Raw genomic sequence first — 288,358 nt, forward strand, 5'->3', positions numbered from 1 at the left:
AAATGTCTCTGAGAAGTACCTGTGACATCTTTTATTCCCCTAGATTGACATTTCTAGATACTACATGGGCTGTAAGTCAGTTACAGATCATTTTCTCATTGTAAAAAAAAAAAAAAAGATAATGCACAACTGAAAACTATTCAGACCATTAAACCTTGAGATAAAGCTTTTGTCAACATGCTAAAACATAATTCCAAGGCTGTCATTCAAGAAGAAAAACTTAGCACACTTTGTTTCTATTGGATTACAGAAAGTACATCTTTAGAATGTTGAATGAAGTTTTGTTTTACCTTGTGATTACCTAATATAGGTTTTCTGCTTCTGATTCGTTTAAACACTAAGTTTTAAGATTATTACTTTTCTTTTTCTTTTTTTTTTCTTTTTTTTTTTTTTTTTTGCGGTACTGGGGATGCCATCCAGGGGCATTCTACCCCAAGCTGTACCCTCAGCCCTATTTTTTACTCTTTATTTTGAAACAGGGTCTCGCTAAGTTGCAAAGAGCCTCACTAAGTAGCTGAGGCTGGCTGCAAACTGTGATCCTCCTGTCTCAGCCTCCCGAATGCTGGGATTACAAGCCTGAGCCACCATGCTTAGCTAAGATAATTACTTTTAAGGAAATGATTGTGAGTTATTGAGTAATTCACATCATAATGAAATTTAGAATTATAGGGGCATATTACATATTTCTTTTAAAATTAAGTTTTCTACTATATTTTATGTTTCTAACGTGTGTGTGATTATAACCACTAGTAGTTAGGTCACTAAATTGCCTACTCAGTAGAAAATTGCTTTATTGTATTTAATATTGGTATGAGAAATTACCTTTTTTAAAAAAAATTCTTCCTATTTTGTTCCTATGTGTTTATAAGACTAATTTATCTTTAAGGAAATTTTTTGTATAATTAGAGTACTACATTAGAGGTTGAGATTTACTTCATTACTCTTAATGAAAAAAAGTTGCAGTGCAGGAATAAAGTACATGAGCCTTCTTTATTCAATGTCGGAATAATAGCTCTTGAGTTTCCTTTTTCTCTTTTTTTCTTTTTTTTTTTTTTGCGGGTCTGGGGATGGAACCCAGGGGCATTCTACCTCCGAGCTACACCCCCTGCTCTATTTTTATTCTTTATTTTGAAACCAGGTCTCACTGAATTGCAGAGGGCCTCACTAAGTAGCTGAGGCTGTCCGCGAACCGTGATCCTCCAGGTCTCAGCCTCCTGAATGCTGGGATTACAAGCGTGCGCCACCATGCCCAGCTGAGTTTTCTTACTTAGAGCTTTCCCTAACCCTCTTAATGTGTGTTCTATACTTTCTCTTTTATTAATTTAATTTTTACTTTTGGAACTTGAATCCACTGGAGTGTGTGTGTGTGTGTGTGTGTGTGTGTGTGTGTGTGTGTGTTTTACTAGAGGTGGAACCCAGGGGCTTTTCTACCTCTGGGCTATACCCCCAGACCTTTTTTATACTTTATTTGGAAACAGGGTCTCACTAAGTTGCTGAGAGCCTCGCTAAGTAGCTGAGGCTGGCTTTGAACTTGTGTGATCCTCCTGTCTCAGCCTTCCAAGCACTGGGATTACAAGTGTGCGCCACCACACCTGGCTCCACTGGAGATTTATTTTAATATATGGAATGAAAAGTTTAAGGGTGTGTGTGTGTGTGTGTGAGTTTACCCTTATACCTTTCTTTCTCACTTTTTTTTCTTTCCTTCTTTATTTATTTTGCGGTAATGGAGAGGAACCCAGGGACATTCTACCTCCAAGCTACACCCCAGCCCTATTTTTTTATTCTTTATTTTGAAACAGGGTCTCACTAAGTTGGGGAGGGCCTCACTAAGTAGCTGAGTCTGGGCATGAACTGCAATCCTCCTGTCTCAGCTTTCCAAATATTGAGATTACAAGCGTGTGCCATCATGCCTAGCTTCACTATACCTTTATGATACGAAAAATCTTCATATCTAGGCCTGTTTTTGGACTCCATTCTTTTTCATTTCTGTATTTGTCTGTTACTATGCTAATTCCAAATGATTTAATTACAAATATACTATGTTCATATAGTAGCAAAATTCTCCCAATTTTCTTTTTCATTTGAATTTTCTCTAAACCTTCTACTTCAGATGAATTTTAGACTAGCTTGTCAAATTGCATGAAAAATTGTGTGGGACCAGGCGTGGTGGTTTATGCTTGTAATCCCAGTATGTTGTAGGCGGAGTCAGGAGGATTGCAGGTTTGCAGCCAGCCTCAGATACTTAGGCTTCCTACAACTTAGTGAGACTCTATTTCAAAATAGAGAAAACGATAGGGCTGGGATGTAGCTCAGAAGTACATTGCCGCTGGGTTCAATCCCCAGTACTGGGGAGAGGGTGAACATTGAGTATCTGGACTGAGGATGTACTTTATTCGTGAAGAAATGATATTTTTATAGTATTATTTGCATTGGCCAGATTTTAAATATGTGATTTGACTTATTCCTTAAAAATTTTATGAGATGATCTATTAGTAAGCTTTCTATCACTGTGAAAAAATACCCAAGAGAATTAATATAAATGAGGAAATACTTATTTTGGCTCATGGTTTCAGAGATTTGAGTCCATGATCACTTTGGGCCTACGGCCAGAGCACCTGGTGGTGGTCTGTTCACCTCATGATGTCTGGAAAGCAAAGAGAGAGGGAAGGAGGAGGCAGTGTCTCAAATTCCCTTAATGGCATGCACCTAGTTTCTTTCCATGAAGAACCTCCCAACGTTCTACCACCTCCCAACCAAGGGAGGCTGACAACCAAGCCTTTAGCATATGAGCCTTTGAGGAACACCTGAGATCCAAGTGAGAACAGGTAAGCACTGTTGGCCACATTCTAAAGATAATGAAGTCAGGAAGGGTGGGTGGCACAGAAGACCTGTAATACCAGTACTTGGGAGCCTGAGACAGCCTTCTCTTCCCTAGCTACATCTACACTAAATAACAGTCTGAAAGCCTTCGTCTCTGCTTTCCTCTTCCACCACCAGCATATAGAAGCCAAAACACCCATTGGTGTTGGAACTGAAAATGTGTTCATCACTTTCACTTATCAAAAGTGATATAGGAGGGATGCTGGCATTGTGGCAGGAGAGGATGTTGCAAGTTGAAACTGAAAACATTGTCTAAATTTTTAAAAATGATGCTAGAAAGAACCTGTATTAGTGAGTTTAGAGCTACTGTAACAAAATGCCATAGACTAGGTGTCTCTGGTCTCATCCTCTATTTGAAAGAGCATCAGTCCTATTGTATTATGACTTTATTTAACTTTGATTACTTCCTTATAAGCTCTATGTCCAAATACACGTACATGAAAAGTTAGAGCATCAACATAAAAATTGGGGGGGGGCATGATTCCATTCATAATAGAGTTAATAGGTTCTATATTCCTACAGTATTTATATAGTAAAGGTATGTTTTGAATTAAATGGTGCTTTCTTAGTTAAACTGCAAATTTAACTCTTCTTTCTTTACAACATTGTTCACACTTCCAAACTGAACCAACCAATTAAAAATAGCAATTTAATCCCAGCATGGTGTCACACACCTGTAATCCCAGTGCTTGGGACGCTGAGACAAGAGGATTGCAGGTTCGAGGACTCAGCAATGTATCAAGACTCTCAGCAACCTAGCAAGGCCCTGTTTCCAAATAAAAAATAAAAAGAGATAGGTGTGTGGCTTGGAAATAGAATGACCCTTGGTCTAATCCCCAGTAACACACACACACACACACACACGTGTACCATTTGTCTGAGAAAGGTAATATACCTTCTCGTATTCGAAGTCTGCTCTGTTAACTTTCAACTTAAAGGTGTTGAATGTCCCTGTTTTATCTCACTATCAAGAGAACGAATGACGATATTTCTTAAGAATGCCTCATCATTATCTCCATAGTTCCCCCCCCCCAAAGCTACTGATATTCATTCTTCAGATTTTATATTTTGTTTGTTTGCAATGCTGGGGATTGAACCAGGGGCCTTACAAAATCCATGCAAGTGCTCTACTACTGATCTACAGCACCAGCCCCATACTTCATATTTTGATGCATAGGTAATACAATCATGTCACAACTGCTACCTAGCTGACAACAGTTATATGAGGCATCTCAATTTTAGAGATGTTAAAATTTTAAAAAATGCATTATTGAAGCAATAATGAAATATGATACTTGATCTTTTAAAAGCATGCCCTCATATTTTTCTAAGACATATATCATTACATACCATTGTGCAACTTGCTTTGTTGCTGTTGTTGTTACTGGGGATTGAGCTCAGGAGCAGCTCAATCCAAGCTATACTCCTAGCCCTTTTTACTTTTTATTTTGTTTTTTGTTTTTTGCGGTACTGGGAATGGAATCCAGGAGCATTATACCTCCGAACTACACCCCCAGCCCTATTTATTTAGTCTTTTTAATTTTGAGTTGCAGGGGGCCTCGCTAAGTAGCTGAAGCTGTCCATGAAATCCTCCAGTCTCTGCCTCCCGAATGTTTACTTTTTTATTTTGAAACAGAGTTCACTAAGTTGCTGAGGCTGGCCTGGAAACTTCCATCTTCCTCTCATCCTCCTAAATACTGGGGTTATAGATTTGTGCCACCACATCTTGCTGCAAATTTTTTTCAGTACTGGGAATGGAACCCAGGGGCATTCTACTTCCAAGCTATACCCTCAGCCTTATTTTTTATTCTTTATTTTGAAACAGGGTCTCACTGAGTTGCGAAGGACCTCACTAAGTAGCTGAGGCTGTCCTAGAACTGCATTCCTCCCGTCTCAGCCCCCCAAATGCTGGGATTACAAGTGTGTGCCACCACACCCAGCTTAAAAATGCAAGTTGCATGTTTAACAATATATTGTAAACATCTATTTCATGACATTATTTGGTCTTAAGTTTTTTTTAACCTTTCTTATTACTGTCATGGCATTGTTTTTAATTATTGCATAGAATCTTCTTTCTAGGCAATCAAAATTTTACATTTCTTGCTTTTATAAAAATAGGCTATATAAGGAACATAGTTTAGCTTTATGTATACTTGTCTGACTCTTTGAGGGGTAAGTTTTTAATAATGGTCTATTGAAATTAAGAATATGTACAAATTATAGGATGATTCTGTCAGATTGTCTTCCAAAAACCTGTATTAGTTTTACTCCCCAGTAGTACATCTTTGTCCTCCCTTCTCACTTCAAGACAAAGGATAGTGATAGAGTAGCATCTCAACACTAAGCAAGTATCTATGCAAGTGATTAGGAAGATATTGAGGCTACAATATTAGAATGAATCATGTTGGAAATATTGATCAAATGGTTTGCTCATGGTGGAACTTGGAGACATACCATTTTTCTTATCAAGGCTCATTTAACTAAAGAAGGCAGAAATAATTCAAGGTAGCTCAAAGAAAGATTATTAATAGAGTTCTCAGAATCCTCAGCCAGCCTGCTACCTATTGGAAACTTAAAATGAGGACTGGGTGTTATTGCCTCCATCCCTAGAGTCTCATGGTGTCTTGCTATCTGAGTTTTGTGTTCTCAATCTCTGTCTCTTTCAGCTGTCATCTTGCATGTGTGTCCAGCCTGGTTTAACCACCTCTTTGTTTCTGAGTCCTCTCGGTGTCTCATATTCTTGAAATAGGTAGTTAGCTAGCTAGTGCTCTAATTAGCTTTTAGCAAGGGTCTGGAATGAAATGCTATCGATATGTTTTTTGTGGTTTGTTCAAAGTGGGAGCTCAACTAGAAATATTAGGCAACATATCTAGTAGGTATTATTTTTATTACAGACTATACTAACTGGGTGGGGGAGGGGAAGTTCCAAGGGGAAAAATAAATCTAGCATATGTGAAAATCCATTGTCAAGAACCACACTGATTCTGGGCGTGGTGGCTCACACTTGTAATCCCCATGCTTGGGAGGCGGAGACAGGAGGATCACCTGCTGGTTCGGAGCCAGCCTTGCCGGCTTAAGAGACCCTGTTTCCACATAAGAAGTAAAAAAAAATAGGTCTGGGAGTGTAGCCTGTGGGAGTGTAGCCCGGAGGTAGAAGGGCTTCTAGGAATCCCAGTACCACCAAAATAAAAAATAAAAAAATAAAAAAATAAAAACAATATGTATATATATGTGTATATATGTATGTATGTATATATGTATGTATGTATACAGGAGGTAGAAGGGTTTCCAGGAACCCAGTACCACCAAAAAAAAAAAAAAAAAAAAAAAAAACCACACAGATAAGCCGGGCGTGGTGGCACACACTTGTAATCCCAGCATTTGGGAGGCTGAGGCTGGAGGATCGCGGTTCGCAGGCAGCCTCAGCTACTTAGTGAGGCCCTTCGCAACTCAGTGAGACCCTGTTTCAAAATAAAGAATAAAAAATTGGGCAGGAGGTGTAGCTCGGAGGTCGAATGCCTCTGGGTTCCATCCCCAGACCCCCCCGCAACCAAAAGAACAACACAGATGGCCAGGCATAGTGGCAGAAGCTTGTAATCCCAGTCCTTGAGGCTGAAACAAGAGGATTGCAGATTTGTGGCCAGCCTCAGCTACTTAGTGAGGTCCTCCACAACGAATAATAAATAGGACTGGGGGTGTGGCCCTGAGGTAGGAGGCCCCTGGGTTCAATCCCCAGTACCAAAAAAAGAAAAAAAACACACTGATGTTCTTTTCAAGGACGTTCTAGCATGTGATAAATGTTTAAATGAATGTTTTAGACTGCATATATTACTTTCTCCTAAATACTAAAAGTTTAAAAAAAAAAGAGGTGGGTGAGGGTTCCTGTTCTCAAGGAGAATATAAGTAGATTAAAAAGGTATACAGTAGTAGTAGCGCACGGAGGCTGAGACAGGATGATCTGGATTCGCAGACAGCCTCAGCTACTTAGCCCCTTTGCAATTCAGGAGACCCTGTTTCAAAATAAAGAATTAAAAAATAGGGCTGGGGGTGTAGCTTGGAGATAGAATGTCCCCGGGTTCTATGTCCAGTACTGCACAAAAAAAAAAAGAAAAAGGAAACAAAGGTACACAGGTAACTAATAGCTAAACTAGTGTTTTATAGTTGAAAATAGGTAACTTTTGCCCTTATTTTCTCATAGTGGTAAACTCTCTAATCCTGTTATCTAAGCCTTCTGTTGGCTCTCTCTAGCCACCTACCCCATGTCTTTTTAGTTAAAACAATGGTTATTTGGTTTTTTTTTTTTTTTTTTTTTTGGTGGTACTGGGGTTCCTAGAAACCCTTCTACCTCCAGGCTACACTTCCAGATCTATTTTTTATATTTTTTTTATTTGGAAACAGGGTCTCCTAAACCAGCGCGGCTGGCTTCGAACCTGGCTTTGAACCTGCATGATCCTCCTGTCTATGCCTCCCAAGCGCGGGGATTATACCGTGTGTCACCACGCCCGGCTGGAATTTTTTTTTTTTTTTTTTTTTTTTTTTTTTTTGGTGGTACTGGGGTTCCTGGAAGCCCTTCTACCTCCGGGCTACACTCCCAGACCCATTTTTACATTTTTTTTTTTTTTTTTGGAAACAGGGTCTCCTAAGCCAGCGCGCACGGCTGGCTTCGAACCTGCGCGATCCTCCTGTCTCTGCCTCCCAAGCACGGGGATTACAAGCATGCGCCACCACGCCCGGCTGGAATTTTTAATAAACAAGAATTGTTCATGTTTCTTGATCCCATTCCACCAAATTACAATGTCTATTTAAGTCTTGTCGCATTAAAAATACTATATTGTAAACTGAGTGTGATGGGTTAAGCTTGTAATCCCAGTACTTGGGAGGCTGAGACCAAAGGATCATAGGTTCACAGCCAGCCTCATCAACTTAGTGAGGCCCTCCACAACTTAAAAAAATGAAGAAAATGAGCCGGGCGTGGTGGCGCACGCTTGTAATCCCAGCATTCGGGAGGCTGAGACCGGAGGATCGCGGTTCGGGGACAGTCTCAGCTACTTAGTGAGGCCCTCTGCAACTCAGTGAGACCCGGTTTCAAAATAAGGATAAAAAAAAAAAAATAGGGCAGGGGGTGTAGCTCAGAGGTCAAATGCCCCTGGGTTCCATCCCCAGACCCGCAAAAAAAAAAAAAAAAAAGAAGAAGAAGAAAATGAAATAGTGCTGGGGGATGTAGCTCAAAGGTAGAATGCCTCTGGATTCAAATGCTGATACCACACACACTTAAAAAAAATATTGTACTATAAATTTATAGGCCTCTTTGCAACTTGATGTCGTTCCTGTGACATTTAGCATGTCCCCTTAAATGAAATTCAGAAATTGGAAAGGTTTACAAAGCGCCTCTCTTACTTTCTCTGCTTTTTCCAACTTAACCAGTATTACTTGTTTCTTTAATGCATTTTTTTTCCTGTTTTGACTAATAGATATGTTAGTCTCTCCCAGTGTTCCTGTCAGGATTCATTAAAGAATCTTGAAAGTTTCTACTATGGTGATTCACCTTAAATTCAGAGTGAGCAGACAGCCAGCCTTGGGTACAAATCCAAGCTGGCTTCATTTATAATAATCATATGACTTGGATATATATTTAATACACGATTGCTTAATAAATGGTACTACTGGTATAATCATTCTCTGTTGCTATGTAGTCTAGTTGTTATGCTGTTATATGCATTTGTAAATTGATACTTGTGTAAGTATCAAAGTAGATTTTCATTTATGTGAAATGTCAATGCATTTTCCTCTGTTTCTGATGACGGAAACACTAGTTTCTAAAGTATAAGTGGCTGCAAAAAACCTACATATAATTTATCGCTAGTGATATGGTACAGAATTCTTATAAAATATTTTTGTAACTGTAGTCATAAAAGTGGATATACAAATGTGTGAAGTAGATATAGGCATATCGAGGGGATCACTCACTTATATATCTTAACCTTTTTATGTCGGGGTAAAAATGATTGTATTTTACCTCATTTGGTATGCATATCTTCCAACTTAATAATTGTCAATTAGATCTTAACAAATATGTTCACATCTAGTATAAGCAACTTGACTGTACTAGTCTATGAATTAACTTTAAAGAATTAATCACGGGTTTGTTTTTTATGGTAGAACAAACTTTTTAGTTGTAGAAAACAACAAAAAACAGTTTTTTTTTTAATTTTATTTTATTGGTGCACTGTATTCATACATCATAGTGGGATACAAACTTTTGTAGACATACATGCACACATCGCCCAGTCAGCCCCCACCCGATCCCCACCCCATTCTCTCCCCATCCCTCCTTCCCATGCTTGGCTTAGTGGTTGACATCTAGTATTATAGCAATTTATCCAAAATTAAAAATGATAATCTCACATAACAGTTTCATTTGTCTGATACCAAGCGTTTGATGATTTAAAGATAGCATTTCAATATTTTTTTTGCTTTCTTTCTTACTAGAGCATATTTTTTTCTGTTTTTTTAGGTGAAACTATCATATATTTATATATTTATTTTTCAGAAAAAAATCTATCCTAATATGGAATATGAATTCTAGATACCCAAAATGATCTTGAAAAAGAACAAAGCTAGCAGATATATATTTTCTGATTTCAAACCATATAAAGCTACAATGATTGAAACAGTGTAGTACTGTTCTAAAGGCAGATATATAGACCATTGGAGTTAAATACAAGCCTAGAGCTAAATTCTTCCCTATATTGTCAAGTTATTTTTGACAAGGTTTCCACGAACATTTGGTGGTGGAAATAATAATCTTTTAACTAAATATTGTTGAAAAATAATAATTACATGGAAAAGAATAAAATTGGACCTTTACCTAATCCCATATACAAGTATTAACTCAAAATAGATAAAAGACCTAAATATAAATCTTAAGATTATAAACTTTTAGGAGAAAATCTGGGTCATAAAACCTCACAACATTGAAATTGGCAGTGATTTCTTGGATATGATTTCAATGGCACAGGCAACAGAAGAATATACAAACTCCCTAAAAAATAAAAGAAAATATTGTATATCCAAATACAATGTAAACAGAGTTAAAAGTTACTAATAGAATTGGATAAAATATTTCCAAATGCTATATCTGAAGGTATATTAATATTCCAACTAGACATCCTAAAAATTAACAACAATAAAGGCAAACAATACAACTTAGAGATAGGTAAAAGACTAACATAAATAATGAATCTCCACAGATAACCAATCTTAGTTGTCTGTTGGATGGAAACTCTTGTTTCTCTGGTTCTGGTGAGTGTTACCTATTTCTTCTTTGTAGTTAATCTCTTTGAGTATTTTCTCTAGCGCTGGTTTTGAAGACATAAATTCCTTCAGTTTCTGTTTGTCATGGAAGCTTCTTATTTCTCCATCTAATTTGATAGAAAGTTTTGCTGGGTAGGACATTTTTGGCTGGAAGTTGTTTTCTTTCAGAGTTTGGAATATGTTACTCCAAGCCCTTCTGGCTCTCAAGACTTGGTTTGGGAAGTCTGGAGTGATTCTAATTGGTTTGCCTCTGAATGTCAGTTGGCCCTTTGTTTTTGTTGCCTTTAAGATTCTCTGCTTGGCTTCCACATTGGTCATTTTGACAATTATATGGCGTGGGGATCCTCTTCTCCGATCCTGTCTAAAGGGAGTTCTATAAGTTTCCTGGATCTGTGTATCAACCTCTTGCTCTATATTTGGAAAATTTTCTGCTATTACTTCCTTGAAGAGATTGTTGATCCCTTTGGTATCACTTTCATTTCCCTCCTCTATTCCAATTATTCTTAGGTTAGCTCTCTTAAGATGGGCCCATATTTCTTCAATGTCAGATTCCTGCTGTTGGATATTTTTTTCTAGATTAGAAACTATGCATTCATTTTTGGATTGCTCATCTTCTAAGAGCGAGATTCTGTTCCCCATGTGGTCTAATCGGTTGTTTGTGCTTTGAATTGAGGCCTTTACTTCATTAATTGCATCCTTTATCTCTTTTTGGCTCTCTCTGAGTTCTTTTCGAAGCACCTCTATTATTTCTACAGTTATTTTCCTGATTTGATCTTCTAGAAATCTCTGATTTTCTGTTTTATCAGGTTCTGATGTTGTGGGGTTGTGCACATTCATTACTCCGGTGTTATTCCTCTTTCCCATGATTTCGGAGGTTTGTGCCTTCTCTGGGTTCTTCCCTTGGGTCACTATGGCTTCACTTAAGGTGCTCTGGATCTCGAGTCTGTATTATCTCAGACCCCACTACTCCTTTACTGGGTTGTATCACAGAGTCTCCGACCCAGGGAGTCGATAGAGGCTGCTTTAAACTATGGGGGGTGCCAGGTTGCACGCTCTCCTATGGTGTGATATCTCTGCCACCACCACTCCCTCACTGGGTCAAGTCCCAGGAGGCCCAATACTGCGATTTCTCCTCTGTGGCCCGCAATTTGACTCACTGTTCTTGAGTACGCAGATGTAGCTGTACTGGACTCGGTGAATTCACTGCTGCTGCCGCCGCCGGTGGCAATATGGCGCCTCTGCCACGCCCTCGGCCATGAGGCTGGCGTATTTTTTCTTCTCTGGTTTTGATTTCCACTCTGAATCCCTGCAGCGTGTGCTGAGCTCAGCCACTGGGAGCTTTAAATGCTGTCTGCGCCGAAAGATCCCGCCTGGCTGTTCCGCAGCGGCTCACCTGGCTTGCTGTAGCCGTGCGTTGAGTTCGCCGCTGCCGCCGGCAGTATGGCGCTGCTGCCGCGTCCTCGGGCGCGTGTGTCTCCTCTGTGGCCCTGAGCTCTGTTCTCAGTCCGCTTTCTCTCTGGAGCCTGGTGGTTTTTTTTTGTTTTTCTGGTGATGGTGTTTTCTGGCTATGAAAGGTGCTCTTTTTGTGGTAATGGAGATTGGTTGTTAGCGGGACTCTTAAGCCCCGCTTTTCTCGGTCGCCATCTTCCCTGTATGTCAAAAAACAGTTTTAAAATCTACTTGAATAACTCACTGGTAGAGCACTTGCATAGGATGTGTGAGTCCCTGGGTTAGATCCATAATCCTATAAAAAAAAAAAAAACAAACAAAACTACTTGCATTAAAATCAACATTGTAATTGATCTTTGACCAATATAGGTCTCTATTCTTTACATATGAATAGTCCCCACACCCAGACAGCAGAATTTCTCTTTCCTTTTGCATATGCTGGTATTAATTTCTTTTGCCTGGGCTACTAGGAAGAAAAACTTCCATAACCTTCACATTTTAATCAACTCATAGGGGTAGAGAAGGGAAACATGTTACACATATTCTTTTGTTTTGTTTTGTTTGCAATGCTGGGACTCGAACCCAGAGCCTCACACATGCTAGGCAAGTGCTCTACCACTGAACGACACCCCCACTCCCAGCCCTATGCCTCTCTTTTATTCTTATTTCATTTTTTTAATTTTAATATTTATTTATTGGTACTGGGGATTGAAACAAGGAGCATTCTACTTCCAAGCTACACCCCCAGCCCTATTTTTTATTATTTATTTTGAAACAGGGTCTCTCTAATTTGCAGAGGGCCTAAATAGCTGAGAATGGCCATGAACCTACCATCCTCCTGTCTCAGCCTCCCAAGTACTGGGATTATAGGCATGTGCCACAAAACCTGGCTTTTTTTTTTTTTTTTTTTTTTTTTGTACTAGGAATTGAACCCAGGGGCATTCTACCTCCGAGCTACAACCCTAGCCCTATTTTTTTTTTTTTTAACTGGGTCTTGGTAGATTGATGAGTCTCACTACTTCCTGAGGCTGTCTTCAAATAGTGGTCCTCCTGTCTCTGCCTCTTAAGTACTGAGATTACAGGTCTGTGCTACCAAACCCGATTTATTGTTACTTTAATCTTGTTTCCCACCTCAGTATCTAAGTCCCACTAATCCTTTCTCCATTTTTCTTGGCCTTGTAATTGTTCTTTATCCTGGTCTCAAACCTAGACTTGATCTCCTTTTTTGTTTTGTCTCTTGCTACTGGAGATTAAATCAAGGCCTTGTACATTCTAGGCAAGCACTGAGCTAAATCTCCTAAATCTCTATATGTTTGAGGTTGCAGGGAGGAGTACTGGGGTTTGAAACTAAAAGCACTCTACCTCTGAGTTATACTCCCAGCCCCACCTCCTTCTTTTTTTATTTTTTTTTTATTTGGTGGAACTGGGATTCCTGGAAACCCTTCTACCTCCAGGCTACACTGCCAGACACCTATTTTTATACTTTTTTTATTTGGAAAGAGGGTCTCTTAAGCCAGTGCTGCTGACTTTGAACCTGCATGATCCTCCTGTCTCCGCCTCCCAAGAGCAGGGATTACAAGTGTGTACCACCACGCCCAGCTTTTTTTTTTTTTTTTAATAAACAGGGTCTCACTAAATTCTCACGTGTATTCTGTTTTAGCTTCCCAAATACCCAGACCTTTTTTTTAAATTCTATTTTGAGATGCGGTCTTGCTGAATTGCACAGACTGGCCTGAATTTGGGATTCCTGCCTCAGCCTCCCCTAATAACTGGGATTATAGCCATTTGGAAATCGCCATGCCTGGCTTGATCATGTTCTTATCTTCCACAATAAGCAATTAGTTATGGTTCTAAATGGTTAATAAAATTAGGCTAGGTTGTTCCTATTATGAAAATGAATATCTAAGTTGGCACTGCTAATACTGTGTGTGTGTGTGTGTGTGTGTGTGTGTGTGTGTGTGTGTGGTATTAGGGATTGAATCCCAGAGGCATTCTACTTTCAAGGTATACTCTCTGCCAAATTTTTTTTCTTATTTGGAAATAGGATCTTGCTAGGTTGATGAGAGTCTCACTATTTATAGAGGCTGGCCACAAACCTACAATCCTCCTGTCTCAGCCTATCAAGTACAGGGATTACAAGAGTGTACTACTGCACCCAGACCACTGCTAATACTTTCTTTGCTTTTTCTTTATTTCTAACTGTCCATATAGATTGGTGGATTCTTTCATCAACATGAATTTTATCATATTATGCTCATACTGCCATGTCTTATTTTGTTACTTTGATCCTTAAAGTGGCTTTACATATCTTAGATTCTCTTGTGTATTGATTTTTATAATTTAACTTAGGGAAAAGGGAATGGTGGTTGGGGCACTCATTGATACCTCAATGTACCGCATACAATAACTTAGGAATCTGTCATATCCCATTAACAGTTCCAACATTCAAGAATAAGACAGTGATTTCAGAAATAAAATTTCAAAAAGCATCTAGACTAGCCTTTTGTCCTGTTTCCTGTTCAGAGGAAAGCCAAGCCAGGCTTGTTTCAAACAAATACTCTTAGTTACTATTAAATAAAATTGAAAATGTATTTTGTTGTCTGTTTAGTTCTGTGGAATAAAAATGTATCAGAGGTAAGCCGGGCATGGTGGCACACGCTTGTAATCCTCGCGCTTGGGAGACTGAGACAGGAGGATTGCACAGGTTCAAAGCCAGCCTCAGCTACTTAGTGAGGCTCTCAGCAACCTAGTGAGACCCTGTTTCCAAATAAAATATAAAAAAAGGTCTGGGAGTATAGCCCAGAGGTAGAAAGCCTCTGGGTTCCACCCCCAGTACCACAAAAAAAAAAAAAAAAAAAAAATTATCAGCAGTAGTTGGTATTTCATAGATTTATTGTAACTAAAAAAAAATCCTTTAAAAAGTATATATTATACACTTAGAGTAGATGAACATCCATAGTAATGTTCACCCTTTACATGTGTACATTTATTTTTGGACAAGCTTTTAAATCTCTAACCTTTAACTTCTTTTCCTGTTACATGGAAAACTTATTTTGTTAATTGATATTTTAAAAGTCAATTTATATAAAAGTTTTATTTTTGGTATTGGTAGACTCTTTATGATGCTTATTTTGTAAATATGTTTTCCCTCCTGTTTTTTCCCTAGTCCTTTCATTGTTTCATTTTATTGTAACTTCAAATCCTCTTGTTCTTAGTCAAATAAGCTAAAAAAATTTTTTGTGTGGCACATACATGTTACTATAGTGATACAATTTCTGTTTTTTTTTTTTGGTAGTACTGGGGTTCCTGTAAGCCCTTCTACCTCTGGGCAACACTCCCAGACCTATTTTTATACTTTTTTATTTGGAAACTGGGTCTCTTAAGCCAGCGCGGCTGGCTTTGAACCTGCGCGATCCTCCTGTCTCCCCCTCCCAAGTGCGGGGATTACAAGCGTGCGCCACCGCCTGACTTTAGTGATATAGTTTCTAAAAATACAGTTGTATGTTTTTCCTCATTGAAGATGTTTATTAAGACTTGCTGTTTGATGATCCTGACTGGAGTGCTATTAAAAATGAGATATGTACCATGTCTTTCATAAATTCATTGTTTTCTAGCATTTTACCATCCCAGAATTCTGAGAATATTTAAGCATAGAGATACTAATCTGTGTTTTAACAGTTACATTATTATTTAAAAGCAAATTAAGATTTAAAAATTGTCTGTTGCTCAGTAGGTGTTCATTACATCTTTATTGATGAATGAAATAAGTTGGTTGATGATTGAAGGGAAGCCGTATGAATTGGAATTAACAAGGAAATGAATGAGCAACCAAAGAACCAAATTTCATCCTCGCTTTCTGCAAGGAGGACATATTATTTGTTATGGGCCTATTCGTTGTCAGACATTGTTTTGAGTACATTTAATTTACTCTTCATGTATATGCAATAATCTTGCAAATATATTAATTTACATATATAAAGAAATTAAAGTTCAAAGGGGTTAATAGCTACTGAATAGTTAAGTCCAGACTTTGGACCTTGGAAGCTTGTAATATATTCTTTATTACATGTATAATTGTTTTAGATTTGAAAAAAATGAAAAACTGTTGTCCTAAATGGTTTTAAGTAATTAAACATTTTAGAACATTTCAAAGCCAGATTATATTCTAGCTATATTGCATAGTTTTTCTTACAAGAAAAGGCATTCACATACATTTTTAGGCTTTCATAGCATATTATGATAGCAGTTTACATATTTGTCTTGCTAATGTGTATTTAACAAGTATGGTTTTAATTACCCATAAATAATTTAAATGACCTTTGGAGCTTGTTAGAACTATCTTTTTATCTCATGTTGACAAAGGAATAGCATATTGATTTACCCCTTAGTATATTCAAGAAAAATAGTCATTGCCATTTACTCTCAATTTTTATATTCTTGAGCCATTTTATGAATAATCTTGAGAAGCATCAATAACACTTTAGGGGGGAAAAGGCTTTATTATGAATCATGATATAAATGAAAACATAGGAAACCCAAATTTTATTAACTGTATTTTCCTGAAATGAATGATATTCTTTGAAAACAGCTAACTGTTCATTGACTCTTATGCTTGAGCTTGGAACTATTCATGCTATGAATAAAGATTCTAGATTTCATATGCATTTTAATAGATACTAGCTTATCATTACTTCTAGTTCTTTATCTTGTGCTTCTATGATCAAAATCCAATCTTGACATCTTATTATCTTATTAAAAGAATCGTAAAACATTTCATTTGAATCTTTATAAACTCTAGCTAGAATTATAAATCCAATAAGTTTCTCATTTCTACATTATCTGTTTCTTTTATCTTCTATAAGAACTTGTTCACTTTCAATCCATATCAAGTAACTTCTGCACAAATGTAATAAAGGATGAAAGAATACTGTCAGACAATATCATTTTAGTGGAATGCAATGTTCCAACTTCCTTTTCAAAGTAACACATGATGAAGTCCTTTCCACTGGATGACTAACTGGACAGGAATGCCATATTTCTACTTTGCCACTAAAAGTCTTTATTGTTTACTCTTGAGTTTGAGAAACAACATCTCTGATTACAACTATTGTTTCATACTCTGAGATTTTACTTATATGATTGATTTTGCTATCATAGTCTAGAGTGCTATTTGCTTACATTCATCTTCTGATTTTTCTCATTTTGAAAACTTAGTTTTTTTTTTTTACATTTTGAGTAGAAAATAAAAAATTCAGAACTCTGAAATGGTTCAATGAAAGCTACAAAAGAAAGACTGTAATAGTGCTGTCTTTATGTTTTCAAAGATGTGATACTATGGGCAGTACAATATACAAACTGAAGGATATAATATTGATTTTTAATAAATAGGTTCTCTTTCTAGGTAACTTCCTTTCTACTTTTTTATTTTTAGCCATAATGCTAAAAATAAAATTGATGAATTAATGATTAAATAGTTCTAAGGATATTGAAATTGGAAAATACTCAAAATATTTAAAAAATTAGTATCCCTAAGATAATATTATATATCTTCAATTTATACAGGGGTTGACTAGATCCATATAGTAATTGCAAAACATAATTTTATTCTATTAAAAAATGAACACAGCTGGGAGCCAGGTGTAGTGGCATCCTCATACTTGGGAGGCTGAAACAAGAGGATGACAGGTTCAAGACCACCCTCAACAACTTTGTTAAGACCCTGTTTCAAAATAAAATACAGCTGAGGGTGTAGCTCAGAGGAAAAATACCTTTGGGTTCACCCTCTAGTAACAACCAACAATCCTTTCTGTTCTTTGAAAGACTAATAAGGAAGAATAAGATAGGAAGTAATAAATGCTTACATATAAAGTTGCTAAAGATGGAACTCCAACATTTAAATTGGGCCTTATAGATTCTGCAAGTATATTAGGACTTAACATAACTGCATTCCTTAATTTTATTTCACAACCAAACCTCAACTATTTGTATTTTCTTTTCCTGTTCCAGGTAAAGGGATTAGTCATTGTAATTCATTCCATAATAATGAGTTTGCCCAAATGAGATATTTCTTTTTTTTTTTTTTTTTTTTTTTGGTACTGGGGATAGAACCCAGGGGCATTCTACCTTCGAGCTACACCCCCAGCCCTATTTATTATTATTTTTTGAAACAGGGTTTCACTAAATTGCAAAGGGCCTAAGTAGGAGCTGAGGCTGTCTTCGAACTGCAATCCTCCTGTATCAGCCTCCCAAATGCTGGGATTACAAGCGTAGGTCACCACTCCCAGCTTATTTCTTATCTTTAAGATCAGAAGCATATCTTAATATACTACTGGTTTATTTATCTTTCCTTAATCTAGTAAGATTTTTAAAGTAGAAAATTTCGCATATAATATATATATATATATATAATATTTGTCATTTAGGACATCTGGATAGACCATTTGGTTATTTAGAAATACCTAAAATATTAAAAGAACTTTACAGGTTTCTACATAAAAAAGCTATAGTTTAGATCTTGCTCTATCAAGCAGTTCACAGTAGAACCACATTGTCTAAATCACATTCTGAACTGCCTGACAGCAAAGAGAAGTCAAGGGAATCAATGACTGATGTGTAATCATTCTTATTTTAGCCCTCAAGTAGACATATGAAAAGATCTGTGAAGAAATACCTGTTAACTCTAAAGACAAAGACTTTCTCTCCCAAAGGAAGACGGATTCTTTTTAGGGATTATTGTTAGCTTTTTGTACAGTAAGCACCCAAACTATTTTGTGATTAAGATTAAACAGCTACATAGTTCAGATTTCATAGGTCATATTCTTGGGAAAGGGCTAAAGATTTTTGAAGTCTTGTAAAACCTCTCTCTGTCTCTCCCTTTCTCTCTCTCTCTCTCTCTCTCTCTCTCTCTCTCTCTCTCTCTCTCTCTCTCTTCCTTAGTAAAGGTGGTATTTTGGAAATATATAGGGCAAACAAAAATGTATGCAATATGAAGGTTGTAAATAGGGTGGGTGGGAAAGGCAGCCATGCTGTGTTTTGAAAACAAAAAACCAACACTTTAACACAAAGACACAGATAAAGCCTTCCTCAACAAGACCCCAAAGGCATAAGAAATTAAAATGAGGAATAATACATGGGGTTGCATTAAACTGAAGAGCTTTTGTGCAGTAAAGGAAATCATCAAGAACTTAAGCAGAGAGCTGACAGAATGGGAAAATATTTTTGCCAGCTACTCTGCTGATAGAAGACTAATATCTAGAATATACAGAGAACTCAAGAAACACAAATAACCAAATCAAAAAATGGGCAAATGAACGAAATAAGACATTTCAAAAAAAAGAAGAAATATATATGGCAAATCAATGGAAGAAGACCAAATCTTAACAAGGGCAGATGAGGGGAAACAGGAGCTGAAGAAAGTGTTCTTGAGAAATACAGGAACTTGGTTTAGCTCTCTTCTTTAAGGAAGGGATAGACTACTCAGTGAACCAACAACTCAAACCTAACAACTGAGTCATTTCCCAAGTACCTCCAAATGTTTGAGGGTTTTGAGTATGTCAACCCATCAAACCAATATGGGATTAAAGTTTTAGAAGAGTCAAGTTAACCTAGCTGTTGTCCTTCCTCTGGATCCCGGAGAAGACTCCGTATTGTCAGCAGACATCTGTCTAAACAGAATAGTTGTGCTTTGTTGAGGATAGTGGTCATTTTGGTGTGTTAGAAATATGAAATAAATTATGTACAAATCTATTTAAAGTTTTTAGGAACTTCCACCTCTGGTATGAAGGCATAAGCTATAACTATAAACTCTTTAAAAATCGCTCTGAACAGTAAAACAAAAGGCAGGCAGATTTTAGAGGGCATCAAAACTTGAAAGAATTGGACTTTACACAACAAGATTCTCATTTTTTGCAGCTTTGCCTTAAAGACAGATACAGGACAGCATAGCTAAAGTTAAAATAGAAAACTTGCCATCTTTCCTTCCAGATAAGCTAAGGGAAGGGGGACCAGTGGGAGGAGGGCCACTGGAAAGTAGGAAGTGAAGGCAGGAAAAGAGAACTAGTGAATGGAGCTTGTAAATGTCATGTATAAACTTTACCCAAGTCTCTGGCTGGTAGAGTTCACACAGACCCAGGGCAAACGGAAGACATTCTGAACTTACATCTGAGCATCTCACTGCCCACCAAACACGAACTTTCAGTTTGACTTTTCATTTAATTGCCTGTTAAAAACATTAGAATTTTTTAGAAGTATATAACAAAATCCAGACTCCTTACAACATAATATTCACAATATCCAAGATATAATCTGAACTATGAGCCAGGAGAATGTGAAACAACAACACATGTCAACCCCAAGGTGATCCAGATGTTGAAATTGTTTGACAAGGAGTTTATAGCAGCTGTAAAAATTACATTTATGAGCCAGGTGTGGTGGCACATGCTTGTAATTCCAGTACATGGAAAACTGAGACAGGAGGATTACAGGTTCATGGCCAGCCTCAGCTACTTAGTGAGGTCCTCCGAAACTTAGAGACCCTGTTTCAAAATAAAGGATAAAAAAATAGGGCTGGGAATGTAGCTGGAGGTAGATGCCCCTGGGTTCCATCCCCAGTGCATGTGCACACACAACTGCACACAAGCACACACACACACAAAACTACATTTATGGATGCCTGTAATCTCTGCACTTGGGAGGATGAGACAGGAGGATCACAGATTCAAGACTAGCCCCCAATAATTTAGGGAGACCCTGTTTCAAAAATAAAAAGTAAAATAGGGTTGGGGTGTAGCTCAGAGATAGAACACCTCTGGGTTCAATCCCCAATACCACTAAACAAATAAAAATCAAGTTATCTGATGGATTTCATAGCAAAATAATGACAGAGGAATTGGCTTGTCTATTTAAAGAATACATATATCAAGTCTGAAGATGGGAGAGGTTAAAAATAGACATTTACCTAAGAATGGAAACTTAGATACCCATGGAACTACGTGTGTGTGTGTGTGTGTGTGTGTGTGTGTGTGTGTGTGTGTGTGTGTTTGGTGGTACTGGGGTTCCTGGAAATCTACCTCTGGGCTACACTCCCAGACCTATTTTTTATACTTTTTTATTTTGGGGAACAGGGTCTCTTAAGCCAGCCCTGCTGACTTCGAACCTGCGCGATCCTCCGACTCCGCCTCCCAAGCGTGGGGATTACAAGCGTGCGCCACCACGCCTGGCGAACAATATTTTTAAAGTGACAAAACAGCCAGGAATGGTGGTGCATGCTTGTAATTTCAGTACTTGAGAGGGTGAGACAGGGGGATCATAGGTTTGAAGCCAGCCTTGCCAATGTAGGGAGGCTTTCAGAAACCGAATGAAACCCCCCCACAAAAAAGTGACTAGCAGCCAAATGGGATGGTGCATCCCTGAATCCCAGAACTTGGGAGGCTGAGACAAGAGGATTGCAGGTTTGAGGCCAACCGCAGCAACTTAGTGAGACTCAGCAACCTAAAGAATTTAACTATTTTAAATTAAGAGTAATATTTTAATTCATTGTCTTTAAAATCAGGCATTAAAAAAAATCTAAAGTTTTGTGCTTGGTGTTCAGTCCATTAAAATATTAAATATTTGAATACTTGGTAGTTTTGTTTGGTTGGTTGGTTTTGGTTTTTGTTATTTTCCTCTCCTGGGGATCCAACCCAGTGGCCTAACTCTCATTTGGGAGATTTTAAAATAATATTTTTTCTTAATATATATTAAAGTTTTCCGAGTAAATTAATGGAGTTTGGTCATTTACGGTAATTATAAAAAGCAAGCTCCACATAGCAACTTACTATGGTTATGTTTGTTCATATTTCTCTTTCTCTTTCTCCCTCAACCCTCATTTTTTCTTTTTGACTACCTTTGGTGTATTTTTTGCATTTTTCTGGTAGATTAATATCAAGCACTTGTGATACTGTTTATATAGTCTTTTGTGCTTTTATGGTTGGGAAGAACCCTACCCCACTGAAACTTCTTCCTTAGAATTCCTTCTAAAGAACTCAAATTTCCATCTTTACTACCTCCCAAAACAGAGATTTGTCTTATACTTTTAAGTGGTAACCTGAATAGTCAGTGGTAGAGTAATATACTAGGAAGAATTTTAATATTTTCAGAGAAAAATGTGCCTTTAAACCAATATTTTAAACCACAATCACCCAGAGTTCTTTCCTTTGAGTTGTGCTTTACCATTTATGCTTAGTTGAAGTGAAGCAGACTGTATTGTATAATATCAGGCTATAAAATTGTTTAAGCATTTTTCTTTTCAAAAAGAAAAACCTTAGCCCGGCATGCTTGTGCATGCTTGTAAACCCAGCATTTGGGAGGCTGAGACAGGGAGATCGCAGTTTATGGACAGCCTCAGCTACTTAGTGAGGACCTTTGCAACTCAATGAGACCCTGTTTCAGAATAAAGAATAAAAACTAGGGTTGGGGGTGTAGCTTGAGGTAGAATACCCCTGGGTTCCATCCTCAGTACTGCAGAAAGAAAGAAAGAAAGAAAGAAAGAAAGAAAGAAAGAAAGAAAGAAAGAAAGAAAGAAAGAAAGAAGAGAAAGGAAAGAACTTTTGTTTATAAAGTCAGTTATATCCATTCATAGGATTTGGTGCTTTTTAGGTGACACTGTCTAGTAATCATAGTACAAATACTAGTCTGAAACCAAAATAAAGTTTAGTCATAAGATCTGTGAACTTTGGCTTTTTCTTGGGCGTGCTTAACTTATTCTTTTTTTTTTATAATCTTTATCTTAAAGGAAGAGAAGAAAAGTGAGACAAGTGATTTCCATAGCTCTGGAAATTTGACTTAACTTTAATACTGATAATAGGAACTCTTGGCTGAGGAATTATAATGTGCCAAGCACCATACCAGACACTTGCAGTAACTGTTGTCTTCACAAAGCCATTGAAGTAAATCTTGCTTCCTAGGAAAAGAGGGACAAACCATCATTAGTCTGATAAAACACAAAAGCCTGTTCACCATAATGACATTAAGGAACTCATAGTGATTCAAGTATGTTAAAACTAGTGTTTATTAACTCTATTAGCTTTCTGTTATTCTAACTTACTTAAAATGAGAAAAGGTAGTTGTGCTGATAGCACAGTCCTATAACCTTAATACTTGGATGGTGGAGGCAAGAGGATCTCGAGTTTGAGGCCAGCAAGCAGTAACTTAGTTGAGTCCTGTGAAAAAATAGAAAGGGCAGGGGGTAAAGCTCAGAATGCTCCTGGGTTCAATCCTTAGTACCGCAATAAATAGGAGAAGTTAATTTTGGCTCACAGTGTTAGGGTTTCCAGTGGCATGATTGGTTGTTCCGGTTGCTTGGTGACTTGTGGCACAGCAGCACATTATGTCAAGAGCACTGGGTGCAGCAAAACCACTCCCCTCAGCAAACACCAGAGAGCAAAGAAAGGGGAAGAGACCAGGTTCCCTAACACCCATAGAATATACCCCTAAAGACCTCTTGGTAGGCCCCACCTCTTGAAGGTTTCACAATTTCCCAATACTTCCACCCTGTGGACCAAGCCTTGGGGAACATTCAAGGTCCAAACTACCTATTACCTTGATCTTAATCATTTTTTCTTTTATTTAGAACTAATCAGAAAGTAATTAGGCTTCAATTTAAATTAGGGAAGTCAGAGTAGGCACTCTTTCAGAAGGTGACATCAAAACGAAAACTTGAAGGAGATGTGGGAACTTAGTCTTGAAGAAGGATACCAGTGCGTAAAGGCCTAAGGGCTGGAGTGGGCCGAGCAGAGTTGAGGGACAACCAAGATACCGGTGACTGGAGTGTAGGGAGTGGGGAGGGAGGTATTAGAAAAATGGGGCAAATAGGTAGCAAAGACTTGGACTCTCTAGGGCCCTGAAGGCCATTTCAAGGACTTTGGGTGTTATTATGGAGTGAGATGAGTAGGCATTGTACAATTTTCAGCAGAAGAATGACATGATCTAACTTGTGCTTTTAAAAAAATCAGACTACTAGGCTGGTAATTACCTGTATGAGAGCAAAGGCAGGAGCAGAGACTGAGAGGCTGTTACAATTATCCAGGCAAGAGGTAATGGTGGTTCAGACTAGTGTGAAAGCAGTGAAGAGAGTGGGAAGTGGTTAAACTCAGGATGTATTTTGAAAGAGCCCACAAGACTTCCTGACAGTTTGAATGTGAGTGTATAAGAAAGAGAGGGTCAAGAATGACTCCAAGGTTATTTGCATGAGCAATTGAAAGGACTTAGAGTTGCCCTCCACTGAAAGGGAGAAGATAGCAAGTGGAGGTGCTTTAGGGATGGAGGCAGATGTCTGGCATCTGAACTGTCACTGTAAACTTGGGAGTCATTGTCTTATATATTATATTAATGTATGCCCATGAAACTGGACATAAGCTCGATGTAATTAGGCATTAACAGGCAGGAAAGCCCAGTTCTTCTGTTTGGCTAGCTACTTAATCTAAACATATTGACATATAAAGTAGTATGTAAAATTTTAGTCTTTCAAAAAGTGTTTCTTTTCCTTTCATACATTCATCATTTAAAGAGCAAGGCAGCCGGGCGTGGTGGCGCACGCTTGCAATCCCTGCGCTTGGGAGGCGGAGACAGGAGGATCGCACAGGTTCGAAGCCAGCCGCACTGGCGTAAGAGACCCGGTTTCAAAAATATAAAATAGGTCTGGGAGTGTAGCCCGGAGGTAGAAGGGCTTCCAGGAACCCCAGTACCACCAAAAAATAAAAAAAATAAATAAAAATAAAAAATAAAGAGCAAGGCAACATAAATGTAGAAGTTCGCATTTAGCCTCTGGACTCAATCTTTTACAGTGTTAGTGTGGTGAAATTATAACTGAATTATATTTGCCTACTTTACTAGAAAATGCCAAGTAATTGAATTACTGAAAAATACAACTAAATACAGGATAATATCAAGCTGAATGTGAAAGTTGAAAGGAAAACAATGAGAACAGAACCTACGTATTCCCTCGGGCACTCAAAAGCAGCAGCTGCACCAGTGGTTCCTATACTTTAGGGCACATTGAAATCACCTAGCATCTCTTGAAACTACTGCTCTCTGCTTCTAACTCCCAGACCTTCTGATTTATTTGGTATGTGATGAAATTGGGAATCAAAATTTTCAAAAGCTCTCCAAGAGTCTAATGTACCGCAAAGTTTGAGAACTACTATGGTGTCCACTTTTTTTATTCTACTGGAACTGCCACTAATAGTCACAGGATTCAAAGACCTTTCTAGAATTTTTTAAAATATTATTTGATGGCCCCCCCAAATGGAAGCAGAATTGCTAAGAAAAGTTCCTTAAGGCAGATTGAAATAACTCACCCTCTCTTGATCAGGCATCATTGTTGTAGACCCATGGAAGCTTTTCACCTGGCCATTTGTTATTGGCACAGTAAACGCCAACATGGAGGCAATTATGATGTCATGGTAGCTGTATCAGAGTTGGAATAAGAAGTCTTAGATGCAAATCTTAATTCTTCTACTCACTAGCAGAGTTAGGATGACAATTCATTTAATTTTGCTGCAATTTTATTTTTTTCTTCATGGCATGAGAATAACTACATTTGTTTTGCAAGGTTTTTATAAAAGTATCTAATGCTAACGTATGTGAAGGTAAATCACGAAGGTCTGTATAAAGTAGTATGTAAAATTTACATGGAGATATTAAAGATATAGAAAGAGAAGAACCTTGGGTCTTAGAACACGTCTGAGGCAAACTTGCTATAAAATGGCAAAATTTGAAGACCAAGTTTGAATTGGGTGATATTAAAGAATTTTTATTTGAAAGAGCTTTTCTTTGGTTGGTTGGTTGGTTGGTTGGTCCCACTATGTTTCCCAGATTAGTCTCCAAGTCCTGGGTTCAAGTGATCCTCCTGCCTCAGCCTCCTGAGTAGCTGGGATAGTAGCATACGGGCCTTTGAAAGGATTTTCCTTAATGTTAAAAGTGCCATAACATTGTACAATGATTTCTTGGAAGTAAATAGATTATTATTTTTTCTCTATTTTTCCACATCCTTAAGAATGGAGCTTTTCACAATTCATAATAGCCAAATCATGGAACCAACTTAGGTATCCATCAATAGATGAATGGATTACAAAATTATGGTAGATATAAATAATGGAATTTCTCAACAATAAAGAACAAAATTATGTCATTTGCAGGAAAATGGATGGACCCTGAGAAGAGAAAGTTAAGTGAGATTAGCCAGTCATGGAAAGTGAAGGGTCATATGTTCTCTTTCATCTATCTGTGGGAGCAAGAGAGTAATCAGTGAAGAGGGGCTTTAGATAAAGAAGGAGAAACCCAAGGACGGTGGAGTCTGGAGGAAAGAGGTAGAGGAAGGAGAATTAATGAAGGAAATACCTCCGTTGATGTTATGAACATAGATGAAATTGTTGATGCCAATCTCAATATCATTATGATGTGTATGTATGTCCCTGTTACTCTAAACTTCATCATGATATGAGACTACAATGTACCAAAAAGGTATAGTTTTTCATAAATGGAGCTTTACATATAGCAGAATTTAACATGTATAGTAGAGAAAGTTATTTTGTATTTACTTCTATACAGTGTTAATCTGGATAAAAACCTAAGTTTTGAATTCAAACTTGGTCTTCAAATTTTGCCATTTTATAGCAAGTTTGCCTCAGACATGTTCTAAGACCCAAGGTTCTTCTCTTTCTATACTGAGAATAATGATATCGACCTTTTAGGGCTCTTAGGGGTTCACATGAAAAGCCCCAAGCACAGTGGCTGGCTCAAAGCATGTCTAAAATATTAATTCCTTTCCTCCCTCCAAGAATATAATAACCATGAAATAGTAATTATGAAAACCTAATTAGTACTTTTTCAGGAGCTAAAAATGCTTAACTATCATTTAAATTTTTTCTTGCTGATTTTCATATCATTTTATCTTTCAAATGTCCCCTGCCATGGGTGCTTTTAAAAGCAGTGTCTATTTTGTATGCTTTTTCAGATAATAAGCAAGAAACCACTTTAAACTTACACCATGAACAGCACAAAGGAGAAGAATGGTAATTACAAAGATGATATTCTGCTTAGGATGGGACTTAATGATAATAAAGCAGGAATGGAAGGATTAGACAAAGAGAAAATTAACAAAATTATAATGGAAGCCACAAAGGTATGTTTCTTGTTTCTTTAAGTATTTATAATTTGGTTACTTTTAACCTATTTGTTTAAGAGAAAATTATTGTTTTGAATATTCTTTGTGTTAAAATCTTTTTTGTTTGTTTGTTTGTTTTTGTGGTACTGGGGTTCCTGGAAGCCCTTCTACCTCCAGCTACACTCCCACAGGCTACACTCCCAGACCTATTTTTATACATTTGTATGTGGAAACAGGGTCTCTTAAGCCAGCACAGCTGGCTTCGAACCTGCGTGATCCTCCTGTCTCTGCCTCCCAAGCGCGGGTATTACAAGCGTGCGCCACCACGCCCGGCGTGTTAAAATGTTTAATATTTCAATGTATAATATTATTAAGCTGTGAAAAGGTCCAGAATAATCTCTCTTCTATTGTTCTTGCCATCAAGCTTTCTACTTCACATGCATGTAATATGCATATAAAAGTAAAATAAAGCCTGGTGTGGTAGTATGTACCTACAATTCTAGATTCTCAGAAGGATGAAGCAGAGTATTGTAAGTGTGAGGCCAGCCTGCCGCCTTAGTGAGACCTTGTCTCAAAGAGTACAGAGGGCTGGGGCTGAAGCTCAGTGATAGAGCGCACCGGGGTTTAAAAAAAAAAAAGGACAAAATAATGTACATGCTCTTTTTCATTTTGTGTATGTGTGCTACTGGGATTTGAACTCAGGGCCTTGGGCTTGCTAGGCAAATACCACTGAGCTACATCCCCAAGTTTTTTTTTTTTACTTTTTGAGACGGGATGTTGCTAAATTATCCAGGCTTGCCTCAAATTTGCAATCTTCCTGCCTCAGCCTCCTGAGTAGCTGAGATTACCATGCCTGCCTGATCTTTTATTTACCCCTATAGGAGGAGAATACTATTATTTTCAGTCACCTAGGTAGTAAGTAGAGCTGAGTTTTGAATTCAGTCAGTCTGATTCCCGACTCTATATTCTTAGCCTCTAGGTTATACCAGTGATGTTTTCCTTCAGCCATTTTTCTTCTGCTTTGTTTCTTCCATAGGGGTCCAAATTTTATGGAAATGAGCTCAAGAAGGAAAAGCAAGTCAACCAACGAATTCATAGCATGATGCAACAGAAAGCTCAAATTACCAGCCAGCAGCTAAGGAAAGCACAATTACAGGTATCAATTCAATTGTTATAGTGGAAGTTGGTAAAATAGTAACTGACAGATAAAAATGCATTGTTATGAAGTCATAACTGCAAGTAAGATGAGGTCTAATTTTCACTATATTGTAATGCATACACACCCCACAGATGTACATGCTTTGCTAAGCATTGCTATACTCATTTACATGGAGCTTTTCCACACTTGGACATTGTCAACTCCAATTATACAGAAGAGTAAATAAGAGTTTTAATTAAGTAGCTTGACCAGCTTCATAGTCAGGTAGTTGGCAGAGCTAGGATTCAACCCAAAGCTTATGTTCTTTTTATCTTATACGTATTTTGCAGCTAGAAAAGGCCATAGGATGAACATGGCACATTTTCTGTGATGCTGACTTTGCAAAAAATGATTTGGGGGAATATATTAACTGATTAAAATGGAAAGTCACTGCCAGGCATGGTGGCCCACACCTGTAATCCAAGTGTTTGGGAGACTGAGATAGAAGGAGTGTAGGTTTGAGGATAGCCTCCGTAATGTAACAAAACTCCTAGCAATGTAGTGAGACCCTGTTTCAAAATAAATAAATAAATAAATAAATAAATAAATAAATAAATAGGTTGAGGGGTATATCTTGGAAGTAGAATGCCCCTGGGTTCAATCACTAGCACTATTTTAAAAAATCTGATTCAGTTCAATCACTAGCACTGTTCTAAAAATCTGAAAGCACTAGACTGTAACATAGTAATAAAATTTGATATTGACCTGGTGTGGTTGTGCATGCCTGTAATCCCTGTACTTGGGAGGCCTTGACAGAAGGATCACAGGTTCAAGGTTAGCCTCAACAAATAGTGAGATTCTCATCAACCTAGCAAGACCCTATTTCCAAATAAGAAATAAAATCAGGCTGGGTATATAGTTTGAAAGTAGAATGCCTCGGGGTTCAATTTCCAGTACCACACACAATTTTTTTTTTATTAATCTAATAGGCTACAAAATCCTCTTGTGATAAAAGTTCAGTCATTTTCTTTGCCAAACTATATATCATTTTATTGGTTTCATATATGTACATATACATATATACATATACATATACATATATATATATATATATATATTTTATATATATGATTTCCCAAAGCACAAGATAATTTTTAAGTGGTCTGCTCTCGTGCCAAAAGATGATTTGTCTGTCAGATCATTGTTAATACTTCATAACATCTCCTGTATGGATGTGCCATCATTTTATTTACCTTAATATCCCACCTTGGTTCCAGGTTTTGTTTTATACACAACCTTGTGGTGATCGTTCTTATTCTTCTCTCTTTACACTCTAGTACAGTTACTTTTACCACAGACAATGGTACTGTTTTACATTTCTGTTCTGACTTATGGATTTGATTTCTTCACGTACTTGTTTAAAATTAGATTTTTTCAATTCTATCAATCTTTTAGTTTTTGCATATACAGTGTCCAAAATATTGTCTCATTGTCATTTTAATTTACCATGCTCTTGCAAGGTAAATTAACATCTTTTCACAAGGCAAAGAACATCTTTTCACATGTTAGCTATTAATATTTCCGTATTATGGGCATGTCCTCTTTTATTCTATTTGTTAGGGTATAGGCCAAGTAACTGGTACAAGAAATTTATTTTATTTTATTTTTATTTAATTTTAATTTAATTTAATTTTAATTTAATTTTAATTTTTTTTGTGGTACTAGGGATTGAACCCCAGGGGCATTCTACCTCTGAACTATACCCCCAGCTCTATTTTTTATACTTTATTTTAAATGGTCTCATGAAGTTGTGGAGGGCCTCACTAAGTAGCTGAAGCTGGCCATGAACCTGTGATCCTCCTATCTCAGTCTCACCACCATGCTGGCAAGAAATATATTTTATTATTATTATTATTATTATTATTATTATTATTATTTATTATTATTATTATTATTATTATTGTGGTACTGGGGTTCCTGAAAACCCTTCTACCTCTGGGCTACACTCCCAGACCCATTTTTATATTTTTATTTGGAAACAGGGTCTCTTAAACCAGCGAGGCTGGCTTTGAACCTGCGCGATCCTCCTGTCTCTGCCTCCCAAGAAATATATCTTAAATGAGAATTTAATTTATTTTCACAAAATCCCAGCTGGAAGTGTAGCTCTGACTACCATAGTATTTTAGAGACCCAGATTCTATAAATCATGTTCTATCATCGTCTAGTGTTATCCTTTCTTGGGTTGACAGAATTGTATTATCTCCAATCCATATTCCAATCCCATATTTCCATGGTAGAGAAGAAAGAATGGGAAAAGAAATCAAAGCCAAGTAATTTGCTATTAAACAAGTAAAAAAAAAATTGCACACATGACTTAAACTCACATTTTTTGGCAGTAATTTAAGTTACAGGACCACACATAACTGCAAGAGAAGCTATAAAATATATTCTCTAGCTGGGTGGCCATGTGTGTAGCTAAAAATATGTTACTATGGAAGGAAGAAAGAATGGATTTGGAGATTCAGCTAGCAGTCTGAAGCAATAACTTTTGCCCACAATTATAGGGGAGTTTAATATCCATTTCTCTTGATTTGCAAGGTCTTATTATATATTAAAGATTTTTTCTTGCCATTTGCTGTAAATATTCCAATACATTATTTATTTTTAAAAATTTCAGTGTTTTTCCTTATTTCATTTTAAATATTTATGTAATCAAATCCAACAGTACTTTAAAACTATTTTTAAGAGTCATTTAGGTTCAGAGCAAGATTGAGCAGAAGGTAAAGACTTTTCATATACCCCTGCCCCACACAGGCATAGCCTGACTAGCATCACTCCCCATGAGAGTGCTATATTTGTTACAATTAATGAGCCTATGACTGGCACATCATATTACTCAAAATTGATGGTTCCTTATTGGTGTTGTACATCTTATAGGTTTGTACACATTTATAATGACGCGTATTCACCATTAAAGTACCATACAGAGCAGTCTTTTTTGTGCTCTGCCAACTCATTCTTCCCTGTCTACAAACCTCTGACAACCTCTGGTCTTTTTACTGTCTTCAAAGATTTGCCTTTGCCAGAATGCTATATAGTTGAAATCATACAGTATGTAGCCTTTTCAAATGGCTTCTTTCACTTAACAATATGAATTTAAGAGTATTCTTTGTCTGTTCGTGGCTTCATAGGTATTTCTTTTATGTGCTGAATATTTTTCCATCATCTGGATGTACCATAGTTTATTTATCTACTCACCTACTGAAAAACATCTTGGTTGCTTCCAAATATTGGCAATTATGAACAAGCTATTATAAACATCCATGTGCATGTTTATGTATGGACATAGATTTTCAACTCCTTTTGGTAAATGCTAAACACCTTAATTGCTGGATCATATGATAAGAATGTTTAGTTTTATAAGAAACTGCCAGCCGGGCATGGTGGCACACACTTGTAATCCCAGCATTTGGGAGGCTGAGACCAAAGGATCATGGTTCACGGACAGCCTCAGCTACTTAGTGAGGCCCTTTGCAACTCAGTGAGACCCTGTTTCAAAATAAAGAATAAAAAATTGGGCAGGGGGTGTAGCTCAGAGGTCAAATGCCTCTGGGTTCCATCCCCAGCCCCCCACCCCACACAGACACACAAAGAAAGAAACTGCAAAACACTCTTCCAACATGGCATTCCCACTAGCAATGAAAGAGAGTTTCTGTTGTTACATGTTCTCACCAGCATCTGGTGTTGTTTAGTGTTCTGGATTTGGGCTATTCTAATAGATGTGCAGTATGGTGGTATTTCACTGTTGTTTTAATTTACATTTCCCTGGCGACATGATTTTGAGCTTCTTTTCATACACTTTTTTGCTATCTCTTTGTCTTCTTTGATGAGGTCTTTTTTAAAATCAGATTGTTTGTTTTCTTATTGTTGAGTTTTAGGAATTTTCATAGATTTTGGATAATAGTCCTGAATCAGTTATATATTTTGCAAGTATTTTCTTCCAGTCTGTGGCTTCTTTTTTGACTCTCTTAAAAGTGTCTTCCATAGAACAGAAATTTGCAATTTATATTTTTTATTAAATGGCATTACATGTTTTCTAAATGATGACTTGTAATTTATTGAATTTTGAGTCCTTTCTTTACTAAATTGAAAAGAGACACTTTCTAATACAAAATTTTATTGCACTTTGGTTTATTTCTGATTTTTGTCTTCTAGTCAGTTGATTCTTTTCCTATATCAATATCATAAAAATTTAGTTATTAGAAAGTAAAAATAAAGCTGGGCGTGGTGGTGCACACTTGTAATCCCTGCACTTGAGATGCTGAGACAGGAGGATCGTGGTTCATGGACAGCCTCAGCTGCTTAGTGAGGCCCTTTGCAACTCAGTGAGACTCTGTTTCAAAATAAAGAATAAAAAATAGGGCTGGGATGTAGCTTGGAGGTAGAATTCGCCTGTGTTCCATTCTCAGTACCGCAAAAAAAAAAAAAAGAAAGAAAGTAAAAATAGTTGTTAGTATTTTCCCTTATTCATCTTTAATTTTTTTCTCCTGCATTGTTTCTTTCAAAAAAAAAACCTTAGGTATCTTTTTTTCAAGTTTCTAAAAAAATTTCCAGCATTTGGGAGGCTGAGACAGGAGGATTGTGTAGGTTCGAAGCCAACCTCAGCTACTTAGTGAGGTCCTTTGCAACTCAGTGAGACCCTGTTTCAAAATAAAATTTAAAAAACATAGGGCTGGAAGTGTTGCCCCTGAGTTCCATCTCTAGTACTGCATAAATAAATAAATAAATAAATAAATAAATAAATAAATAAAATTTAAAAATTTTTAAAATTTCAAGGGCACCAAGAATTGTATGCATGTGTTTCTCTGTCACTGTTTCCCAATAAGATGTAAAATTACAATGATAATTTTTTTTCATTTTGTCTTAATTGACTTTGTTTTTAAATTGATCTTATTCCTTAATTTACTTTCTGAACATTTTTGCTTAAGTTTTATTTATCTGTAGTCTACAAATATCTTTAACAAAAGTTTTGAAGATTCAAAGAATACATGAGTGATGTTGTCTAATAACTTTTTGCTATACAAACTACTTTTAAAGCTTATTCTTACATATGCTAATAATCTGAAGGACTAGAAATGTCTTCCATTGTATTGCAGAACTTCAGATTTTGTTCTAGTTTCAGTTGACGATTTTGTGGGAGGCTTTCTGGCATCTTTTGTAACAGGAATGGCAGGAAATGTGTTTTATGTTGATTATTGAATTGTTTCATTTGTTGAACTTCCTCTAAAAGAAGTTGTATAAGTGGAAGGACATTGAGGAAGTCCTCAAGAATCAAGAGGGTCTGAGAAAACAAGAGATGTTTTCAGGGAAATGTGTTTCTATTTTAGAATCATAAAATTCTCCAAGTGCTAGATTTTATAATGTTTGATAGGATCATGTGAACGATTGCTGGTCAAGCTCAAGTAAGTAAACTTTATGGGCATGGACTTCTAGGATGTTCATTCAGAACATCTCTATGCATTCTCCATCCTGTCCCACACTCTCATTAGACTTCATGAAGGCGCAATGCCGGTTGCAGCTACCAGAATATCTTACAAGACATTAATTCATAAGTTGAATAAACAGACACCCTTGCTGTGTTAAATGGCAGCTGCACAGCAAATCAATGCACTCTGACCAGTTTAGCAATTGACTTCATTAACTTGGATTTGCTAAATAGTCAGGAAATAGTAAGTTGGGAAAATGAAAGATGTTTCTGAAATATTCTCCTAAATGTAATAGGAATGGGAGATTTATTTTAAAGTAAATAAGGCACCTAATCTGCATATAAAATATACCATTAGAATTCTGGTTGAACTTGCTTCAATGTTAAGGACTTAAAAATCTATGTTAGGGAAACATGATAAGATAATAGAAAGAACACAGGCTTTGCAGTAATCTGGTTTCCAGGTCTAGCTCTTCCATTTGCATTATATGACTTAGGAAAAGTTACTTAATCTTACTGAGCCTTAGTTTTCTCATCTATAAAGCAGGAGTAATAATTATGATCTCAGGATTGTTTTACCACTGAGTTAGCTTTGGAAGCACTTAGTATATTGCATGATACATATGATATGCTCAATAAATGTCACTTACACTTTTAAAATTCGAGATATTATCCCTAAGCCCTGACTGTATCCCTAGATAAGTACATTAGGTGAATGTCTTTTTTAATTCTTTCAACAGCCTTTTGAGGTTAATTTAGTCCCATTTTACAAATGAAAGTAATGATGAGAGAGGGGTTTCCACTGCCATGTAACTAACGAGTGGCAGTCAGTGCTAGGACCCAAACAAAAGCCTTTTGTGTGTGTATATGTGTGGTGCTAGAGACTGAAACCAGAGGTATTCTATCTTCAAGCTACATACCCAGCCCTATTTTATTTTCTATTTTGATCCAGGGTCTCACTGAGCTCCTGAGGGTCTCCCCAAGTTACTGAGACTGGTCTCAATCTGCAATTCTCCTGTCTCCACCTCTTTCTTAAATACTGGGATTATAGGCATGTGCCACTGTATCTGGCTCAAAGCCCTTATTTTTAATCCCTGTGATATATACTGATTCTCAGCAACAAAGGAACAAGATATGTTACAGACTCAGATCAGAGCTTGAAAATCCTTGGGAGGGAAAATGGAAGAAAGGAAAACGTGAATGAGGACTTGAGTAGATGAAACTTTAGAGAGCAGTGGTGGTGTGCATCTAGTAGATGTAGAAAGAGGACAGTTCAGACAAGGGTGAGTAACGAGAGATAGTGAAGGAAAGCAGAAGGTCTGAGTCATGCAGGGGAAGGTTTCCTTTTGGCAGCTGCGCACTTGTATTAAAAGAGAGAATAGATTGCTGAGTAGACTGTCATAGCTGTCTGAGGAGAATTTTTCCCCATTTGGTTTGCTTTCTAGCTATTATCTTTATTTTTTTTTTCTAGATGATTCCAGGCCCAAATATTTTATATGCTACTCCCTTATTCTTGATTTATTATTATTTCTATTATTACGTGTGTGTGTGTGTGTGTGTGTGTGTGTGTGTGTGTGTGTGTGTGTGTGTTTTGTTTTAATGGGTATTAAATCCAGGGTCATTCTACCTCTGAGTTACATCCCAGCCCTTTTTAGTTTTGTTTTATTTTTTAATTTTTTTTATTTTTTTGGTGGTACTGGGGTTCCTGGAAGCCCTTCTACCTCCGGGCTACACTCCCAGACCTATTTTATATTTTTTATTTAGAAACAGGGTCTCCTAAGCCAGCGCGCGCGGCTGGCTTCGAACCTGTGCGATCCTCCTGTCTCCGCCTCCCAAGCGCGGGGATTACAAGCGTGCGCCACCACGCCCGGCGATTTAGTTTTGTTTTAAATCAGGATCTCACTAGGTTGCTGTCTCGCTGTGTTCCTTATGCTGCCTCCTCCCTCAGCCTCCCAAATGATGGGATTGTAGGCATGGGCTGCCCTGCCCTGCAACTCCCTTGTTCTTAATCAACTCATATCTTAGTCATATTGTTTTGGTTACTATAGATTAAGTTTTTAGTCTACCTTTGTTTTTATTAGTCTCCATGATTTGTCTGCATCTAGTCAGGATGCTATTCTCTAGTCAAAAATTGATGTACAAGAAGAAACAGTTTTAAATCAGGATGGTAAATCAGAATGAAATTGAAAACTTTCATGTAGAGATGCAGTGCCTCACTGAAAGAAGTTAGCCTTCTCCAAGGTTTTTATAATACTTCCTTACTTCCTTCTCTCTTTCTTTCTCAGTGTTTTTTTCTTTTTTCTTGTGTGTGTGTGTGTGTGTGTGTGTGTGTGTGTGTGTGTGTGTGTGTGTGTGTTAGAACCTACCTCTTAGCTGCACCTCTAGCCCTATTTTACTTTCACTTAGAAACAGGCTCTCATTAGGTTGATGAGAGTCTCACTACTTGCTAAAACTGTCCTTGAACCTGAGATCCTCCTGTCTCAGACTCCTAAGTACTGGGATTACTGATGTGCACTACCACGCCTAGCTCTCCTCTTTAAACCAACATTTTCTTTGTTGCTATTTTAAGACATTAACATGAGTCAAATGGAATTTGCTTATTTTACCTAAATTGAAACTTTCAGTTATATTAAGTCATTCTCCAAATTTGTAAAGCAGTAGAGCCATTTGATATTAGCAGTTGGAATAGTTCATTCAATAAATATTTATTAAGTTCCTATTGTATTCCTGGGAATATAGAAAAGAGAGTTGTTAGGAAATGATATTTGAGAATAGGGTACTTATATTTGTAAAAATAAATGCATATACCAGTCTTAATAAACAACAATAAATTATACACCAAAAAATACTCATGAGCAACCATGAAATAGTCATAGGTCATTAGGTGGATTGGGTGGATGGATGTATGGAAACAGACATATATGTGCTAAATTTATATTAAGGTTTCGATTAATGATGTTTCAATATTATGTTGTCTAAAAGTATCTTAACATCTTTTTAAATTAAGGTTGACAGATTTGCAATGGAGTTAGAACAGAGCCGGGATTTGAATAATACCATAGTACACGTTGACATGGATGCTTTCTATGCAGCTGTAGAAATGAGGGACAATCCAGAATTGAAGGACAAGCCCATCGCTGTAGGATCAATGAGTATGTTGGTAAGTAGGTGAAGATCAAAACCATAAGGTGTGGTGTTGCAGGCCTGTAATGCCAGTGCTTGGGAGACAGAGACAAGAGGATCACAGGTTCAAGTCCAGGCTCAGCTATTTAGCAAGAATCTGTTTCAAAATAAAAAATAAAAATGGCTGGGAATGTAGCACTAAGTAAACAAATAAATAAAGGCAATTTTATAGCATATTTAAGTAGCTCTAATTAGCTCATGAAGAGGGAAGACTTTATTGAAATCTACCAATTTTCTGAGTGACTTACATGCTCTGTTTCTGAATCCTTTCAATGTACCTTGGGTACTAATTTTTGTTTCTTTTTAACAGAAAGCAAACTCAAACGATTAATAACTTAAACAAAGTTACAAACCCAGTTAAATGATAGAGTGACAGTGTGTTTCTATTGCAAATAGATTTTTCCTAAGTGTCTAATTGACGAAAGTTGAAGAAAGAAAAAGAAGTGTTATTCTAAAGTAGAGATTTTCAACTGTGGCCTGTAGGTCAAGTCCAACCTGCTGTGTTCTTTTGTAATAAATTTACTGGAACAAAGTTAGAGACATTTATTACTGGAGTTGCATTAAAAGAGCAGAATTGAGTAATTACAACAGAAAACATATGATCTGCAAGCCTAAAACTATTTGCCAACCCACTTCTAGAATGACATATTTAATTACTCTAGTACATTTAGAATGCACTTAGTTTTTCCCATAACTCAGAATCCTTTTTTTTTTTTTTTTTTTTTTTTTTTCAGTACTGGGGATGGAACCCAGGGGCATTATACCTCCAAGCTACACCCCCAGCCCTGTTTTTTATTCTTTATTTTGAAACAGAGTCTCACTGAATTGCAAAGGGCCTCACTAAGTAGCTGAGCCTGGCTGCAAACCATGATCCTCTTGTCTCGGCCTCCCAAATGCTGGGATTACAAGTGTGCGCCACCACGCACGGCTCAGAATCTTTTTTTGTTCTTTCTTTTTGCTATCCTGATCATAGAAGGTAAAGGTGACCAGGAAAGCTGTATGTGGCTGAAAATATGTTGGGAATTAAAAGTACTAATTAAACTAGATGGATTTTTATACAAAGAAACATGCTAGAGAACAAGGAGAATTCTTCCCTGTTGCTGACTTCCTGCAGTGCCTTAGCTATAACCTAATCACTACAGAATAAATGTTTATTATATTTGTAATCTGATTTTTCTTTATCTCTGCTCTTGTGTGTGTGCAAACAACTGACAAATCTGGTTCTAAAAGAATGTTAATTGAAAGGACACTTACTCCCCTTTCTCACAAATCAACATATACTTTTAAAAAATTAATTAGGAAGATATGAGACTTTATCTTTTTGTTGTTGTTTTTGTTTTGTTTTTAAATGTTTTATTAACAAGATCATGAAAATTACACAAAGGTATTGCAGAAAGATAGCTTAAAATTTAGTATATCTTAGAGGCAAAGTATTTATTATATATACCCACATACAATTGCTGCTTCCTTTGCAGAATTAGATGCAAAACTCATCCACTAATGTACATAGACTTAGCAGGGCATGGTGGCATCTCCCTAAAATCATAGTACTCGGGAAGCTGCTGCTACAAGAAGATTGCAGGATTGAAGCTAGCCTCAGCAACTTAAGCAAGCTCTTCCACCACTTACCAAAGCGTTGTTTTAAAAAAAAGTGCTGGGGGATATCTTGGAGGTAGAATGCTCTTGGTTTCGAACTCCAGTAAAACACACACACACACACACACACACACACACACACGCCTTGGATTGTAGCTTGAAGGTAAAATGCCTCTGAATTCAATCCCAGTATTAGCACCAGCAACAACAACAACAAAAAAAAAACCAACTTTATTTTCCATTTTTTTTTATTTTTTTTAAATTTTTATGTGGAACATATTGAAAATGGCATACATTCAGACTGTACTTGGTGTCCCTCCTGCTTCCCCTTCCCCTTTCAACCCTAAATGAGTGTCCTGGTTAACCATGCTACATTCACACTTTTACACATATTCGGATATAGCTCCTCCATTAATCAACCTCAGCCTTCTTCCTCTCCTACCCTTCCTTTCTAGCTTTGCTGAGGTTTCCCCTCCATTATCTGGAGTCCCTCTGGTATTCCTAATAGTCACTAGTTTGGGCATATTAAGAAAACATATGTCCCTTCTCTTTCTGTGCTTGGCTGATCTCACTTAACATAATCTTCTCTATATATTAACACACACACACACCCACACGCACGCACTTTAGCCATGTTAGAACTAAGCCCACTGCTTTTGAACCCAGGGATGCTCTACCACTGAGCTATATCCATCAGCCCTTCTTTATACATTTTTATTTTGAGATAGAATCTCACTAACAGCTGGCCTTGAACCTACAATGCTCCTGTTTCAGCCTCCCATACACTAGGATTTCAGGCGTGTGCCACAACACCTAACCAGGACTCATCGCTTTTGAAATCCGCAAAATATTCTTTCTGATAATATCTATCCTCCTAAAAACTGGTTGTATCCAAATTCAAAATTATTACTAGCTATATTTAAACAAAGACTATCTCTTCTGTATACTGAACTAATAGATTTACCTTCTGATAAGAGTTGAAGCATAATTGTTTTAGACTTAGTAAACTTGAAAACATATCTATAATTAATTAGAGTAATTAATTAGATTATTCCAGTGCTACAGAGAGCTTTAGTCCCATCTGCATTTTCCTTTCCAGAACACTGATCCAAGGATTAGCCTAGTTTTGAATACTGTCAAGATTTTTACAATACTTTTTGAAAACCATTTTAAAAATTGATATTATTCTGAAATAACTTGGATCTTCACTTGAAATTTCAAATAATGATTCCACTTATAATTTTTTCTTTTTGGGTACTATGGATTGAACCCAGCCAGGGTTATTCTACCTCTACGCTATGCTTCAAGCCCTAGTTTTTATTTGGAAACAAAGTCTCACTAAGTTGCAGAGGGTCTCACCTGGCTGCTGAGGCTGGCCATGAACCTCCCAAGTACTAGGATTACAGGCATGTGCTTATATGCTCAGCTGTGATAACATTTTAAAAATAAATGGTATTATAACTACTAGGTTGACATAGACTACTGTCAAGTATTTTCATCAAGACTGTAATAAGTAATATTCTCCTTCTTACTCTCATACTTTTTAAATTCCATTTCCTAGTCAAAGTATTGTTCACCCAGAAAACATATATTCAAGCTTTGAGAAATAAAACTTAATTTGAAGTTCTTTGAAAGCTTTAATTACTTCATTTTGGAGATTTGATTTGCCTAATCATATAATAAATCTTTGATTTTTTTTTCTGTTCTTGATGAAAAATTTTCAAAATTCCAAGAACCACAAATTCTAAAAGCATACTACAGGTCAAGCATCCCTAATCGTAGAAATTCAAAATCTACTGCTCAAAAATTTCAGAGTTTGGCATATTTTGGATTTTAAATGTTCAGGTAAAGCCGGGTGTGGTGGCACACACTTGTAATTCCAGCATTCGGGAGGCTGAGACCGGAGGATCACAGTTCGCAAACCTCAGCTACTTAAGTAGTGAGGCCCTCTACAACTCACTGAGACCCGGTTTCAAAATAAAGAATAAAAAAAAAAATAGGGCAGGGGCTGTAGCTCAGAGGTAAAATGCCCCTGGCACAAAAAAAAAAATGTTCAGATAATAGATGCTTAGCTGGTAACATCTATGCAAATATTTCAAAATCTGAAAGACTGAAATACTTCTAGTCCCAAGCATTTTGAGTAAATGATACTCAACCTGTATTGTATTATACTATATGATTATGTTCTATACTGTGACTTTTATGTAATGTCTATACTATTCTATAACTTTATAACTATTCTCTACTATTTGCTCTACTATTACTTTCATATAATAAAATCTACTATCATCTGGACATTTATATGTGCTATATTACAGATAGGCATTAGAACCAATGAAGTTATGTGACTCATTATGAAACATTCTTTTAATTAGCACAGCGTTACTTACTGCCTACTATCACATTAAAGTGTAGGGACAGCTGGGCATAGTGGTACATGCCTATAATCATAGCATTTAAGAGGCTGAGACAGGAGGATCACAGGCTCAAGGACAACCTCAGCAACTTAGTGAGGTGCTCAGCAAATTAGAGAGATCCTGTTTCAAAACAAAAAAATAAAATACGGATGGGGTTTAGCTCAGAGCCAGAATACCTCTATGTTCAATCCCCAATACCATGCACAATAAATAAATAAATAAATATGTGTGTTTGTGTGTGTGTATATATATATATATATCCATATATAGTCTCTCATATATATCCATTATAGTCTCTCTCAATATTGTCCATATATATCTATACATATATATATCTATAAAATATATATGGACAATATTGAGAGAGACTATAATGGTACCATGACAGGAAAAGTCAGTGTAGTTTAAGACAGTGGCCTATAAAAAAAATGTTCTTGAGTTGCACGTGGTGGCGCACGCTTGTAATCCCAGCATTTGGGAGGCCGAGACAAGAGGATTGTGGTTCGCTGCCAGCCTCAACTACTTAGTGAGGCCCTTTGCAACTCAGTGAGACCCTGTTTCAAAATAAAGAGTAAAAAATAGGGCTGGGGTGTAGCTTGGAGGTAGAATGCCCCTGGGTTCCATCCCCAGTACTGCAAAAAAAAAAAAAAAAAATGTCCTTGAATTGAAAATGAACCTCAGTGATATGTGTCTTATGAATGCATTGATCAATATGTCCATTTAGGTTTGTTTATTTTTCACCATGTGGTCAATTCTCTTTCAGTCTACTTCAAATTACCATGCAAGGAGGTTTGGTGTTCGTGCAGCTATGCCAGGATTTATTGCTAAGAGACTTTGCCCACAACTTATTATAGTACCCCCAAACTTTGACAAATATAAAGCTGTGAGCAAAGAGGTAAGTTATTGTCTCCACCCCCACTTCTGTCCTTTCACTGGTTTTCTGTCAACTCCAAATACTATAGCACATCAGGATTCAGTCTTAACTTATTCCTTTAGTCTCATCTTCAACTACTTCTTAAGCTCCTGTGTTGAATATTGAGCTGGTTACAACCTGGAATATACCATTCTGTGTCCTGGTTATTTGTCTTTCCATGTATTTTTCATCTGCTTATGAAAGTCCTCTCCCCAACTTTGAGTAGCCTTAATTATAAAATTAATTTTAGCTGTTTTTCCTTACTATGCAAAGTACACTTTCTTCTGGAACTACTTTATATTTGTCATTTATAGAACCTACTCATCATTACTTGCAATCCCTCCTGAGTAAATTTTTTATCAATGTTTTAAACAGTGACAAAAATTTCCTTATTTTGATCAGCTGCTTTCCTTGGTCCACGATCTTGTGAAGATTCTTGAACATTTAATGGCTAAGAGTCTGATAATCAAAGTAAAAAGGGATAATCCATTGCTTTGAAAATGATCTTTGAAGACAGGTGTGGTGACACACACTTGTAATCCCAGCATTTGGGAGGCTGAGACAGGAGGATTGTGGTTCTCAGCCAGCCTCAGCTACTTAGTGAGGCCCTTTGCAACTCAGTGACACCCTGTTTCAAAATAGAGTAAAACATAGGGCTGAGGGTAGCTCCGAGGTACAACACCCCTGGGTTCCATCCTCAGTACTGAGAGAGAGAGAGAGAGAGAGAGAGAGAGAGAGAGAGAGAGAGAGAGAGAAAAGAAGAAGAAGAAGGAGGAGGAGGAGGAGGAGGAGAAGAGGGAGGGAGGGAGGGAGGGAGGGAGGGAGGGAGGGAGGGAGGAAGGGTCTTTGAAGGATAAAGATTTGATTACTTACTAAAATTCCAAACTGTCTCATGTGAAAAACTACCATTTTCCCTATTTTGGGTGACAACTGGCCTGTCATGCCAATTGTTATAACTTAATTCTTGAATTAAAATGATAGCGTGTAGCCAGGCGTGGTGGCGCACGCTTGTAATACCCCTTGAGAGGCAGAGACAGGAGGATCACGCTGGTTCGCTGGCTTAAGAGACTCTGCTTCCAAATAAATATAAAATAGGTCTGGGAGTGTAGCCCGGAGGTAGAAGGGTTCCATCCCCAGTACCACCAAAAAAATAAAAATAAAAATAAATTATAGCATGCTACATCTGCATCACTGTAGACTATTATAGTAAAATGCAATGTGTTCAAATAAAGACTACTGTCTGAGTGGAAACACTTAAAAACTGCCCCCTATTACCAATTAGACATGCAAGTAATCTTAAAATTGATTCACTCTATTTGTATTCTATCTAATTTTCCCTGGAAATGACACCCCACCCCAGGTTTTAAAGCATTTTCTTAGCCAGGCATGGTGACACACACTTGTAACCCCAGTACCTGGGAGGCTAAGACAGTAAAATTGCAAGTTTGTGGCCAGCCTCAGCTACTTAGTGAGGCTCTCTGCAACTTAGAGACCCTGTTTCAAAATTTAAAAATAAAGAATAAGCCCGGCGTGGTGGTGCATGCTTGTAATCTTAGTTCTAGGGAGGCTGAGACAGGAATATCACAGGTTCGAGCCCAGCCTCAGCTACTTAGGCCCTCTGAAACTCAGTGAGACCCTGTTTCAAAATAAAGACTAAAAAATAGGGCTGGGGTTGTAGCTTGGAGATAGAATCCCTCTGGGTTCAACCCCCAGTACCACAAAAAAAGAAAAGGTAGGAGGAAAGAGGAAGGGAGGGGAAACAATAGAGCTGGAGGTGTAGCTCAGAAGTAGAATGTCCCTGGGTTCATCCCAAGTTCCAAAAAAAAAAAAAATGCATTTTCTTTATTTTTTCAAAACAGTCTGTTAAAACAAGTGTTTTTTGCCTTCATGTGTTGACCATTAGTTTTTTTTTTTTTTTTTACTGTATTTCTAATTAAAAAGAGATAAATGCTAACCATAAATACAGGCTTTTAAACAAGTCAAAAATCTTACAAACTACTTGGTCAAAAAGAATTTCAAGTCTGACTTTAACTCAGTAAAACTTTTGACAGTATGACAATGAAAACTAGGTTAGTTTTAGTTATCTTTAGTGTGTTTATTTATAGAAGTTGGAAAATTCTTTGGATTGAAGCAAGATCTACTTAGTTAATTTAAGGATAATAAATCAATTATAGATACATTAGTATTTCTGGTTTGGTTAGGAAGATCGGGAAGATCCTTGTCCAAAATATTGGAATAATTTTAATGGCTCTTTGGAGCTTTAAAAGCTTGAGTTTTACCGAGAGCATTTCTATTTTAGTTCTTATAGCAGTATCCTATGTAAAGAAAATATGTACTCGCCAGTTTCTCTAAGAGAGCACTTCTCATTCAGAATCTTATGTGGCTGCCAACTACAGACTTTCCAGTTTCATTTTCACTAAGATTCTATTTGAGTATAATATAGAAATGGTTTCCTGTGTATGAACAAATCTATTTAAGGCATTCTCTGAGTAAAACGTTGCCAAATTTTATATCACCATTTTCTAAAATTTTCCTTCACTCATCTGCTTATAATTAATTCTTTTAAAGCGAAAATGCCTTCTTTTCATAAAACAACAAATTTTTCTCATGATACAATAGACAGCTCTTAAATAACATAATTTAGCCAACATGTTTTCTAGCATATGTATTATTTCAGCAAACATTCTCTCTAATCACATCTAATATTTCAGTTGTAAAAAAAAAACCAAGAAAGCCTTATAGTTTCGTGTAGTATAATTATATAAAAGGTACCTGTGGATTATATCAACTATAATTCTAATCTCTGTATGTATTTTTTATACCGTGACTAAACTCCAGATTTCACCATCATTTAGTATAACCATGCAATTACATTACACATTTTGTCACCTTTTCCATTCCAACTCCAATAAATAGTAGTTTCATTTTTCTGTATGGATACATACATTAATGTGTGCATTAAGTGGAATTTTGTGTGAGTGTTAGAACTAATTAAAATATACCTTAGCCATGTATGGCAGTACATACCTGTAATCTCGGTATTTGGGTGGGTGAGACAGGAGAGTCACAGGTTGAAGACCAGCTTTAGCAGCTTGGCAACTCTTGTCAATTTAGTGAGACCTTATTTCAAAACAAACAAAAAATAAATTAAAAAAAGTAAAAAGGGCTAGGGATGTAGCTCAGAGGTTCAATCCCCAGTAACACACACACACACACACACACATACACACACACACAAACACACACACACACACACACAAATATACCTACTTTCCAAAACAACATAGTGTCTTTACATAAGGTTATTCTCTTTATAAATGAACAAAAATCAAGCTGAGCATGGTGGCAGACACTTGTAATCCCAGTACTTGGGAGGCTGAGAAAGGAGGATTGCAGGTTCTCAACCATCCTTAGCTTAGTGAGGCCCTCCACAACTTAGTGAAAGCTTGTTTTAAAATAAATAATAAAAAATAGCGCTGAGAAGCCAGGCATGGTGGCACACTCTTGTAATCCTACTACTTAGAAGGCTGAGACAGGAGGATTGCAGGTTCAAATCCAGTCTCGACAATTTAGTGAGGCCCTCTGCAATCTAGTGAGACTTTGTTTCCAAATAAGAAATAAAATCAGGCTGGAGGTTTAACTCAGACATAAAATGCCTCTGACCCTGGGTTCAATCTACAGTACCACACACACACACACACAAAAAGCAGTTGAGCAAAAATCATCATAAAAGATGGGGGAGAAGGCCGGGCATGGTGGCACACATTTGTAAACCCAGCGTTTGGGAGGCTGAGACAGGAGGATCACACACGTTCAAAGCCAGCCTTAGCTACTTAGTCAGGCTCTCAGCAACTTAGTGAGACCCTGTTTCCAAATAAATTACAAAATAGGGCTGGGAGTAGCCTGGAGGTAGAAAAGCCCCTGGGTTGCACCCCAAGTACCACACAAAAAATAAAGATGAGGGGAAGTAAAATCCTCTCATTTCACTTCTACTTTTGACTACCTACCTAAAACCATTTTTTTCTGTGACTACTAGAATGATGTGTTAGATTTATTTGAATCACTTACTATATATATCTAGATATAGGTGGCATCAAAAGAAGCTATTTCATGGTCTTCTACCTTCATGATCCATTTTAAGACAAAAGAGAATTTGACAAATATGCACCAGTAGTAAATTATTTATTCCTTAAATCCATGAACTATTGATTGCTGGATCATTACTATAGTTACAAAGTAAGAATATTAATGTTTCTTACCAGCTATATATAATAGGAGGTTTTGCTGTGGCAGCAAAATTTAAACCTTTTTTGTTCCTTTTGAAGGTTAAGGAAATACTTGCTGATTATGATCCCAATTTTATGGCCATGAGTCTTGATGAAGCCTATTTGAATATAACAAAGCACTTACAGGAAAGACAAAATTGGCCTGAAGACAAAAGAAAGTATTTCACCAAAGCTGGAAGTTCTTTAGAAAACGGTAAGCAATTTATTGGAGCTATCAAACTAAAACAGAAAAATGATCTTTAACCCAGTAAACTCATTAGGATGTATAAGCAGTAGAACTAGATACATTTTTAATAAAAAAAAATTTAAAATATATTGATGGTGTATTTTGCTATTTTATTATGGTGGTACCTGCTTGTAACCCCACTGCTTGGGAGGCTGAGATGGAGTATCTCAAGTAAAAACCTCAGCCTCAACAACCTAGATAGACCCTGTTTCAAAAATAAAATAATTTAAAAAGGGCTAAGGGAGTAGCTCAGAGATAGAATGCCCCTGGGATCAACTCCCAGTACCACCAAAAAACAAACAAATGAACAAAAAAACCACATGAGTGGATTTTTTTGTTGTTGAATATATAAAAATATCACTTTAAATCAAGTGAGATTGTTTTATCTTCAGACACAAGAGTCAGCCAAGTCCCTGAACATCATAATATCATAGCAATTATTTTCTTAAGATTAACCAACAAAGGGTTTAGATTGCATTGAAGCTGAGGAAGTTATCTGTTTAAAGTAGCCTTTTTTGATTTTGTTGTTGTTGATAAAAATTAGATTATACTGGGTGTGGTGTCAGTTGCCTGTGATCCCTGTTCTTGGGAGGCTGAGATAGGAGAATAACAGGTTCAAGGCTAGCACAAGGTAACTTAGTGTGACCGTGTTTCCAATGAAAAAATTTTAAAATAGGCTGGAAATGTAATTTGGTGGTAGGATGCTCTGGGTTTAATCCTCAGTATTGAAAAAAAGAAAGTGAGGTCTCTGATATGATTTCCAAGTCTTTGGTCCATCTTGAATTGATGCTTGTGCAGGATGAGAAAGTGGAGTTTATTTTCATTTTTCTGCATATGGTTAGCCAATTTTCCCATCACCATTTGTTGAAGACACTATCTTTTTTCCAGTGTATATTTTTGGCCTCTTTGTCAAAAATCAATTGGGTAAGTGTGCAGATTTGTTTCATAGTCTTCTATTCTGCTCCATTGTTCTGTATGTCTGTTTTTGTGTAGTCACAAAAAGTAAAATGTCAGATGCTCTCCCTAATATGTGGAAGCTAGGAAAAAAGGGGGGTCATAGGAAGAACTCTAGATGAAGAAAGAGAAACCATAGATGAGCCAATAAGACGACCTAACTGAGGGTTGATGGGAGGAAGGAAGAGGGAAATTCCCTAATGTACATGGAGTATATTCATAAACATATCAAAATCAATCACTTAGCCAAACATGAGAAGGAGGGAGGGAGGAGGAAATGGGGTGGAAATTAGGGAAGGGCCAAATGAGTGATGTGCGTGTGTATGTCTCTATCATCTTGTACCCCATTAAGATGAATGACTACAATGCACCAATAAGAAATTAAAAAAGAAAAAGTAATTAGATTAAAAGTTTGCCTCAGACATATCAAAACATTGAATAACTTTATCTTTCTTTATTTCCTAAGTTTTCTGCATTCTGTATCTAATATAGCAATTATGACCATTTCAATCTTCTCAAAATTAATGACTTACCTCTCTCTTCTTTGCCCTATACTTTATTTTGATTCTAAAATACAATGAAACCATGATTCTATAGGGTTTTTTTTTAAACAGTATCTTTATTACCTATCCAAAGCAATGTCAAGAAACATGCAGATGTTACACATATTGCTTCCAAAACTTTGCCAAAGACATGGTTGCTTTAAATGTTTGAGCTGCCCTGGATTCCTGAGAGTTCACTTGAACTGAAAAGGTGACTTGGAAGGTTTTTCTTACAAACCACCTCATTGTTTCCTGTGCATAACTGATTTACTACTTCAGATGGATTAGGCAATGGTGGGGAAACTTGTTGGTAACTTTCCTTGAAGCAAAAATGGTGTAAATGCAATGACATAACATTCTGTCTTTCACATTCTTGGACCTCGTGTCATTTGGAGCAATTTTAATATAGACAATGAAGCACAACTTCATTACTTTATCTAAAGCCTTTAGAGGTAGGGCTTTCTCTTTTCTTTGAAAGAAACATTTAACAATAATACTAACTTCTGGACTTGGAGCAAAAGATTTTCCTTCCTTGGTATAACTTTATTGTTTGGAAACGTGGCACATAAAGCCTGATATCATTTTGTTTGAAGTTTTACATTGTTAGTTCCTTAGTTTTCATAAGAGAAGAGAAAAGGGGGTATCATTGAATAGTTATATCAATGCATCTCCTAAGGGTTTTCTATAATTACATTTACTTTTATGTTTTAAAAAAATACATTGGGATTGTTGTATGTCCAAACTCACTATTAGGATTTGGCTTTTTAGCATCTATTACTTTTAACATATTTATTTGTGTAGTGTCCTCTTTATGTACTTTATATTCTTAATCAATTGAAGTTGCCTAACTTTTTTTTCTTGTATATAAATCCCTGTGGGCTAGACTTTCAGGCGTATCCGATCTCACATTAACAAGAGAGGTGTGGCAGGTGATTGATATATCTTCCTCTAAGGTCAGACACTTTCCACTGTTTGCCTTTTTTCTAAAAGGTACGTTTGTCTTTAGAAATGTATTGCTAATGACCATCTCTGCTTACACATAAAATAATAATTTCTATTTTGTTTAAGCTGCCAAATAAATGTGGATGGTGCCAGGCTATGTAAGAAACTGAAATACCATACTTTAGCACTTATAATCTAGATGGAATGCTTTAATCTTATTATTATACTCTGATCCCTAATACTCAGGATTATAAAGACATTTTAGTTAGGAAGTGAATAAATAACTTCAGCAGTTAGTTGGCAGATAGGCCTCTCAAAGACACACAATGCAGTTCAGATTGAAAAGGTATGTTCTGCACCATTCTGTGGCAGCTCTAATATTAGTGTACCAGAGGCAGCATCCTTTGCTTCCTCCTGTAGCTACAATTCTGCTGTGACAGTGACTCACCTAAGGCAGAAAGTGAGGCCCGAGGTACAAATCTTTACATAAGGCGCTCTGCAGAAGGGGCTGTGGATATGACAGGTACCCTCCCTGGTCTGCAGCTGTTCTGTAGCTCCCTTTACCTTGACCTCCATGATTCCCATGGGGAAAAGGCTCCTGATGAGTAGCTAATCAATACTCATAATACCCTCTTGAGTTGTTTTGAATTTCCAAATGAAAATATAAAAAATGAAACTGAACTGAAGCACAAAAATAAGAGCTAAAGTAAGTTTGAAAATAATGCGACCAGGTGTATTCATTTCAAGTCACCCCCCCCCATGCCATTTTGGCATGGGGCTGTATTTCTATTTTCTGTATTTCTATCTTTCTAATCAAATTCTTTAAATCTTCCAAAAAAAAAAAAAAAGAAAGAAAAGAAAAGAAAAGAAAAGAAAAGAAAAGAAAAGAAAAGAAAAGAATGCAACCTGAGAATTCAGTTTTGGAAAATACCTGTCTATAACATAATTCATATTACATAACTAGAGTTTTGAATTAAGTGTTTATCATATTATTTACATAATCTTTTAAAAAGTTTTCTAAAAGATTAAGTTCATTTTTCAAGTAATATGCCTTCATACCTTCATATGTGCCTTAAAATTTAATTTGAGAAATTTGGTGGTACTGGGAGTGGAACCCAGAGGCTTTCTACCTATGGGCTATATTCCCAGAGCTATTTTTTTTTTTAATATTTTATTTGGAAACAGGGTCTCACCAAGTAGCTGAGAGCCTCACTAAGTAGCTGAGGCTGGCTGCGAACCTGGGTGATTCTTCTGTCTCAGCCTTCCAAGCGCGGGGATTACAAACGTGTGCCAACATGCCCAGCTCAAGAAATTTAAGTTTTGCTTTTGCGTTTATCTGAATTTGAAAAGTACTTTATGTACTAAGATTATAATATGGTATCTGAAAACACTACTGTTAATCTTAATTGTTATAAATACATTTAAACTGTATTTCTCCTACATTTAAACTCAGAAAATGTCTTTAATGACATTTTTAGTATAAACATATATTTAAATGTATTTTATAGTCTTGTTTCAAAAAATACAAATAAAATGAGGTAATACTAGGTTGGTGGTTTTTTTTTTTTTTTTTTACTTTTTAATAATAATGGTTCTTTCCCTTAAACTTGGATCTTGATCAATTCAGTTGAACCCTAAGAAATGTATAAAGAAGAATAAATTTCAGGAATAACTATTAATTGCAAATGTGCCCTTAGCAAAAGTGATACTTAATAAGCAAGCAAGTCAAAATTAAAATATTTGAAAGAAGAAAATTCAGATTAGTATAACATTGGAATGTTTCTTTTATGAATAAAGAAAAATTTAGTTTTTTTCCCTTGAAAACTTGTTTTTTAGGTGTAGTGAATTTATACTGCTTATAGCCTTTTTCCTCATCTCTAAATTCTAATTTAATAAGAGGTTTTTTTCTCCCTGAAGAAGAATAAAGGAGAAAAAGTATTTACTTTTTTAAAGAGAAAAGTAATGGATGCAAAAATTAATGAGTTTTACATACAATATTTTCTTTTAAAATGTATACTTTGAAAATAGATCATAGAAGAGCCCAGACAGTTTTCTTGATTTAAACACCTACAAAATATAAATTCTAGTATTACACATTTTTAGAAACTAAATTAAATTTGCTTTGTCTTCAGAAATAATGTGGGAGAAATAAATATTTTTTCCACAAAAAAGAAAAATTTAATTTTAAAAAAGAAGAGTGGGAAACCTAATTTGTGAAGTATATACACCTTAAAATGAAGGTGAATTACTGTTCCTGTTTGTTATTTAGATAAACCAGGAAGGGAAGTTAATGAATTGACAGAGCATGAACGGTCCATCTCTCCGCTACTTTTTGAAGACAGTCCTCCTGATTTGCAGCCTGCAGTAAATCCTTTCCAAGTGAACTTTGAAGAACAAAACAGTCCTCAAGTACAACAAAATTCAGTTGTTTTTGGAACATCAGCTGAGGAAGTGGTAAAGGAAATTCGTTTCAGAATCGAGCAAAAAACAACACTGACAGCCAGTGCAGGTACTTAAAAGGGTATTAATGGAGACTGTGATTATCATTTTTAGACTGGCTAAGTGAAGAGTAATAATAGTTTCTCGTTATAAAAGATGTGATATCATCCTGTTTATGCTTTGATTCAACTTCTAACAACTTCACCTATTCAGAAGAGCTATGAATAGTTCTTTTTTGGGAAGATTTTATCCCTGTCCTAGATTACATTGCCATGCAGGACCCAGAAAGCATTAGGGAGGAGAAAAAAGCAAACACCAACTAGCAGCATCACACTTCAGAACTATCTGGTAAAAGGAAAAACAGCTTTACCTATGTCAGTAACTCATAAAGGCATCACTATGTCTTAGCATAATAACTAATTGCATTATGAGAACCTTGAGAGTTATCTTGTAAAAGTCATATTGTGATTAAGTTAGTCTTCTCCATATCAAAGCATGAGAATGAATGGTAAATTTTAGGAAGATTGAAAATTGAAAACTAAAAAAAATTGAAAAGACTATTTAAATAGTTGAAAATTGAGAGCCGGGCGTGGTGGCACACGCTTGTAAATCCCCGCGCTTGGGAGGCTGAGACAGGAGGATCACTCAGGTTCGAAGCCAGACTCAGCTGGCTTAAGAGACCCTGTTTCCAAATAAAATATAAAATATGTCTAGGAGTGTAGCCCGGAGGTAGAAGGCCCCTGGGTTCCATCCCCAGTACCACCAAAAAAGAAAAAAAGAAAATTGAAAAGAACTATTAGAACTATTTAGTGAATTTATTTATTTATTTATTTATTTATTTATTTATTTATTTATTTATTTATTTATTTTTGGTGGTATTGGGGGTGGAACCCAGAATCTTTGTGTGTGTGTGTGTGTGTGTGTGTGTGTGTGTGTGTGTGTTACTGGGGGTAGAACCTGGAGACTTTTCTACCTCTGGGCTATACTCCCAGACCTATTTTCTGTTTTATTTGGAAACAGGGTCTCACTAAGTTGCCGAGAGCCTCACTAAGTAGCTGAGGCTGGCTTTGAACCTGTGCAATCCTCCTGTCTCAGCCTCCCAAGTGCTGGGATTACAAGCGTGCGCCACCATGCCTCGCTAGTGAATATATTTAAATATACCTATGTCAAACTACCTTAATCATCAGTACTCTTAAAAATTATAAAATATGCCGGGCATGGTGACGCACACTTGTAATCCCCACTCTTGGGAGGCAGAGGCAGGAGGATCGTGCAGGTTCGAAGCCAGCCGCGCTGGCTTAAGATACCCTGTTTCCAAATAAAAATATAAAAAATGGTCTGGGAGTGTAGCCCAGAGGTAGAAGGGCTTCCAGGAACCCCAGTACCACCAAAAAAAAAAAAAAAAAAAAAAAAAAAATTATAAAATATGCCGGGTTTAGTGGCAGATGCTTATAATCCCAGTACTTGAGAGACTGAAACAGGAGGATCGCAGGTTCGAAGCTATCCTCAGCAACTTAGTGAGGTTCTCAGCAACTTAGCAGGACCCTGATTCCAAATTTTAAAAAATGGGGGGGGGGGCTAGAGATATAGCCCAGAGCTATAGACCCTGGATTCCATCCTCAGAACCACAAAAAAAAAGAAATTATAAAATACCTTTGAGAAAAGTAGTAATTTGCTTTATAATAAAAAGCATGAATACTTTCATATCACTTTTTAAATATACTTCAGTCCAGAATCTTTGATTATTTTTCTTTATTTTTTATTTTGAAATGAGATTTCACTGAGTTGCTGAGGCCTGTCTTGATCCTGCCTTTTAGCCTCCCAAGTACTAGATTATAGTTATTGCCACTGTACCCAGATGATTTTTTTCGGTATGTAGATAATTTATACAAAAACAATTCTCAAATATTAAACATAAATTATGTCCTAGATCTTTTCCAAGAAGTAGATATATAGATACAGATCTGTTATAAACAACTCTGCATCCCTCCTAAAGGTAGTAAGTAACCTAGTAGCACTTACTACTACTCAACTCAGAAATTGCTTTTAGATTTTAAAATATCATGAAGAATTTGATATTCCTCATTTCTCTTGCCACCATAGCCATATACTTCCTTTTTCTAACTATAGGCAGCCCTGGGGAGATGGATGATAATCAAATGTTATCTTTAAAGTAGTATATGTATCATTTCCAATGACTTACATTTAAAATTTGGTTTGTTTTGTCATTAACATAGTTAAAAATCACACATCTCATTTCTATGAGTCATCAGTGTTCTTCTTTTAAGGCATTGCCCCCAATACAATGTTAGCAAAAGTATGCAGTGATAAGAATAAGCCAAATGGACAATACCAAATTCTCCCCAACAGACAAGCTGTGATGGACTTCATCAAAGACTTACCAATTAGAAAGGTGAGATTGTATAAAATTTATCATTTGTATATCTGCTCTGAATTCTGAAGAGACACTCTTTAGGCTGAGAGTAATTCTCGCACATATGAGATAAAATGTATGATCCTTGACTTTCTGAGACTGGCTAGTTTCACTTACCATAATGTTCTCTAGTTCCATCCATTTTCCCTCAAATTACATAATAGTGTTCTTTTTTAAATACATTCTTATTTAGCTATTATAATTATACATCATTTGGAGTCCAGAGTGATACTTTATGGCTGTGTAAAACTCCATTGTGTGTATCTACCACATTTTCTTTATCCATTAATCTGCTGATGGATTGGTGGACACCCAAGTTGGTTCTTTAATTCAACTATTATAAATTGTGGAACTATTATAAATGAGTATGCAGTGTATCACTATAGCACTTGAACTTTAATTCTTTTTTTTTTTTTTTGGTACTGGGGGTGGAACCCAGGTGCTTTTCTACCTCCAGGCTATACTCCCAGACCTATTTTATACTTTATTTGGGAACAGGGTCTCACTAAGTTGCTGAGAGCCTCACTTAGTAGCTGAGGCTGGCTTTGAACCTGTGCGATCCTTCTGTCTCAGCCTCCCAAGTGTTGGGATTACAAGTGTGCGCCACCATGCCCGGCTGAACTTTCATTCTTTTTGAAAAGATAATGAAGAGTCATATAGCTGAGTGTAGTTCTAACCTAGTCTTTTGAGGAACCACCATACTGATTTCCATAGTGGTTGTACTAATTTACAGTCTCACCCAGAGTGTAAGCATTCCTCTTTCTATACATCACATCCTTGCCAGATTTGTTATTATTTGTCTTCTTGATTTTTTCCATTCTAATTGGGGTTAGGTGAAATCTTGGTATAGTTTTGATTTGCATTTCCCTGATTGCTAATGATGATGAACTTTTTAAAATATTTTTGCTGGCCATTTGTACTTCTTTGTGTGTGTGTGTGTGGGGGGGGGGGTACTGGGGATTGAATCCAGGGGCATTCTACCTCTATGCTACATTCCCAGCCCCCTTTTTATTATTTATTTATTTATGTATTTATTTATTTATTTATTTTGCGGGTCTGGGGATGGAACCCAGAGGCATTCAACCTCCGAGCTACACCTCCTGCCCTATTTTTTATTTTTTATTTTGAAACAGGGTCTCACTAAGTTACAAGGTGCCTCACTAAGTAGCTAAGGCTGTACACGAACCGTGATCCTCTGGTCTCAGCCTCCCAAATGCTGGGATTATAAGCATGAGCCACCACACCTGGTTTATTATTATTTTTTAAAATAGTTTATTAGAAAGATAGAAATACAGAAAATAGAAATACAGCTCCATACCAGACTGGCATGGAGGGGTGACTCAAAATGAATACACCCTATTTATTTATTTATTTTTATTTTATTTTATTTTTTTTTTTTGGTGTGTGTGTGTGTGTGTGTGTGGTACTGGGGATGGAACCCAGGGACTTTCTACCTCCGGGCTACACTTCCAGAACTATTTTATATTTTATTTGGAAACAAGTTCTCACTAAGTTGTTGAGAGCCTCACTAAGTAGCTGAGGCTAGCTTTGAATCTGCACAATCCTCCTGTCTCAGCCTTCCAAGTACTGGGATTTCAAGCGTGTACCACCATGCCCGGCTTTTATTTTTTATTTTGAAACAGAGTCTCTCTAAGTTGCAGAGAGACTTGATAAGTTGCTGAGGCTGGCCACAAACCTGCAATACCCCTGTCTCAGCTTCCCAATAATTGGAATTATAAATGTACATCACCATGCCTAGCTATATTTCTTTATTTTGAGAAATTTCTATTCTGTTCAATTGCCCATTTTGATTAGGTTATTTATATTTTGATTTATGTTTTTTGTTTCAGGTAGTTTTTTTTTTTTTTACTGAAAAGCTTTAAAACAATAACAGGCTATATTTTACTATTATTTAAAGTTTATGGATTTTTCTATATATGTGTCCTTTTGTTTTGTAGTAATTATACTGTACACTATATGATAGTCTAGGATTTGCTTTTCTTACTCAACATAATGTATATGAGTAGATTTTTCAATGCTTTTTTTTAGAAAAAGGTTCTGTCAAAGTATAATGTATGGTATGATTACTGTATAATATGCAGTTATAAAGTAGTGTTTTCTAATGTGTATTTCAAACAAGGAACAGGTATTCTGTTATCTGAGGTCAAATAACTTTAGAGTGTACCACCTTTGGGTGGGTTAACTATGTCTACATCAGTATATTAAAGACTCATAAATCTTGCAGCAAGAGTTGCATTTAAATTTGCTTATCCTACTCTTCCTTTATATATGACTACAAGACTCTTTTTCTAATGCCTTTAAAGAAATTTCATGCTCGTTTAGGGAATGTGACCAAAAATAATAAAAGCAGTTTTCTTGCATGACTTGTGAAGATAGTCACAGATTATACTTTCACTTCTGAGTTTAATTTAAAATCTATTAATGATACCTGTGATTCTCTTCTAGGTTTCTGGAATAGGAAAAGTAACAGAGAAAATGCTAAAGGCCCTTGGAATTATTACTTGCACAGAACTCTACCAACAGAGGGCATTACTTTCTCTCCTTTTCTCGGAAACATCTTGGCATTATTTCCTTCACATCTCCCTGGGTCTAGGTTCAACACACCTGACAAGGTATCTATCTATATATATATAGATAAAAATTCTGCTTTTTCTTTTTTTTTGGGGGGGGGGTGGTACTGGGAGTTGAACCCAGAGGCTTTCTACCTCCGGGCTATACTCCCAGACCTTTTTTATATATTTTTTGGAAACAGGGTCTCACTAAGTTGCTGAGAGCCTCACTAAGTAGCTGAGGCTGGCTTAGAACCTGTGCGATCCTCCTGTCTCAGCTTCCCAAGCATGAGGATTACAAGCGCGCTCCACCACGACCAGCAGAAAAATTCTGCTTTTTCTTTATAATTTGCTGCAATGTCAGTCTTAACCTTTGAGATAGAGGCCGTAAGGATAACATGTTTTAAAATCCTTTTAGACTAATTTGATTCCAAATATAATTTTTGGGCTAAGGTCAGCAGCTTGGATGTGGAGGGAAAGGAAAAAGCAATACTCACTCTTTAACTGCTGGCTTCAGCAGTTGAGTAGATGGACAGGAGGAACAATGGTTATGTTCTTTTCTGCCTCTGCCTGTCCTTTGTCAGAACATAAGAGGAATGCTGGTGGTCAGGTTATTGAGGAGAGAAAAATGGCTTATATTTCATAATTTACCCTTTAAGCCAGGAGATTTAATGATTCTTTGATGAAAGCCTTAACTAAATACCTTGCTTTCAAGCAGTATGGAAAGAAAAAGATTAGAGCCAGGTGTTGTGGCGTATGCTTGTCATCTCAGAACATGGGAGCCTGAGCCAGGGGGATCGCAGGTTCAAGACCAGCCCCAGGAATTTAGAGAGAGCCTCTTTCCAAACAATAATAAAAATAGGGCTGGGGATGCAATTCAGAAGTAGAACACCCCTGGTTTCAATCCTCAGTACAAAAATTAATTAATTAATTAATTACAACAATCTCAGTACTTAGGAGGCCAAGACAGGAGGATCACTGGTTCGAGACCAACCTCAGCAACTTAACAAGACTCTCAGCAAACTAATGTGACTTTGTTTCAAGCAAAAAGTTAAAAAGGACTGGAGGTATATCTTCGAGATAGAATGCCCCTGGGTTAAATCTACAGTGCCACAAATGAAAGAGTCGGGGGTGGGGAGTGGGAGGTAAGTAAGGAGGGAAGGAAAAAGGAAGATAGTAAAATTTCTTAGGATCCCTGTGGGACTGAGTAGGCAATTAAGCCTGTTGAATCTTTTTTTTTTTTTTCCCTTTGGATCTGGGGATGGAACCCAGGGGCATTTAACCTTCGAGCTACACCCCCTGCCCTATTTTTTGTTGTTTATTTTGAAACTGGGTCTCACTGAGTCGCAGAGGGCCTCAGTAGCTGAGGCTGTCCGCGAACCGCGATCCTCCGGTCTCAGCCTCCCGAATGCTGGGATTACAAGGGAGCGCCACCACACTCGGCAAGCCTGTTGAATCTTACTGAGATTGCAGGGCTTGTGTTTCTACGCTCGTCTCTTGCTGCTTTCTATTCTTTTAAGTCACAGTTAACTGATTTTGATCTTGAGTGAATATAATGAAAGATGAAGATATCACCGCACTATAAATAATTTAGTATTTGAAGAAAACAAGAAATGGATCCAAAGATTATCGTGTGTGTGTGTGTGTGTGTGTGTGTGTGTGTGTGTGTGTGTGTGTGTTTTGCAGGGAATTGAACCCAAGGATGTTCTACCTCTGAGCTCCTAGAAAAGTGTTCAGCCCTAGAAAAGTGTTCAATGTGGTAAATTGTGAAGCATCCTTTTATTTATTTCTATTTTTGTGGTACTGGGTTGAATTCGGGCGTTCTGCCTCTGAGCTATACCACCAGACTGGTTTATTTTTTATTTGGAAACAGAGTCTCGTCTCACTACGTTGCAGAAGGCCTCACTAAGTTGCTGAGGCTGGCCATGAACCTGCAAGCCTCCTGTCTCAGCCTCCCAAGTACTGGGATTGTAAGCGTGCACCACCTGCCAGGCTCTCTTCTTTTTCTTTCTGTACTACTTGAAAGCAATATAGTTCTGATATAACATAGTACATATATATAGGTGATACAAACCTTTTTTTATTTTTATTGGTGCAATGTAGTCATACATCTTAATGGGATAAAAGATGGTGGAGACATACATGTACACATTACCCAATTAGCTCTTACCCGATTCCCACCCCATTCCCTCCCAATGCCTCCTTCCCATGCATGGCTTAGTGACTGACTTTGATATAACATAGCATATATTAACCTGTGTTATTTATAGAGATGTAGGAAAGGCTTTTAAGTGAACTTCATAGGTGATTTATGATTAAAATAGCAGGTCTGTCTTTCCCTCAAGCCATATTTTTCTATTCCCCTACTCTGCTTTGTGTTTAATCTGAGTACTTCACCCCTATTTATGTATTTGCCTATCGAGCTCCTTCCACTGGGATATAAGTTTCTTAAGGACAGATACTTGCTCCTTTTTACTCATTTCTATATCCCCAAGTTCCAAAACACTGCTTGTTTGAGTTATAATGCTTTCTCTAGATATTTAGAAAATGAATAATCTACATGTTATTTCAACTTTTTTTTTTTTTTTTGTACCTGGAATTAAACCCAGGGGCATTTTACCTCTGAGCTATGTCTCTAAGCCCTTTCTATTTCTTATTCTACTTCTGAACTATACCCCCAAATCCTTTCTATTTTAATTTTGAAATAGGGTCTCACTGAGTTGCTGAAGCGGGCCTTGAAATTGATCCTGCCATCTCAGCCTCCCAAGGACTGGATTACAGATATGTGCCAGTATGCTTGGCTTCATTCCAACGTTTTGGAGTCAGTTTCTCCTATCACAGCAGCTAGAATCGAGCCATACTATCTGGTTCAGATCCCAATCTTCTTCCTATTGCTCTGCCCCACATTCTGAGATTTTGTACAGTGATATCAATGAAAAATGAATAGGTTTATAGGCAAGAGAAGCTAATAATATACTAGCTGCCAAATGATGTCAAATTAGGGTTTGATTATAGCCTATAACTGCATTGTTGCCTCCTATTGGTTCTTATAAATTGTGAGTTTTGATATTTAGACTTTGAAGTTCTGATAGGGCCTCAGTCTGTTTTGACAAAGAAAATAATTTTTTTTTTCCATTTAAGGGATGGAGAAAGGAAAAGTATGAGCGTTGAGAGGTAATATTTTGTTATTTATTGTTGTTCATAATTAATGTCATTTTAAACTGGTTTTTAAATTAATTTTAGTAGTATATCACTGAAAAACTTATTTGCAAATCACAATAACAATTTTGAGTAGCTCACACTCCTGGAGTAAACACCTTGGTCCAGTGTCTTATTATCTTGGCATGCTGCATCTTCAGTGGGGGGGAAGTTCACATGATTATTTTTTTAAATGTTGGTTTTACTTCTATTTAGTAAAACACTAAGAATTTTAGGGTTTTTAATCATAATATTTACTCTTATGTATAAGAAGAATTGAGCATTTACTTGGGAAACTTAAGAAGTAACCATGGGAATTCTTGAAACTCTTCAAATATTGGTTGAATGAGTGGAGACATTCAATACAGGCTGAGCATCTCTAATCTGAAAATCTGAAATGCTTTAAAATCCAGAACATTCTGAGTACCAACATGCCACCACCAGTGAAAAATTAAATTCCACACCTGACTTTACATAATCAGTTGCAGCTAAAACACAGGCACACTAAAAATGCTATATAAAGGTACCTTCAGGCGATGTGGATATGAAACACAAGTGAATCCATGTTTAGACTTGGTTCTCATCCCCAGCATATCTCATTATGTACAGGCAGATATTCTAAAATTATAAAGAAATCTAAATTCATCTTGTCTTAAGCGTCTTGAATAAACGAGCCTCAACCTGCAGTAAATATTATTGGTGAAAGAGAGTTTAGAGATTATATAGTTTATTGGGATTACAATCTTGTTTGGAAGTCAGATAAAATCTTGAGCTGAGGCTGGCCGTGAACAGAGACTCGTCCTATCTCAACCTCCCGAATGCTGGGATTACAAACGTATACCACCATGCCTGGCTTGTTTTATTTTATTTTATTTTTACCATTCTGAAGGTCATAAATCCTAAATTTTAGTTGTTGGTTGGACTACATCCCTTCTGGGGGCTCTAGGGCAGAATTTGTCTCTTAACCAAAGGTTTCTAGAGACTGCTTGCATCCTTGGCTCATAGTCCCAGCATCATCTATTTCTCTGGCTTTGACTCTCCTGCCCCCCCCCCATTTTATAAAGACTCTTGGGATTACAGTGGGCACACCTGGATACTCCAGGATAATCTATCCATCATAATTTACTTACATTTGCAAAGTCCCTTTTGCCATGTAAAGTACCTGATTCACAGGTTCCAGGGATTAGGATGTAGATATCTTTAAGGACCATTATTTGGCCTATCACAAGGGCAAGAAATTTGGTAATATCTGTTAGAATCACAGATTGAATATGTACTCCAGTCCCTGAGTTCTATTTCAGGAATTCATTTAACAGATATAATCACATGCCATTTTATACATACTCAAGGTTATTTGTTATAGTTGTTTTCTTCTTTTCTTTTCCTTTCTCCCTTTTGATGTGATACTAAGGATTGAACCCCAGGGTGCTTCACCACTGAGCTATATCCCAGACCTTTTGTTTTATTTTAGTTTGAGACAGGGTCTCGCTTAGTTGTCCAGACGGACCATGAACTTGCAATCCTCCTCCCTCAGCTGTCCAGTAGCTGGAATTACAGCCATGCACCACCACACCTGGTTCAGTGCATTTTTGTGCCAACAAAAGATTGAAAATGGCTTAAATATCCATGAATAGAGAATTGGTTAAGTGATACAGCTTTAAATTAGAATGTTATGATTCCATATAAAATGAGGCAATTATTTACACATTGGGACTATTCATCAAGAAATTGAGAAAAGCAAGCTGGTAAACAATGTATGTAGTAGCATTCTAATATTTATGTAAAAAATGAGGGAAAATATTGTTTGCTTATACATATATATTAGCCGATTTTTAGTTACTGTGACAAAGTACTTGAAGCTGAATAACTTTTAAAGAAAAGAGATTCCTTTAGCCTGGAATTTCAAGTGGGAAAGCCATGTATCAGTTGATGGCCTTGATGGCCTTTTTACTGTGCCAAGGCAGGTGGGGCAAAACATAACCAGATCACCAGAGACAGAAAGCCATGTCTATATTTCTCCTGTTCTCTCTCCCTCTCCTTAAAGTTACCAATCATGGGGGCTCCACCCTGATGACATTATCTAATCTTTTTAACTCCCAAAGGTTCTACCTCTAAACACCATAGTCATATGGTTTCGTGGTTTCTACCTTTTTTTTTTTTTTTTTTTTCAGCATTGGGGATTGAACCCAGGGACATTTATTCTACCTCTGAGCTACACCCCTAGCCCTATTTTATTTATTTTGATCCTCCTGTCTCAGCCTCCCAAGCACTAGGATCACAGGTGTGTGCCACCACACCTTGAAACAGACCTTCCAAACAGGGTCTCAACTAAGTTGTGAGGGCCTCACACGTTGCTGAGGCTTGCCACAAACCTGCAATCCTCCTGTCTCAGCCTCCCCAATAATCGTGCACCACCACACCTGGCACTTTCTACCTTCTTAATACCTCACACTGTTGATTAAATTTCAACACATGAACCTTTAGGAGACATACTCAAATCATATACAAATCATAGCAGTATGGAATATCTCAAAAGAATTCATAACAATAAGAAGGTGACAGTGTTGGTTGCCACTCTGGAGGAGAACCAAGTAACTGGGATAGGGATAGGAAGGAATGCTGCTGAGTACGCATTTGCTCAGGGTTTTATACTCATTGCTCTGATCACTTTAGTGTCTTCGTTTATGTTAATATAATCACTAAATACTCTTGACGATGAATTCCAAATTTCTACATTTATTCCTACCAGCCCTCTATTTTCAATTACTTACTAGACAACATTGCCTGGAATCATGAACAAACCTCTTAAATCTACTTAGGAATAATTTTCTCATCTGTACTTTTAAAAAATAGTCCTTTGTAGCAGAATCTATATGCACATATGCCCTACTGTGTTAAAAGTTCTGGGAGCATTATTATCTTTTGGTGGCTAAACCTTTTTTAAAATATAATAGAGCAAACAAGAGCATAAAGATGCTTCTTTGCTGATCAGTTTGCCTATCTAAATGGTTTTCTATTATTTATAGAGACCATAGATGTTTTTACTTAAATATACCTTTGTTCATCAAAAAACTTTATTTTGTACTGCAGAAAATACAAATTGATAGGCCATTTAAATATAATTTTCAGATTATCTTGAGTTATGGTTTACATTGAACACCAAAATCATTTTTACCTCTCTAGGACATTCAGTGAGATAAGTAAAGCAGAAGAACAGTACAGCTTGTGCCAGGAACTTTGCTGTGAACTTGCTCAAGATCTCCAAAAGGAAGGACTTAAGGTACTATATTCTTCTGTGGTGTTCTTGGTTTTTAAATTTTTTGATGATGCTACTTAAAACAAGTTAGATTGCACACTTCTTAAAGCTGAATACGAATTAGTGTTAGAACAGAGTATTCCTCTCCCCAGCAATCAGCGAGAAATACAGTTCTGACCCGTATGTGAAGTCTGTGATGAGATCATTCTATGAAAAAGCAGCTTGTGAAACTGGGATGGTTCCAGTATAATTAGATAGCTGTACACCTCAGGAGTACATAGAGTAAGTACAAAGTCAGGGTTATATTAGCCCTAGAGAAAAAGGCAAAGGGAAGGATTTTCCTAGGACTGTATGCCTTCCCCATCATTCTTTAATGTTTTTCTCACATAGACACTGACCTTCTAGAACAGGCATTGTGTTTTAAAGCTCTAATCCAAGTTGCTTAACACATTTAGAACAAAAGCCTGATTTCTGTTTCATAATTTTCCCTCACAGTAATTCATGTTTAGTATTTTTTCAACATTCTCAAATTAGAGGTAGAATTATTACAAAGCTTAATACAAAAGTATTAAAAAGTTATTTCAGAAACTGGACAGATAAGCATTTTAATTATAATTATGCTCTATCATACCTTGAGTATAAAGAGTCCTTTTTAAAAATATTTTAAATAAACATTTAACTTTATAATCATTTTAGACTTATTGAAAAGTTAGAAAAAGAATACAGAGATTTTCAGTGCACCTTTCGCCTAGTTTTCTCAACGATTAACATTTTATAATATCATAGTACATTTATCAATACTAAGAAAGTGACATTAGCATATTGTTATTAACTAAACTTTAGGTTTTATTTGGATTTTACTCATTTTTCTCTTAAGTACCTCACTGTTCCAGGATCCAATCCAAGGAACTACGTGGCACTTAATTGTCATATCTCTCTAGCCTCCTCTGGTCTGTGACAGCTTGCTAGTCTTTTCTTCTTTTTCATGACTTTGAAATTCTTGAGGAATGCTGGCCAGACATCCGGCAGCATGTCCCTCAGGCTGGGTTTGCTCGCTTCTACATTCACATTGTTGTGTTTCTAACATCATCACCCCAAATCAAACTCTAAACTTGTAAGACACCAATTGTAAAGACAGTTTTTACAAATAAATTACTTAACATAGTATCTAGCATGTAGTAGGCAAAAAATAAGTGTAAGCTATCTATAAGACCTTTTCAATGTGATACCTTTACAAAGATTTTCTTGCTTTTTAGGTACTGAATTAACTTTTTTTTTTTTTGTGGTACTGGGGTTCCTGGAAACCCTTCTTCCTCAAGGCTACACTCCCAGACCTTTTTTATATTTTTATTTGGAAACAGGGTCTCTTAAGCCAGCAAGGCTGGCTTCGAACCTGTGCGTTCCTCCTGTCTCAGCCTCCCAAGCACAGGGATTACAAGTGTGCGCCACCATGCCCAGCCTGAATTAACGTTTTAAAAAGATTTAATAAAAAAAAATCAGTTAACTTTGCCCTTTATATAAAGGTAGCTTATAAATATTTGTTTTGCAAGGGAAATAACAATTACTTTCTTATATGAGATTTTGAAATTACTTGCAGATTTTAATTATTCTTTGTGATAGTCTTCATTACCATGTTTTATAAATAATTGGTTATACTTCCATTTTTTATATGTATATAAAGACCTGTCTTTTTTTCATCTATAAATAACTTTTCTCTAGAGATTAGAAAACCTTAAATAATAATGTATTATATATGTTATAGGGTAGAACTGTTACCATCAAGCTGAAGAATGTGAATTTTGAAGTAAAAACTCGTGCATCCACAGTTTCATCTCTTGTCTCTACGGCAGAAGAAATATTTTCCATTGCTAAGGAGTTGCTAAGAACAGAAATTGACGCAGATTTTCCACATCCCTTGAGATTAAGACTAATGGGTATGGCTTGCTTCCCACCTTTTCCCCTGTTTTTCAAATCTACTAGACTGCTTTCTAAAAAATCAACTTTGGAAATATTCTCACCTCCATATTATTTCTTAACCCTGTTTAACAGGGATGTTTTTTCTTAACCCTGTTTAACAGGGATGTTTTTTAATTTTTTGCTGCCATTTTTTAGAATCTGATTCATGTGCAGCAATGATTATTAGTTTAATTCCAGTATGGACCAATTAAGATTGTACTTTTCTTACTGGAACAAGGCCGTGGGGTTCCTCAGCACCACACAAAAAAAGAAAATATATCCAACATTGTTTATTATTTCTCTGTAATCAGCCTTTTGTATATAAGTCACAAAAGTATTATGTAAAATATATTTATGCACTGGGAATGAATTAACTTTGTTGAATTTGGAATTGATTAACTGTGATTGGCTTATTTTAGGTGTTCGGATATCTAGTTTTCCCAATGAAGAAGACAAGAAACACCAACAAAGGAGCATCATTGGCTTTCTACGGGCTGGAAATCAAGCCCTGTCACCCACTGGGTGTATCCTAGAGAAAACTGACAACAATAAGTTTGTAAAACCTCTAGAAACATCTAATAAGAAGAGTTTCTTTGATAAAAAACGATCTGAAAGGAAATGGAGCCACCAGGACACATCAAAATGTGACACTGTGGATAAACAAAGTTTACAGACATCACAACCACTCCAAGTTTTAAAGAAAAAAATGAGTGAGAATTTAGAAACATCAGAGAATTCAGATACCTTCCAGATATTTACTTGTCCGGTTTGCTTTAGGGAGCAAGGAAACATCAGTCTAGAAGCCTTTAATAAACATGTAGATGCGTGTCTTGATGGATCATCAATCAGTGAGAACTCTAAAATGTCCTCTTGTTCACAAGTTCCCTCTACAAAAGTAAAACTCAAAGAGAATGCATACCATTCTTTTTCGCTTTGTGAAAAGCAACATTGTGAAACCCATCAGAAAAATGTAGAAATCACTTCAGTAGATTTGGTAGCAACAAGAGATAACTCATCTGAAACAGAAAGTATAGAGACTTTAAGAAATAACCATAACAAGGAGGACTGTTCCAGCCTTCCATGCAAGTCTTGTACTGTTTCATTGGAAAATGAAGACATTGGGTTATTAGGTAGGCAAGAATCTCTTCAGTCTGGTTTATATGAAATGACAGCAGGCCAAGGTCTAGTTTGTCCTATTTGTAACATAGAACAAAAGACTTCTGATCTTGTCCTGTTCAATGTGCATGTGGATGTTTGCTTAAACAAAGATATCATCCAAGAACTGAAAACTGACAACGTTGATCCAGTTAACCAGCCCAAAGACAGCTCCAGAAGTCTTGGTAAGTTTGTATTCATTTTTAGAAGAAGATTTTCTAGGAATATGTTTTATTTAAATTACTAGGGCTGTTAATTCTGAAACACATACTTATTAAAATGGTAGTTTGTATATATTGCCAGTTAGGAAAAAGTTAACCTGACCATAGGTTAGAATTAACTCACGCCAGTAGCTTTGGGATTTAGGAAAAACTCCAATTTGAGTTTATTTTGATTTAGCACAGAATAAACTCAAAGGTTTAAGGAACTAAGTGACCCAATCAAAGAAGAAATTCCTTTAGAAAACGTTTGCAAAGGCACAGCGGCAAATTAACTATATTTACATAGCCAGGAAGCCTCCTGAACTTGTTTTTCGGTAGTGCTGACTCAAGCCAAATTCCAAAAATAAGATTAAGTGTAATGCTAGTAAAACTAAGTAAATTACAAAGTAATTATGCTATAAAGTTAGTTTCTGCATATATAAATATGAAGTATATAGTACCAATTAAGTTTTTAGTATCTTTAATCAGTTTTAACTTTTTAATTATTATACAGTTTTTCAATTATTTCATGTTTTTCATTATGGAATTTCTTGACTTTTCTTCTAATACAGGTAGCTCAAGCAGAGTACAGAAGACTGTAGCAAAAACAAAAAGGTATGACTAATTTGAACTCTAATGAAGCTAGTTCTAAAATCATTCTGTTTTAGGAGAGTTATTATTAGAGATGTTAAATTTATAAATCATCAAATTAAAGATTAATTTTTTTAAAAAATCTTCTGCATTTTGATTCTGTGTTCTTTTTTCATTCTAGGTCAGGACCAATGGCAAAATATTCAGCATCAAAGAAAATAAAACCAAATAATCCCAGACACACCCTTGATATATTTTTTAAATGAACATTGAACATCTTATCAATAATTTTTTATCAAAGCTTGTTATTATGTAATCAATGAATTTACTTTTCCTCACTTTAAGTTTGTATATTCATTTAATGAAGTTAGTGCAGGCAAATGTCATTCCTCAAATGACATTTCCTTTCCTAAGAATTCAGAACATATATGTGTAATTTACTTCTGTATATTTTCTTTATAATCGTGAAAATTTTGTTTCTCTTATGCATCAACTAGGAATCTATCCTGTTAGAGATAATTTTAGAAAGAAAAGTTAGAAATGGAATCAGAAAGTGATTTCTTTATTACTTTTATAGTGAAAATGAAAACAGGGCTCTCAGAGGTTCATATTTTATTTTTTGTTGGTTTTTGTTTTTGTTTTTGTTTTTGTGGTGGTACTGGGGATGGAACCCAGGGGCCTTCTACCTCTGGGCTATACTCCCAGACCTATTTTATATTTTTATTTGGAAACAGGGTATCTTAAGCCAGCGAGGCTGTCTTCGAACCTGCGCAATCCTCCTGTCTCCGCCTCCCAAGCGCGGGGATTACAAGTGTGCACCACCACACCTGGCAGAGGTTCATATTTTAGCATAAGAAATTTTCATCATTTGACCATTTTTGTGGCATTGGACTGATATATTTGATCCTCTGTCTTTAGGTACTTCATGAACATTCATAGTTAAAATTTATAAGTTCTATAAAAAAATATTAGCTTTACCAAAATAGCATAAGTGCTTTTACTACCTTCAAGAAAATAATATCACAGTGCTGTATATATTAGAAGGACTTCTGCTTAAAATATTATTCATTTTTTTCTTATTTAAAATTATTTTATGAATGCCAGGCATGGTGGCACACACTTGTAATCCCTGCGCTTGGGAGGTGAGACAGGAGGATTGCGCAGGTTCGAAGCCAGCCGTGCTGGCTTAAGAGACCCTGTTTCCAAATAAAAATATAAAATAGGTCTGGGAGTGTAGCCCGAAGGTAGAAGGGCTTCCAGGAACCCCAGTACCACCAACATATATGTGTGTGTGTGTGTGTGTGTGTGTGTGTGTGTGTGTGTGTATGAATAAGCACTTGATTCACTTTAAGAATATTTAGTCTAAGATTTAAAATAGTTTTTTCCTGAATATAGGACTTGCTTTTATTAATTAATTTATTTATTTATTTTGCAGTACTAGAAATTGAGTCCAGGGCTTTGTGCATACTAAGCAAGGGCTGTATCACCAAACTACATCCTCCACCTTAATATAGGACTCTTAAATAGCAGTATTTCATGCCTGGGCATTTATGTTTGCACTTCCTACAAATTTATTTAAAAAAATAAATTGATAACTCACTTTATTTTCATTTTAATCTTCAAGAAAAAATATGAAGTTTAAGATTAATATGTATTAAAACCTTTCACTTATTGCCTGTCACAGTTTTTTTAATATTTATGAAAGAAGACAATTTAACAGTAGTTAGGTTTAGTACTGACTCTAAACACTTTTGTTCTTTCAATGAATTCTCATTAAAAAAAACAATTATTATTTGGAACATAAAGATGGAAGCTATTCTGTTATTATTTTAAGGAACTGAATCTTTTTTATATTTTTATTTTCCTACTTTCAGTACTTTAGCTCATTATCTAAATATATAAGAAAATAATATTTGAGGGATAGCTTAATGAAGGATCTTATAAAGTTTTTGTCCAAAGTAGTGAAATGGTTTAAATTACTAAATTAACATTTAAAACTAGGATTAATACTTATTTATCATGCTAGGCATACCTGATGTTATTGTATACCACGGCAGATACAAAGCTGTCTCATGGTTCTTTTTGTGTGTATGTGTGTGTGGTACTGAGGATGAAACCCAGGGACTTTCTACCTCCTGGCTATACTTCTAGACCTATTTTATATTTTATTTGGAAACAGGGTCTCACTAAGTTGCTGAGAACCTCACTGAGTAGCTGAGGCTGGCTTTGAACTTGTGTGATCCTCCTGTCTCAGCCTCCCAAGCGCGGGGATTACAAGTGTGTGCCACCACGCCCAGCTCATTATGGTTCTTGACTGTATGATTTGCTTATGTAAATTATGTATCAAGTTAAATTCAGTGAAGCTGATTTAATGTGTTGAAAAGTACCATATTTGTTTTCTATCTTGCCTAAGTATTATTTTCAACACTAAATACTAAATTATTTTCATTTGGGTGATCCATTTAATTGAATGTATCATGTAGTAAAGATAGTGATTTAAAATAAAATGTGCATGATGTACATTCACAAACATATCAAAGTCAGTCACTAAGCAGAACCTGAGAAGGGGAGGGATGGAATTGAGGAAGGGCAAATGAGTGATGTGTACATGTACGCCACTGCCCTCCTGTATCTCGTAATGATGTATGATTACAACGCACCAATAAATTTTAAAAAATTGTAATTGGTCTGTTAGCCAATCGAGATGCTTCTCTTTATTGCTTTCACTCTTGCTTTCTCTACCTGGAATCTCTCCACATCCTTTATTATCTGTTTTGTCTAATCTAGCCCACTTTTTTAAAAAATCATTTTAGTTTGGAGCATTTTTAGCAAGTATAGTAAAACTATAAGGAATAGTAATAAGAGTAATACTCTTACTTAGAGGGTCAAACAGAAAAACTTAGGAGAACATTTTAAATATATTTTATCGGTACATTGTAATCACATATCATAATGAAGTTCAGAGCTGTAGAGACATATATGCACATAGCATTAGCTTCCCCCAGCTCCCACCCCACACCCTTCCCCCTCGCCATACATGATGTTGAGATTGGCATTGATAATTTTGTATATGTACATAGCATCAACCGAAATGTTTTCTTCATCAAGTGGGAGAAGATATTTGCAACACATGTAACTGGTAAAAACAGCAGTTTTTACTAGTACCTGGAATATTAATTGATTCTTATGAGCCAGGAAGAAAGAAACAGTTAATAGAAATTTGTACAAAAGGCTTTAAATGACAATGTGAAAGGAAATCCAAATGACCAGAAACATGAAGACAGTCTCAGTCATATCAGGATTCTGGAAATGAAACATCAGACTACGATGAGGTATATCATTGCATCCCTACCATGTTCACAAAAAATGAAATAATACAATGATTCAAGTTTTAGTGATGATGTAAACTCTTACTTAAATAATCACTTTGGAAAAGAGTACGTTCTTTAGTAAATTCAATAAAGGTGAATAAAAGCTGGGAACAAAAATAAAACTTTTCTTATTGTCAGATGCTGTTTGCCTACATTTTCATTTTTTATTATTTTTATTTTTAACTACATCTAATGATTCATCAAAACTATGTCCATAAGATCAATATGTGACTTCCGGGAAGATGGCGACCGAGAAAAGTGGGGCTTAAGAGTCCCGCTAACAACCATTCTCCATTACCACAAAAAGAGCGCCTTTCATAGCCAGAAAACACCATCACCAGAAAAACAAAAAAACCACCAGGCTCCAGAGAGAAAGCGGACTGAGAACAGAGCTCAGGGCCACAGAGGAGACACACGCGCCCGAGGACGCGGCAGCAGCGCCATACTGCCGGCGGCAGCGGCGAACTCAGCGGACGGCTACAGCAAGCCGAGGTGAGCCGATGCGGAACAGTCAGGCGGGATCTTTTGGCGCAGACAGCATTTAAAGCTCCCAGTGGCTGAGCTCAGCACACGCTGCAGGGATTCAGAGTGGAAATCAAAACCAGAGAAGAAAAAATACGCCAGCCTCATGGCCGAGGGCGTGGCAGAGGCGCCATATTGCCACCGGCGGCGGCAGCAGCAGTGAATTCACTGAGTCCAGTACAGCTACATCTACGTACTCAAGAACAGTGAGTCAAATTGCGGGCCACAGAGGAGAAATCGCAGTATTGTGCCTCCTGGGACTTGACCCAGTGAGGGAGTGGTGGTGGCAGAGATATCACACCATAGGAGAGTGTGCAACCTGGCACCCCCCATAGTTTAAAGCAGCCTCTATCGACTCCCTGGGTCGGAGACTCTGTGATACAACCCAGTAAAGGAGTAGTAGGGTCTGAGATAATACAGACTCGAGATCCAGAGCACCTTAAGTGAAGCCATAGTGACCCAAGGGAAGAACCCAGAGAAGGCACAAACCTCCGAAATCATGGGAAAGAGGAATAACACTGAAGTAATGAATGTGCACAACCCCACAACATCAGAACCTGATAAAACAGAAAATCAGAGATTTCTAGAAGATCAAATCAGGAAAATAACTGTAGAAATAATAGAGGTGCTTCGAAAAGAACTCAGAGAGAGCCAAAAAGAGATAAAGGATGCAATTAATGAAGTAAAGGCCTCAATTCAAAGCACAAACAACCGATTAGACCACATGGAGAACAGAATCTTGCTCTTAGAAGATGATCATTCCAAAAATGAACGCATAGTTTCTAATCTAGAAAAAAATATCCGACAGCAGGAATCTGACATTGAAGAAATATGGGCCCATTTTAAGAGAGCTAACCTAAGAATAATTGGAATAGAGGAGGGAAAAGAAAGTGAAACCAAAGGGATCAACAATCTCTTCAAGGAAGTAATAGCAGAAAATTTTCCAAACATAGAGCAAGAGGTTGATACACAGATCCAGGAAACTTATAGAACTCCCTTTAGACAGGATCGGAGAAGAGGATCCCCACGCCATATAATTGTCAAAATGACCAATGTGGAAGCCAAGCAGAGAATCTTAAAGGCAACAAAAACAAAGGGCCAAGTGAAATTCAGAGGCAAACCAATTAGAATCACTCCAGACTTCCCAAACCAAGTCATGAGAGCCAGAACGGCTTGGAGTAACATATTCCAAACTCTGAAAGAAAACAACTTCCAGCCAAAAATTTCCTATCCAGCAAAACTTTCTATCAAATTAGATGGAGAAATAAGAAGCTTCCATGACAAACAGAAACTGAAGGAATTTATGTCTTCAAAACCAGCGCTAGAGAAAATACTCAAAGAGATTAACTACAAAGAAGAAATAGGTAACACTCACCAGAACCAGAGAAACAAGAGTTTCCATCCAACAGACAACTAAGATTGGTTATCTGTGGAGATTCATTATTTATGTTAGTCTTTTACCTATCTCTAAGTTGTATTGTTTGCCTTTATTGTTGTTAATTTTTAGGATTTCTAGTTGGAATATTAATATACCTTCAGATATAGCATTTGGAAATATTTTATCCAATTCTATTAGTAACTTTTAACTCTGTTTACATTGTCTTTGGATATACAATATTTTCTTTTATTTTTTAGGGAGTTTGTATATTCTTCTGTTGCCTGTGCCATTGAAATCATAACCAAGAAATCACTGCCAATTTCAGTGTTGTGAGGTTTTATGACCCAGATTTTCTCCTAAAAGTTTATAGTCTTAAGATTTATATTTAGGTCTTTTATCTAGTTTGAGTTAATACTTGTATGTGGGATTAGGTAAGGGTCCAATTTTATTCTTTTCCATGTAATTATTATTTTTCAACAATATTTAGTTAAAAGATTATTATTTCCACCACCAAATCTTCGTGGAAACCTTGTCAAAAATAACTTGACAATATAGGGAAGAAGTTATCTCTAGGCTTGTATTTAACTCCAATGGTCTATATATCTGACTTTAGAACAGTACTACACTGTTTCAATTATTGTAGCTTTATATGGTTTGAAATCAGAAAATATATATCTTCTAGCTTTGTTTTTGCTTCGAGATTGTTTTGGGTATCTAGAGTCCATATTCCATATCAGGATAGATTTTTTTCTGAAAAATAAATATATGATAGTTTCACCTAAAAAAAAGAAAAAATATTCTCTGGTAAGAAAGAAAGCTTATCTTTAAGACATCAAAAGCTTGGTATCAGACAAATGAAACTGTTATGTGAGATTATCATTTTTAATTTTGGATAAATTGCTATAATGCTAGATGTCAACCACTAAGCCAAGCATGGGAAGGAGGGATTGGGAGAGAATGGGGTGGGGATCGGGTGGGGCTGACTGGGCGATGTGGGCATGTATGTCTACAAAAGTTTGTATCCCACTATGATGTATGAATACAGTGCACCAATAAAATAAAATTAAAAAAAAAAGATCAATATGTAAAATTAACATTCCTATAAGACAATAATATCCAATTAGAAAATATATTTAAAGTTATTTCATCATGAGAATGACAATCTACAAGGCTCCTCAGGGGGAGGAAAATCTATCAAAAATGTTCCTGGCTGATTATTTTTTAAAATAAAATAGAAGCAGCTAAACAAATTCTGACCTCTCAAATAAATTTCAAATAAAAGAGGTAATTTGGTTTACATTTATTTTGCATTCTTATGAGTTTGTGAAGTGTTTCATCTTAATGTAAATTTTAATGTTTACGTCAAACTTGTTTTCCTTTTGAACTGTGCATATTATTTTGAAATTAAATTACGTTCAAAATAATAGTTTCAGCTGGGTATGGTGGTGCATGCTTGTAATCACCGTGCTTGGGAGGCTGAGACAGGAGGATTGCGCAGGTTCGAAGCCAGCCTCAGCTACTTAGTGAGGCTCTCAGCAACTTAGTGAGACCCTGTTTCCAAATAAAATAGAAAATAGGTCTGGGAGTATAGTCTGGAGGTAGAAAGCCTCTGAGTTCCACCCCCAGTACCACCAAAAAATATAAATAAATAAAATAATGATAATATCTCTGAGGACATGAGAATCATAGCCCCTCCCAAATTACTCTGTAAATTCAGTAAAATTGAAAACAAAATGTTTTTTCTTAGGAATTGGTAAGTAGATCCTAAATTTTATATAGATGAACAAAGGCCCAAGAATAAGGGAGAACAGGTTCTTTTAGATAGGTTTATTATTATAAAGCTATAATGATTATATAGTATTAATAGAGTGATATTGGCAGAGGGATGGACATGTTAAAAAAAACTCACTATGAAAGTATTGGCTTTAAGAAGTGATTCTTTTATGATTGATTATCCATACAGAAAAAAATTAATTAATCTCTCCCTATCGGCTTATAGGCTTTTAGAGATACAGTGCTATCTTTCATCTACCTCTGAATTCCATATGAAGTATTTGGCCTGGCACATAGTCGATGTTACCAATCATTTGTTGTCACATAAATGAATAAATAATATATGTCCAAGCCATGGTGCCTATCACCATCTTATTTTGTGTGTGTGTGTGTGTGGTACTTGGGGTTGAACCCAGAGGCTTTCTACCTCCGGGATATACTCCCAGACCTATTTTATATTTTATTTGGAAACAGGGTCTCAATACGTTGCTGAGAGCCTCACTAAGTAGCTGAGGCTGGCTTTGATCCTCCTGTCTCAGCCTCCCAAGCGTGGGGATTACAAGTGTGCGCCACCACTCCTGGCTTATCACCATCTTATTATTTTTCTCTGGGAAGACCAGGTGGTAGCTGATGTAGATCGTGGCACTCAAACTGCACCCCTAAAGGGTGGACATTCCAGGAAAAGAATTGCATTTCTTTCCACTATAACTTTTATTACTATATCCTTTTAAGATAGCTTAGAAGTTATGTGGTTGAAGGTTCAAATGTTGACTGTAAACCTAGAGTGTGTGTATGTGTGTATATATATATTGTTCTGAAAACCATACCAGGAGCAAAACATACCTAGAGCCTAGTAGCTGGATGTTTTTTAAAGTAATGTTCCATTTTGAAAAGCAGTAATCTATAGGAACATGTTGGTGCTGGTAGAATTTTAGTGAACTTCACAGAGTAGTGATATTTGTTTCCCTGGAGCAAAAACTGTCCTTTTGTTTTATAATTAAGGAATAATCACTTCTGCTTTGTAATACATAACTTTACTAACAGTTGTTCAAGAAAACTTCAAATTACATATTGTGGTGAATAGTACTAGAAACAATTCCAAACAAACTATATAATATTGAACTGTACCCCTTGCAACTGTGAGGTAAATGCAACAACTGATGTGAGGGCTCAGGGAGATAGGAGCAAACTTAGAATTGAATGGTAGTAACTCTTCTAGTTTCAGTCAGTTTCTATGTTTATTATTGCTCCAAACTCTCATTTTACACACATGCACACACGCGCGCACACACACCCACCATAGATAGCAGTAGCAGCCGGAGAAGAATGGGGAGAGATACCCCTAAATTGGAGACCAAAAAAAAAAAAAAGATAATCCAGGTCTGGGATCAAATCTTGTTTTATGAGGGCTCAACGGTTTTTTTACTCCTAGCATATGTTAAACTTCTAACTTGAACTCTGAACCCATCCACAGATGAAAATGTGCTGATGATTTTTGTTGTTTGGGTTTTTTTTTTTTTAGTACATAATTCACTTGTCAAACACATTGCTTAGATGCTAGAAATTCAAGACAAAGATCCTGGTTTACCTTCAATATTCTACTTTTCTGACATAGTATTGGAATTTTAGCTAGGCACATGATTACCCAGAGTAGACTACTGTTTTTCATCAATTCTCTATTTTATAAACACTAAGAAAGGTGGTGAGTTCAACTGTTTCCCACTGCCCACTGTATAAATGGGAAAGAAGAGTTTATACCTTCAGAGCAAGGATAAAAGTGAAATGAATCCTTCATAAAGGCAGTGAAGCAACTTGCAAGCTCAACCCTGGCTCTGGTTGAAAGAACTCCCAACCAAAATGTTAACCACAAGCCAATGCACAAATAGGTTTATAGTCTGAATTCACTTCAACAGTAAGATCCAAAAACACTCAAGTAGAACATTTAAGTAGCCTTAGTCTTAGGTTGGTATTGTCCCTAGTGTCTAACAGACTCAATTGCACATTCTCTAGGAAGAACTCAACCTCAATCCAGACAGACAATGTAACATCTCAAACAGATGTTAAATGTGAAAACGCTGGCATTTCGGAATTAATGTAATAGGACAAGCCCAGCCTTTCGGCTTACACTCTTGCAGCCTGGTACAGCATGTGACTAGATATCAGAAAATGGGATCTAAAGGGAGAACTTTGCCAGCCAGGTGTGGTGCATGGCTTTAATTCCAGTACTTGGGAGGCTGAGACAGTATCACAGATTCAAATCCAGCCTCAGCAACTTAATGAGGTCATCAGCAACTTAGATCCTGTTTCAAACCAAAAAATATTATAGGGCTAGGAGTGTAGCTCAGAGGTAGGATGCCTCTGGGTTCAATCCTCAATACCAAAAAAAAAAAAAAAAAAAAGGAAAAAGGAAAAATAAAAAGAATTGTGTTGTTAGAATTTTCCTTTTGTGTAACTGTAGCATCCTCTGCCTCTTCTTCCTGTTATTTTCCTCCTTTCTGTTACCTGGAAGCAGATGTGGCTATTTTACGCCAGCTGGGTGCTGCACCGGGCTTGGTGAAGGAGGGTCTGTTCCTAAAGACGACTTTGTAGAACAGAGACATCAGGACAAACCTGTGACCTTCCAAACTTTCACAAAATACTTAATTTAATCCATAACTATTTGGGTTTTCCTGTTAATTATAGCTGAATGCTAGCTGATATAGGACATAAAGATTATTAAAGATGATCACCAAGAATGAAGAGCTGCCCCAAGTGAGTTTCCAATCAATATGGGAGGACCTATACTAGGTGAATATATAAAGTGGGAATCTAGGGAGAAGTCATCTATAAAAAAGAGAGCAAAGAGAAATTGAGAAAGGTGTTTTTAAGAATAAGGAATGTTTGAGAGGGCCTGGACTTAAAGGTTTACTTTAAGAATTGAACATATTTTCTTAGTATAGACTTTTTTCCTTTAGCGGAAAAAATAAAGCCTTCAGACTGGTAGACAGGTTACTGCTCACCTGGTTGAACTGCATTCCATTTTATCTGACAAATATCTATCTCAGGTCTGGTACCACTCTAGGCACTGAAGATGTAGCAGGAAATAAAAAAATTTAAAACCTCATGCTGTCATGATGTCTGCATTTGGGTTGGGGACACAGACACTATACAAATAGTGGCCACTATCTCAGTGACATGCTGCACAGGAAAGGGAACAGCATGAACGAAAGGAGAGCACAGGCAGGGAAGACTGCTTAGAAGATTTTTATTTTAGCCGGGTGTGGTGGCGCATGCTTGCATTCCCCACGCTTGGGAGGCTGAGATAGGAGGATCACACAGGTTCGAAGCCAGCCTCAGCTACTTGGCGAGACCCTGTTTCCAAATAAAATATAAAAAAGGTCTGGGAGTACAGCCCGGAGGTAGAAAGCCTCTGGGTTCCACCCCCAGTACCACCAAAAAAAAAAAAGATAGATTTTTATTTTATATTTATTCATTTAATTATTTTTTTTAATTTTTTAATTTTTAATTTTTTTATTTTTAATTGGTGCACTGTATTCATACATCATAGTGGGATACATACTTTTGTAGACATACATGCACACATTGCCCAGTCAGCCCCCACCCGATCCCCACCCCATTCTCTCCCTATCCCTCCCTCCCATGCTTGGCTTAGTAGTTGACATCTAGTATTATAGCAATTTATCCAAAATTAAAAATGATAATCTCACATAACAGTTTCATTTGTCTGATACCAAACTTTTGATGACTTAAAGATAACATTTCAATATTTCTTTTTGCTTTCTTTCTTACCAGAGAATCTATTTTTTCTATTTTTTAGGTGAAACTATCATATATTTATATATTTATTTTTCAGAAAAAAAATCTATCCTAATGTGGAATATGGACTCTAGGTACCCACAAAGATCTTGAAAAAGAACAAAGCTAGAAGATGTATATTTTCTGATTTCAAACCATATAAAGCTACAATAATTGAAACAGTGTAGTACTATTCTAAAGGCAGATATATAAACCATTGGAGTTAAATAAAAGCCTAGAGCTAAATTCTTCCCTATATTGTCAAGTTATTTTTGACAAGGTTTCCACAAATATTTGGTGGTGGGAATAATAATCTTTTAACTAAATATTGTTGAAAAATAATAATTACATGGAAAAGAATAAAATTGGACCCTTACCTAATCCCATATACAAATATTAACTCAAAATAGATAAAAGACCTAAATATAAATCTTAAGACTATAAACTTTTAGGAGAAAATCTGGGTCATAAAACCTCACAACATTGAAATTGGCAGTGATTTCTTGGTTATGATTTCAATGGCACAGGCAACAGAGAGTATACAAACTCCCTAAAAAATAAAAAACATATTGTATATCCAAAGACAATGTAAACAGAGTTAACAGTTACTAATAGAATGGGATAAAATATTTCCAAATGCTATATCTGAAGGTATATTAATATTCCAACTAGAAATTCTAAAAATTAACAACAATATAGGCAAACAATACCCTTTACAGATAGGTAAAAGACTAACATAAATAATGAATCTTCACAGATAACCAATCTTAGTTGTCTGTTGGATGGAAAATCTTGTTTCTCTAGTTCTGATGTGTGTTACCTATTTCTTCTTTGTAGTTAATCTCTTTGAGTATTTTCTCTAGCACTGGTTTTGAAGACATAAATTCCTTCAGTTTCTGTTTGTCATGGAAGCTTCTTATTTCTCCATCTAATTTGATAGAAAGTTTTGCTGGGTAGGAAATTTGGGGCTGGAAGTTGTTTTCTTTCAAAATTTGGAATATGTTACTCCAAGCCCTTCTGGCTCTCATAACTTGGTTTGGGAAGTCTGGAGTGATTCTAATTGGTTTGCCTCTGAATGTCACTTGGCCCTTTGCTTTTGTTGCCTTTAAGATTCTCTGCTTGGCTTCCACATTGGTCATTTTGACAATTATGTGGCGTGGGGATCCTCTTCTCCGATCCTGTCTAAAGGGAGTTCTATACGTTTCCTGGACCTGCGTATCGACCTCTTGCTCTATGTCTGGAAAATTTTCTGCTATTACTTCCTTGAAGAGATTGTTGATCCCTTTGGTTTCACTTTCTTTTCCCTCCTCTATTCCAATTATTCTTAGGTTAGCTCTCTTAAAATGGGCCCATATTTCTTCAATATCAGATTCCTGCTGTCGGATATTTTTTCCTAGATTAGAAACTATGCGTTCATTTTTGGAATGATCATCTTCTAAGAGCAAGATTCTGTTCTCCATGTGGTCTAATCGGTTGTTTGTGCTTTGAATTGAGGCCTTTACTTCATTAATTGCATCCTTTATCTCTTTTTGGCTCTCTCTGAGTTCTTTTCGAAGCACCCCTATTATTTCTACAGTTATTTTCCTGATTTGATCTTCTAGAAATCTCTGATTTTCTGTTTTATCGGGTTCTGATGTTGTGGGGTTGTGAGCATTCATTGCTCCAGTGTTATTCCTCTTTCCCATGATTTTGGAAGTTTGTGCCTTCTCTGGGTTCTTCCCTTGGGTCACTATGACTTCACTTAAGGTGCTCTGGATCTCGAGTCAGTAGTATCTCAGACCCCACTACTCCTTTACTGGGTTGTATCACAGAGTCTCCGACCCAGAGAGTCGATAGAGGCTGCTTTAGACTATGGGGGGGTGCCAGGTTGCACGTTCTCCTATGGTGTGATATCACTGCCACCGCCCCTCTCCCACTGGGTCAAGTCCCAGTGAGTACAGTACTGGGATTTCTCCGCTGTGGCCCACAATTTGACTCACTGTTCTTGACTACGCAGATGTAGCTGTACTGAATTCAGTGAATTCGGTGCTGTTGCCGCCAGTGGCAATATGGCGCCGCTGCTACGCCCTCGGCTATGGGGCTGGCGTTTTTTTTTCTTGGTTTTGATTTCCACTCTGAATCCCTGCAGCGTGTGCTGAGCTCAGCCACTGGGAGCTTTAGATGCCCTGTGCGCCGAGAAATCCCGCCTGGCTGTTCCGCAGCGGCTCCCCTCGGCTTGCTGTGGCCATCCCGTGAATTCGCCGGTGCCGCTGGCAGTATGGCACTGCTGCCGTGTCCTCGGGCGTGAAGCCGCGTCCTCGGGCGTGAGGATCTCCTCTGTGGCTCTGTTCTCAGTCCGCTTTCTCTCTGGAGCCTGGTGATTTTTTTTGTTTCTCTGGTGATGTTGTTTTCTGGCTTTGAAAGGCGCTGATTTTGTGGTAATGGAGATTTGTTGTTAGCGGGGCTCTTAAGCCCCGCTTTTCTCGGTCGCCATCTTCCCGGAAGTCTCATTTAATTATTTTTGTGGTACTGGGGATGGAACCCAGGGGCGGCATTCTATCTCTGAGCTACACCCCCAGCTCGATTTTTTTTTTTTTTTGGTGGTACTGGGGTTCTTGGAAGCCCTTCTACCTTAGGTCTACGCTCCCAAACCTATTTTATATTTTTATTTGGAAACAGGGTCTCTTAAACCAGCGTGGCTGGCTTCGAACCTGCACGATCCTCCTGTTTCCGCCTCCCAAACACGGGGATTACAAGCGTGCGCCACCACACCCGGCAAGCTCGATTATTTTTTATGGGGCATTCGACCTCCGAGCTCCCCCGCCAGCCCTATTTTTTATTCTTAATTTTGAAATAGGGTCTCACTAAGTTGCAAAGGGACTAGATAGCTGAGGCTGTCCTGGAACCGCGATCCTCTGTCTCATCCTCCCAAATGCTGGGATTACAAGTGTGCACCACCATGCCCGGTTAGAAGATTTTTCAATAGGGCGATGGGAGGCATCTCCTCCAAAGAAGTGACATTTAACCCAAGACCTTGATGATCTCAAAGACCAAACCATTAAAAACATTCAGAAGTGGGGATGGAGTTGTATGACCCGAGGTCAGAGACATGAGTTAGCCCAGTTCATGTAGGGCACCATCTCTTCTGTGTTAGCATACTTTGAATTAATCTTCTGGTTGAGAATGAATTTGCTATTTGAAGTGGGAAAAAGAAAACATTGTACACAGCATGCTCATGACTTCTCATCTGACCCAAGCTCCCAGGGAAATCAGGGAAATGAAGTTCAACCATGTCTGTAGTTCATACAGTGCGCTGCTTTAGTGTTTTTGTCTTATCTGCTAGAGTGAGATTAATATCACCACATTTTCTATAAGAGTATATAACAAAATGTTGGTGTATTTCCTTTTGTTATTGATAAAGGATAATAAAGTTCTTGGTTTAGAATTACAAAGCAATTTGTATGCCACGAATTACTTGGATAACACAATTCACATCTTTCTGTACTTGGCTTTATGATTTGCATTGGTACCATTCTGGCATGGTTTCAACTGTTAGTCACCTCCTCCTCCTCCCCCTCACTCCCTCTCCTGCTCCTCCTCCTCCTCCTTGTCCTTCTCTTTCTTCTTCTTCCTTTTGTACTAGGGATTGAGCCCAGGGGCAGTCTACCTTTGAACTACACCTCCTGTGGACTTTTTATTTTTTATTTTGAAACAGGGTCTCACTAAGTTGAAGAGGGTCTTGCTAAATTGCTGAGACCAGGCTTGAACCTGTGATCCTCTTGTCTCAGCCTCCCAATTACAAGTGTGTGCCACTCTGCCTGGATTTTTTGGGTTTTTTTTTATTGATAAGGAAACATATTATATTTATTTTTTGTGTGATATTGGGGGTGGAACCCAGAGGCTTTCTACCTCTGGGCTATACTCCCAGACCCATTTTATATTTTTTATTTGGAAACAGGGTCTCACTAAGTTGCTGAGAGCCTCACTAAGTAGCTGAGGCTGGTTCGAACCTGCACGATCCTCCTGTCTCAGCCTCCCAAGTGTGGGGATTACAAGCATGCACCAGCACGCCGGGCTCGAACCCAGGGGCTTTCTACCTCCGGGCTATACTCCCAGACCTATTTTATATTTTTATTTGGAAACAGGTTCTCACTAAGTTGCTGAGAGCCTAAGTAGCTGAGGCTGGCTTCGAACCTGTGCAATCCTCCTGTCTCAGCCTCCCAAGCACGGTGATTACAAGCATGCACCACCATACCCAGCTGAAACATATTATTTTGAACTTAATTTAATTTCAAAATAATATGCACAGTTCGAAAGGAAAACAAGTTTGACATAAACATTAAAATTAATTTACATTACACCAGCCGGGGCCCGGGTCGCGGGACTCTGGGCCCCTGGCCGAACTGCGAGTAGCACGCCAGACCCCTGGAGAAACCGGGCCCAGAACAGAAAAAGATAAAGAAAAATATCGGAGAGGAGGTAAGAAAGCCATTATGGATGCCAGGACACTGGAGATGCAGACAAAACTTATCCAAATGCACTGGAACTTATGGAAAAATTCGCTGTGAAAGAGGACTGCTATTTCTCTATATTGTTAAGAATCTCAGACATCACCTGTAAGGAGAGAGTTTAGCGAAGACCAAGGAGAAATGCAGTGTTGAAAGAGTTCTCCGCGATGGTGGTGGAGTCTTGTATTCAGGAGAAGCAGAAACCGGATCTTACCAACTTTATTTTTTTGGAAAAATTACACCAAATGTCAAATGCTACCATCACGCATGCTTAGGAACACTGGACAACATTCAGAGTGGAAAAAGAGCCTGGGAAGGATTTGAAACGGTGGAGACAGCGGCAATGCCAGTGGCCAATACTCAGGGGAGGCAGAGATCTGATACATTACACATGGAACCTTTGAAATAATAACCACAGAGACAGTGATCGGAACCTGCTGAGGGGTTAGGCGGGCGCCGGGGCCAGTGGCTGACATCGGAGCTGCTGTGAGGCAAGGCCACTACTGAGGCCTCCGTGGCCAGGATTGGAACCTGCCGAGGGGTTTGACTGATGCTGGGGCCAGCGAGGCCGGCATTGGAGCCTGCCATGAGGCAAGGCTTGTGCTGGGGCCTCCAAGGTCGGGTCCGGAACCTGTTGAGGGGTTAGGCCGGTGCTGGGGCCAGCGAGGCCGGCATCGCAGCCTGCCGTGAGGCAAGTCCGGTGCTTGGGCCTCCGAGGATGGGACCGGAGCCTGCTGAGGGGTTAGGCCGGTGCTGGGGCCAGCGAGGCTGGCATCAGAGCCTGTCATGAGGCAAGGCCAGTACTGGGGCCTCCGAGGTTAGGATAAGAGCCTGCAGAGGGGTTAGGCCGGTGCTGGGGCCAGCGAGGCCGGCATCGGAGCCTGCTGTGAGGCAAGGCCGGTGCTGGGGCCTCCGAGGCTGGGATAAGAACCTGTAGAGGGGTTAGACCGGTGCTGGGGCCAGCGAGGCTGGGATCAGAGCCTGTCATGAGGCAAGGCCAGTACTGGGGCCTCCGAGGTCAGGATAAGAGCCTGCAGAGGGGTTAGGCCGGTGCTGGGGCCAGCGAGGCCGGCATCGGAGCCTGCCGTGAGGCAAGGCCGGTTCTGGGGCCTCCTAGGCCGGGATCAGAGCCTGCCTTGAGGCAAGGCTGGTACTGGGGCCTCCGAGGCCAGGATAAGAGCCTGCCAAAAAGTTAGGCCGGTGCTGGGGCCAGCGAGGCCGGCATCGGAGCCTGCCGTGAGGCAAGGCCAGTGCTGGGCCTCCGAGGCCGGGATAGGAGCCTGCCAAAGAGTTAGGCCGGTGCTGGGACCTCCGAGGCCAGAATAAGAGCCTGCCGAGGGGTTAGGCCGGTGCTGGGGCCAGCGAGGCCGGCATCAGAGTCTGCCATGAGGCATGACCAGTGCTGGGGCCTCTAAGGCTGGGATCGGAGCCTGCCGAGGGGTTAGGCCGGTGTTGGGGCCAGCGAGGCTGGCATCGGAGCCTGCCTTGAGGCAAGGCCGATACTGGGGCCTCCAAGGCCAGGATAAGAGCCTGCCAAAGAGTTAGGCCGGTGCTGGGGCCTCCGAGGCCAGGATAAGAGCCTGCCAAGGGGATAGGCCGGTGCTGGGGCCAGCGAGGCCGGCATCGGAGCCTGCCTTTAGGCAAGGCCGGTGCTGGGGCCTCCGAGGCCAGGATAAGAGCCTGCCGAGGGGTTAGGCCGGTGCTGGGGCCAGCGAGGCCGGCATCGGAGCCTGCCGTGAGGCATGACCAGTGCTGGGGCCTCCGAGGCCGGGATTGGAGCCTGCTGAGGGGTGAGGCCGATGCTGGGACCAGCGAGGCCGGCATTGGAGCCTGCCTTGAGGCAAGGCCGGTACTGGGGCCTCCTAGGCCGGGATCAGAGCCTGCCGAGGGGTTAGGCCGGTGCTGGGGCCAGTGAGGCCGGCATCAGAGCCTGCCGTGAGGCAAGGCTGGTACTGGGGCCTCTGAGGCCAGGATAACAACCTGCCGAAGAATTAGACCGGTGCTGGGGCCAGCGAGGCCGGCATCGGAGCCTGCCGTGAGACATGGCCAGTGCTGGGGCCTCCTAGGCCGGGAACGGAAACTGCTGAGGGGTTAGGCCGGTGCTGGGGCCAACGAGGCCTGCATTGGAGCCTGCCGTGAGGCTAGGCCGGTGCTGGGGCCTCCGAGGCCGGGATTGGAATCCTGCCAAGGGGTTAGGCCAGTGCAGGGGCCAATGGCCAGCATCGGAGCCTGGCGTGAGGCAAGTTCACTCCTGCGGCCTCCAAGGCCGGGACCAAAGCCAGCTTAGGGGTTAGACCGGTGCAGGGGCCAGCGAGACCAGAACTGGGGCCTCCCATGAGGCAAGGCCGCTGCTTGAGCCAGCAAGGTCTGGATCAGTCCACTGAGTAGCCAGGCCACTACTGGGGCCATCAAGAGTGGGATCGGTACTTGCAACGCAGCATGCACAGAGAAATATCACAGAAAATATAAATCAGATGCTTCTCTTAATCAGCAATAACTAGGAGGAAAAGGGCAACAGGAAGAGGTTGAGCTATAGAAAGGGCCCTATAGTGAAGCAACTAATGTGACCAATCAGAGGGTATGTAATACTGGAGGACAGAGCCTCTTTAAAACGCAGGAGGTACACAAACAAATGTATCAAAGTAAATGGGGGAGGGAATGGGATGGGGGCTGGAGGAGGGCTAATTGGATGATGTGTGCTTGTATATCCTCTCAAGTCTTGTACTCCAATGTGATTGATATATGACTACAATGCACCAATTTAAAAAATAAATTAATAAAAAAATGAAAAAAATTAATTTACATTAAGATGAAACACTTCACAAATTCATAAGAATGCAAAATAAATGTAAACCAAATTACCTCTTCTATTTGAAATTTATTTGAGAGGTCAGAATTTGTTTAGCTGCTTCTATTTTATTTTTAAAAATAATCAGCCAGGAACGATGATAATTGTATGGTTATCAAATGAGAAACCCAAAGTTCTGTTTTATTCTAAAGAAACTTCTGGAGGTCTATTTAGAAATTACTTAATATTGAAGTTTCAATAGTGTTGATTATAAATTCAACCTCTACATTTCTTAAAATCATCCCAAGACCTGATGGAGTATAATAAATAAACCGGGAGTTGATAAAAGCATGAGGATTTCTCTGGATGTTTCATTTCAGGTACAACCAAGCCACAGCACCGCGCGGACCACACCTGAAGGTGCTTTCTCCCGGAGAGGCCCAAGCAGGGCAGGGCGTTAGAACCCAGAGAACCGCCCTGGACAGAGAGCGGACTGGATCCCTCGCTCCTGTAGGGTCTGGTGTCCGGCCATGAACCCCGCCCGGAACAGCGGGGCCCTGACCAAGGGGCTTCGCCCAGACGTGAGGGGCGCGGCTGCCCTGGCGTGGAGGGGCCTGTCCCTGAGTCCGAAGCAGGAGGGGCCGCGAGAAGAGGAGGCGGCCGCTGCAGGACACCAGCTCTGTGAGTCCTGGGATGAGGTCTCAGGCCTCGGGCGCCCTGAAGATGGGCAGTGAGGTGGGCTGAGGCCAGGGGTGGAGAGGGACCCAGCGAGCCCCTCGCAACGCTGCTGCGGGGACACAGTCCTCCGGAGCCTGGAGTCCGGCCTCCAACACTGCGCCCCTGGTGGCTGGGTTTCAGCTTTGGAGTCCTTCCCCACCCAAGTTTGGTTTCTCATTCTCCACCCTGTGCTGTGGATGGAAGGAAAGTATCACTTTTCCAATTAAGGGAGAAGCCTGTGTAAAGAAATGATTAAGCCTTTTTGCAAATAAGGAAGATTCATGTGCTGTAATCTTATCTACTGATTGATGACTGATTTATTGCGTGGCATAAGTCACTTAACCTTTCTGCACTTGTAGCTTAACGACAGAGTACCCCTGGGTTCAAGCCCCAGTACCACAAATAATAGTCATAAAATAAAGTAGTGTAACTACTCCAACTTTATCCTACTTTTTCAAAATTGTTTGGACCTCTCAAATTGTTTTTTTTTTCCTCTCTGTATGAACTTTGAAATCAATTTTTATGGAACTACATAATATCCTTCTGGTATCTGATTAGAATTTCATTAAATCTGTAGATCAATTTGGAGAAAATTGACATCTTTATGGTTTTGAATCTTCCAAACCATGAATCTATGATATATTTGCATTTATTTAGGTATTCTTTTATTTCTATCAACATTTTGTAGTGTGTGTGTGTGTGTGTGTGTGTGTGTGTGTGTGTGTGTGTGTGTGTGTTAGACTAGGGATTGAACCAAGGAGGGGCATCCTACTTTAGAACTACAACCCCACCCCTATTTAATTTTTTTAATTTTTATGTTTTATTTGCGGTACTAGGGATGAAACCCAGGGGCATTCTACCCTCAAACTACATCTCCAGTCCTATTTTTTATTCTTTAGTTTGAAACCAGGTCTCACTGAGTTGCGGAGGGCCTCACTAAGTAGCTGAGGCTGTCTGCGAACTGCGATCCTCTGGTCTCAGCCTCCCGAATGCTGGGATTACAAGCGTGCGCCACCATGCCCGGCTTGAGATACTATTTTAGTAGGTTGATGAGAATCTCACTACTTGCTGAGTCTGTCCTCAAACCTGTAATCCTCCTGTCTCAGCCTCCCAGCTAGTGAGATTACAAGTGTGTGCCTTCACTCCTGGATTTACTTTTATTATTATTTTTATTATCATTATTATTCTCAGCATCATCATGAATGGATGTTGAATTTTTAAAAATACTTTTTCTGCATCAATTAGTATAATCAAATGCTTTTCTTAGCCTAGTTATATGATAAATGACATGACTGATTTTCAAATATAGAACCAGGATTGCATCCTCAGGGTAAGTCCCACTTGGTCATGGCATATTATGCTTTGTTTTTTTTTTTTTTTTTACATATCATTGGATTTGATATTGTAATTTTTGAGGAGTTTTACATACTCTGTTCATGAAGGTTATTTGTTTTTATCTTGTCTCATAATATCTTTGTGGAATCAAAGAAATGCTGTCTCATAAAACCGGTTGTGAAGAGTTTCCTTCTCTTCTGTTTTCTAAAAGATTGTATGGGCTGGACATTGTGGTGCATTCCTGTAAACCCAGTACTTGGGAGGCTGATACAGAAGGATTGCAGGTTTAAGTGAGGTGCTCAGCAATTTAACAAAACCCTGTTTCAAAATAAAAAAGTAAGCTGGGCGTGGTGGCACACATTTGTAGTCTTAGCACTTAGGAAGCTGAGACAGGAGGATCGCACAGGTTCAAAGCCAGCCTCAGCTACTAAGTGAGGGTCTCAGCAACTTAGTGAGACCCTGTTTCCAAATAAAGTATAAAATAGGTCTGGGAGTATAGCCCAGAGGTAGAAAAGCCCCTGTGTTCTACCCCCAGTATCACAAACAAACAAACAAATAAATAAATAAATAAAAATAAATAAATAACTAAGCCATGCATTATGGTGCATGCCTATAATCCCAGTACCTGGGAGATTGAGAGAGGAGGATCATAGTTTAGAGTCTCAGCAATTTAGAAAGACTCTCAGTAATCTAGCAAAACTTTGTTTCAAAACAAAAAATTTGAGCCGGGCATAGTGGTGCACGCTTGTAATCCCCGCGCTTGGGAGGCTGAGACAGGAGGATCGCACGGGTTCGAAGCCAGCCTCAACTACTTAGTGAGGCTCTCAGCAACTTAGTGAGACCCTGTTTCCAAATTAAAAAAAAAAAAATTTGGCTGGGCGTGGTGGCGCACGCTTGTAATCCCAGCATTCGGAAGGCTGAGACCGAAGGATTAAGGTTCACGGACAGTCTCAGCTACTTAGTAAGGCCCTCTGCAACTCAGTGAGACCCGGTTTCAAAATAAAGAATAAAAAATAGGGCAGGGGGTGTAGCTCGGAGGTCAAATGCCCCTGAGTTCCATCCCCATACCCGCAAAAGAAAAAAGAAAAAAGAAAAAAATTTAAGCTGGGCATGATGGTGCACACTTGTAATCACAGCACTTGAGAGACTGAGACAGGAGGATCATGCAGGTTCAAAACCAGCCTTAGCTACTTAGTGAGCTCTCAGCAACTTAGTGAGACCCTGTTTCCAAGTAAAATATAAAATAGGTCTGGGAGTATAGCCCGGAGGTAGAAAGCCCCTGAGTTCCATTTCCAGAACAGAAAAAAAAAAAAAAATTTAGGCAGAACATGGTGGTATATGCTTTTAATTCCAGTACTTGGGAGGCTGATACAGGAGTATGGCAGGTTGGTGGTCAGCCTCAGCTACTTAGTGAGGCCATTGTAATTTAGAGAGACTATGTTTCAAAATAAAGAATGATAAATAGGGTTGGGGGTGTAGCTCAGCGGTAGAACGTCTTTGGATTCAACCTCTAGTGCTAATAAATAAATAAATAAATAAATAAATAAATAAATAAATAAGGACTAAGGTTATAACTCAGAGGTAGAATGCCCCTGGGTTCAATCCACAGTATCACAAATAGTAGTAGTGGTAGTAGTAGTAGTAGTAGTAGTAGTAATGATAAATGAGGTTGTGTAGACTTGGTGTTATTCTCTTTTTTTGGGGGGGGTCCTGGGGGGTGGAACCCTTCTACCTCTGGGCTACACTCCCAGACCTATTTTATATTTTTATTTGGAACAGGGTCTCTTAAGCCAGCGAGGCTGGCTTCGAACCTGTGCGATCCTCCTGTTTCCGCCTCCCAAGTGCGGGGATTACAAGCACGTGCCACTACGCCTGGCCTTGGTGTTATTCTTTAAGTGTTGGGTAAAATTCACCAATTAAATCAAATGAGCATGGAGATTTCTTTTTTGAATATTTTAAACACAAATCTAATTTCTTTAATAGTTATAGATTATTAAGGTTATCTACATAATCTGGAGTGAATTTTGATACGTTACAATTTTTGAGAAATTAATCCATTTCATATAAGTTGTTGAATTTATATGGGTGGAATGCTTCATGATATTCCTTTATCATCTTCTTAATGTCTTCTGGGTATGTCTTTCAGTCTTTTTTTTTTTTTTTTTTTGCGAGTCTGGGGATGGAACCCAGGGGGCATTTGACCTCCGAGCTTCACCACCCTGCTCTATTTTTTATTCTTTATTTTTGAAACAGGGTCTCACTGAGTTGCAAAGGACCTCACTAAGTAGCTGAAGCTGTCCACGAACCACGATCCTCTGGTTTCGGCCTCCCGAATGCTGGGATTACAAGCATGCGCCAACACACCCAGCCTGTCTTTCATTCTTGATATTGGTCATTTGTGTCTCTCTTCTCTCTGCCTCTCTGATCTGACTAGGTGTTTATTGGTTCTTTGACATTTTATAATGACCAAATTTTGTTTTCACTAAAGAAAGATCTAATAATACTGGGCCTACATTCCAGTTTATTACTCTTGGCAATATTTTTCTGGAGTTGGGTAATAGCTACTGAACCCACACACCCATCCACCCATCCACGTATCCACCCATTCACCCATCCACTCATCCACCTGTCCACCCATTCACCCATCCATCCATCCATCCATCCATCCATCCATCCATCCATCCATCCATCCAGTTTTCCATCCATCCACCTGTCCATTCATCCACCCATCCATTCATCCACTTGTCCATCCATCCACCTGTCCATTTATCCACCCATTCATCTATCTACCTGTCCACTCATCCATCCAGAAATGATTTATTGAATACCTACCAGCAGTAGGCACTGGAATTATCTCATCTTTTTTTGTGAAGAAAGCAAACAATGAATAAATGAAGAAATATATGATGTCAACAAATGTCAAGCAATATGAAGAAAAAAGAAGGACAGGGGGCTAGAGAGTGATAGGAGAGCAGGGGCTGTATGGTCAGACAAGGGTTTTCACAGGTAGCATCATTTGAATAGGGGCCTGAATGAAAGGAGGGAGAGAGTGTGGACTTGTTTTTCCAGTCTAGCAAGCTCCCCTCCTGTTCTGATCCTCTTCACACTCACTCAACTCCTAAGGGCACCAGAGGGTTTTTATTTTCTCTAAAGTGTTAATGTTTGGCTGATTATTTAATCTTTTCTTGATATTACAATTTACAACTGAAAAAAGCATATACTATAAAATACTCCTATATATATTATTTAGTTAGCTAAAAATTGGTATGTTTATGATTTGTCTGGGTCATTTCCCAACTCTGTCCCTTACTAGCTGGAAGGTAGTCATGGTGTGCTGGTGACTGTTTAACTTCCTGTTCTCCTGGGCTTGGAGGAAGGAAGTCCTCTCTGTAGCACTTTCTGACTTCCCTTGTATAATATTTCCACCATGGCTGGTTTCAACCTGCAATGTGATATCACTGAATACAGAGGTAGGAAGCTCTTTATGCAATCAACCTTTCTGAGCCAGTAGGACCTAGCTCCCGCATGCCCTAAAAGTAGGTTTTATAAGCTCCATTTCACAGGCTAGGATATAAAAATTCACAATTGTTGCAAGGTTACACAGTTGGTAAATTGTGGGCAAGTCATTGAACATCTTGAGCACCTAAAAATTCTGATGTAATTGGCTTGGGCTGGGTGCCTAGCAAGGATTTTTTTAAGGATTTATTTCATTATGAAGCCAGAGCTAAGAACTATTGATTTGATGAATCAAGAGTCTTTTATGGTGCTTCCCTGCTGTCTTAGGAAGCAGTCTTAGAATTTAAATTTATTTGCATTATAGATTATGGTAGGAAATGGACAACATATTCAATTTCATGGGCAGAATAGAATGAATAGAATCTATGTGTCATTCTTATTTTATTTTATTTTATTTTATTTTGGCAGAACTAGAGATTGAGCCCAGGGGTGCTCTACCACTGAGTTATACTGCAGCCCGTTTTATTTTTTAGTTTAAGACAGTACCTCTTTCATTTGCCTGGACTGACCTCAAATTTGTGATCCTCATTTCTCAGTCTCCCAAGTACTGGGATTACAGGCAGGGATCACCATGCCAAGCTTCAGACCAATATTTTGTTACTGTAACACAAACAGACTGACATTGTGACATCTAAATAGGATGAGGAAGGACATGGTGATGAGTAATTTGAAAATATTTTAAAACAGTGAACAGAAGGACTCAATGCGGTTGTTGAGTTTCTTGACTTGGAGAACTAAAGCAGGTGAGCTGAACGGATGAGAGGTAGTGGTCAGAGGATGAGATTCTTGAAGTGAAGACTTCAGAGGTGGAGTAGGTTGCATCAGGAGTGTGCCCCTGGAATTGGATGGTTGAAGTCAGATAAGAGACAGATAATTAGAGGTGAGAGAGTCAGGGAACTGGGAGCCGCAGGAGGTTGGGTTGACTATGGTGGCAACAGTAGGGCAGCAGAATGAGCCAGGCGATAAAAGGACAAACATGTAATCCGTACTAGTTTTCAGGGGCTGTCATGACACAGTACCATAGACTGGTGGCTTAAGCAACAGAAGTTCATTTTCTCACAGATCCGGAGATGAAAAAGTAAGAGATCGGTATGTCAGCAGGACTGGTTTCTTCTCAGGCCTCTCTCACTGACTTGTGGATGGTCTCCATCTCCCCCTGTCTTTCCATGGTCTTACCTCTGTGTTTGTGTTCTAATCTTCCCTTCCTATGGGGATGCCTCTCATATAAGATTAGAGTCCATCCACGTAGCCTCTTTTTACCTTTATTGCTTCTTTAAAGGCCCTCTCTACAAATACAGTCACCTGCTGAAGTACCAGGGACTGGAATTTCCACAGAAGTATTTTGGAAGGACACCACAGTGCTGCCACATACATCCTGTGAAGATACTCCCTGGTCTTTGACTGGACTTGGCAGTATTCTGAAGGGTCTTTGGCAAAACCTTGGGAAACGACTCAGCATATCTATAAAACATGTCAATGAAAACTCCCTAGCTGGGCGTGGTGGCGCACGCTTGTAATCCCTGCGCTTGGGAGGCTGAGACAGGAGGATCGCGCAGGTTCGAAGCCAGCCTCAGCTACTTAGTGAGGCTCTCAGCAACTTACTGAGACCCTGTTTCCAAATAAAAATATAAAATAGGTTTGGGAGTATAGCCCAGAGGTAGAAAGCCCCTGGGTTCCACCCCTAGTACCAACAAACAAACAAACAAACAAACAAAACAAAAAAACCCTCTTATGCTCTTTTCTTTTATAGAAATGGTCTATTGTTGATTCAGCATAACCTCAATTCTTACTTAATCCCCCAGGGTTGGGTTGTTTGGGGAGCCCTTTGGCTCTCCACGACAAAAGGCCCAATAAATCCTGGAATCTTCTCTAATCTAGTTAATAAAGCTGACTCTGTATGTGTGTGTTTGGCACTTGGGGTTGAACTCAGAGGGGCATTTTACCTCTGAGCTATATCCTCCCAGCCCTTTTTATTTTTTATTTTGAACCAGTGTCTCACTAAAGTTGCTGAAGGCTTCCCTAAGTTTCTTTGGCTGGCCTCAAACCTGCAATCCTCTGGTCTCAGTCTCCCAAGTGGTGGGATTTCAGACACTGTGCCCAGCAAAGCCTGACATTTGAACGTGTCTATGTGTGTGATACATAGTATGAACAGTAGGTGTGAATCTATTTTTATGCTCTTTTTTTTTTTTTTTTTTTTTTGGTGGTACTGGGGTTCCTGGAAGCCCTTCTACCTCCGGGCTACACTCCCAGACCTATTTTTATACTTTTTTTGTTTGGAAACAGGGTCTTTTAAGCCAGCGTGGCTGGCTTTGAACCTGCATGATCCTCCTGTCTCCGCCTCCCAAGCGCGGGGATTACAATTGTGCGCCACCACGCCCGGCTTTTATGCTCTTTTATATAAATGCGATTAAAGTGTGTTTATCCATATTGGCCTGCATGTGTATTTATGCAATGGACTGCACTTAACGTTGTGTTCCTGCAGGTCTGGCATCTGTACAGACAACATTTTTATCTTTGCAAGCTGTGTGTGAGCATTTGGACGCCTCCCCGTCTAATCTTGTACACACTTTTTACAAACAACATCCCTTGGGAAGTCTGCGGCCACCCTCTGACCTCTTAAGCCGCAGACCGCGTTGCTGACTTCAGGGTGGTCCTGAGGAATGCTGCTCTGTTTGAGGCCAGGAACTTTTAATGGTGTGAAAACACTTGTGGTGTGAGGAGAAAGTGAACTCTTGATACGACAACTTTATAAAACTTGAAGCGACGTTCCCACGTCCTGAATAGCAGCGTGTGAAAGATCTGGGAATGTTATTTCAGGTTTTTAGAGTCGTAAGCCTGCCACATGCAGCATCCTTTCTCTGTGGCTCCTTCAGTTCCCCCGGTCGTGTCTGCTTGTTTGCTTTCAGTGCTGCCAAAGGAGAGAAGCTTTCAGAATGCGGCTAAAAGCAATAATTTGGATCTTATGGAGAAGCTGTTTGAAAAGAAGGTCGACATTAATGCTGTGAACAATGTAAGTAGAGGTCACAGATATGACAGGTGACGACCGTAAGCGGTGGCTGGGGCTTACACACGTCCAATGGAATAATAAGTAGTAATCGAAGATCAGGCCGGATGAGACGTGGGGACTCTCCTTTGTTGGTAATTCCAGGATGCGTATGCTAAAGGTGGAATCAAGCAGTAGAATAGGCTCTGGGTGTTCTAATCCATCTCTGGAGAGGGGAAGAGCACAGGGCCATTATGCACATCTGTGCAAAGTGTGTGGGTGGGCCATGGAGCCCACTGTTGGGGACTTGGCCCTAGATCGCAGCCTGTGGGTCAGTTTGGCCTCGTGTATTCTGGAAAGGCAGAAGATCTTTTCCTATGCAGTCTAGGCTGTTTTCTTTCCAGTGATGTTCTCTGTGGTTGGGTTTTTCCATATTTAAAATCCAAAGGAGTGCGTGGGTTTTCAGTTTACTGCTTCTGGAATGTGAGCTCCTGCATGTTGGGCAATGAGACCTTTTCTAAAACCTGGCCCTCCCTCCCTTGTTCTAGTGGCTGGACTCTGGGAGAGAAGTACACTGCCAAAAATAGGCCTTCCCTGCTGCTTGGTTTTGTGAGGATTTCCTGGCAGTCCCTAGAGGCAGGATTTATCAACGTGAACAGGTTGGGGGCTGTGCCAGTTGCTTAGGACGATCCGTGGAATGGTCTAAGATGGAGATGGCTGGGGTAAATCTATGGTAAATGAAGCATAAGCCTCAGGTGCCTGTGTGTCCAGGCCTTTCCAAAGGCACTGGGAGGGCTTCAGCAATATGTTCCCATGGTTATGTGATTTTTTACAAAATCTGGAAAACTAAGAAATTTTAACTTCTTAGTTAAAATTAGTTATCTTAGTTGTCTTCTGACTCTGGCTTTAGAGAAACTCTTTAGATAGTCAAATTCGGGTTCCACAAAACCTGCTTCTGTCCTAGGCAATAAGGTCATAGAAACCAAGCTACAGAGTCTGAAGTCATACATTACATGCATACATGCAGTGAAAGGATGTTTTGTGTGTGTGTGATGCAATGTGTTATGGGTCTATATAATATTCATGTAGTAGAAAAGCAGCAAAATTTTATAGCCTAACAATTTGAGGGACTAAAAGAAAACTAATTAAGAAAGGAAGGAATAAAGGAAAAAAGAAAAAGAGAAGGAAGAGAAAAGGAAATAAGCAAGAATCTTCAAAGGTAGTATTTGTATAGTTAAAAAAATATTCATGGAGCCGGGTGTGGTGGCGCATGCTTGTAATCCCGCACTTGGGAGGCAGAGACAGGAGGATCATGTAGGTTCGAAGCCAGTCGCACTGGCTTAAGAGACCCTGTTTCCAAATAAAAAAATATAAAATAGGTCTGGGAGTATAGCCCTAAGGTAGAAAGGCTTCCAGGAACTCCAGTATCACCAAAAAAAAAAATATATTCATGGATACATATTCTGTAAGATTATTATAATAATGTGATCATGAAGGTGGGCATCTTGGCACATACCTGTAACCCCAGCACTTGGAAAAATTGCAGGTTCGAGGCTAGCCTCAGCAACTTAGTGAGATTCTCAACAACTCAGTAAGATCTTGTTTCAAAATAAAAATAAAAAGAGTTAGTGGTATAGCTTAGAAGGAGAATGCCCCTGGGTTCAATACCCAGTTCCATAAATAAAAGATTATTATGACCATGGAAGATTAGTTGTTGAGTTACTAAAACAACAGTCATTTTTCCAAGTAGCAGGAAATAGTCTCTAATATGCATTTAGAAACATTTAAAATTTTCCACATATAAAAGTTCTGACATATTAAGCCATGTTTTTATTTTAAAACACTAGGAGAGCTAGTATAATCTAGGATACTTTATAGTGAGTGTGGCAAGTTATTGTAAACTCTTGGGTTAGTTTTTCTAATGACATCTGTTTGGTTCTGTTTATAGCACTTTGTTGACATGGTTCTTATAGAGTTCCTTGAAATCTATGGTAATAAAGATTAAAAAGCATAAGTAGAATTACTTAAGTATCTTGGATGTGATTTAGACTTTCACTAATAAAGTTAGTAAGGGAGCTTATTAGCCCAAATCTGACATGAAAGAATGAAGCTCTAGATTGCAGAAAACATCAAGATGATTCATGTCTTATCAGACTTATCAGTGGTTTAGCTCCCAAAGAAACCAAAGATTTAATTGAAACAGTTAACATATTTCTGTGATTACTTTTATGAAACAAATAATAGTGTACTGATGCCCAGACATCTTTTTTTTTTCTTTTCCTTTTGCGGTACTGGGGATTCAACCCAGGGTCATTCTACCTCTAAACTACACTCTCAGCTCTATTTTTTATTCTTTGTTTTGAAACAGAGTCTTGCTAAGTTGCAGAGGGCCTCACTAAGTAGCTGAGGGTGTCCTCGAACTGCAATCCTCCTGTCTCAGCCTCCCAAATGCTGAGATTACAAGCTTGTACCACCATGCCCAGCTTTCTAGGCATCTTCTTTAGAAGCCAAAACAATGTTTAGAATATGGGAAGTATCGTATATAATTACTTATAAGCAAAACATTCATTTGAAATTGATGAAATGTGTTATTAGACTATCTCTGGGCACACCAAGAGTACCATCTTTGCTTTCCTTTGAAGCAAAGATATTAATAACTTTCTTTTTATTTGTCTTTTCTTTTTTCCTTCTTTTCTGCTGAAGCAATTAATTTGTTTCCATGTTTTTTTTTTTTTTTTTTTTTTAGAACTGGGGTTTGAATCAAAGGGCATTCTACCTCTAAGATATATACCCCAGTCCCATTTTTTTATTCTTTTTTTTTTTTTTTTTTTTGGTGGTACTGGGGGTGGAACCCAGAGGCCTTCTACCTCTGGGCTATACTCCCAAACCTATTTTATATTTTTATTTGGAAACAGGGTCTCACTAAGTTGCTGAGAGCCTCACTAAGTAGCTGAGGCTGGCTTAGAACCTGTGCAATCCTCCTGTCTCAGCCTCCCAAGCGCGGGGATTACAAGCATGCGCCACCACGCCCAGCCTAGTCTTTATTTTGAAACAGGGCCTCACTATGTTGCAGAGGGCCTCACTAAGTAACTGAGGTTGGCCATAAACCTTCAATCCTCCTGTCTCAACCTCCCAAGTATTAGGATTACAAACACGTGCCACCACACCCAGCTCCATCTAATTTGTAGTGAAAAAATTACAGGAATAAAATGAATGAAATAAAATGAATGAAAATTTTGCTATGTATCATCAATATATATTCAGTTATAATTTGTATCTTAAATATCCCCCAAAGGCCAGGTGTTGAAGGTTTAGTTGTCAGTCCATTGATAGGTGGTGAACCTTTCAAGAAGTTGTTTCTACTGGAAGGAAGTAAGGTCATTAGTGGTGTGACCTTGAAAGGGACATTGGGGCCCTGGCCTCTCCCTCTCTCTTTTTGCTTATGAGCTACCACAAGGTGAGCACGTTTTCTCTGTCAAGCACTCCTTGCCATGGTGTTCTGCTTTGCTAAAGGCCCCAAAACAATAAAGCCAAGTAACCATGGACCGGGCCCTCTGAAATTATGAGGCAAGGGAAATCTTTTCTCTTTATAAGTAGATTATCTCAAGTATTTTGTCATAGTAATGGAAAGCTAACTAATACATAGTCTGAGCAGAAACAAGTTATAATAGTAATAATAACTATTATTATTACTTGGTACTGGGATTGAACTCAAGGGTATTCTCCCTCTAAGTCATACCCCCAGCCCTTTTTAAAATTTTTTCAAATTTTGAAACAGGCACATGCCACTGAGCCTGGAAAAAATTGTCATTATTAATGATTGCATAGAGGGGGAAATACAATTTTACTCCGTGAGCGAAATCTATTATATTGCTACGTGGCAGTTATGTGATGGTTGCAGCCTGAGGCACATCCATCAGTGGATTGCCAAATTCTCTGATGTCATCTGATAATAAATGAAGGCCGGGTTCTGCTGGACACAGTTCTCGTAACTTTAAAAGAGAAAGGCAATGCGTGGAGCTGAATAATTAAATTATAAATACTCAATAGAAAAGTATGGCTGTTGAAAAAACAGAAATCCTCAAAAGACTCAATAATGATCAAATGACTAAGAACACAAATTATATTTCCTCAGATGAACCGCACAGCCCTGCATTTTGCAGTGGGTCAAATCATTTATCTGCGGTGAATTTCTTGCTGAATCACAAGGCCAGGGTGGACGTTGCTGATAAGGTAAGCTCATCTTCAGCAGGTAGAGGAATTGAGCATAACCAAAGGATAAGAAGAATCTGGTCACTCCAGGTATTTTTTTTCACATGCATAAAAAATATTTCCATTGGCAGTAAACTTTTTGGGAAAGTTTTCGTTAGAGACTATACATATTATGTGCTCTTTGTATTTGGTGGCTAAATTGTTCACTCATTACCTCTAGGACTTGGGCTTTTACTTCTTTTCCCATTTTGACCTTGTGGTTAATAGTATGCATGTGGAAGAATAAGGTGGTTGTCAAGAGCATAATCTGGTGCATAGAAGACAGAAACTCACTGACCCCAGAACATTAAATCTACCTTGTGGACTCTGGTAATAAATAAAGGTAGGGAGGGCAGCAGGGATACTGGAGATTGAACCCAGAGGTACTCTGCCACTGAGCTACATTCCCAACCCTTGTTATTTTTTATTTTGAGATAGGGTCTCACTAAGTTGCCAACGTTGACCTGGCCCTGAACTTCTGATCCTCATGTATCAGCATCCCACTTTTGGGATTACAAGTGTGCACCACTGTGCTAACTATAAGTAAAGCTTACTAGAGCCGGGCATGGTGGCGCAAGCTTGTAATCCCAGCATTCAGGAGGCTGAGACTGGAGGATTGCAGTTCGCGGACATCCTCAGCTACTTAGTGAGGCCCTCTGCAACTCAGTGAGACCCTGTTTCAAAATAAAGAATTAAAAAGAAAAAAATAGGGCAGGGGGTGTAGCTCGGAGGTGTAATGCCCCTTGGTTCCATCCTCAGACCTGCAAATAAATAAATAAATAAATAAATAAATAAATAAATAAATAAATAAAATAAGTAAAGCTTACTAGATACATACTGTGTATGAGGCACAAGTATTAGGACTTTGATATTTAGTGTTGCTTCACAACCAACCTTATAAGAAAAGTACTGTTACAATACTCAATTTATAGAAAAGACTGAGACATAGAGAGAATAAATATGTTGCCCAAAAATTTACATCTAAGAAGGAATAGAGCCAAGATTTTTTTACCTACACTGTCTGGTTCCAGAGACTGTGCTGTTAGCTACAAATCAACCTGACTATTTGGTGCCTAGATATCAAAACCCACCCTGAGGATTTTTCACCTACCCTTCCCACTTTCATTTAGTACTTTGTCATGACACAGGAAAACCCGTTGGAGAGACCCAGAACCATGTTTATCATCTTCAGTCACAGAAGATGATAGCCTTACTCCACAGTTCTTGGTCTTATTAAATTCTGTAGACCATAGTTCTTACATTTAGACTCTTCAAAAGATTCTCACAAGCTGAGTGTGGTGGTGCACGCTTGTAATCCCAGCATTTGGGAGGCTGAGACTGGAGGATGGCAGTTTGTGGATGGCCTCAGCTACTTAGTGAGGCTCTTTGCAACTCAGTGAGACCCTGTTTCAAAATAAAGAATAAAAAATAGGGCAGGGGGTGTAGCTTGGAGGTCGAATGCCCCTGGCTTCCATCCCTAGACCCACACACACACAAAAAAAAAATAGAAGATTCTCACAGAGCTATTCTGTCTTCTCTCTGGACTGGGTCTTAGTCCATTTTTGCTGCTTATATTTTACATTTGTGTCCTCCAAAGTTCATGTGTTGGAAACTTAACCCTCGCTAGTCTGGCCCCTTCACCTAGAACCTCCCAGCCTCCAGAGTCATGTGCCAAATACATTTCTGTTCATTGTAAATTAACCAGTCTTTGGTTTTCTGTAATAGTAGCATAAACTAGACTCAGTCATTAGTCAATTTTGCGTTAATCTTAGTTCAGGGTAGAAATGGGTTGACGTGTGTGTGTGTGTGTGTGTGTGTGTGTGTGTGTGTGTGTGTGTTACTAGGGACTGAACCCAGGGACATTCTACCTCCAAGCTATACTCCTAGCCCTATTTTATTATTTTAATTTGAAACAGGGTTTCACTAGATCAGTGAGAGTCTTCCTACTTGCTGAGGCTCTTCTCAAAACTATGATCATCCTCAGTTTCCCAAATACTGGGATTACAGGTGTGCACCTGGCATCTTTTGTTATTGCTGTTTACATAGAGATAACTAATTTTTCAGCATCCCTTCAGTTTTCAAAACTTTTGTAGTGCTATTCAGATATATCCCAGAAACCAGTAAGGAGCTAGTTTAAACCAGTCTGTAGGCCAGTGGTCTACACCATAGTTCAGTTTGCTAAGTCTTTGTCTTGCTGGTAAGAGTTTGTCCCTGTGTAGCTCAGGTGTAAGCCTAGAAGTACATGCTCAGCTTCCTGGGAGGACTTTCTCAAGCCTTTCCCTCCTTTACATGCTCATCCCCTTGCATTCCCCAGCTCCCCAGAGCTGGCAGAACCAGAAGAGAATAAAGAAGGAAAGGATTTCCTGCACCTTCTCTGTTCCTTAGACCAGAAAGAGAAAGCTTCTTTTGAAACTTTTCACTCTGTGTACAGTTCTGTGATCAGTGTGCCTTGAGTCCAGGTTGGAAAATATGGAAGGAAAAAACAGAAATATCAGGAAACTCACCATGGGATTGCTCATACTCTAAGTTCTAAATTTCTTCCCTAGGCCACCTGGTACCACTTGCTCTTCTGAATCTTCAGACAACGGGATTTTATCAAGAGACTTCAGTTACATTTAGTAGGAGAAAAAAAGGTTGAGGATGCTTACTCCACTGTAACGGAACTGTAACCCCAAATCTTTAACTTACTATCAAAGTACAGATAATTATACAACAAACACCTTTGCATTCATGGCCTACATTGAATATCTTTCCTTCTTGTTATCCTATATGAGTATTGCTACGTTTCTAACATATTAAATTCAGCCCTGGCTTATGTCAGAGTGCAAGCCAATCATTCCTGAAATAATGTGGAGAAGTTATATCAACTTGTTCTTTTTGAGGTGTTTCTAAACATAAGGTGTGCTATCTGATATGTTTCTGGCTAGCCTCAGATTCTCTTGATGTCTGCCTTATAGGACTGCAGTGCTGTCAGATGAGAACTATAGTAATTCCTGATGAGGGGATGAAGGAGGGGCAGGAAAAGGGAGGTACAGGGAAGTAAATGATCAAAATAATGTCATACGTACATATGAATGATCACTATGAATCTTACTATTAGGTAGAAGAAGGAAAAAGGATGTAGGGGGAAGGAAGCAGACCAAATAATGTTATTTGCATATACGAATGTATCGCCATGAATCCCACTATCACATACAATTATAATGCAGCAATAAAAATTATACACATACATAAGTCTGCCTGCCTGTCTGTCTATCTATCTATCTATCTAATCTGTATGAAGATGCCCAGGGATTGTACTTGTGCAAGACAGAGTCCTGGCTTTGAGAGTCCTAGAGAGCAAGGGCAGAGGTCGTAACTGGTGCCTGCTCAAGGTCAAATGCTAAGGACCTCCAGGGTCAAGGCAGGTGATATCCCTGAGTCTTGGGAAGAGGCAGACTAGACCAAGGAAGGCTCTCACCCCTGGGATGAACAAAAGCTCCCAGGTGGGAGTCTAGGGGGTGCTGAGGATGACAAGCATCTGCCCCTAGAGCCGCTTCTCTGGGAAGCTCTTCAAATGTGAGTGCCCCCCCCCCCCCAGAAAGACACTGACCTCACCAATGACCAGGCTGGGAATGAAGGCAGCTTGTCAGCGACCATCTGGCTTTTTTTTTTGGTGGTACTGGGGTTCCTGGAAGCCCTTCTACCTCCGGGCTACACTCCAGACCTATTTTTACATTTTTATTTGGAAACAGGGTCTCCTAAGCCAGCGCGCGCGGCTGGCTTCAAACCTGCGCGATCCTCCTGTCTCTGCCTCCCAAGCATGGGGATTACAAGCGTGCTCCACCACGCCCGGCTGACCGTCTGGCTTTCTACACTTTGCAGACCATGTGAGCCAACTGTACTTGCGATCCACAGCACACACCCTTAAGCAGCCCTGAGCCTGCCAGTTTCCTAGTAGAATACTTCATTTTATGAGGGTTTTTCTGAGGGAATCTGCATCTGTCAGCAGTGATTCACCGCCTCTGAAGAACAATGACTTCACTCAGAATTTGTGGTTTCAGAGACTCAAAATCTTTTGCTGCTTGAATTTTTAGCTTTTAGATTTTGTGATCCGTGCTTGGAATTTCTAAGTGTTGGCTGCTTTGAATCTAGGAAAGACTTCTTAGGGACAAATAGAGCTCCTATCAAAATGTGATTTATCACCTGTCCCAAATATTCCTGGTCTTTCATGACCATTTGTGAAATAAGCTTTAGTACTACTGCGTATGGGGCACTGATTTATAGGGGAGCTTAAATTAAGGGGAGCTTAAATTGTGGTTAGTGCACATTTTTTTAAAGAACTTCAATGAGATATTATACATCACTATTTCTTGTTTTTAAAAAAGTGCAAAAATTAAGAATTTTCTGCATGCTGGCACTGCCAAGTATGTAAATGGACTAATTTGCTATGTAGTGGAACAGCTGGAATGCAAATGTGGTAGGGTATGTACATTGAAAGCAGGGGTTTTTTTTTTTTTTAAACAGTAGCACTGTTGATAATTTGGGCTATATAATTCTTTTCTTTTTAAATTTTGAAACAGGGCCTTGCTAAGTTGCTAAGGGTCTCACTAAGTTTCAGAGAGCCTCACTAAGTTGCTGAGTCTGGCCTTAACCAAACTTGTTATCATCCTGTCTCAGCCTCCCAAGTACCGAGATTAAAGATGTGTGCCACTATGCCTGGCTTCCAGCCCTTTTAATTTTGGGCTACATAATTCTTTGTTGAGGGGGCTGCCTTGTGCATTATAGGACGTTTAGCAGCATCTCTGCCTCTACCCACAAAGTATCAATATCATCCCTCAGCCAAGGCTAAGAAAAATGTCTCAAGTCGCGGGTGCTGGTGCTTGTGATCCCAGTATTTGGGAGGCTTGAGACAGGAGGATTGTGGGGTTTTAGCCAGCCTCAGCTACTTAGTGAGGCTCTCTGAAACTTAGTGAGACCCTGTTTCAAAAATAAAGAATAGAACATAGGACTGGGGTGTAGCTTGGAGATAGAATGCCCCTGGGTTAAATCTCCAGTAACACACACACACACACACACACACACACACACACACACACACACACTAAGAATGTCTTGAGACTTTTTTTTATTTTGGTGGTACTGGGGATGGAACCCAGGGGCTTTCTACCTCTGGGCTATACTCCCAGACCTTTTTATATTTTATTTGGAAACAGGGTCTCACTAAGTTGCTGAGAGCCTCACTAAGTAGCTGAGGCTGGCTTCGAACCTGCACGATCCTCCTGTCTCAGCCTCCCAAGCGCGGGGATTATAAGCATGTGCCACCACGCCCGGCTTGAGACGTTTTAAAATGTCCCCTGGAAACAAAATCACCATCCTCCCAGCCGAGAACCATTGACTTACAGGTACACCTCAATAGTGTGGGACGTGCTATTTCACTCTCCCAAGCTGAACTCTGTATTATGGGCAGTGCTGCCAAGCTTTAAGCATCTGCTGCTGAAAGCCTCAGTTTCTCCATCTGCACATTGGGAATAATAAAATCTACTTTATAGTAGCACTGAGATTCCATATGGGAGAGTCTGGCTACAGATACACACACATGCGCGCGCGCACACACACACACACACACACACACACACACACACACACACACACACACTTTACTGGAAAATTTTCATGTGTATGCATGTGAATGTTACTGGAGATTGAACCCAGGAGTGTTCTACCACTGAGCTACATCATCAACCATTTTTATTTTTCATTTTGAAACTGTCTCACTAAGTTGCAGAGGGTCTTGCTAAACTGCTAAGTCTGCCCTTGAGCCTGTGCTCTTTCTGTTTTAGTCTCCCAAATAGTTGGATTACAGGTGTGTAATACCATGCCTAGCTTATTTTTTGTTTCATTCTCAAATTTTATAGATGCTGAACTATTCATCTATGGACTGGGCATTCATAGTTTTTTTAATATATTTTTATTAGTGCATTGTAGTCAAACATCACAATAGAATACATGACTTGTGAGGGTATACAAGCATATATCATCCAAATAGCCCTTATCCCCTCCCAGTCCCATTCCCTCCCCCTCCCTTGATCCCATGCTTGATCTGGTGATTAACATTGATTCATTTGTTTATGTATATCCTGTGTTTTGAAGAGATTCCATTTTTCCCCATCCCATCCCCTCTGATTAGTCACCTTAATTGCTCTTCCATGGGGCCCTTTCTTCAACTAGATCTCCTCCTATTACCCATTTCTTCCTAGTTTTTGCATATTAGGGAAAGCATCTGAATTTCTATTTTCTGTATGTTTCTCTATGTGTGCCGCATTGTACGTTTCGATCCTGCTCCTGAAGGCCCTGGCGCCGGCCTGGCTACCCAGCAGACTCTGATCCCGGCCTCACTGGTTCAAGCACTGGCCTTGCCTCATGGCAGGCCCCGATCCCAGCCTTGCTGGCCCCAGCACTAGACTCACCCCTCGGCATGCTCCAATCCCAGCCATGGAGGCCCTAGCATTGGCCTTGCCACACGGCAGGCTCTGATCCCGGCCTTGTTGGCCCTGGCACAGGCCTCACTCCTCAGCAGGCTCCGTTCCTGGCCTTGGAGGCCCTAGCACCAGCCTTGCCTCATGGCAGGCTCCAATCCCGGCCACACTAGCCCTGGCTCCAGACTCACCCCTTGGCAGGCTCTGATTCAGGCCTCGGAGGCCACAGCACCGGCCTTGCCTCATGGCAGGCTCCAATCCCGGCCATGCTAGCCCTGGCTCCAGACTCGTCCCTTGGAAGGCTCCGATCCTGGCCTCAGAGGCCCCAGCACCGGCCTTGCCTCATGGCAGGTTCTGATCCCAGCCTTGCTGACCCTGGCACCGGCCTCACCCATTGGCAGGCTCTGGTCCTTGCCTCAGAGGCCACAGCACTGGCCTTGCCTCACGGAAGGCTCTAGTCCCGGACTTGCTGGCCCCAGCAATGGCCTAACCCCTCGGCAGGCTCCGATCCTGGCCTTGCTGCCCCCGGCACTGGCCTTACCCCTCAGCAGGCTCCAATCCTGGCCTCGGAGGCCCCAGCACCGGCTTTGCCTCATGGAAAGCTCCGATCCTGGCCTTGCTTGCCCTGGCACCAGCCTCACCCATCGGCAGGCTCCATTCTTGGCCTCGGAGGCCACAGCACTGGCCTTGCCTCATGAGAGGCTCCAGTCCCAGACTTGCTGGCCCTGGCTATGGCCTAACTCCTTGGCAGGCTCTGATCCTGGCCTCGGAGGCCCCAGAACTGGCCTTGCCTCACGCCAGGCCCTGGTCCCAGCCTTGCTGGCCCTGGCACCAGCCTCACCCATCGGCAGGCTTCAGTCCTGGCCTCGGAGGCCCCAGCACTGGCCTTGCCTCATGGCAGGCTCCAGTCCCGGTCACGCTAGCCCTGGCTCCAGACTCACCCCTTGGCAGGCTCCAATCCCAGCCTCGGAGGCCCCAGCACCAGCCTTGCCTCACATTAGGCCCTGACTTTGGTCTCACTGACCATGCCTAGCTTAAAAATATATTTATTTTTACTTAATTAATTTATTGTTGATACTGGTGATTGAACCCAGAGAATTCTACCTCCAGGCTACATCCCAGCCCTTTTTATTTATTTATTTATTTTGCAACAGAGTCTTGTTAAATTACTGAGGCTGGCCTTGAGCCTGTGATCCTCCTATCTCAGCCTCCCAAATACTGGTATTACAGTTGTATGCCACGGCACTGCCTGGCTTTCAAAAGTAATTTATAATACATAATTTCACCCTCATAATTCTGTGACCTCAGGCACTTGCTCTAAGGAAGCCCTCTAGTCAGAAGTGACTAGAACTCAAACAGAACTATTTTAAAGGGAGGAGCCGGGTGTGGTGGCGCACACTTGTAATCCCAGTTTGTAATCCCAGCATTCAGGAGGCTGAGACCAAAGGATCTCCGTTTGCTACTTAGTGAGGCCCTCTGCAACTCATTGAGATCCAGTTTCAAAATAAAGAATAAAAAATAGGCCAGGGTGTGTAGCTCGGAGGTCGAATACCCCTGGGTTCCATCCCCAGACCTGCAAAAATAAATAAATAAATAAATAAATAAATAAATAAATAAATAAGGGGGAAGGACTTTGTTGGCTCACTAGTTCATGCAGAAGTAGTTTCAGGAGTGTCTGGATCCAGGCGCTCAGATAAGGGCTCTTGGTCTCTATTTTTCAGTTTACTTTCCACTCTGCTGGCTTCATCCTTAGGTCGGGTCATCTTATCACATGGCAAGGAGGGCTCCTGACAGCCGAGCTGATGACTCAAGAATAAAAATGGGATGTGCCAGGGAAAAAAATCCCACCATTGACTCTAATTGGCTGGACGTGGCATGACGTGGCATTTGGCCTTCAATGAGCAAAATGCTTTGGCCGAGGAGTAGGAGATGGCAGAGGCAGGAGTCTAGAATTAATAGCTGCACAAAGTGGGCTAGGGGCTGTCCTCCAGTAGAGAAGATTGTGGGCAGAAGCGCCTTTCTCCTGCCCCAATGCATTAGCAAGCATCAAAGGCCCTCCTCTGCCGTTGCTAACTGCCTGCCTCCCCATCCACAAACACACTCATGCTGGGTTATGAGGCCTCCATCTATCACCGACACTCGGTTACTGCTTTACCCTATAATTACTTGTTTATGCGCCCCTCTTTCCTTTGGGACTCTGAACTTCTTCAGGTAGAGTATAGTTTTCCTCTTTGGCACTCTGTTTCTTAGCACAATATCTGACATGCACATTTGTGCTTAGTAAATGAACAAATACTTTCAAAGGATGCATGACAAATGTTTTCATCTAGTATACAACCAGTGTCTCTTGTTCCTTCTTTTATGATTTGTTTACACAAATGCTTATCTGCTGTCACTATTTGCAGGGATTTGCGTAAGTCAGACAAATAATTTTTGGTCTGTCACTTCCAAATGGCTCAGAACTAGATTGTTCTTTTCAATTAGTGCTGACTTGCAAGCAGCAAATCATGGCTCCAAGTGCTTTTTTTTTTTTTTTTTTTGCAGGTCTGAAGATGGAACCCAGGGGCATTCAACCTCCAAGCTATACCCCCTGCCCTATTTTTATTCTTTGAGACAGGGACTCACTAAGTTGCAGAGGGCCTCACTAAGCAGCTGAGTCTGTTCGCGAACCACGATCTTCCAGTCTCAGCCTCCCGCATGCTGGGATTACGAGCGTGCGCCACCACGCCCGGCTTCCAAGTGCTTTCTTATGATTCCCTTTGCACTTTGTTAGTGATTTCATAAAGATGAAAGGTTGGGAATGTGTATCTCATTGACAATATTTCTGGTCTAAGAAGGATACATTATGGGAAGTCTTTTTCTTCTTTTATAGTGCTGGGGATCAAAGTCAGGGCCTGGTGCACGCTAACCTGAACGATGAGAAGTTTGGGTGCCAATGTGTTTCTATATCTTCCACACATACATGGATACCAACCCCATAGAACTGATATCTGTAGACATTTTTGTTTTGTTTTGACACTCACCACTTCAGCATTTTCTCCTATTTCTGGGGTTAACAATGTCGTGATCTTTTCATTAAGTTGCATTAGCAAAAGATCAGATGACAAGTTTCAATTCAGGATTCTTTTTATAGAGGCTTGCATCTTTTTTTTTTTTTTTTTGGTGGTACTGGGGTTCCTGGAAACCCTTCTACCTCTGGGCTACACTCTCAGACCTATTTTATACTTTTATAAAAATTTATTTGGAAACGGTCTCTTAAGCCAGCGTGGCTGGCTTGAACCTGTGTGATCCTCCTGTCTCCGCCTCCCAAGCGCGGGGATTACAAGCGTGCGCCACCACGCCTGGTTTAGAGGCCTGCATCTTTTTTTGCGGGTCTGGGGATGGAACCCAGGGGCATTTGATCTCCGAGCTACAGCCCCTGCCCCATTTTTTATTCTTTATTTTGAAACCGGGTCTCACTGGGTGGCAGAGGACCTCACTAAGTAGCTGAGGCTGTCCACGAACCGCGATCCTCCATCTCAGCCTTCTGAATACTGGGATAACAAGCAAGCGTGCGCCACCACGCCCGGCTAGAGGCTTACATATTTATTTTCACATTCCAGACATCTTTTCTTCTATTTATTTATTTACTTATTTTTGGTACTAGAGATTGATCCCAGGGACATTCTACCTCCAAGCTACAACCCCAGGCCCTGTTTTAAAATAGAATCTCATTAAATTGCTGGGGTTTTGCTAAATTGCTGCAGCTGGCCTTGAACCTGCAATCCTCCTGTCTTAGCCTTACAAGTACTGGGATCATACAGGTGTGTACCAACAAGCCTGGTAGGTTTTCTTCGCATTAATTGAAGAAAATGTATTTGCTGCCATTTTCCCATCTCAACTTCCTTTTCCTCCATTTAAATACCTCAAGTTAAAGCCGGGCGTGGTGGCGCACGCTGGTAATCCCAGCATTCGGGAGGCGGAGACCAGAGGATCGCGGTTCCCGGACAGCCTCAGCTACTTAGTGAGGCCCTCTGCAACTCAGTGAGACCGGGTTTCAAAATAAAGAATAAAAAATAGGGCAGGGGGTGTAGCTCGGAGGTCGAATGCCCCTGGGTTCCATCCCTAGACTCTCAAATAAATAAATAAATAAATAAAAGTAAATATCTCAATTTAGAAAATTAAGTGTTCTATAGGTCTTTCATGGGTTTTTTATGACAATTATGTTACAGTTTGGGGAAACTGTCCCCAGGGACCCTTGTTAGGGTCCTGGACACAATTTCGCTCAAACCACAAAAAGATAAAAACAGAAAAAGATAAAAAAAAAATAAAGGCATGGGTTCTTGTCCTGAACTAAGGATAAGTAAGCAATAGCTTGGACTCTTTCTGAAGATTTAAAGAAGTTTATTAAAAAGATAGAAATACAGAAGATAGTAACAGCCCCATGCCATTCAGGTGGCATGGGGGGGGGTTCAAACGAATTCACCAAGATACAAAACACGGAACAGACTTTTTATACACAAAACCCTCCATCTTGTTCACGTAATTCTGACATAGTAAAAGACCCTGTAAGGTTCCTCCCATCCTAGCTAGATTATCCAATTGTTATATAAACCTGTCTTTAGAATGAGAATGAGGAAGTCCTAGTTCCCCTCTCCTATAGACTTACTAATTACCTTTAACTAGGTTAATTTACATTGGAATAGTTGCCTGCTTTTTTGGGGAGCAGAAACCAAGTTTTTTCACCAATATTTGAAATATAATAATCAGAGCTTTCTCAAATCTTCCTAGGCTATTTCCAATACTGGTACAATTTAGACTATTGCAAATATAGTCTCCACTGGCAACATGAAAAGCTGGAGAAATTACAAGAAAATCCCATATTCGGGCTTCTCTTCCCAACAAATCAAATCTAAACACTTCTCCTTAGCTGTAGTTTCTGGAAAATGCCTCATTTCTCCATTCCATTTTTTCCTATTGATTTTTAGTAACTGTCAGAGATAAATATGTTAGGAAGCTCTAAAAAGCACTTTATAAAATTCTGTGTCCAAAGGAGCCCCATAAATACTTAGCGCTGGAGAATTTCTGTTTTATTTTTATTTATTTATTTACTTATTTTGTGGTACTGGGGGTGGAACCTAGAGGCTTTCTACCTCCAGGCTATACTCCCAGACCTATTTTATATTTTATTTGGAAACAGGGTCTCACTAAGTTGCTGAAAGCCTCACTAAGTAGCTGAAGCTGGCTTCGAACCTGTGCTATCCTCCTGTCTCAGCCTCCCAAGAGCAGGGATTACAAGTGTGCGCCACCACGCCCAGCTAGAATTTCTGTTTTAAATATTTGTATTAGTGAGGTGAGGCTTGGTGTGAGGTGCAGGTGCCTGGGACAGGATCTAGCACATAGTAGCTTCTCAGAAAACAGCTGAATAAAGCCAGCGCAGTGACACAAGTCTGTGTGACCACGGCACTTGGGAGGCTAACACAGGAAGATCGCAGGTGTGAGGCAAGATCGTGGTAATTTAGCAAGGTCCTATTTCAAAATTAAAAAAAAAAAAAAAAGGCTGGGGATGTAGTTCAGTGATAGAACATCCCTGAATTCAGTACCCAGTATAACACACACACACACACACACACACACACACACACACACACACACACTCACACATACACACACACCTGAGGGAAATAACTTGAATATATTCAGAAAGCTCTTTGGAAAAGGAACGTTGTCATCGGGCTGTGATATAATGGCTCCTTTGATGCTTGGGGGACTCTCCCCTGAACAGTAGTTCTTGTATTATCATGAAACCAACTCCATGCTGATGTTCCCCCATAGTTTGACTAATACCCCAGGATTGAAGCTTGTTTGGGACCACTGTCTCTTTTTCTACCCTAAGAAGGGCCTAGACGTTATGACCAAAAGGACCATCTTGGCTGCTTCATTACCCCCCCCCCTTTTTTTTTTTTAAGATTTAAAGAAGTTTATTAGAAAGATAGAAATACAGAAAATAGAAATACAGCCCCATGTCAAAATGGCATGGGGGGATGACTCAAAATGAATACACCCCTTCATTACCCTTAATATGCTGCCACCCTTATCAGTTGTCTTGTTTTTTAAGTGTGTAATAAGTGCTAGAGTTTGCAATTGATTTTCAGAGAGGAAGAAAACCATTTCTTTTGGCAGCTGAGAGAGGCCATGTTGAAATGATAGAAAAACTTATCTTCCTTAATCTTCATACTTCTGAAAAGGACAAGGTGAGTTGGATTCTGATTTTTTTCCTGAAAGGGGTATAACAATTGTTGTGGGGAGTAACAATTGGTGTGTAGTTTGGTGATGCCTGTTTTTGGTCCATCATAAGTTGTTAAATTGTTACTGCAAAGAGAAACACAAGCCATTTAGGCAAAATCTATTCATTTTTACTGTGGAGTATCCTTTTTGGTAGTGTTTTATGCAGAATTAGAAAGATATGAGAGACTCAAGAGTCCAAGGGAATATGCCAGTAGAAGCCTTTATTAGCTGGCCAGTGGCGGAGCCCTCAGTTTAGAAATCAGACTAGAGGGGCGCGCTGACTGGGGTTAGGGACTTATAAGGGATAAGTAAGCAGGTTTACTGAAGCAGAAACTAGCAAGTTAGCTAGTTGGTCAGGTGCTGGGTGAGGCCTAGGCTCCACCCAAGGTCAGAGGGTGGAGGAATTTTGGGAGCTGATATCACAAAATACAAGAATTTCTGGTAGTGAGATAAGCCATTTGCATAGGGCAGGGGAGTGGTCTCCAAGCTGCAATTAAGCTAGATCATTCCTAGAGGTACAAGCTTAAACTATAGATTAGCAGCTTAAAACAAGTGGGGGGGGATAAGGGGCTTTAGTTACAGGATAATGTCAGGGGAGACAAAATGGAGTCTCTTCTGCTTCCACAGTAGTTTTTGAAGTCAGTTGACTACATAGATTTTTTTCCACTATCAACTTCAACCCTTTCTCCTCTGGTCTGCTATAGACTCAGGTGATTTTCTTAGGAAAAATTCTTAGATGTGGAATTATGGGCCAGAGAGTTCTACACATTTTGAAATTGTTTGATATGTTGCAGGGTGTGGCGGCACACACTTGTAATCCCATATTTGGGAGGCTGAGACAGGAGGACCACAGGTTGTTGGCCAGCCTTAGCTACTTAATGAGGTCCTCCACAACTCAATGAGACCCTGTTTCAAAATAAAAAATAAAAAATAGGGCTGGGGATGTAGCCCAGAGGTAGAATGCCCCTGGGTTCAATCCCCAGTACCACAAAAAATATTTTGATATGTTATTAAAATTACTTCTTTCAATAGTGTTACGGTTTTGAAGCTGATGTTATGGTTTGAGAATATGTTACGGTTTGGGGGAAACTGTCCCCGAGGACCCCTGTTAGGGTTCTAGACACAATTTCCCTCAAAACACAAAAAAACCACAAAAACAGAAAAAACACGGGTTCCTGTCCTGAGCTAAGGATAAATACACATTAGCCCGGACTCTTGCTGAAGATTTAAAGTTTATTAAAAAGATAGAAATACAGAAGACAGTTACAGGCCCATGCCATTCTGGCATGGGGGGGGGGGTTCGAGTGAATGCCCCACCAAAGATACAACATGTGGACCAGACCTTTTATACCCATGACCTCCATCTCCTTTATGTAATTCTGACTAGTAAACATCCCTGTAAGGTTCCTGCCTCCACAAGGTGTCTCCTTTCACAAGGTCGACCCCTCCTCCCATCCTAGCTAGATTATCCAATTATGTAAACCTGTCTTTAGAATGAGGATGAGGAAGTCCTAGTTCCCCTCTCCTATAGACTTGCTAATTACCTTTACCTAGGGTAATTTAAGTTTCAATAGCTGTTTGCTTCCTGACTGAAACAGAAACCAAGTCTTTCTTTCCCCAGGTCTGCCGCCATTTTGACACAATTATTTTTGAAATATATCTATTAATAATCAGAGCTTTCTCAAATCTTCCTAGGTCATTCCCAATACTGGTACAAATAGTTTATTAAAAAGTTGAGTGGTTTGCCAGGTGTGGTGGCACGTACTTGTAATCCCCACGCTTGGGAGGCAGAGACAGGAGGATCGCATAGGTTCGAAGCCAGCCGCACTGGCTTAGGAGACCCTGTTTCCAAAAGTAAAATAGGTCTGGGAGTGTAGCCTGGAGGTAGAAGGGCTTCCAGGAACCCCAGTACCACCAAAAAAAAAAAAAAAAAAAGTTGAGTGGAATATGAAATTAATATGAAAACATAGGTCGAGTGGAATTACTTTTGTTGTCCCACTTTTGTGAGTAAATTGGTAGCAAAAGTAGAACATGAAGCATGAATTATGATTTATATCCCCATGCTTCACATAGCTGCCTTTTTATTCACTTTATTTTTTATTTTATCTTATCTTATTGTTGGTACTGGAGATTTAGTCCAGGGTCATTATGCCTTCAAACGATACCCCAAACCTTCATATTTTGAAATAGGGTCTCTTTAAGTTGCTGAGGCTGATCTTGAACCGAACCTGTGAGCATCCTGTTTCAGCCTCCTACTGGGACTACAGGCATCTGCCACGGAGCCAGGATGTCTTTTCCTATAAATTTATAAATCTTAACTGAAGAATATGGATAATGTGGCCAACAGTCTGGACTGTTAAAGCTCTGGAGGCTCATTTGCAGGGCCCTCTGAGTGCCAGAGGGGCGTGCTTCTCGACATATGGGATCTACCTCAGTGTGTCTCTGTTACAGGAAGGAAACACCGCCTTGCACCTGGCTGCAATGCATGGTCACAGTCCTGCAGTGCAGGTGCTACTAACTCAGTGGCAAGAAGTAAACGTTACCAATGAGGTATGTGGAAATGCTCATTCCAGCTGATCACAGGACTTAAAAGGGGACAGGTCTGAAGAACAGAACCCAGGTTGTGAGGAAGACAAAGATATTATTGCCTTAGGATGTAAAATGCAATCTTAAAAGATTCCTACTTTTTGATTTAAAGTACCCCACACTACTTTATTTGATAATCCATCCATTTATTAATTAATTCATTCAAAAAGCATTTGTTTAATAGATGAAGCCTATTTTGTTGTAGAAATCACAGGGCAAGAAAGGCATACAAGAAATGTATGGGATTACATGGAATCATAGATGCATATGGTGATGCAGGAGAAAATCTGTTTCAGAAATCATAGCCTTCATAAAGGAGGTGATATATTATCTGGGTCTTGACCTTTGAATGGACATTGTCAGGAAGAGCTTTGAGAAGAGCATGAGAAAGGGAACTGAGGCCCTATAGAGCGTGATTGTCCCAAGATTCACATGTTCAGGGTGACAGATGGAGGATGGGCAGACAGGGAAAGGTAGAAGAGGAGTGGGCTAAGACAGATAGACAACGAAAGGCTGTGCTTATTAGGAGGAGAGGGTTTCAACCTACTCCCAGTAGAGATCTTGAAGGGTTTTAAGCAGTGAAAGGGGATGAGATCCCTTTTGGGTGTAAGCAGGTAACTGCCACAGCAATTTGCAGGGTGGGGTGGTACTGGGAGATGCTGGAGATGGGAGACCCGGACAGGTGACTGCTGAAACAGAGGAAGCAAGAGCCGTGGCAGGCCTCTCACCGAGGATAGTACAGGCAACCAAAACAATGGGGTGGAAGAAGGAGGCAGAGTCCACAGAACTTGTGATCAGAGATTAGGGAAAGAAAAGACTTTTTGACTCCCATGTCTCTGGCCTGGCCTCCTGAGAAGAAGGGGGTGACTGTCCCTGAGCTGTGGAGCACAGGGAGGAGCAGGCAGGTAATGCAGGCGTGGATGAGTTTGCTGTGAGACACCTGGTGAGGAGAGGGGTATCCTCAGATGGAGAGCGGTAGGCAGATAGAGAGTAGGCATGAGGTTTGGTGGAGGGGCTAAGGCCCTGGAGGCAGATTTTTGAGTCATTTGTTCTAGCTACTCACTTCTTTGGCTGGCTCTGGAAATTGAGGTGAGTGGAGTCCTTTTGGACTGCGTAGTTGAATATCCTGATCATTTCTCAACTTGATGCCTGTCATGAGAGATACTGGAAGAAGTAATACCATTAGCATTTACTTTTGGATTCCATTGATTATAAGGCACACCAGTATTTTATACATCAATAAGAAAAAATAATACCGCCAATTGGGCGATGACACAAAAAAGCTTTCTTATGACTTAGAATATTTATTTTAAGCTTCTCTTTTCCCTCCAAGTACTGAGGATTGAGCTTCTGAGCTATAGCTGCAGCACTTTTAATTGATTTTTTAAAAATAGGGTTTCACCAAGTTGTTAAGGTTGATCTTCCTGTCTCAGCCTTCCAAGTACTGGGATTATAGGTATGTAGCTCTGTGCCTGTATTATTTTATGCCTCTTGAAAGAGTTTTTAGATTTATATCTTAGATTTTAAAAAATCTAATCTCTCTATGGGGAAAATAAACAAATAAGATAAATTGGTTAAATATTCCTAAACTTCAGGTTGGATTTGATTCTTTTAAATTACCTTCTTCTTCTTCTTCTTCTTCTTCTTCTTCTTCTTCTTCTTCTTCTTCTTCTTCTTCTTCTTCTTCTTCTCCTCCTCCTCCTCCTCCTCCTCCTCCTCCTCCTCCTTTTCCTTCTTCTCCTCCTCCTCCTCCATCTTCATCATCTTCATCTTCTTCTCCTCCTCCTCCTCCTCCTCCTCCTCCTCCTCCTCCTCCTCCTCCTCCTCCTCCTCCTCCTTCTTCTTCTTCTTCTTCTTCTTCTTCTTCAGAACAATGATGTTCTTGCCTTCAAAATTATGTGTGATGCAGTATTTATGCGTTCATGTAATCAGGATGACCCATTATTTTCTCTGAGGTTTTCTCCTAGGAAACCAACACCTGTTCTTTTATAATGCATATGCTCAAACATGACAGCTACTAGGGAACCAACACCCATTCTGATATGATGCACAAGCTTAAACATGACAGCTATATCTCATTGGTCATGTAGTTGACAGAGATTGTGAGATGAATCTCAGTCTCAGATAGGTTCACGTGTAGAACAATGTGTGTCTTAGAAATTAGATAGAAGATGACCATAGCAATAACAACCGCAGCCCAGCATGGTGGCGCACGTTTATAATCCCTGCACTTGGGAGGCGGAGACAGGAGGATCACGCAGGTTCAAAGCCAGCCTCACTGGCTTAAGAGACCCTGTTTCCAAATAAAAAAGTATAAAAAATAGGTCTGGGAGTGTAACCCGGAGGTAGAAGGTTTCCAGGAACCCTAGTACCACCAAAAAAAAAAAAAAAAAAAAAAAAAAAGGAATAACAACTGCAATATAATGAAAATCGGAGGCTATGAATGTGAGCATGTGTGATTCCTAGAACAGGTAGGTATTCCCTCTGGCTCACCAAGCTGATCTCCTGCATCCTTGGACCTTGGGACACATGACTAAAAGCAGGGCTCTGATTGCCTGTGTCTGACCTGGACCCACTGCTATCTAGTGGGATGATCTTGGGCACTTTAGTCAATTTGTCTTAGCCTTTATTTCCTCATCTGTAAAGTAGCCTCATAGGGTGATAGGTTTAAATGGAAAGGCTGTCCTACTCTTAGTATAGGGAATAGTGCTGGGCACACAGTGTTCACCAACTTGTACTTATTCTTTTCATTGATATTATCATAAGGTTTAATAAATAGGGTCATTTATACTACTGATATAGTAGTAGTTTACATTATAATAGTATTAGTATAGTAGTATATATTATTATTTTGCTTATGTTTTCTCTTCCAGTTCATGGGAGAATGTAAACTAGGCTTTTAGCAAGGATTATGGAAAAAAGAGTCTTTTTTTGTTTTGCTTTGTGTGTGTTTATCTTTGCTGACCATGTAACATAATGATAAAAAGGTTTAGTTGGTTTAAGTTAAAGAAGATACCAAATTTGGTCTTGTTGAACTTTCATTCAAAGTTATAAATCATATATTAATAAAACCACGAATCAAGCCAGGCATGGTGCTGGATTCTTGAAATCCTAGTACTTGGGAGGCTGAGACAGGAAGGTTGCAAGTTTGAGGCCAGCCTCAATATTTTATTTTATTTTTTGAAGATTTAAAGGAGTTTATTAAAAAGAAATACAGAAGACAGTCCCCATGCCATTCAGGAGTGGCATGGGGGGTGGGTTGGCTCAAACGAATTTACCCCAGCCTCAACAATTTAGAAAAACTCTGTTTAAAAATGTAAAATAGAGCCGGGCGTGGTGGCGCACGCTTGTAATCCCAGCATTTGGGAGGCTGAGACCTGGAGGATCGAAGTTTGTGGACAGCCTCAGCTACTTAGTGAGGCCCTCTGCAACTCAGTGAGACCCGGTTTCAAAATAAAGAATAAAAAAATAGGGCAGGGGGTGTAGCTCGGAGGTCAAATCCCCCTGGGTTCCATCCCCAGACCCGCAAAAAAATAAAAATAAAAATAAATAAAAATGTAAAATAGCCGGGCGTGGTGGTGCACGCTTGTAATCTCAGTACTTGGGAGGCTGAGACAGGAGGATCGCACAGATTCAAAGCCAGCCGCAGCTACTGAGAGAGGCTCTCAGCAACTTAGTGAGACCCTGATTCCAAATAAAATATAAAAAACAGGTCTGGGAGTATAGCCCAGAGGTAGAAAAGCCCCTGGGTTCCAGTCCTAGTACCACACACACACAGACACACACACACAAACAAAACCTAAAAACAAACAAATAAACAACAACAACAAAAAAAAAAAATCCAGCCAGGTATGGTGGTGTATTTTTGAAATCCTAGTACTTGGGAGGCTGAGACAGGAGGATTGCAAGTTTGAGGGCAGCCTCAACAATTTAGAAAGACTCTTTTTAAAACTGAAAAATAAAATAGGCTGGGGGTGTCGCTCAATAGTAGGAGTGCCCCTGGGTTCAATCCCCAGCAAAACACACACACACACACACACACACACACACACACACACACACACACACGATGAATGACTTAGGGTAAGTTTTGGATATAATTGGTCTTCTTGTTGCCATAATAAAATATATTAGACTGGGTGATTTGTAAATTATAGAAATGTATTTCTCACAGTTCTGGCTGGGGACTCCAAGATCAAGGTGCCAGCAGATCCCATGTCTGCTGAGGGCTGTTCTCTGTGCTTCCAAGATGGCAACTTGTGTCTTACATGGCAGAAGCAAATGCTGTGACCTCTCATGAAAGCGAGCAAGAACGCCAAACAGATTCCCTCGAGCCATTTTAGAAGGGCACCACTTCTAGTCATGAGGATGGAGCCCCCAGGACCTGATCACCTCCTAAAGGCTGCACCTCTGACCATTATTGCATTGGGGATTAAGTTTGAATATTTAGTTTGAATTAAGCTTGAATATTAAGTTTGAATATGTTAGAGGCACAGTCAAACCATAGCAGAAATGAAGTCCTATAGAAACAAGATCAAATGTAAACCTTACTCATGTCTGCTCTGTTCAAATACCTTATCACTGAAACGTGTGCACACGGATTTCATTCACCTTTTGCCTACTTTGGAGTCAGGGCGCGATGGGGAGAACTCACAAAGTCCAACAGACTGCCATTGCAGGTCATTATAGGTTTTATTTGCACAAAATGAAGGGTGCAGTGATAATACTCTTTTGGATAAGGCCCACAGTGTTCATACAGCCATGGCAGTCTCTGCTTCCTTTATTAAGCTGTTGCCAGATCAGTTAAGAGTAGCCCATGCTTCGGAGAGGTGGTTTCCAAACACTGCGGCAGCAAACTCTTATCTGTAAAGAGAGTTCAAGCATGCACCTATTACATACATTTATAATTAAATTAATATATTATCAAAGTGCCAGAAATGTGATTTTTAAAAAATTTGAGATGAAATAAACATGAACAGCAGCCTTTTCCCCATTGAAATGATTATTCCTCCCCTACCCCCTTCTCTGGAGCTGGAGATAGAACACAGGGTGTTCAACCTCTCTGAACTACATCCACAGACCTTTATTTTAATGCAGTACTGGGGATTTAACTCGGGCATTTTACCTCTGAGCTATGCCCACAGCCCTATTTTTTATTCTTTATTTTAAAACAGGGTCTCACCGAGTTGCAAAGGGCCTAAGTAGCCAAGGCTGGCTATGAACCGTGATCCTTCTGTCTCAGCCTCACAAATTCTGGGATTACAAGCATGCATCACCATGCCTGGATCTCTTTTTTTTTAAATTATAAAATGGTCTCACTAAATTACCACTTGCCAGTCTTAAATCTTCAATCTTCTTATCTCAGTCTCTTAAGTACTGGGGATATAGGCATGCACCACCATTCCTAGCTGGATTATTTTACATACATCTGATTTTTTTCTTCCAGTTTCCTCTGTGTTCCTATACATGTATGTTTTTAGTGGCTTCCTAGTAGTCATTTGAGTGTTCTTGAGTTCTTATAGATTTAGTTTATTTCCTTTTTTATTGCAGGTTATGCTTTTGTAAACCAATTTGTATATAAACCTTAGTCTTTATTCCTCACTATTTCTTTTGGGTATGTTTTTAGTGGCTTCCTAGTAGTCATTTGAGTGTTCTTGAGTTCTTATAGATTTAGTTTATTTCCTTTTTTATTGCAGGTTATGCTTTTGTAAACCAATTTGTATATAAACCTTAGTCTTTATTCCTCACTATTTCTTTTGGGTAGGTTCTTGGAGGTATATTGCTGGGTCAAAGATGTGAGCCTAGTTCACTAGGCTCTGGATATATTTAAGAGGTGAATTCTTGGCATTGTGGCTCATGCCTATAATCCCAGTATTCAGGAGGATGACACAGGAAGATTGCAGATTTGAGTTCAGTCTGGGAAATTAATTGAGACTCTGTCTCAAAAAAAATAAGTAAATAAACACACAAACATTTTTTTAAAGGATGGGGGTGTAGTTCAGTGACAGAGCACCCCTGGGTTCAATTACCAGTAATACATACATACCAAAACATAAAACAAAAACCAGAGGTGAATTTCTTTCCTTTTTTTTGTCCCCCAAACATTTTCCCATTAGGGCTTGCCTTCGGCATTTCTTTTCCTGGAAAAATGAGAAGACAGATTATGAGGAACAATATTTATTTATTTATTTATTTATTTATTTATTTATTTATTTATTTATTTAGTGGTACTGGGGATTTAACTCGGGCATTTTACCTCTGAGCTATGCCCACAGCCCTATTGTTTATTCTTTATTTTGAAACAGGGTCTCACTGAGTTGCAAAGAGCCTCACTAAGTAGCTGAGGCTGTTTGTGAACTTCGATCCTTCTGTTTCAGCCTCTGGAATGCTGGGATTATAAGTGTGCACCACCACGCCTACCTGAGCAATTCCTTTTAAACATGGCCGTCCTAGGTGCTCAGGTGTGAGGTGCAGTCGTCCACCTTGTTGGGATATGGACACTGGTTTCATGATTGCTTATGCCTAATCAGCCACAAGTACCACCTTGTGGACTTAGCCAAATACAGTTGCTCAGCAAAGTAATATTCAAGAGAGAAATGTCTAGGGACTGGGGATAACTTCTGCATTTTCTCCATAATTTTAGGGAAAAGCTCTCATGAAAAAGGGGAAATATCCAAGCAGCTATTGTATGATAACAGTTATTTCTTTCTCCTCTATGTTTTGGCTTAAACTCTTTGTTCTACTGGTGTTTATTATGAGTTACAGAAAATTAGAATACCAAGATCACTGTTTGAAAAATTAATATTACTTTTAAAAAGTATATATATATATAGCCGGGCGTGGTGGCGCACGCTTGTAATCCCCGCATTTGGGAGGCTGAGACAGGAGGATCGCACGGGTTCGAAGCCAGCCTCAGCTACTTAGTGAGGTTCTCAGCAACTTAGTGAGACCCTGTTTCCAAATAAAATATAAAGGTCTGGGAGTATAGCCCAGAGGTAGAAAGCCTCGTGGTTCCACTCCCAGTACCACAAAAAAAAATATATATATATATATATGCATTCTACCTCTGAGCCCGATATTTTATTCTTTATTTTTTGAAACAGGGTCTCACTGAGTTGCAGAGGGCCTCACTAAGTAGCTGAGGCTGGCCATGAACCCGGAACATCCTGTCTCAGCCTCCCAAATGCTGGAATTAAAAGCCACCTCATACAATATTTTAAATCAACTCTAAAGATAAAAGTTGTACTTGAGGCCGGGCATGGTGGCGCACGCTTGTAATCCCCACGCTTGGGAGGCGGAGACAGGAGGATCGTGCTGGTTCGAAGCCAGCTGTGCTGGCTTAAGAGACTCTGTTTCCACATAAAAATGTTAAAAAATAGGTCTGGGAGTGTAGCCCATGGGAGTGTAGCCCGGAGGTAGAAGGTTTTCCAGGAACCCCAGTACCCCCCCCCACACACACACACACACAAAAGTTGTACTTGGTGCAAATGTACTTTTCATTTTGTTTCATAATACGTTATAATTCCTATTTGCAAGATTTTCTTTCTTTATATTATTTTAGTACTGGGTATTGAACTAAGGAGTGTTCTACCTCTGATCCACACCTTCAGCCCTATTTTATTTTTCTATTTTTAAACAGGGTAAGTTGCTGAGGGCCTTGCTAAGTTGCTGAGCCTGACCTTGAACCTATGATCATCCTATCTCAGCCTCCCAAGTACTGTGAGGACAGGTGTGTGCCACCACATCTTTCTTTATTTTTTTAAATATACTTTTTTGATGCATTGTAACCACATATCATAATGAATTTCAGAGTGAAAGGAACATACATACACACAATACTTGTGAGCTTGGGTTATCTTTTTATTTTCTTTTTAAATTTGGGTTTTAAGCCGGGCGTGGTGGCACACACTTGTAATCCCAGCATTTGGGAGGCTGAGACTGGAGGATCGTGGTTCATGGACAGCCTCAGCTACTTAGTGAGGCCCTCTGCAACTCAGTGAGACCTGGTTTCAAAATAAAGAATAAAAAAGTAGGGCAGGGGGTGTAGCTTGGAGGTCGATTGCCCCTGGTTTCCATCCCCAGACCCACACAAAAAAAAAAAAAAAAAAAAAAATTGGGGTTTTGCCGGGTGTGGTGGTGCACGCTTATAATCCCCAGGCTTGGGAGGTGGAGACAGGAGGATCACGCAGGTTCGAAGCCAGCCGTGCTGGCTTAAGAGACCCTGTTTCCAAATTTAAAAAGTATAAAAATAGGTCTGGGAGTGTAACCCAGAGGTAGAAGGTTTCCAGGAACCCCAGTACCACCAAAATAAATAAATAAATACATTTGGGTTTTAATTTAGTATATAAATAGCAACATAAGAACAAGGAGAGATGGGCGTGGTGGTGCACACTTGTAATCCCAGCATTTGAGAGGCTGAGACAGGAGGATTGTGGTTCGCAGACAGCCTCAGCTACTCAGTGAGGCCCTTTGCAACTCAATGAGACCCTGTATCAAAAGAAAGAATAAAAAATAGAGATGAGGGTGTTGCTCAGAGGTAGAATGACCTGGGTTCCATCCCCAGTACCTAAAAAACCCCCCAAAAAACCAAAAACAAAACAAGTTTTAAAGCTTGTACATTATCTCTAGGTGAAAGGAATTCAGATTAGTCTGCTTGTAGTATGGCAGCAGCCAAAATAAAGGGAGCCCAATATAGTTTTTTCTGAAGAAGACCAGTTTACTATATTCAGTAATGGCTTCTCACCATTTTTCTGCAGAGATAGTGGTTTACTATCTGTGGTTTCCAAATTTACTTTTAATTGATTAAAATGAACAAAATAGGGAGTTTCCTACTTATTTCCTAGTGAATTCTTTATATTTCCTGGCTTCTGAAAGTCCTCCTTCCACAAATCTTCTCTAAGTATGTATCCTTATAAATTCTAGCCAATATAACTTTTCCTCACTGTCCTGGGCAAAGGCAATGGCTTGTTGTGGGCAAGAGACAGAGGCAGCTAATCCCATGAAACTGGGAAGATATACCAGCTTCTTTAGTTTTGAACCTCTAGCAAAAAGAAGTCCAACAAGGCCAGTAAAACCAGCAACACCAAGTCTTAGAACATATCCAGGAGGTGCCTTTTGTATATATTTGTAGCTGTCTAAGCCCCATTGAACCCAACTTTGTATCTTGGGCTTAGTTTGGGAGTAGGTTTCCTGACACCAACTTGTGTATGGCTCTCAATGATGTGGCCGCCGGGAGATGCCTTCTTCAAGTTGGGTCCTTGGCTCCTCCACGTATTTGGATTGATCCCCACGAACTGAGTAGAGTGAAAGCTTATCAACCTTCATGGAATTTGTGTGAGGCGAGTCCTTTTTGGGGGCTGCATAGACTCTGAAGGTGAGCAGGCTCAGGCTGGCCGGCCCCATGGACCTCTGAATTACCTTGAACATGTAGCTGGTAGTGACGGCTCCAGCAGAGTCAAGTTATTTTTCTTAATAGACTATTGCTTTCTTGTAGCCAAGGTTTGTTGTACTATTTATCCTTCCAATCGCAATTCATACACTCTAACAAATGTTTGCTAGGAAGATTAGTAAAGGTTGAGAGTATGATTGGTGAATAGAGAGTCTGAAAGGTGGCAGCATAGCAGAGTAAAGAATGCAAGCTCTGAGGCCAAACAGCTAGACTAGACTATAGTTCTGGCTTTGCCTCTTTTCAGCTGAAACTTTGTTTTCTTAACTATAAAATGAGGGTAATATTAACCCTGACCTATAGGATTGTTGTATGCTTTGACTGTGCCAAAGCATGTAGTCTTGGCAGTATAAGCTGGCACACAGGTACTCAGTAATGCTATCTGTTATTTTTATTTTTATGTTTTGGTGGTACTGGGGGTGGAACCCAGAGGCTTTCTACCTCCGGGCTATACTCCCAGACCTTTTTTTTATATTTTATTTGGAAACAGGGTCTCACTAAGTTGCCGAAAGCCTCACTAAGTAGCTGAGGCTGGCTTCGAACCCATGCGATCCTCCTGTCTCAGCCTCCCAAGCGCAGGGATTATAAGCATGAGCCACCATGCCCGGCATGCTATCTGTTATTAAGAGGAGTGCACACAAATTATAGAGAAAGCATGCTGTTTCTCAAAGTAATTTCATTCTAGGCCGGGGGCAATTAATTTCAACTTATTTTTCCTTTTGTTAGGTTGGAGAAACACCATTCTTTTTGGCTGTCAAAGGAGGCCATGAAGAATGCAGCAAAGTGCTACTGGCAGCAGGAAGTGATATCAGCATTCCAAATAAAGTATGTGCTCTGGGCCCTGATCACTCACACGGCGGGAGGGGACTTAGAATGTTCTTCGGTAACTCTGGTTTTGCATTGATCACTCACTGGTTTGCTTTTGCAGAAAGAACACTTCTAATATGCTTGGTTATGGGTTAAGAAATGATTTGCTGCTATTTTCCATTAACATCTCCCCAAAAGCAATGCCATTTCTTCTATTCATTTGAGGGAGGAATAATTGAAAATGAGGCAAAAAGAGCAAGTACTTGATGTTTCTGAAACACAAATACTTTTATTCTACTTTGTTTTTTCCATAGCAAATAGCACATGCCTAGCTTATATACAGTAGATATTGAAAAAAAATGTATTATGTAAAAAGCTCAGTGGTTAGCGTGGGGCCTGAAGAAGACAGGATAGTGCCTTCTTCTAAATATAGGATAGGAGATATCACCACAAATAGTGAAGAAATTCAAAAGATTATCAGAAACTACTTTAAAAATTTATACTCCAATAGACTTAAAAACCTGGAAGAAATTGATAGATTTCTAAGCACAGTTAACCTTCCTACACTCAGCCAAGAGGACATAGCAAGCCTAAACCAACCAATAACAACCAAAGAAATAGAAATGGCAATAAAAATTCTTCCACCAAAGAGAAGCCCAGGTCCAGATGGGTTTTCAGCTGAATTCTACAAAACCTTCAGTGAACAACTAATACCAATACTTCATAACTTGTTCTGGGAAATTAAAAGAGATGAAACTCTCCCATATTCCTTCTATGAGGCCAGTATCACATTAATCCCCAAACCAAATAAAGATACCTCAAGAAAGGAAAACTACAGACCAATTATCCTTAATGAACATAGATGCAAAAATTCTAAACAAAATACTAGCTTTATGCATTCAAAACTATATCAAGAGAATAATACACCATGACCAAGTCGGTTTCATCCCAGAAAAACAAGGCTGGTTCAACATACGCTAATCAATACATGGTATTCACCACATAAATAGAACCAAGGACAAAAACCACATCATCATAGCAATAGATGCTGAAAAAGCATTCGAAAAAATCCAACACCCATTTATGTTAAAAACACTGCAAAAAATTGGGATAGAAAGAAAGTACTTCAACATCATTAAGGCAATATACTGTAAACCCAAAGCCAACATTATATTGAATGGAGAAAAACTGCAAGAATTTCTGCTAAAGTCAGGAACAAGACAAGGATGCCCACTATCACCACTCCTTTTCAATATAGTCCTTGAGACTCTTGCTGCAGCAATAAGACAAGAGAAGGAAATCAAAGGAATTCACATAGGAAGAGAGGAATTAAAATTATCCTTATTCAGTCTACATCTGAACATGTGTAAAATTATGAATGAGACATGGTTAACCTGGACAACCATTGGTGGGAGGGGGGAAGGGAAAACAGGGGCGGGGGGGAGAGGGCACCAAATATAGTTTAAATGTATACTATTTATGTTCAATAAAAAAACTGTTAAAAGAAAAAAAAATTATCCTTATTCGCAGATGACATGATCCTTTATCTGGAAGACCCAAGGAACTCAACTAAAAGACTTCTGGAGCTGATTGACAAATTCAGCAAAGTCGCAGGTTACAAAATCAACCTAAAGAAATCAGTGGCCTTTCTTTATGCCAACAACGAATCCACAATGAAAGAAACAAAGAAAACAATTCCATTCACTATAACCTCAAAACCAATAAAATACCTAGGAATAAACCTAACTCAAGATGTAAAAGACCTCTACAACAAAAACTATAAAACATTAAAGAAAGAAATTGAAGAAGACCTTGGAAGATGGAAAGATCTCCTGTGCTCATGGATAGGCAGAATAAATATCATCAAAATGGCCATTCTGCCAAAACTGATCTATAGATTCAATGCAATTCCCATTAAAATACCAGCGACATTCTTCAGAGACCTAGAAAAATCAATCATGAACTTCATATGGAGAAAGAAAAGACCTAGAATAGCCAAAGCAATTCTCAACAATAAGAAACATGGAGGAGGCATTACAATCCCAGACTTCAAACTATACTATAGAGCAATAGTAGTAAAAACAGCACGGTACTGGCACAATAACAGATATACTGACCAGTGGATTCGAATAGAAGATACAGAAACAAACCCACACATCTTTAGTCAATTAATCTTTGACAAAGGGGCCAAACACATATGCTGGAGAAAAGACAGCCTTTTCAACAAGTGGTGCTGGGAGAACTGGCTAACCATTTGTAAAATGATGAATCTAAACCCCTATATCTCACCAAACACAGGAATCAACTCAAGATGGATCAAAGACTTAGAAATTAGACCTGTGAATTAGAATTAGACCTAGAATTAGAGACTGTGAAGTTAGTAGAGGAGAGCATAGGTTCAACACTACAACATATTGGCACAGACAGTAACTTTCTCAACAAAACCTCCAAAGCTCAGGAAATTAAAGTAAGAATAAACAAGTGGGATAGCATCAAACTAAAAAGTTTCTTCTCATCAAAGGAAACTATCAATAACCTAAAGAGGAAGCCTACAGAATGGGAAAGGATCTTTACCAGCCACCATTCTGATAGGGGGCTAATATCCAGAGTATACAAAGAGCTCAAAAGACTCTACACTAGCAAAACAAACAACCCAATCAAGAAATGGGCAAATGAACTAAATAGACACTTCACAAAATAAGAGATACAAAGGGCCAATAGATACATGAAAAGATGTTCTTCATCACTGGCCATCAGGGAGATGCAAATCAAAACTACACTGAGATTTCATCTAACCCCAGTCAGAGTGGCAAACATAAAGAAATCAAACAACAACAAGTGCTGGCGAGGATGTGGGGAAAGAGGAACTCTTTTATACTGTTGGTGGGAATGCAAACTAGTTCAGCCACAATGGAGATATGTGTGGAGATTCCTAAGAAAGGTGGGAATAGATCCACCATATGATCCAGCTATACCACTCCTGGGTATCTTTCCAAACGGGTTGAATTCAGAGAAATACAGCAACATATGCATACCTATGTTCATAGCAGCACAATTTGTAATGGCCAAAATATGGAACCAACCCAGATCTCCATTAACAGATGAATGGATAGCAAAACTTTGGGAAATACACACAATGAAATTCTATTCAGCCATAAAGAAGAACAAAATTATATCATTTGCAAGAAGATGGAAAGCCCTGGAGAACATTATGTTAAGTGAGATCAGCCAAGCACAGAAGGAGAAGGTACATATGTTTCCTCTAATATGCCCAAACTAGGAAACACAGAAGATACCAGTGGGACTCCAGATAATGGAGGGGAAATATCAGCAAAGTTTGAGTGGAAAGATAGGAGAGGAGGAAGGCTGATCTTGATTAATGAGGGTCTACATCTGAACATGTGTAAAATTATGAATATGACATGGTTAACCTGGACAACCATTGGTAGGAGGGGGGAAGGGAAAATGAGGGTGGGGGGAGAGGGCACCAAATATAGTATAAATGTATACTATTTATGTTCAATAAAAAATTGTTAAAAGAAAAAAAATAAATATAGGATAAATTGTATTTAGTGATGGTGCTAAGAGCCTTTGAAACTCTGAAGACTATTTTTTTTTTTTTTGGTGGTACTGGGGGTGGAACCTAGGGGCTTTCTACCTCCAGGCTATACTCCCAGACCTTTTTATATTTTTATTTGGAAACAGGGTCTCACTAAGTTGCTGAGAGCCTCACTAAGTAGCTGAGGCTGGCTTCGAACCTGTGCAATCCTCCTGTCTCAGCCTCCCAAGCGCTGGGATCACAAGTGTGCGCCACCATGCCCGGCTCTCAAGACTATTTTTCATTAGAAAACTATAATTTAAAGCCTGGCGTGGTGGCGCACACTTGTAAGCCCAGCATTTGGGAGGTTGAGACAGGAGGATTGCAGTTTGTGAACAGCCTCAGCTACTTAGTGAGGTCCTTTGCAACTCAGTGAGACCCTGTTTCAAAAGTAAAGAACAAAAAATAGGGCTGGAGGTGTAGCTCGGAGGTAGAATGCCCCAGGGTTCCATTCTCAGTACTGCAAAAAAAGAAAAAAAAAACACAACTATAATTTAGAAAAGCTAAGGAACTCAAGCCAGGTGTGGTGGCGCACGCATGTAATCCCAGCATTCGGGAGGCTGAGACCCGAGGATCGCAGTTCGCGGACAGCCTCAGCTACTTAATGAGGCCCTTTGCAACTCAGGGAGACCCGGTTTCAAAAATAAAGAATTAAAAATAGGGCAGGGGGTGTAGCTTGGAGGTTGAATGCCCTTGGGTTTCATCCCCAGACCCACAAAAAAAAAAAAAGAGAGAAAAAGAAAATCTAAGGAACTCATTGGGCATCACACAACTGTTCAATGGCAGTACAAGCATTAGAACGATGTCTGACCCCCATGCTTGAACTTTTAACCACTGCAATAGCCTTGTCTTCAGATGGTTTACTTTCAAAATTAATAATAAATTACAATGAAAACAACTCATAACAAAAATTGTATTAGTACCAAAGGGTATATAATAGAAAGTATTTTATTTTATTTTTTATTTTTATATATTTATTTATTTATTTTTGCTGGTCTGGGAATGGAACCCAGGGGCACTCGACCTCCGAGCTATACCCCTGCCCTATTTTTTATTCTTTATTTTGAAACAGGGTCTCACTAAGTTGCGGAGGGCCTCACTAAGTAGCTGAGGCTGTCCGCAAACTGAGATCCTCCTATGGTCTCAGCCTCCCTAATGCTGGGATTGCAAGCATGCGCCACCATGCCCGGCAATAGAAAATATTTTAACCCAACCCGACGTCTCAGTTTCATTCCTTGGAACTAACATCATTTATAGTGTACTTAGTCTTCCAGGGATTTTCCATGTATTTACATGGAAAGTATGACGACTAAAAACAGTTATATAAACACTGACACCACATAAATGATAGTACATTGTATTATATATACTGCTCTGCACATTGTTGTTTTTATTTGAGAGAGGTGCTGGAGTCATTTCTGAGCAGATAATTGGAATAAAATTGCAGATTCGATTGACAGCAGGCTTCCTTTCTTTGTGGTAGATGGAGGGGCTGCCAGGTTCTCTTCAGGGCCTAACTGCCACGGGTTCTTGAGGGCTTTTTTTTTTTTTTTCGGGTATGGGGATGGAACCCAGGGGAATTCGATCTCCAAGCTACACCCTGTGCCATATTGAAACCGGGTCTCACTGAGTTGCAGAGGGCCTCACTAAGTAGCTGAGTGAGGCTGTTTGCAAACCACGATCCTCTGGTCTCAGCCTCCAAAATGCTGGGATTATGGGATTACAAGCATGCGCTGCCCGGCTTCTTTATTTATTTATTTTTTTGCGGGTCTGGGGATGGAACCTGGGAGCACTTGACCTCCGAGCTATACACCCAGCCCTAGTTTTTTTATTCTTTAATTTGAAACTGGGTCTCACTAAGTTGCAGAGGGCCTCACTAAGTAACTGAGGCTGTCTGTGAACCGTGATCCTCCGGTCTCAGTCTCCCAAATGCTGGGATTACAAGCATGCGCAACCACGCCCGGCTCATCCCGGCCTCTTGAGGACTTTTTGAAGTCCTAAAAACTGAAAACCCCACCTTACATTCTATCAAATATTATTAAATGCCCTCACATTCTACTTTAATGTTCTTTTAAATAATTATTTTTAATAATTAATTTTTAGAGAACGCTGAGCCGCGGGCTGCTTTGGCAGCTGTCCAAGGAGCTGCCTGCCCGATATTTCCACGGCAAGATAATCCGGGAATAAAAACGGACTTAGGACCGCATCCTAAGCAGCGAGCAGCACCCACCAGAACTCTGTCTGCCCACCAGCGACCGGATCACATCGGCACAGAGACTCACACGGATTCCTGCACCAAGACAGGTACCTGAGGGCGCCCTAGTAACTGGGGTCCTAGCGTGTGCGCAGTCGCAGTCTCAACCCCCCACCACGGGCTCAAGCCTCAGAGCACTCTCCTCGCGCATCCTGCCTGTCCCCTACTAGTAATCAGTGCCTGTACACTGTCCTCCTAAATTGGAGCCTGCTTCTGTGGCTAACCCCTGCTACCTTGCCAGAGCCTACCCTCCAGGCTGCAAAAGCACTGGGAGACCCGGAAATCTCCTTGGGGCACCCCCAGCCTCTACGTCCCGCGGGACGCAGAGACCATTGCTGGACACCGCACACTGGACCCTTGAGCACCTACCCTGCACCCCTGGCCCACCGCGGGGTATTCCCAACCTCCTGGTAGCCAGATGCTTAGTTCTAAGTGAGAACACAGCTCAATACACCTTGGAAGAACATACCAGCAGCAATAGACAGCTGCACCCACTCTCACTAGGGTCCAGTATTAACAGTGCATCCAGCCTGCACTCTTGGAATAGGCAGAGCTCTGGCAGTAAGTGTGGCCACCCAGGAACCAGCATTCATTTGCCCAGGGCACATCTTGGGACCACACCGGCTAGCCCAGCTGGAATTTCCAGAGACACAAGAAAATCCATCGGGCCACAAAATCTGCTCAGGACCTCAGGGGGAAGTTCCAATTACACTTTAGTCACTCTCCACCCCTGCTGTAGGGAAGCACAGGCTGGAGGCGAGGGTGGTGAGTGCAGATGTGCTGACCACAGGTTAGAATTTCGCAGAATCTGTGAACTGTACAGAATCAAATAACAGTGAAACCAGACACCCGGACACATAAACCTAAAGCAGCTAAAGGAGAAAAAGGTGTCCAAACACCCAGAGTGACTTAAGAAGATAAAAATAGAGTACAAAGAAAACTAAGAGACATTGGACGGTATCCTGAAAGCTACCAAGCAATCAGATACGCACATATTATATGGACCTGACCCCATATGCGTAAATAAGGAGGACTGTTTGTTTTACTTTTAATGTGGATGTTATGTTTTCTTTTGCTTTTAAAGTGCTTTTGTTTTAGTATGGTTATTGCTGATTTCTTTTTTTTCTTCTTTTAATCCAAACTTCTCTTACTTTAACTTGTTGTTTTATATATATATACATTGGATAGTTTGCCTTATTTTTTTATTTCACACGGCTGCTAGTTCCTTTTATTTTATTCCTCTTCCTTTTTCCTCTCTCTTCCCTTTTCCTTCCTTTTCTTTCATTCTCCTCCTTTGATTGGTTTACCTTCCTTTTTCTTGGATTACATAATAGTCTTGGTATCTTGAGGGGATTTTTTTTTTTTTTTTTTTTTTTTTATGTCTGTCTGCTCCTACCAGCATCCCTATTTACAAACCTTCCCACACTAACCTACATACATTTCTCCCCCAAAACTTTTCCCCATAATATACCTCATGGTTTAAAACTCAAAGTATTTTTTATATCCATAACTACTCTACTAACAACAAGAGTCCTAGTAGTTAACTCTCTCTCATTCATAGCAAGTTATTACTTTATCATACTTAAAGTCCTTCTCAACCTAACATATCCTCCACCTAATCTGACTCCTTTACCCATCACCCCAGCTCCTCCCACATCACCCACTTTCAACACTGGAAAGGCTCAGCTGACTGGCCGATACTCCTAAACTCCTAATATTAAGATTTGACTAAACACATTACTCACGAACGATGGGTAGAAATCAGAAAAACAGGACAGAGAACACTGTAAATATGAGAACCAGGAGTTATGAAGAGACAGCAGAAATCACGAATACTGACCTACTAGAAATGCAAGAAGGGGAGTTCAGAATCTTGTTGTTCAATATGATGAAAGGTTTTAAAACAAGTATAGAGGAGGTTAAAGATGAAATAGAAACACTAAAAAAGAATCAGAAAGAGGTCTGGAATGAAATGAAAGAGGCAATAAGTGAAATGAAGACAGCAATAGAAAGAAACTCTGGAAGATTAGATGAAATGGAAAACAGAATATCAATATTAGAAGACAGTACATCCCAAACCGAAAACACAGTCAGCGATATACAGAAATCTTTACAGCAACAAAACCTAAACATCCAGCAATTATGGGATAATATGAAGCGCCCTAATTTACGGATAATAGGCATTGAGGAAGGGATAGAGGTACAGACCAAGGGCATATGTAATATCTTCAAGGAAATAATCTCAGAGAATTTTCCAAATATGGAAAGAGACTTGAATCTTCAAGTACAGGAGGCATACAGAACTCCACTGAGACAGGACCAAAGAAAAACCACTCCACGCCACATAATAACCAAATTGACCAGCATAGAGGCCAAGGAAGGAATCTTAAAAGCAGTGAGAACAAAAGGACAGGTGACATATAGAGGCAAAACAATAAGAATCACCCCAGACTATACAACCCAGGTCAGGAATGCTAGGAGAGACTGGTACGACGTGATTCAGACCCTGGAAGAACATAACTTCCAGCCCAAATTAATCTATCCAGCAAAACTACTATTCAAGATCAATGGGGAAGTCAAAGTCTTTCAGGATAAACAGAATCTCAAAAAATTCATGAATTCAAAGCCAACACTGGAGAAAATTCTTAAAGAAATAAATCATAAGGAAGAAAAAAGAAGCAGACTCCAGAATCAGAGAAGAGAGGAAGTTAATAAGTGGGCCATTTAAGTAAAGAAGAAAGATCACAACACCCAAGAGTAGACAGAACACAAAATGGCAGAAAACAAAAAGCATATTTCAATAATATCACTTAATGTCAAAGGACTTAACTCACCAATCAAAAGACATAGACTGGCAATGTGGATTAGGAAACATAATCCAAACATATGCTGTCTGCAAGAAACTCACCTCACAGCCAAAGACATTCACAGGTTGAAGGTGAAAGGATGGAAAAAGATATACCATGCCACCAGTGACCGAAAAAGAGCAGGGGTAGCAACCCTGATATCCAACAAAACAGACTTTAAAATAAAACACATCAAAAGAGACAAATCAGGGCACTTCCTTTTATTAAAAGGAACAATACACCAAGAAGATATAATGATAGTAAATATTTATGCCCCAAATGTGGGTGCAACCACATTCGTAAAACAAACCCTTCTGGACATAAGATCCCAAGTAGACCCAAATACAATAATTCTGGGAGACTTTAATACGCCTCTCACACCACTGGATCGATCTTCGAGGCAAAAGATGAGTAAAGATGCTTTAGAACTAAAGGAAACCATAAACCAAATGGACCTAATAGACGTTTTCAGAGTATTTCAACCAGGAACTACAGAATACACTTTCTTCTCAGCAGCCCATGGAACCTTCTCCAAAATAGATCACATCCTGGGACACAAAGAAAATACCAGCAATTTCAAAAAATGTAATATAATCCCATGCATCTTTTCAGACCACAATGGAATAAAAGTAGAAATCAACAACAGGAAACTCGAAAGAAAGTATTCAAATTCATGGAGAATGAATGATACACTACTAAATGACGAATGGGTAAGAGCAGAAATTAGGGAAGAAATAAAGAAATTTATGGAAACAAACGAAAACAGAGACACAACCCACCAAAACCTATGGGACACCATGAAGGCAGTACTAAGAGGAAAGTTTATCGCATTGAGTGCCCACATAAAAAGGATGGAGAACCACCAAGTAAAGAACCTAATGAAACAACTCAAGGATCTAGAAATTCTGCAACAATCCATTCCCAAAGCCAGCAGAAGACGAGAAATCATCAAAATTAGAGCAGAAATAAATGAAATAGAGAACAAAAAAACAATTCAAAGAATCAATAAAACAAAAAGTTGGTTCTTTGAAAAGATTAATAGAATTGATAAACCCCTGGCCAACCTAACCAAAAGAAAAAGAGAATCAACTCAAATTACCAAAATTAGAAATGAAAAAGGAGATATCACCACAGATAGTGAAGAAATTCAAAACATTATCAGAAACTACTTTAAAAATTTATACTCCAATAGATTTGAAAACCTGGATGAAATTGACAGATTTCTAAACACAGTTAACCTTCCTACACTCAACCAAGAGGACATAGCAAGCCTAAACCAACCAATAACAACCAAAGAAATAGAAACGGCAATAAAAATTCTTCCACCAAAGAAAAGCCCAGGCCCAGATGGGTTCCCAGCTGAATTCTACAAAACCTTCAGTGAACAACTAATACCAATACTTCATAACACGTTCCGGGAAATTGAAAGAGATGGAACTCTTCCAAATTCCTTCTATGAGGCCAGTATCACATTAATCCCCAAACCAAATAAAGATACCTCAAGAAAGGAAAACTACAGACCAATATCCTTAATGAACATAGATGCAAAAATTCTAAACAAAATACTAGCTATACGCATTCAAAACTATATCAAGAGAATAATTCATCACGACCAAGTCGGTTTCATCCCAGAAAAACAAGGCTGGTTCAACATACGCAAATCAATACATGTTATTCACCACATAAATAGAACCAAGAACAAAAACCACATCATCATAGCAATAGATGCTGAAAAAGCATTCGACAAAATCCAACACCCATTTATGTTAAAAACACTGCAAAAAATTGGGATAGAAGGAAAGTACTTCAACATCATCAAGGCAATATACTGCAAACCCAAAGCCAACATTATATTGAATGGGGAAAAACTGCAAGAATTTCCGCTACAGTCAGGAACAAGACAAGGATGCCCACTTTCACCTCTCCTTTTCAATATAGTCCTTGAGACTCTTGCTGCAGCAATCAGACAAGAGAAGGAAATCAAAGGAATCCACATAGGAAGAGAGGAAGTGAAATTATCCTTATTCGCAGATGACATGATCCTTTACCTGGAAGACCCAAAGAACTCAACCAAAAGACTTCTGGAGCTGATCGACAAATTCGGCAAAGTCGCAGGTTACAAAATCAACCTAAAGAAATCAGTGGCCTTTCTTTATGCCAACAACGAATCCACAATGAAGGAAACAAAAACAACAATTCCATTCACTATAACCTCAAAACCAATAAAATACCTAGGAATAAACCTAACCCAAGATGTAAAAGACCTCTACAACAAAAACTATAAAACATTAAAGAAAGAAATAGAAGAAGACCTTGGAAGATGGAAAGATCTCCCGTGCTCATGGATAGGCAGAATAAATATCATCAAAATGGCCATTCTGCCAAAACTGATCTATAGGTTCAATGCAATTCCCATTAAAATACCAGTGACATTCTTCAGAGACCTAGAAAAATCAATCATGAACTTCATATGGAGAAAGAAAAGACCTAGAATAGCCAAAGCAATTCTCAATAACAAGAAACACGCAGGAGGCATTACAATCCCAGACTTCAAACTATACTATAGAGCAATAGTAGTAAAAACAGCATGGTACTGGCACAAAAACAGATATACTGACCAGTGGATTAGAATAGAAGATACAGAAACAAACCCACACATCTTTAGTCAATTAATCTTTGACAAAGGGGCCAAACACATACGCTGGAGAAAAGACAGCCTTTTCAACAAGTGGTGCTGGGAGAACTGGCTAGCCATTTGTAAAAAGATGAATCTAAACCCCTATATCTCACCTAACACAGGAATCAACTCAAGATGGATCAAAGACTTAGAAATTAGACCTGAGACGGTGAAGTTAGTAGAGGAGAACATAGGTTCAACACTACAACATATTGGCACAGGCAGTAACTTTCTCAACAAAACCTCCAAAGCTCAGGAAATTAAAGCAAGAATAAACAAGTGGGATAACATTAAACTAAAAAGTTTCTTCTCCTCAAAGGAAACTATCAATAACCTAAAGAGGAAGCCTACAGAATGGGAAAGGATCTTTACCAGCCACCATTCTGATAGGGGGCTAATATCCAGAGTATACAAAGAGCTCAAAAGGCTCTACACCAACAAAACAAACAACCCAATCAAGAAATGGGCAAATGAACTAAATAGACACTTCACAAAAGAAGAGATACAAAGGGCTAATAGATACATGAAAAGATGTTCTTCATCACTGGCCATCAGGGAGATGCAAATCAAAACTACACTGAGACTCCATCTAACCCCAGTGAGAGTAGCAAGCATAAAGAAATCAAACAACAACAAATGCTGGCGAGGATGTGGGGAAAGAGGAACTCTTTTACACTGTTGGTGGGAGTGCAAACTAGTTCAGCCACTATGGAGATCTGTGTGGAGATTCCTAAGAAAAGTGGGAATAGATCCACCATATGATCCAGCTATACCACTCCTGGGTATCTTTCCAAAAGGGTTGAATTCAGAGAAATACAGCAACATATGCATACCTATGTTCATAGCAGCACAATTTGTAATAGCCAAAATATGGATCCAACCCAGATCACCATCAACAGATGAATGGATAGCAAAACTGTGGGAAATACACACAATGGAATTCTATTCAGCCATAAAGAAGAACAAAATTTTATCATTTGCAAGAAGATGGAAAGCCCTGGAAAGCATCATGTTAAGTGAGATCAGCCAAGCACAGAAGGAGAAGATACACATGTTTCCTCTAATATGCCCAAACTAGAAAACACAAAGGATACCAGTAGGACCCCAGATATTAGAGGGGAAATACTAGCTAAGTTTTAATGGAAAGATAGGAGAGGAGAAAGGCCGATCTTGATTAAGGAGCATCTTCACCTGAACATGTGTAAAATTATGAATAAGACATGGTTAACCTGGCCAACCATTGGTGGGGGGGGGGGAGAAAACGGGGGCGGGGGGAGAGGGCACCAAATATAGTGTAAATGTATACTATTTATGTTCAATAAAAAAAATTGTTAAAAAAAAAAAAATAAAAAATAAAAAAAAAAAATAATTAATTTTTAAAATAATCCACTTTAAAATACACTTTTTGCTTTTAATTACTCAAAGGCTATTTTATTTTTGCTTGTATATTATTTGACTATAATAAAATTACCTAGCTTATGATTGACTGTGGTTTCTTAGAACTCTGTATGCATAATTTGAAATTTGAAGAAGGTGAAAAATGTAACCTACAGACTGTTTACAAAATGTAATGAATATTTTATGGATATTACATTTAACAATCAATGAAGTATGAGTGCCAATTAAATATTTATTCACTTCAATTTTATGGGTTATTTTTAGTATCTTGGAACCAATAATTTTTTTGTTTTGGGTTTTGCATGTTTCTTTGCCTCTTGAAGAGTCTGTGAGGCTCACATACCCACTGCAGTGCTTCATGGGTCGAAGGCTGCAGACTCCCTCAGCTGCAGTGACTGTAGGAGTCTGGCTTTGAATTCTTCTGAAATTTGTTTCTGAGGTGGCCTCAGATTTCCTAGAGGGGGTGCTTCTTACTATTCTGATCTCTGTCTAAATGTCTTCCTGCCCAAGAAGGCTTTCTTGGCTCACTAGAACATAGCCATCCAAGCTGGGTGCTGTGGCACATGCCTGCAATCCTCATGCTTGGGAGGCTGAGTCAAGAGCATTGCAGGTTTGAGGTCAGCCTCAGCAACTTAGCAATATCCCATTTCAAAATAAAAATAAAAAGGACTGGGGATATAGCTCAGTGGGAGAGTATCCCTGGGTTCATTCCCCAGTGGCACAAAAAGAAAAAAAGAAAATAGCCATCCATCCATGCTATCTCTCTCTCTCCCTCTCTCTCTCTCTCTCTCTCTCTCTCTCTCTCTCTCTCTCTCTCTCTCTCTCTCTTTTGCGGTACTAGGAATGGAACCTATACCCCCAGCCCTATTTTTTAATCTTTTGTGTGTGTGTGTGTGTGTGTGTGTGTGTGTGTGTGTGTGTTGAGGGTGGAACTCAAGGGCTTTTCTACCTCCGGGCTACACTCCCAGACCTATTTTATACTTTATTTGGAAACAGGGTCTCACTAAATAGCTGAGAGCCTCACTAAATAGCTGAGGCTGGCTTATCCTCCTGTCTCAGCCTCCCAAGCGCGGGGATTACTAGCGTGGGCCACCACACCCAGCTCCAGGGGAAGTTTTTAAAGGCAAAAAAGTGGAGGATTACTTAAGATAGTTTGAAATGATAATCTCTAGGATAAGCTTTACAAGGATAAACTGGAGGGTGGCTTTAGTCCAAGGTTAAACAGTTGCTAGTCAGATGTCCTTGCAGAAGTATTTTTTGTGTAGGATTGCAGTGGTCTTTGTGCAAGGTTGTGGGCCAGGCAGCCTTTAGTGGACAGTTGTTTTTATTAGGAATACATGCATGAGATTCTCCTTCTTCACAATCTCCTGGCTTTATTTATTCATTAGGGCTCAACAAAAGTGACTCCATTTCAAATCTGACAAATTTCACAGTGGATTGATTTGGCTCAGCAGAGAGATTTTGACTCAGGGTTTGCTATGTGGTTGCAGGCAGATGTTGGCTAGGACTCACCATTTAAAGGCTTTTTTAAGCTAGGTGTCCAAGATGACTCACTTACATGCCTGGCGGTCAATGCCAGCTATCAGCTGGGCTCCTACCAAGAGCACCAACCTCTCAGTGTAAGTCAGCCTTTTTATGTTATGGTAGCTGAACTTCCAAGAGGAAGAAGCAATGACAAGAGGCAGAGAGCAGAGGCCACCTGGCTCAGAACTGCACAATATCACTTCTGCCATATTCTATTGATCAAAGCAGTTACGGGGTCCATCCAGGTTCAAGGGAGTGAAGCAACAAGCCCTCATGTCTTTACGGGTGTGTGGCAAAGTCATACTGCTGCAGAGCGTATGGGATGGGGTATCAATACCTCCATTTGGGGCGAGCAGTTTTCTATAGTTCCCTTATATGGAGTACCTGAGACCACTTTGTGCCAATCTGATAACTAATCAGTCAACAATATAGTCATTGACTTTTATTATTACAAGGTAGCATGCTGGGCTGGCTGGAAGTTCAAGGGTAATCAAGAATCTGTCTTGCCCTTGGGCAGGATGCCATCTAGCTGGGCACTGAGTGGGGACAGAGAGCAGGTGGGGGCAGCTGAAAGCAGAGTGAAGGAGGGGGCTAAAGCCCTTGAGTAAAAGCACAGCAGGGAAGTGCTTCACAAGTGTAGATCCTGCTAAACTTGGAAACTATGCCTGGAAAGAGGAGAGCTGTGGGTAAACAGAGAGGCAGGAAAACACGGAGTCATTTCTCATTTCTTCCTCTTCTGTCTTCTCTTTTGTTCCTCCTCCTCCTCCTCCTCCTCCTCCTCCTCCTCCTCCTCCTCCTCCTCCTCCTCCTCCTCCTTCTTCTTCTTCTTCTTCTTCTTCTTCTTCTTCTTCTTCTTCTTCTTCTTCTTCTTCTTCTTCTTCTTCTTCTCTCCTCTCTCTCTCTGTCTCTCTCTGTCTCTCTGTACTGGGTATTGAACTCTGGGGCATTCTCCCTCTGAGCTATATCCCCGGCCCTTTTTACTTTATTATTTTGAAACAAACTCTTGCTATGTTTCTGAGGCTGACCTTGAACCTGCAATCCTCCTGTCTCAGCCTCCCAAGTACCTGGGATTACAGGTATGTGCCACCATGCCAGCTCCTTCAAGGCACTTCCTGAGGCCACACCAAGCCACCTATTCTGGCTCAAGGAATGGTTTGATGGGGAGCATAGAGAGAAGACTTAGTTCTAATCCAATTCATACCTCTGGGAACAGAGATCGAACTCATAGTTACCTGTGGCATTGTGTCTTAGGTCATGTTGCTTTAAGAAAATATCAAGCTAGAAGAAAATAACATCAAATAGCAAACACCTGTTTCTCAGAGTTCTGGATGTTGGAAGTCTGATATCGGGGAGCTAGCAGGGCCACGTTCTGGTGCAGGCCCTCTTCCTGTTCATAGAGAGCTGTCTGTTTGCTGTGTTGTCATATGGCAGAAAGAAGACTGGGGCTGACCCCTGGCCTTCTCTTATTTTTCTTCAATTTTGTTTTGTTTGTGGTACTGGTGATTGGACCCATAGGCATTCTGCTTCTGAAATATATTATTTTTTAATATTAAATGAAATATTATAAAATAGGGCTAATAATAGCTATTATTATTAGTATTATTGCGCTGACTTGAAGGAAGGGATGTGATTTGAACCATGTCTGATAGACAGGGTCTTTCTAAATTACTGCATGCTGGCCTCAAACCTACGATCTTCCTGTCACAGATTCCCAAGCACTGGTATTAGAGGTGCACACCACTGGCCTGGCCTTTTCCTATAAGGGCACAATCCCATTTATGAGGGCTCTACTCTCTTAACCTCATGGCTTCCAAAAAGCCCAACTTCCAAATACGCTGGCATTGCGACTAGGATTTCACTATGGAATTTTGGGAGGACACAATCACTCCATTGTACGTATATTTCCTGGAACTCTGACATTATTTATTTATTTATTTATTTATTTATTTATTTATTTATTTATTGTGGTACTGGGGTGGAGCCCAGGGACATTCTACCTCTGAGCTACATCCCCAGCCCTATTTTTTATTCTTTAATCTTTGAAACAGTGTCTCACTGAGTTGCAAAGGGCCTCACTCAGTAGCTGAGGCTGTCCGCCAACCAGGATCCTCCTGCTTTAGCCTCCCAAATGCTGGGATTACAAACGTGTACTACTATGCACGACTCAACTCCAATACTTTAAAGAAGGGGATACTTTGAAATAACAGCCTCCCCAAATAATTGGAGACACATTGGGTTTCCTTTTTCTGATAGTTGTGTTACGCGTTGCACTAACTGATTACCACCCACCAGCACGCTGACTGTAACGGGGACCCTCCTCGCCCTCTCCATCTGTCTTTTGCAGCTCAATATCACTGCTTTGCAGATGGCGACTCGGAATGGCCACGCTTCCCTTGTGGACTTTCTTCTCGGTGAGAATGTGGATCTGCACCAGAAGATGGAAGTGAGTCTATTTCAGTGAACACGGGCTTTGGTCAGTCCTGACGCCGCGAGGCTGGCAGTGCCAGGGAGATGCCCCTGGCGGATACAGGTGGGGGTGCGATGCTTCACAAGGGAGATATTCTTTCTGGGAAGGCTCACTGACTTCTTTTGGAGGCTGAGTCTTAATCTTGAGAAATAAAATCCAAGGGATGAATTATAGAAGGTCTTTGAAGTTCTTGAGCGAAACAAAATCTTTGCATTTGAAACATTTGTTTTTGCTACGGGGAAGCTTTCTTACCAATCTAGAGGTGCTACGACTCCTCTAGCAATCCCATCAGTCAGGGTTGAAAGGCAACCGCCCTGAATCTGAGGGAGAGCGATCATTTTCCCTCTTTACCAAACCATCCTGCTTTTCTTTTGAAAGTCAATCCTTTCTACTGATTTGGGCTTGCTGCAGTTGGAATGGGCTTTGGTGGACTCAACAAAGGTTCACTGTGCTGGAATAAGACAAGAAAACATTCCTCTATTTTCCAGTGTGTTTTCATTTCTCCTGTGAGGATATTATTTCCTCTGATCTTGCTAAGCCATTAGTATTTATTGCGCTGACTTGAAGGAAGGGATGTGATATGAACCATGTCTGATAGCTTTTGGAGCATGGAGTTAGGGAAATTGGCTCAGCACCTACCTGGTTCAGTCCAAGGATATTTCCTGCTTCTCAGGGGGAGCTGGGCCCTGCAAGGTGGGTGGCCCTGGCAAGGACACCCCTGCTTCTTTCAGATGGGGGATGCGTCCTCATTTTTCATACATACTGCTCAGCAGAGAAGGTTATTTTTAAGTACAGGAGACCTACACAGCCTCCCTTTGGATTGAGCCCAGCCATGCCCTCAGCCCCTGTTCTTCCTCCCTTGCTTGCCCTCAGATAGCCCCTGAGCTCCTCAACCCTGTGCACCACCGGGCCCCTCTTGGCCTCTTCCTCTGTGTGCTGGAAAAACTCTTGCCTCCTCTCTACGTCGTCTCCCCCGTCCCTGAGAAGCAGCCTGTGCAGATGGAGTTGGGAGGTCTGGGTTAAGGCCAGTCTCTGCCATGTCCCTGTGTCACTACCCCATGGTCTTGCAGGAGTTACTGACACTCATGCCTCATGTAGAAAGGTCTGATGCTGGGATGATTGTCAAGGACGTGGTTATTGAAAAAAACTTGGAAAAGCTATTAGTTAACCTAGTGTTTGAAATAGTATAAACCGGCTGGGTATGGTGGCAAATGCCTGTAATCTCAGTGTTTGGGAGGCTGAGACAGGAGGATCACAGGTTCAAGGTCAGCCTCAGCCGCTTAATGAGATACTCAACAACTTAGGGAGACCTTGTTTAAAAACAAAAATTATAAAAAGAACTGCCAGGCGTGGTGGCGCACGCTTGTAATCCCCGCACTTGGAAGGCGGAGACAGGAGGATCGCGCAGGTTTGAAGCCAGCCGTGCCGGCTAAGAGACCCTGTTTCTGAAAATTAAAAAAAAAAGTATAAAATAGGTCTGTGAGTGTAGCTTGGAGGTAGTAGGGCTTCCAGAAACCCCAGTACCACCAAAAAAAAAAAGAAAAAGAAAAAAAAGAAAAAAAAGAAAGAAAGAAAGAAAGAAAGAAAGAAAGAAAGAAAGAAAGAACTGGGAATGCCCTGAGTTCAATCCCCAGCATAACACACACACACACACACACACACACACACACACACACACACACTAAAACTTAAAAAAAAAAGCAAAAAACACTATAAACTGCTGGGGGGAAGTAAGTGCCATTGTGAGACTGTGTAAAATGTGCCCAATTCATGCTTATTAGTAATATAATCCGTTGTGCCTGAGCAACGCTGTGCTGTCCTAACCGCCACCTGCGCACACATCTGTGTCCCCTCTCCCCTTGGGCTGCTCCCAGTGCCACTACTGACCTGCATAGCCTCACACCCACACGCCTCTGTCTCCCACTCCTCACCTCCCTCCCTCATGCTGTAACTGCTCCTGCCTCTTCCCTTCATGGCATCCTCTCTCTCCCCTCCTCCCAGTTGCCTTCTCTCCTCCTGGAGATGTGTCTTGGGCCTTTCCAGGCCAGTGCAGCTGGGTGGGATGAGGCGAAGCTTGTGCTGGTGGAGGTGGGCTCTGCAGCCTGGCAGAGCTGGTAAGAAGCCAGGGCGCGCTGAGCCAGAGGGGCTAAGGCTCCAGGCACAGGTGTGGCCAGGGAGACAGGTAGGGTAGCCACAGAGTAGGAGGTCAGAGATCAGTTTGCAAAGGGCTTGGTAAGTACTTTGTGCCTGGACTGTATAGAGGCAGGAGGGCTGAACCCCAGAACTGCCACCCCTGAATAAAAGGGGACACCAGTCCTCTAAGACACTGAAGAGAGGGAAGGCTCTAAGACACATCAATTCAGGAAATTCTGAATGTGCGCACCTTTCATGGCTGCTCTGCCGTCTTGCTTTTTGAAGGCTCTGAAAAAGTCTGCAGTGCAGCCCGTCTAATATTTCCTTATCCAGATTTGCTCTCTGTCAGTTCTTAAGAAGAGCCTTCTCTGTCCTTGGGGAAAGGTCAACCCTTTCCCCACCCCACACAGGTCCTTGAAACACTTATCATATGTTGTAGTCATATATTTATGTGACTTCTTAAAAAAAAATAGCATTTGCTAGCCCCACCAGAGCGGACCATTTCTGAGAATGAGCTCTGTTTACCACTAAATCCCCAGCACTCTGAAAAGAGGCTGGTGCAGAGTGGGAGCTCAGGCTGTAGCTCCTTAACGACTCACTCAGGCCTCCTGTGACAGTGACCGCGGAGCTCTTACTCTGCGGCCACCGACAGGATGGGCAGCTTCCGTACCCTGGAGGTCACCAGGAGAGGTCTGCTGAAGTGAGTTGCTTTGTGATTGGAATGATGGAACCAGAATCTTTTGGATTTGAATTTTCTATTATTTTTCCTGCAGCCGAAGGAGTCCCCTCTTCATTTAGCAGTTACCAACAACCGTATCGCAGTTGTGAACAGCTTATTAAGTGCCCAGCATGATATTGACATCTTAAATCAGGTAAGCCAGGCAAATCAGAACGTGAGAGTCTTGTTATGTTTCAACATGGCGTGTGCTGATAGTGAGTCCCGATCAAGTCCAGGGTGCATTAAAAATTCCTGGGAGGATTATGTGCATCCTCCCACTTCTTTTTCTGCAACTCCCACCACACCCCCGTGCTCACCCTTCAACTGTTTCACAGAAGCTCAACTGGGGATCAGATCCTGCTTGATCAAACTGCTGCACATGTAACAGGTGTAGCTGGCACTTATTATTTTTTCCACAAATCTCACAATCTGTACCAGTGGGACTCCAGATAATGGAGGGGAAATATCAGCAAAGTTTGAATGGAAAGATAGGAGACAAGGAAGGCTGATCTTGATTAATGTGGGTCTATATCTGAATATGTGTAAAATTATGAATATGACATGGTTAACCTGGTCAACCATTGGTGAGAGGGGGGGAAGGGAAAACAGGGGCGGGGGAGGGAGAGGGCACCAAATATAGTTTAAATGTATACCATTTATGTTCAATAAAAAATTTGTTTAAAAATATTTGTAGAATTAAAAATACTTAAAATAATAATGTAAAAGACAAGAGGGCAGGGACTAAAATATTGAAAGCTCCTGTGCATTCTATTAATTTGTTTATACTCTGATCATTGGCTGGCACTTTTGATAAACAGCAGCATGGAGGTAAATTGCCAGAGGCTCTTTAAATCAAAAGCCACTGGCTCAGTGTGAGATGTTGTTCTTGGCAGGGAGCCCTTCTCCAGTATACAGAAGCTTTGTTTCTACATTAGAGACTGTAAATGTGCCTGCCTTTGCCTGAAGGCAAGAGAGACCTCTTGGAATAAAGACAGCTCAGGGAATTCAATCAGCTGGACAGAATCTAATGCCACACAAAAACAATCCCTACTGGCTGGAGATAGAGGCGGAGGCGGCACTGTCCCCTCAGGCCCAGGCCGCTCTCGGGGCTGAGCTGCCCTCTTCCAGGCCATGCAGGGAGTGAAGAAAAGAAACCTTTCAAGATGGGACCATCAGCTGCACCTTCTGGTTTAAGAAGATGCCATGCTGCAGTGGGCATGCTTCTCCTAACCCACCATGTGGCCCTCCCCCACCCTCCCTGAAACCAGAACACAACTCAGATCTCTGTGGTCTCCTCCTACTCCATCTGAGTTAATTTTTGCCATGACCCTCATGTAGACTCATGTCTATTTCCATCTCTTCCCTCCCCATTTAGAATCTTCTCCCTCCCGTGCCTTTTACTATCTCAAATGAGTGGGTAGGTGAGGGGAACCCTTTTGTTATTAAATATGCCTACATATCAACCATATTGATGCCTGAATCTTTTCTTTTCTTCTTCTTTCTTTCTTTCTTTCTTTCTTTCTTTCTTTTTTTTGGTGGTACTGGGGTTCCTGGAAACTCTTCTACCTCTAGGCTTGTAGGGGTGCTGGAAAGCAGGCTGGAAGAAGCGCTTTCCCCCCAGTATGAGAAGTTAACTAGAGAAGTCTTCTTCCATATTAGGATTAGAAATAAGGTATTAAAATACAGAGTTAAGATATAGAAGTAAGGTAGGATTGGAAATAGAATGAAGATCCATAAGCCCAGCTGCCCAGGTTGCAGGATTCAAGGATGAGGGTAGGGGACCCACAAGGTCAAAGCCTCTAATCTCCAGCTTGCAGGCCAAGGTCTTTGTAAATGGGACCCCATCCCCATATCTCTGAGCTAGATCAGCAAACAAGGCCAGGCTAATCTGCTCTCCAGGCAGATTCTTCAGTGCAGAGATAAGCCTGGCCCAGCCAAGGTGGGTGGGAAAGGCAGAGCAGGCTCTGACGTGTGTGGATGCATGTTTTAAAATTATTGGTTGTACTTGTTTGTCCTTGTATCTGATTGGTTGTATTCTAAGGTTGGGGGGCTCGAACTTTTGGCGGGCTCTGACGTGTGTAACCACTCCCTCGTGTAGGGTTATAAAATTCAGAGTGTGGAGTGGGGAGGGGTCGAACCTCTACCATTTAGTGTTGAAATTCGACCCCTGGTTAGCCGGGACAGAGCTGCAGCACAATAAACCTCGCTTGCATTTTACATTTCTTGTGAGTCCTTCAATATTTGGGTTGGTGGGCGATTCTCGGACCCTTCAGGCTACACTCCCAGACCTATTTTTTAAATTATTTTTATTTGGAAACAGGGTCTTTTAAGCTGGCTCCGAACCAGCGCGATCCTCCTGTCTTCACCTCCCAAGCGCGGGGATTATAAGCGTGCGCCACCATGCCCAGCTGCCTGACTCTTTTCTGATGGCCAGAACGTTTGCTGCATACACAGCATTGTGCTCATGCGTGGTTTGGTTTTCACTGAGCTGGCTGGATCCAGTGTAGGGAGGAGCGTTGGTTAGGCTGGTCATCCAGAAATAGAATTCTACGTTACCACTTCACACTTCTTGTTCGAGCCAGACATGGTGGCATATACTTGTAATCCCATTCCTTGTGAGGCTGAGACAGGAGGATCAAAGGTTAGAGGCCAGACTCAGCAAAAAAAAAAAAAAAAAAATCTCATTTGGACAATACTGATATAAAACCCAGGAGACAGGAAACACACCAAAGTGTTAGCAAGAGTTATTGTATTATAGTGAGAATTACAACATATTTAAGGTTTTCCTGTTCTAAAAAAAAAGGTGGGGGATGTTTTTTTTTTTTTTAATACTGGTGGAGATTGAGCCCAGGGGAATTCTACCTCTAACTATACCCACATCCCCTTTTTTTTTTTTTTGAAACTTGGTCTTGCTAAATTTGCTATCTGATACATCATTACTCTTGTGTCCCTGTTCCATGTTGGGATATAGACCATTTGTCAGTTTAAGTGTGATGTCTTGGGTGACCAGCCTCCTGAGGGGCACACTGCCATCTACAGGTGAATCATTAATAAGTGCTTTTTTGCAGTTCTGGGGACTGAACCCAGGGGCATTCTATCTCTGAGCTCTATTTTTGTCTTTATTTTTTATTTTTCATTCTTGTTTTTTGGTGGTACTGGGGTTCCCGGAAGCCCTTCTACCACCAGGCTACACCCCCAGACCTATTTTATATTTTTTTATTTGGAAACAGGGTCTCTTAAGCCAGTGAGGTTGGCTCCAAACCAGCACGATCCTCCTGTCTCCACCTCCCAAGCGCAGGGATTACAAGCGTGTGCCACCACGCCCGGCTTTTCGTCTTTATTTAAAACAGGATCTCTCACTAAGTTGCAGAGGGCCTCGCTAAGATGCTGAGGCTGGCTGAGAACCCGCGATCCTGTCTCAGCCTCCTGAGTACTGTGTGTGACATGGTGCCTCGCTCTAATAAGTGCTTTCCGATCATCAGGCCAACTCCTCAAATAAGTTGGCCTGTGTTTTGGTAGAAAGAGCCCTGTGCTTTTTGACATTGCTCATCTCTGTGACCCAGGATAAGTTGCTTTCTCTCTCTGATTAAGGGATTGGGCTACATCACATCCAAGGCCCTTTCTGGCCTAGTATTCACATCAGCATTCTTTCCTGTGGGAACTTAAAATGAGTGATTTCCTTGTGATTTCACATATTTCTTTTGTAACAGTGTCATTCTCTCAATAGCAAACTGATTGTTCCAGAAAGAAATGAGAAGTCTTGAATCCTTTATATATTAGGATGTGGACATTTTTAAAACAGAGAAAATCATTAAAAAGGCAATAAAATAACCTTTAACTCCCATATCTAGACATTACCATTGTTAATATTATTGATGTATTTCCTTCTCTTTCTCCACATGCTTCTTTAAATGAAATCAAACTCAGCTAGGCATAGTGTTGCCCCCCAAGGTCTTTAACATTATACCATAAATATTCTTTATTTGTAAAAATAATCTTTTTGTATATGTATATATGGTGTTGGGGGATGAAACCTCACATGTACTGGGCAAGCATTCTGCCACTGAGCTATATTCTCAGCTCTGTATATAATCGTGTGTGTGTGTGTGTGTGTGTGTGTGTTACTGGAGGTAGAACCTAGGGGCTTTTCTACCTCTGGGCTACACTCCCAGACCAATTTTCTATTTTATTTGGAAACAGGGTCTCACTAAGTTGCTGAGGCTGGCTTCGAACCTGTGCGATCCTCTTGTCTCAGCCTCCCAAGTGCGGGGATTACAAGCGTGTGCCACCATGCCTGGTTCTGTATATAATCTTTGAAGTAATATTTTACTGTGGTAAAATGCATGTAACATAATAATGATCACTTTTTTAGTGTATAATCCAGTGATGCTTTACTCTAAACTCTATCTTTCCCTCTTTCTTTTTTCCTTTTTCTTTTGGTGGTACTAGGAATGGAACCCTTCTACCTCCGGGCTACACTCTCAGACCTATTTTTATATTTTATTTGGAAACAGGGTCTCTTAAGCCAGCGCGGCTGGCTTCGAACCTGCGGAATCCTCCTGTCTCCGCCTCCCAAGCGCGGGGATTACAAGCGTGCGCCACCACACCCAGCTATCTTTCCCTCTTTCTAATGGCATCATAACAGTTACAACTGTAACAGAATTGTGGGTGACTTCGTTTTGGGTCACCCCCCCGCCCCCGTACTATCTCGGGAATATTATAGGGATGTAAAATTTTTCTTACATTTCTATCTTTGTAATAAAAAACTCATTTAAGTTTTTGGTAATAGTTCAGACTAGTGTATATCGATCCTGGTTCAGAACAAGAACCGGCGGCGATGGGAAGTTTCTGGGAGCCTAACAGAGGTCCCTGGAAACAGTTCCCCCAAAAGGTAACAATTTCTAATGTTTTCCTACTGTTTCACTATACAAGATGTACCCTAACTTATCTAATGTCTCCTTGTTAAATCTGTACCTTCCTCTCAATTTTTCACTATTAAAAATAATACTGCCTAAGACTTGGTGGCACACATCTCTTGTCCCAGCTACTCAGAGGCTGAGGCAGGAGAATTGCAAGTTTGAGATTGGCTTGGGCAACTTAGTGAGACCCTGTCTCAAAATAAAATATAAACAGCTGAGGATGTAACTCAGTGGGAGAGTGCCCCTAGATTCAATTCCTAACACCACAAACAAAGAGACCTGTTCCCTGCAGTCAGGTAAAGACATTAGACTGCACCCCTTCCCTTAAGCCTCGATAGCACACCTCCCCTTTCCCTTCGTCTTTCCATTCTGCAAGTTTTCCTCCCTCCTTAATATGCTTTCATTACATTTAAAAAATCTCTCCTGGCAGAGGCAGCAGACCCCTCTGCACGTAGCTGCTGATCTTGGGAATGTAGAACTGGTAGAAACTCTGCTGAAGGCGGGCTGTGACTTGAAGACTGTGGACAAGGTAATTGCCCTGAGCCTTTTCTGTTCATCCAAGTGGCTGTAAGCACAAGCAGCAACATTAGCATCCCATCCAGGAAATGGGTTCAACCTGGAGAAGCACTGCATTTTCAATGTCAGAAAAACAGCCCAGCTTATATGTTTGAAGCTTGTTTTTCAATTTTTTTTTTTTTTTTTTTTTTGGTGTTACTGGGGTTCCTGGAAGCCCTTCTACCTCCGGGCTACACTCCCAGACCTATTTTTACATTTTCATTTTTGGAAACAGGGTCTCCTAAGCCAGCGTGCGCGGCGGGCTTTGAACCTGCGCGATCCTCCTGTCTCTGCCTCCCAAGCGCGGGGATTACAAGCGTGCGCCACCATGCCTGGCTTGTTTTTCAAATTTTAATTAAACTTTTATCAAGGTAAATACATATTACATAATTTACCATATTAGCTGGGCATGGTGGTGTGTTTTCTGGTACTTAGGTGGCTTAGACAGGAGGATCTCAGGCTTGAGGCCAGTCTCAGCAACTTATTGAAGCCCTCAATAACTTAGTGAGACCCTGTTTCAAAATAATAAGGGCTGGGGTGTAGCTTGGAGGTAGAATGCCTCTGGGTTCCACCTCCAGTACTCCCCTAAAAAAAAAATCTTAAGTAATTTTCTTTCCTTCTTTCTTTCACGCTTTCTTCCTCCTCTCTCTCCTCTCTTTCTCTCTCTCTTTCTCCCCCCCCTCTCTCTCTCTCCTCCCTCCCTCCCTCCCTCTGGAGAGGGAACTCAGGTCTGCACTTTATCTCCCTCACTCCTTTCCTTTTTTGTCTTTACACACAGTTGGTTCGCTCCACATCTCCACACCTCCCTAATTCACCCTACTCTTGTTTAGAATCACACATTTTATGTTTGTACTTTCTGAAGTAGTGCTGTTATTTTACTTTATGTTTATTTTACTTTATGTTAGGTGTTTGTATTTATTTATTTATTTATTTATTTATTTATTTATTTTTGTGGGTCTGGGGATGGACCCCAGGGGCATTCGACCTCTGAGCTACACTCCCTGCCCTATTTTTTATTCTTTATTTTGAAACCTGGTCTCACTGAGTTGCAGAGATACTTACTAAGTAGCTGAGGCTGTTTGCAAACCGTGATCCTCCTGTCTCAGCCTCCCCAGTGCTGGGATTACAAGCGTGCGCCACCACGCCCGGCTTATATTAGGTGTTTTTAATCATAAAAGTAACGCAGCCTCATTGTGGACAATTTGGAAAGCATAGGAAATCATAAGGAGTGAGAACAACTACCCATAATTCCATGGCCTGGGTGGAATCTCACCACTTTCCCCAGCTGTGGCAGGTTAACCTTGTGGATATTTTCTCTTAGTATGTCCCCATGTGTCCTTTTTGCAATTTGTTCTATATTTTCCACTCATACTGGACAATCCCAGGGCCATTCTGTGGGTAGAAGACCTATACGGTAGGTAGGAATTTTTGCCGGTGCTTCTGGGCTGGTGGGCTGGATGTTCCAGCAGTCGTGGTTAGTACTACTGCTTGACTTCCTTTTCAAAACAAAAGCCCAGAGATACCAGGTTTTACCATGTGATTTTCCCAGATTTCCTTTCTACTTCATCTCTTTCATTTTGGAGTCTGGCACTTAGGTGGTACTCAATACCTAATAACTGCTCCCACAATTTTTTTTTTTTTTTTTTTTACCAAAGATACATGTTTATAAGATTATGTTAAAGTCTGGATGGGAAAAAAAAGAACAAAGGTTTAGTGTGAATTTGCCTTTTCTAGAAGCCCACCTTCTGAAGGTTCCAGGGGACCTTCAATCCACCCTGTTCTCTCACTGGCAGAGGCACAAAGTGCCTGGACTTTCACTAGCGTATACTCCCTAGGAATATTTTTTTCTTGAGCTTGGAAACTCTGGCTTTCAGAATTCCGCCTTTCCAAGATAGGCTAATTATGGTGATTCAAATGGCTCTACAAGCCAGGATTTAGACAGCATGCAATTAGAGGCTTGCTAAATGCCCACAAAATGCAGTTCTTCCTAATTTCATTACTGTCTCTTTTGATTAGAGGCTGATGACTTTCAGCCCTAATTTCCCAGCTCACCTGGGTCTTAGCGCCTGGACCAATAGCCCAATCATCTGTGTGGGTGGAAATCATACTTGTTGCCAATATCCAGCCATGTAAGAGAATTATTGGGATGCGTTTCTAGATCCGTAAGGTTAGAAACACAAGTTCCTAAGAGTAGAACTTCTGGAATTACTTCTGACCGTTAATTTTAATTATTTTGGGGGTTCCTGAGTGAATTCTTCATGAGATATTTGAAAAGCAATAAGAATTGCCATCCTTTGTACAGAAAAACGTGTAGATGTAGAAGTTATGCACCACATAAAACTTATCTAAGGCCATTTGCAAAGCAGTGTGCCCTAGCTTTGAGCTATATTCATCCTGAGAAAGGCGTGCCTTTTTGTAATTTGCATCCGACAGCATATGGGCTCGAGGCAGCAGGTGGTCTCCACATTAGGTCCAGGACAGCTCTTTTTGCTTATTCCATTTGGTTAAGATTGGAATATCTTGCCCTTGTCAGAGTCAGTGTATTATAATAGAAAAAAATTCTAGGTGTATTGGACTGAGCTCTATACTATGTTATTCTTTTGTGTGTGTGGGGGGTGTCTGGGGATGGAACCCAGAGTCATTCGACCTCTGAGCTACACCCCCTGCCCAATTTTTTATTCTTTATTTTTTAAATTTATTTTTATTGGTGCATTGTGATCATATATCACATTGGAATACAAGACTTGAGAGGATATACAAGCACACATCATCCAATTAGCCCTCATCCAGTCCCCATCCCATTCCCTCCCCCTCCCTCGATCCACCACGCCCGGCTTCTCCTGCTCTTTGAATTGATTCCACATTTTCTTTGAAAACAGAAAATTCATTGGTTCTGTTTTTTTTTTTTTATGCCTGGTAGCATTCTTAGGTCCTTTTGGCTAGATGGAAATAAGTTACTTTTCTACCAATTGAATAAGCTCTTTTTCCTAACAAATCTTTAAGATGTTGAGTTAGACTTTGAAAACTATATATAATGCATAAATATAGTTGAAGGCAGCCCCTAGGAAAGGGTAATACTTGTTAGTCATGATGACACCTGGGATCCCGAGGTTTAGGGTGGAAGGAGAATTTTTTTTTTTTTAATATAGAGCCTTAATTTTTTAACCAAATGCATTTATTATTATTTTAAGTCTTTTTTGTTCATCAAACAAATTTATATCCTAGCCTAACATAAAATGGTTTCTGTAATGGCTTGGACTTAGAATGTCCCCCTAGCCCTCATGGATACAAGGCAGTAATGTTGGAAGCGGGGCATGGCTCTTTTTTCCTTTTTGTGGTACTGGGGGTGGAACCCAGGGGCATTCTACCTCTGAGCTACACCCTTAGCCCTATTTTTTATTTTTTATTTTGAAACAGGGTCTCACTGAGTTGCAGAGGGCCTCATTAAGTAGCTGAAGCTAGCCACAAACCTGCGATTGTCCTGTCTCATCGTCCCAAGTGCTGGGATTACAAACATGCGCCACCACCCAGTTTCAACATGGTTGTTAAAGAGGGGTCCCTGGGTATGTGGCCTTTGGGATTATATATGGCTCTCCTTTTACTCATTCTCTGTTTCCGGCCTCCATGATGTGAGAGCAGAGCTTTGTACTCTCTCTCGCACTAGTTCCTGCCTCCAAGCCCTGAGCTCTGCAGACCCAGCCTCACATGGACTAAACTCCAAATCTTTAAGGAAACTGAGCAAATAAATCTTCCTTCTTCTAAATTGTGTGGTTATATTAGTGAGAATGTGGACTGAGAAAGTTTTTAATAAAAGATACAAGAAGTAATTAAAACTTTCTCCTATATACATTATCTATTTATAAATACATTTAACCATCATTAAATCACTCATTAAGTTCAGTAGTTCAGAAGCAAAAGGGAATTCTATTTTATTTTAATCTCTACCAATTTTGTCTCATGTTACTACTGCAAACAGTTTAGTGCTTTGGTAGATAAGCTATCTATTTAATGTTTTTACTGATTGTTGGAAAAGACCTGGGCTTTCCAAGTCCTCTGCCATTTCCTATGGAAGCTTGAAGGTCCACTCAGCCTGACCCTTGAATGCACAAAGCACGCAGGTTTCTCTAAGAAATAAAAATACAGGATGGGGGGAGGTGTTGAAATAGCTCAGTGGTCAAATGCGTGCATAGCATGTGGGAGGCCCTGGGTTCAATTTCTAGTACCACAAAAAAGAAAAGAAAATGCTATAGCACAAAGATGAATGCAGAAGTCTTCTTTTGTGTGTGTGTGCTACTGGGGATGGAACCTAGGGGCTTTCTACCCCTGGGCAACACTCTCAGAGTTATTTTATACTTTATTTGGAAACAGGATCTCACTAAGTGGCTGAGAGCCTCACTAAGTAGCTGAGGCTGGCTTCGAACCTGTGTGATCCTCTTGTCTCAGCCTCCCAAGTATTGGGATTATAAGTGTGCACCACCACGCCTGGCTAATGCAGAAATATTCTGCTCTTTCCTCTTTACCTTGTGAATTTAGAGTTGTGATCTTTTGGGTTCTTCAGTGTTCCAGGAGAGGGGAATGAGGATCAAAGATAAAGTGCCCACAGCTCCCAAGTTCATTGGATCTCCCCATCCTCCGCTTCACCTCTTTGGAAGCAAGGCACTGTGGAAGTAAAGCTCATGCTGGGCTGGAGAAGACCTTACATTTTATAGTCTCTTAAACAATTGCGGGGCATGCACACTTCCCATGCCTATTCTGACTTCTGTGTAGGAGAAAGGTCCTGCCCCTTCCTTGGCTACGCTTCCCAGGAGTCTGCAGAGCTTCCTAGAGGAAGTTGCCAGTGCTGGGAAGGGTGCAGGCAGATTGCTGTGCTGACATTTCCTCTCCCTCTGCTCTTTTTCAGAGTGAGCAAATATTAGTCAGCAGCATGGGGCTTCATGTTGCAAAACACTTGAATTTTCTGTTAGACAAATGGTACTCAAGCTTTTTATTTGAGACATTTGTCTCCATCTTGGATGACCCCCCCCAAAAAAAAAGGCCCAAGGGCAGAAGTTGTAGGGAGTAGTCTTTGTTATGACCTAACCAGTTATATCTGAAAAAAAAATGAAATGCATACACTCAGAAATGGGATGATAATTGAGCATGTCTGAAATAATCTGATACAATTCTTTTCTTTTCTTTTTGCGGGTCTGGGAATGGAACCCAGAAGCATTTGACCTCTGAGCTACACCCCCTGACCAATTTTTTATTCTTTATTTTGAAACAGGGTCTCACTAAGTTGTAGAGGGCCTAAGTAGCTGAGGCTGTCCGTGAACCGCAATCCTCTGGTCTTAGCCTCCCAAATGCTGGGATTACAAGCGTGCGCCACTACGCCTGGCTTTTGATACAATTATTTTTAGTGTAGGAGCAGAGGTAGAGCCTTGGGGAACCACCAGCAGGCTTTACCCTGACATTCAAGCAGGACCACAGCCTGGAGACCAGGCACATTCGCACACTCCTCTGGGACCTGGCTTACCATCAGCTGAAAGCCAATGAGTGGCAGAGGCTGGCCCGCTCATGGGACTTTGCAGATGAGCAGATCACAGCCATCGAGGAGCAGTGGTCTGGTAAGTGTGGACTGAGGAGGTGGGCAGGAGGTGTCAATGTCAGGAGCAGCAGCCTTCCTGCTGTGGACTTTCCAGGTGAGTGCCTGGTAGTCTTGGACAATAAGCTAGAGTTTGTGAAGAATGAGTACTTTGAAGGAGCCATATTGAAAAGGTGGCTGTTAGCCTAAAAAGAAATTAAGGTTCCCAACTGAATAGGCACGCAGGGAGGAAGGATTTAATAGCCGGCCTGCCCTTGGGAAGCCAGTCTGATTTCTGGTGTCCCTTGAGATGGTCCGTAAGTGAACATCTTATTTTGCATTCAGTGGGTGCCCTGGATTTCCATCCCAGGAGAGACTCCCTCAACAGGTCCAGGGGAAAGAGGTTCTTGAAAGACATGGCCTTGAGGGAGACTTGGCTGTGCCATGAGAGACACAGGGGTGCGGACTCAGAGGGTTGTCTTGGTTAGATGATTCCAGGCAACAGAGTCATTCCAGCCAGACTCGAGATGTTGCAATTAGTGAGGTCAGGTCTGCTCGATTCCTTAGCTTTGCTCTTTTATGATTTGATCAAAACCTAGGTAATATAGAATATTTGCTTGGCATTAATCAACATGGTTTAAACAAAGAAGCAGGCACTTTTCTTGGCAAAGCTTTCTATCAGGGCTCTCGGCTTATAGGGTGATCCTGTGGTGGGACAGTGTCCGGGTGCAGGGCTGATTTGCGTCAGGAATTTGTGTGTCCAGATGGCAGAGCCATGGTCCCATGAGCACATGCTCCTCACTGCCCACAAATGAACTCTGCGGCTTCCTATTGCTAATTGAAGGATAACTCTTTCATGTGGACATATGGAAGATAAGTTATTGAAAGCATGGAATATTGACTAATTTCTGAAAGTTTTCTTTTATGTCACCATGTTAAAATTTTTGCTTTAGGCATATAGTGTTTTGAGATGTCTTCAGGAAAACTGAGTTGCCCTTTTGAAATTTCTCTTGACATAAATGACTTGAAAAAATACATTGTACCCTAGGAGTACTGGCCTGCAGAATAGGAGGGATTTTAGAGTGTTTTAGTAAAATCTTTATGGAATGGGGCTGGAGATATAGCTCAATGGTAGAGTGCTTGCCTAGCATGTGTGAGGCCCTAGGTTCAATTTACAGTAACAACAACAAAAAAGTCTTTATGGAGCATCTATATTTATTTCCACCTGATGAGGAACACATTAGCTATAAACTGTGTACAAATTATACTTGATGAATTCATAATCCTGTTGGAATGATAAATTAATGTTCACAATCCAATTAGATAGTAATTCTGGATAAAGCTACTGGTACTGGGGAGTTTGTGGGCTTTGAAGCAAAAGGAATGACATGTTCATGACATTGAAGAAAAAAAATTTTTTTTTAAGAGCAAGATTAGGAAAGGAAGCATAGTTCTCCAAGGTGGGTGACACGGCTCCCTGCTGGGGTGGACTAGAACAAAATGTGGATACATAAAAGAACACAAATTTGTCATTGCATCTTTCTATTTATTCTCTTAAGGCAGACATCCAGGGGTGGATGCTGAGTAACTTTTTTTTTTTTTTTTCTGAAGAAGCTGTTAGATATAAAATGTTCCGTAAAGAGCTCATTTATTAATATTTAGGGTTGACATAATTGAGTCATGAGTTGTAATCCCACTGCTGGGATTATCTGGGTGGTAACCAGGTGAGTAGGGTGTGGGTGGAGGTGGGCCCCTGGGGGTGTGGCTTTGGGGATTTTATATGGCTCCTCCTCCCCTGCTCTTCCTCTGGCTTCTGGCCTCCATGATGTGAGCACAGCCCACGTGTTCTCCCGCTGCTCTCCACCTCCAGTCGCCATGCCCTGAGATCCTAGTCGCCAGCCTTACATGGACTGAACTGGAAACTAAGAAAGTAAATCTTTCTTCTGGGTTACGTGGCCAAGTCTTCAGATGATGGCTATGAGAATGCCGACTGGAATAGGGGCTGTGAACCAAGTAAGTCTGGGAGTCTGCTAGAGTATTGCCTTTGTAGGAGTATTTGCTGCAGGATGCAGTTTCTTCTCCCTGTCCCTCTGATGTGAACAGTGAAAATCCTCTCACCCTCAGAGTTCATGCCCTCCCCTTGTGTGGTGTCTGTCTGCTTCTGCAAGGGAGCCTGTCGTGTGTTTGTAAACTCTTGTAGTGGGTGAAAATGTCTTCTGCATCTTGCATCTTGAGTTCCCAACATCTTCCCCAGCACCTCTTAGGCGTTATGTATCCAGCCAGTATTTACCAAATGAATAGTCCCCACCCAGGCTTGCAGACTTGCATCAGACTTGTGTCCTTGGAACTGGAATGGCAAAATGGTACATCCTTGATGCTCAATGTGATCATCATCATCAGCAGCAGCATTTGAGAACTCATCAGACATGCAGATTCTTACCCCAGACCTAAGGGATCCTAATCTGTATTCTACCAGGATGCCCAAATGCAGTGCACGCACTGAGTCTAAGATGTGCTGGTCTACGGCAACAGTGCCTGGACGTTGCTGAAAAGCTCTGTCTCCTGTTAAGATTGTTACCTCCGGGCTGGCACCAAGTTGTCTAGGCTCTTGCCCACTCCCTTGGATGTGTGCCAGCACAATAGTTACCTGGCCGAGGCTAAAGTGGATGCAAACACTGGCCATTGTAAAGCAGCACCAGTGAGGGGAACCGTAAGGGCTTTTGATCTGGCAGCTGCTAGAAAAGGAATGGATGTACAACTACAGCTGTGGAGAAAACTGAGTTACAACTGAGCTCACAGCGGAAAGACGTCGGCACAAGTGTTTCACCTTGAGCTTCTTGTGCTTGATGCAGGAAATGAAAGCTTCCGTGAACATGGCCACAGGGCTCTGCTTATCTGGCTGCACAGGGACCTGCTGACGCAGCCCGATCCTGCCAAGCACCTGTATGAAGAGCTGGTACGTGCAGGTTTCCCACAGCTTGCTGGTGAGTTACAGTTTCTTATAAAAAGAACCCCCAGGGTTCAGTCAACAGAAGCATCACCCTGAACAGAGCAGTCCCTGCTGGTATTGGATGCAGCTGGTACAGAACACGAGCTGTGGAAGGGGCTCAAGGTGCCAGCAGCTTCTCCTTCCTTGAGGGACCCAGTCCTCCCTGGGCATGTTTAGCTGTGTCAGCCCCTTACTGGGCATTTGGAAAAGTCTGGGGTTTTTTATGTGTCATGGGCATGGATAGGTGGGCAAATGCTAGACAATCTCCTGTTTGCTAGCTTGTTCAAAATGCCATTTTGTTCCTGATAGGAAGCTCTATAAGTTAATGTTTTTGGAAATCTTATCTCTGGCTTCAGGAAAAAAAAAAGCAGATAGGTTATTACTGAACCAGCTGAAGTTGGTGCTAAAAATCACTTTGTCAAAAATCACTGATCATACTGTCAGGGAAGATGCTTTGAAAAGTTATTAGAAAGTGTTCGGCCGGGCGCGGTGGCGCACGCTTGTAATCCCCGCGCTTGGGAGGCGGAGACAGGAGGATCGTGCAGGTTCGAAGCCAGCTGCGCTGGCGTAAGAGACCCTGTTTCCACATTAAAAAAAGTATTAAAAAATAGGTATGGGAGTGTAGCCCGTGGGAGTGTAGCCCGGAGGTAGAAGGGCTTCCAGGAACCCCAGTACCACCAAATAAAAGAGAAAGTGTTAGAACTTTCCTGTAATAACAACACTGAAGCAAAGAATAGGGGTGTCTGCTGTTATTATCCCTGAAGCACTTTGACCTGAGGCTGAGAACATAAATTGTGAGTCAGAACGCTGATCCAGGATTATTTCCAGCAGTTGTAGTTACAAGTGATAGTGTGTGGATGAGACCTACCATCCAGAACATTCATCACACCGAGTTCCCCCTCAACTTTAACCTTTTCTATGAAAGACTGTCCTTCAGAACTCTCAGGGAAGACCAAGGCAGTCCAAGGAAGTGGCAAAAAGCCTGTGCTCTGAAGCAAGACTGTGCAGGCTCACCCCTGAACTCCAGCACTGCCTCAGTGACCGTGGGCAAGTTCTATGACTTCACTATGTCATTGCTCCTATTGATTAACTAGGGAAGGAAATAAAAATGTCCACTTCAAAGAGCTGTTGTGGGATTAAATGAGTGGTAGTGTTGGCACATAGTAAGTGCTTACAAAATGTTATTAGCTATTAATCATTAATGTTACCCTATTTTTTCTAGAAAAGATCCGTCAACTCAAAGGAAAACCTGACTCAAGCTCCAAGAAATGTGCAGTTTCATAAATGCCCACAGAAATTGTATTTAAATTATTTCCTACTTAGCATTTGGTTCTTTTAAGTGTAGTTCCTTATTGCCATTAAGTTTCTTCCAACAAATATTGATTTTCCTCTCAACTATGAAGATGGTGGTGAAAGGATCCTTTAGCTGATAAAAAAAAGAGTAATACTATTATACTTTTGACCATTGGAAAATTACATTTACCTTTGGAATTTGGCTGAAGGCAAGTTATGACTTTCCCATTTTTGTCATTTAATGCAACACATGTAACATAATCTAGAAAGAATTTTTTTTTTTTTTTTTTTTTGTACTGGGGATGGAACCCAGGGGCATTCTACCTCTAAGCTACACCTCTGGCACTATTTTTTATTCTTTATTTTGAAACAGGGTCTCACTAAGTTGCAGAGGGCCTAAGTAGCTGAGAATGGCCGTGAACCTTTGATTCTCTTGTCTCAGCCTCCCAAGTACTGGGATTACAATCTTGCGCCACCACGCCTGGCTTTAGGAAGAATTTTATACATCTTGTTTTAAAACACCGATGGTAGGAGCAGCATAGTGATATATGGGGGAAAAAAAAGGTTTTAGGATGTATGGTTTTGAAATCAGTTTTGCTACTTATTAGCTGTGAATGTTGGGCATGTTACTTAAATTCTCAGATTGTAAGTTTCTTTCTTTATAAAATGGGGGAGATATCTGTTTCATGGGTTAAGGAGAAGATGAAAGGAGCATCCTGTGAAGTGCCTGACCTCATGCCCATGGTATGGGAATTGTAAACTGCTATTTCTCTACAGTAAAAGAAATAGGGCTTGAAAATTTAGTCACTAGTGGCTTAAAACACACGTAAATATAATACATTCCTTAGAAAAGACCCAAAGTATATACATTAATACATTTGTTTAAGTTCTTGGTGATGTAATTACAGGTAATTTTTATTTTCTTTTTACTGTATGGTATGTTCCATATTTTCTCCCACAATGAACACACATTATTTTGTAATATAAGAAAGTTATTAAATAAATGTGAAATCGAGTGTCAATCTGCATCAGTTTGTATGCACCAAATCAATAACATGTAAGGCTCTCCATTCCTTAAATTCTGACTCAATCTGTAAGGCTGCTAAGAAAATCATGAGCAATTTCAATCCAGTTATATATATAACTTCATGATAGTTTACATTTTTGTTTCATTCTGATTATAGAGGGGACACTAAGTGTTATGATATAGTCTAAGTGTTGGTGATATAGTCACTTGATTCCAAAAGTTTTTTTTAAAAAAGGTATTGCGTTGGCCGGGTGTGGTGGCGCATGCTTATAATCCCAGTGCTTGGGAGGCTGAGACAGGAGGATTGCACGGGTTCGAAGCCAGCTTCAGCTACTTAGGCTCTCGGCAACTCAGTGAGACCCTGTTTCCAAATAAAATATAAAATAGGTCTGAGAGTATAGCCTGGAGGTAGAAAGCCCCTGGGTTCCACCCCCAGTACCACCAAAAAAAAAAAAAAAAAAGTTTTTGCATGTAAAGCCTATTCTTCAGTAGGGCCAGTTTCTGCTGACCTTGCTACTACCCCTCCCCCAAATTTGAGTAACCTCTTTATGCAAAAATAAACAAATATAAATACATACTTTTATTGTAAAAAATGTTTTAATTTTTGAATATGTTAACTTAGGCCAACACTAGTTACCAGGTACTTTAGCAATGTACAATACTTCTAGACTGTAAAGCTAAAAAGATGCTTACAATAGTCTTAATTATAACATTCATAATTTTGCTTTAGTTTATCCCTATGGCTTTGGCTTGGATACTAGAAACTCCTCATTGCAGCCCAAATTCCTAGCTTTGTGCACCACCTTTTTACAGGAGTGTCAATCCAGGGAAGCATGAGTGGGGAAGAAGGGGAGTGAATGAGGGAGGGTGGAGAGGCTAAAGGAGGGGCTGCGAGCTGGCTGCCACTTCTATCACACAACTCATTATGATCTCGAGGGTACTCTGAGAGATGGGATGGTCAACTACTCATGCTGGGGGGCAAGGAGGAAGAGTTGGTTTGTTTAGAAGGTGGGTGTTAACTGTGGGTCACAGGAGCAGGAGTGTGCTCAGCGGAGTCTGCAGGCTCTCCTGGGAACCCACAGGGAAGCTCTTGGGAGTACACGTCCACAGAAAGGGTGTGAGATGCGGCCATGTTGCTTCCTGCTCACAAAAAGCTTGCGGAAGCCCATGCTGAATAGAGCTGTTTACAAAGGTAACTGGGTCAGAACCCAGGACGAATGTTGCTTACGTATCTAATACTTGTTAAGCAACATTCTTCTACTCCAATAATTCAGAAAAGCCTTAGAGTGCCTTGTTAGAAAATACAATTGCTTGCCTATATCACATTTATTCTCTGATGTCTTGTTAACAGGTTGAGGCAGCAAGAAAAAACTATTTCCTATAATAAAGTTACAGCATAGAACTAGATCACATTCGAATTGGAAGAGGTTTCAGATGATTAAACCCATCCATTTCTGTTAAAGACGTGGAAACGGAGGCCTAGGCAGATTCTTCAGAATCCATTCATTTTTATGTATTTTGTAAACATGATGTAAAATAGGTTGGGAGGAAGATTTACTTTTACTTCACAGATGTGTATCCTGAGACTCATTTAAATTAAATGTCTGGTCCAAGATAACACAGTCAGCTAGCAATAAAACCACTGAGAAGCCAGGTCAATTCTCTTAAATCAGTTCTGCCCAGATGGCTCCTTAATATTGGTCAAACACTGAAAAATTTCTTCCCAGGCATACAAGTCTTGCTAGTTGCCCAGGGCAACCACAGGACAGTATTTGGATGTTTAGATAATACAGGTTCAATGCTGCTGTTTCAAACAAAGCATAAAAGAACAAAAGGATCATTCCAAAGGGAAATTTCTTTTTGATGTTCTTGAAACTCTATTTTTGTACTAATATTAAACATTTTTCTTCTTTTAAAATTAAAAGTTATTCATAAGTATTGCCATTTCCCTCCATTTTTAATTATTTGGCTCCTAGAAAAATGAAGATTATTACACTAAAATCAGAGAAAGCTTTGTGATAAAACATTATTATTATTTTTGCTTTTTTTTTAGGTACTGGGGATGGAACCCAGGGGCATTCTACCTCTAAGATACACCCCCAGCCCTATATTTTTATTATTTATTTTGAAACAGGGTCTCATTAAGTTGCAGAGGGCCTCACTAAGTAGCTGAGGCTGTCTGAGAACCACGATCCTCCTGTCTTAGCCTCCCAAATGCTGAGATAATAAGCTTACACCACCATGCCCGGCTTACTCTTGGTTTTAATCTTTCTATTTAAAGTATCTTGGTTCCTATTAGTTTTAATAACGTTTTTAGTAAAATTCCCTCTCAAAGTTCTATGTAAATTATGGTTCAATAACAATAAAAATGATTTAGTTTTTCAGAAATAATGTAGAGAAAACAAGGTTTATATACTTTGATGATAAAATCAGTGCCAGACTAAACATATTAAAAAATAAAGTTCCTTTTTTAATTTAAAAAATTTTACTTAATTGCTTAAATAAAAATAACATTAAAATAATTTCTATATATATAGTTACAAAGGATGGTATACCTTGAAAAAGTCTCTTGAAATTCTGAAAAGATGAACATGATGCATCCACGATGTTCTAACAATATGAAAAGTTAAAAACTCAAGATTTCCAGTCCTTGGTAAAGATTTTGCTGGAGGAATTAAAAGACCTTGATGTGGACATACTGACTTTAGTCAACCACTTTTATAGACTGAACGCTCGTGAGAGACTGGGTGTGTGTTGATCTGGTTCCAAGAGGTCTGGAAACTGAAGTTCCACTTTCAGGATGAATTGTCCGTGGGTATTTTGCAGCAGCTGCTTGAGGAATGGTTTGCTGAAAAGAAAAACATCTGCTTTAATAATCCCATAAGATTATATATGTTAGTGTCATTTGTCTCTTATAACTTGACTTGACAAACACTTAAGTATCCTGTAGATACTAGCAATGAACTGGGTGAAGTAGCCCTTCACACAAGTTGAAGTTCTTCTCCAGCTGGCCAGTGTTCAACACCCACAAACTAACATCAGAGCTGTATTTCAGAGCCATGGTGGTCATTCCTCAAAGAGGATTAAGTGGAAAAAGTTTACAGAGGCTACATATGGTAAGGAACTTTGTAGTTTGGAAGAGCCAAGCCATCCCCTCATTCCATCCAGCTTCTTCCTCTTCATCTGATTGTTAATCCTGGGGGAATGGGAATCCCTCAGTATTCAGTCTGGGTCCTGCTTCCAACCCGAGTGAAGCAAAGCTCTCCTATTTCACCTGCTTCACCTGGAGGCAGACTAAACTTCTCATGGTCACACAAGAGTAGGTCTTCCTGGAAGCCTGGAGCTCCCCAACTGTCTAAACAAGAAAGGAGTTAGGTACTGAGCACAGTGCTGAGGGGAGGATAAGCTCGCCACCTCAGAGCTCAGGGACATCTTGGACATGAGCACTGGAGCATTACAGCAGTGAGATGTATTAGGAAGTCACATTCTCAGTGATGGAATCCAGGTTTCTATTAGGGTCTTCCATTTAGAAAAGTCATCTTTAAGATTCTTCAATTAAGTTCCATTTAGTATGTATTTTCCTAAAAAATAAAACTTCTTAGAAAACAAAAGGTCATATCAGATTTTGCCTTAAAAATAAGAGAATTCCTCTTTAAAGAAATGGAAAAATAACTTCTTTTCTTAGAGTATCTTGAATGTTTCTTTGTATATAGATAAGTTGATAACCATTACAAATGGGAGATACTATTGCAGGTGGTATGAAATTTTAGTTGCCAATCACCTAATCTGACCTTATCAAATAAGTTGGGCAAGAACAACTGCGGAAATAGATTGAAGTTGCCAGTGGCATTATGCTATAAAATGTGGCAGAGAGCGAAGGAGCACTAGGAGCAGCAGTTATCTAGTAGATGGGGTTAAAGTGTCACGAATATGAGCCTTGGTTTATGAACAATACTGTTCCTCATAATTCTAGATCTTGATGCCTGGGATTAAATGAAACAGTACAGAGGATTACAATTATGTCTACCATGTACTACAAATTAAATAATAATGGAAGCAATTTATGGGTAATTCACAACCAACTACTAGAGAAATACTCCATGTATTGCATAAACAGAGGGCAGTAAGGGAGATAAATATTAGAAATATGGGTTTTAAGTTTTTTCTTCTGTAAAATTGAGTTTCTGCTGGCTGTGGTAGCCCATGCCTATAACCAGTACTTGGGAGGCTGAGACATTAGGGTCACAGGTTTGAAGCTAGCCTCAGCAACTTAGTGAGGCCGTTTCCAAATAAAAAATAAAACAAGGCTGGAACTGTAGCTCAGAGGTAGAATGCCCCTGGGCTTCATCCTCAGAACCACAAATAATAAAAAATAAAAAAAGGTTTCTACCGTTATAAAAACAAAGATTACTCCAATTAAAAATAAACATACAGCCGGGCGTGGTGGTGCACGCGTGTAATCCCCATGCTTGGGAGGCTGAGACAGGAGGATCGCAGAGGTTCAAAGCCAGCCTCAGCTATTTGGTGAGAATCTCAGCAACTTAGTGAGACCCTGTTTCCAAATAAAATATAAAATACGTCTGGAGCCGGGCATGGTGGCCCACGCTTCTAATCCCCGCGCTTGGGAGGCGGAGACAGGAGGATCGCGTAGGTTCTAAGCCAGCCCTGCGCGCTGGCTTAGGAGACCCCGTTTCCAAATAAAAATATAAAAAATAGGTCTGGGAGTGTAGCCCGGAGGTAGAAGGGCTTCCAGGAACCCCAGTTCCACCAAAAAACAAAACAACAACAACAACAAAAAACTGTCTGGGAGTATAGCCCGGAGGTAGAAAGTCCCTGGGTTCTACCCCCAGTACCACCAAAAACAAAACAAAACAAAACAACAACAAAAAACCCCAAAACATACAGTGCTTCTTTTATGGCTTATCTAAAAAATGAACAGTCTCTCCCTATCTATACATTGTCTGTTGATAAAAATAGAAATGAGATAATTTCTTATCACTTTTGGTAACTAATCTGACATATTAAAAAGTTTATAGGAGTTATCTCTATGGGCTTTCAGGGTCTAATGTATGAAATCCAAGGTGATCCTAAATGAAATCCTCTTTGTCTCCACATCTCTAAGTTTCAGCCATACTTCACCTGAGGTTCACTTTAGTCTAGCTTCTTTATTTAATCACCTCGTAACCACTTAGTTCTCAGAACAAACATTTAAAAATCATTCCACATACTTATTTGACATACTAAGTAGACAGGAATGTTATCTAATGTTGAGAAATTAGAAGAGCGCATTCTCTTTTTTAAATTTTTTTTAATTAAAAAAAGTTATTTTTGTAGTTCTAGGGATCGAACCCAGGGCCTTTTGCATGTTAGGTAAGCGTTCTATCACAGAGCTACATCTCCAGCCCAGAGGGCGTTCTCTTTTTAAACCAATCCATATTTCCCTTTAGGGATATGTACTTTTTTTTTTTTTACTTTTAATTTTTTTGGTGCTACTGGGGTTCCTGGAAGCCCTTCTACCTCCGGGCTACACTCCCAGACCTATTTTATATCTTTTTATTTGGGAACAGGGTCTCCTAAGCCAGCGCGCGGCTGACTTCGAACCTGCGCGATCCTCCCAAGCGCGGGGATTACAAGTGTGTACCACCATGCCCGGCAAGGGATATGTTCTTTTAACTTTCTTAAAAAAATTATACTTTTGAGCCGGGTGTGGTGGCCAGCAGCACGCGCTGGCTTAGGAGACCCTGTTTCCAAATAAAAATATAAAATAGGTCTGGGAGTGTATCCCGGAGGTTGAAGGGCTTCCAGGAACCCCAGTACCACTGCCAAAAAAAAAAAAAAAAAAATTATGAGAAATAAAATAGATATCCTATGTTACTTTAATAACTTTTTTTTTTTTTTGGTGGTGGTACTGGGGTTCCTGGAAGCCCTTCTACCTCCGGGCTACACTCCCAGACATATTTTTTTTTTTTATTTGGAAACAGGGTCTCCTAAGCCAGCGCGCGCGCGGCTGGCTTCGAACCTGCGCGATCCTCCTGTCTCTGCCTCCCAAGTGCGGGGATTACAAGCGTGCGCCACCACGTCCGGTTCTAATAACTTTTACTAAGTTAATTTTGCTTATGGTTTTATTATAGTTTATCAAGTATCTTTATAGATTTCATTTAATTTTCACATTATCTCATTCAATCCTGACAATAACCCTAAGAGAACTAAGTACTCTGTGTGTGTGTGTGTGTGTGTGTGTGTGTGTGTGTGTGTGTGTGTGTACTGGGGATTGAATTTTGGGGCATTCTACCTCCGAGGTACACTCCCAGTCCTATTTTTTATTTTTACTTTGAAACCTGGTCTCACTAAGTTGAGGAAGCTGGCTGGGAACCTGTCTCAGTCTCCCAAGTACTAGGATTACAAGTGTGTGTTACCACACCTGGCCTAAGTACTCTTACCAATCCCATTCTATAGAAGAGAAAATGTAGGCTCAAATATTTTAATTTGTATATGTCACAAAGACAATAAGTAGCAAAGCTGAGATACTACTTCAGATATTTTTGCTTATTACTGCTTCAAACTGCATGCACCTTTCTTTATATCACACAAATTCACTGCAATCTGATTTTTAAAATACTAGAAATTTGGTGACAAATGCACAGAGAAAAGGGGAAGAAGACCTTAAAGGAAAGAAGCAAAAGTTCAAAAGTCCAAAAGTAGGGAAGTTTTCTTGTAATCCATATCCGCTACATGAATAGCTGGTTCATGAGTAAACAGTTTTTGCCTTAAATCATCATATATTTTACCATTTTGGTCATCAAACACTGGATTACTTTTTGGATTTCATAATTTTTACAATGTTCCCCAAATAAATTTCTTAGCAGAGAAAAGATGTATTTGGTTAAGTATTAGTATATCCAGACTGCAACAAAAAAGAAAAAAGATTTTTTTGAAAATATGCCGTCAAATGTGGACTTACCACTGTGACTGGATGGTGTTTTTCCACAACAACTGAGCTCATGGGAGGAGAAACTCCCATGATAGCTAAACTGCTATTCATTCTATTTTTTGAAGCAAAATCACATCTCCCAGTGATCCGGGCTGTAATTGTTCTTCCAGCTTTCTGATGTGCTGAAGTTACAACTCTCGGCACATACTAAAAGACAAATAAACAAATTAAAGCCAAAGAAATATCCAGTTGGTGGGAAATGTATGAAAAAATCTAAAATTACTTAATTGTCTATGCAACCAATTTTAATGTGGAAAAAAGAGAATTCAAGGCAAAATGCAAAGGAAAAAACAAATAGTCCCAAACATCCTTGTAACTTTGGTATGTCCATGATCTTATAAAATTTTAGGGACTTATTTTGAAATAATGGGTTCACAGGAAGTTGAAATGAATGTACTAAAAAGTCCCATGCACTCCAACTTCCTGCGGTGATTACACCTTACACAATGGAATACAACACTGAAACCCAGAAGCTGATGCGGATATAATGCTTATATATAGATATGTAATATTTTATCACATGTGTAGATTCTGGTAACTATCATTGCAATCAAGAACAGACTATTCCATCACCACACAGATGGCCCTCAATGCCACCATTCATCATCTCATCCATGTGCCTCCCTCCCCTCAACCGACCTTCACCCCTGCTAACCAGTTTTAAGAATTCTTGGATCCTTATGCAGAGTCAATATTCTCATTACACATATGCTTTTTTATTCCATTTTCCTTTTACTTTATTAACATTTTTTATTAAGAAGTAACAGAGACCTGCTATAATTTTAATGAGATGCTTTTATAATGACAAACTACTTTGTCTTAGTTCTTTTCCTATTATATACAGCATATTCTGTAAAAAAAACTTTTGAGTTATTTTGCAGAGTAAAATGAAAAGAAAGTGCGATGGTCACATAAAAAATTACTCTTGGCTTTTATAGCTTTTGTTGTTTACTGATAGCTGATACCCAAGATTGTATCTATACCAGGAGTAATGCATAACTACTCATTTTTTCTGTTGTGAACTAATTACAGCTTCTTAAGTCTCAGGAAAAACCTATTATTTGATTTAACTTGTAATTCTTTGCTAAAGTTTTAAATTTATATCCCAGCCGGGTGTGGTGGCTCATGGTTGTAATCCCAGCTTTCGGGAGGCTGAGACAGGAGAATCGCGGTTTGCGGACAGCCTCAGCTACTTAGTGAGGGCCTCTGCAACTCAGACCCTGTTTCAAAATAAGGAATAAAAAATTGGGCTGGAGGTGCAGCTCGGAGGTCAAATGCCTCTGGGTCCCATCCCCAGACCCGCAAAAAAACAAAAACAAAAACAAAAACAAAAACATCCCATCTTGTCAATCATCCATTTTTTAAAAACTATTTGCCAGGAACTGAAAGGGTATTTGCTATTAAAATTTTTAAATATTGGATGAATACTGAGCCTATCTAATAGTTACAGATACTTATAATGTAAACATCTCCCCTATTTTTTGTTTTATTTTTAATACACATACATTTTAAAATTATAAGTACTGCCATCAATTTATTTTCTTATTTCCATAATTGAATCAAAATAACCTGCTCTGTATAGCTGAGGTAATTATATACATCTGATATTTAGCTATTTTGGTTGACTTACTAAAATGTCTGAAATTTCAGAGTGAAGTATTAATCTAAATTTATTTTTCTCTAAGTGGTTTTTCTTTTTTTTTTTTTTTCCTTTGGTGGCACTGGGGTTCCTGGAAGTCCTTCTACCTCCGGGCTACACTCCCAGACCTATTTTTTATTTTTGGAAACAGGGTCTCTTAAGCCAGTGAGGCTGGCTTCGAACCTGCGCGATCCTCCTGTCTCCGCCTCCCAAGCGCGGGGATTACAAGCGTGCGCCACCACGCCCGGCCTCTGAGTGGTTTTTCTAAAACCGTTTATTAATTATTGATATTTTGGGTGGGATGCAGAGGGACAGAAACCAAGTACTGTGTGCATGTATACATATATCACTTTGAATATCATTATGTTGTGTAATTATAATGTACCAATAAAAGCATACAAAATTGATATTTCCCCCCCTTTTATAATCCATGTGTGGTTTGCTACAAATCTGCATCAGATGCAGATGGCCAGTTTTGTATTTAAATAAGAAGAGAGTGAGCTCCAAGAGAGATGGTTTGGGTAAAATTAAAATGACAGATGACTGATGTTTTGAGACCACCTTAAGAAGGAAAACAGCATTCAATGGGGTTTTACAATTCCTTGAAGAATCTGGAAAGAATTCCTCATCGGTGCATAGAAAGTAAATACAGAAATGAAGAAATTAATTCTAAGAACAAAAAACTTGAACTAGAAATACAGTTCTAGTATATAATCATGGCTTGGCTATGCTTACACAGTCATCACAAATAATGATTTAATCTAAAGTTAGACCATCTAAATATTTGTATATAGGGAGGATGGAAGGGTGGAAAGAGAAGAGAGGAAATAAAGTGACACCCAGAAGGCCATATCCTTCCATCTATAATAGGAAGTTAACAAGTAATGTTTGAAATAAATAAATATAGCAATCATAATATGAACATATTATTTAGGAAAAAGGATAAATAAAAGAAACACCTAGCAGTTTAGGGAGAGGGATTTATATGATGGTTTCTCACTATAATTCTTGTAAAAATTATTTGTCTTTTTAAACTATGAATTTTTATAGCCCTAGGAATTTAAGAAACCAAATCTCAATTTTAAAATATCTGCAAATATGTTTTTACGGACTAAATTCATGCTTTTGACTTTAGGGATACTTTTTAATTCTATTTTTTATTGTAAAAGTAAAGTACAAGAAGATTAAAAAAAAAAACAATGACGATTCTTTTTTTTTTTGGGGGGGGGAGGTAATGGGGATTGACCTAGGGCTTTAGATGCTAAGCACAAGTTCTACCACTACAACCGCAGCCCCTAACCAAGATTCTTAAAAAACATTTTAAAATATAAAATTAATGGCCGACAAGAAAATTATTTGCCAAAAAATAAAAACTGAGCTTGTAATCAATTCCTGCTCGTCCTCCCTCGAGAAGGTTAACTACTTCACAGCAGTTTTTCTCACCTGGAGGTTAAGGGACCCCATAAAACCAGAGATGTTCCGACTCATAAGTACTGCAGTATTTGGAAAAAGAACCACAGGTGATACACTGCTTTAGAATGTCTTCAGTAAGAAGAAAATATATATTCCATTAAAAGAAAATTTTAACGAAATCTTATTATTCATTTGAATTAAACTGAAGTTGTCATACATGACTCACATGTCTACCAAGAGTCAGTTGCTTATGGCAAATGGTTTTTCATTTGTACTCATTACTACTACTTATCGAATATAACCAAAATTGTATAAAGCTGATGAAAAAGTTTAAAAAGTGCATATGGACATTTTAGAAAGGATATATAAAGATGAATTATAAGAAAAATTTCTGATAGATTAGATGGAGGAAAAAACACCTAGAAGGATTCTATAATCAGATAGCTTTGAAAGTTTTTAGTTCATGTTGTACTTTAGAGTAACGGATGTTGAAAATATAGAAAATACATCCAGTGGGAATTATATTAACAAGAAGACTTAATTACAATCAGTACTCATAACCAATCTGACTGCACATTAAAAACAATACAGATTTATGTTTCAGAATAAAATAACAGGTAAAGCTATGTATATATCATTTAAAAATCATTCTTGCTATAGCTGACATTTTTAGTAAATAATCACTTGTGTGTTCCAATCATAGAGATCATTAAATGTCATTGGCTGACTTTTAAAAACCAGTATTTGTATCTTAATAACCCAAGAAGGAGAAAATACAGATTATTGGGGAGAAGTACAGAGCTCTCAGATCAGTCTCAGCAATTTAATGAGGCTCTCAGAAACTTAGTGAAACTCTCAAAACTAAAAATAAAATAGGACTGTGGGTGTAGCTAAGAGGTAGAATGCCTTTGGGTTTAATCCCCAGGACTACAAAAAACGGAACAAAACAAAACAGTTATTAATTCTGTCTACAGGCAAGTTACTCTCTCAGCCTCATTTTCCTCATTTGTAAAATGGAGGAAGTAGTACCCATTGCCAGATAATTCCTTATCACTTTCCATTCTGATGAAGAGGAAAGTCAGAAAAGAAACCTTACTGCCGGGCGTGGTGGCGCACGCTTGTAATCCCAGCATTCGAGAGGCTGAGACCAGAGGATTGTGGTTCGCGGATAGCCTCAGCTTAGTGAGGCCCTCTGCAACTCAGTGGGACCCAGTTTCAAAATAAAGAATAAAAAAAATAGGGCAGGAGGTGTAGCTCAAAAAAAAAAAAAAAAAAAAAAAAGGAAAAGAAAAAAAAGAAAAAGAAACCTTACTAAGTAGCTTTGCCAAATAGCTTCAAAATTCAAAAATTCAACTAAAAACATTTCCTTAACTCTCCCAGTGGCAGTTAGAAAGAGGATACTGCCATCTATTGTTCAGCCTTGCAAACTGCCTAGCCTATTTTTTTTTTTTTTTAATACTGGGGATGGAACCCAGGGCCATTCTCCCTCTGAGCTACACCCCACACCTATTTTTTCTTCTTTATTTGGAAACAGGGTCTCACTGAGTTCATAGGGCCTAAGTAGCTGAGGCTGGCCCCAAGCCGCAACCCTCTTGTCTCAGCCTCCCAAATGCTGGGATTATAAGTGAGCGCCACCACACCCGGCTAACCTATTTTTTTTGAAAAAAAAAAAAAAATGGTTTCTATCATGAAAATTCTGATATTATTTTACTAGAATGGTAAAATTCCTTACTCAAGTTGTTCTCTAATTCTCTGCACATAACCTTTCAGCCCCGGGAAAATGTTTTGAATGTTCACAGAAAGCCTCTGTGATTAAAAAGAAGAGAAAGACAAGAAGACAAGCAGGCCTGGGTCACGAATCTCTTCCTTTCCTATTCCCAACCTTACATTAACAAATTTTGTCCTGCCTTTCTTATTATGGTTCCTTTAGAAATAATAAGCTATATCTGAGGTGAGCCTGTGTATTTTAACTATATAAGGAAAGAAGAAAACTAGCAGTAAACTTACAGAAAGATTTACTTGGGTTCTCCTTTCTCTTTGGCCCTAAAGGCTGTACTTGTGTGAATGAAATTAAATGTGTATCTGTTTTTGAGGGGGTGGAGAATGTATTTTTATGGGGGAACAGATGAAGAAGGGCTGTTTATACAATACTATATTTTCCAGGTTTCAATGACCTTAAAATTACCTAAGGTCAAATTATCTTAAAAAGTTAGCAACAGAAAGCATGGTGAGTACTCATTTTCCCCATTCCTATTCAGATTTATTTGTTTGTTATTTTATTTATATGTGGTACTGGGGGTTGAACCCAGGGGCATTTTACCTCTGAGCTATACTCCCCAGCCCTATTTTCTTTTTATTTTTTTGAAACAGGATCTCACTAGGTTAATAAAAATCTCACTACTTGCTGAGTCTGTACTTCACCTGATTCTCCCGTGTCAGCCTCTCAAGTACTGGGATGACAGACATGTGCTACCACGCCCAGCCTCAGGGTTATATGTGATACAGATAGACTGGAGTAATCATAGTTAAGAAGGGATTCTGAAAACTTCAGCTCTATGTGTGTTATCCGCATATGTGACATAAATGACAAACCAAAAATTTCAATAAGCATTCACTGATTTCATCTCACAGGACACACTTCAAAATGTGTAATCATGAAAAATAAACACAGCTGAACATACGCTAGGGTTGAATTGTAGTGTCTTATTTCTAAGTCAAACCCCCCTACGCATTCAAATTTCTCTTAACAGCTATGTGAGTCAGGAGCAAACATAATAAATAGCATATCTCAACACATTCCTCCCCCCAAAGTTAGTCAGTAGCTCTTAGAAGGTGAAAATCCAAGCCAGCTACTAAACTAAAGGTGACCAATGTTTGGTGGCTTCCCTTCGCAACAGAGCTAGCTAAGGAAATGGCGCCCTCTGGTGGCTGGGGTCAGGGAGGGCTTCAAGATGTAAAATCTATTTTGCCATCATCTTTTCTCTTCCATTAGGAGTTAGGAGAATCTTTTGTGCCAGAGCAGGGAAGAAGGCTGGCCACAGTGCTGTTTTGAAAATGCTCTAAAGAGATGAGTATGACAATCTTGACTTTGCCTGTGACTGCTTTGTCAATAGCTTAAGAAAAGCTCAATGACTCTAGGAAAAACTTCAAATTACAAAGTTACAACCTAATCAAGATGAAGTCACTAAAAAGTTGTGTTAGTTGATATATCTGCATCTGGGAAAATGGAGATCTCTTAGTTGAATACATACATACATACATACATACATACATATATATATATGTTACCCTGAAAATATATATTTTTATATTTATTATATTTATTTTCAGTGAACACACACACACACACACACACACACACACACACACACACACACATATATATATATATATATATACACACATAAACACACACACACATATGTATCCTTGGATATATCTATTAGTTTGTTTTAAATTGATAGAAAGTCATCAACTCTTACTCAAATCTATTTTTTCTGGATAGCTTTTTTTTTTGTGATACTGGAATTTGAAAAAGGGGCATTTTACCTCTGAGCTATACTCATAACCCTATTTTTTATTTTGAAACAGGGTCTCATTAAGTTGCAACGGACCTCACTAAGTAGCTGAGGTTACCTATAAACCTGAGATCCTCCAAGCTCTAAGTACTGGGATTATAAGTATGGGCCACCATGCCTGGCTCTGAATGGCTTTAAAAATGCAAAAGAAAAAGTTCCCTACTTTTTTTTTTTAAATTATCACTACTCTGACAGCAATCAGGGCTATTATTTTTTCATTACAAATTAATATTTTAGCTCTTTGGGATACTGAATATTTTCTGTGGGTTGAACCAAATACCACAGATATTTTCCTCCATAGGAAAATATTCTGAGTTCAAAATGTCTAACTTATAGGGTTGGGAATATAGATCAGCGGTAGAGTGCTTGCCTAGCATTCATGAGGCCCTGGGTATAAGCCCTAGCACCACACATCCAAACTAAACCGAACTATAATACAGTAACACAAACATGATAACAAGTTAGCCAGTTTGCAAACACGGTTTGAAGCCTTTCGCAATGCAGCATCTGCATAATCTATACTAACCATCTCTTCTGGTGCAGCAGTGGCTCCAGATCCCGCACTGAGAACAGAAACCGGCACGTGAGAAGATGCAGAGGTCGCCCCAGCAGAGGTCATAGAGGCAGCGGAGGGGACTGCGGTGGCGCTGGCCGTTCCAACAGGCAGAAGTTGCGATGGAGCCGCCGCAGGCATCGGAGGGGCTGAAGGATCAGAGTGGGCGGAATATTCTTTTCCTTGAACGCCAGGGCCATAATCTTCCTTTTTATTATTAGTGAAATCGATCCCTATAAATCACAAGTTTGTTGATTAAAATTCTTCCAAGGTTACTATCCTCCCCACACAGTGAACACATAATGGCTAAAATTTGATCCTAACAAAAATGTAGGTATTTGTCATTTACTGCAGTCTCCTGTTCAGTCAACAGTTGGTCAGGATTAGCTGGTTAGTGTCAGCATTAAGCACTAAGGAATTCAGACTACCTCCTTCAACACGTGAAAGCGAATGAGTGGCTATGCAACAGGTATCTGCCGCCACAACTATCACAATAATGTATGTGGTCACATGGAGCCCAAGGATTTCTGCCCTTCTACATTTCATATAACTATCCTTACAAGTTGCCACATATTGAGATCTTTAAAACTATTTTCTGATATCATATCCCCTTATTTCATCTATTGCTCTTATCCTAACAAATACAATTATTTTTGTCTTTGATTTTCAGCAAATAAGAAATCAATAAGAAAACCTTCATTTTTGACACCATAAAACAAATGAGTTCTTTTAAAAAATTTTAATTCTTTTTTTGTGTGTAGGTCTAGGGATCCCAGGAGCATTTGACCTCCGAGCTATACCCCCTGCCCTATATTTTTATTCTTATTTTGAAACTTCTTAAAGAACTAAAGGCAGCGCTGGTCACTTAATCTTGTTTCTCATGTTCAGCCAGGAAAAAAAAGAACTTCAGTGAAGGTCTTATAGAACAGTTAAGGCAACTGTAATGACATTTTTTGGAATCATAGTATAAAATAATAAAACATAATTTTAAAAATCAGAAAACCATGACTAGGTATCAAATATTTTTTCAACAAAATAGTTCAAGAAATTTAGCTACTTAAGAAAAAACAAAAATAGAAATTTCACACTTAGAGGCATTAAAATATTAAAAGAACCACAAAATAATGTTGTACATTAAAAGTGTTATCATTACTATTACAGTATTGGGGATTGAACCCAGAGCCAGTCCTATTTTACTTTTTATTTTGAAATAGGATCTCATTAAATTGCTGAGGGTCTAAGTTTCTCAGGCTTGAACCTACTATCATCCTGTCTCAGCCTCCCAAGAACTGAGATTAGAGGTATGCACCACTATGTCCAGTTAAAAGTATTATTTTAACATTTAGCTTAAATACTTAAGAACTGAAAGCTTATTCAATCTTATTTATGGTACCATAACTAAACATGACTGAGCTAATTTTCATGTTATATTTAAAGCTGATATGATATCATGAAACCAGAAATAACCAGCACCTACATGAGACATGCATTGTAGAATATTTAGTACTGTAAACCAGACCAATCATTGAATTATATCAACTTTTTTGAAAATAGGCAGTCGTCAACAGAATACTACCTGCATCACTTCTGTTGTGAAATATAGTCATAGCTTCGAGATTTAATGCACACACTCCTCTCATGAAAGCTTTCTTCATGGAATCTTCAAACCGCTCTTTTTCTTGTTGCATTCTTTGAATTTCAGCTTTTGCATTTTCCAAAGCTCCAGATAACTAAAATAAGGAAAATTTAAAGACTGTCAATGTATTTTCACTATACAAACTTATATGTCATTTCTTACCACGAAACTTTTATGCAGGATATTAAACAAAATGCATTTACATGAGCCACAGACAGCTACTATCCCTTTGGGGAAAACTAACTAAATGTCTACACTTTAGCAGAACTTTTAAAAAGTAAATGTTATATACAGAATTTAAGGTGCCAAGTGAATTTAAGTACATTCCACTTTCCCCTAGACCAAACTTAAAGAGAATGCACTTTTTGCATGCTACTTTTGAATTGCAGAAAATCTGCATTTTGATATTAGTTTTAGTATTAGGAATTTATTGTCATAATGGTGAATTTTTTTCCTTTTAATAGCTGATTTCAAGAGGCCTACCATATTCTTCAGAATGGTTACTTCATTTTGGGTCCCAAATATTTTTTTCCATGGAAACAAAATTAATTTTATTATTAAAAGTAAAAAAATTTATATTTTATGCATTTGCTTTATATCAACCCTCTAAGAACACAGTTTATTTAAATTAAGAGGATTAAACACGTTTGAGATTTTTATTCTTGGCTACCTAAAGACTGAAAAAAGAAGCCTAACTATAAATTAATAGTGAGTCTACTCATCATCTCTACTGCATTAAAAGAAAGTGAAAATTAAAAAGGTTTACCATTGCAATTTTGGCTTCATAATCATTGGAAATCTGGATGCACACTTCTTCAGCTCTTGCTTGACAAGCTCGTTCTACCACCTCTTTCCATTGCCTTTGTATTAAGGAACGCCAGCCCTGCCAAACTTTCTTCAATAACATTCTCTGAAAGTACTGGTCAGCTAGTTTACATTCATAAGCCTAAATGAAAGTAATGTATAGCCTCAAAAACACAGTGGACTGGTAAATGTACTGGTAGTAATAACGATAAATATAACACCATGGTAAGTGCATACACATTGTTGTTTAATCTCATGCAATCATACAATTCTTGACTTGTACATAGAAGAACAGGCTTGGAGAGGTTAAGTGAACCTGCCAGGGTCACATGAGTAGAAAGGGAAAAGCCAGACTCACTGGACTTCAGAGCCTAAGCTCTTATCCATTACAGCATGGCTTCACACAGCTAACCGGCTTAGGGGAAAAATACAAATCCAAAGGAAAGAAAACAAGAAACTTTCCATCCTAGATATGAATCTGCATACCTTTCAACTGAAAGCAGAGTGAGAAGAGGAGCAGAGTGGCTGGGGCAAAGAGGGCGCTGGTGTGGCTTCCTAAGACTGCCTCCCCGTCAACGTCCTGCCACCATCACAGACAAGAGTATTTGACCTACACACCAGACAGTATTTGCCACCAGACACAGGCCAGACTGATCCAAATAGGACAATGCACTATTTTTCTTTTATCTTTTATTTTTCTATTATTCTTTTCTTTTATCAATTTTTGATAAAATTGAAGTAGGTCCAATTCTTAATTTTCTTAAGTTTAAAAAGCTATCCAAAGAGTGATGACATCTCAACTATTCCAGCCACCATTTAAAAATAAATATTTATCCTTATTATGTGTCACTTGACAAATACTTTTCAAAATATGGTATATTTATTTTAAGTAGTTTCAATATGATTATTGCGGATTTAATACAGTGAGATTGATAAACAAATTAAAACACTGAGTTTTTTTTTGTTTTGTTTGTTTTTGGTACTGGGTTGAACCCTGGGGAATTCTACCTCCAAGCTGCACCCCCAGGCCTATTATATTTCTTATTTTGAAACAGGATCTCCCTAAGTTGAGAAGGGCCTAAGTTGCTAAGGTTGTCTGCAAACCTGAGATTCCTCCTGTCTCAGCCTCCAAGGTACTGGACTAGGATTGCAAGCATGTGTCACCGCGCCCCAGTCTAAGTTTTCTTAGAGGAGAAATTCTATCCCATGATGATAATAATTTTTTTCTTAAATACTAATATCTTGGAAATAAAATGTAGAGACTACTCCAGAAATCACATAAACACACACACAAAAATATATCCCCTATACTATTTTCTTGTGTAATATATGTACACTCACATACTTTTCTACTTTTGATATAATAATTTATTATTCCCTCACTTCTCTATTTTCACACACTGATCCAGTCCCTATTTAATTAAAATAAAGACTGATGTTGTGATGCAGCCTGTAATCCCAGTACTTTGGAGGCTAAGACAAGTTTGAGGTGTAGAGGTTTGAGGACAGTCTCAGCACCTCCCTGAGATTCTGTTTCAAAAAAATAAAAAGTTAAAAGGGCTGGGAGAGAGGCCGGGCGTGGTGGCACACGCTTGTAATCCCTGCGCTTGAAAGGGGGAGACAGGAGGATCATGCTGGTTCGGAGTGAGCCTCGCTGGCTTAAGAGACCCTGTTTCCAAATAAAAAATATAAAATAGGTCTGGGAGTGTAGCCCGGAGATAGAAGGGCTTCCAGGAACCCCAGTACCGCCAAAAAAAAAAAAAAAAAAAAAAAAAAAAAAAGAAAAAGGGTTGGGAGTGTAAAGTAGAATGTCCCTCAGTTCAATCCCCAGTACAACACACACACACACACACACACACACACACACACACACACACACACGTACGTATTTATGTTCAGGTTTCAATTATATATCATGATAATGTTTAATTATTCATTGGTATTGAGGATTAAGTCCAGGGGCATTATACCCTACCAACCTCTTTTATTTTTTAAAATTTGAAACAGGGTCTTGCTACGTTGCCGAGGGTCTCCCTAAGTTGCTGAGGCTGGCTCGGAACCTACAATCCTCCTGTCTTAGACTCCCAAGTACTGGGACTACAGGCATGTACCACCAGGCCTGGCTCAGGATAATTTCTAAATAGCTATCTCGGTATGGCTTTCTTTGATTCTGACACTGAGGCAAGTCTAAAAAACCAAACATTTGTACTATTTTATAATGCATAAACATGGTAATATCTTTTTATGAAGAGGATGAATTCAAGAATTTTATTTTTATTTTGAGATGGAGTCTTGCTATATTGTCTAGAGTAGTAACTAAATTCCTGGGTTCAGGCTATTCTCTTGTCTCAGCCTTCTGAGTAGCTGGGATTATAGGCATATGCCACTGTACTAGCCTAGGTATTTTAGAAGCAGAAACAATATAGGAAGCATATGATATGTTTACGATTATAAATTCTTTTTCCACATCTGAGGTAAAATCTATTAAAAGAGATACAATCCTTATTAATTACTATGGAGTAGGAAATGACACACTTATATATTATAAATCTATAAATCTGAGAGATATTTTTCCAAACTGTATCAAAATCACAGCAGGGGACTTTAGCACCATAGTTTTCTAAAATGTAAATAAATGAAAATTTATTTACAGTGAAAATTCAAGCAAAGAAAGATAATATAGCAGGTGTTTCTTTATCAGTGTTTGAATATTATCCTGAAGGAGCTGACAGTTATGAGCTGACTGGTTTGCCAGAGGTGGGGAACAGCTGGCTAAATTAAGAGGAATTAAGTCAAAGCAGTGGTGGGGACTGGCTTCGCTGCAGGCTTCCTTCCTTCCTCTCTCTGGATGAAGCTACTAAGATAAACAGGCGTGTAAATGCCTTGAGTGTGTCATCACGCCCCAAGCTGAATGGACCCTTATTCTCCTGAAGTATCACACTATTCCGTTCACACCTCTGTTACATGTTCTCTGTTTCCAAGAACTCTGGGGAAATACCCCATAAAAATCATCAGTGGTCTCGGTCAACTGCTGTGGAACAGCCTTCATTCCTTCTTCTTTGCAAACCTTTCCGCTGCTGTCTGAGATGACTGCAGCCTGTTTTGTGTTACACGGCACTTCTCTCAAGTTTTATAAAACCACACTTAGTTTTCTTTGCAAGACAGGTGTCTGTTGTCTATCACGGGATATAACACCAATCTAAATGTGTGTTATAAGCAGCGAGATGATTTTATAAAATCAAATTCCTTTTAAAGAAGAGCAATATTAAGTAAGTCATACATCCTCTCATTATGACTTATTAGAAAACAAATCTTTCTTTGACTTTAACAAGAAGTCTAATATGTGATCCTAAGCCTTTTCAAGTTTAAAAATCTCTGTCAGTCAGTAGTATCTTTTTTATACTTACATCCTGTCTGGATTTGACATGGCCAATTCGCCAGTGGAAGAATGTTCTCATCAATTCTACTCTTTCCTTTTGCTTGCCTATGGCATGAGATAAGCTGGAAATCACCTGCAAACAGCAATTAAGCCAGTTATTATAACGAGCAATTAGTAAATTTATCATATAATAAAAAGAATAGCAATCTTTACTGTATTCACCAAGTCAGTCTCATTATTATTATTAAAAGGACCAAAAAAGTTCTCCATATGAATGCTGGATGTGGTGGCACATGCTTGTAATCCCAGTACTTGGTAGTCTGAGACAGGAGAATCACAGGCTTGAGAATAGCTTCAGCCAATACTGAGATTCTTACCAACCCAGAGAGACCCTGTTTCTAAATAAAAATAAAATAGGACTGGGGTGGGTATAGCTTGGAGGTAGAATGACCCTGGGTTCAATCCCCCAGTACCACACACACATGCACACAAAAGAGCTCGGGGTGTAGCTCAGAGGTAGAATACCCCTGGGTTCATCCCCCATACCCCCCCACCCCAAAAGTAGTAGTAGTTAAGGAAGGAAAAAAGAAAGATAATAGTGTCAGCAGACACTCTTAAAACATCAAGAACACCAAAGTTAAAAGGGTAAGTGACATTACACTGGCAAGTTTAATAGAAAGAATAAATCCTATGACTACATATTTATTTTTCCATAAATTCCTGAAGTGACTTTTCTCTTTGTATCTTGTATAAACTATACAATCATTAGTTCCTGAAATTTATTACCTTCCAAGACACTTACTTAATCTCAATTAATAAGTGATTAAAAAAAAAAAAAGACCTCATCTTTTCTCCCAATGGAAACTTCAAAGGCTTTCTGCAGCTCCTTCAAGTCGCTGATCTGGCTGCACAGCTCTCTTACTTGTGCGGCATGCTTTTCTTTCTCTTTTTTCATTTCCAAACGGTGCCAGTCAATAAAATTAAGTCTCCATTTACTTAGTTCAGATATAATATTTGTCTGAAAAAGAAATTTACTGACAAGTAGTTTGTTGCTTAATACCACTTCTTAAAACATTCTAACATTCAGAAACATTTAAAAAGGTTAATCAGTCAACAGAGAGCTATTAACAAAAACATCACAACACATCAATGATAACGCACGGACGTTCTGCAGTCATGGTTCTTACTTTGTAGTTCACATTTACCAAACCAGGGAAATTAAATTTTTTTCCTATTTTAAGTCATTTTGTATGAAATCTTATTGATATTAAAAAAGTTCCAAGTCTCACTCACTAAATTCTTTGTTTATTCAAGAATTAAAATGCCCATATCAAGCCAGGCGTGGTGGCGCACGCTTGTAATCCCCGCGCTTGGGAGGCGGAGACAGGAGGATCGCGCAGGTTCGAAGCCAGCCACACTGGCTTAAGAGACCCTGTTTCCAAAAATAATAAAATAGGTCTGGGAGTGTAGCCCGGAGGTAGAAGGGCTTCCAGGAACCCCAGTACCACCAAAATAAATAAATAAATAAATAAAATAAAATAAAAAAATAAAAAATGCCGATATCAAGATGGATCAGGTAAAAACAAATATTCAGGACTATGGGCTAGGTTGAGCCATAAAAACTGGAAGGTTATTTAGACAGAAGTGGTAGTGGGAACTGTGGGAGTTGACACTTTCTCTCCCAAAGCATTTATCACAACGGCCACCTTGCATCAAGTTGCTAAGTCTCTTTACTTCTGACTAGAATAAGAAAAAAGTCCAAATAGCCATTTGTTATAATAATAAAAAATACTGGATAACAAATACAGTTACCTGAACACAGAGCAATTTGAAGTGCTGGTCACACACTACTCCAGGGGACTTATACTATTACAAGTATGAAACCTGTCCCAAGGGGAGAATAGTAGAAACAATGCTAAAAGATTATTTCTGGAATTTAGTTTTTTTTTTTATGTATGTGAATACTTGTTTCAGTTTTCTGAAACTATACTTTAGAAAACTGACATTTTTCTCTATTTTTTTGAAAATAGAAACTTGCCATTTCTGTAATATTTTATTTAGAAGCAATAACACTGCCAAATAAAAAAGTTTTTATAATTTTCCTGTTAATACATGTGGTTGCTATTAGAGTTGCTGTTAGGCAAATACTTATTGGTAAAATTATACCTTTTATTTTACAAAAGGAAGACACTTCTAGTAGTCATAATTAAGATTGTTTTTCTATTATTCTTAATTTTTTTTTTTTTTTTTTTTTTGCTATTTCATTGTGTATGTTACCCAGGCTGATCTTGAAATCCTGGGCTCAAGTGACCCTCTGCTCAACTACTGGCTGGGACTACAAGTGCTGGACTCCAATAACCATTATTATAACATAGGCCCCAAAGGTCTCAATCACACATAAAGTAAGCCTTTCACAACATCTGAGAAATTCAATGGAGTATAGGTACTGTTCTAGCAATTTCTCAAACTTCTGCCTCTTTTTTTTTTTTTTTTTTTGGTGGTACTGGGAGTGGAACCCAGAGGCTTTCTACCTCCGAGCTACGCTCCCAGACCCATTTTTATACTTTATTTGGAAACAGGGTCTCACTAAGTTGCTGAGAGCCTCACTAAGTAGCTGAGGCTGGTTTTGAACCTGCGCGATCCTCCTGTCTCAGCCTCCCAAGCGCGGGGATTACAAGCGTGCGCCACCACGCCCGGCTCAAACTTCTGCCTCTTAAAGTATGGTTTCTAAACCAAACGCACTGATAGAAATGTATAATCTCAGCTCTTGCCCAAGACTTACTGAGTGCAGAGCTACAGTTCAGCAGGACCCCAGGTATTCACACGTACATGAAAGACTGAGAAACACAGGCCTAAGACATTGAGCTAGTCTTCTAAGGAAACTAAAGATTAAAATAAAAAGAAATTTTAAAAAGAAGCAGTAAAGAGTAAAACAAAATGGCACAGCATATTAAGTAATTATAATTGAACAACTGCCATACCTTCAGACCTGAACTCCAGAGATCAAGGACATTTTCCATTTTCTGAAGGTTTTCATCAGAAACAAGACGATCACCCATAATTATCTCATGGGCATCCGTACGAGTAGAATTAGACCCTGATGAGTCACCTAAAAGATGGGAACTGAAAAAATCCATGACTGGGTGAGAAGGTTTTCTTGGTGACAATACTGGTGATGAACCTAGAATAAAAGGAAAATTGTAGCAGTCAGGCCAAGTTGGGAACTCCTCGTTTGGTAAGAAGCCATTACCAAAGGATACCAAGTGTTTGTCAACTAGAGAGGCTGAGAGAAACACAGAGAAGAGATTATCTTTCAGGTACACCTGAATGTGGCTACTGGTATAAAAGCATAAAATAGAGAAGTTAATGTTTTATCAGACATTTATTCTGGAATTATAGAATATCCATCTTTATTTCTCATGTATCTTACATGTTATGAGCATTCTAATAACCAAGATTGAAATGCTTTCTTCTCTTATTAACTGAAACAAAGACAAACACACTAAGAACTTATTTATTTATTTATTTATTTATTTATTTATTTATTTGGTGGTACTGGGGTTCCTGGAAGCCCTTCTATCTCCGGGCTACACTCCCAGACCTATTTTTAATATTTTTATTTGGAAACAGGGTCTCTTAAGCCAGCGCAGCTGGCTTGGAACCTGCGCGATCCTCCTGTCTCCGTCTCCCAAGCACGGGGTTTACAAGCGTGTGCCACCACGCCTGGCAGAACTTGTTATTTAAAAGTAAATCTTTCAAGCTGGGTATGGTGGTGCATGCCTGTAATCCCAATATTGGTGAGGCTGACACAGAAGGGTTGCAGGTTCAAGACTAGCTTCAGCAACTAAGCAAGACTCTTAGCAACCTATAGTGGGGCCATGTTTCAAACTGAAAAGGGGCTGAAGGGCTTAGGTCTAAGGTACAATGCCCCTGGGTTCAAGTCCAACACCAAAAAATAAAAATAAAAATAATAAAAAAGGTAAATCTTTCAAGAATTCCCTGCAAAAGGGAAAATCATTCCCTAATATGTATGTTTGAAATAAAAAAACTCCACAATGTAGCCGGGCATGGTGCCGCACCCTTGTAATCCCAGCATTCGGGAGGCTGAGACCGGAGGATCGCGGTTCGCGGACAGCCTCAGCTACTTGGTGAGGCCCTTTGCAACTTTGTGATACCCTGTTTGAAAATAAAGAATAAAAAATAGGGCAGGGGGTGCAGCTTGGAGGTCGAATGCTCCTGGGTTCTATCCCCAGACCCCACACACATAAAAACCCCACAAGGTTAAGTGTCATCACACTATGAAACATTACCTGCATATCACCTGCATTTTCTGAGGATAGTTAAGGAAGCCAAAGAATGAGGAAGAATGACAAAGTACAAAAATGTTTTTTTTTTAACTGAATTTTACCAATTAGATCTACAATCACAAGAAAAGCAAAGACTACTTTTTAATTGTTGAAAAATATACTGTCTAAAAATATAGCATCATGTAATTAACTTAAGAACTTGGAAGGACTGTCTGAGATTAGACTGCTCAAGAGTTTTATTACAAGTGAGGAAACTAAAAAGGAAGAGGCATTTCTACTTTTATTTTCCTTTATTATTTTATTTTGAAATGGGGTTTCACTAAGCGGCCGAGGTTCTCCTTAAGTTGCTTAAACTGGCCTTGTACCTGCAATCCTCTTTTCTTACCCTTCCAAGCACTAGGATTTTAAGCGTGTGCAGTAGGCCTTAGAGGCATTTTTATTCTTTTTTTTGTGTGTGCAGGTCTGTGGATGGAACCCAGAGGCATTTGACTTCCGAGCTACACCCCCTGCCCTATTTTGTATTCTTTATTTTCAAAAAGGGTCTCACTGAGTTGCAGAGGGCCTCACTAAGTAGCTGAGGCTGGCCGTGAACCGTGATCCTCAGTCTCAGCCTCCCGAATGCTGGGATTTCAAGCGTGCGCCACCACGCCCGGCTTAGAGGCATTTTTAAATGGCGGCTAAAACTGTTTTCACAATAAGCAACACTGAATCACAGAGTAAAGAAAATATTCCTTTTTTTTTTTTTTTTTTTTTTTTGTGGGCCTGGGGATGGAACCCAGAGGCATCTGACCTCTGAGCTACACCCCCGTCCTATTTTTTATTCTTTATTTTGAAACTGGGTCTCACTGAGTTGCAAAGAGCCTCTCTAAGTAGCTGTGGCTGTCTGTGAACCCTGATTCTCCTGTCTCAGCCTCCTGAATGCTGGGATTACAAGCGCGCGCCACCATGCCTGGCTAAATATTCCATTAAAAAAAATTATTTCATGTTGGGCGTGCTGGTGCATGCTTGTAATCCCTGTGCTTGGGAGGCGGAGACAGGAGGATTGCGCAGGTTCGAAGCCAGCCTCGTTGGCTTAAGAGACCCTGTTTCCAAATAAAAAATATAAACTAGGTCTGGGAGTGTAGCCTGGAGGTAGAAGGGTTTCCAGGAACCCCAGTACCACCCCCCCCAAAAAAAAATAATAATAAGGAAAATACCTTAATCTGGTTCTAGTATGCCTTCAAAACTTTAGTTTCCTCAAAGTATATGCTTTAGAAAAACTCATTTTTTTCCACTTTTTAAAAATAGCAAAATACAGCTGGGCATGGTGGCACATGCTTGTAATCCCAGTACTTGGGAAGCAGACAGGAAGATCTCGCAGGTTTGAAGCCAGCCCCAGCTACTTAGTGAGGCTCTCAGCAATTTAGTGAGACCCTGTTTCCAAATAAAATATAAAATAGGTCTGTGAGAGTAGCCCGGAGATAGAAAGCCCCTAGGTTCCATCCCCAGTACCACACACACACAAAAAGCAAAATACCTGCCATTTCTATAATTCTCTGTTTTATTTAGAAGCCATTAACATTGCTAATCTTGTCTTTCTGGGTTTTTTTTTGGGGGGGGGCAGTACTGAAAATTGAACCCAGGGACCACTAAGCTATACTTTCAGCCCTAGCTAATCTCTTCTTCCAACGAAGTCAAAGCAAATTTCAGGTTCAATACACCACCAACAATAATTTGATAAAAGTTAATAAATTTGTTTTCAATATATTTAATTTTACCATTACTTTATTATAGTAAGTGTATATTAATTTTATATTTAGTAACAAATGAAACAAAATTTCCTTTTTAAAATAAAGTTAAGCTAAACATTGAGCAAATTAAAAAAATACAGTAAGTGAAAGAACAGGTAGTATAAAGATAGGACAAAAATAATTATATTGGTTCACATAAGCCTGAAAGTTGGGAAAGAGTACACTGGTTTGCAAAAGATTTAATTGGCTAACCTATTTAATGTCCCAGTAAATTTAATATCCCACTAGTATCTTTCAAAATACTTGCCTTCTAATTTGGCTGTTTTAAGAAAGGCCACCATACATTATAATACATTAATCTGCTTTAGTTGTACTATTTTGGAATTTTGTAAAATTATTTTAAATATTATCATTTAAAATAATTAGAAATAATAGCATTTAAAAATCCAATAGGTAATATGCTGATATTACCCTTGTTGTTATATAGACAGTGTTAATCAAACCAAAAAGTGCTGCATATTAGTAAAAAAAAAAAAAACTAAGGAAAAGTCATACCATCTGTCTTTGACTGGCTCGAAATATTTAAATCACTTCCTTTTCCAACTTCCATTGCAGTTTCTCTTACTATAGAGCTATTTCTTGCTGAAAAGAAAGTTTTAAAAATATTATTAAACTGAAACACAATGCCTAATTTAAGATGGTAGTAGTACAAAATTAAGATTTTAGAACAAAGAAAATACAACATACCCTGGAACTACAAGAATATGAAGACAAAGAAGAAGAAGAAAATCTTAAGACTAGGAAGGCTTATCATATCACTGTAAAGCTCAATCATAGCCACCAAAATTATGTGAAAGGATTCAGTCTCCTCAGGCATTAAGTTCACACTAAAGAGAGGGACTGGGTGAAAGACCATAGAACTCAGAAAAAGATTTGCTACCTTGGGACACTAGTACTTCCAGAGCCTGCTGCTTTTCACTAGCTGTAATCAAACCACAGCACTGGTTCCCCCAGAACAAGAACTGCCCTGCTTCCACCTGAGGATCTTTAGTCAATACACAGCAAGAAGGCAAGGGGAAAATCTCACAGGACTGGCTGTGTTAGAGGCCTATTTATACTTTGGCGACTTCAACATACCCTACTTAACACAAATATCACTGCAATACCAATAATGATAACAACAACAATAATAAAAACATGTGATAAGTTTGCACAGTACAAGTCAACAAAGTATCAGAACATCCACACTCACTATATGTTATATGTTTTAATCTCAAATTCATTTTGGAAAAGGCTGAACATGAACAAATAAGTGCCCTTTAACATGATAGAAAAGAGCTATGGTCTTAAAATCCAGATGACAGCCCTGAAATGTTGGAGAGCTGGGGCAAAGAAGATGCCTGAGTTGTGTCACTGGAGGACAGGAGTACCACTGGCATTGTTGAGAGGAGGTAAACTTTTGGTAATCCCCAGAAGGGTAGAGGCATAAAGGGCTACAACACTGATTTGTTTATTTAAATCTGTATGCAAGTACTCAGTACTTTGGGTTTGCTCAGTAAGAAGTGCTTGCTGGGGTACTCAATATAATCACATAATTGAGATTACTTACTGATGCAGAAAGAAAAAAAATCCAAGGTTCCTCCTTTTTGAAGATACTAAAATTTGGATAGAAAATGTGTGTGTGTGTGTGTGTGTGTGTGTGTGTGTGTGTGATGTGGCACTGGGGATTGAACCCTGGAGCATTCTACCTCTGAGCTCCATCCTCATCCCTATTCTATTTTTTATTTTGAAACAGGAATCACTAAGTTGCGGAAGACTTCACTAAATTGCTGAGGCTGCCAACAACCTGCAATCCTCTTGTCTCAGCCTCCCAAATACTGGGATTACAAGTGTGTGCCACCATGCTCTGCTAGAAAATTTCTGTCAGAGTAAAAAATATTTTTAAGATTCTGGTCCTATGATCCTATGTGTTATTCCAACCCAATAGGCTGAAGACTGAGGAACAATGAACATGTCCTATCTACAGGGAGTGCAGAACAGAAACTACGGCTGTGATGTACAGGAAACCCAGGAGCATTCTGACTCGGAGGCAGCTGTATCATGTGCCTTCAAGGACAGAGGTCTTGGAGTTATGGCTGTAATGTGATAACTGTCCATTATTGGGGTTCTTCAAGGAATGTATTCTGTGCTCTTTGCAAGAACATTTATTTAGGGTGAGCTGTTTGAGAGCTTGTACCTTAGGAAACAAAGAATGGGTAGGTAAAAGGAGTCTTATCCTCCTTTTTCTACCTTTCATTCATCTATCAGTGTCATACTGGTTTGCATTTACTCTCAGTTCTGTTGTTGAAGTCCACAAATGCTTGATCTTTGTGCTGATACGCCAAGCAGTCCTCCGTGTGCATGTAAATACTGTTGGGAAAGTACTAGAGTGTGTTCATCCAAGTAACTTAGGAATTCTGAGGGCTACCTAGGGACCATCTTTAATATTGGGTTTGGGCACTTAGTTCTCAAACAATCCTGGCATAAAATTATGGAATAAGGAGCCGGGTGTGGTGGCTCACGCTTGTAATCCCTGCGCTTGGGAGGCTGAGACAGGAGGATTGCACAGGTTCGAAGCCAGCCTCAGCTACTTAGTGAGGCTCTCAGCAACTTAGCGAGACCCTGTTTCCAAATAAAATATAAATTAGGTCTGGGAGTATAGCCTGGAGGTAGAAAGCCTCTGGGTTCCACCCCAGTACCACACACACACACACACACAAAAAAAAAAAAAAAAATTGTGGAATAAGAACTGAGATACAAAATGTTCCAATAAGACACATATAGTTGGTACAGGGTTTTTTTTTTTTCCCCCAATAAAAGTAGAAGTCAAATAAATTAAAAACTCCACCTGTCATTAAGAGTCAGGAATAACATGGTAAAATGTAAGATCACCCATATAGTATGGATACATACCAATGATGAGGAAATTGCTCATCTGGAGAGGTATTATCACAATCATAAATCCACGATAGCATGAATTAGTAAACTTGATAGTTTTTTCTGTGTGCATGGTACTGGGGATTGAATTCAAGGACATTTTACCTCTGAGCTACACCCCAGCCTCTTTTTAATTTTTTTTTTTTTTTTTCAAAAAGGGTCTTACTAGTTGCGAGAGTCTTACTACATTGTTGCTGGGGTGCTGAGGCTGTTTTTGAATGTGGGATCTTTCTGTCTCAGCCTCCCAAGTACTGAAATTACAGGTTTGTACCACCATGCCCAGCTTCAATATTATTTTAAAGTAAGAGGTCTTGAAAAATATACATAACCTTGATTATGAAGAATATTATCAATTGCAGTAGGAATTCTAACATCTGGCACTTCTCCCTTAGGATGAGATGGCTGTGAAGCTCTGGATTCGATATTTGGAGTCACTATAGCATAACGAAGCAGTTCTTCATACTCTTCCTATGAGAAGCCAATAACCAATAATGCATTATTACATTTACAATGTGTAATATATTAAAGTACTGGTTTTTTGTTCTAAGGAATTTTCTTTTTGGGGCGGTATTGGGGATGGAACCCAGGGCCATTCTACCTCTGAGCTACACCCCTGGTCCTACTTTTTATTCTTTTTTATTTTTTGAAACAGGTTCTCACTGAGTTGCGAAGGGCCTCGCTAAGTAGCTGAGGCTGTCCATGAACCGTGATCCTCCAGTCTCTGCCTCGAATGCTGGGATTACAAGTGTGTGCTACCACGCCCAGCCTTCTAAGGAAATTTAATTACCATAATAGTTATATGCTTATCATAGTACAAAGAGTTTCAGCCTTTACTTTATTTGAAGCTTGAGTCTTTTGAGTGCATCTTGTGCAATTTTTACATTTATGGTTAAAATTATAATTTCAAAGTTTAAAGAGATGCTAGATTCTGTTAGTGATTCTATATAATCATAAAATTTCTACCACTTATTTTTATGCCTCACATAAATTTACCTGAAGACGAGACATGCTATTAAAAAGCTTTCATTTTCACTTACTCATTGAGAATCACAATTTTCTTCTTATTAGGTAACTCAAAATAATAGAAGTAAATTGGACTTAGGCATATAAAACTGCACTGATATTCTAACATGCTCTAATTTCAAATGTACATTTATCAAGGTGGACAAAAGGCGTTTGAGTTTATAAATTTTATTGATTGTAGTTTTCTTCTAATGTTTTATATTGACAATTTAAGTCAAATTGTTTGAAAAAAAGATTTATATTACTCTAAAAACTGTTGATCCTGCCCTGATATGGGGAACACTGTTCTGATAGGCAGGAGACCTAAATAAAAAGAAGAGAGGTAAATGAAGGCAAGCATGGCTCTTCCTGAGAAAAGCACGTCTGCTCTCTACCTGCAGGCGGCCACTTAAGACTACACTGCTTTGGTCTGGAAGCTGATCTGAAAAACCCCTTTTACCATGTCTTCTCTTACTCAGAAAACCCTAATACAAGGACCAAATAAATAATATTGATTTTATTAACTGTCAAACATAACCTGTTTCCTAAGGTAAATAAGAATCCTAGAGTAAGAACCAAAACTTGTAATTTTGGTTGTGCCCTCGCTCCACAAGAGCTGGACTGATACGACCCTAGCTCAACCTATAACTCAACCATTCGAGTCAAGGCAACTTGTTGACGGTTTGAGTTGCGCTTAGGGGAAGTTATCAATGTATAATAAGTACCATGGATGCTGCTCATGCACAGCACTTACCATCTTCTGGTTTATGAAGCTGTCACAAAACTGAAATAGTAACAATAAAGACCCTTAAGAGGGATATCAATTAATGAGGAATTTTTGAATCAAGTGTTTGGATTTATATATTTACTATATATGAAACAGTATAGATTTATAATCATTTTGGATAATTATATTTTAAAATGTTTCCAGTTTTAGAATCCCAAATAATAACATGGTATCACATGAAATATGGGCAGGCTTTCAACTTCAGTATAAGAACCAAAAGCGTCATAATTTAAGGGACATTAATAAACAGATTCTCAGTAGGGCTGATATTACAAGCAGTTAACCAATTACAAAATAATTTCTGACAGGTTGGGAAGGTTCTTCCCCTTACCTCTCTTAAAATCCACTGACGAGATTTCTTTATTTGCTGTAGGGCTGGGGATCAAACCCAAAGCCTTGCACATGCTAGAGAAATGATCTACCACCGAGCTATGTCCTCAGCCCCATGATCTAGTCTTTTCATTTAAACCTTCGTCTTTAGACAAAAATGACAGTTTGATACCTTACAGATGTCTATATTTTAGTCGAAACGAGTTAACCGCTTCTTTCTTAAAGGGAAGCTTAGACAAGGCAGGGATGGAGAGTGCAGGAAAGACTGTCACCTCAATATAGCACTACATGCGAGAGGTACCCTTAAAATGGAAGGTAAGCGTGACCCATCTATGTCATGATTCAAGGCTAATTTATCCTAGTAAATGCCCAGGTATTTTTCTAATACCTTTCCAATTTCTGTATCTATAATTTCAATGAAAACAACTTGCTTAATAAAATATTCTCCAAAGCTTCTTGCATACTATACAGAATTGATAACATTTTACCTATGTATAAACACAAAGTCAAATTTTTCCCCACTTAGTGATATAGCTACAAAACTCAAACTATACCATGTTAGTATTCTCTCATTTCAAATATCTAGAGCCAGGCATGGTGGCGCAGGCTTGTATTTGCAGTATTTGGGAGGCTGAGACAGGAGGACTGCGGTTCACAGACAGCCTCAGCTACTTAGTGAGGCCCTCTGTAACTTAGTGAGACCCTGTTTCAAAATAAAGAATAAAAAGTAGGGCAGGGGGTGTAGCTCAAAGGTGAATGCCCCTGGGTTCCATCCCCACACCCGCAAAATAAATAAATAAATAAATAAATATCCAGGAATCTGAATCTGTATTTTTAGTGATAAAACATTTATAAACAATAGAAATTTAAAATACTTCATGTAAACATCACATCTTCTATAGTCAAATGGTCCAATTTATCTGTCAATGTCCAGGTCCTGGGCAGCAGATTATGTTGAATGTTGTGGCAACAGGGACTAGAAGCTCAGTGAGTAGAACACAAGGGAACTTTGGGCTCTAGAACTTTGGATGGTTTGATATGACATTAATTTGCATTAAAAGTGAAAACATTCATGAGAGGTAGCTAAATGAGAAAATTTCAAGGAACACTTTTTTCTTCTCTTCCTATTATGTTAATTTGTACACTGTACAAAAAGTGTTTAAGACTTCATAACTTTCTGAAAAGAAATGTAAAGTAACTCCTAAAATTTGTCAAGTAATTCCTGAACTTTGACATTATTATAAACTGAAAGAATCCATTGTAAATGGAGTAAATAAATAAAAAATTTATATCTGATTTTTCTATAAATTACCACTTGTTTAAATTAGAGAAAGTAACAATAAATTTAGATATGTCTCTTCCTACCTGAAGGTCTGAGGAGACAGAACTGCCTGGATTGGAGTCATTCCGTACAATGGGAAGTGAGAATTTGTCCTCATCTGACGACATTCTGCACAAATACTAAAAGAGAGTAGAAGCTAACTTTAATTTTTTCCCCTTGATATTTAACCTAAAATACAATATTTTAAAATATAAATGCAACAGTATTTCAACATGCAAATAATCTTCATGTTATATATTAAAAAATTATTCATCAGCTGGGTATAGTGGCACATGCTTATAATCCCAGTACTTGGGAGGCTTAGACAGGAGGATCGCAAGTTCGAAGCCAGCCTCAGCTACTTAGTGAGGTCCTCTACAACTTAGTGAGACCCTATTTCAAAATAAATAAAAAAATAGGGCTGGGGGTGAAGCTCGGAGGTAGAATGCCCCTGGGTTCAATCTTCAATATGACACAAACACAAATAAAAGGTAATAAAAAAACCATTCATCAACATATTAACTGTAGGCAAAAATCATCAGGCAAGATAAAACATTAATAGCTCAATCCCAACAATAGTGAGTTTATAATGTAGCTAAGAGGATGAGACAAATACATGAAAGGTCAAGAAAAATGCTTTGGAAAAATCTCCAGTGGGCTCTGTTGAGGATAACAGATTGTGACCTCTGTTCTTCTGCTGTGTATGAGAATCTGGGTAAATGACTTGTACAATTCCTTTCTCTGGAAACTTACCTTTGGGTTTTGTTTTTGTTTATTTTTGGTGGTTCTAGGTTGAACCCAGGGGATTTCTACCTCTGAGCTATACTCTCAGCCCTATTTTTTAAAAATTTGAAACATGGTCTTACTAAGTTATGCTAGTCCATTACCCGAGATTCTCCTGGCTCAGCCTCCCAAGTACTGTGATTACAGGTGTGTGCCACTATGCTCAACTTGGGAATATTACTTTAAGAAAAGCTAGCTTAGATGGATTCAATGGTATATGCCTGTAATCCCAGCTGCACAGGCATGCACCACTTGGTGAGATTATGAGATAGCTGTGTTATGATAATGGAAATGAGGGTTCATGATCAATAATTGGTTAGGTGAAAGGGAAGAACTGCTGATGTTTTCCAGATTTCTGGTTTGGGAAACAAGACAGATGATTGTACTACTCACCAAGGAAAGGCAATGAGTTTAATATCAGACCTGTTGGATGTGAGATTGCCTCTAAGGCACTTGGGAAAAATGGCAGGTATGTAGTACAGTCAGCCCCCTAAATCTGTGGCTTCCATATACATGGATTCAACCAACAGTGGGTCAAAAACATTTGTAAAAAAAGAAAAAAAATTAAGGTCAGAGTGGTGGCGCACACTTGCAATCCCAGCATTTGGGAGGCTGAGACAGGATCGTGGCTCGTGGACAGCCTCAGCTACTTAATGAGGCCCTTTGCAGCTCAGTGAGGCCCTGTTTCAAAATAAAGAATAAAAAATAGGGCTGGGGGTGTAGCTTGGAGGTAGAATGCCCCAGGATTCCATCCCCAGTACCGCAAACAAAACAAAATTACTACTGTACTGAACACATATAGACCTTTACTCTGCCATTATTTCCTAAGCAGTGCAGTATGGTATCTCTTCACCAAGCCTTTACATTGTATTAGGTATTATAAGTAATCTGAAGATGATTTAAAGTATACAAGAGGATGTGCATAAGTTATCTGCAGATACCATGCCATTTTATATGAGACTTGAGCTTCTGCAGATTAGGTGTCTTAGGGGTCTTAGAATCAATCCATCCTGGATATGGAAGGACAATTGTGCATGACTATGCACTGCTACACAATGAGCAACTCCAGGACTTCTACTCACAATGGCTGCAATGTGAACATAAAGCACTGTGAATATAAAGCTGCATATTCAGGGAATATACAGCATTGTATAAGCATGCAGAATGTAAAGCATTGTGAATATAAAGCTGTATGTATACAGAGTACTGCATTGGAAGTATAGGCTGGAGATCCAGTTTGAGAAATCATTAACATAAATGGGATCCGCTGAAAAATGAGAATGGATGAGATCACCCATTAAACGGAGTATGAGAAAGAACTCTTACCCCAAGGACCATACATTCAAATTGTATTTTTAAATACACATATGTATTTTTCTAGAAAGGGAATCTTTAGCTTCCAATATATGTGTAGAGGGGATCATAGGCTCATAAAACTAATAAAATTAAGGACCACTGCTGTGAGAAGAGGATTGAAATTATAACCACTAGCATTTTAAAAAGAAGTGTCAGCAAGAAGACTGAAAAGGAAGTCAGAACAATAGAACCGTGGGTGCAACATCACAAAGACTTCCAGAAAGGGGCAGCCAGAGCCAGATCTCAAAGAAAACTGAAGTTGTCCCTGAACTTGGCAATCAGGGAGTTCCTGGGGCATTTTCTTGAATATTTTAGTGGAATAGGACTCAATCACAGAGGGCTAAATAATTAAGAAAATTGAACCACAAAGGGTGAATGCAAGGAAAAGTGCAATAACAGTAGAAACATTGGTTGCAACTAGATTATGAAAAGGGAATTTCAATTTTATTCAGTATTACTGTGTATACACATAAGTATACTAAACCTCAGCATGGCTGTCTTTAGTTAAGCCAATTAGGAGGATAAGAGGAGCACATATGTGCAGCAAGGAATGGCTGCTTCACTGACTTCAAACCCATCCCTGTGGTAACTTGATGCATTTATATTTTCACTCACGGTTTCCTTTAGGGTTTGTTTGCAGACCCCATAGGTAGCAGGAGTGGGGTGATGCTGATTATTTTTAAAAAACAAATGAGCTAGTAAGTATGTCAGACTTAAAACATTGTTTTTTTAAATGTAGATATTGCAGACACAAAACAGTGCTTGCCCTTTTGGAAATTTTGCCATCTACCACCTACTTTGCTTTATGTTAACAAAGTGTGACAATTCATCTGAAGCCCTACAACAGTAGCATTTTCCTTCCTGTTTCCAGGTTCAGAGAAAAATGAAGCTTGCTTTTGTGGAAGGCAGATATCTATCATTCCATTACATTTCGGTATTCTCTAACCCAAGGGATCCGACCCACAAGATAAAAACTTTTGAGTGCTTCTCTGTGCCAGATATAATGTTCTGGCAGCTACCTGGCTGACAGGCAAAGAGGAGTCCGGGAATTCCCAAGTAACCTGGAAGAGACAGAGGAAGAATGAACTAAGGAGCAAAGCAGTAGCGAGGTGACGACCCCCGTGCCCTTCACCGGTCCTACCTGTGTGCAAGTAAATGGGGTGCGCCAGCCTCTCTCCGAGGCAGGGACTGGAAGTAGAGGGGGAAAGCGGTTGCAAGTAAGCAAAGAGATGTAAGTTTTCTTCCATCAGTTTCCAAGCCAGCCCTGTTTTAGTCTAAAGCTTACTTAAAATCAATAAAACGTTATACGTGGTTATTTCTGCCCAAGTTTTTAAGTGACCAGAACCTAGGGCGACGGTGACCGCTATGCTTCGGCTCCCCCACTCCCACCCCCTCTTTTCGAAAAAGTCTTGACCCTCCAGCACATCAGGAGTCGCTGGAGCCTGGGGAAGCCGCCTCCAGGCTTGTGGCCGACAAGCCCCAGAGCAGGAAACCCGGGCGGAGGAACTTTAAATCCCACTCCACTCCCTTGGCCAAGGAGGCAGGGCCCGCCATGGCGCCGCTACCCACCGTCTCCGTTCTCACCAAATCTCGACTCCTCACTCGGGTCCCCCAGGCGAGTCGGGGCTGAAAGCACTGCAAGCCCAGCTGCTACCCTAGCAGCAACCTGACAGTTTCAAACTGCGGGGAGGAATTAAAGACGGCTCTGTGCATTGGCCCTCTGCTTCAGCAATCTGCTCTTTGATTGGTCCGAGGGCCAGGGGCGGGGCTTTGGGCCGGAGCCAGAGAAACCGGAATTAGGAGATTTAAGAAAGCCCCGCCCCTGCTGGGCTGGCTCTCGAGGGGGCGGGCTTTCAGGGAGCCCCGCCCAGAGCGCTGCCTGAGTACAGCGCATGCTCAATCCCATTCTGCAGCGCCTACTACCTGGCGGCTGTGGAGCGTGTATTGGTCAGAGTAGCTGAGTGGGCTGAAGTCTAAGGCAGTGTGCTCTTGGCTTTTAGCAATGCCAGTAGCCGAGGCGTGAGCCCTCATGATTTGGTTTGCATAAAAATCGTCTGCATCCACAGCTGCATCTGAATCACTGGAGGTGCTTATTTTTTTTAATTTTTATTATTTTATTATTTTTATGATTATTTTGTGTGGTACTGGGAATGGAACCCAGGGGCATTCTACCTCCGAGCTACACCTGGTGGGAGCCATTAAGGCCTTCCCCTAGATTGGTGTCTCTGACTCAGCTGACTGTCCTTCGCCCAGAGTCAACAAGGTTTGGGGTTATGGAAAGTTCAAAGAGGTCTGAGAGAGGATCAGGTGGTGATGACACGAGGGTACTGATAGGCCTATCTGTAATGATGTGTTTTGTATTGGTCTTTATTGTATTCTGGTGGTGGTAACACGAGAATGTTGATTGACCTGTAGCTGTGTATAAATACTTCTGGAAAAACAAAGTCGGCGTCGGCGCAATAAAGACGAGATTGACCCAGAAGCTGCGTTGGCCAGGAGTGTCCGCAATAGAGAATACTGACCCAGGCATAGTCGTCGACCCGTAGGAAATATTGACCCACAAACAGGGGTCGGCCAGTAGAGATAGTAGGCTGGCGGCTCCCCCACGTTAGGGTTAAAAACTCTTCATCCTCGTGCCTCACTTCAGAACCCCTACTCTTGCCGGCTGGCTCTGGCATACACCCCTAGCCTTATTTATTTATTTATTTATTTATTTTTATTTGGAAATGGCCTCACTAAGTTGCTGAGGCTGGCCACGAACCTGCCATCCTCCTGTCTCAGCCTCCCCAAGTACTGGTATTACAGAGGTGCACCACCACGCCCGGCTGGCAGGTGCTTTTTAAATGTACAAACTCCAGACCTTCTCTGATGATTTCCTGCATCTTGGGAAAGGCTGAGAACTTTTTTTTTTTTTTTTTTTCGGTACTGGGACTGGAATCTAGGGGCATCTACCTTCGAGCTATGCTCCCAGCCCCCCCACCCCTTTTTTAAATTCTTTATTTTGAACCGGTACTGGGATTACCAGCGTGCACCACCATGTCCAATTTAAGGCTGGTAAGTTTTAAGTTTTAGCACGCACCGCCATTAATTCTGATGCGGGTCTGCGGACCATGCTTTAAGAAAGTGCTAGCCTATGCTTTACTAATTGCCTCAAACCTATTTAGACTTCAAGGCAGGCCCCTCTAGTGGAATGTCAACTTTACAGTCAGTTCATAATCTGGCTCTATCACCTACTCACTGTCACTTGGGTAATTAATTCTACACACATAAAAAGGTGGTAGGGAGATTAAATGAGTTACTATATTTAAAACACTGTCACATAGAAAAGAAAGAAGTCTTCTTTCAGCTTGTATTGAGGATGAATATGGCTAGAGGTACATATGGATCAAGGTGGCAAAAGGTACTGCCCTGGGATACCCCAATCTGAAGAACAAAAGATCTGGGTAAGTTTTCCCCCTTCTTTATTTAGAAGATGAGAGGTTTTTTTTTGGGGGGGGGACAGTACTGGGATTGAGTCCAGGTACATTCTACCCCCAAGCTACAGCTTCAGCCCCCCTTTTTTTTTTTACTTTTTAAAATTTTTATTTATTTATTTTTCCTCATCTGGGGATGGAACCCAGGGGCATTCAACCTCCGAGCTACACCCCCTGCCCTATTTTTTTATTTATTTTGAAACTGGGTCTCACCGAGTTGCAGAGGGCCTCACTTAGTAGCTGAGGATGTCCGCGAACCATGATCCTCAGGTCTCAGCCTCCTGAATGCTGGGATTACAAGCGTGCGCCACCATGCTGGGCTTTACTTTTTATTCTGAAACAGAGTCTTATGTTGCTGAGGCTGGCCAGAACAGGATCTTTGATCCTGCCTCAGCCTCCCTAGTATTGAGATTATAGGTGTGTGCCACTACTGCCTGGCTGAGGGTTTTTGTTTTTGTTTTCTGTAGATAAAGATGTAGTAACCTGGGTTTTACCTACTTACATGTTGGCAGAGCCAGACTTCTATTTACTCAGACAATGATGTTAAGAAGAGCCACCAGAAGTGGCTTAAGTTCTTTGGCATAAGTTATGCCTCTTCCCTTTTTCTCCCATGCTTATTATGAAAGGCAAATTTCTATTAATAGATAAAAATTTATATCTCATCCTAATATCTGCTTTTTAATTGAATTGCGAGATTGTGACCCCCACATGTTGTCATTGTTACTGGTTTACTATTCCTGTGTCACACTGCCACTAGAATCCAAACTTTTCCTTTCACAGAAAACCATTGGGTAAGCTATCCCCATGCTTCTGTGAAGCCACAGATGTTATGAATTTAGAACGAATTCTTCCCCCAAGGTTCCTAGAAAAAGAGAAAGAGATTTAAACTTTAAAAAAGTCTATAAGAATGTAATTGCCAACCTGAGGTCTTCATAATTATTTTTTCATTCAACAAGTATTTAACATACATCATGTGCAAAGCATTTTGTTGATGGTAAGGATAGAGTGGTGAGCAAAACAGGCATGATCTGCCTGCATGGAATTTAGAGTCTATGAAGGAAAAATAGACATCAAAACAGTAAGATTACAAAGGAATAAATAATTATAAATTATGTTTGAAGTGAGGAGAAATAAGGAAATACTGGTCTTAGTAGAACTTATTTTAGCTAAAAACACATATAACCCTTACTATATTCTGGACACTGTCCTATAGTATTTATTAACTCAGCTCTCAGAATATTTCTGTGACCCAGGTGCTATTTCTATCCTCATTTTCCAGATATAGAAAGTAAACAGAGAAGTTGCATAGCTTGCCTAGGAACACACAGCTCTAAGAGCAGCTCTAGAATCTATGTTCTTGTTCACTCATATGTACTGTTTGGGAACAGCAAGGCCAAGGTCTTGAGGTAAGAAAGCACTTGAATCTGGATTATAAACAAAAGCCAGTGGGATTGGAATTTAGCTGGTGGGAGAAAGTGGCATGGGAGAAGGCTACACATGGAGGTGGAGGCCTGACTGTGCAGGACTTGTTCAGGGTAGGAGACTTTATTTCAAGTTTCATTTGAAGTTTTTAGATTTTTAAAAGAAAACTGAAAACAATATAGACTAGAGGAGTGACAAGGGAGATGAGAAAAAAGAAATGAGATTATATTTTAGAGATAAGATTGATGGGACTTAATGGAATGCATCTGAAATGAAGGAGAGAAAATTGAAGAGGACTCCCTGGTTTTGGGTTTCTGGCTGAGCAACTGAGTGGATGGCATCATCATAGAGTATTGAGAAGGAGAGCACTGGAAAGGGGAGCAGGTTTTGAAAGGGGAATATCAAAATTTAATTTTAAGTATGCTTCATATAGGATGTCTGGAGATATCCAAGTGGATTGTCCATTAGATCACTGAACAAACATATCTAGACTCAGGGCCTGCATATGTAAATTGGGAGGTTTTTGCATATAGATATTTTATGGAGGATTATAAAGTTGAGAAGATACATTTGTAAAAGCACTGTACAATTTTTTTTTTTTTTTGCAGTACTGGGTATGGAACCCAGGGGCATTCTATCTCCAAGCTGCAACCCAAGACCTATTTTTTGTCTTTTTATTTATTTATTTATTTATTATTTATTTATTTTTGGTGGTACTGAGGTTCCTGGAAGCCCTTCTACCTCCGGGCTACACGCCCAGACCTATTTTTATATTTTTGAAACAGGGTCTCTTACGACAGCATGGCTGGCTTCAAACCTGCGCTATCCTCCTGTCTCTGCCTCCCAAGCATGGGGATTACAAGTGTGCACCACCACGCCTGGCTTGTCTTTTTATTTTTCTAAAAACAGGGTCTCACTGAGTTGTGAAGGGCCTCGCTAAGTAGCTGAGGCTGTCCATGAACTACGATCTTCCAGTCTCCCGCTCCTGAATGCTAGGATTACAAGCGTGTTCACCATGCCCACCAAATAAAATTAAAAAAAAAAAAAAAAGGCAGTTGCTGGGTATGGTGGTGACACCTATAATCACAACAACTCAGGAGGCAGAGGCAGGAGTATCTCAAGTTTGAGGCCAGCCTGGACAACATGTGGTCTGGGCCTGGAATGTCCCCCAAAGGTTCATGTGTTGAAGGCCATTTCTCCAGTGTAGCAATGTTTAAAAGTGGGGCTCTTGGGAAGTGACTGGATCATGAGGACTCTGATTCATCAGTGGAATTATTGGGAGATAGTGGTAATCTGAGGAGGTGGAGCTTAGTTGGATAAAGTAGTTCACTGGAAGCTTACCGTGAAAGGTGTATCTTGTCCTGGAGGCCTCTCTCTCTCATCTCTCTCTCTCTCTCTCTCTCTCTCTCTCTCTCTCTCTCTCTCATCTCTCTCTGTCTCTCTCCTCTCTCTCTCTCTCTCTTTCCTGGCTGTCTTGAGGTGAGCAGCTTTTCTTTGCCATACCCTTCTACCATAATGTTCTATCTTGCTTCAGGCTCAAAGCAATGGAGCCAACCAACCTTGAATCATTCCTCCTTTACATTTATTTTCTCAGGTATTTTGTCACAGCAATGAAAAGCTAACCAATATAACAACTTAGCAAGACTCTTTTTCAAATAAAATAAAAAGGGCTGGAAATGTAGTTCACTTCTAGATTACTAGCCTAGCATGTACGAGGCTCTGAGTCCAATCCTTAGTACTGAAAAATTAAATAAATAAAAAAGGCAGCCACATGAGATAGAATATTAAATTTGGATTACCAAGATCTGGGGTCAATACTTCTCCAAGACACAGACACAAAACTAAGACAGCTTTAGTTACCTGTTGGGGGGCATGTCTGGTGTTACATATTATTATTGATAGAAAGAGTTGAAGTTCATGTTATTTTTTCTGAATTTGGGTTATCGTACTTATTTGTTCTTTTTTTTTCTTTTTTCTTTTGGTGGTACTGGGGTTCCTGGAAACCCTTCCATCTCCGGGTTATACTCCCAGACCTATTTTATATTTTATTTGGAAACAGGGTCTCTTAAGACAGAACCAGCACAATCCTCCTGTCTCTGCCTCCCAAGCACGGGGATTACAAGGGTGTGCCACCACGCCTGGCTTAGCATACTTATTTGAAACCTACTTCTCATTCAAGGTCATTCCTGACTCATCTGAAAAGGCTTATACTCTTGCTATTTTTTGTTTAGTTGAGATTATTGGGGAACATTCCAGGGATCTTCAGTACTGAAAACTTTTGCCAAGAGTAGCAACCATAATCTGGACTATTATTTTCATTTTGTGATAGAGGAAATTAGATCTAGAGAGACATATGGTTGCCTTCCTAAAGTTGCAAATCTGGAAAGAGAGTGAGGGAGAAAAGAGAAGAGAGGCGAGGAGAGGAAAAGAGAGGAAAAGAGAAAGATTTGAAGGGAAGTCCAGAAAGTGTTTCTGTTAGCATTTTTACTGCTTTGACCCCAAATACTTGACCACAACTTAGAGGAATAAGGAAGAGTTATTTGGTTGCATATTTGGAGGTTTCAATTTATGTTTTACCTGGTCACTTCTGAGAGAGAGAGGGAGAGGGAGAGAGAGGAGAGAGGAGAGGGAGGAATCGTGGTGTGCATGCCATGGGAGAGTGTGAGGGGTATACAGTCCTCAAGGTCACACCTCCAGTGACCTACCCTCTCTGGCCACACCCTACCTGCCTACTTTACTGCTCAGTAAATCTATGAATCCATCAATGGTCTATTGATGAGATTAGAGCTCTTCTAATTCATCCATTTCACCTCTGAACATTTCTACATTAATACATGAGCTCTTCTAGGGGCATTCTATATCTGAACTGTGACAGAAAGAAATAGGGATGAAGATGGGGACAGATCTTAAGAAAGATCCCTTGCCAGGCCTAGGTCTACCTAGATAGAAGCTTCCCCAATGATCCCTTATGGACTTGTCTCTTTACAAGGTAGCTCTATGGTTATTTTTCTACCAGATGCCTAGACTCACAGACTTTCTTCCATTATATTTCTTTTTTTTAAAACCAGGTCTCACTGTATTGCCAGGCTGGTCTCAAACTCCCAGCCTCAAACAATCCTCCTGCCTCAGCCTCTCAAGTACTGGGACCACAGTTTGGTGTTATTATTCTTGGCTTCTTCCCTTTTTTAATATCACCTATTTTTAAATTTAAAATTACTATTTTTTCACACTCCCTCAGGCTGGACTTTTGATTCTCCAGGTTACAAATGGTTGTCATAGAATGTATGAAAGCCGAACATGGTGGCTCAGGCCTGTAATACCAGTACTTTGGAGGCTGAGAGAGGAGGATTGCAGGTTTGATAAATAAATAAATAAATAAATAAATAAATAAATAAAGCTGGAATTCTCATTCCTTATGAACTTTTGAACACTGGGCCTTTCTAGAATTAATAAAAATCTTGTTTCTCTAAGTCAGAATAATGACTTAGCAAAAACTGCCTTCAGGCAGAAAGGTGTGCAAAGATTGCAATACATTAATTTTGGCAAGTGATTCACAGTGCACATCCCCAAACAGAATTTCTGTAGCTAGGCCACAGAGTCTGTTCAGAATCCCTCCACACACTGGGAACTGAAAGGGTGAATTCACTGAACACACTTCACTGAGGCAGAACAGAGGGAGAAAAGCTATCAATAGGCAAGAACACAAGGTAAATGGCAGATAGCATCAATCTACATATAAGTCAGCCACCTCACTGCATTAGGAGTTTGTGCAGAATCTTTTGATCCTTTGGATTCCATAGCTGCATGTTACTACATAGCGCCCCGTGGCCCTTTTATTGCCAAAGGGAGTTCATTTCTTGGCTACTATCCTCAGCCTTCTGTTCTACCTAATTACAAAGGCTCATTTGTGAACCTCACCATTAGCATTTTCTACCCATATAAAATCTTCCTTACCCTTAGCATTTCTCCTCCTTTAAAACAATCCAGGAATTTCTCTGAGAAGCAGAATCGATTAGTTTCAAAGAACAATATACTGAGCACCAATGATTTAAGTATTGTACAACTGCTATGTTTTGGGATCTTTAGGGCTTCTGAGGGTGGGTTTGCAGATCAGGGTTATTCAGCTTAGTAAAAAGCATCTATGAATTCTAAATTGTGGTTCTCCCTCCTTTCCTCCTTCTATCATTCTCTTCTTCACTTTCTTTTCTGACTTACTTTTTTAATGGAGGGAAGAGAAGAGAGGCTAGATCTAGAATTCCAAAGCAGATCTGAAGTGTTCTGGCAGAACTTGTTTCCTTGATAACCTATTTGAATATTTTTTTTCTGTTTCTTTTTTTTTGTGTGAGGGGTTATGCCAGTCAATCTGCCTCCCATCCGCTAACACATTTCAAAGTTCAATTGTAAATCTATTCTTTGTAATTTGAAATGCATTTCCTACAGAAACTTTGAGGTCAGCTCAGTTATGAGTTTATGATGAGGTTGAAACACTGTTCATAAGCAGTAAAGAAAGGTAGAAAACAATATTGTTGAACGGCTAGAACATTTAATGAGAAAGAGGAATAACACTGAATAAGAAATATTTTATTATGTGTTTATCTTGAGTGCTGAGGAAAAAGGACAAAATAGTAGGAGTGAGGATATTTTTGTTTGTGCAGAAAAGGACATTAGAAATGTATTATATAAAAATGTGTTGTATACTTAGGGAATTGGTGGCGAGCTGGCAGGACAGAAGTAGATGAAAAGTTTAGTGTGAAACAGATGTGTGTTTCCTGTTTTGAGATATCCTGGGGTTGCCACACTTCCAGCCCCAAACTCACACAAATTTCTGTATTAGTTGAAATAATAGTCTTAGTGTTATATGCATCTTGCATGTGTGTCTTAATGTGTTTCCTGCTTTAGAACTTGTGGGAGGACAGGAAAACAGAGGATGGAGATCCCAGATCATAGACTCTATCCTGTTGCTTACCACTCGGGGGTGTCTTAATTTTGGGTAATGGAGATATTAATCTTCACTAGCAAGATAGTCAAGTGACTTGTCTTAGAGGAATAAACGTGGCAATAAGAAATGGAAAACTCTGTTTGCATAACTCTGAATCTATCCCTTAACACTTATTATATGAGACTGGAGAAAAATGAGTTAGTGTCACTAAAGCCACTGACTTTGCTATTTCTGCTAAAGCAATGCTTCCAAATAACTATATAGCTACAGCTTTTCACATATGGAGGGATATTATTATCTTTTTCAAGTAACTAGACATGGTATAATGGTTTTGCTACAACTATAAAATGCAATATTTGCAATAAATGTACATTATAGTTTGACATGGCTACTTACAAAAATATCATGACCTTTTCAATTATGTCACAAAAATGTCCCTTAAGCTAAAGACACAATATTATAATTATATATAAAAAGTAAAGATAAAATTTCACAACATATTTTAAAGTAGGAAAGAAATGCTGGCCCTGTAATCAGTATTTGGTTATAGCCCTTTAAATGAAAAGCAGTTTGGTACAGACCACCTTGGCTATTTGGACTGTTATCATAATCTGTTTAATTGTCTCCATTTAGGCAAACTACCAGTGAGGCTCATTTAAAAAAATTTTTTTTGGTGGTACTGGGGTTCCTGGAAACCCTTCTACCTCCGGGCTACACTCCCAGACATATTGTTATACTTTTTTATTTGGAAACAGGGTCTCTTAAGCCAGCATGGCTGGCTTCGAACCAGCGCGATCCTCCTGTCTCCGCCTCCCAAGCACGGGGATTACAAGCATGCACCACCACGCCTGGCTCATTTAAAAATTTTTGTGAGAGCCGGGCTTGGTGACACATGCTTGTAATCCCAGCATTTGGGAGGCTGAGATAGGAAGATTGTGGTTAGCAGACAGCCTCAGCCACTTAGTGAGGCCCTTTGCAACCCAGTGAGACCCTGTTTCAAAATAAAAAATAGAGCTGGGGGTGTCACTTGGAAGTCCTTGGGTTCCACTCCCAGTACCTCTTTCTAAGGGGTGTGTGTGTGTGTGTGTGTGTGTGTGTGTGTGAGTGAGAGAGAGAGAGAGAGAGAGAGAGAGAGAGAGAAAGAAGAAGAAGAAGGAGGAGGAGGAGGAGGAGGAGGAGGAGTTGTTGTTGTTGTTGTTGTTGTTGTTGTTGTTGTTGTTTTAACCCAGGGGCATTTACCTCTGAGTCACACCTCAGCCCTATTTTATTTTTTATTTTTGCAACAGGGTTTACCAAATTGCAGAGGATATCTCTGAGTTGCTGAGGCTGGTTATGAACCTGTGATTCTCCTGTCTCAGCTTCCCAAGAATATTTTCTCATATGAGAATTTTAGAAATGAAGTATAATGACTTTTAGGTGTTATAATTTGGATCTGGAATAGTCCCCAAAGGCTCATGTGCTGAGGACTTGGTTCCCAGCTGGTGGTGCCATTGGGAGGTAGTGGAAACTTTAGGAGTTGATGCCTAGTTGGAGGAAGTAGGGCATGTGTCCTTAGGGCACATCTGTCCCCAGCTTTTCCACTCTCTCACTTCTTCCTGGCTGCCATGGGATGATCAGCTTTGGTCACCACACACTCTCCACCATGAAGTTCTGCCTTGCCATGGCCCAGAAGCAATGGAACAGGTAACTATGGACTGAAACCATGAACCCAAATAAAACTTTTTTTCTCCCTCTTTTGTGGTGCTGGAGATTGAGCCCAGGGACATTCTACCTTTGAACTATACCACAGCCCTATTTTACTTATTTGAAAACAGGGTCTCACTAAGTTATGAAGGGCCTCACAAAGTTGCTGAGGCTGGTCTTGAACCTATGATAATGATACTCCTGTCTTAGCCTCCCAAGTGCTGGTATTACAGACATGTACCACCATGCCCAGCTTCCTTCTTCAAGATATTTGTCTCAAATATTTTGTTATAGCAGTGGGAAGCTGACTAATATATTGGTCATACAAAAAATAGCAATTTCATTAAACTGGATACAACTAAAATACCACTAATTTTATTAACAAATATCTATGTTTAGTGAAGAATATGCCACTTTATGTACCAAAGGCACCGACTTTTGTTGAAGTCTCTCAGGAGGAACTTCTTTTTCTGTATTGAGTCTTCATGGAGTTAACCTGCTTTCTTCTATTTAACCTATCTGCCCATTACTTTTACTTAGAATCTTCTTTTTCTAGGACTGGCCATACATTATGGTGTTTTCTCTTTAGATCTCATATTTTTTTCTTTTCTTCCTAAAGAAGAACAAACTTTTCATTTTAAGATTATAAAACATAAATCATTATGAATAGGTTGAGATATCAAACCAATAAATGTGTATAAGTTACAAAAATTTCTAAAATATAAATTCTCATAGTAATTTTTCATCATTCTTAACTTTCTGAGTTCTCTTCTGAGGTGATAGGTACCGACTGAGTCCAGATTTTATTTTGGGAACCAGCCTGTTTTACCTTGCCTGCGTAGGTGCTCTTTTGGTGTGGAAATGTTTCAAATGTATTTCTCAGAGGTTTATGTGTTAGAAGCTTATCACTCAGTGTGACAATGTTGAGAGGTAGTGGGACCTTTAAGAACTGGGGCTTGGTTAAAGGTAAAAGGTCATTGGGAAGCACCAGTGCTGGTTTTGCAGAGGGAGTTAGCTCTTGAGAGAGTGGGTTAAGAGCGAGTCTGACCCTGAAGCTCTCTGGTTTCCTGTCTCACCCTGTGATTGCTTCTGCGCACAGTCTCATTATGATCTGTTCATCAGGAGGCCCTCACCAGAGCTGAGCAGAAGCTGCTGCTATGAGTTAGCCCTCCAGGACTGTGAGCTGAAGTAAACCTCTTTTCCTTATAAAGTACTCAGTCTTAGATATTTCCTGATAGCAATGGTAAATGGATTAATACAGGTGCCATACTAAACTAGTCTGACTACATTCTGGAATTGATACAAGTTACTTCTATAGATGGTTCCAAGTGATGGTGTCCTCAAGAACTACTGTCTTTCAGAACTACTCTCTGAGCATGTGTCATTCTTACTCTTGTGCACCTCCCAGATAATTCCTGCCCCCCATCACCTGATTTTCCTAGGTCCCCCTAGTGCATCAAAATTACCTGTATGTCTTACTAAAACACAGGTTTCTGGACTCCAGCCTCAGAATTTCTGATGAGGTAGGTTTGGGGTGGGGCCCAATAATTTGTATTTCAAACAGCGCCCAGGTGATGCTATGCTGCTGGTCCAGGGGCCACACTGTGCCCTAGGTCAATCAGAGTTCTTCCTCCTAGCTTCAAGCAGCATTCTCTCTGGCTTTAAGCTTCAGCCTTGTTCACTCTGTCACATTCAGAAATCTCTATGACTGCCCTAAACACTCAAGATTGAAGTCAATCTCCTAACGAAGTTCCAAGCGTATTTGTCCAGGCTTCAGACTATTGAGGCCTGTTCTGACTGCTGTCCACCCTGGGGACAGGAAGAGTTCTGGGCATCATCTTTTCACTCCAGTTCCCCCTGTTCTTCTGAATTGCTGGGGCACAGTACACTCCCGCACACGACCAAAAGGCTGCTGAAGCTCAACTTTTCACCTCCCTTTCTAGGTAGCATTTCATCCTAATTCATCCTATTCATGATGGATGTGTGATCCTAGGAGCCAATTTATGTTGCATCTTTTCCTTCTAATAGATTTTAGCAGATGTCCCTTGCCTTCCTCAAAGATTCTGTAATTAAGGATGGGAAGTAGCTATAGACACCTAGTCTCCCAGCTTTGGCTCCAGACTCTTAAGTTCAGATACTTCTCTATACTATCTCATCTCTTACAAACTGAACTTTCTTCAAAGGAAATGATTTTGCAGAATTGCTGCTTCAAGCTGATATTCTTTGTTGCCTTGTAATAAAGCCAAGGTCTCCACAGTATTTGATTAAGGAGGCTGAGAAGCCTCATAATCTGCTATCTATAAGTTGGAGACCCAGAAAGCTGGTGATGTAGTTTCGGTCTAACTGCAGGAGAAGATTGATATTTCAGCTTGAAAATAATCAGCATAAGAGAATTAATTCTCCCTTACCCTGCCCATTGTTCTATTTAGGCCTCCAGTGGATTGGATGAGGTCTGTCCACATCGGCAAGGGGAATCTGCTTTTATTAGCCTATCAATTCAAATATTAACTTCATCCAGAAACACCCTTAGACACACTTTGCACATTTAACCAAATAACTGGGCACCCACATCCCAGTCAAGCTGACACATAAAATTAATCATCATCACAGCCTATTCTTGAGTATTTGGTATGCATCAAGCAATGTGCTAGGCTATTTCAGATGTATTTTGTTACAAATTATTATAAAATTCTGCATAATTAAACCAGAGGACCAGAAAAATATATTCACAATAAACATTTAGTTGGATAATATATGAGAAATTGTGATTTAATATTACTGTTATTATATATTACAATACTATATTACATATTTGTTTCTAAAGTATAAAGATTATTTTATAGATTGTTTTTTGTCTTTAAAACTTTTTATTAGCAAGAAAAAAAGCAAATACACAATATCAATCAACTAAAGATTATTTATATTCTAGAACTATACCAGAAGAGAAGTTCCATAAAAAGAAATTTTATATTCCTCAAGTTGTCTTTATTTATTAAGATACTTTAAAAATATATAGATTCTGTTACTATAAAAAGTTTTTAAAGTTATAGGTTGATAGAATTTTATATTTAAAAGACATTTGGCAATGATGATTATACAACTTACATGAATTATTTTCCTAAGATGGATGATTTGTGTCTCGATCTGTTAAGGCTGCCATAACAAAGTGCCCTAAACTAGGCGGCTCATAAATAACAATAATATATTTCTCCAGGTTCTAGAAGCTGACAAACCAATATGCTGGTAGGTTTGGTATCTGGTAAGGGCTTCCTGGTTCATAGCTGGTGCCCTAGAGCTGTCCTCACATGGTGGAACGTGTGGCCAAGCTCATCCAGCCTCTTTCATAATGTTGCTAATCCCATGGACGAGGCTTCCACCCTCATGACCTAATCACCTCTCAAAGGCCCCACCTCCTAGTATTATCATTTTGGAGGTTAGGATTTGAACAGATAAATTTTATTTAGACCATAGCCTTAGCCGGGCGTGGTGGCACACGCTTGTAATCCCCGCGCTTGGGAGGGTGAGATAGGAGGATCACACAGGTTCAAAGCCAGCCTCGGCTACTTAGTGAGGCTCTCAGCAACTTAGTGAGACCCTGTTTCCAATAAAATATAAAATAGGTCTGGGAGTATAGCCCGGAGGTAAAAAGCCTCTGGGTTCCACCCCCAGTACCACCAAAAAAAAAAAAAAAAAGACCATAGCCTTAGATGTTCAAAGTCTGTTCTAAAGAAAATTCAATGATGTTGGTTTATTTCTATGACAGTGGTGTTTATAAAAATTAGGTAAATGTCTCAGAATTCTAAGAGAAATATGCCAAGAACACATTATAAAATCAAAATTTAAACTCAAGATTACAAGATATCATGATTGCCCTGTTTAGTTTATAATCCAAATAATTGAAATTACAGTTGAAGATGTTGACAGAAAAATGTACCAAATAAAAGCATTAATTTTACCATGAAAAAGAAAGAGGGAATAAAGTTGATTTGCTAAATTTCTAAAAATTAGCAGTCAGACAGATTATTTGAGCATCTTTTAAAAAAAGTTTTAAAAGTAAAAATTATTTATGGCAGTGCTTATGTAATATAGAAAGATAATGTTAATTATACAATAACAATATGCATATATGATATGAATTATTTAACTTATACATAATTCTATCCTAACAAAATTATCTAAAATCTATAGGTGGTTTTTGTCTTTTTTTGAGGCAAAGTTGGCTTGAAGAAAACCTAAGGGCAGTATTGCTGTCAAACACATCATTTAGAAATGACTTTTCAAATAAGCTGGGCAAGGTGGCTCATGCTTGTAATTCTAGTATTTGGGAGGCTGAGACAGGAGGATCCAGGTTCGTGGCCAGCCTCGGCTACTTAGTGAAGCCCTCTGTAATTTAGTGAGACCTTGTTTCAAAGTAAATGATTAAAGAATAGGACTGGGAGTGTAGCTCAGAGATAGACTGCTCCTGGGCTCAATCCCAAGTACCACCAAAAAAAAAATTTTTTTTGAAGTGAAGCAAAATTTATTTTTATTTTTAGCATTTTATTCATTTGTTGTAATTCTACATGATAATGATACTCATAGTGATATATTCATATATGCACATAGCATGATTTGTTCTGTTTCCTTTTCCATATCTCCTTTCCCCTCCCTTACTTTCCCCCATCTTCTTCCACTACTCTACTGATCTCTCTCCTAATTTTTATGAAATCTTTTTCTCTCCAGCTTCCATATATGAGAGAAAGCAAGGAAAGCAACATTTAATTGCTAATATTGTTAGTTGAATATCTTTTTCCTCTTTAATGAGAAAAATCCTAACTACAAATGACCTTCAAAGCTGTACATTTTCTCTTGTACACTTTGCTGATAATAAAATAAGAATAAAATGAGACTTTTTTAAGGTTATTAAAACTAGAGGTTTTAATTTATTATTATCATTTTTATATTTTTTGTGGTACTAGAATTAGATCCAATCTTCCTGTCTCAGCCTCCCAAATGCTGGGATTACAAGGGTGTGCCATCAAGTCTGGCTATTTTTTAAACTTATATTTATTTATTTAATTTTGTGGTACTAGGGGTTGAACTCAGAGGAATTCTACCTTGGAGCTATACCCCAGCCCTTTTTATTTTATTTTTTTGAAACAGAGCTTCACTAGGTTGCTGAGACTGACCTCAAACCTGTGTGAGAATATAATTAGTTTGTTTCCTTCCTTCCTTCCTTTCTCTCTCTCTCTCTCTCTCTCTCTCTCTCTCTCTCTCTCTTTCTTTCTTTCTTTCTTTCTTTCTTTCTTTCTTTCTTTTTGTGGTACTGGGGATGGAGCTCAGGGGCATTCTACCTCCAAGTTTCACTCCCAACCCTATTTTTTATTTTGAAACAGGGTCTCACTGTGTTGCAGAGGGCCTCAAGAAGTAGCTGAGGTTGTCCTTGAACCATTATCCTCCTGTCTCAGCCTCCCAAGTGCTGGGATTGTAAGTGTGTGCCACCATGCCCAGCTGTAATTAGATTTTTCCCATCAAAGGAATAGCTTGACTTGGGCTCCATTTTGTACAACTGCCATCCATTGTGTAACCTTGTCTGTGCCATTATTTTTGTAAAGATAGCATTTCCTGGAAGTTGTGAGTGCCAGCCCCTCCCTCAGCATCTCCTCCAGCCAATGGTGTAAAGATTGTGAGGCTGTGTTTCCACCAATAGAAGCACAGCACAGAAGCCTGTGCTGGATATAAACTGCCCAGCTGTTTTCCTCCATGTTGTTCCTGCACGGTGACTCACTGGTGGTAGGGTCCCTTTTTGCAAAAAGGAATATTTGCCTTGCTGAGCTGCTTTCAAATATATATCTTTTTAATTTTTTTTACAACACTGTGGAAATTTATTTCTGACACCTGGGATCCTCCCATCTCAGCCTCCCAAGTACTGGGATTATAGGCATGAACCATTACACCCAGCTTATTTTTTATTTTGAAATAGGGTCTTGCAAAGTTAATGCATGCTGGCCTTGAACCTGCAATCCTCAGGTCTCAGACCCCCAAGTACTGGGATTATAGGTGTGTGACATCATGCCCTGTTTATAATGATTATTTTTGGTATACATACATTTCCTCTTTCTCCTCAGTTCTCCTCTTTCTGTCTATAAATCCCAAAGTCTTATTCAAAGCCTATCCAGTGACACTCCTACTAAGAGGTCTATTTTTTTTTTTTGGTGGTGGTATTGGGGGTGGAACCCAGGGGCTTTCTACCTCCGGGCTATACTCCCAGACCTATTTTATATTTTATTTGGAAACAGGGTCTCACTAAGTTACTGAGAGCCTCACTAAGTAGCTGAGGCTGGCTTCGAACCTGTGCGATACTCCTGTCTCAGCCTCCCAAGCGTGGGGATTACAAGTGTGCGCCACCACGCCTGGCTAAGAGGTCTATTTTAAAAAAAAATTTTGTTGGTATACTGTAGTCATACATCTTATTTTTTTTTTTTTTTTGCGGGTCTGGGGATGGAACCCAGGGGCATTCGACCTCCGAGCTACACTCCCTGCCCCTGTTTTTTATTCTTTATTTTGAAACCGGGTCTCACTGAGTTGCAGAGGGCCTCATTAAGTAGTGGAGGCTGTCCGCGAACCGCGATCCTCCGGTCTCGGCCTCCCGAATGCTGGGATTACAAGCGTGCGCCACCACGCCTGGCTGTAGTCATACATCTTAATAGGGTGCAAAATGGTAGAGGCATACATGTCTCTACCATGCACACATCACTCATTTGGCCCTTACCCAATTCCCACCCCATTCCCTCCCCCTCCCTCCTCATGCTTGGCTTAGTGATTGACTTTGATGTGTTTGTGAATGTGCATCATGTACATTAGGAAATTTCCCTCTTCCCTCCTCCCATCCCTTTCAGGTCACTTTATTTGCTCATCTGTGGTTTCTCCTTCTACATCTAGAGTTTCTCCTATGACCCATTTTTCTCCCTAGCTTCCGTATATTAGGGAGAACATCTTATTTTTTTACTATTTTTGTCTGACTAATCTCACTTAGCATAATGTTCTCCAGTTCCATCCATTTCCCTACAAATGATGTAATTTTATTCTTCTCCATGGCCAAGTAAAATTCCATTGTGTATATATCCCATAGTTTTGTAATCTATTCATCTGTTGATGGACATCTTGGCTGGTTCCATAGTTTGGCTATGGTGAATTTTGTGGCTGTGAACATAGACTTGTATGCATTAGTTTGGTAATTTGGTTTCCTTTCTTTTGGGTAGATATCCAGAAATGGTATTGTCAGATCATACAGTAGGTTCATTCCCATTCTTCTGAGGATCCTCCATACTGTTAATTTTACTTTTCTTGTACTGTGGATTGAACCAGGGCCCGGAGAATGGTAGGTAGGTAAGTATTCTATCACTGAGCTACATCCCCAACCTGAGATACCCTCATTTTGTGTTACTTGTGGCACCAAACAGACTGTTTTAGGCATTTGGCCAACCCTAAACATTTACGGAATTTAAAATGCTGAGTACAGGCTGGGTGTGGCTGCCCATGCCTATGATCCCAGTAGTTGGAAGCTGAGACATGTGGATTATAGGCTAGCTTCAGCACCTCAGCAAAAGACCCTCAGCAACTTAGGCCCTGTTTCAAAATAAAAATAAAAAGGATCGGGAGTTTAGCTTGGAGATAAATCCTGTACAAAAAACACAAAAATGAAAAGCTGCTGGATACTTAGTGTCTCCCCTCCTCTATACAATGATTGTATTTGCAGTGATCCAACTCTCTCTCCTGTGAATTCCTCTAGAACAAAGTTTAGCCTGCGGCATGACTCAGCAACACCGAGTCATTGTGTAGTCCCTACCCCGGTGGCTTCAGAGTGGAAGGAAGTTTGTCTCGGCCACACCAGGTGGCAGTGTGACCCAATGCCATGAGGAAACACAATGCGGCGATTCTACAAAGAAAATATTTGAAAATAATTTAACCAAAAAGGTAAATAAATGTGGTTTTCTGGATTAGTCGGAGGTTCAATGACACGTGATTTCATCACTGCTGCTGACAAGGAAGAGTGAAAATATAAATTTTATTATTTGCATCAGTAGGTACATAGAAATAAATGTGTATCCTGGCAGACAAGAGTAAATCTTGGCATTTATTTTTTTATTTTTTTTATTTTTATTTTTTTGTGGTACTGGGGTTCCTGGAAGCCCTTCTTCCTCCGGGCTACGCTCCCAGACCTATTTTATATTTTTGAAACAGGGTCTCTTACGCCAGCGTGGCTGGCTTCGAACCTGCGCGATCCTCCTGTCTCCGCCTCCCAAGCGCGGGGATTACAAGCGTGCGCCATCACGCCCGGCGAGAATCTTGGCATTTATATAAAGACATAGAAGTGATGATATCGAAGGTTAATATTATTAGGCTACTTTGTATGTATGAGAATAGCTATAGAGTCACAATTATTCTTTGAAACTAAAGCAGACTATCACATCTATCAGAAATCAAAAGATTAATTTTCAAGTTATAATATTTTTGGAGTTATAAAATGGTTGAATTTTGGTGCAGATGAATGATTTGTGTAATGTCTTTCATGTATAGAAATACTCTTAACGTGTTAAAGTTATAATTCCAGCTTAAGTACCACTGCATTTGGGATATGGAGGAATAAAGGGCAATTAATTGCATTATTCTGGCATCAGTGATATATTCCTCCATGAAGTAACACACTGTACAGTACTTGGCAGTTACCATGACGCCCCCTTTCAGCTGGTCTTCTGAATACTTGTGGGAACTTGATAAAGTATAAAGAGAGAGAAATCTCTCCTGTAGGGCTTATTGTGGACATTCGTTACTGTGGACACTTCCAATTGCCCTTTGAAAAGTCTCCTAATGTTAGTAAAATTTCTTGATTTATGAGTCTCATCTCCCAGATTGTATCAGAGGCCTTGCTTCCCTGGGTTTCCTTGCCACAGTGGCACAGGTGCGTGTCCTGGATTCCGTCCATTGGATGCACGTGCATGTGACTTTGATTCTGATGGGAGCAATGGAAGAAAGGGGGCGTGCAGAATTGGCTGTCTGGCAAGTTGACCAGCAGAGGTGTCAGGCTCCTTGGGAGTATCAGGACTAGCGTCTCTAGCATCTATTCCTGAGCATCGGCATGAAAGCTGGGCAGCATTTGTGCAAGTCACGGTATAGGCGCACAGTGTGGCAGTGAGGGTGTTTTAGCTGTAGCAGCTCTTGCAGAGTCATTGGTCATTGTTCCTGACTGCTCCACATTCATATCCTCTCAGCTTCTGTGAGCCATCTGCTAGCCCTTAATTAATTCCTTTTCAATTAAAGCCAGCCAAGGTAGATTTTGTTGTTTGCCATTGAAAACCCTGACGGAAACAGAAATAAGTGGACATGCTCTTTTTCCTGTTGCCTGATTTTCTCCCACTATACACAGCTTCCTCCAAGTGGAAGACCACTTTGCGTTGTCCTTAGAGTTTCTAATCTCAGTAGACAATAGACTTTCACTCTCAGAGTTCATATTATTGGGTCTCAGGACAGGGAAGAGGCACAGATTTGGGAGTAACTTATAAAATCGATATCATGTTACAAATCTAGGAATTTTTTTTTTCACAAAAACAAGAAAGGGAGAAAGAATGAAATGATTATAATCTTGAATTGGTCAAAGAGGTAATGAATGAGATCAAATAATCACTGCCGAGTAAAGGTAAAGTCATTTCAATATTTGTATCTGTAAATAGTGTGCTTTCTATGAATTTGGGAGGAATACTTATAAACTTTAAAACTAGAAGCATATTAGAAAACACCTAAATTTTGATATCAAAGAATAATGTAGCAAAGTAGCACTTATTTAGAAAAACTGAAGACTCTTGGTCATCTGGCTAGTACCCCATTTCTCTTGTAGCCATAGAATCTTTCTTTACTATGGGGAATCCTAGCATGGGGCCAGTACCAATTCCTTGGGGCATTCAGTTGCCCTAAGGAAAGCAGATACTCTGGTTAATCAGAATACTCAATACTCTGCCACCTGTCCCCTGTTTATATATGAGCACATGATCCAAGCAGGGCCCGTCAATCTGACTTTTGATATATGATATATTTTTGATATCTGGGAGTGTCTCTTACCTGCTGGGATTGCAGTCTCTAAGGATTATGTAAACTGCCCTCTCCAGCCACTCAGAGGAAGCTGCCTATAGCAGGAAAAAATGAAACAACACACAAAGAGATAGAGCAAGGATGAGAAATTATGGGCCTAAAAGCTCTGATGATAACTTTTTGAGCCCCTAGTTCGGCCCGAGGGTGTGCCAGCATTCCACTCCCCCTTGCCTACCTCAAGTCATGCATGTATCCCTGCCCCACTAAGATTCTATGGTTTACCTTCAGAATCACTCCCTTAATCCCTCACCATTTTTGCTTTGCACTTTGAGTAAATCATGTCCCAGATTAATTCGCCCTGCCTGTCCACACCTGCACCTACTCAGATGAATGTGGTTGGAGAAAACCACACAGCCAGGTTGACTGGACTCATTTTAAATTCATAACTACTGCCAGGTGTGGTGGCACACGCTTGTAATCCCAGCATGTGGGAGGCTGAGACAGGAGGATTGTAATTTGCAGACAGCCTCAGCTACTTAGTGAGGCCCTTTGCAACTCAGTGAAATCCTGTTTCAAAATAAAGAATAAAAATAGGCCTGGGGTGTAGCTTAGAGGTAGAATGCCCCTGTGTTCCATCCCTAGTATTGCAAAAAAAAAAAAAAATCATAACTACAAGTTCAGGTGGCCCCGAGTGCCTCTGACATTGCCCTGCTTAACTCTCTGTCCCTCTTCTCAACTATTCCATATCTTCTTTATATCCACTTGAACCTCAAATAGCTCTTTCCTTTCTCATTTTCAACGATAGCTGTACTATTTATTGGTTAAGAAAGTAGAAGAAATTGGAGAACTTATAAGCACACTCCTCACACAAAATCCACCTGCATCTCTGCTACAACCAACAACCCACCTAGGCTCCTACCCAAAGGCCACCTATTTACATGTGCAGTGGATTCAGACCCTCTCACCTATCAAGGACATCACTTCAGCAATTATTCCCTATCTTTCAACATCAAATTTTCTACCTATTCTGGAATTTACAACATCATATTTCATCATTTAAAAAATTCCCCTTGATCTTGAATGCCACTTCATTCTTTGCTTCCCTTTATAAAAATAATACTCAAAATTAAATTTCTATAATTGCTATCTCTATTTACTCTGCTTCCTTTCTGTCTTGACCCATTCCAATTAGGGCTTTTCTATCACTCCACTAAAATTGTTCTGGTCAAGGTCACAGTGCCCATACATGGCTTTTCCTTGACTTCAAAATCCTAACTGATTTCTTTCCTTGGCTTTCAGAATTTCTCTCTCTTGGTTCTTCTACTTAATAGCTACTATTTTCCATTTTCTCTTGCTTCTTCTTCTTTTTCAACCTCCAATCTTGGATATGCTCCTGTCTTCTCTTTAATAATTCACTGGAGCTGGGAATACTGGCACATCCCTATAATCCCAGTACTTTGGAGGCTGATACAGGAGGATCACAGAGGTTTTAGGACAGTCTCAGCAAAATAGCAAAACTCCCAGCAACCTAGTGAGACCCTGTTTCAAAACAAAAAATGAAAAGGGCTAGGGGTATAGCTTGGAGGTAGAATGCTCCTGGGTTCAATCCCAAGTACAACATTATTACTTCTACTATTACTACCACTACTACTATTACTACAATGAAGAAGAAGAAGGAGGAGAACAACAACAAGTCCCAAACAAAATGTTTGTTTAATGATGAGGTTATTGTCTATCTTCACCAAAAAAAAAAGCAGCTCTATAAGAGCAAAAACTTTGTTTTCAGTCATAGCTGAATTTCCCAGTACTAAGAGCTGTATCTGGCTCATAAGAGATACTCAACAAATATTTATTGAATTTGAGTGACGTTTTTCCAATTCTGAAAGTACACTGTGTCTATGGGGGGAGGCTGTTTTTCTGCCTTCCATTGTGGAAAGGAAAATCTTCCCACGAGTAATAGATAAATCCATTCTCCCACCTCCTATGGAGTCATGGGTCTCACTAGAGTCACGGGGAGAATTCTAGACTGTCAGTAGTTTCCTGTTTTTCAGGAAACATATCTATTATGGTTTAGATATGGAATGGCCCTCAGAAATGCTCATGTATTGGCAATGCGGACATTTTTCTAGAGGTAAAATAATTGACTCAGGGCTCTAACCTCATCAGTGGAAAGTCCACTGATGGATTAATCATTTGAATGGATTTACTGGGTAGTAACTGTAAGCAGGTAGGGTGTGGATGGAGGAGGTAGGTTGTGGGGGCGTGACTTGGACTACATCTGTCTCTGGTCCCTCCCTAAACACTATATTTCCTGGATACCCCGAGATAAGCAACTATCCTCTCCCACACTCTGCCACCAAGATATTTCTGTCGTGCAGTCGGTCAACCATAGTCTGAACCTCTGAAACCATGAACCCACATATACCTTTCCTCCTCAAAGTTGCTCTCGTTGGGTATTTTAGTCATGGCAGTACAAAAGTGAACTAAAGCATGGCCCTTTCTCCAAAGCCTCTGCACTTATTTGTCAAGGATAATGTCAGCAACTCAGGGGGTGCTGGTTAATAAGAGAGGTCTGGATCTCTGATGCTCAACCACTACTGATAATAAGTTTTGAAATTATGGTCTATCAGAGAGTAGTGATCCCAGAGCTACCCTAAAGCATCCAATTAACACTAATAAGTCCATGCTGAAGAGGTTATCACCTATCTATACTTGTAAGAATATGTATACATACACACATACATACATACACACATAAATATACACATTTACATGCTCATGTAAACATACACACATATATGCCAAGCATGCAAACACATCCCTGGGCCTTTGTAGTTACAGCTGTTGACACCTGGACTAAATGCCATCTTCCTTAAATTGAAGTATCTCTGGAATAATATTGCTTTAGAGACTGTCAAGTTCCCCAAAAGTAAAAATTATGTATTCCATAGTAAATAATTCCATTTGCAATTTAAGATTTATGACTAAGTTAATGGAATTTCTCTTTCCTACATAATTCTTAAATACCTGACAAAGCCTGTGGCATGGACTGAGGCAATCAGTAGATTTTAAAGAAAGCAATCAATATTCCAAAATGTCTCCTTACAAAATTAGGAGTCATGTAAAGATAATTGAAGCAAAAGAAAAAGAACACATTGTTCTCCTGACTCATTTCAGTTTTTCCCTGACAATGAATTTTCATGAACTACTTGGGCTATTAAGGTAAATTGATATTTTAAAGTCCATGATTATTTGTGACAGGAGTGCAGTATTTGTAGGCTTTTGCTTGTATATTTATATTTATACTAAATATCTATGAGCAATTGTGAATAAAATACCTTCTGTCTGGAAACTGCTCATTTCGCATAATGCTCGCCATCATCATTCAAATGAATACTTCTTACATGAGAAACATAAGTGCTTGATAACTTGCCTTCAAAATACTTCACTAAGAAATAGAGGGAAAGTATCCTAGAGCACACTTTGAGAGAATTTATGACTTTTGGTAGGGGATATCTGTTAGAATACATTTTCTGAAGACCTGGAGCTTATACTTTCAAGAGCTGTTCAATTTTCTTTTTCATTTTCTCTCTCTCCTTCCTTCCTTCCTTCCTTCCTTCCTTCCTTCCTTCCTTCCTTCTTTCTTTCTGTGCAGGGATGGAACCCAGGGTCATTCTACCTCCAAGATACACCCCCAGCCCTATTTTTTTATTCTTTATTTTGAAACAGGGTCTCACTGAGTTGCAGAGGGCCTCACTAAGTAGCTGAGGCTGGCTTCAAACCCGTGTGATCCTCCTGTCTCAGCCTCCCAAGCGCGGGGATTACAAGCGTGCGCCATCATGCCTGGCTTCATTTTCTTTTAACCAGCTAAAGAACATATTTTCAAGATGCATTGCTTGAGTTCCTGCTGTCTTAAGTAGAATATATAGAATATAATGTACAGGAGATAATTATGTTGCACAATTCACCAAGGAGTGTTGTGAGCTTATTAAAGTAGATAGAAACAAAAGAGAAGATCAGAAAGTAAAGCTGTGCAGCAGTTTAGGGTCATTTACCAAGTGATGGGTTTGCTTCCCTGTCCCCTTCCTCCCACACACATTTGCTTCTAATCTTCTATCCATTTAAATTCAGATAGATTGATTTGAATAAAGGAGCCAGATAATATTGGCCTTTCCCTCACTGACTTTGTTTTACCTTCTTTGATGGTTTGTTTTGGTAATGGTGACGGGGCCCAAAGCTGACTAATGCTTTCATATGGGAGTCAAGTGCATATAGTCATGGGCCTTTTTCTTTATTTTGTTCCTTTAGTCTTAGTTTTTTAAAGTTAGTTAGAGAGTGACTGCTGGCCACATGGTGCATTGCACACATACTTAGAAATACAGGAAAAGCATGAGTGGCCCACTCAATAACTTTTTAAAATTAACTTTTGAGACTTTTATTGGTACATATTATTTATATAGAATGGTGGGTTTCATATTAATGTATACATAAAATGTTAAGTTACATTAACAATCACATTACATTACAATCGATCTGTCTTGGGGCTATTGCTAAGACAAGAGATAGAAAATAATAAAAGTCATATGACTTATGTCTTAGAAGTAGCTCATGAGACAAAGATTCAAGTAAAAGTAGTTTACTTTGGCAAAAGAAGGAAACACCAAAGCAAATTCCTCAGGTAAGGAAATGCAGGTGCTGAGAAAGTAGCAGTTGGGCAGCAGGGACTGAAGGGATGAGGGCAAGGGGTACGGGTGGGCTGTCTACTTTACCTGCTGCAGCTGGACACTGTGACATGAGAATGGCTCCTGTTTTTAGCCCTGTGATGTGAAGACTTGCATTTTGAGAATAATCTAAGAGAAAGCTACGTCTTTCCTTTAATCATACTAGAATCTAGAAATATGGGTCCAAAAATTTCTGGAAGAAAAACACAATTACTATGAAGTAGGTACGTACTACCTTCTGGCTTATATTCAGAATGAGTTAGTCAATGAATTGTTTAACTCAATCCTATCCTTACTTTTTAAAAATTGGTATTAGGAATTGAACTCAGGGGCATTTCTAAATACCAGAGCCCTGTTTTGTTTTATTTATTTTTTTATTTTGAGATAGAGTCTCACTAAATTGCCCAAGCTGGCCTTGAATCTGTGATCTTCCTGTTTTAGCCTCCCAAAGTACTGGGACTACAGGCATTCACCACCACACCTGTCCTATCCTTACTTTTAGACTATTTTAACCACTGCTGATTTGAATTTTTTTCTTCTTGAATGGTCAGGTAGGGTAGCATGCGTGGGTGGTGACTATTTAGTGCTGGTTTAATCCATCCCTCAGATTAGATAGTTCTTAAAATTATAGAGTTATGATTCTGAAAAGTATTATTCCTGTTGATACCAACTTTATAATGTCTTTATAAGATGCTTGGTAGTGAGAGTAGTGAATATAAATAATAAGGGATTACATCTCATGTTGTGGTGGAAAACTGTCACTGTCAGCAGGAATCTTTTACTTGTGAATCCATTTCTCCCCAAATTCATTTGGCCTATGTGTGCATGTATGCACATATGTGTATGTAATTGATCACAAATATACATACCATTTCCAGGGTTGGCAAGGCCAAACAAATCTTAATAGACCATTTGCCTGGATACACAGATGTGGAAATATAACCCAGGCATGGCCCATCAGGGATGTGTGTGTGTGTGTGTGTGTGTGTGTGTGTGTGTGTTTGCCCGAAGGCATGAGAGATAGCAGGGGTGGGGAGAAACTACGGATATTGGGAGAATAAAGTTCTCTTCCTGCTTGTCTTGGGTATTATAAGACTGGGGATGATTGTGGTCATTTTATCTACTTCCCAAGGTGGGAGAGAGATTGTCTGAGAATGCATTCAAGTAGGGATAAGTAATAGAGACCAAAAAGTCCTGGAGGCCTCAGTTTCTAATTCTGGCTGTGCTGGAATTTGACCCCAAGGCCTTCTGAGCCACTTTTCCTGGTAACTAGTTTATTTCCTTCCTTCCTTTCTCTCAACCTGCTAGTTTATGTCAAGTACAATAAAAAGAGTTTTGACTAAAATATATATTCGGAACTGGCAAAAAACAAAAACAGAAATCTAAAGAAAGAGAAAATGTCTGTGTCAGGAAAAGATGGTGAGAGACTTAGCTACCAAAATGATTAAAAATCTCTTTAAGTATAATATAAATTGAATTAATATAAGTAACAAAATGGTTTTTGAAAAACTGAAGTGTAGGTCAAATTGCAACAGCATTTTTTCAGTGGCTGTTACAGTACAACATCCCTGAAAGAAAATAATGGTTGATATTTATGTGTACTTGCAGAAGAGAAGATTACTTCTGGGTATTTTTGCCTCTCAGCTTCCAATTCCAAACAAGTTTGCGAAAGTTTGTAAGCTTTTTTGTGTGTGTGGGTGTGTGTATGCATTCTTTTAAGATTTAATTCCTATGTGCAACTTTATTCTCAGGGCTAAGGGATTAAAGTATGAGATGAATTCTAAACATCAAAACACTTCCTGATGTGCAATAGAAAACATGCTGTACAGTAAATCTAATGGTTCTTGTAATTCCTTTGGGAATTTATCAGAAAATCATGAGACAGCAGTTGAGGTTTGGCCTTAGAAACCTCAAAGGGGCCGGGTGTGGTGTTGCATGCTTGTAATACCCCCCCCCCCCGCCGCCCCCTTGGGAGGCGAAGAAAGGAAGATCGCGCAGGTTTGAAGCCAGCCTTGCTGGCTTAAGAGACCCTGTTTCCAAATAAAAATATAAAATAGGCCTGGGAGTGCAGCCCGGAGGTAGAAGAGTTTCCAGGAACCCTAGTACCACAAAAAAAAAAAAAAAAAAAAAAAATGGAGGAGGTAAGTATAATCCAAAGAACATCCCCTTTTCAATAGTTATGAATATACATTATGTAAATATTATGAATATTTTGAATATATATTCTGTAATATATTCTATAGGATATATATTCTTTTTTTTGAAGATTTAAAGAAGTTTATTAAAAGATAGAAATACAGAAAATAGAAATACAGCCCAATGACAAAATGGCATGAGGGGGTGACTCAAAATGAATACACCCAATAGGATATATATTCTTTTACACAAAATTTAATTTGCATGAGCCTTTATATGTATGTATATGTATGTGTGTGTATGTATACATATACATATATTAAGCTTTCCTATAAAGGGCTGAAAATCAGAACAATTAAAAGTCTAAATGCAAATAGAAGGTTTTGGCAAATATCAATGGTATTAATACAACATGTAGCTTTGTAGCTTAAGAGAACAAAGATAAGTGATTTGTTTTCCCAGAGCGTGTCTGAACAACAGTGCTTGGCCTTCCTCTGGAGGAAAGCTGCTCCGCATTGGGCCCATTCCTTGGAGGATGCAGCAGGCAGGATGACTAGCTCTTGGGGAGCCATGATCAGCAGTGCCGTCTCCTTTCTGTACATCACATGTTGCCATTTATTTTTCAAGCTGCAGTTTTGTGCTGTTATTTTTTTTCTCCGTCTGATTCATTCTGAGTCCTGGGGAGTACATTCTCATTGTGATGGGGTGCACTGCAGAGAGAGAGCTGACTTGTGTGTTCTGCACCATTAACTTCTTGCTCATGTCTTTGATCACAAATGGTTTGGCGAGTCACAGCACAGGATAAGAAAAGAGGGAAGGAGTATGGCACTTATGCTTGGACGATTTAGCCTAAGAGAAATGGGATTAATAAGAGAGTTTTGTTTTCTTCGAAGGGGGAAAAACAGGCTAATATGCTAAATCTCACTGTCTGTCATGGCCCTCAAGCAACCAAGGAGCCATTTGAAGATGGCATTCTCTGCTGATAAAGGATTCCACTTGAGCATGCCAGGTTCTCAGCCAGGGAGAGAGGGATGGGTGGGATCACCTTTGTGGCAGAGCAGCATTACCAACTGTCAAATATCCTTGGGCATTATCTTCCCCAAATCCATTCTGTTATAATCTTACAGCAGGGAATTGAAGGGTGTCATCCCAGTCACACTGAAAAGACATGATTTTCTAGGATGTGGGAGGTTTCTGTTCATTAAGAGCCTGCTGGTGCTGAGCATAGCTTGAAGAATTTAACTTGAACAAAAGTGGCCTGTATTTAATGAGAATTACTGCCAAGGATATAGGACAAGGACAATATACATCAAGGATATTAAATTTAGAATGGAAACATGGCACATTTGATTCCCTTCCTTCTGTTTCTGTTCTTAACACAATTATTTTAAACATAAGTATGGAGACAATGGATCAAAAACTCAGTCTTTTGACCTCTCTTTTGCCTCAAAACATTAAAATTCAACTGATTTGCTATAGTAGTAATAATTCCATTCACAAGAGACAACCGTAACATCAGCAAAATGATAGAAAAATGCAATTTGTTGCTTAGTAGTGAGCAATTGGAACAAAATATATTAGTGATTTAGAATCCATTTCTGTGTGTATTTATATGTGTACTTTGTATTAATAATAAATGTACAAAATAGAGGGACATGGGGAATAACACATCTTTTCATTGGAATAAGCCCTTTTATTTGAGTCCTTCTATTGTTATAAATTACAGAAGAGCATATTTGTTCCCTTCACTGTGTGGCTTGCAGTAAAATCCATTTTCAGAGCTTCAGAATTCAGCTCACATAGCCTTCTTGTAGGCTTACACAGAGGTTCAAGCTGTTCTAAGATAGTCATCACGATCCATTACACTCTGTTCCTGTAGCCTTTGTTCCCAGTTGCTTGTGTTACTGCGGTTGTGAAAGAAAATTTAAAATATATGCTGACTTTACCCATGGAAGGGTTGTAGTTTCACTTGCTCAAACCATTCTTGAATGTACCACCCAGAAGGTAGTACGAATAGTCCAGGGCAAAGGTAACATTTCAGAAGAGAAATCAAATTAATATTTCATTTATTTTGGAAGCAGTATCTTAGGAGAAAAATGCTTCTTGAGATGTTGGTTTAGTGTACATGTGGGAAATAGAAAATTCAAACCAGTAGTTTAAGCCCTAAAGATTTATTGCAAGTGTCTGAATCAACTGAAGCAAAAGCACTTTGCCTAAGTACACATTAAATTTTAAAAAATTTTATTCTTAGAGGTTTATCAACTTCATTCCTAAATAATGATGAAAGACGTAATGTATGATATTTTAGATTGCATTTTAAATATAATTATCCTCCTTCTGGATGTTTTAAATTGTAGGGCTAGACCTATCCAAGAAGATTAGAAAAACAATGGAAGAGAAGGCACAGACTTTCATAGCAGTGTATGCCTTGATGCTCACTTTAGGGAAAGCTCAATGCTTTCTCCCAGGAACGAATTCCTATTTCTTTCACTCCCTCTTGTTTTCTGTCTTCCAGTCATCTAATCTTCTCTGATACCTTTCTCTCCTCCCTTCTATATCCAGTCAGTTACCAGGTCCTACCAAGTTTCTCGAATAAAACTGCTTTCCTCCACAGAACCTCAGAATTTAATGTCTTTCAAGGAGGCTCCTATAGTCCAGTTTTTGCAAAACTTCTTAAGCAGCAGAAACTTTCCTCCAAATGTTACAGAGAAGATCCCAAATTAATAATAAAAATAAAAATAAAAACAAAAACAAAGTAGAGCTGGGCGTGGTGGCACACGCTTGTAATCCCAGCATTTGGGAGGCTGAGACCTGAGGATCATGATTCGCAAACAGCCTCGGTACTTAGTGAGGCTCTCCACAACTTAGTGAGACCCTGCTTTAAAATAAAGAATAAAAAACAGGGCAGGGGTTGTAGCTCGGAGGTCAAATGCCCCTGGGTTCCATCTCTCCAGGCCAGCAAAAACAAACAAACAAACACCCCCCCCCAAAAAAAAAAAAACCCAAAATAAGGTAAATAAAAATCAATCCGGTTTGGCTCAAAAAAGAGTGTTAGGAAACAGATCCTCACCTATTGTGTTCTTGTTGGCTCACTGTTGTCTCCAAAATGCTTTTTTTTTTTTTTAACTACCTAGGCATTCTTGAAGTGGAGAAAATAAAGATCCCAGAGAATGAGGCCAATTAGTGCAAAGGGTTGGTTAAAGCTGAGTGCTCCCTGCACCACAGACACCCAGTTTACTGCAATGTCCTTGAGTAGCTACTAATTATCTTCTCTTAATCTCCCCGTTTATAGAACCCAAGTATCCGTTGAATCTGTTCTCTCCAACAGACTCCCATAGCTTTCCATTGCCAATGAGTTGGTGTTTATGGGTTCCTTTCAGGCTCCTTATAATCTGAACATTTCCTACATTGTTCTCTAATTCAGAGCCATTGCACGTGGCTGGCTGCTTTTACCCTGACCCTTGAAGCACCTCTGAGCCTTTCCTTATACTGGTCCGTCTTCCTCAAATGCTCTATTTCCTCCTAATCTGTCCTTCAAGTCTCAGGTCAGAATCTTTGAAGCCTGTTCAAACAATACTAGTTCACTGTTCCCCTTTTTTTCTTTGAAAGACTATAATTCTATATTTCTGCATTATTTTTTTGGCTTTTAAATTTCACATGGGTATCAGCATGTATTGTTTCCTCAGTGAAAACATAAGTTCTTCTAGGACATGGACCAAATTCTAGCTGTGTTTTGTGGGTGAATTAAATTGGACTGGAATAATTAAAAGCCATATTCCTGCTCTTGGTTACCATACAAGATCCACTGTAGTACGTTTAATGTAATTAATGACGATTACTTGAGTTTAATTACTCTTATGCATTTTTCTTACCCATCATAGAAAACTGGTTTTAAACAGATTTTCTATTTTATCTTACTCTATAACTATGCAACCAACCTAGTCATTAGGCAATTCTAGTTGAATATAACCAGATGCCAATAATATTTTTTTTGCAATTACCTACTTCCGTGAGTTTGCAGTAAATATATTCAACCTTGTATAGCACAGTGAATATAATTTATTTTCAGAAACTGATAATAAGAAACACACCAAAAGCCATATTTGTTCCTGGAGTAAAGGTGTATGTTCTTTCTCATATTTAGATGATAAACTCAGGTATGACTCCGTGCCTTCTCTACCTGTTTATCTACCATCATAATCCAAGGAGGGAGATGCTGTCAAAGTGTTATTTGAAATGAAAAATAAAGTCAGAATTTTGATTGGTTTTTGGGTTTGGCAACAAATAGCAGCTTTATTAATTAGTTTTATATAATGAGTATCATATTTTTTTATTTATTATTTTGATGCTGGGGATTGAACCCAGGTGCTTTCTACCTCCATGCTACACCCGAAGCCCCTTTTTATTTTTCATTTTGAAATAGTGTCTCACTAAGTTGCTGATGTTGGCTTGACCTGGGGATCCTCTTATCTCAGCCTCCCCAATACTGGGATTATAGGCTTGCACCATCATACCTGGCTATACTGGGTACTTTTGATACCCAGATAATGATTTTTTCTTTTTTTAAGAAGAAAACTATTGCTGGGTGTGGTGGCACACGCTTGTAATCCCAGCATTCAGGAGGCTGAGACCGTAGAATCATGGTTTGCGGACAGCCTCAGCTACTACTTAGTGAGGCCCTCTGCAACTTAGTGAGACCCTGTTTCAAAATAAAGAATAAAAAATAGGGTAGGGGGTGTAGCTCGGAGGTCGAATGCCCCTGGGTTCCATCCCCAGACCTGCAAAAAAAAAAAAAGAAGAAAACTATTGTTAATTACATTCAATATTTTTAACGAGCTTTAATAAACTGATATGTTGAATTTCAAGTTACATATCAGTGTATTAAAGCTTGTTAATAATATTGAATGTAATTAATAATAGTTTTCTTAACCTGTTTTGAGTATATAAGGTTGAAGAAGATGCTTCTAAATGAAAGGCTAAGAGGTACAATTAATAGCCATCCGATCAGTCGAGGGAATGGTTTTTTTTGGATATATTTCCCAGAAATTGAGAAATGAATTTCCCTAATGATGGATAACAAATCTGTTCACAATTTAGGATGATTGCTATTTCTTTACTTTCAATAAAATTGAAGAAAACCAAATTGAGTTGTCAGCTGATGGATTACAAAAATAATATTTGAAGATGTGCCACTGTGGTTCTGGCATGTAAAGTGGGAGAAGTTCAAAGAGTTGAATGGAATTTCTATAGAAAATTCTGCTTCAATTCCATCTATATTTATATGTGAACAAAGATTCTTAGAGCTTACAAAAAACCCCCAAACACTTTAGAACTGATACTAACCCAGTCTCATTATAGCAACAAATAATATTCATCTACGAAAACATGAATGAATTATAAAAAATTCAAATATCTCGTTAAGGAAAAATTCTAATTTTTATGTTTAAAATATGAAATATATTTATATTGCTTTCAAATAAACTACATATTAATAATAACCCAGAAGGAAAAATTTTATCCTCAAGAACCTTATGAGTTTATGAATTTTTTTTTTCTTTTTTGGTGGTACTGGGGATGGAGTCCAGGGGCCTTCTATCTCCCGGCTATACTCCCAGACATATTTTTTATATTTTTATTTGGAAACAAGGTTTCTTTAGCCAGCTGAGGCTGGCTTTGAACCTGTGTGATCCTCCTGTCTCAGCCTCCCAAGTGCAGGGATTACAAGTGTGCGCCACCACACCCGGTGAGTTTATAAATTTACATACATTTATTTTGTTGTGGAGCAAGATGAAAAGTGATCGGTATAAATATGTAATGAAAATATTTCACATGAAGATATTCTGTGGAAAAGTGGAATCAAAGTACAATTTCAAGGAGAAATAAGAATGATGTAGTTTTGTGGGTGTTAAAATGAGCTTGTAATATATTTTCAATGAATGATATATGTTATCAGTAACTTTGGTACTTAGATATTTCTTGGCTGCATAGTTATATATTTTTTTAAAAAAGTCAATATTTATAAGATGCTGCCAGAAACCAAATCCCTTTCAACTATTTAGATGTAAAAGAACCTGGGTCCTGTGATGTGCACCTATAATCCCAGTATTTGAGAAGCTGAGAGATGAAGATCACAAGTTTGAGGCTAGCCTGGGCAATTTAGTAAGACCCTGTCTTAAAAAAAAAGTTAAAATTAAGTCATTTGTAGGGAAGTGAATTGAACTGGAGAACATTATGCTGAGTGAGATTAGTCACAAAAAAGTAAAAAAATCAGATGCTCTCCCTGGTATGTGGAAACTAGGGAGAAAAAGGAGAAAAAGGCTCATAGGAGAACCTCTAGATGAAGAAGGAGAAACCGTAGATGAGCAAATAAGGTGACCTAACTGAGGGGGATGGGAGAGGGAAATTCCATAATGTACATGATGTACATTCACAAACATTTCAAAGCCAATCACTAAGCCAAACATGAGGAGGGAAGGGGAGGGGATGGGGTGGAAATTGGGTAAGGGCTACATAAGTGATGTGTGCATGTATGCCTCTACCATTTTGCACCCCATTAAGATGCATGACTACAGTGTACCAATAAAATATTTTAAAAAAGAATTAAAAAATGGGCTGGTAGTGTCGCTCAATGGTAGAGCACTCCTGGGTTCAGTCTTCTCCCCTCCCCTCCACACAGACATGGAGATGTGAGGAGTTGACAGTATGTGAGTGAACACAGTTTTTTTTTAATCATTATTTTAGAGGTATGCATAAGAAAAATCTTGGCAAATCCCGAGGGAGGCACTGAGTGGCACAGCCTTTGCCTGTCTAGCCTCAGCAGGTGCTTTCCTCTCATGTGCTCCCTGCTACTGAGATACGCTCGTCCTTCTTCAGTTCTTTGGATGTTACTAGTTGCTTCCTGCCTAAGGCCTTTGCTTTTTCTCTGTCTACTCAGTGATCCCACTCTGCCCCCAATATTAGCTCAAACATCCTTAGCCAGACAATAACCACCCAGCCTTGTGAACCAAGCGTCAATGATAAATTTTAGGGAAACCATCTCTGTGACATTTACCAAAGTTAGATTTCCTAGGATATCACCTATCTCAATGGTACCTACATTCTTTCTTGTATTTCTCTTATTATAATTGTGGCTTTTGAAAACTGATCTTTTTTTTTTTCCCTAAAGTGATTGCACAAAGCAGAGACTATTTGTTCAATGCTGTGTCCTCAAGGGAGTCCAGCACAGAGATGGGTGCATAGAAGCAACTCAGTATTCCTTAATAGGAAGGATAATAACAGCTTGTTCTTTCTTTTAGCAGAGTGTGGTCACAGATACTAAATTATTGTTCATTTAAGGAGGAAGAGACTTGTATACTCATGAAAGATAATCAAGAAACTTTATAAACAATTACATGGATCACATGAGATTATGTACAAAAAAGTCTTTGAAGGAGATAAAATCAGTACTCAAATGTTGACTATGGTATGCAAACTCTATGTCAGTTTGAGTTCTCTAAGAAGCAGTCACCAAGATCATGTCAGATTTTTAGGAGATTTATTGGGGAAAATGCCTGTAAAGATAAAGGGGAGATAGAGAAGGAGGGGTTGGGAAGAGCCTTCAGACTGTGATACAGATTTGTGAAAGAAGAGAAGAAGGGATGATTTGTAGGAAGGGTCTCTGATGGTAAAACAATTATCAGAATGAGTCAGGCAGTGGAAATTTCTCCAGCCCAAGTTGCCCATTGAAGAAGTTGGTAAGAACAGATTGTATTAGTGCCCTGGCCATGCACAGTCAAGACTTAGGGTCATCTGGAGAAGCATGGATGTGGTGCAGATGTGGTGATGTGTTTAGAGAAGTGTAGCTGGGGCTCTTGGTTCTTCATGGGGGCCATATGTCAAAGTTAAGAGGAGCATCATCTTCACTGCCATATTCTAACTTATAAATTAGATACTGTATGCAGGGCTGGGTATAAGGTTTGCAGTCTCTAATTTCTAGTTTGTAATGTGTAGGGTGTGTTTTTCTTTGTCAGAGGGTGAGCTTACTCAATCAATGTCACCCAGTTTCCTGGCCCAACTGCAGTTTGTCATTAGCTAATTGCATATCCCTGACAATAATTATCTCACTTCTTTATGGCCATCAGTCCACTTACTACTGGAACTGACAGGTTGGTCCTTGATTATTTCAAGATTGGGTTAGGGAACAGTGAAGAAAAAGAGGAATAAAGGCAGGCCTTCAGCACACAGTCCTTTATTGCTCTCTGGAACCAACAATTCCAAAATAATCATGACAAGTAAAAGGAGTTCAAAGGAACAAAAATACAGAAATAGTTAACTATAAAGTACTTCCAACTTCATTAGCTGATAACCTGGCAGCGAGTTCCATTTTGGAGAAGTGTGGAGATTAGGAGATAGCATGTTAGTACTCACAGGGGCCAGAGAAGAATAGCTCGTCTTCTCTTTGAGGTTTCATCTATCGTCAGTAGCTCTAACTGAGCCATCAGTTCCATTTGTCTCTAGAGGGGTTTTGTTATTGGTTTTGCTACTCTCCATTGTCAAGTCACCTTTGGAGGAACAATTTCGAGTGTAGTCACCATGGTGATGCCACATGGGTCAATTCGTGCTCTTGCACTCACAGGACCCAATCTTCACAGGGCTTGATTTTAGGCCAAGCTCTGTAGTCTCTTTCAGGCATATGTAATTAGGAATCAATCATAGAGCGCACTAATGCTAATTACGTGGAGGCCCAATATTAAAACAGAATTGAGGAGTTAAGTCTCTCAGCTCTGCTCCCTCTCTTCAGGGCAGCCCAGCTTTGAGCAGATGTATAATTACATGATGCTTTCGGTGCATGCTTTTCCTTTCTTTTCTACTGACTTGTTCACCTCAGATTATTTGTCATTTTTTTTGAAAGAGTATGGATTGAGAAATGCAAAAAGTTTGTTTTTCATATGTAGTGTCAAAGGAATAAAAATACTGAAGAGCAGCGTGGAGGGAAGGAAAGCCTTTCATGCTGACCAGTGGCAATGGTGAGTCCTCAGTGACCATGCCTGAGCAAATACACCAGTCAAGAGTGAGCCCTTGTGTTCCTGTGCCTGGAAACAGGGGCTCTGGAAAGAAGGCAGCTTTGCAGCACAGGGAGGCAGGATGTGGGGAAAATGGGTAAGAACAATGGGTCTCACAGTAGGGGATCCAGACAGCAACACTGCTTCCTAGCTACTCTGGGTAAGACAGCTTCTTGAACTGTGATCTTTAGACCACCAGTTATGCAAGATGTTATGATATGACACATTAAAAAGAGGGCTCAATGGTCAAACAAAATAGGAAAATGCTCCTACTATGCCTATGTCCTTCCAGGTGGGGGATCTATAATACACATTAGATATATGAAATAAAGAAAATGGTCTAAATTTATTTAAACTCAGTGTTTTGCAACCTTTTTTGAATGTAGAACCTTTTTCTTTTAGCTAATTTGATTTATTAGCAACATCTCAAAGCAATCGTGTTCTGTTGAGTACAGTATAGACATTCTGTATGAGCTGTTATCTGTTTGTAGTGTGGAAGAGTGAAAGTTGTATAGCAGAACCCAATGAATAACCTTTAGAATTCTTGGATATGTCCCCAACCCTTGCTAGGGATTAGGATCTTCTAGTGGAGTTTGTAAAACTTTATCGCTAGTCTAAGAAATCTGAATTCAGAGGATACAGCCTTAGGATCTATATTGTAAAACTGTTCTCCCTTCTCAAAAAAATGTTTCCCCTGATTACTTGGGGACAGTAGAGAGGAGGGAAGGATGGGTAAATTTTTCCTAATAGGTACTAAGTTATAGTTAGAAAAGAATAAAAAATTATGGAGCACTATTTCACAGTTGGGTGACTATAGATAACAACAACATACTATATATTTCAGAAAAGCTAGAAGAAAATATTTTTAATGTTTTTGTTATGGTGAAACTTGTTACGGTTCCCCTGTTGGGCTCCAAAACTGTAACAGTGAGATGTAGTCATGGGTTCTTGTTCTTAGCTATTTGTAGAAAACAAAAGCCAGAACTCCTTTTTGCTGTAAGCTTAAGCAATTTTATTATTACAAAGACGGAAAGATAGAAACAGATTAAAGCACTGCATTAAAGGAATAAATGCAGTGGAGTAACTTGAAAATAAGTTATTGAAGTTTTTGGATACAGAACAGTTTTTAGAGACACATGGTCCTTCATCTTGCTCATCCAATAATCTTCTAACCTAGGTGTGAGTCTGCCCATTAACTCTGCTCAGGCCCTTTTTATGATTATAGGGATTTCTTGCTCTGCCCAAAAGCCTCCCTGCCTCAGTGCAGGTATAAGCCTAGGTCTTTGTCAGGGCCAGAATGATTAACAAAGTCAGGGGTCATGTGGTATCTGCCCCATCTTGACAGACACCTGTACCCTCCGCCCACATTCTTGGGGGATTCTAGCCTACTGCTATAAGTTATTTATTATGTAAACCTGTTTTAGAATATGAAGGACCTAGGTCCCAGCTGTTCTGTCTACTTGCTAAATACTTTTAGTGAGGGAACTCTGCATTATAATAGCTGCCTGAGTGCCTGGCAGTAACCAGGCCCTGACTACTTTTTACATTTCGATACCAGTTTTTGATACATTGATACCAAATTCATTTTCCAATACATTAATACCAAAGTCATTTCCCAATACTGGCACATTAATACCAAAGCTATTTTCAAATACATTTTTAAGCTATTTCCCAATACTGCTACAGTTTTCACCACACGGGAATGATAAATGTTTGAAGAGATAGAGAGTAGCTTACCTTGATTTGAACACTATACAGTGTAGACATGTATTAAAATGTTGCCTGGTACCCCATAAATATGTATAGTTTTATGTGTTCATTAAAAAAGAGTTAATGGAGCCGGGCATGGTGGCATACGCTTGCAATCCCAGCATTCGGGAGGCTGAGCCTGGAAGATCACAGTTCGTGGACAGCCTCAGCTACTTAGTGAGGCCCTCTGTGACTCAGACCTGGTTTCAAAATAAAGAATAAAAAATAGGGCAGGGGGTGTAGCTCAAGGTTGAATGTCCCTGGGTTTCATCCTCAGACCCCCCCCCAAAAAAAAAAAGAGTTAATGGGAGATCTAAAAGATCTGCATAAATTTAAATACACTGTTTTTTATAGGAAAATTTAAATTTTAAAGATTGTGGTGGTGGTTGCACAACTTCACAAATATACTAAAGACCATTAAGTAGTACATTTTAAATGAGAATCATATCTTAAACAAGCTTTTATTATTTTTAAGATCACTCCTCAGTGATTCTTATGAGCCAGAAGTGAAAAGAAAGATCTAAGGAGCTGAGGGATCCTTATAGAAAGATCATGGCCAGAACATTGACATTGAATTTTTTAAAAAATAGAAATGCTTACATTTATTTTGCAATTAAAAAATTCTGTGTGCTGAATTATCATTATCATCATCATCATTATTCTGAGGATTGAACCCATGGGCATTCTTCCTCTAAACTACAACCCCAAGTGCTATTTTTATTTTGAAATAGGGTCTCACTAGGTTGGTGAGAGCCTTATTACGTGCTAAACCTGGGATTCTCCTGTCTCAGCCTCTGATGTACTAGGATTCCAAATGTGTTCCACCAGACCTGGCTGCTCTCACTTGATATCTAATCTATTTAAGAAACCATAAATCATCCCTACCTCCTGACACCTTTTCTGACATTTAAAGCCCTCTATTTAATCTATAAGTAAAGTTTCATATCAAAACCCGGCTCTTCCATGAAAACTCCAGTAATGTTAGGGGCCATCAGTCTGTTGGTGCTAAGATGAGGGGAGAGGTCATTAACATCATTGACATCTATGCAGGCAAGTAGGGTATATTTTTGATTTAGTTATTTATTTTTAATTTGGTTAATTCATACTTGATATGAATTAGTGATAGTATATGGTTAGTAATCATGTGTGGAAATGGTAAGGACAAAGGCATTTTTATATACATAGTAATTACTAGTTTGGTTATTGATAGCACAAAATAAATTAGTTCTGTGTCATACTCATTTTACATTTTTTTAAAGTTTGCCTTTCAGGAGCCACTGGTAGGTATTTTGGGGAGAACAGTGATTTTTTAAAATTTTGTCCTCTGCTTTATGACATCATATCACATGTCAGATCTCCTTTGTTTCTCAAATTTATTATTGTCCTTGGGTTGCTTTTGTCGCTTTGTCTTTTATCTTTTCATTTGTGTATTTTTCCGAAGGATGTCTTACAGATCACTGACTTGGGTTTCTGCCAGTTTGATTATGTTCCTTTCTATATTTAGTTTATTGCTTAGTCCTTAATGGTGGTGCTTTTACTACTAATTTTTCTTTAATTCTGCAATCTCTCTTAAACAGATTAAATTCTACCATTTATCTTCTGACTATGATATTTTAAAACATATTTAATATTTTCTTTAATTTTCTTAAACGTGGAAAATTTCTCCTAAGGACAGGAAAGATTTGTTATTCTGAAACTTGTTCTGGTTCTTGGGTTATATTTTATCTGAGTGTATTATAAATCTAATATGTTATGCTTTGTTCAGATCCACCCTCCCTTTTCTTTTTATCCCTCTTAGTTTTGTAAATTGTTTTGCCATTGTCACGCTCTTTCTGTGTGTGTGTGTGTGTGTGTGTGTGTGTGTGTGTGTGTGTTACTGAAGATTAAACCCAGGAGCATTCTACCTCCAGGCTACAACCCAGCCCTATTTTGTTTTTTATTTTGAAACAGGTTCTCTGTCAGTTGCTGAGAACCTCACTAAGAGTTGCTGAGGTTGTCCTTGAACCTGCAATCCTCCCATCTTTCCAGTTCACTCAGATTTAGTGGGTACAGTTCTTTAGGTCTTCAGTTCTCCTTTCATATGGGAGAATTCCTTTTGATTTAATTCCCACTTATGATAGGGAATATGTTGTCACTCAATATGCATTTCCCCTTCTACCTCAATAATAGAAACCCTGAATTTGGGGTGAGTACAGGGGTGATTTCTTCCCACTATGAAGATAGGGCAGAGGACTTAGGAGCAGAAAGGGTTAAAAGAGGCCATATGTATAAAGAACAAAAACAGGAAAGGTTAATAAAATATAAAGGTAACAATGGCCAGGCAAAGACCATGGAACTCAAAACCAAACTTGAGCCCTTCTATGGGCTCCATTCTGAGAACAAGCTGTGTAAACAGGATGAGGGAAGGCTAGCCAGCAGACATGGTCCAGGACATTAGAGCCCACAGCCCAGAAGATAACCACACAAATTAAGAATTGAAACTGGTCAATACAGTGGGTCCCCAAGATGCAATTCTGACCAATCATAAAAAAGCAGATAGGGAACTTCCATAAGGTCTAAAAGCTCACCTCTCAAGAATTTCTATGGTTACTCTTTTTCAAGGATCCTTTCTCCCATGTAGGAGGAAATATTTTTGTTTTCTCTCTTTCCTTGGATTACAAATAAACTTTCATATTTCTATACCCTTCCTTAGTCCTTGGACTTTATTTGTTGAAATCCACTGGACAAGAGCTCAATAAGAGGAAACACCCGGTACCAGTATGACTGATAGTGAGATGCCTACTCACTTTAGGACAAAGCCCAAATTACAGGAATGTGTTCAGGCTCTGTGACTTCAGAAAGCAATATTTCTTATGGGAACTGTACATGTAACTTAGTCACAACCTTATTAGTCTTACTTCAAGTAGAGTACATGTTCATTTAGGAGGAACATTCATTCCCATGAAAACCTGGATAATATGAAGAAGCAAAAAGAAGTACATTGACGGCATCATAACTCCCCTCTCAGACGCCTCTGTTAATACATCTTATTGTGTATCAGTTCAGTTTTCTTATTACACATACATGTGGCATCTCCAATCTAAAGGTGAGATAATTCTATTTTACAGCTTGATTGAGTACCAAAGAGGAGCAGGAGGACCTGGGGGTAGGGGAAGATGTAAGTAAGTAAGACATCTAGAAACAAACAAACAAACAACAACACCCCCCCAAAAAAAAAGACCCCCAAACCTACAGCCTCAGAAATTCTCCTTCCATCAAGTCTACAAAAAAAAAAAAAAAAAGAAAAAAAGGAGATGCGTTGACATTACTGGTTAAGGTTTTTTTTTTTAATGTAAGCAACTATAATATGGGGTATATTTTCTTATTCTTAAATTGCTACTCCCTCAAAAAATAAAAATAGAAGACATTTTTGCTTTTCAATTTTAGCTGCATAAAATAGCTCTTGGTGGAGATTTAGTTTAGAAGACATTTTGCAAATTCAATTAAATAGTTTTAGAAACTACAACAGCCCATTTTTCTTTCTAGGAATATGTCTGTAACAGTATACACACATGTGTCATGTACTAGATAACATTCATATGTATATACACTGTGTATACATATGCATATATATGTATATATATGTTATGTTTCTATGTTTACACACATATATGTATATATGCATGTATATTTCTATAAGTGTATACAACATGCACACATAGAGTTATATATCATATAACATTTTGGTCAATATGCAGTGGTGGTCCCATAAGATTATAATAGCTCTTAAAAGTTCCTTAATATATAGTGACTTAATAACTGTCTAGTTCAATACATTATATGTTTGTTTTAATCCTGATAAAAAACAAAACTACTGTGCTGCCAATCTTATACAAGTATAGTATAATTACAGGTATCTCAAAGATCAATGCCACAATAAAGCCAATAATTCAATAAAACAATCACATGAAATTTTTGGTTTCCTTCTTGGGAATTATACTATACTCTGTTAAGCATTACAGCTTAAAAAAAGGACATGACTTAGTTAAAATACTTAGTCAGAAATACTTAGTTAAAAATGGTAACAATTAACTGAAATTTAAGTAAGTTGTACTCTTTTTGCTGGTGGAGGGGTTTCTGTCCATGTGGGTGGCTGTTGACTGATCAGGAGGTGGTAACTGAAGGCTTGAGTGGCTGTGACAATTTCTTAAAATGAGACAGCAGTGCATTTGCCATATCCATTAACTCTTCCTTTCATGAAAAATTTCTTTGTATCATATGATGCTGGGTTTTTAAAAATTTATTTAAAAATTGTACTGGAATTGAACTCAGGGGCATTCTACCTCCAAACTATACCCCCAGCCCTTTATAGTTTAAATTTTGAAATAGGGTTTGGCTAAGTTGCCAGGTCTTACTAAATTTTTGAGGCTGGCCTGGAACATATGATCTTCCTGTCTCAGCCTTCCAAGTACTGGGATTGCAGGCATGTACCACTATGCCTGGCTGCATGTGATGTTATTTGAGAGCATTTTACCTGTAGAAGGACTTCTTTCAAGATTAGAATCAATCTTGGACCTTGTCATTGCTTTATCAACTAAGTTTAGGTAATATTCTAAATATTTTGCTATAATGTCAACAATGTTAATAGCGTCTTCACCAGAAGCAGAATCTATCTCTAGAAACCACTTTGCTCATCCACAAGAAGCAACGCCTCATCTGTTAAAGTTTGAACTTGAAGCTGGATGTTATGGCACGTGCGTGTAATCCCAGTATTCGGGAAGCTGAAACAGAAGGATCACAGGTGTGAGATAGCCTCAGCAATTTAGAAAGGCCTCAGCAACTTAGACCCTATTCCAAAATTAAACAATTACAAAGGGCTGGAGATGTAGCTTGGAGATAAAATGCCCGTGGGTCCAATGCCCAACACCAAAAAAGAAGGAAAGAAAAAAAGAGTTTGAATATGAGATTATAGCATTCAGTCACATCTTCAGGTTCCATTTGTAATTCTAGTTCTTTTGCTATCTCCATTATATCTGCAGTTACTTTTGCTATTTGATTCTTGAACCCTTCAGTGTCATTCATGAGGATTGGAATCAATTTCTTCCCAACTCCTGTTAAGGCTTTGTTTTTTAACCTCCTGTCATGTGTCACAAATGTTCTTAATGACATCTAGAATGGTAAATCCTTTCCAGAGGGTTCCCTTTGCTTTGCTCAGATCCATCAGAGGAGTCAGTATCTGTGGCAACTTTAGCCTTACTAGATGTATTTCTTAATAAGACTTGAAAGTTGAAATAACTTCTTGATTTGGCTACAGAGTGAATGTTGTTTTAGCAGGCATGAGAAGAGCATAAATCTTGCAAATCATCAGAACTCTTGGCTGAACAGAGACGTTGTCAATGAGCAGTAAAACATGGAAGGGAATCTTCTTTCTGAGCAGTAAGTCTCAACAGTGGCTTAAAATATTCAGTAAACAATGTTGTGAATGGATGTTCTGCCATCTGGGCTTTGTGCCATTTATAGAGTATGGACAGTGTAGACTTAGTATAATTCTTAAGAATCCTAGGATTTTCAGGATGGGAAATGATTTAGGTTCAACTTAAAGTCACCAGCTATATTGACTCATAGAAAGAGTCATTCTCTCTTTTGAAGCTCTGAAGCTATTTCATCTTTTGAAGCTCTGAAGCCAGCATTGATTTCCTCTCTCTAGCTATTGGAAGCCTCTTCTTGCTAGGTAAAGGCTGTTTCATCTATATTGAAAATTCATTGTTTGGTGTGGCCACCTTCATCAATGATCTTAGCCAGAGCTTCTGGATAACTCGCCGGAGTTATGCATCAGTACTTGCTGCTTCACCTTGTATTTTATTTTATTTTATTTTATTTTTTGCGGTACTGGGGATGGAACCCAGGGGCATTGTACCTTTGAGCTATACCCCCAGCTCTAGTTTTTAGTCTTTCTATTTGTGAAGCAGGTTCTCACTGAGTTGCGAAGGGCCTCACTAAGTAGCTGAGGCTGTCTGCAAACTGCAATCCTCCAGTCTCTGCCTCCCAAAAGCTGGAATTACAAGCATGCATCATCACACCCGGCTTCACCTCATATTTTTACATTACAGAGATGACTTCTGTCCTTAACCTCACAAACAAACCTTTGTCGACATGAAACTTTTTTGCAGCCTCCTCACCTCTCTCAGCATCCATAGAATTGATGAGAATTAGGGCCTTGCTCTGTGTGAGGCTTTGACTTAAGGGAATGTGCGGCTGGTTTAATCTGACCAGATCACTAAAACTTTCTCCACCTCGGAAATAAAGCTGTTTTGCATTCTTATCGTTGATATGTTCACTGGAGTACCACCTCTCGTTTCCTTCAAGAACTTTGCCTTTACATTCACATCGTGGCAGTATGGTGTAAGAGGCCTAGCTTTCAGCCTACCTCCTTTGGCTTGCCTTCCTTGATACACTTAATCACTTCTAGTTCTGATTTAAAGTGAGAGACCTAAGACTTTTCCTTTTACTCAAACACTTAAAGACAAGTATAGGGTTAATTAGCCTCACTTCAACATTGTATCTCAGGGAATGGGGAGGTCTGAGGGAGGGAGAGACTTGGGTGAAGAATGGTTAGGGGGTCAGTCAGATCACACATGGCATGTATCAGTTAAGTTTACTCTTTTATTTGGGCATGGTTCATGGTATCCCTAAACAGCTACTGAGTAACTTTAAAGGCTGCTGATCACAGATCACCATAACATGTATGATAATAATGAAAATATTTGAAATGTTTTGAGAATTACCAAAATGTGACAACAGAGACATGAACTGAGGCACAGGCTTCTGGAAAAAATGGTACCAAAAGACTTGATGGACGCAGGGTTGCGTAAAATACACAATATTTGTAAAACACAATAAAATGAGGTTTGCTCACTGTAACTAAGATAGCATTTGCTGAAGGTCCAGAGGAAAGTGTCAATTAAAATATTTCACACAGAGCCGGGCGTGGTGGCGCATGCTTGTAATCCCAGCATTCGGGAGGCTGAGACCTGGAGGATCGCGGTTCGCGGACAGCCTCAGCTACCTAGTGAGGCCCTCTGCAACTCAGGGAAACCCGAGTTTATTTATTTATTTATTTATTTTTATTTATTTATATATTTCAAAATAATAAAAAATATGGCAGGGGGTGTAGCTCGGAGGTCAAGTGCCCCTGGGTTCCATCCCCAGACCTACCAAAAAAAAAAAAAAAAAATTCACACAGGAATTCAGAGGAGGATGTAAGCAAACCGCACTTGAAGAAGGAAAAAACCAGCACAGGAAGAGCAATTGGAGCAGTCCAGGTGTGAGATGGGAAGAGCTTGAAGCAGAGTGGTAGAGGCAGTGGGAGCCTGGGAGAAAAAAAGGCATGAATAAAGGAGAGCAGTATTAACAACAACAGCAACATCAACAACAACAACAACAGCAACAACTGAGTGCATTAAAATATGTAAGTGTTGTAAAGATCATTTCTCTTTGATATTTCTATCACAGTTGCTTTATAGCAAGTATCCCAATTTGTACTCATACCATCAGTGCAGCCTTTCTTCATCCCAGTAAGCAGGCAATTTAATGGGGGGGGGGTTCGGGTTTCCTAAATTCTGAAGCTTTATTTTGAATTGGTTGAAAATAGATTTCATTCCCATTATTTCCTGCTTATTTAAAAAAAAATCTCATTTCAGTGAGCAGGCATGTTGCTCTCGTACAATTACTTATTCTCCTGCAGTTTTCTCATTCAATATTACATGATCTCTCTTCTGAAAGGCAATATATTTTATTTTCAAAAACTATATGTTCCCCTAAAGGATTTTTTTTTGCATGCTTCAAATTGAGCTGTCATCTAGTTCACTGATCCAGCAAGAGTGATAATACATTTTAAATAAATAATTTAGGAGGATTTCTCCTGTCAAAACAAAAAGTGCCTTTAAAAATAAACCGGTATTAACAGCAATAACTCAGAAAAATGCTATAGCTTATGCTTTAATATATGAAAGTCATGCTATATATTGAAAATAATAAACTATTTTATTATCTTTAAATATTTTAATATTTGATTTATAATATTATATAGCAATTAAAGAGATTGATTATGATAATAAATGTTCTTTTACAGACCATATGGAAAAAAATAACCAAACAGAGTAACATTTTTCCAGCTGGGTGTGCAGTGGTACGTGATTATGGTCAGGACTCAGGAGGCTCAGGCAAGAGGATCAGGTCAGCCTTGCAACTTACTGAGACTCTGTCTCAAAACTAAAAACTGGGGGGCTGGGAATGTAGCTAGGTGATCCCTGGGTTCTATACCTAGTATAGCCAAAGAGAGGAAAAATAGTTTCTTCAACTGGCTACCGGAATGAATAATACAAATTGAGATTTTGATATGTTGATGTTTTATATTAATTTAGAATACTCGACAGCCTGTATTGGATAACAAATGTTTTCTATAAGAGGCAGATGGTAATTATTTTAGATTGTGTGAGACCATAGGTTCCCTGTGGCAGCAACTCTGCTGCTGTGTGGTGCAAGAGCAGCCATAGACAATGAGAAGATGGACAGGTGTGGCTGTGTCCCATTCAAACTGCTCACTGCACACAGGTGGGCAGGAGTGTGCTGACCACTGACCTGTGTGATATAAACGCCAGTCACAGGAAGTGGAATTTCGGAATGCCACTGAGTTCAAAGCCTGACTGTTAGAACACGTAGGAACATTTATGAAAGGATGTCTCAAAAGCATGAAAAAAACCATACATTAATGACTACAATAAACACATATGGAGAAGAATCTGATATTGTCATAAAAGTTCACAGCTGACGTGAAAGAGATAAGAAGAGACTGAGTTACCTTCAGCAGAGCAGACTCCCTTCCCTCAAGGCAAGAGGGTCAGCGGTTCGGGGTACCAGGGGTAGGGGGTTCTAGAGGTATACTGATGCATGTACTGTAGCCTGGTCCCAGTGCCAGACCTTCAAGAGGAAAGACCTTGTTTCTCTAGGTGTCTAGAAGGGGGAAGAGCTCCTGAGACTGTTTTCCTTAGTGTGCAGTGAGCGGTTCCTCTTTGGTCTTACCCTGTCCTTTCCACAGTGGGCCATCCTGGAGGCCAGCACGGAAGCTGGATTAACTGGACATGACCCAAACTGTAATTGTCCAAGTCACACAGGCTTCATCCTCTCGAGGTGTGCCCATGGGTGTTGGAGAGGCCCCAAGGCACTACCTTGTCTGTGATAAGCCCTTTAGTTGCTCTGGCAGGCCTTCACAATGCTGTTCCTCTGGCTAAAAGCCTTCATGTCCTGAAGCACACAGCTGACCCTCCACTGGTGAACCACATGTGACAGGAGAAAAGGTGTGTGTTTCTCCTTGAAGAGATGGCATATGGCTTTGATTAAACTATCATGGCTTAAATGGATACAGATTTATTTTTGCCATGAACAAGTTCAGAGATGTATAGAGTCCAGACTCTTTTTGAACCACTATTCTTTAATGTTTTTATCCTCATAATTACAAAATGGCTGCTTGTGTTTCTAGATTATATCCACAGTTCTGGCAGGAAAAAGGCAGAAGGGAAAATTGGTATCAGTGGACTTCTACTTACATACTTTTGGCCTGAACCATGCAAATGGCCACGTTTGGTTGCCATTGTGTCTGAGAAATGTATAAATATGTTACTTGCCCCTATACAATGGCAGTTGGATCAAGCAACTGTATTGAAAGTTCAACTTTTTTTCTACTTCATTTCATGACAGGCACTTCCCCAATGTATAGTAGATTAGTCTGTAACATTTTTTGTGCATGTGTTTTTATTGGTGCATTATAATTTCACGTTATAATGTAAATCATATTGACAATGATATACATGTACACAGCACTTGGTGCTCCCCCATGTCCTCATTTCTCTCCCTCACAATACAGAGTACCCAAATGGTATATATTCACATAGTCTATGGTAGTATTTCCATTAATGAACCTCAGTCTTCCTCCTCCCTTACCCTTATATCTCCTCCCTAGTTCCACCAAGGTTTCTTCTCTATTATCTGGAGTCTCTCTTGTATCCCAATTACTCCCTATTCTGCACATATTAAAGGAAACATATGACCCTTAACTCTGTGATTGGCTAATCTTACTTAACATAATGTTCTCCAGGTTCTTCCATTTTCTTGAAAATGACATAATGTTCTTTATTGCTGAGTAGAATTCCATTGTGTGAATTTCCCATAATTTTGTAATTGATTCATCTGTTGATGGACACCTAGGTTGGTTCCATAATTTGTCTATTATGAATTGTGCTGCTACGAACATGGATATACATATATTACTATATTTCTTTGGTTTCAACCCCTCTGGAAAGATACCCAGTAGTTGTAAGCCAGATCATATTCCTTAGAAAATCGTATCCCAATTTTCTAAGGACTATCCACCTTGATATCCATAGTGGCTGAAATAATTTGCAATACCACCAATAGCATAGAAGAGTTTCTGTACCTTCTGTTCCATTGGTCTGTGTGCCTGTTTTTGTGCCAATATCATGCTGTTTTAGTTACTGTATTTCTGTAGTATAACTTAAAGTCAGGAATGTGATGCTTCTTGCATGGTTTTTGTTGCTGAGAATTGCTTTGGCTATTCTGTATCTTTTGTTTTTTCATATGAAGTTTATGACTTATTTTTCTAGGTCTGTGAAGAATGATATTGATATTTTGACAGGGATTGCATTGATTCTGTAGATCACTTTTGGTAGAATGGCCATATCAATGATATTTATTCTTCCTATCCAAGATCTTTTCATCTTCCAAGGTCTTCTTTAATTTCTTTAGTGTTTTATAATTTCACTGTAGATATCTTTTACTTCTTTGGTTATGTTTATTTGTAGGTATTTATTGGTTTTTGAGGTTATTGTGAATGGAATTGCTTTCTGTATTTCTTTCTCTGTGGATTCATGGTTGGTAAATACTTTACTGAATTGGTTAACAGCTTTAGTAGACTTTTGGTTGAGCTTTTTGGATCTTCTAGATATAGGATCATGTCATCTGCAAACAAAGATAATTTTAATTATTCTTTTCCTATTTGAATTCCTTTGATAGTCATTTCTTGTCTTACTGCTCTGGCAAGAATCTTGAGGACTATATTGAAAAGAAGTGGTGAGAATGGGCATCTTTGTCTTGTTACTGATTTTAGAGGAAATTCCTGCAGTTTTTCCCCATTCAATATGATGTTGCCTTTGATTTTATTATATATTTCCTTAATGATGTTGAGACACATTCTCTCTATTTCAATTTTCTGTAATTTTTTTTTTTGGTGGTACTGGGGGTGGAACCCAGGTGCTTTTTACCTCCGGGCTATACTCCCAGACCTATTTTATATTTTATTTGTAAACAGGGTCTTACTAAGTTGTTGAGAGCCTCACTAAGTAGCTGAGGCTGCTTCGAACCTGTGCGATCCTCCTGTTTCAGCCTCCAAAGTGCGGGGATTACAAGTGTGCACCACCATGCCCAGCTTCTGTAATGTTTTGAACATGAATTGGTGTTGAATTTTGTCAAATGCTTTTTCAGCATTTGTTGATATATGATTTTTGTTCTCAGTTCTATTTATATAGTGAAGAACATGTATTGATTTGTGTATGTTGAACCAGCCTTGCTTTCCTGGGGTGAAACCAACTTGGTTGTGGTGTACAATTTTATTGATGTGATTTTGAATGTGGATGGCTAGTATTTTGTTTAGAATTTTTGCATCTATGTTCATCAGTTGTATTAGTCTGTAATTTTCTTTTCTTTAGGTATCTTTATTTGATTTTGGTGTTAATGTGATACTGGCCTCATAATAGGAGTTTGGAAAAATTTTATCTCTTGATTTTATGGAATAACTTGTAAAATATTGGGTTCAGTTTTTCTCTAAAAGTTTTGTAGAATTCAGATGGAAACTCATCTGGACCTAGGCTTCTCTTTGATGGCAGAATTTTATTTCTTTGCTTGCTATTGGTTCGTTATTGGTTCATTCAATTTAGATTGGTTGTATGTATTTAGAAATCTTTTAATTTCTTCTGTGTTTTACAGTTTTTTGGGATATAAATTTTCAAAATAATTTCAGTTGATCCTCTGAATTTACTCATTGTTTGTGGTGATGTGTTCTTTTTAATTTCTGATTTTATTAATTTGGGTTGATTAAATCTTTTGGTTAGTTTCGCTAGTGGCTTGTCAATCTTTTCTTCAAAGAACTAGTTTTTTGATTTGTTGATCCTTTGTATTGTTTTTATTCTCTAATTTATTTCTGCTCTGATTTTAATTATTTCCTGTCTTCTACTGGCTTTGGGATTAGATTAGTCTGTCCCTGTTTTTCTAGATCCTTGAGATGTGTCATTCGGTTGCTCATTTGGCAACTTTATGTTTTTATTTTTTTATATTGGCACTCGGTGCTATAAATTTTATTTTTAATACCACCTTCAATGTATACCATAGATTTTGGTATGTCACGTCTCTATTTTTGTTTAATTCTAGTATTTTTTATTGCTTCCCTTATTTTTCTTCTGATCCATTCCTCTTTTAAGAGTGCATCATTCAATCTTCATGTATTTATGTAATTTTTTGGTCTTTCATTTGTTAATTTATACTTTCATTCCATTGTGATCTGAAAAGATTCAGAGAATTTTTTTTTTTTTTACATCTTTTAAATTTGCTGGTGCTGGCTTTGTAGTCCAGGTTGTGTCTATTGTGGAGAAGGTTTCATGGGTAGCTGAGAAGAATGTGTATTTAGCTGTTCCTGGTTGAAATATTCTGTATAAGTCTATTAGGTCTTTTTGGTTTATAGTGTTCTTAAGGTCTGAAGAGCCTTTACTCATCTTTTGTTTTAAAGATCAGTCTAGTAGCATGAGTGGTGTGTTGAAGTCTCCCAATATTATTGTATTTGGGTCTATTTGAGACCTGATGTCCCAAATAGTTGGTTTTACAAATGTGGGTACACCCACATTTGGGACATAAATATTTACTATCATTATATCTTCTTGTATTGTTACTTCTCTTAATAAGAAGTGCCCTGTTTTGTTTCTTATGATGTGTGTTAACTTAAATCCTGTTTTATTATATATCAGCATTGCTACCTCTGCTTGTTTCCAGTCTCCATTTGCACGGTAAATCTTTTTCCATCCTTTTACATTTAGCCTATGGATGTCTTTGGCTGTAAGGTGAATTTCTTGCAAGCAGCATATAGTTGAATTATATATTTTTTAAATCTACATTATCAGTTTCTGTCTTTTAATTGGGGAGTTAAGCCCTTTGATATTTAGTTTTATTATTAAAATATTATTTTTGGCCAGGCATGGTGGTGCATGCTTGTAATCCCTGCACTTGGGAGGCGGAGACAGGAGGATCACTCAGGTTTGAAGTCAGCCACGCTGGCTTAAGAGGCCCTGTTTCCAAATAAAAAAAAGTATAAAATAGGTCTGGGAGTATAGGCCGGAGGTAGAAGGGCTTCCAAGAACCCCAGTACCACCAATATATATATATATATATATATATATATATATATATATATATATATTGTTTCCTGTCGTTTTGTGTTCTATATTCTGTTTGATGTAGTATTATTTCTCCTTTGCTTGGTTGCCTACCTGATGGAATTTGCCTCTTTTCTGGTTTTGAAATTTGCTTATTTTAAAAAAATGATTTAAACTTTAGGTATTTTCTCTAATGCTGGCTTCGTAGTCATGAATTTTTTTTAAGATTCTGCTATCCTGGTACATTTTTATTTCTTCATCAATTTTGAATGATATCTTTGCTGGATATAGCAGCCTTAGTTGGAAGTTGTTTTCTTCCAGGGTCTGGAGTACTTTATATCAATCCCTTCTGGCATTCATGACTTGAGTTGTGAAGTCTGGAGTGATTTTTATTGTTTTAATCCTTAATGTCGCTTGTTCTTTTGTTCTCATTGTTTTTAAGATTCTTTCCTTGGCTTCTATGTGAGTCATTTTGATTATTACATGGTATGGGTGGGTCCTGTCTTACTGATGTTCTGTATGTCTCCTGTACATGGATGTCCAAGTCTTTTTCCATGTTTGGTCTGTGCCTCTATCACTTCTTCTAAGCCTCAGATTTGTAAGTTAGGATTTTTGTATTGTCCCATAATTGTTGGATGTTTAGGTTCTGTTGTAATGTCTTCTATATACTGTTGACTGTGTTTTCAGTTTTGAATAAACTGTCTTCTAAAAGTGATATTCTGTTTTCCATTTCATCTAACCTGCCAGAATTGTTTTCTATTGCTGTCTTCAATTCATTTAGTGACTCCTTCATTTCATTCTAGGCCTTGTTCTGATTTTTTTTTTAAAGTCTCAATTTTCTCTTCCTTTACACTTACTGTAAGGCCTTTTATCATGTTGAAGATCAGGATTTGGAATTCTCCTTCTCCTTCTTGCATTTCTTTCTTTCTTTCTTTCTTTTTTGTGGTGCTGGGGCTGGAACCCAGGGGCATTATACTTCCAAGCTACACCTCCAGCCCTATTTTTTTAGTCTCTTTATTTCTTGAAACATGGTCTCACTGAGTTGTGAAGGGGCTTGCTAAGTAGCTGAGGCTGTCCATGAACTGTGATCCTCTGGTCACAGCCTCCTGAATGCTGGGATTACAAGCATGCACCACCATGCCTGGCTTCTTGCATTTCTTGTAGATCAGTATTGGTAATCTCCCTTGTTACTGAGTTGTGCGAGTTTATTGTTTCTTGACATCACTGGATCGTGCAAGGTCTATAATCCTCCCTCAGCAGAATGGAAACTTTGTGGATGACTGGTGATCCAGTGCCATGAGGTATTTTGTGATTGTGGAGTCCCCCTTCCCACCACAGCATAGCTGTGGCTGAAACTCCAGGGGAAGATAATCATTCCTATAACTAGAGGAGAACAGAAAAGAGGGACTCTGAACCTTTCCCAAGCTTGCTAAGACTCAGTGGCAGCCAGTAAGCAACTTGGAGCCTTATGCCCTACAGTGTTTGCTAAGCCAATGTCATGGTTTATATTGAGGTTCTAGGGAAACCCATCCTTATGTAAAACTCCCCAATGAGTGCCCATCAGTTTTGCCTCTGCCTAATATAGAACACTCTTTTAAAAGCCTTGTGGGAAGCTGAGCTTGGGGAAAACACCTGCCTTCTAATGTGCCAGCTGTGTCCTCAGTAGATCCTTCCCCTTTCTGTAAGTAGACTCAGCAATGGGAGTCACAGGGACCTGTCTTCTGACCTTTGGCCCCGTCCTTCATCAATTGACAGAACACAGTCCTTGCATACATCCAGAAACCTTCTCTGTAGGATTCAGGAAGGAGGAACATACATGGGTAGCTGTTACTACTCTACTATCATCCTTAGGTCTTTATCTCCATATAACCTATGCTACATTCTCCTTAAAGCATAAAAAGCAAGTAAAAGGCAGGATTTTCCCACACTCAAGATCTTAGCCCTAGTAGCCACCATCTGTCTATGGCTACTGCAAGTGTCTTGAGAGCTACATTTTTTTTTTATTAATTGAAAATGCCAGTGGTGTACAAGACAGAATATATGATACCCCACCTGGACAAAGAGAGGAGACATTCAACAGAGAAGGATGAATCAAGGCAGGGACAAAAGTGACAAGTCCCCACACTCATAGAGGCCATCCCCAATGAGCTATAAAGCCACTCTCATAAACTCTATGGATGGTTCCCAGCCACACTCGCCCTCCAGCTGGGCTTCTGTCATGAGTGTGAGGAAGGAGGGTGACCTCTCAAGCACAATCCAATTAGTACACCCTCTTATAAATGGGATCCCAGCAATTCCAGGCAAAAGCTCAAACTCCCCTGGCATGCATCCTCCAACATTAGGATAAGTTCAACCCCCAGATTCTAAGAAAAATAAAAGCTCTCATTTTCATCTGCACTTTGCATATAGGCCACAGAGTTCAGGCAAAATAAATAAAACTAACAAAACTAGGTTAGAAAAAAAATATGCACAGGCCTTTGAATTCTTGACATCCTTATATGACCTCTCTTGGAGAGACATACAATTGCTCCTAGACCAAACCCTAACATCCTTGGTGAGGGAGTAAGTTTATTAAGGACCCTAGGAGGCAAGCAAAAATTATTATTTATATTGTATACTAGAAGGACTGAGAAAAGATAAAGCTAAACCCCTCAATTATGGGCAATTAACAGCCATATATCAAGGCCCAAATGAATTCCCAATGACCTTCCTGGAAAGACTCAAGGAGGCCATGGTTAAGTTTACTAATTTGACTCTGGATCCTTAGAGATAAATTTCTGACCCAATCTACACTTGCTATAAAAAGGAAACTCTAAAATTAGCTATCAAATCTCAAAAAATCCACTTTGGACCAGTTAATACAGGATGCTAATTTTGTCTATAACAGGGACTTGAAAAGAACAAAAGAAGACAAAATGCCACAGAAAAATTCTGGATGCTACACATCTAAGCAATAATCCCTCAGGAGCCCAGGCTTAGGTCTGCTAAAAGTGTGAGAAGCTAGAGCATTTCAAGTGTGAATGTCTTCAGTAAGGAAGCCACAAGCCCCCTCAAAACCCTGCACACAGTGTAAGGGGGACCACTGGAAGTTCAAGTGTCTCCAGATGCAGTGGGATCTGATGTCCTCAGACACACAGTGGGATCTGGTGTCCTCAGACTCAAGTCCCCAGTGATGGGTCCCAGTGCCAACTCTCCAGGCTCCTACAACCTACGTCAACACTGAAGATCCTTGGGCAACCCTAAAAGTGGGATCACAGACTGTCTATTTTCTCATGGACATGAGTGCCAAGTTCTTCACTTTCTTTCACCCTGGTCCAAGATCCTCTTGAATGTTCAGGGAGTATCAGGACAGTTGCTTAAGCTAAATACTTAGCCTGCTTCTGGGATGACCTCCATTTCTCTCATTCCTTTTTAATTATACCAAAGACCCCAGCTCTGCTGTTGGGAAGAGACATAATGTCAGGAAACCAAGCTAACTTGGGTACAAGCCTTACCCTTAGTCTTGTTTAAAATTATACCTCTTGCTGGGCATGGTGGCACATGCTTGTAATCCCTGCGCTTGGGAGGTGGGGACAGGAGGATCATGCAGGTTCGAAGTCAGCTGCGCTGGCTTAAGAGACCCTGTTTCCAAATAAAAAGTATAAAATAGGTCTGGGAGTGTAGCCTGGAGGTAGAAGGGCTTCCAGAAATCCCAGTACCACCAAAAAAAAAAAAAAAAAAAATTACACCTCTTGCTGGATGTGGGTGGCACACGCTTGTAATCCCCATGCTTGGGAGATGGAGACAGGAAGATCGCGCTGGTTTGAAGCCAGCCTTGCTGGGTTAAGAGACCTGTTCCAAATAAAAATATAAAAAATAGGTCTTGGAGTATAGCCTGGAAGTAGAAGGGTCTCCAGGAACCCCAGTACCACCAAGAAAATAAAAAAATAAAAATAAAATTACACCACTTTTGTCCACAGGACCATTTCATCCCTCTCCCCAGAAGGAAAAATAAAACAAAAACAAAAACAAAAACCCTCTAAGATGCTCATTTCCCCTCTTTTGCTGTCCTGCTTGTACTAAGATAATTCTCCATCAACAGATGAATGGATTGTAAAACTCTGGGAAATAACACAATGGAATTCTACTCAGCCATAAAGAAGAACAAAATAATATCATTTGCAAGAAGATGGAAAGTCCTGGAGAGCATTATGTTATGTGAGATTAGCCAAGCACAGAAGGAGAAGGTACATATGTTCCCTCTAATATGCCCAAACTAGGGAACGTAGAGAATACCAGTGGTACTCCAGGTAATGGAGGAGAAATACCAGCAAAGCTTAAATGGAAAGATAAGGGAGGAGGAAGACTGAACTTGATTAATGAGGGTCTACATCCAAATATGTGTAAAATTATGAATATGGCATGGTTACTTTGGACAATCATTGGTGGGAGGGGGGAAAGGAAAACAGGGGCAGGGGGGGAGAAGGCACCAAGTATAGTTTAAATGTATACCATTTATGTTCAATAAAAAATTAAAAAAAAAAAAACAAAGTTACTTGGAGGTTTGTTATTTCAGTCAGTCCTAGCTAAAATGTAAACATCTGGAAAAAAAAAAGCTGTTACTCTTAAAGTCCAGGTCATTGTAAAACTTGGGTAGGGAATTTTAATTTGTTTTTTATTTTGTTACACAAAGTTTATAAAATTATTTTAAAATATGATGTTCAGAAAGGAATTATGGCAGACAGGAACCAGCTTTTAGGAAGGAGAGAGAAATTTAAAGAAGGTACATGAGTATTAGAAGTTTTGGTAAGGAAGGAGTTAGAAAAGAGAATATTTTAGAGATAAAAAGGATTTTTTTATGTTGAAGTAGTCTATCCTTAGATTGTCCCAAATGGGAAATGAAAGACTAGAGTAAAAGCAAAAGGTTAAAAGCAAGTTGCAAAAGGTTTGAGTGTGTCACAGAATATTTATAGAGGACTAAGCTTATGTAAACAATATTGAATGTGTAAGAAAGATGGTTATATTTAAAAATTATTTTAAAAGGTTTCATATTTGGCCACTGTTTACTAAATAATATGGTCAAGTTTGTCTCTAACAGGATTAAATCCATCAAGCATCAGATGGTGATCCAGATAAAACCAAATGAACACTTACCAAAGTCCCTTGTGATCAAATTCCTCTATATGACATGTTGCTTGCATACATCTTTAAGGCTGGGACTCCATTTTGTCCCCATATAGATAGCAGAAAGTAGTTTCTTAACACCCTATTTCTTGCCTACAGATGTGTGCAAGTTAAATAAAAGAAGGAGGATGACCTGTTCATGGTTAGATGATTCTTGTGCTTCTGCAAGTAGGATGTTCTGCCTTGTACTTCTTTAGGCTGGCTGTTGACATAGCAACAAAGATAAGGCGAATGGAGACACTGAAACCTAGAAGGTCACCGACACTGGGAATCAAAGAGGGTAAAAAACCCACCATGTATCCCCTCACCCAGTTGTTGACAAAGCTATACCCTGATTTATGATATTCTGTTTGGTTATGTCAGACCAGACATCTTTGTAAAGAGAAGAAAGCATGAACTAAATATAAGACTCAGAGTCTATGGTGCAGCAGTTTCTCTTTTTTTCAGAATACTCTACCACCTTCCTCTCAAATGTGGTGCCTTTTCCTTTCACTATGCAATAAACCTCATAGTGTTGCCAAAAAAGAATCAATAGGTAATAAAGCTAAATAGAAAGTTTAGAAATATATCTGTCAATATATATGTACACATGTAATGACAACTAATTTTTGACAAAGAAATGTATGTAAATTTAGTGGAGAAAATATATTCCTTTCTATAAATGGTGCTGAATAATTAAATATGTACATGTAAAAAAGTTAACTTTCATCTATTGCCTTATACCATATATAAAAATGAACTCAAGCTGGGCATGGTGGTGCATGCTTGTAATCCCAGCATTTGGGAAGCTGAGACCGGAGGATCGTGGTTCGCAGACAGCCTCAGCTTCTTAGTGAGGCCCTCCGCAACTTAGTGAGACCCTGTTTTAAAATACAGAATAAAAAAATAGGGCAAGGGGTGTAGCTTGGAGGTCAAATTCCTCTGGGTTCCATCCCCAGACCCACAAAAAAAAAACTCAAAATGGTTCATAGATATAAATATAAAATGCACAGTATAAAACTGCTGGACTAAAACATAATAGAAAATCTTCATATTCCTGGATTAGGCAAAGATATCTTTTCTTTCTTTCTTTTTTTGTTTTTTTTTTGTAATGGGGATTGAACCCAGAGGCATTCTACCTCCAAGCTATACCCTGAGCCCAATTTTATATCCTATTTGGAAACAGGGTCTTACTAGGTTGCTGAGAGCCTTGCTATGTTGCCAAGGTTGTCTTTAAATCTGTGATCCTCCTATCTCGCCTCCTAAGTGCTGGGATTACAAGTATGTGCCACTTCACCCAGAAAAGATCTCTTAAATGGACACCAAACACGTGATTCACAAAATAAAATATGAGTAATTTGGAATTCATCCAAATGAAAACCTTTTGTATTTTGAAAGACATTATTATTATTATTATTATCATCATCATCATCATCATCATCATCATCATCTTGGTATTAGGGATAGAACCTGGGGGCATTCTACCTCTGAGCAATACCCCAAGCCCTGTTTTTATTCTTTATTTTGAAACAGGGCTCACTAAGTTGCAGAAGGCCTTACTAAGTAGCTGAGGCTGTCCACAAACTGTGAACCTCCTGTCTCAGCCTCCCAAATGTTGGGATTACAAGTGTGCGCCACTACGCCTGGCTGGAAAGACACTATTAAGAGAATGAAATAGAGCTTGAAATCCCAGTACTTGAAAGACTGAGATAAGAAGATTGCAGATTTGTGGCCAGCCTCAGCTACTTAGTGAGACCTTTTGCAACTTAGTGAGACCTTGTTTTAAAATAAAGAATAAAAAATAAGGCTGGGGGTATAACTCAAAGGTAGAAGGTTCCTGGGTTCCATTCCTAGTACTGCAAGAAAAAAAAGAGAATGAAAAGATGTACCACATATGGGAAAAACAGGTTTACAAATCATACATCTAATAAATCAAAGGATTTATATCTAAACTCTATACAGAACCCTAAATCTCAAAGAATCAACTTTATAATTAAAAAATAGGAAAAGTCCTGAACAAATGCTTCACTAAAGAAGATTACAGATGGTAAATAATTACATGAAAATATGTTTCACAAGTGGAAATTAAATTCATAATGAGCTACAACTATATAATTTGTAGAAATGCAAAGGTTAAAAATATTGCCCGTACCAAGTTTTGGCAAAGATAAAAACAGAAACCTTTATACGCTATTGGCAGGAATGTAAAATGGAACAACTAATTTGGAGAGAACAGTTTGGCAGTTTATTAAAAAAATGTGTGCCCATTGTGTGAACCAGCTATTTCACCCCTAGGTATTTACTCAAGTGAAAAGAAAGTATATGTCTATATAATGACTTGAACACAAATATTCAGAGTAATAGCTAGAAACTAGAGACAACTAAGTGACCATCATCAATGGATAAACAAATTGTAGTTTATCCATGCAATGAAGTACTACTCAGCAATCACAAAGGAATGAACTATAGATGTGTGTAGCAGCATGGATTAATCATGATTAGTTAATGATTATACTGGCTATAGAAACCAGACAAAAATGAGTATATACAATATGATTTAACATTGCAGAAAATGAAAACTAATATACAGTGACAGAAAGCAGAAGAGTGGTTGTCTGGCACTGAACAGCAGAGAGTGGGGACATTTAGATAGGAAAGGGAAATTACAAAGGGACAAGTGGAAATATTTGGAGATGATGACAGTGTTCACTACCCTGATTGTCCTCATGGTGTTTTGCGTGTGGATACATGTTAAAACTTCTCAACTGTACACTTTTATTTTTGTAGTACCAGGGGCATTCTACCTCCAAGCTATACCACCAGCCCTATTTTTTATTCTTTATTTGGAAACAGGGTCTCACTGAGTTGCAAAGGGCTCGCTAAGTAGCTAAGGCTGTCCACGAACCGTGATCCTCCTTTCTAAGCCTCTCTCAACTGTACACTTTAAATATGTGCAGTTTGTCATATTTTGGTTATATTTCAATAAAACCATTATAAAAAGCAATAGCAAAATTAAAGGAAACAAAATATAATAGAATGAAATAAAATTGAGTTAAATTCATGTATCACCAAAGTTATTGTAATTATCCATGTTGTCTTGTATTGGGTAATTACTACTTCCCAGGGATCTTTTAAGTATTTTACATGACCTAGAGCATTTCATTTTCACAATCCCATGTGAGGTCCTACTATGATTATCAACTTCTATGGATGAGGAGACTGAAGTATGCAGAGGTTAGGAAGTTTAGCTGAGGTCCTATAAAGTCTCAGAGCCATGATCTGTCCCTAGTGATTTGGCTGCAGAAATTGTATTTGTGGAGTTAGCCACTTTTAAATGAAAGCTTAGAGAGAATTTGTAAATATGTCTCAGAAAAGATCCAGGGACAGATTGAGAAATATCGATACCCAAGGCAGCTAATACTTGAGATCTTCCTTAAAATTGTTTGTGGGAGTGATAGTAATATATCTTTTTAATGTTCCTCACTAACACTGATTGCTCAGAAAATTTCTTACTTGTGTGAAGTTATCTTTCATTTCTCAGTTTTTCCAACAGCTCAGTATAACTGATTCTCTTTTGATAGAGGTAGCACTAAAGGACTTGGTGAGAGTCCTATTCATGCTTAGAAGCTATTTTTACCACTTGTTTATGCATCTTGTCCTTTCTTCTGTTACTTTGAAACTAAATGGAGCCAGTCATCTGGAAGTGCATTATAGAATTTAAGATTTCTTTCTTCATTCCAGTAAATGCAGTATGCTGCACACTATTTGGTTCTAGAGTTTGATCAGCTTCCAGGCTTCTGCCAGAAAGCTAGTCTCTGTGTTTTTGGTGACACAAACTATTGGGCCACATCAGCGTTGGATTTGCACATGGGTTGGTACTAGCAGGAAGTATTTTCTACTCCCACTCGAGGCTTCATTCTACTTTGGAGAAAATGGGGCCAAATTATATTCACCAATTACACAGGGATTGATTCTGGAAATCTGAGTTAATGTATCATATGTCTGATGGGACTGCAGAATGGTTTAAATGCCCATTACCTACAGCTGGCTGTTTCTTGGTAGTCCATTTCTTAATCCAGTCTGGGATATCTAAAATCTAACAATGTGATCAGTGTCACACTGAGAGCAAGAGGGTGGAATTGAGACAGTGACTCAGAGGGTTCAGCTGTACTGAAGTCTACCTAAATAAACACCATGGTAACAGTCATGTGTGATAAGCAGGCTGGTGCTGGGTAAGAATTTCCTTGGTCTTTACCCAGCAGTGCTTTTTATTTATTTATTTATTTATTTTCGGTACTGAGGATGGAACCCAGGGGCATTCTACCTCCAAGGTACACCCCTAGCGCTATTTCTTTTTCTTTATTTTGGAATAAGGTCTCACTGGGTTCCAGAGAGCCTAAGTATCTGAGGCTGTCCACGAATGTGATCTTCCTGTCTCAGCCTCCCAAATGCTAGGATTACAAGTGTGTGCCACCACTCCCAGCTCCCCAGCAGTGCTTTTTACTCAAGATCTTGAAGGTACTCTATGTGTTTGCAACTGGGCTTTCTGCATTTTTATCTCTCTACTGTTCTTCATGACAGGAACAATGAATTAATGGGCGGTGAAGGGAGAGTGTGTTGAGCTCTTTGGATCAGATGAACAGCTTCATTTTCAAGCTCATTAAACACTCCCAGTCCTTGGTGAGTCTTCTGCAGCTCAGAAAAGAAGAAAACCCACCCTGGTGAGTACCAGTTCTGTGGTTATTGATTCACTGTCTGGTCACAGAAGTTGATTTTATGTATTTGTAGGTCTGATTCAAAATGACTAAGAGCTGAGGAAAGAAACCTGCTAGTTCTTAAAAGTCATTAAGAGTATGCTCAACAGCAACCAGATAATAGCATTAGGCTTATTCTTGTCCCATTCTTCTCCAGGGATTTGACAGGCTAAATAATTGGTCACTTTTGTATTCCATTGTGATTTATAATAGCAATATAGCTTCTGACTTGGGAAAGACAGGTGCTGATTTATGACTTGGGAAAAATGGTCAAAACATTGATGTGTCATCAACATGTATAACAAAATGAATCATTTTGATCAGGACTTGGAGTTTGGATGTGTTTAACTGGATGTGGAATATCAAGGAGTCTCTAATGTTGGCTAGGAGACAAGAATGAGAAGGGAGAAGGTGAAGTCTCGCCACTGACTCTTGGCTCTATGCGTGAAATGCATCACTTTTTTATATCTTGGTCTTTTTTTTTAATCGATAAAGCACAAATGTGAAAACTGTGACCTTCTGGGTAAGGATTTCTTGGCAGGGCTAAACTCAGTGTTCAAGGACTTGATCCAAGAAGGATGGGCTCAGAGAGGGAATGAGTCAAACTATTAGCAGTGTAAACATCATAGCTGATTTTATTTTCTACAGCTCCCTAGATTTCTTCTATGAACAGATATTGCTGTTATAATCAGGAAAAATTAATAAAGTAATTCAGACAAGAAAGAGATTCAAGTTTTGCCAGTGAGCATCATCATGCCTAGAAGGGCATGTGGATGTACTAAATTACAGAAAACATTACAGAGTAGGGTGTGTGGCTTTCTTTGCTTTTTCCTGCCCTGCAGACCCAGTCTTAGGTGACTACCACCCTGCCCTGGTGCTTTTTACTTTCCTATGCAGTCCCTATCCTCACATTCCTGCTTTCATTTTGCTATTATGATGATGACTTGGGACTCACGGTTTCTGGCTGAGTTAGACTGATTAATGGCCCCCAAAGATATCCAGATCCTAACTCTTGGTACCAGCAGATGTAACCAGACAGGGAAGAAGAGATCTTGCAGACATAATTAAGTTAAGGAACTTCAGATAGGGGAGATTGTCTTGGACTATCCAGATGGACTCTATATAAAAATCATAATTATTCTTATAAGAAGGAGACAGAAGGATATTTGACTATGGAAGAAGACAATGTACAGCCTGAAGAAAGATGCCACTCTGCAGACTGGAGAGGCCAGAAGCCACGGAATACAAGGAACATGGCTGTAGGAAGCTGAAAAAGTCAAGGAAATAGATTCTTTTCTAGAGCCTCCGAAGGGAATACGGTCCTCCCAACACCTTGATTTCAGACCAGTGAAATTGATTTTGGATTTTCAGCCTTCAGAACCATAAAGTATAAAAGAATAAATATATGTCACTTTAAGTTGCAAAGTTTGTCATAGAAGCCATTTGAAACTAGTACTGTAAACTCTCCATGTCCATGGATTCTACATCCACCAAGATTAAAATTACTTAAGGAAAAAAATTGCATCTGTACTGAACATAGAAGCTTTTCCCTTGTCATCATTCCCTAATCCATACAGTATATTTACATAGCATTGATAATGTATTAGGTCTTCTAAGTAATCTAGAGATGATTTAAGTCTGCAGAAAGATGCACATAGGTTATATGCAAACACTGTATAATTTTATATGAGGCTGGAGCATCTGTGAATTTTGTTATCTGTGAAGGGTCCTGGAACCAATCCTCGAGGGATATGAAGCGATACCTCCCTGTACACTGTTCAGATCCTGAACAGGTAATGGACTTTTGGAGTCGGCAACTCCCTTGGGCCCTCCACTGCCACAGGAGCACCCATAACACCAGTGAGCCTTTCTTTTGCAAGTAAATATCAATCTTCATGACTTAACAGTTTTCCTTTGAAGGAATAAGATAGCTGAAGAAGACCAAAACCCCCACCTTGCTGCAATGCAGGCTGGACACGTATCACCCCATGCCTGTCTTCTCGAGGCTACTGTCAGCCCTGGATCAGCTTCCCAGAGTCAGGTTTGGGGAATAATTTGATGGTCCAGTCAGCCCTGGGATAACCTTCTACAGTAGTAACTCTTGAGCCAAGTTGGTCATCAAATCTGTTAGGCTTCTCTCTGTGGGAGACTTTACAGTTGATCGTGGTATTCTTGTCCACTGAGCTGGTTCTCAGTCTCTGAATGCCTCTTAGTCCACAACCCCGTGGCTGCAGCCACACTAGGGACTTGTTCAGGACTTTCCTATCCCAGACACAAGGTCATGCTGGTGGTGGCAGTGTTCACCACTACTACAGGCAGACCAGGGTCCCCCATCAGACCACGGGCTGAAATGACCTGATTGGATTCATAAATGTCGCTTTCCTTTAAAAAAATGTTCATTTAGAGTCTCTATTATGAATCATGTATAACATCCCTGGAAAATCTCAATTATGAGAAACCTCAAACTGTGAGGAATAATTAGGTGTGGGCGTTAATTGTTCTGAACTCATCAGAGAAAGGTGTTATAGAAATAAAGATTTTCAGCTGCTTTTCTTTTAGAATTGAAAAACAGTTTTTAAATACACATTGCCTTCATTGGTTGTTTTTCCATGTTGGATACCAGATACTAGCAGGTGGCACTCTATCTTCGGCATGTTCCCTCTGAGGCTTGATGGGTCACTTTAAGCCAAACTGGAATTTGGTTTCCACCTCTGGTACCCATTGTGCTGCCTCCGTCTCTGGATGGTCTCAAGCTAAGTATTGCGTCTCCTCATCTAGTTGTGTCACTATCCATGTTGACATTCAAAGTAATGAGGTGTCTTCACCTCTGACAGACATTCAGACATCATTACCTCAAATAGGTCCCCAGCAGCCCAATCAATGAACTCTCTGGATTTCCTGGTTGTCCTAAGCTGTGCCCTCTTCTTGGTCTTCATGGAGGAATTTGGCAAAAGTTGGTTTGGTTCATCTGAAAGGAAGAATTTCTGAGCTAGGTTTTTTTTTTTAGCTTATGGGCTAGCCAAGAAGGGATACTTTTCAGTTTTGATGAATTCAAGGGTAGCAGAGCTAGCTTAATTGAATCTCTTATCTGTCTCTACAGTCCATGCATTCTTTTGTACATAAGTAGTTTAAACCTAAGTGTCTTCCATAATGAGCTATGAGATGAAAATTTGAAATGGGAGGATGCTTTATAGAGAAGCAGAAGCTCTGTCTGTCAGCTTATCCTTTGGGTCCTCTTCCTCCCCCTCCCCTCCTCCCCCTTCCCCTCCTCCCCTCCTCCCCCTTCCCCTCCTCCCCTCCTCCCCCTTCCCCTCCTCCCCTCCTCCCCCTTCCCCTCCTCCTCATTCTTCTCCTCCTTCTCCTCCTCCTCCTCCTCCTCTTCCTCCTCCTCTTCCTCCTCCTCCTCCTCCTCCTCCTCTTCCTCCTTCTTTTCTTCCTCCTGTATTGAACCCAGGGGAGCTCTACCTTGGAGCTATACTCCCTGCTTTTTTAAAATTTTAGACAGGGTCTTACTTGTGATCCTCCTGACTCAGCCTCCTGAGAAAGTCTTAGGGATGACTGGTCATGCTCAGTGGATGGAGGATGCTTTAAAAATTTGGAAATGAATTTACTACAAGTCATATACTACTAGAGATCACCAGTCTTTTTTTGTACTGGGGATGGAAACCACGAGTACACTATGACTGAGCTATATCCCAAGCCCTTTTCATTTTTATTTTGAAGCAGGATCTTGCTAGGTTGCCCAGGCTGACCTCAAACTTGCAATCCTCCTGGCTCAGCCTCCTGAGTAGCTGGCATTACTTGCGTGTGCCACTGCACCTGGTATGTGTTCAGTTTTTAAAGGCAACTTTCCCCAGTGCCTACTGTTTGCATTCTTTTTTTTTTTAATTGGTGCACTGTATTCATACATCATAGTGGGATACAAACTTTTGTAGACATATATGCACACATCGCCCAGTCAGCCCCCACCCGATCCCCACCCCATTCCTTCCCCATCCCTCCTTCCCATGCTTGGCTTAGTGGTTGACATCTAGTATTATAGCAATTTATCCAAAATTAAAAATGATAATCTCACATAACAGTTTCATTTGTCTGATACCAAGCTTTTGATGACTTAAAGATAACATTTCAATATTTCTTTTTACTTTCTTTCTTACCAGAGAATATTTTTTCTATTTTTTTTAGGTGAAACTATCATATATTTATATATTTATTTTTCAGAAAAAATCTATCCTAATATGGAATATGGACTCTAGATACCCAAAACGATCTTGAAAAAGAACAAAGCTAGAAGATATATATTTTCTGATTTCAAACCATATAAAGCTACAGTAATTGAAACAGTGTAGTACTATTCTAAAGGCAGATATATAAACCATTGGAGTTAAATAAAAGCCTAGAGCTAAATTCTTCCCTATATTGTCAAGTTATTTTTGACAAGGTTTCCACGAACATTTGGTGGTGGAAATAATAATCTTTTAACTAAATATTGTTGAAAAATAATAATTACATGGAAAAGAATAAAACTGGACCCTGACCTAATCCCATATACAAGTATTAACTCAAAATAGATAAAAGACCTAAATATAAATCTTAAGACTATAAACTTTTAGGAGAAAATCTGGGTCATAAAACCTCACAACATTGAAATTGGCAGTGATTTCTTAGTTATGATTTCAATGGCACAGGCAACAGAAGAGTATACAAACTCCCTAAAAAATAAAAAACATATTGTATATCCAAAGACAATGTAAACAGAGTTAACAGTTACTAATAGAATGGGATAAAGTATTTCCAAATGCTATATCTGAAGGTATATTAATATTCCAACTAGAAATCCTAAAAATTAACAACAATAAAGGCAAACAATACCCTTTAGAGATAGGTAAAAGACTAACATAAATAATGAATCTCCACAGATAACCAATCTTAGTTGTCTGTTGGATGGAAAATCTTATTTCTCTGGTTCTGGTGTGTGTTACCTATTTCTTCTTTGTAGTTAATCTCTGAGTATTTTCTCTAGTGCTGGTTTTGAAGACATAAATTCCTTCAGTTTCTGTTTGTCATGGAAGCTTCTTATTTCTCCATCTAATTTGATAGAAAGTTTTGCTGGGTAGGAAATTTTTGGCTGGAAGTTGTTTTCTTTCAGAATTGGGAATATTTTACTCCAAGCCCTTCTGGCTCTCATAACTTGGTTTGGGAAGTCTGGAGTGACTCTAATTGGTTTGCCTCTGAATGTCACTTGGCCCTTTGTTTTTGTTGACTTTAAGATTCTCTGCTTGGCTTCCACATTGGTCATTTTGACAATTATGTGGCGTGGGGATCCTCTTCTCGGATCCTGTCTAAAGGGAGTTCTATAAGTTTCCTGGACCTGCGTATCGACCTCTTGCTCTATGTTTGGGAAATTTTCTGCTATTACTTCCTTGAAGAGATTGTTGATCCTTTTGGTTTCACTTTCTTTTCCCTCCTCTATTCCAATTATTCTTAGGTTAGCTCTTTTAAAATGGGCCCATATTTCTTCAATATCAGATTCCTGCTGTCGGATATTTATTTCTAGATTAGAAACTATGCGTTTATTTTTGGAATGATCATCTTCTAAGAGCGAGATTCTGTTCTCCATGTGGTCTAATCGGTTGTTTGTGCTTTGAATTGAGGCCTTTACTTCATTAATTGCATCCTTTATCTCTTTTTGGCTCTGAGTTCTTTTCGAAGCACCTCTATTATTTCTACAGTTATTTTCCTGATTTGATCTTCTAGAAATCTCTGATTTTCTGTTTTATCGGGTTCTGATGTTGTGGGGTTGTGGGCATTCATTGCTCCAGTATTATTCCTCTTTCCCATGATTTTGGAAGTTTTTGCCTTCTCTGGGTTCTTCCCTTGGGTCACTATGACTTCACTTAAGGTGTTCTGGATCTCGAGTCAGTAGTATCTCAGACCCCACTACTCCTTTACTGGGTTGTATCACAGAGTCTCCGACCCAGAGAGTCGATAGAGGCTGCTTTAGACTGTGGGGGGTGCCAGGTTGCACGTTCTCCTATGGTGTGATATCTCTGCCACCGCCACTCCCCCCCTGGGTCAAGTCCCAGGGAGTACAGTACTGGGATTTCTCCTCTGTGGCCTGCAATTTGACTCACTGTTCTTGAGTTCGCAGATGTAGCTGTACTGGACTCGGTGAATTTGCTCCTGCTGCCACCGGTGGCAATATGGCGCCGCTGCTATGCCCTCGGCTGTGGGGCTGGCGTTTTTTTTTCTTGGTTTTGATTTCCACTCTGAATCCCTGCAGCGTGTGCTGAGTCAGCCACTGGGAGCTTTAGATGCTCCCTGCGCTGAGAAATCCCGCCTGGCTGTTCTGCAGCGGCTCACCTCGGCTCGCTGTAGCCGTCCGGTGAAGTCGCCGCTGCCGCCGGCAGTATGGCGCTGCTGCTGCGTCCTCGGGCATGAGGCCAGTGTATCTCCTCTGTGGCTCTGAGCTCTGTTGTCAGTCTGCTTTCTCTCTGGAGCCTGGTGATTTTTTTGTTTCTCTGGTGATGGTGTTTTCTGGCTATGAAAGGCGCTGATTTTGTGGTAATGGAGATTGGTTGTTAGCGGGCTCTTAATCCCCGCTTTTCTCGTTCGCCATCTGAAGCTCACTGTTTGCATTCTTGTGGCTACTATTCCAGAATACTAAAGTAATTCTGGAAACTGTAGTCATCAGATAATTAAAGCTGTCTGTATAGGAGATAAGCCGACATGCATGTTTTAAAAGGAGAAATTTCTCGACAGGTTGATGGGTAGTGTTGAGTCTCCTTTTATTGTTCTTCTTAAAGACCCACGTTTTAACTTGACAGCAAGGGTGAGCGCATGCGTGGTTTTGTGTGAGATGTGCTATACAGGATGGCTATGGGAAGTTTACTAGAAATATCTGTGAATATTTTTAAAGGAAACATGGCCTATTCCATGTATTTGTAGATACAGAATATCTGTATATTCTGTAAATGGAAAAACGGAAGCAGCTGGCTTCCTTCAATAAGAAAAAGAAACCACTGAACTTTGACATTTAGCAACACAACTTCCTCTCTGTGTGGTCTAGTCAGACCCCAGTGCCATTAGTTCTGTTTGTTGGCTTGTTTTCTTGTTTTGGGTTGCTGCCATCCCAAGGAATGGATTGCACTCTGGGGTTCTTTCACGGGCCTTGGCTCTGGGCAGGTCAGCACACTCTCAATTCCACCCTCTGGAGTTTGTAGATAACTCAGTATTTGTTTAGGCATCTTGCAGTCACATCTGTTGTCTTGGGAAGGGGCTTGTTTCTGATGAGTTGCCTTCTACCACCAAACCTCTTCTGAATCTCACTTTGGTTCCATTCTGCTGTGTAGGTGAGGCTGCACTGAGGAACGGCCATCATGCCAAAGTCTCTTACCTGCCTGCTTTGCTCATCCGTGCCCATCATCCGCCACCATCACTAGTGATGCTAAGAGGAGGGCCAACACTCTACACTGGGTTGAACAATTCCATTGGTTCATCCCTGTGGGGATTATGACTGTCCACAGAGAAGCTGCTCTTCAGATGCAGGACTGAGGGGGCAGGTGTATTGCTGCAGTGCACACATAGACCTCGGTCTGGAGAGGACCTGGGGCCTTGGAATCAACAACAACAATAACAGTAGTTACAATGAGGGTGCAAGTATCTTATTTTTCCTGAGATGGAGATTAGCGCGTGCGTGCGTGTGTGCGTGTGTGTGTGTGTGTGTGTGTGTGTGTGTGTGTGTGTGATTATTAGGAAGAACTCTTAAGAACAACACTCCTGAAGAAGTGAGGGAAGTAGGATTCCTGAAGGAGACACTAGAATAAGAAATAATTGCAACAGGGAATTCTATCAATCCCATTGGGAGCTCAGGAGTGGGGCCGACTCTGAACTCTGGTCCATTCAGTGTTGTTCTGAATTGAAGCAAGTAGGCTGGTCACATATAGTGGCTGATTCCCACTGTAAAGTGGTAGTGTTATTGTTATTCTTATTTTGTAGATGGGAAATTAGGGCCTACGGAGATTAAGAAATTTACCTAGTGGCACATGATTAGCGAGTAACAAAGGAAGATTTTTTTTTTTTGTAGTGTTGGAGGTTGAACCTATAGGGGCATTCTACCTCTTGAGTTATATCCCCAGCCCTATTTTAATTTATGTTTTGATGCAGGGTCTCACTGAGTTGCAGAGGGTCTCACTAAATTGCTAACTCTGGCCACAAACTGCTATCCTCCAATCTCAGCCTCCCAAATACAGGCATTACAAGTATGTGCCACCATGCCACCATGCCCAGCTTGGCAAAGGCAGATTTAAACTCCAGACATTAAGGAAAAAGCTCATAATTATAATGCCTTTCTCTACTTGTCTTATATTTAATCTCCTACAGACAATCATCTAGTATTTTTTTTATTTTTTTATTTTTTTTTAAATTAATTTATTTTTTAAATTGGTGCATTGTAGTCATATATCAATCACATTGGAGTACAAGACTTGAGAGGATATACAAGCACACATCATCCAATTAGCCCTCCTCCAGCCCCCATCCCATTCCCTCCCCCTCCCTCCATCCCACACTTCTTTGGTGATTTACTTTGATACATTTGTTTATGTACCTCCTGCGTTTTAAAGAGGCTCCGTCCTCCAGTATTACATACCCTCTGATTAGTTGCTTCACTATAGGGCCCTTTCTATAGCTCAACCTCTTCCTGTTGCCCTTTTCCTCCTAGTTATTGCTGATTAAGAGAAGCGTCTGATTTATATTTTCTGCGATATTTCTCTGTGCATGCTGTGTTGCAAGTACCAATCCCACTCTTGATGGTCCCAGTAGTGGCCTGGCTACTCAGTGGACTGATCCAGACCTCGCTGGCTCAAGCAGCGGCCTTGCCTCATGGGAGGCCCCAGTTCTGGTCTCGCTGGCCCCTGAACCGGTCTAACCCTAAGCTGGCTTTGGTCCCAGCCTTGGAGGCCGCAAGAGTGAACTTGCCTCACACCAGGCTCCGATGCTGGCCATTGGCCCCTGCACTGGTCTAACCCCTTGGCAGGATTCCAATCCTGGCCTCGGAGGATCCAGCACCAGCCTAGCCTCATGGCAGGCTCCAATGCCGGCCTCGTTGGCCCCAGCACCAGCCTAACCCCTCAGCAGGCTCCGATCCCGGCCTCGGAGACCCCAGCACTGGTCATGCCTCAAGGCAGGCTCCGATGCCAGCCTCGCTGGCCCCAGCACTGGCCTAACCCCTCGGCAGGCTCTTATCCTGGCCTCAGAGGCCACAGTACCGTCCTTGCCTCAAGGCAGGCTCCGATGCCGGCCTCGCTGGCCCCAGCACCGGCCTAACCCCTTGGCAGGCTCCGATCCCGGATTTGGAGGCCCCAGAACTGGTCATGCATCAAGGCAGGCTTCGATGCCGGCCTCGCTGGCCCCAGCCCTGGCCTAAACCCTCGGCAGGCTCTTATCCTGGCCTCGGAGGCCCCAGCACTGGTCATGCCTCAAGGTAGGCTCCGATGCTGGCCTCGCTGGCCCCAACACCGGCCTAACCCCTCGGCAGGCTCTTATCCTGGCCTCAGAGGCCCCAGTACTGGCCTTGCCTCACAGCAGGCTCCGCTGCCAGCCTCGCTGGCCCCAGCACCGGCCTAACCCCTCGGCAGGCTCTTATCCTGGCCTCGGAGGCCCAGCACCGGCCTTGCCTCAAGGCAGGATCCGATGCCGGCCTCGCTGGCCCCAGCACCGGCCTAACCCCTCGGCAGGCTCTTATCCTGGCCTCGAGGCCCCAGTACCGGCCTTGCCTCAAGGCAGGCTCCGATGCTGGCCTCACTGGCCCCAGGACCGGCCTAACCCCTCGGCAGGCTCTTTTCCTGGCCTCGGAGGCCCCAGTACCGGCCTTGCTCAAGGCAGGCTCCGATGCCGGCCTCACTGGCCCCAGCACCGGCCTAACCCCTCGGCAGGCTCTGATCCCGGCCTCGGAGGCCCCAGCACTGGTCATGCCTCAAGGCAGGCTCCGATGCCGGCTTCGCTGGCCCCAGCACCGGCCTAACCCCTCGGCAGGCTCTTATCCTGGCCTCGGAGGCCCCAGTACTGGCCTTGCCTCACGGCAGGCTCCGATGCTGGCCTCTCTGGCCCCAGCACCGGCCTAACCCCTCGGCAGGCTCTTATCCTGGCCTCGAGGCCCCTGTACCGGCCTTGCCTCAAGGCAGGCTCCGATGCCAGCCTCACTGGTCCCAGCACCAGCCTAACCCCTCGGCAGGCTCCGATCCCGGCCTCGGCGGCCCCAGCACTGGTCATGCCTCACGGCAGGCTCCGATGCCGGCCTCACTGGCCCCAGCCCCGGCCTAACCCCTCAGCAGGCTCTTATCCTGACCTCGAGGCCCCTGTACCGGCCTTGCATAAAGGCAGGATCCGATGCCGGCCTTGCTAGCCCCAGCACCGGCCTAACCCCTCGGCAGGCTCTTATCCTGGCCTCGGAGGCCCCTGTACCGACCTTGCCTCAAGGCAGGCTCTGATGCTGGCCTCGCTGGCCCCAGCACCGGCCTAACCCCTCGGCAGGCTCTTATCCTGGCCTCGAGGCTCCAGTACCGGCCTTGCCTCACGGCAGGCTCCGATGCCGGCCTCACTGGCCCCAGCACCGGCCTAACCCCTAGGCAGGCTCTTATCCTGGCCTCGGAAGCCCCAGCACTGGTCATGCCTCAAGGCAGGCTGCGATGCCGGCCTCGCTGGCTCCAGCACCGGCCTAACCCCTCGGCAGGCTCTTATCCTGGCCTCGGAGGCCCCTGTACCGACCTTGCCTCAAGGCAGGATCCGATGCCGGCCTCGCTGGCCCCAGCACCGGCCTAACCCCTCGGCAGGCTCTTATCCTGGCCTCGGAGGCCCCAGCACTGGTCATGCCTCAAGGCAGGCTCCGATGCCGGCCTCGCTGGCTCCAGCACCGGCCTAACCCCTTGGCAGGCTCCGATCCCGGCCTCGGAGGCTCCAGTACCGGCCTTGCCTCACGGCAGGCTCCGATGTCGGCCTTGCCCCAGCACTGGCCTAACCCCTCGGTAGGCTCTTATCCTGGCCTCGGAGGCCCCTGTACCGACCTTGCCTCAAGGCAGGATCCGATGCCGGCCTCGCTGGCCCCAGACCGGCCTAACCCCTCGGCAGGCTCTTTTCCTGGCCTCGGAGGCCCCAGTACCGGCCTTGCTCAAGGCAGGCTCCGATGCCGGCCTCGCCGGCCCCAGCACCGGCCTAACCCCTCGGCAGGCTCTTATCCTGGCCTCAGAGGCCCCAGTACCGGCCTTGCCTCACGGCAGGCTCCGATGCCGGCCTCGCTGGCCTCAGCACCGGCCTAACCCCCCGATAGGCTCTTATCCTGGCCTCGGAGGCCCCTGTACCAAGCTTGCCTCAAGGCAGGATCCGATGCCGGCCTCGCTGGCCCCAGCACCGGCCTAAACCCTTGGCAGGCTCTTATCCGGGCCTCGAGGCCCCAGTACCAGCCTTGCCTCACGGCAGGCTCCGATGCCGGCCTCGCTGGCCCCAGCACCAGCCTAACCCCTCGGCAGGCTCTTATCCTGGCCTCGGAGGCCCCAGCACTGGTCATGCCTCAAGGCAGGCTCCGATGCCGGCCTCGCTGGCCCCAGCACCGGCCTAACCCCTCGGCAGGCTCTTATCCTGGCCTCAGAGGCCCCAGTACCGGCCTTGCCTCAAGGCAGGCTCCGATGCCGGCCTCGCTGGCCCCGGAACCGGCCTAACCCCTCAGCAGGCTCTTTTCCTGGCCTCGAGGCCCCAGCACCGGCCTTGCCTCATGGCAGGCTCCGATGCCGGACTCGCTGGCCCCAGCACCGGCCTAACCCCTCGGCAGGCTCTTATCCTGGCCTCGGAGGCCCCAGTACCGCCCTTGCCTCACGGCAGGCTCCGATGCCGGCCTCGCTGGCCCCAGCACCGGCCTAACCCCTCGGCTGGCTCTTTTCCTGGCCTTGGAGGCCCCAGTACTGGCCTTGCTCAAGGCAGGCTCCAATGCCGGCCTCACTGGCCCCAGCACCGGCCTAACCCCTCGGCAGGCTCTGATCCCGGCCTCGGAGGCCCCAGCACTGGTCATGCCTCAAGGCAGGCTGCGATGCCGGCCTCGCTGGCCCCAGCACCGGCCTAACCCCTCGGCAGGCTCTTTTCCTGGCCTCGGAGGCCCCAGTACCGGCCTTGCTCAAGGCAGGCACCGATGCCGGCCTCGCCGGCCCCAGCACCGGCCTAACCCCTCGGCAGGCTCTTATCCTGGCCTCAGAGGCCCCAGTACCGGCCTTGCCTCACGGCAGGCTCCGATGCCGGCCTCGCTGGCCTCAGCACCGGCCTAACCCCCCGATAGGCTCTTATCCTGGCCTCGGAGGCCCCTGTACCAACCTTGCCTCAAGGCAGGATCCGATGCCGGCCTCGCTGGCCCCAGCACCGGCCTAAACCCTTGGCAGGCTCTTATCCGGGCCTCGAGGCCCCAGTACCAGCCTTGCCTCACGGCAGGCTCCGATGCCGGCCTCGCTGGCCCCAGCACCAGCCTAACCCCTCGGCAGGCTCTTATCCTGGCCTCGGAGGCCCCAGCACTGGTCATGCCTCAAGGCAGGCTCCGATGCCGGCCTCGCTGGCCCCAGCACCGGCCTAACCCCTCGGCAGGCTCTTATCCTGGCCTCAGAGGCCCCAGTACCGGCCTTGCCTCAAGGCAGGCTCCGATGCCGGCCTCGCTGGCCCCGGAACCGGCCTAACCCCTCAGCAGGCTCTTTTCCTGGCCTCGAGGCCCCAGCACCGGCCTTGCCTCATGGCAGGCTCCGATGCCGGACTCGCTGGCCCCAGCACCGGCCTAACCCCTCGGCAGGCTCTTATCCTGGCCTCGGAGGCCCCAGTACCGCCCTTGCCTCACGGCAGGCTCCGATGCCGGCCTCGCTGGCCCCAGCACCGGCCTAACCCCTCGGCTGGCTCTTTTCCTGGCCTTGGAGGCCCCAGTACTGGCCTTGCTCAAGGCAGGCTCCAATGCCGGCCTCACTGGCCCCAGCACCGGCCTAACCCCTCGGCAGGCTCTGATCCCGGCCTCGGAGGCCCCAGCACTGGTCATGCCTCAAGGCAGGCTGCGATGCCGGCCTCGCTGGCCCCAGCACCGGCCTAACCCCTCGGCAGGCTCTTATACTTGCCTCGGAGGCCCCAGCACTGGTCATGCCTCACGGCAGGCTCCGATGCTGGCCTCACCGGCCCCAGCACCGGCCTAACCCCTCGGCAGGCTCTTATCCTGGCCTCAGAGGCCCCAGTACTGGCCTTGCCTCACGGCAGGCTCCGATGCCGGCTTCGCTGGCCCCAGCACCGGCCTAACCCCTTGGCAGTCTCCGATCCCGGATTTGGAGGCCCCAGCACTGGTGATGCATCAAGGCAGGCTCCGATACCGGCCTCGCTGGCCCCAGCACCGGCCTAACCCCTCGGCAGGCTCTTATCCTGGCCTCAGAGGCCCCAGTACCGGCCTTGCCTCACAGCAGGCTCCGCTGCCAGCCTCGCTGGCCCCAGCACCGGCCTAACCCCTCGGCAGGCTCTTATACTCGCCTCGGAGGCCCCAGTACCGGCCTTGCCTCAAGGCAGGCTCCGATGCCGGCCTTGCCGGCCCCAGCACTGGCCTAACCCCTCGGCAGGCTCTTATACTCGCCTCGGAGTCCCCAGTACTGGCCTTGCCTCACGGCAGGCTCCGATGCCGGCCTCACTGGCCCCAGCACCGGCCTAACCCCTCGGCAGGCTCCGATCCCGGCCTCGGAGGCCCCAGCACTGGTCATGCCTCAAGGCAGGCTCCGATGCTGGCCTCACCGGCCCCAGCACCGGCCTAACCCCTCGGCAGGCTCCGATCCCGGCCTCGGAGGCCCCAGTACCGGCCTTGCCTCAAGGCAGGCTCCGATGCCGGCCTCGCTGGCCCCAGCACCGGCCTAACCCCTCGGCAGGCTCTTATCCTGGACTCGAGGCCCAAGTACCGGCCTTGCCTCACGGCAGGCTCCGATGCCGGCCTCGCTGGCCCCAGCACCGGCCTAACACCTCGACAGGCTCTTATCCTGGCCTCAGAGGCCCCAGTACCGGCCTTGCCTCACGGCAGGCTCCGATGCCGGCCTCGCTGGCCCCAGCACCGGCCTAACCCCTCGGCAGGTGCTTATCCTGGCCTCGGAGGCCTCAGTACCGGCCTTGCCTCACGGCAGGCTCCTATGCCGGCCTCGCTGGCCCCAGCACCGGCCTAACCCCTCGCAGGCTCTTTTCCTGGCCTCGGAGGCCCCAGTACCGGCCTTGCTCAAGGCAGGCTCTGATGCCGGCCTCGCTGGCCTTAGCACCGGCCTAACCCCTCGGCAGGCTCTTATCCTGGCCTCAGAGGCCCCAGTACCGGCCTTGCCTCACGGCAGGCTCCGATGCCGGCTTCGCTGGCCCCAGCACCGGCCTAACCTCTTGGCAGTCTCCGATCCCGGATTTGGAGGCCCCAGCACTGGTGATGCATCAAGGCAGGCTCCGATACCGGCCTCGCTGGCCCCAGCACCGGCCTAAACCCTCGGCAGGCTCTTATCCTGGCCTCAGAGGCCCCAGTACCGGCCTTGCCTCACAGCAGGCTCCGCTGCCAGCCTCGCTGGCCCCAGCACCGGCCTAACCCCTCGGCAGGCTCTTATACTCGCCTTGGAGGCCCCAGTACCGGCCTTGCCTCAAGGCAGGCTCCGATGCCGGCCTTGCCGGCCCCAGCACTGGCCTAACCCCTCGGCAGGCTCTTATACTCGCCTCGAAGTCCCCAGTACCGGCCTTGCCTCACGGCAGGCTCCGATGCCGGCCTCACTGGCCCCAGCACCGGCCTAACCCCTCGGCAGGCTCCGATCCCGGCCTCGGAGGCCCCAGCACTGGTCATGCCTCAAGGCAGGCTCCGATGCTGGCCTCACCGGCCCCAGCACCGGCCTAACCCCTCGGCAGGCTCCGATCCCGGCCTCGGAGGCCCCAGCACTGGTCATGCCTCAAGGCAGGCTCCGATGCTGGCCTCACCGGCCCCAGCACCGGCCTAACCCCTCGGCAGGCTCCGATCCCGGCCTCGGAGGCCCCAGTACCGGCCTTGCCTCACGGCAGGCTCCGATGCCGGCCTCGCTGGCCCCAGCACCGGCCTAACCCCTCGGCAGGCGCTTATCCTGGCCTCGGAGGCCCCAGTACCGGCCTTGCCTCACGGCAGGCTCCTATGCCGGCCTCGCTGGCCCCAGCACCGGCCTAACCCCTCGCAGGCTCTTTTCCTGGCCTCGGAGGCCCCAGTACCGGCCTTGCTCAAGGCAGGCTCTGATGCCAGCCTCGCTGGCCTTAGCACCGGCCTAACCCCTCGGCAGGCTCTTATCCTGGCCTCAGAGGCCCCAGTACCGGCCTTGCCTCACGGCAGGCTCCGATGCCAGCCTCGCTGGCCCCAGCACCGGCCTAACCCCTCGCAGGCTCTTATCCTGGCCTCGGAGGCCCCAGTACCGGCCTTGCTCAAGGCAGGCTCTGATGCCGGCCTCGCTGGCCTTAGCACCGGCCTAACCCCTCGGCAGGCTCTTATCCTGGCCTCAGAGGCCCCAGTACCGGCCTTGCCTCACGGCAGGCTCCGATGCCGGCTTCGCTGGCCCCAGCACCGGCCTAACCTCTTGGCAGTCTCCGATCCCGGATTTGGAGGCCCCAGCACTGGTGATGCATCAAGGCAGGCTCCGATACCGGCCTCGCTGGCCCCAGCACCGGCCTAAACCCTCGGCAGGCTCTTATCCTGGCCTCAGAGGCCCCAGTACCGGCCTTGCCTCACAGCAGGCTCCGCTGCCAGCCTCGCTGGCCCCAGCACCGGCCTAACCCCTCGGCAGGCTCTTATACTCGCCTTGGAGGCCCCAGTACCGGCCTTGCCTCACGGCAGGCTCCGATGCCGGCCTCACTGGCCCCAGCACCGGCCTAACCCCTCGGCAGGCTCCGATCCCGGCCTCGGAGGCCCCAGCACTGGTCATGCCTCAAGGCAGGCTCCGATGCTGGCCTCACCGGCCCCAGCACCGGCCTAACCCCTCGGCAGGCTCCGATCCCGGCCTCGGAGGCCCCAGCACTGGTCATGCCTCAAGGCAGGCTCCGATGCTGGCCTCACCGGCCCCAGCACCGGCCTAACCCCTCGGCAGGCTCCGATCCCGGCCTCGGAGGCCCCAGTACCGGCCTTGCCTCACGGCAGGCTCCGATGCCGGCCTCGCTGGCCCCAGCACCGGCCTAACCCCTCGGCAGGCGCTTATCCTGGCCTCGGAGGCCCCAGTACCGGCCTTGCCTCACGGCAGGCTCCTATGCCGGCCTCGCTGGCCCCAGCACCGGCCTAACCCCTCGCAGGCTCTTTTCCTGGCCTCGGAGGCCCCAGTACCGGCCTTGCTCAAGGCAGGCTCTGATGCCAGCCTCGCTGGCCTTAGCACCGGCCTAACCCCTCGGCAGGCTCTTATCCTGGCCTCAGAGGCCCCAGTACCGGCCTTGCCTCACGGCAGGCTCCGATGCCAGCCTCGCTGGCCCCAGCACCGGCCTAACCCCTCGGCAGGCTCTTATCCTGACCTCGAGGCACCAGTACCGGCCTTGCCTCAAGGCAGGCTTCGATGCTGGCCTCACTGGCCCCAGGACCGGCCTAACCCCTCGGCAGGCTCTTATCCTGGCCTCGGAGGCCCCAGTACCGCCCTTGCCTCACGGCAGGCTCCGATGCCAGCCTCGCTGGCCCCAGCACCGGCCTAATCCCTCGGCTGGCTCTTTTCCTGGCCTTGGAGGCCCCAGTACTGGCATTGCTCAAGGCAGGCTCCAATGCCGGCCTCACTGGCCCCAGCACCGGCCTAACCCCTCGGCAGGCTCTGATCCCGGCCTCGGAGGCCCCAGCACTGGTCATGCCTCAAGGCAGGCTGCGATGCCGGCCTCGCTGGCCCCAGCACCGGCCTAACCCCTCGGCAGGCTCTTATACTTGCCTCGGAGGCCCCAGCACTGGTCATGCCTCACGGCAGGCTCCGATGCTGGCCTCACCGGCCCCAGCACCGGCCTAACCCCTCGGCAGGCTCTTATCCTGGCCTCAGAGGCCCCAGTACCGGCCTTGCCTCACGGCAGGCTCCGATGCCGGCTTCGCTGGCCCCAGCACCGGCCTAACCCCTTGGCAGTCTCCGATCCCGGATTTGGAGGCCCCAGCACTGGTGATGCATCAAGGCAGGCTCCGATACCGGCCTCGCCGGCCCCAGCACCGGCCTAACTCCTCGGCAGGCTCTTATCCTGGCCTCAGAGGCCCCAGTACCGGCCTTGCCTCACAGCAGGCTCCGCTGCCAGCCTCGCTGGCCCCAGCACCGGCCTAACCCCTCGGCAGGCTCTTATACTTGCCTCGGAGGCCCCAGTACCGGCCTGCCTCAAGGCAGGCTCCGATGCCGGCCTTGCCGGCCCCAGCACTGGCCTAACCCCTCGGCAGGCTCTTATACTCGCCTCGGAGTCCCCAGTACCGGCCTTGCCTCAAGGCAGGCTCCGATGCCGGCCTCACTGGCCCCAGCACCGGCCTAACCCCTCGGCAGGCTCTGATCCCGGCCTCGGAGGCCCCAGCACTGGTCATGCCTCAAGGCAGGCTGCGATGCCGGCCTCGCTGGCCCCAGCACCGGCCTAACCCCTCGGCAGGCTCTTATACTTGCCTCGGAGGCCCCAGCACTGGTCATGCCTCACGGCAGGCTCCGATGCTGGCCTCACCGGCCCCAGCACCGGCCTAACCCCTCGGCAGGCTCTTATCCTGGCCTCAGAGGCCCCAGTACCGGCCTTGCCTCACGGCAGGCTCCGATGCCGGCTTCGCTGGCCCCAGCACCGGCCTAACCCCTTGGCAGTCTCCGATCCCGGATTTGGAGGCCCCAGCACTGGTGATGCATCAAGGCAGGCTCCGATACCGGCCTCGCTGGCCCCACCACCGGCCTAACCCCTCGGCAGGCTCTTATCCTGGCCTCAGAGGCCCCAGTACCGGCCTTGCCTCACAGCAGGCTCCGCTGCCAGCCTCGCTGGCCCCAGCACCGGCCTAACCCCTCGGCAGGCTCTTATACTCGCCTCGGAGTCCCCAGTACCGGCCTTGCCTCACGGCAGGCTCCGATGCCGGCCTCACTGGCCCCAGCACCGGCCTAACCCCTCGGCAGGCTCCGATCCCGGCCTCGGAGGCCCCAGCACTGGTCATGCCTCAAGGCAGGCTCCGATGCTGGCCTCACCGGCCCCAGCACCGGCCTAACCCCTCGGCAGGCTCTTATCCTGGCCTCAGAGGCCCCAGTACCGGCCTTGCCTCACGGCAGGCTCCGATGCCGGCTTCGCTGGCCCCAGCACCGGCCTAACCCCTTGGCAGTCTCCGATCCCGGATTTGGAGGCCCCAGCACTGGTGATGCATCAAGGCAGGCTCCGATACCGGCCTCGCTGGCCCCACCACCGGCCTAACCCCTCGGCAGGCTCTTATCCTGGCCTCAGAGGCCCCAGTACCGGCCTTGCCTCACAGCAGGCTCCGCTGCCAGCCTCGCTGGCCCCAGCACCGGCCTAACCCCTCGGCAGGCTCTTATACTCGCCTCGGAGTCCCCAGTACCGGCCTTGCCTCACGGCAGGCTCCGATGCCGGCCTCACTGGCCCCAGCACCGGCCTAACCCCTCGGCAGGCTCCGATCCCGGCCTCGGAGGCCCCAGCACTGGTCATGCCTCAAGGCAGGCTCCGATGCTGGCCTCACCGGCCCCAGCACCGGCCTAACCCCTCGGCAGGCTCCGATCCCGGCCTCGGAGGCCCCAGTACCGGCCTTGCCTCAAGGCAGGCTCCGATGCCGGCCTCGCTGTCCCCAGCACTGGCCTAACCCCTCGGCAGGCTCTTTTACTCGCCTCGGAGGCCCCAGTACCGGCCTTGCATCAAGGCAGGCTCCGATGCCGGCCTTGCTGGCCCCAGCACTGGCCTAACCCCTCGGCAGGCTCTTATACTGGCCTCGGAGGCCCCAGCACCGGCCTAAACCCTCGGCAGGCTCTTATCCTGGCCTCGGAGGCCCCAGCACTGGTCATGCCTCAAGGTAGGCTCCGATGCTGGCCTCGCTGGCCCCAACACCGGCCTAACCCCTCGGCAGGCTCTTATCCTGGCCTCAGAGGCCCCAGTACCGGCCTTGCCTCAAGGCAGGCTCCGCTGCCAGCCTCGCTGGCCCCAGCACTGGCCTAACCCCTCGGCAGGCTCTTATACTCGCCTCGGAGTCCCCAGTACCGGCCTTGCCTCACGGCAGGCTCCGATGCCGGCCTCACTGGCCCCAGCACCGGCCTAACCCCTCGGCAGGCTCTGATCCCGGCCTCGGAGGCCCCAGCACTGGTCATGCCTCACGGCAGGCTCCGATGCTGGCCTCACCGGCCCCAGCACCGGCCTAACCCCTCGGCAGGCTCTTATCCTGGCCTCAGAGGCCCCAGTACCGGCCTTGCCTCACGGCAGGCTCCGATGCCGGCTTCGCTGGCCCCAGCACCGGCCTAACCCCTTGGCAGTCTCCGATCCCGGATTTGGAGGCCCCAGCACTGGTGATGCATCAAGGCAGGCTCCGATACCGGCCTCGCTGGCCCCACCACCGGCCTAACCCCTCGGCAGGCTCTTATCCTGGCCTCAGAGGCCCCAGTACCGGCCTTGCCTCACAGCAGGCTCCGCTGCCAGCCTCGCTGGCCCCAGCACCGGCCTAACCCCTCGGCAGGCTCTTATACTCGCCTCGGAGTCCCCAGTACCGGCCTTGCCTCACGGCAGGCTCCGATGCCGGCCTCACTGGCCCCAGCACCGGCCTAACCCCTCGGCAGGCTCCGATCCCGGCCTCGGAGGCCCCAGCACTGGTCATGCCTCAAGGCAGGCTCCGATGCTGGCCTCACCGGCCCCAGCACCGGCCTAACCCCTCGGCAGGCTCCGATCCCGGCCTCGGAGGCCCCAGTACCGGCCTTGCCTCAAGGCAGGCTCCGATGCCGGCCTCGCTGGCCCCAGCACTGGCCTAACCCCTCGGCAGGCTCTTATACTCGCCTCGCAGGCCCCAGTACCGGCCTTGCCTCAAGGCAGGCTCCGATGCCGGCCTTGCTGGCCCCAGCACTGGCCTAACCCCTCGGCAGGCTCTTATACTGGCCTCGGAGGCCCCAGTACCGGCCTTGCCTCACGGCAGGCTCTGATGCCGGCCTCACTGGCCCCAGCACCGCCCTAACCCCTCGGCAGGTTCGATCCCGGCCTCGGAGGCCCCAGCACTGGTCATGCCTCACGGCAGGCTCCGATGCTGGCCTCACCGGTCCCAGCACTGGCCTAACCCCTCGCAGGCTCTTATCCTGGCCTCGGAGGCCCCAGTACCAGCCTTGCCTCATGGCAGGCTCTGATGCCAGCCTCGCTGGCCCCAGCACCGGCCTAACCCCTCAGCAGGCTCCGGTCCCATCCTCGGGGGCCCCAACACTGGCCTTGCCTCACTGCAGGCTCCGATGATGGCCTCGCTGATCCCAGCACCGGCCTAACCCCTCAACAAGTTCCGGACCCGACCTCGGAGGCCCTAGCACAAGCCTTGCCTCATGGCAGGCTCCAATGCCGGCCTCGCTGGCCCCAGCATCGGTCTAACCCTTCTGCAGGTTCCAATCCCGGCCACGGAGGCCTCAGTAGTGGCCTTGCCTCACAGCAAGCTCCGATGTTGGCCACTGGCCCCAGCGCCCGCCTAACCCCTCAGCAGGTTCCGATCACTGTCTCTGTGGTTATTATTTCAAAGGTTCCAGTTGTAATGTATCAGATCTCTGCCTCCCCCGAATATTGGCCACTGGCATTGCCACTGCCTCCACCGTTTCAAATCCTTCCCAGGCTCTTTTTCCACTCTGAATGTTGTCCAGTGTTCCTAAGCATGCGTGATGGTAGCATTCGACATTTGGTGTAATTTCTCCAAAAAAATAAAGTTGGTAAGATCCGGTTTCTGCTTCTCCTGAATACAAGTCTCCACCACCATCGCGGAGAACTCTTTCAACACCGCATTTCTCCTTGGTCTCCGCTAAACTCTCTCCTTATATGTGATGTCTGAGATTCTTAACAATATAGAGAAATAGCAGTCCTCTTTCACGGCGAATTTTTCCATAAGTTCCAGTGCATTTAGATAAGTTTTGTCTGCATCTCCAGTGTCCTGGCATCCATAACGGCTTTCTTACCTCCTCTCTGATAGTTTTCTTTATCTTTTTCTGTTCTGGGCCCAGTTTCTCTAGGGGTCTGGCGTGCTACTTGCTGTTCGTCCCGGGGCCCAGAGTCCCGTGACCCGGGGCCCAGCCGATGTGCCCTGCACGCGACCCCTGCCCAGAACCCAGCATCTTACTGGGCCTGGTTTCTCCAGGGGTCTGGCGTGCTATGCGCAGTTCGGCCGGGACCCAGAGTCCCGCGACCCGGGCCCCAGCTGGCGTGCCCTGCGCTCGACCCCCGCCCAGAACCCAGCGTCTTACTGGGCCTGGTTTCTCCAGGGGTCTGGCGTGCTACTCTCAGTTCGGCCGGGGCCCAAAGTCCCGCGACCCGGCCCCGGCTTTTGTGCGCCGCGCGCGACCCCCGCCTCATCTAGTATTTTTAATTTCAGAATTTCTTTATATTTAAAATGGTGATGTTGCTGAGCATGGGGTACACGCCTGTAATCTCAGAACTTGGGAGGCTGAGCCAGGAGGATTGATGTTTGAGGTCAGCCTCAGAAACTGAGACTCTCACTAACCTAAAGAGACTCTGTTTCAAAATTTAAAAAAGGAGGAGCAAGCTGACAGGTGTAGATTGGAGGTAGAATACCTCTGGTTCAATCCCCAGTACCACAAATATAAATACATGAATAAATAAATGAGTACATAAATACATAAATAAATGGTAATATTAATGATGTATCCTATCTCTCATTTGATAAGATATTGGTGTGTTTGGGATTAATTATAGATTTATTTGCTTACTTCTTCTAGTAGGATTTTCTTTTTTCTTTTTTCTTTTTGGTGGTACTGGGGGTGGAACCCAGAGGCTTTCTACCTCCGGGCTATACTCCCAGACCTATTTTATATTTTACTTGGAAACAGGGTCTCACTAAGTTGCTGAGAGCCTCACTAAGTAGCTGAGGCTGGCTTCGAACCTGTGCAATCCTCCTGTCTCAGCCTCCCAAGAGCGGGGATTACAAGCGTGCGCCACCACGCCCAGCATTCTAGTAGGATTTTATAGTTAGAAGCTAGGCAATACATACTCTTATGGCCAGAGCATGTTAGGTGTTAAAGGGAAGAAAAGAATCACACTTTTATGTTTCTTCAAACATAAACCCTATTTCCAAACAATTACTGAAGTTCATTGTTCATTTTCAAGAAGGCACGAACCATGGAGACTGCATGTCTTCCTAAGCCCCGTGACAGAGCTGTTGTGTAGCAGTGAGATTCTGTGTAGTTAGATGAAGGGCTTGCTTGTTCTCACAGTTTGAAAAATTTGTTTTTGGAACCTTCATTCATTGCTGGTAGGAATGCAAAATGCTTTTGCTACTTTATAATGCATTTTCTTATAAAGCTGAACATAGTCTTACCATATGATGCAGCAACAATGCTCCTAGGTATTTACCCAGATGAGTATAAAACATATATTTATAGCTATCTATCATCTATCTATCTATCTATCTATCTGCCTTCACATGCATATATCTACATATAGCAGCTTTATTTATAATCTCCAAAAAATACTAAGATGTCCTTCATTAGTATAGTTACACAATGAGATATTATTATGTAATGAAAAGAAATGAACTGTCAAGTCACAAAACATCTCCAAGATATTACATGCACATTGCCATGTGAAAACAGTCAATCTGAAAAGGCCACATGATGTGTGATTCCAACTATATGACAATCTGGAAGGTGGTAAATAATAAAAGATCAATAGTTTCTAGGAATTCAAAGGGACAAAGGGGCATGAACAGGTGCAAAAATTTTGAGATGTGAAATGGTTCTTTATAATACTGTAATAATGGGTAGTATGTATTTCTTGAAACCCATAGAACTTTGCAGAATAAAAAGCAAAACTTACTTTTTTGTGGTACTGGGATGGAATCCATGGGGCTTCTACCTCTGAGCTATGCTCTGAACCCTATTTTATTCATCAAACAAGTATCTTCTGTGCAGAAGAATTCCAAGTCATTTATGTAGGCTCCTTGCTCTATTGGAGAGGGAGCATTACTCTCCACTGTTTAAGTGTGGGCTGTGCTCAGTGACTTTCTTCCAAAGAGCACAGTATAGAAAGCAGTGTGTGTGTGTGTGTGTGTGTGTGTGTGTGTGTGTGTGTGTGTGTGTGTGTTGGGGGAAGTAACTTTGCACTAGAGAAACCTGACGAATGCTACTTCCGCTGGGCTATTAAGGTCAACATCTCTGGTCGTAAATCACTTTGATAGTACATACCCTTGATACAGTGGGTGAGAATGGTGATTCACCTCTGTGATCTTTCTTCCCAACGGCTTACTCATGAGAAAAACATCAGACAAATAAAGGAGAATCCTATAATATGCCTGATCAATTCTCCTCAAAACTATTGTGGACATCAGAAAGGAGCATGTGAGAAAATGTTACAGCCAAGAGGGCCTACGGAGATATGAATATTAAATATAATCTGTCCTGGATTGGGAACCTGGAACAGAAAAAGGACATATGGGGAAAACTAAGGAAATTTGAATGAATGATGGACTTTAGTTAATAACAGTGTTTCAATATTTGTTCATCAATTGTACATGTAATACTACTGTAGCACATCACTAATGTTACTAATGTAGTAATAGGGGAAAAAATGCCCAGGTATAGGGGAACTCCTGGCATGAACTCATTTTTTCTGAAATCTGAAACCATTTTTTTATGGAATTGGGGATTGAATCCAGGGGTGTTCTACCTCTAAGCTTCACAAACCCCAGTCCTATTTTATTTTATTTTATTTATTTATTTTTAGTGGTACTGGGAATAGAAACCTTCTACCTATGGGCTACACTCCCAGACCTATTTTTTAATATTTTTTAAAATTTGGAAACAGGGTCTATTAAGCCAGCGAGGCTGGCTTCAAACCTGTGCGATCTTCCTGTCTCCACCTCCCAAGTGCGGGAATTACAAGCGTGCGCCACCATGCCTGGCTTTTATTGTTTAGTTTTGAAACAGGGTGTCACTAAGTTATGGACGGCCTTGTGTTGCTGAGGCTGGCCTTGAACCTGCGATCCTCCCGTCTCAGCCTTCCAAGTGCTGGGATTACAAATGTGCACTACCATGCCAGGCTATTCTAAAACCATATTAAAAATGAAGTTTTCTTTTGAAAAAACCAGAACAAAACCTCACCATGATTGCTAATGATATTGAACATTTTTTCATGTATCTAAGGGCCATTTGTATCTCTTCTTTTGCGAAATATCTATTCAATTCAGTTGCCCATTTCTTGATGGGTTGTTTCTTTTTCTTGGTGTAATGGCTTTTAAGTTCTTTGTGTATTCTAGATATTAGTCTTTTGTCAGAGGTATAGCTGGCAAGGATCTTCTCCCATTTTGTGTTTTTTTTTTCCTAGACTCTTGGTGGTTTCCTTTGATGTACAGAAACTTTAATACCATCCCACTTATTAATTCTTGTTTTAATTTCTTGAGCTTTGGGGGTCTTTTTGAGGAAGTTTCTACCTGAGCTATGTATTGGAGTGTTGAACCTGTGCCCTCCTCTAGTAGCTTCACAGTCTCTGGCCTAACTTCCAGGTCTTTGTTCCATTTCAGGTTGTCTCCTATGCAGGGTAAAAGGTAAGGATTTAGTTCCATTTCTCTACAAATGGGTAACCAGTTCTCCCAACACCATTTGTTGAAAGACTGTCTTTTTTCCAGAGTGTGTGTCTGGCACCTTTGTTGAAAACCAATTGACTATAAGTGTGTGGCTTTTTTACCCCTGTATATTCTACTCTGTTCCATTGGTCTATTTGTCTGGTTTGTGCCACTACCATGCTGTTTTAATTACTACTTCACTGAGATTTCATCTAACCTCAATCAGAATGGCAATCATCAGGAAGTCAAATAACAATAAATAGGATGCGAGGATGTGGGAAAATAGGAACTTTTCTACACTGTTGGTGGGATTGCGAATTAGTTCTGGCACTACAGAGATCAGTGTGGAGATTTCTTGGAAAACTGGAGGTGGATCCACCATATGATCTGGCTATACCACTCCTGGGTATCTTTCCAAAGGGGTTGAAACCAGAGAACTATAGTAATACATGCATACCCATGCTCATAGCCGCACAATTAATAATAGCCAAACTATGGAACCAACCTAGACCTCCATCAACAGATGAATGGATTACAAAACCATGGGAAATACACACAATAGAATTCTACTCAGCAATAAAGAAGAACAAACTTATGTCATTTTCAAGAAAATAGGAGGACTTGGAGAACATTATGTTAAGTAAGATTAGCCAATCACAGAGAGTTAAGGGTCATATGTTTTCTTTAATATGTGCAGAATAGGGAGTAATGGGCATACAAGAGACTCCAGATAATAGAGAAGAAAACTTGGTGAACCCAGGGAGGAGATATAAGGGTAGGGGAGGAGGAAGACTGAGGTTTATTAATGGAAATACCACCATAGACTACATGTACACATGTGAATATATACCAAGGGTATTCTCTATTGGGAGGGAGGGAAATGAGATGGGGGAGCACCAAGTGCCGTGCACATGTATATTATTTGCAACATGAGTTACATTATGATGTGAGACTATAATGCACCAATAAAAGCACATTGTAAAAAAAGAAAAAAATCTGTTATCTAACAAATCATTTTTTATTTTAAATTTGAGTTGGATAGTCTAAAAACATCAGGCTGGATTTTCCCACTCATTAATAAATAATGTATTACAACTTCCACCTGCACACTGAATATTGCATATATATAAAATAGGATTTTAGGAAATAAGTATTTTGTGTTTCCCTTTTTATGTGTATATGAGTGCAATTTATAGGCCTAATATATTTTTAAACAAAACAAAAAGTATAAAGACTAATGTGCCATTTCTGCTAGTCTGAAGCTCAAACATAACTCTTAGAAAGGCCTTAGTTACACCTACTTTATTTAGGATTGAGCTTTCACTCACACAGGGGTGTGTGTGTGTGTGTGTGTGTGTGTGTGTGTGTTTCACAAAAGCATCATCAGAATTATATTTCTCAACTGTAATAAAAAGTGGTGAGGGTTCAATGTGATCTCAGAACTCCAATTTTGGAGACTGTGTGTGTGTGTGTGTGTGTGTGTGTGTGTGTGTGTGTTACTGCAGATTGTAGTCAGGGCCTCACACATGCTAGAGAAGTGCTCTACCACTAACCCACACTTTCAGTCTTAAGAGACTTTTTCTATAATGAAATATCAGAACACCATTAACCTGGTACTTTTTATATGCAAAATTATATAATCATAAGGTAGCAAGTTAAAGTGGATGGAGCTTTGTAAACAGCATGGGGATCATATACAGCAACATGGCTCTGTGGCCACAACAATGCATGCACTCCACTCAAAGCCTCTCATCCTTTCTCTTCTTTTCTATGTGTCTTGACTGTAGCAGCTTTTGATAAAGACAATGCTACTGTTGATAAATTGTTTCCTTGTGAAAAATATGATCATGGTATTTTAGCAGCTGCCAGCCAGTTCCTGCTCATTCAGGGCTGACAGTCATTTGATGGGCAAAAAGATCATAACTCTAAAATTGTCAAATTCAAGGTGTATAGATCTATTTGGGGATTGAAAAATAGGGCATCTAGGATGTCATATGAAATAGCCGAACACACCAGATCCCCACTGGAAAAATGAGAAAATACCGAAGATGAGATGTCAACCCATTTAGGTAACTTCTTAAATGGTAACCCACAATGAAACTGTGAATGCTGAGGTTGCACGAAAGCTTTAGAGAAGTGTCTTTTGGTATTTTACAAATTTGACATTGATAACAGCTCAACAGAAAGTCATGGCCAGTCAGACTTCCATCACATGCAGTGGAGCAAATTTAACTCCCATCGCTCAGGGTGGGAAACTGAGTCATCAGATAGAATTTGGACATGGCAAAATTTATTGTCCATTAATTTAGGCTGCTTTGTCATGTGACTCAGACAAGAAGGATCCAATATTCTCATCATAATAAGGTCATGATAATCACTTTTGTGATGTAAGATAAAAATATTATCTTGCTCTAACATTTTAGCTTCCACTTCACTGCTAGTCTGGGATATGTTGCAATAATGCAGAAACAAAGCAGGAGGCTGCACTTTTCTCTTCATTCTGTATTTTTGGCAGCCTGCCCTCTCTAAGTTACGTCTGAACTTCTTGTTCATCTTTTTTATCCTTTCCTATTTCCTTTCTTCCATGTTTTTCTCTGTCTTCCTTCTCTTTCCTTTTTTCCCTACTAAAAATATACTTTTTAAGCTGAGTTATTCTGCATGGTTATTCATAGGATTGAGAAAACAAAGTGAGCAGGCATAATAAGAGTTGAGATACTGATTTCCTTTTATATTCTATGTGAAGACATTACAAACCCGCCCATATCAAGGTTGAAATGGAAAGAAACAAAACTGAATGCATTTCTATGTGCATAATTTGGAAATGACTGTTAGCAAAAGTTCTGTCTAGAGCAGCTGCTTCTGATACACACCACTCGTCTCTTTTAATTAGAACAAAATTTAAGCTTCCCGAGGAACTGAAATTCTGCAGCAAAATTATAATTAACAGTAAAATGTTGAATAGAGAGTTGCCCCCCTCCACCCATTTCTGCATTATTTTTTTCCACTAAATTTCTTCAGCAAGTTCTATTCTTAGCTAAAGAAGACTTGCCACCTAAACAGGTAATGTGAGAAATATAGTTGCAAAAATATAGCTGGAGGCTGGGCGTGGTGGCGCACGCTTGTAATCCCCGCACTTGGGAGGCAGAGATAGGATCGCGCAGATTTGAAGTCAGCCGCCCGCGCTGGCTTAGAAGACCCTGTTTCCAAATTTAAAAAAATGTAAAAATAGGTCTGGGAGTGTAGCCCGGAGGTAGAAGGGCTTCCAGGAACCCCAGTACCACACACAAAAAAACCATATATATATATATATATATATATATATATATATATATATATTCTGGAGATGCTCTGAATTTTGCAGTTGAAGAGCCGTGAAGGAAATGAGACTCAGTCACAAAGCATCAAATTCAGCAATTTTCTAGACCTCAGGGTTTATTAGAAAGAAGACACAAGAAGTTGAATCAACATTTTCTTTTTTCTTTCTTTTTTTTTTTTTTGGTGGTACTGGGGATGGAACCCAGGGGCCTTCTACCTTTGGGCTATACTCCCAGACCTATTTTATATTTTATTTGGAAACAGGGTCTCTTAAGCCAGCTGAAGCTGGCTTCGAACCTGCGTCATCCTCCTGTCTCAGCCACCATGCCCGGCTTGAATCAACATTTTCATATAGAACACTAAGGTTTGTCTTTATTGTGCTATCCTTTTCTTACCTAAATATGACTCTCTCCCTGTGCTCAGGCAGCCTCTTTGTCCTTAGAACATTTTTTTGTGGTACTGAGGGTGGAACCTAGAGGTTTTCTACCTTCATGCTATACTCCCAGACCTATTTTATATTTTATTTGGAAATAGGGTCTTACCAAGTTGCTGAGAGCCTCACTAAGTATCTGAGGCTGGCTTCGAACCTGTGCGATCCTCCTGTCTTAGCCTCCCAAGCGCAGGGATTACAAGTGTGCGCCACCACGACTGTCTAACATTTTGCCTTCTGTGAAGCTTTTGGGTTTATATGGCTGTCACCACCATTGAATGAAAGATCTTTGACAGCAAGACCCATGACTTCACCTATGACTCCTCACAGAAATTTGCACCTTGGCTGGCACATACTAGGTTTACAACACATGATTATAGAATTAAATCAAACTGAATTCAGTTAAGGTAACAGACATACGGTTTCTGATTCTGATGATGTCTGTGAAGAACTAGCACTGGGCATATGGTGAGCCCAGTGCTAGTTAGGATTATAGCAAATCCCCTAAACATCAAGGCCCCAAATTCTGGAATAAAATACTGTTAATGGGAAATTCCAGGTTTTCTAGATAAGATATTGGTAATGAGGTTGTGGTCTAGACTGGCAGATAGCCAATAAAAGCCATTCTGTTTTTTGAGGTACCCCTGAATAAGAGAGTGCCGAGATTACTTCCTCCTCCTTGGCATCTGCGTGAAGATTTCCCACGCAGGAAATTGGCTAAAGCCTAAAGTAGGCAGAGCCCCGAGGGGAAGTGTTGTCTCTGGCCAAAGTACTCCCCCACTCTTAGATATTCTTTCATAACTATTATTCTTTTGGTAATGATTCTTTTTACTTTCCACACGAATTGCTCCGGTGATGTAAGATTAGGACTGTGGGAGAAACTGAGTCCGTGGAAAATTTTCTAGTAATTTGTCTAAGCCTCTAAACGCCCTCGGCTTTGCTCAAAGATGTAAATCTAGTCAGAATTCAGATACTACGGAAGCATTCTTGCTACAGCAATTAACAAATGCAGAATTCTTCCCTATCTTTGACCTTCATTATAATCATTACAATAGAGCCAAGGGCTAGGAGGAATCTTGACCTTTGCACCTAGTGATAGCACTGCCTGGAAACAGGGCGACACCATCTGGTTAAAATAGCTATGACAGAACAAAAGACGTATAATAAAAACTTCATGTTGTTTTTTTGGCCCTGTCTACTAAAATATATTTTAAGTGTTTAATAGGGTGAAGCGTTCAGACAGCAGATGAATATTTTTTTCTTTTTTTTTTAGGTGAAACTATCATACATTTATTTATTTATTTTTCAGAAAAAATCTATCCTAATATGGAATATGGACTCTAGATACCCAAAACAATCTCAAAAAAGAATAAAGCTAGAAGATGTATATTTCCTGATTTCAAACCTTATAAAGCTATAATAATTGAAACAGTATAGTACTGTTATAAAGGCAGATATATAAACCATTGGAGTTAAATAAAAGCCTAGAGATAAATTTTTCTATATATTGTCAACTTAGTTTTGACAAGGTTTCCATGAACATTTGGTGGAGGAAATAATCTTTTAACTAAATATTGTTGAAAAAGAATAATTACATGAAAAAGAATAAAATTGGACCCTTACCTAACACCATATACAAATATTAACTCAAAATAGATAAAAGACCTAAATATAAATCTTAAGACTATAAACTTTTAGAAGAAAATCTGGGTCATAAAACCTCACAACATTGAAATTAGCAGAGATTTCTTGGATATGATTTTAATGGCACAGGCAAAAGAAGGGTAAACAAACTCCTTTAAAAATATGTATATATATATGTGTATATATATATATATATACACATGATATCTAAAGACAACGTAAGCAGAGTTAAAAGTTACTGATAGAATGGTGTAAAATATTTCCAAATGCTATATCTGAAGGTATATTAATATTCCAACTAGAAATCCTAAAAATTGGCAACAATAAAAGCAAACAATACAGTTTAGACATAGGTAAAAGACTAACATAAATAATGAATCTCCACAGATAACCAATCTTAGTTGTCTGTTGGATGGAAAATCTTATTTCTCTGGTTCTGGTGTGTGTTACCTATTTCTTCTTTGTAGTTAATCTCTTTGAGTATTTTCTCTAGCGCTGGTTTTGAAGACATAAATTCTTTCAGTTTCTGTTTGTCATGGAACCTTCTTATTTCCCCATCTAATTTGATAGAAAGTTTTTGCTGGGTAGGAAATTTTTGGCTGGAAGTTGTTTTCTTTCAGAGTTTGGAATATGTTACCCCAAGCCCTTCTGGCTCTTATGACTTGGTTTGGGAAGTCTGGAGTGATTCTAATTGGTTTGCCTCTGAATGTCACTTGGCCCTTTGTTTTTGTTGCCTTTAAGATTCTCTGCTTGGCTTCCACATTGGTCATTTTGACAATTATGTGGCATGGGGATCCTCTTCTCCGATCCTGTCTAAAGGGAGTTCTATAAGTTTCCTGGACCTTTGTATCGACCTCTTGCTCTATGTTTGGAAAATTTTCTGCTATTACTTCCTTGAAAAGATTGTTGATCCCTTTGGTTTCACTTTCTTTTCCCTCCTTATTCCAATTATTCTTAGGTTAGCTCTCTTAAAATGGGCCCATATTTCTTCAATGTCAGATTCCTGCTGTCAGATTTTTTTTTCTAAATTAGAAACTATGCATTCATTTTTGGAGTGATCATCTTCTAAGAGCGAGATTCTATTTTCCATGTGGTCTAATCGGTTGTTTGTACTTTGAATTGATGCCTTTACTTCATTAATTGCATCCTTTATCTCTTTTTGACTCTCTCTGAATTCTTTTCAAAACACCTCTATTATTTCTACAGTTATTTTTCTGATTTGATCTTCTAGAAATCTTTGAATTTCTGTTTTATCAGGTTCTGATGTTGTGGGGTTGTGGGAATTCATTGCTCCATTATTATTCCTCTTTCCCATGATTTCAGAAGTTTGTGCCTTCTCTGGGTTCTTTCCTGGGTCACTACGACTTCACTTAAGGTGCTCTGAATCTTGAGTCTGTGGTATCTCAGTCACCACTACTCCTTTCCTGGGTTGTATCACAAAGTCTCAGATCCAGGGAGTCAATTGAGGCTGCTTTAGACCATGGGGGTTGCCAGGTTGGGCGTTCTCCTATGGTGTGATATCTCTGCCACCGCCACTCCCCCACTGGGTCAAGTTCCTGTGAGTGCAGTACTGGCATTTCTCCTCTAGGGGCTGCAATTTGACTCACTGTTGTTGAATGCGCTGATGGAGCTGTAGTGGACTTGGTGAATTTGCTGCTGTTGCCGCCGGTGGCAATATGGCAACACTGCCACGCCCTTGGCCGCGAGGCTGGCGTACTTCCTCTCTGTTTTTGAGCTCTGCTCTGAGTCCCTGCAGGGTGTGCTGAGCCCAGCCTCTGGGAGCTTTAGACACTCCCTGTGCCGAGAAATCTGCCGAATTCTGTCTGGCTGATCTGCAGCCACTCACCTCGTCTCACTGTCCACCGCTCCTCTCTGGAGCCTGGTGGGTTGTTGAGTGTGTTGGTCTGGTGCTGTCTGGTGAGCTCGCTGCTACCGCCGGCTGTATGTCGCTGCTGCTGCATCCTCGGCCATGAGGCCGGCGTATCTCCTCTCTGGCTCTGAGCTCCGTTCTGTGTCCCTCTCCTCTCTGGAGCCTGGTGCTGCAAGGGAAGATGGCGCCCGCGCCGCTCCATGCTGCGGCTCCAGCAGCAGCACTGCGGTCTGGTTTCTTTCTGGTGTCTCGTTTTTCCAGCCCTCTTTTTCTCTGTCTTTTGTATTTACATTTTTTGTTTCTCTGCTGATGGTGTTTTCTGGCTATGAAAGGTGCTGATTTTGTGGTAATAGAGATTGGTTGTTAGCGAGGCTCATAAGCCCCGCTTTTCTCTGTCACCATCTTCCCAGAAGTCCCTTTTTAAATTCTTTTTAAAATTTTTTTTGTAATCATACATCACTTTGGAATACAGGACTTGAGA

The 288,358-nt window shown here is 40.6% G+C and overlaps 3 protein-coding genes and 1 pseudogene across 9 annotated transcripts; 2 read left to right on the forward strand and 2 right to left on the reverse strand.

Moving 5' to 3' along the window:
• Positions 1-26,668: 26,668 nt before the first annotated feature.
• On the forward strand, positions 26,669-66,532 carry POLK (DNA polymerase kappa; the record flags this gene model as incomplete). 5 transcript variants are annotated; one of them, XM_080717799.1, is made up of 14 exons in its annotated part: positions 26,669-26,803; positions 27,822-27,941; positions 36,416-36,568; positions 41,329-41,499; positions 45,843-45,996; positions 50,737-50,976; positions 53,195-53,319; positions 55,807-55,973; positions 59,052-59,084; positions 62,292-62,388; positions 64,127-64,298; positions 64,740-65,660; positions 66,248-66,290; positions 66,448-66,532. In XM_080717799.1, the coding sequence occupies 14 exons, from the start codon at positions 26,669-26,671 to the stop codon at positions 66,530-66,532; spliced, it is 2,616 nt and encodes an 871-aa protein (XP_080573925.1). The 5 variants fall into 5 exon arrangements, with proteins under 5 accessions (XP_080573925.1, XP_080573926.1, XP_080573927.1 ...); XM_080717800.1 differs by having other exon boundaries at positions 41,368-41,499; XM_080717801.1 differs by having other exon boundaries at positions 41,368-41,499; positions 62,301-62,388.
• Positions 66,533-84,910: 18,378 nt separating this feature from the next.
• Positions 84,911-157,667, forward strand: ANKDD1B (ankyrin repeat and death domain containing 1B; the record flags this gene model as incomplete). The annotated part of the gene is given in 14 exon segments (XM_080705205.1): positions 84,911-85,061; positions 92,855-92,958; positions 97,067-97,097; positions 97,100-97,164; positions 109,775-109,873; positions 112,359-112,457; positions 122,665-122,763; positions 139,387-139,485; positions 142,416-142,514; positions 147,710-147,808; positions 152,368-152,485; positions 153,270-153,437; positions 156,247-156,378; positions 157,606-157,667. Coding segments are annotated over 14 exon segments (1,425 nt in total).
• On the reverse strand, positions 121,322-121,919 carry LOC308274773 (MICOS complex subunit MIC26-like; annotated as a pseudogene). The gene has a single exon. The product of its transcript is annotated as an MICOS complex subunit MIC26-like (transcript).
• Positions 157,668-161,407: 3,740 nt separating the features above from the next.
• On the reverse strand, positions 161,408-191,277 carry POC5 (POC5 centriolar protein; the record flags this gene model as incomplete). Of its 2 annotated transcripts, none has more annotated exons than XM_080703651.1 (11): positions 161,408-161,551; positions 165,665-165,841; positions 172,851-173,110; positions 174,454-174,607; positions 175,280-175,459; positions 178,725-178,829; positions 179,538-179,714; positions 181,678-181,865; positions 185,289-185,357; positions 188,039-188,177; positions 191,194-191,277. In XM_080703651.1, 11 exons carry the CDS (start codon positions 191,275-191,277, stop codon positions 161,408-161,410), a joined length of 1,677 nt encoding a protein of 558 aa, XP_080559777.1. The 2 variants fall into 2 exon arrangements, with proteins under 2 accessions (XP_080559777.1, XP_080559776.1); XM_080703650.1 differs by having other exon boundaries at positions 181,678-181,877; positions 185,289-185,375.
• Positions 191,278-288,358: the final 97,081 nt, after the last annotated feature.

The sequence above is a fragment of the Muscardinus avellanarius genome (assembly GCF_963383645.1).
Source record: "Muscardinus avellanarius genome assembly, chromosome: 1".
Lineage (NCBI taxonomy): Eukaryota > Metazoa > Chordata > Mammalia > Rodentia > Gliridae > Muscardinus > Muscardinus avellanarius.